General features: G+C 45.7%; 1 long non-coding RNA gene across 1 annotated transcript; it reads right to left on the reverse strand.

Moving 5' to 3' along the window:
• Nucleotides 1-6,194: 6,194 nt before the first annotated feature.
• On the reverse strand, nucleotides 6,195-210,910 carry LOC138580631 (uncharacterized). Its single transcript, XR_011304307.1, has 3 exons — nucleotides 210,418-210,910; nucleotides 132,041-132,309; nucleotides 6,195-9,568 (listed from the first exon to the last, which is right to left on the reverse strand). It is a non-coding gene; the product is annotated as an uncharacterized lncRNA (long non-coding RNA).
• Between the last annotated feature and the right edge of the window lie 44,203 nt (nucleotides 210,911-255,113).

The raw sequence follows: 255,113 nt of genomic DNA on the forward strand, positions 1-255,113 counted from the left end.
TAGGTAAGTCTATTGTGGTGAGAAGGATTCTCCTGTTTGTCCCTCTGTTTCACCTTGCTGTCCTTTTGTTCCCCTTAGGGGCCCAGGGTACGGCGAAGATGCGGTGGAGGCTACGCCGACCCGTGAAGAGGAATAGTAGCCCCGGCGTGCTGCTCTCCGGGCGTGGTTTATATAGCCTCCAAAGTAGTCCCAGGTAAGTATTCCTCCCCGACCCCACCCGAGTAAAAAAATAGTCCTTAGGTAAAGTAGTCCCTTCCAAGCCTCTTTTGGCTTGGAGCTTTTGCAGCATGGTCTGCATCAGGTAAATGTTTGCAGCATGGTCTGCATCAGGTAAGTTTTAATCTATGAGCCTGGCGCCTATGGCGCCAGGACTGACTCTCCATATGAGCCTGGCGCCATAGACGCCAGGACTGCACCCAAACAGCCCCTAGCAGGGGTTGTTGGGCTTGCTTGGAACAACTTGATGCCTGCTTCCGGGGTTGCTGGACTTGATCTGGATCCCGGGGGTAGGCATCATGACATATCCTGTCAATCAGGATTTTTGTGGTTCCATAGCAGAGTTCTGATTGGCATTGTTCTATAAATCACATGTTAGGCAGCTTACCGAGTTTTACAGGGCTGGTGTGGCATGGTATATGTGAATAAAATAAAAAGACTGCCTTGATAAGTTAAAGATGTCATATTTTGTCAAGGCCAGATGACTAGGCATTGTAGGTGCTGCTATGCCCCATCACACCCCCTAAGCATTGTGTCTGCGGTCACATTGCTTCATTCCTGAACTAAAAATCCTTCGCAAAAATAAGAGACAGGCCGAATCAGTATGGAAACACTTCCCCTCAATCATCAACAAGATGTCCTACACCTCAGCCTCCAATAACTACAAGTCAGCAATCATCCAAACAAAAAAAACATGTTCAATGAGAGAATCCGCAAGTCCAAATCTAACACGAAAGAGCTGTTTAACATCCTGAGAGTCCTCGATCCCCATCCCCTATACCCAACACATGTACCAAAGATACCTCTTGGTGTACAAACAGTCAAGAAGCCCTCCTTGGCAAAATTGCTATACTTAAATCGAAAATCGAGTCCAAAAAAGCAAACCTCACCATCACTGACAGCCCAACCTCACCTCCACACACCAAACAAATGGACAATAATACCCTATTTGAATTCTCAACCATTACCACCAAAGAGGTTGAAGACATAATAACCACCCTAAAACCATCCAAATGCCAAGGCGATACCTGCCCGGCCCCAGTTATAAAAGATGCGGCCAAACATTTAGCTCCATTTATCACCTCACTCATAAACTCATCGTTCACATCAAGTATAGTACCCAACAACCTTAAGGACTCTTGGGTCATACCCCTGCTCAAGAAACCCACTCTGGACCAGAATATCAGACCCATCAAAACAGTGCCTTTCTTTTTAAAAATTCTGGATAGAGCAGCCTACCTGCAGATCCAGAACCACTTAGAGAAAAACAACCTGCTAGGAGTAAGACAATCGGGCTTCCGCCCTAAACCTGGCACAGAGACCGCCTTGATCGATCTTAAGATACAAATGGACAACCTTAAAGACAATGGCAAACTGGCCCATCTACTCCTCCTTGACCTCTCGGCCGCTTTCGACCTGGTGAACCACGAGATTCTTTGCAAACATCTAGCATCTGCAGCCAACTTTTCTGACAAGGCTAATGCCTTGATTCAGGCCTTCCTGAACAATAGATCCATGAGGGTCTTTGCACCCACCGCCGCCGCCAGACCATCCCCCGTCACTTGTGGTGTCCCACAGGGATCCTGTTTCTCGCCAACATTATACAATGTGTTTACCAAACCCCTATTCGACATTTTGGATCATTTGGGTGTGATCTACACGAACTATGAAGATGGCACTCAAATACTCATTCCACTAACAGGCGACTACTCCACCGACAACAAAGTCCTCAACAAAATTTATTCTATTATTCAAGAACGGATGGCCAAACATGGACTTTGCCTCAACGACGACAAGACAGAGCTTCTTCTCCTAGGTTCCCAATCCAGACTCAACAACCTCGACAAACTTTACCAAACATTCACTATTGACGGCAACAACATTCTGTATCCAACCACGTCAAGACTCTAGGGATATACCTTGACTCCTCCCTTACCTTGACTAGACAAATTAATGCCATCTCTTCTTCTACCGCCTACACATGCAAGCTTATCAACGCCTGCAGACCTTACCTATCGACCTCTAACTGCACAACCCTAGCCAGAGCACTAGTACTCTCAAAAGTCGACTATTGTAATGGACTCTACTTGGGCACCAGCCAAAAGAACATCAACAAGCTACAAGTAGTTCAACTTGAACATACCTAAATCTGAGCACATATCAGACGTGAGACGATCCACTCAATGGCTATCTGTCCCCCAAAGAAATGAGTATAAAACACTCTCTCTCACCCACAAATGCTTGTCCAACCAAGCCCCCAGATATCTCTCAGACAACTTCACTCACAATATTCCATCTCGGCCAACCAGATCAGCTCAAACCCATTGCTTAAATGTCCCCAGATTCAAGCTCCAAAGATCAGGTGGCACAAGCTTTCCAGTGCTTGCCTCGAAACTCTGGAATTCCTTACCACTTGCTCTCAGAACCGAACCATCCTTCCACCGATTCAGACAAAATGCCAAAACGTGGCTACTTGCCAAAGAAGCCTAAGCCCACAACTTTCGTTCATCTTCGACACATATACACATATATATATATCACCACCACAACCGGCAAAACATTACTGCTCAAATATTCTGTATATATCTAAGATATCCTGACTATCTCGTTCTACATCTATATATCTTGTATATCCTGTACTACAATAACTGTGTAAATGTCATACAATGTCTATAATAACCATGTAAACGATCATATATTGCCTGTAACCTTGTAACCATGCCAAGCACCCAGATGCCCCAGGGCCAGGCCGCACTATACAAATAAATAAACTAAACTAAACTAAACATTAACTATAACTACTTGCAGTGGGCAAACAAATGGGACAAAATTAAAGATGACACAATCATAACCTTTTTTCTTCAAGCTTGGGTGCAAAGGGAACCACAAGAACGTGCAAATTATATGTTTGCTCCTGGTCCCTCTGGAGTTTCATTCCCCTGCTCCACCTTCTGCTATTCTAGATGAAGGTCTTCTTCTGTCTATTGAGTCAGTTGTCTTATTACTAAGTCTTTCACTCGTGAAATCTCAGTTTGAATTTTCAAATTCTACCTACATTGTACCTACCTACATTGTACTAAGCCAATTATATCACTTATAAGGTTCTTCCACTCTTCTCAACACTGGCTCCTATTTCTAGCTAGAAGCTCTATTAGAAAGCTGACTACACCTAATCTAACTACCTTTGCAATTCCATAAACTAACTTCCCAATGATTCATTTTCTGAATAATATCCAATTCCCGGAGAGCTCATTGTTTAGTTTATGATTGTTATATATATAAAACAACTTCCCAATGATACATTTACATTTATTAAAACAATGTGTGTCCTCTCCTAAATGTGTAATTGCAGGAAATAGGTGAACAAATGTTTGTCACCTTGCTCTCTGTCCTGGAATTATGTGATTCCTTTCCTGCTTATCTTAAACACCATTGAAGGAACATTACTCTCTGAGTCATTCCTTCTTGAAATTCACTGTGCTGAGGGGCATTTTCCTAAATAAAGTTATTGACTCTGTAACATAATGCCATTCATGATGGTGTAGTAGCCTGAGCTTTTTTGATTTTTCAGCAACCCAAAATGATTCTGGTAATTCTGTCTCTGAAAGTGAGCTCTGCTAATCAGGCTCATTTTCCGAAATGCTCAATGCAGAAAAGTATAGTGCAAAAATGTAACTCTGCTGAACCTCTCTGCTGATACCTCTCTGCAGCTGCCCTGTAGTTTGGCAACATCACAGGTACAACGTAACATTTACACTTGCAGAAGTCCAAATATAACCCACACATTGCCAGCCAGGGACTGCCTATATCCACCATTATTTAATTGTGTGCTCCCATGGTGGTAGATTAAATAATAACTATAAACCATGTGTAGATTTGACATGGTGGCTGCTGGTGAGCTATAAATATGCTGACCAAGTCTAATTGGAGTCATTTTATTTTCAGCTTGGTTGCCGGTGAGCTTCCTGTCAGGGCCTTCTGTGAATTCTGACTGTATTTCACCCAAAACAAATCTTTTGGGCTAAGCCCTAACAAAAGACTTTTGCTTCCCCTCTGAAAAAATGTGTCTCCTTCGAGGAGGATAGTATCTGTCCCTAGTGGATAATGAGGGCGCAGTGCTTCATAGCACAGGCTCTGCCAGGCCAAAAGAAATCACACCAGTTTGGTAATTATTAGAGATTGGTTGATACAGGGAAGATAGGTGGGAGGGAGGAGTTAGAGTGGCAGGACTGAAGCACCAGTGCACAGAAGGATCCCTCCATCTTTGAATCTCCCAAGGCTCCCACACTTCTGGTGCCCACTCCACACTTCATGCAGACAAAGCATTCTCAGACTGACATCACGCGTCAAATAATTCTGAACAAAGCAACTAGGATTGAACCCATTACAGAAGATTCTGAAGGGACCAATCCACTGTGGAAGATTGCCTATTTAATGGGGTGAGGTCATCTTCTCTCTTGAATCATTTATTGCCAAATACATCCATTTAAGGCTTGAATATACTGGCAGGGGATGAACTTATTCAACATGTTGGAACAGCAGAAAAGTAAAAACTTTTCGATTCAACAGAGCTCCTATCTCACACACTGTGGACATTCTGAATGTATTATTTTATTTTGAGTCAGTAGCACAAGTTTCATTGCACTGTCAGCAGTTCTGAAGGTTCTCTGGGTTTTTCATTTGAGTGACACTGTTTCTTTTCAAGGGGCTGATGGCATGGTGGCATTCCACAATCCATATTTCCCGAAAATCGATCCGAGGCCTTGGGTGCCATGGGTACCATGCTGAAAAGGGTTTGCATGTTCATTTGTTTTACAGGGACTGCAGCAGAGCTTTCCACTGTTAAAGCTTCATTCTATGATATAGCTTCTTTTCACAGTGTAGTAGGGGCGATTGATAGCAGACACATTAGTCTTGATCCACTAGGGCTGGAGAACATAGCTTACCGCATAGGAACATGCACTATTCCATACATCTTCAAATGCCCTGTAATGCAGACTTAAAGAAAATGTCAACGTCCCTGCATGAGCCCTTCATGCTTTCATCTTGTGAAGCAGTAGTGTACCAGATATGATTCTTCCCCATGAAAGGGGCTGCTTGCTTTGTAAGTCATATTGGTATTTCAATGAAATGTAGACCTGTGTTGCCCTGTGTTAATGATTAAGTTATGCAAATTTGATGCACTTTGTGGCACCCTGCCTAACATTGCAACCAATCAAAAAGCCTCCATGTCAGAGGGTAGGGTGATCTGAAATGAATCAGAGTTGCTGGTGACAGGAAAGATATGGATGGATATGTACATTCCACAGATATTACAGGAACCACTTAGGATATTCAACATCTCGGAATTTTAGATATTTATCACATTAAAAAAAAGATGACACACCTTTCCTTTTTTTCAAAAAGACTGGTCGTGTACTTCGCATAATTCAATTAATAAATCCATTATTTCATTCTTTTTAAATGCATTACCAAAGTAGTTTCCTCCGCTTAAACATTTTTGTTAATAAAAAAGAATATAATTAGTCTCATTAATCGATCCACGTACAACATACACAGAAACATTCATTACAGTGCATCCAAATTCATGAATTAAAACAAAGTTGCCAACATATTTCTTGCTTTCTCATTGCTTTTGCATAATGTATCAGTACGAACACTCATTCATATGGAAAATGTAATTTCTTCTCTTGCATATTTATGGATACGCACTACGGTATACTATTTTTTCCAATGAGTTTTTTCCTGAAAAATATGAATTGAAAAACGCATCAAAAAATGAAGTGGGTGGCTAAGGGGATAGAAGGGGTAGAGGAGATAGGGATAGGAATTAAATGATAGGGAAGGGGGTTTGGGTGTGAACCCCCCAAAATATAAAAAAGATTTTTCAATTCGTATTTTCGATTAATACTTTTACAGAAGAAAACTCATGGGGAAAAAACCTGGTAGCAAAAGAACATAGAACCATGAACTATAAAGCACAAAAATAAAGCTATTGCCCTGAACACTATTTGTCCATGCAAAGGTGTGTGGACAAAGATGCATTACCAAATATTTATTCAAAATATCTAACCCTACTACACCATGTTTTGCAGGAATCAATTTCCTACAAAAAGGCTGAATAGCCATTTGTAAAACTCTGCCTAAAGCTTTGCATTTTCAAGACATATATCCATTTATTGGGAGCTTTTTTAAAAATAGCTCTGCTTCACTGTTCTGTGAGAAAACAAAGGAAGCATTTTTTACATGCTGGGATTTCCACTTAATAAAGTATTGCTTGATTTTAAATTTGGGCAGGTGCCACCTACATGCCAAAACTATTGCATTAGAGTATAGATAGAGAGAAATGGCATATTAGGAGGGACACATAGCTTGAAGGTGTTGTTAAGTTATTTATCCACCCATTGACTGCCCCTTGCCAGGCTAATTCCTATAATTCCTATGGCAATTCCCCCCTAGTTCCTCCCCTCGCCACACAAACCGCTTCCTCATATGAACTCTTTGAGCTCGCTTTAATGAAGCCTTACCATCAAGCATTGCACTCAAAATACCCTCCAGTTTTCCTTGCAGCATTCCGAGAGGTAATGACTTAATTGGAGCTGTAAAACGACTGCTGGTGTAAAAATAATGTCTTAACCAGGTCTGCAATCAGCCACTGGATTTATAAGCACTATGCATATCCTTTTGTTAAAAACAAGCCTTCGCAAAGGCAACAGTTTTGTCTTGTGTATAAGTATTAATACACAAATTGGAAAATGGCTTTCCTTATATTTCTGACACTCACAATTGATATTTTAAACATGTTTCCAATTTTTCTAAACTCATTTTATTTATCAGCATTAACATTCAGTCCACATTACTTCCATGGAAACAGGTAAAAACGCCATATTGTACGCAGGAATATTACAGGCCGTACGTAATATGCGGTAGCGACCCTGTAGTTATGGTTAAGTTGATCAACTCAAAGAAAGATCACTTTTTGAGCGATTTATGACTTTGCCCCCTGGATGAATCCACGTGAATTTTTGCAAAGTATATGGCCCACTCGGAATGATTCTGCAATGTTTTGTGCGGTTTCGTCCGGTGGGGGCAAAGGTATAGGAGGGCTCCCAAAATTTGTAGAAATCCTCACAGACGCAATGTAAAAGTATTTTGCGCTTGCCTACAGGCCAAATCTCTGGATGGATTTTCACCAAATTTGCAAAAGGAGCAGCAGCTTGGTCCCAAAAGCGTGCTTTCGTAAATTTGCTGTAAATCCATTCAGAATTGGTGTGCTGCCAACGATCTTTGTCTAAATGCCAGTAAGACTGAGATCCTTCTCATTGGTGCACCTTCTCCTTCCTTTCCCCTCACTCTATGGCCGGCCTCCCTTGGCCCTCCTCCTACCCCTACCTGTAAGGCTAAGAACCTCAGGGTCATCTTTGACTCCACACTTTGGCTGGAAAGGGGGATAATGGCCTGGCAGCCCAAGTTATTGGCCCAAGTGAAGCGAGGGCGGATAATGAGTGGTCCGGACCGTTATCCCCCATCCCAGCCCTTGCAATGGGGGATGAAGACCATTAGCACCCCGTGTTCACAAAGCAATAACCTGGGGTGCTAAAAAAAATAAAGAATTTTTCTTCCTAGAGCTGGTCGTCTGCGGCGTCCTGCTCTAGGACGGAAAATGCTTTTCCAAGATGGCCACCATGGAAATAGAAGGTGGGGCTCCCTTTTACCTTTCCATGGAAGCCTACAGAAGGCAAAGAGAGAACCCTATGACCATATTGCGACGAGCACAATTTCAAACCTATCCCACTTTCAAATAACCTTACCACATAGCCGGTCCCAGGTGCATATGGCCACTTTAACCCCATATGTCGTCCCTCGTGGTCATGGCCAGTAGCCAAATTGTCCAGGTCATGACCTTATGCCATGACCCGGACAATCTGGCCACTGCACATGACCACAGTCTATAACTCAGTCACCAAAACTGTGTCACTATTTTTTGTACCTAAATTATGACACTTATGTCAAAAAATAAAACACAGGCACATTTGCAAAACCATGCTTTAAGGTCATTGCCAATGCTCCTTACATGAGTTTGCTGGAAATCTGCCCATGTTTGATTTTTTCAAAAGTGCAAAAATGTATGTACATAAATAGTCATATAACTTAGTCCCCACTTGCCTTTACACAAACATTCAAGGTTGGGTTTATAATCTTTCTGGAAACTTTTATCCACATTCGTCAAACGGCAACAAAGTTATAAGCCATTTAAAAATGTTGAGAGCCTGCCTATAATTTAGCCCCTTTTTGACAAAATCCCACCAAACTTTACAAAAACATTTATATATAGATCTTAAATGTTTTTGCAAACTTTTGTGTAGATTCATCAAATGGCACCACATTTATAAGCCGTTACAATATTTTGGGACCCCCCCTCTGATTTTAACCCCTCTTGACAGAACCCCACCAAACTTTGGAATCAGGTGTAGAATAGCATTCCAAAATTTCATGCAGTTTCATTGAGTGACGCCAAAGTTATAAGCCATCCAAAAACTGCTTTTCACCAACCCTGTAATGCAGAAATAGGCATAGATGTCCACAAACATCTGAAGTGTTCGCGAAACATTGACAAGGAAGTTTGACAAGTGCAATGTTGTTTTTTTTAATATATTTTTACTGTGACGTCCGCGGACATTGGCGATTGTCCGCGAATCCAACCTGGTGGGCGTTTCCAAAAATCTGCTGCACTTCACACTTTTCACCATCCAATCAGTGAGCGCATACGATGTCCGCGAACAAAACGTCACCCTCTAGGCCAATCGGATGCCCGTCCACGGACCGAACACGGAAGTGCATCCGCGGACCAAAACCAGCAGTTTAGGCTGTAGGTGTCAGCACATTTTCTTTCATTATGTCTACGGAAAAAAAAGAGGTTTGCCCCCCTATAACTTTTCCCCCCTTGACAAAACCTTACCAAACTTACCAAAGAAATTCAGAGTGGGCCATATACTTTTTTTTGCAAAGTTTGGGAAGGATTCGTCCTGGGGGAGCGAAGTTATAAGCCAGCCAAAAAGTGCTCTTCCTATGAGTTGAGCATCTTAACCATAACTACACGGCTGCTAACCAGGACTTATAATACATATCAACAATAAATATAATCCAATTCATTTAGTCATCAAGCATTTTTTGTGTAATTATGCTAAATTCTGTATACTAGCTGAGACAATCGAAACTCATGGTGGTTGTCTTCAAAAGTTGTATGTCTTGAGGTCTAAAAAAGGGGTATTGCAACTTCCCTTTCTTCCTAGTTTCAACAAACTCCCAATGGTGTGCTCGGAATATTTTCATCAGGACATGCTGCCTCGATCTGTGGAAATGAAATAGAGTACCACTGTTAGAGTATAGTGTGTTGGATTCACAGGGAAATTATATCTGGGCCAATATATTAATAAATGAAGCACAATTACTTATAATTAATTGAAGTGTACGGTGTGTTAAAGGCCTTAACTTCATATCGCCAAAGCAAACCTAAAGACCAAAAAATACAACCCCCTGGGTTATTCCTCTGATTTAATCATCCATCTGCACCTATAGGTGTACCCAGCACAATTTTATAAAGGAAACCATACTCACGATGGCTTCTGGATCGCAAAGTTCAAGTGTATATTAAAGGTTGCATCATGAAAAATGGCAATGACTGTAATAAAGAAAGATGTAGACATCATTGGCTGAGGTTACATTTTAACTGTGGTTCTGGTCGCCGTGACAACTCAAAAGGAGGGATGGAAGCCATGCAATGGATAGTGTACCTCCTACATAAGAGAGGATTCCATGGTCCCTGAGAAGCACTTGGTGGCACAGCTCGAGATTAACCAGTGTTTCGTATGAGCTTGGAAAAACAGCGTTCCGAGACCGCTAGGCGTCCTAAATAGAAGCAAGACTGAAAAAGCTGGGGAAGTGTCGCCATGGCAACAGCTGCACTCCAGACACGTGATAGTAGCCACGTGTCGAGGATACTGAGGCACCGTTACCATGGCAACACCCTCGCCGCATTAGTAGTAGTATATTGTTGACAGCTGGTCGCTAGCAGTGTGTGGTGGTGCGCTAGGTTGACATTTATATATATATATATATATATATATATATACACACACCTGTAGCTTCTTATTGTATGGTAAACACTGCTTTGAAATTGTACTACAAGCAAGAGAAATGGAGGAAATGTAGTCTAGCTTGATGGAAGAAAGCTGGAACTTTCATGATCACATCTTGTACTGGAATGCAAAGCATAATTCGGCCTAGCAATGCAGTTGAGTGGATTTCTTCATTTGTACCTGTCTTGTGTGTTTCTAGATGGTGTATCCATTGTTGTTCAAGACTATGAAACCAATTTGTAATACAACGATTATTTATATCCGGTTTAAGCAGATCAATCACCATCCATTTCAGGTTAAAATCTGCGTGGTTGTTTCATATATAATTCTGTACCAAGGGGGCTGCTAAGGTTTTGTATTACTCCATACTTTGCAACCACCTATCCCCAGCGGCCCATTTCTCCAGTTCTGCAGTTGCCTGGATTCAATCTTTCTTTGCTAACAGAACTATGCGCATGTTCTCACCTTCAGCAGCTGCTGACCCCATCCCTATCACCTGCGGAGTCCCTCAAGGATCCTACGTCTCGCCCACTTTGTACAACATTTTTACAAAGCCACTATTCGACAAACTGGACCGTCTGGGTGTCACCTACACAAATTATGCGGATGACACCCAGATACTCCTACCCCTTTCAGGAACCTATGATATAGACGTTGCACGGATTAACAAAGTCTACATCATCATTCAGGCATGGATGGCCACACATGGCCTCTGCCTGAATGATGATAAGACAGAATTACTCCTAGTCGGATCATCTAATAACCTTCTCAAACTAAGTTCTCCCTACACAAATATCCTCATCGATGGAAACAGTATACCCATTGCCAAACATGTAAAAACTTTAGGTTTCTACCTCGATGCCCAGTCTAACCTAATTAAGCAGATTAACATGACCTCATCGGCCACAGCCTACACAGACAAGTTGATCAGAGCCTGTAGACTTTTACTATCCCCCACCAGCTGCCTTACTCTGGCGAGAGCGCTTATACATTCTAAATTGGATTATTGCTACAGCCTTTATCTAGGAGCAAACAAAACCATCTTAAATAAACTCCAGATGATGCAAAATAACGCGATCAGAGCAGCGTTGAACATTCCCAAAAGAGAGCACATATCAGAAACCAGAAAGCACTACGGGTGGCTCTCTATACATGACAAAATTGACCTAAAAACTATCTGCCTCACTCATAAAGCGCTTAACCACCAAGCCCCCGTCCTATCTCACAGATAAATTCTCATGAAGGTTCCCAACAGAATCACTAGATCATCCAACATACCATGTCTGGCGGTGCCCAGATACAATCTAAAAAGAGCCGGAGGCTCCCAGCTCTGGAACACTCTCCCTCAGAATATCCAGACTATTCAAACCTTCAACAAATTCAGAAGCCATGTTATCACTTGGATACTCAACAAAACACAAAATGACAGCTCTTGATACCACCGACCTTTAGGAGGTCTGCACAACTAGTATGTGTTATCCATCCTATACTACTGCTGTGACCTATGTATAATATGTATATATGTACCATTGTAATTCTTCCTTGAATGCGCAAACTGTATTCATATAAATAACTGTATATGCTATGTCTTGTAACCATTACTATCCTCTAGCGCCCAATTACCTCCGGGTCAGGTGCGTGATATAAATAAAATAAACAAACAAACAAATCCTCGATCCATCCTCAATGTTTCTAGTGGACACTTTCCTCATGGTCATTACAATGTATTGCATTTTTGGTGCAACAATTGCCTTGATTATTGAGTGTCCAATGGATCAAATTAAGCACTTTGAAACACATTGTGTATAGGCGTCATATAAATAGACGAACATGTCATATCATATCTCATTGTGAACAAATGTGCTTGACTATTAGTATAAGGCATTTGCCTGGCACTGCTATTAGATGCTCAGGCACTGGCACCATTTTGCAGCTGCTATGGGCAGTTAATGCCACTACGGTAGTCCCTGGCAAATGTCTTTCCCATCCTTGCACGAAAGCACAAACTGTTGGCTTTGCCAATGCTTGTTTGCATGGCGTTCGGCCCATACTGCATGTGAGACTGCTGAAAGCCAGACGTCTGAGACGCACTGTGGACCGTGATTCTTTACATGAAATGACACAGTTATTAGTGCTTTTTTAGTTTGGGCTGAAATGTAGTCAGGACAAATGTGGCCAAGACAAATGTGGCCAAAATATTCGTGTAAAGTTTGGGTTTTCAGATGTGTGCAATGATGCATCAGTCGTTCAGTTTGCCTAATACTTTCTGCATAGCGTTCATTTAATTCTATTTTTGTTTTATACTTATACGATTGCATCAGGCACAACTTGGTTGGATGAATACTGTTGTTACTGCACTACTTCTGCCACTCCCCTCCCCCACCTTTGCCTGATCAAGTGCCCATTCATACAAAGAAATGTCGCTGCGAAACAAGCTTTCAAATCACATGTTGGCCTCGGGTGTCACATGACAAAATGGCGATCAATCCCATGGCCCAGCAGTTTATTTACAATTTACTCGTCTCACTAAACCTTTAGCAAACAGTTTTGCATTTCAACATCCCTCTCCAGCTGTTAAATGCAAACACATAATTTAGCGGAGCCAGTCGATGTCATTGGCTGTAAATGTTGGCAACATTTGTTTTACCCAGTTTTCAGGTGAGAGTGCGGTGCTGTAATTGTAATATTTGGTCGGGTGAGTGACCAGACATGCAGGCTCTGCAGAAATAGATACTGCAGTGCACAGCAAGCTCAAGAACATTCACAATCTGCCTGTCACCCTTGAAAAGGGCCATACAAACTGTCAACAGACCAAGTAAGCCAGTCCCGTTTGTTTATTTCAGGCTGCCACATCTCTCCTGCTGGTGTCTTTCATCCTGCTATGGCATGGGTGCATTTCCTTTGATGCCAGTGCCAAGCATTCTGAGCTCCGAGCTCAGACCCGCAGTGCCAACCAGCAGCGTCCTGTGTCTGGGCCTCGAAGGATACTCTTTTCTCGTCTAGCCGTCATGGGGTCAGTGGCACTCCTTAGAATGTAGTTTGTTTGGTTTCCCCTTTTCTAAATCTGGCCTCAGCAAGTCACAAACGGGGCCATGGGCCAGCAGGCCACCTTGCTCTCACTGAAGGTGGAGCGAGCAGGGACAGTAGCGGAGGCAGCTTTTAGGAGGTGAGGGGGTAATATGGCGCCAATGGGATAAATGGGGGCGCACTGGGCACCAGTGGAGAGCCAGAGGGGGTGACTGCCCCCCCCCCCTGTTCCCTCCCTGGCTCCGCCACTGAGTAGGGGCCTAGCATCAAAACTCCACAATAAAAACACACAAAGTGTGATGGTGGCAGCTCTAACAACTGTAGCAGTCAGATGGAAGAGGTCAGATGTGAGGTTAACGTTGATGTTTCACAGGTTCATACAAACCACCTTCTGTAGCAACTCCAAGAGGTTGCTTCTAGGCAACAAGACCGCTCTGAGCAGCAATGGTTGCTTTCCCATTCCTGCAGTTTAGAGGCCGGTGGCCGGCATGAAGTGTGCTAAGTGAGCAAGGAACATTTTTAGAAGAGTAGCCAGACCTAAACCCTGATTGAAATGGTGATCAAATATTATGAGAGTTGAGATAACCTTATAATTGAGACAGAACTAATCTTTCAAGAATTCTATAAAAATATGGGAATAAAGAAATAGGACAAAAATAAGGATTGGAAGTGTTTAGCGAGGGCTTCTTGATTAAGGTAATAATCATGGTCTGTTTAAAATTACTAGGGAAGCAAACTGCCTGCAAAGAGGAATTAGGATGACAAGATACAGAAGAATACAAGGAAACCAGAATTCCTGAAACAGGCATAAGGACAGAAGGGGCAGCAATATGATTGTGTGTGCACTTAATGCAGCAACTCCAGATTCAGAGATTGAAACAGAGGAGGAAAAGGAGTGATTGTTGGATTGAGGACACCCAAAGGATATCAGGTTTACTCAGGAGTCACTCAGGAGTTCCAGGAATTGACAGAGTGCAGGCCAGCCAATGGACTACTAAATAGGTAGTAATCCAAGCTCCCAGTGGCTGGGAGGGAAGTTGACAATGAGATAGAGAGACAAAGTATACACGATAGTGCTACGATTCAATCCAGAGAAGAATCTATGCATGATTGCCCACAAACAAAACAAACTAAGATGACTACTTTTGGTAAAATAGTTAGCACTAAGCATGCAAGGGTCTCTACCGGTCCGCAGAATTCTGCTGCTCTTTCTACTACTGGACCACAGACTTTAGTCCCTCCTTTGGCTGCTGTACTTCAGGTATGTTCACAGTCTATAGTGGCACAGTCTATTTCTAACAAAGAATGTGGGCAGGCCGTTAACAATATGACTAGGGGTTTGCTTTCTCGGGCTTGACTGCTTCATTGGAGGGTACCTCGGTAGCAGTAGCTATACCTAAGCCTGAGGATTTACCAGGCCAAGATAGGAAAAAGGAGTTGGCAGTTTCTGAGAAACCTGCCCCTACAATTAACAAAGGAAAAATTATGGGGTGGGTTAATAATAAGGCAGATTTAGTGTCCAACCTTAACAGAACTAATCTAAATATTTTTAAGAAGATTCCTTTACTTCGGTCTATAACTACTGACGATATCGATGCCATTTCACTGACAGTTCACAACAATCTCCGTATGGTATGTACTTTCCATTCGGAGATGGCAGCAGATATGGTAAGAGCCCAAGAAAAAAAAATTATCAAGTATAACGGAGGCCAATAGTTTTCTCGAATATAAGTAACCTATAGATAGGTATGCCACTTGGCCAAGTTGGAAATTTGGATAATAATCACTTTAATAACTCTGCATCGGTATTGTCTTTGATCTTCAATTTGTTAGATAATGGACATGACTGGTGTTGGCTTCAGCCAGCTCTTAAGACACTGGAGACCTTAAGACAAGGTACTGGTTGTACATGACATGACTAATATTTAATTTATTTCATGGAACACTTGCAGGAGTGTAAATCTGAATAGATTTCTAATAAAGTATTCTAATATACTTTCCTCTGCATATACTTATTTCAGGAAACCTTGAAAGTTGACCTCTTCTCTATAGAAGGTTTTCATACCTTTTCCCATCCCGCGTTAAAAGGTGTAGAGGGGTGACCAAGTCGAGGCTTCACCATTGCTGTAGATTCTAATTTTGGGTTTAAGTGTAAAGTGGTTTACAGTAAAGATTGGCTCCTGGGTATCACATTGGATATAGACAATGTGGTGGAACCAATCTTGCTGTTAAACCTTTATTGGAATCCAGTGAAAGTTCCTTTTGAAGTTGTGGAGGAGAGCCTAACTGAGATCCTAGGGGAATAAAAGGGGCATGTGGTTGGACACTTTTTTAGAGGGTTGGGACTTGGGGATGCTGGATCACCCTTTCAACTCGGAATATTCAAAGTACACTTGGCAGAGGGGCTCTTGCAGTTCCAGAATTGATTTTTTCTATGTGGCTAATGGATGGAAACAAGATTGCAGAAATCTAACGCATATGAATATTGATCTAGGTGATTCCCATCTTGAATGTCAGAAGAATGTCATTGTGTTTTCCCTTGTTCTCTCCCTTTCCTTGAAGCGATTTGAAACACATTGTGTATAGGCGCTATATAAACAAACTATCGTATCATATCATATCACATTCCATTAGCCTTCATTTTGACTTTAGCACATCCGGGCACTTATATCAGGCCAGATATCATAGGGCTTTCAGTGGTGAAACAAGGAAGATCACTCAATTGGAATAGAAAAACCATGGGGAAATTCAAAGCCCTCCTTAAAGACTACTCTAATGATGGCCAATCAGATTTGGGAGGCAATCCCCACTTAGGATGGGGGGAATTTTTACCATAATGCTATACTTGCCTGCGCCTGTAAGATTAGTAAAGCGAGCAGTAGTTCTATCAAGAAACCTGAGAGTTTTAGGTGGGACACAAGAATCTATACCACAAAAGAGATAAAAGCAGAGATTTGGTGGCCCTCAAAAAGCAGCTTGTATCGGCTTCTGAGTTTGCGATTCTAAAAAGAAAACTCATTCTCAGACACAAAAAACCTGATAAAATCCCTAAAAATTGATTATTATTTGACTTCTAATCAGACATGGTGGAACATATCTGTAAGGGCATGGATGGCAAATTCTGGTCCACTATTAATAAGACTTTAAACACCTCTAAGGCCAGCTTGGAGTGTCCAATCCAAGCCAAAACCTGGAGCACCTTCTACACTAATAAATCTTCTTGTTAAGTTTGTAAAAGGTGGTGAAATTGATTTGGGCTTACCCGTTATAGGAGGATGCACATGGGACCATGAGGACATTATATGGGCTATACATAAATTGAAGCCATCAAGGGTCCCGGTCCCAATGGCATCCCTCCTTTTGTCATCAAAGCGGACCCAGAGTTGTGGGCCAATCTGCTGAAAGCTATATTTAACCACATTTTTGAGACGCATATTATCCCAGACTCTTGGGTTCAATCTATCATTCTGCCCATTTATAAAAAGGGAGATGTATTAACACCTAATAATTATAGACCTATAGCGCTCATTGATGCGGCTAGTAAGGTTTTTGCCATCTTGCTTTTAAGAGATCCTAATCGTGTTGTTAGGGATAACCAACTTCTCAGTAAATTTCAAGTAGGTTTTAGGGAAGAGGTGGGAACTAGTTTGAATGCGACAGTCTTGGCTCATTTAAGAGACTGGGTTTACCAGTCAAATATCGGAGATGTGTTTTTAGCATCATTGGACCTTTCCAATGTTTTTGATGGTGTAATAAGATTGAGAATGTGGTCCAAGATGCTAGCTATGAACATCCCACTTAAGATAGTTCAGCTCCTGGCCCTCCTTCATACTAACACAACCATAAGGGTAGGGCTGTCGAGGGAGGGGACTTTGTCTCAGGAGATTGCTACATACGTGGGGTTCAAGCAGGGCTGTTCACTGGCTCCCATTCTCTTCAACCTGTACGTTAGCGATGCAGAGGAAGTGTGGCAGGGTCCCTCCATTGCTCCGGCCAGGTTGAGGAGGATCGGGATTGAGTGGATGGCCTTTGCTGACGATTTTATTCTTTTGGATCGCACCCCTCGTCGCCTGAGGAGAAAAATGTACCTTTTTTACCTTTACTCAGACGCTAATAACCTCATGCCTAATGCTTCCAAATCACAGATATTGGTCTTCTCTTAAAAAGAAAGATTCAGACCTTTAAGTGGTCTATGGGTGGTGAATCGGTAGATCAGGGTCGCGCACTTACCTATTTGGGTTATAACCTTATAAATAGGGTTAGTTTGGAGTTGTGGAAACAGAGCCTTGACGAGAAAGTCTGCAGACTTAAGTCTCAGATGAAATTCCTGAGATTAAAGCTATTCAGATTTTCTCTGCTACCCATTAGGCGTTATTACCTTGCTCTATGGTTTGGATCTATGTACACATGATATGAGCCACACTCTTAATATTATACAGGGTAAACTATGGAAAGAGATATTCTGTATATCCATGGCAGTTCCTAATGCAGTTGTACACCACAAGCTTTGCTTAATATCACTTGAAGCTAGATACCTTTGGAAACAGCTTTCATTGTTTAGGAAAATAAGTAATCCCCAAAAAATACATTGTATGAAACTTTACGAGAGGTTGGGAGTAGTGACTTGGTTCCATCCCTGAAAAAGTTTTGTTTCAAAATGAATCTTATTTTGCTCTCCTTTGGCTTAACTATACAAGGATCTGGTTCATCATCCAGGAATTGAGAAGAGGACTCTTTTTAGGGGAGATTGGGTGGAGACTATGGATTGTGTTAATAATATTACACCTACAAAGAATATTCCAATTATGGGCATGTCAGGGAATGTCTACCACTTTATCTTCAGAGGTTTCCCTGTGCTAGGGGAAGGACTACCTATATGCAATTTAGGCTCAATCAGATACCGACTCTCGAGAGGACACAGCACTGGGTCAATAATGACATGCTTGGGCACGGTCGTCTGGAGTTTGGGTGTCGATTTTGTGGGGAGGAAAACTCGAATGAGACATTGCAGCATTTAGTGCCTATTTTGAGCCTATACACAGTGAGATCTTCAAAGATAAATTTGATAAAAACTCGGAGCTCTTACTGAACCTTTTTTGGAGTGGGGGGCTAATATTTCCCTGATTTTGGCACTTAATGCATTTTTAGAATGTGTTATAAAAGATCTGGAAAAAATCCATTTGGCCTCCTATTTACATCTAATGGAGGTTTGTGTCTGTTTCGTGATGTGTGGCCTGCTGGATATAAGATTGTTTGCTTGGTTTTTAATTTTTGATGAATTTTATACAACAGGCTAATCTAGGATGCATTTGCACCTTCATTGTGAGTTGTTTTTTTCATTGTATATGTATTGTATGTGGTTATGTATAGCTTATGTGATGTTCTTTTTACATGTTGTGTAAGGTTTTCTGTAAACTAAAGACGCAACAATAAAAAAAAGAAATACTAAATAGGGCGACTTTCCTCCCAAGAGCACTGTCCCAGTGGTATGCAACCTTGCACTGTTATAGAGTTTCGAAGGAAAGGCTGGGAAAGTATACCACCTGGTTCACTCCCAGGCTGTGAAGCAAAGTACACATGTTGCCAAGTGGCTTGCAGTCCAAGCTACGAGGAAGCACCAATTCCCTCTTCTTAGCTTCAAAAAGTCCTTCCTTACTGTTGCCGTAGAGAGGCAGGTATAACCTATGGGACACCCCACCTCTGTGGCTCCAGTCTGAGGAAAGCTTCAGGATAAGGGAAGGACAATGACAAGGACAATGACAACGACAAAAACAAAGAAGGACACCAGCTCCAGTTCCGTTTTGCACTCCACAGGTACAAAGAAAACAATATATCTCAGTACATCCAAAAGACCAAAATGTTCTAACACGAATACAAAAAGGGGACTGTAGGGGGCACTTTCAAATAGCAGGCGGAAGCTGTCTAGAAGAAGAATCAGAACATCAATCCAAAAAGAGGGGACATTGAAGAGACAGTTCCAATAGCAGGCCGAGCTCATCCAGGAGAACAAACAGTGCAACAATCCAAAAATCCAAAGGAATGCCCAAAAACCAATACCAGCATGACAGAGCAGAGTCCAAAAATCAGGAATCCAGGTCAGATCAACAACGCTACTCACGGATGCCGGGTAGCGTGTCCAGAGCTCTTTGAGAAACACTGCACTTCGTGTTCAGAGTGTATTGCAAGGTGGGGCTCGTAGGCTTCTGGGGCGCATGACCTCAGCACATTCTGCCACTCTTAGCGTGCAACATCATTGCGCCTGCTCTGGCGTGTGCACAGCATCCTGGGAGCAGTGGTTCGGAGGTGATGTCATTGTCCCCGTCTCCACGTTAACTGCCATACAACTTCTGCTGCATTGTGTTGCTTCCCAGGAGGGCCGCAGCTGCTGTTCTGTACCTCAACAGTGTGGATTGATTCTAATTAGAAAGGGAGGTCATAACATCCTCTGTTTTAGTGTTACAGAGGGAATCACATTCATCAGAATTAAAAGAGAAAGTACAAGACGAGTCCAGAAAATGCTAACCCAGAAGTTTATTGAGTGTAGTAAAATCTGTCTAGGAGAAGACATCTGTAAAGAGTTCTGAGATGCACAACATTTCAATTTAGTTTCATAAAAAGCCATGCACTTATGCCATTGGTGCTCAGGACAAAACAGACCATATTAGGAGAAAATTAAGTAAAAAGCATTCAAAATGGAAATAAATAATTGCAGAGGGAAGAGTTTCTGAGATAAGATTAGTATCAGACCTAGTTAAAGTTCACGTGGAGGAGACTAGATGAAACCCCTGATAGATTTCCCACATAAGTGAACCAGGCCCCTTCCACTATAACCCCCACCCAAAGCATGCCCAGCAGAGACTAAACCTCTCACCAAGCACACCCTTTCCACCCCAAATACACTTCCCAGAACCAAACATGGGCCTCATTACGAGGCTGGCGGTAGCCGTGACTGTGATTCAGGCACAGCTGCGCCAGTATTAATTTTTTTCCGGCGCCCAGAAATGGGCAATTACTGGGTCAATACGGCCTTGCCGGACTCGGTATTTGGGCATTCCTGGACGCCGGAAAAAATTCTTCCCCAGTACCATTTGGGCCCCACAGGCTCAATGGGAATGGGGAGGTTGGATGCATCCGACATGCTGTGCTCACGGGTGTCTTTCATTCCGCCAGGTCAGACCTGGCGGAATGAAAGGCAGCCACGAGCACAACTCGCAGTTTGCCGGTCTGGATAAAATGGTACCGGCATGCTTACCAGTGTTGTTGTATCCGGACCGGCAAGCTCGTAATGAGGCCCATTGTCTCTACATTGCTCTCTATGGTAAGGCCTAGTGGCAACATTTTAGGTGGGTAAAACTTCATCTTGAACACATCATTTTCTATGGTGCCCTTCTGTTACAATACATCTGTTCTATGCAGTGTGAATACCCATACATCGAATGAGCCAATCGTGAGGTCCATGTGATCTGGTTATTGCAAGCTATGGTGAATAGCCTAGACAATTACCAAGAGTTCCCTAAAATAGTAATTGTTTTGTGGTAAAGTGTTCACCAATCGCTTAAACCACTGATAACAATGAGAGTTTTTCTTTCATGGCTGTCATCATTTGACCACTCTTTTAGTACCCTGGGAAAGTCAAAAGGAAAAAGAAACAGGAAGTCTGCTGGAGCAGTATTAAATGTGCCATGGTGGTGTCGGGTGTGGTATGGAAGATATGAGGCTGTAGAGCAGTATTTGATGGACAGAATGAAGCGTTAAGCACCCGTTCCAAGTGGTGGAATGGATGTTATCAGCCCAGAGCCCAAGTTAAAGGCCTGAGTGAAGTGTGGGCATTTAACGAGGGGCCGTGGGACATTAACACCCGTTCCAGCCCTTGGAATTGGTAACTTACCGCTATTAGCACCCGTTCCATGGGCTGGTATTTTCTTTCTATGAACGGGTCGCCTCGAGGCGTCCTGTTCAGGGAAAGGAAATACTATACAAAGATGGCCACCATGGAATAAGAAGGTGAGGCTCTGCACAGATCCCCTCTTCCCTTTCCATGGCGGCCAAAGGGAGCAGGCACAGAAGCTGCAGGAGTTGTGGCAGTGGCACATGCCGCCACAGCAATGATGTAATTGGGTTTTGGGGGCTGGTGGACAAAATTACTATGGGGTCAGCGGGGGAAGATGATGGGTGGGGGAACCGGCCATCAGTCAGCTTGGAGTGCCAGTTTAGGTTAGCTGTTTCAGCCCGCGTTCCTTGCCACCTGATTGGCTGGATCCCACGCCAAGGGTGCGAATTAAAGATACGAAACACTAGCACATCTCCAAGACAGAAGCAGTGAACAGGAGCAAGGATGTGAAGAGACTGCCGCATCCTGATCATTGCGGAGACACAGAGATGCTAAACAGAATAACTTGAATGACAGGATAGATAGACATGCTGCAGTAGCAAGGCCTGTGTGGCGAACCTATGCTGTGGATAGAGGTGTCGGCACAGGGAGAGAAGTGCTGAGAACGAGGATTCAGAGAGAGGCCCACAGAGATAAAATGCAGCAAGAAGCAGCTCTGATAGAAGATCTGGGGTGGTCAGTGATAATGTCGAATGCAATAATGTCGACAGTCAAAATGTCGAAAAGAAAATTTCCAAAAAAATAATGTAGAAAAGCAATAATGTCGAATTTTTTTCTACATTTTTTCGAATTTTTAGAAAAAAATAAATAAATATATATAATTAAAATGTGTTGAATATGAGGGGTGAGAGGGTGGTGGGGGGGCGTCAGGGGGGTGTTTGGTGAGGGGGGTTGGGGGGAACCCCCCTAGTAAATGATATTTTCCTTGTTTATTTATTTATTGAATAAATAAATAAATAAATAAATATATAATTAAAATGTGTTGAGTATGAGGGGTGAGACGGTGGTGGGGGGTGGCAGGGAATTGTTGGGTGAGGGGGGTTGGGGGGGAACCCCCCTAGTAAATGATATTTTCATTGTTTATTTATTTATTGAATAAATAAATAAATATATAATTAAAATGTGTTGAGTATGAGGGGTGAGAGGGTGGTGGGGGGTGGGGGGGTGGCAGGGGGGTGTTGGGTGAGGGGGGTTGGGGTGACTCTTCTTGTTTATGTATTTATTGATAGTGCTAAATGAAAAAAAAAATTCGGCATTTTTTTTTCTAAAAATTGACTCTTGTCATTATAAGTATAGGTTTTCGACATTATTGTTTTCAACATTTTTTTTTCGACATTTTTGTAAGTCGACATTTTTTTTCTCGAAATTATCACTATAAACCAAGGTTTGGGGTGCCAGAGCAGATATGCAAAACTTAGTAGCCAGGAGAAGAAGCAATGATCGAAGTGAGCGGGAACGGTCGGGAGCAGTGTTCCACTACTTTTATTTGTCTCTGTTTACCATTCCCCTACTTTTTACAAGCATTCTTACAATTCTATATAGAGGATTTGTCCATTCATGTCCCTGTGCAAGTGTAAAGTTGTAATGGGAGCCTTAGTTACTAGTCACTCAGACTATTGCAATGCCCCGGCTGCAGCTCCTTGGTACATGTTGCACTAGGCTCCTGCCTACCCTCTTCCCTGCCAAGACCACAGTTCCTCTACTTTTTCAGTACACTTCAACCACTGTGAAGAAGGGGCAGTGAGACAACTAGAGCATGGAGATATCGAGATCAGATGCTGAGGAGTGAGACATAGGAGTCCAGGGAGAATTCAATGCCTGGCAGTAAAAGTGCAGAACTATTGCAATGTGGGGCCCGAAATTGTAGGAAATTAAATCTATGTTCCCATAGCAGTGCGAAAGAGTATGAGTGGAACACGATTGAACACCAAGCATTGAATTACTAGCTCCCTTCGCCCTCTGAGAACAGGGGTGTCACAGCATTCCATTTGGGAACTCCCCAGACAAACATGAAACTGCAGTGCAAAGCATCACAAGCTGAAAACTAAAGCCCACGTTCCCAGAGATTGTCAAGGAGGAGACTGTGAAACAAATAATCACTTTCTGGAAACTGGCAAACAAATTCCCAGACCGACTTGATCAAGCGACTGAACTGTGGCCAGCGACTGGGCAAACTTTTGAGACCGAAACCACCGGTAAACACTTATACGAAATAAAACTTTCTTTGTCTGTTTTCCACAATTATAAACAACGTCCTGAATGAGTTTTAAGCTACTGATATTTTGTTTCCATTCAAAGATTTTGTTTTTCTGCCAACATATGTTGGTAGAGCACGGCTATGATTAGTGTGAATAAGACTTTCCAAGTTAAATGCACATTTTACCCCATTTTAGCCTAGATCACAACCATCTACCACTCCCATGATGCTGCCCTTTCTATTGTCAGACTCTTTCCTTGATAGTTTCAAGCAGAAACTCCCTTTCTGGAACCCACCTGGCAGCACTTTGACACCTCAATCTTTGATATAATCAACCACCTGTAAATCCCATCACATTTCTTCTACATAGCATTTAAGCCTTAATTGGTGGCTTTGCCAACACACAAGATCAATCATATACTAAAGCAGGCTTTCATACATAAGGGCCACAGCACCTCTAACCTCTCATACCTTTACATTGTCTGACTCATGCCAGCAGGGTCGGACTGAGACAAGAAATAGGCCCGGTCACCCAAAACAAAAGTTGCTCACCCTTCGCCTCACAACCTTTGACCTCTGATGACATCACCGGAAGTGATGTCATTTGTCCGCACCCCAAAGTGACATCCCGGGAAGCGATGAAACACGACCCCTTGACAAAACAGGAAGTGGCATCAAATAGCATTGTTTCTAAGTACACTAAATCACTGTGAATCCATGCAGACGTCCAAGGCCAAATGATAATGTTATTGGATAGCACTTATGCTTAAGCTCTTTTTTTTATAGAATACATATGCATACAATATCACCCAACCTGTGTTGGTGCTCATCAACCTAAAATGGATGAAAGGCTTTTTGAAAAAATAAAAGTGAAAAAAAAACATTCTTTCCAAACCGGCCCAGGCATAGCCAGAAACCGCCCCCCACCCACCAGGGACGATTTCGTCCCAGCCACGGGCCGAGAGGCCGAGGGGCCAATCCGACCGTGCATGCCAGGGTCCCTCTCTTAGATCTCAGTTGGCACATTCTCCCGCTGCTCTCCTACTTCTCTGATACACTGCCAGTATAACGCAGTTGCTATGAACACCATGGCATCCCTTCAATACATCTTTGGCTTTTGTGTATACAGTGGGCCCATGCGTCAGCCTATCATTTTATAATAACAAGCCAGACCATGGGCCTCATTACAAGCTTGGTGGTATTACCCCCAGAAATACAGTCAAACGGTAACACACTTACAACATGCAGCAACCATGTAGTAACTTTAAGAGCCCACATGATTCCAATACCGACCCTTATGTTATTCAACCATTTTGGAGTACCAGTGGATTGAATGCAGAAGGTTATTACCGCATGTAGTAAATACTGCATGAGATAGTTGACCCATGTGGTAATAATTTTGAGTGGAGGTAATGACCTCCACACAGCGGCAAGTGTAAAACAAGAGGTCCAGTAATGAAACGCATAGATTGGCAGAATGGTCAAATGTAGTATTCTAAAATACAGCAAGCTCACTTTATTAAAATGGGTAATATGACAGTAGAGGGCTGTTACGTGTTGACATACAAGTAGGCGGCTCGCCACCACCAAATTCTCCTCATTTGCAGAACAGAGTGCAAAAGCACAAGGAAAATGGCAGCATACACATGTATATGCCACCTTTTGCACTGCTGTTTTGCACTCTACCGTGCAAAGTGAGTAAACGCAGCCTGGCATGCAAGCGTTTACTTTTAAGAAAATCCTTGCACGTACTGTGCAAGTGTAAAAGCATGAAGTGGTACAGCCTGACTATCCCCGAACCATTTTCCCCGCGGCCCCCCACTATCCACTACGAGTCGCAAAGGGCCCTGCGTCAACAGCTTTACATTTCTGGCACCCACTCCAAGCCTCCAACACCTTACACCCTCAATGCTCCAACACCTTCATGTTTAAACGGTGCCACCCTCCAGCAACCTAAGCCTCCAGTACCTTCCTTCAACACCCCAACAGTGTGAGTCTGTTACCCTGCTCAAACATCTTATATCTGCATTCAATGTATTCCAACACTCTTACAACACATTACGCTTCAAACACTCTCTCCCAACATCTGTAAGTCACTAGTACAACAGCTTAAGTCTCCAGTGCCAGCCCCATTAACATTCAATAGATGGAGGGAATGGGTGTGTTGCAGGTCACAGTAACTGCAGGGTTTTGTGTTCATTTTAAAATGTAACCAGCAGCTCCATAACATCCCCCTATAAAACACCAATTTTATTGTTTTCTTTGGTCTTTTATATCTTGCTTAATGCCAGTCTCCTCCAGCTTCTAAGCACTGGAACAGGAACTGAACCCAAGTTGCACTGCGTCCTCTTGTTCCCAAATCAAGTCCGTTGCCCCTGAGCTATCCTTCCAAATACATATTTGTTTTTGCTTGTGGAAGCAACAAAGATGGCTTGCTTCAAAGGTGGAGGGTAACTTCATATAAATTAATTATCTCATCTTGCCTCTATCTACAGTGTGCCTGTGATGCAGGTCTGGCAGATCTAGGTAAGGTCACACAGACAGTGCCCAGGCAGGAATGCTGGCAGTAGCCGTTGGGGCACACCCCTCTCATCACAGGCCCAGTGGCCCGCTCGATGTGCAAAGAAGGCAACCAGAAACACTGATGTGATTTGCGTTCATGCTGAGTACTGCGGGCTGCTCTTACCAATTCCCAGCTAGCTAGACCTAGCCCCCATACTCTTCCTGATGCTACAGTACTGGGTATGATCTGCAGACATTCTTCACTAATGGACTGACAACCTGTTACTGATGGCGGATTTATGTTTTTTCCTGCATCCCTGTTATTTCTCCAGCTAACGAGATCTAGAATCCAGGTGAACAAAGCTGTGGAAGGTTTAGCTGCATTTAGAACCACCTTTTACAGGTGCAACACAGATATCTGCTCTTGGCACTGCCCTTTGCCCAGTGGCACAGGGGAAGCAAGAACAAGTCTAGGGGTAGATGAAGGGGACCTAGAGGGAGCAGCTGCTACCCTTGGCAACCCCCAATGACATCCCTGTTATTAGGGTCTAACCGTCTAGAAGCTCCCACCCCCTCCCTGCAGGCTGCTAGTTTTTGGAATTCTCTTCCATGCAATCGCAACAAAGAAACTACAAACAGTAGCTTTGCGATCACAAACTTATAAACACCTTAACCTTCATCCAACAATAATGTCTCTAAAACGTCTGCAATGCTGCTTATCATCAAATCGCTATTACTATTACACTCATTTTCATAATTTTGCACACAGTGCCAAAATGAATTTTAATTGGTGTCTTAGCTTACAAATCAAATGTTCCCAATGCCTACCAGAAACTGTAATTAATCGTGAAAATATTTGGACTTTTCCTTCAGATATTCTTATTTAAAGATAACCTTTACCAATCCATTTTGAATAATATATTGAGGAATTATCGCTCATATGTCAAAAATCACATTTGCAATTATATTAAAGCATTGAATTACTTTCATTGTCAATGCTCACAATACATCTGGGGACTAATTCACAGAAGCGTTTTATAATGGGGAAACCCCGTTGGGAAATGCTCTGTGAATTAGGCCCTTGGTTTTAAAACGTCGAGAGAAAGATACCTTAAGCATCAGAAAGTCTGGACTCATTTGTATCACACTACTCAAGAATCTGTGTCTGGGGGGCAGCTGGGAGGGTCAAACCAATAAAATCACTTACAAGAAGCACCATTAATCTTTCCTTTTCGGTTCCTTCGCCCCTCGTATAAACCTACTGCCAGGCCCCCAAGAGCGGGAAGAAATGTTCTTGTTTTAGGCACCTACCTAAACAAATAGATGAGTTCATTTATATTTGAACATCCAGAGGCCAGACATCCCGGGCCCCTTGTTCATTTCAATGCATGTTCCATTATATTTTACTGACTACCGTTCTTCTCTTAAATAAGTGCAACATTCCAGGCGTGGTTTCCCTGAATCCTCTTCAACGTCCCTCAATTTCCAGGAAAATCTGCTCTTGATTTCTGGATAAATCAATCAAAATGTACCTTATGAAGAGGACATGTTTGGATTCTTACTGGCCCTTCTTTAAGCAGCTCTTCTTTGAGCAAAGGATAATTTGCATGCTCAATCGTTCTAATTCAAGAAACTCGTTGGTGTTTGCTAGGCACACTAATTGCATCCCACTTTCTCAATTGCGCACTGCAACTCCTTCTGTTAAAACACGCTCAAATAGACACACAAATACACGCGCGTGCATTCACACACATTCACAAAGACACACACGCACAGACACACAGCCAATCATATCGATTCTCCCAAAACAATATACGGGGTGATTCATGGAATGACTGTGCGCCGAAATGTGTCACGCAAGTGTGAAAAATGCAGCGCACGTGTGCGACACGCACGCGTGCGCCTGTTTCCCGATTCATGGGAGGCACTGCGCCTGGCTTACCTGGGACCTGCGCCGAATCCACGCGTGGCGCACACGTGACTGCGACATCCCAAAAGCTGTGCACGAGTCGCCCAGTGAAGGCGCACAACATCCAGTGCACACACCTAAAAAGGGGGCGGAACACACAGAATGGGGAACAACACGCAAAAATGTAGGCGTAACGGGGGAAGTCCAGCAGCGAAATCCCAGCAACGCCCACACGCGCGCTAACATCTCGTATTCATGGAATTGAACAGGGCAAACCTGCGCACGCCAAAAGATGCGCAAAGCCGGAAACACGTCCGCCACGCGAAAGCAGGCGGAAGCGCCCCCACGCAGCATAAAAGTGCACGCAAACAACAAACAAACATATACAGCTACGATGAATGTCCCATTTCTCTCAGTAGTGATCCTGGGACACCGCAGGAGGAGGATAGCCAGGCCCCGCATTTTCTTACCCAGGACCAGCCTTTTTGGGATGCCTGATGACGAGGTCTATGGCAGGTATAGGTTCCCACCTCATATCATCCTAGACCTGGTCACTGAGTGGGAGGATGACCTCCAATCACCCACCTTTTGCTCCCAAGCACTCGGCCCCTTGGAAAAGGTGCTCAATGTCCTGTATTTTTTGGCCACTGAGTCATTTCAGCAGACAACTGCCATAGATGGGGGCGTCTCACAGGCCATGCAGTCATTCTGCCTACATCAGGTGTTGACAATCATGACTGCATGCCCCGCAGTCCGCAGAAAGGCAGGCCGTGGTCCAGGACTTTTACGGGGTGGCACACTTCCCCAAAGTGCTTGGTGCCATTGATTGCACCCATGTGGCCCTACGTCCACCTAGGGCCACTGAGCACATCTATTGCAACCTCAAGCACTAGCATTCCATCAACGTGCAGGTGTATGCGATGCCAAGGGAATCATCACCTCTGTCTATGCAAACTATCCCGGGTCCACCCATGACAATTTCATATTCAGAATGTCAGCCCTACACTGGGACCTGGAAGCTGGGAGGCATTGGAACACATGGCTCATTGGTTAGTACAAATGCCTGTGCACATGCATGCATGTCACACACAGACAAATACAGAAACCCAACTAATGACAACCATTATCACCGCCTTAGGGGACAATGTATACCCTCTGAGCACCTACATGATGATGATACAACGCAGCCCATATTGCAACCCGCGGAATAGTGGAGCGCACTTTCGGAGTGCTCAAGTCACGCTTCCGCTCCCTTGACTCCTCTGGTGGGCAGATGCTATATGTGCTCCCAGTAGTGTGCAGGATCATTGTGGCAGCATGTGTCCTGCACAAAGCTGCAACCCAGCGGGGCGTACTGGTGGACATGGTGGTGCCCCTACATCCCCAACCACACGCACGCCCGCTGCGCACAGGAGGGAAAAGGGCACATGGCGAGGCAGCCTGTACCCAGCTTGTGCCTATATTTTTCAAATAAACAACCCCCGCCCCTGAGGAGTGCACACAGGCCTGGCACATTCCAGGTGACAATTGATGATGACAAAGGGACAGTCAACTGTCACAACCTTAACACCCTGAGAATGTGTCCTTAGAATTGCAGCATTGTGTGCATCCCTAGCCACTTAAACAAACACAATCCCATGTGAATAAAAAAGGCACACATGGAAGCTACAAATTCCACCCCCTCCATGTAAAATAGCACATCCAAATGCTGGTATATCACATAAACCTCCCTCAACCCCATGTCACCCACCCCACACACCATGCCATGGTATGCAATGTGAAAACCTCAACAAAAATATCAACACACATTACATAACTGTCACAAAGTGCAACGTTACAAATGGAAACAGACCACAGACAATCCCCTCAGACCCGGACTCTGAAGAAAAGAGTGATCAAAAATGTCCAACCTACACAAAAAGGATATAAATGCATGCCACCAAAGGTGTGAACACCAAAACCTTTGGTGGCATGCACTTCAGGGAATCCCAAAAAAGAAAACAAAATGCAGGTGCTGCAGGATTGTCCCCCGCAACACCCCACTCACAACACAGTACAGTGAGTGGTGTTTGTGGCCTGTAAACCCCTGCAGCTGCAAACAAAAACAAAGCAAAAAATGAGCCTGCAGCGCCAGTTCACGATGACGAAAGTCAATGTGAACATGTGCAGCAGGGACACAGCATGTCTCAGAAGGCAAGTAGTGTGTGCGTGGGTGGATGTTGGGATGGGAGTGGGGGTGTGTTATGTGTGGTATGGGGGTGTATTTGCTGGACTCTCCAATGCATGTTAGCATGGGAAATGCATGCACCTTCAGTGTTGAGTTCCCATTTGAACCACTCCGTTGTGGACACACCTGCAACGGAAACATATTGCTGATCCCGTGACACATCATAAGCAAAACCAACACAGGACTATCAATTTACCAGCATAACATATCATGAACACAGGACCCAACAGTGACAATGTCATACAGTGAGGAAACACCATAGCACAAGTGCCTCAATGTGACATTGCCACCACACATCCCCCTACCATCATGACACTAAAAGGGGCATGAGACCGCATACAGCATTAAGTGCATCAACAATGTATACAGTCAAGGCAATACATGAATAAGCAAAATGAAATAATGCAAAATCAACAATATACTCACCAAAATGCAGTCCAACCATGCACTGAAGAAACCACCATGAATCCCCACTAGGGGTGTATCCACAAGTTGGACTTCAGACTGGCCACAGATATGACGGAAGTCCAATGCCTTTGTGTAAGTTACTGTCACACGGTGCCATCCTTGCGAGCACATGGAAAGGGGAGGCAGGAGTGTCATATGTGTCTGGACCCCAAGCCACAAACACAAACACGAGACAAGCCTGTATGGGCCCAGCCGGAAAATGCACAGTGGATGCCATCGGATGCCACATAGCAACACACTGTAACATAAATGCACAATAGACAAAAAATAGAAATGGCAAATGGCCATAATGGGGGGCACCCAGGAGGGGGGAGGTGCAGGGTGCACCTCAACACCCACATGCAATGATGTTGAGACAAAAAATAAAATCCTCCATCGGCTCATGGTCTTCACGGCCCGACCTGAGTGAGAGATAAGTCATCATCACCCCCTGGTTGTACATCAGGAGGTGCGTGTGGCACAGGTGCCTGACCATGCATAGCCGCAGCAAGCCCCTCCACAGCAACAAATATGTAGGCCTGGTGAGTCTGGTCCTGCAGGAATATGGCACGCAGGTTGCCATGCAGCACCTGATGTGTATCACAGAGTTCCTCCTGTAAGGACTCACGTGTAACACGCAGCTCTGCCAGCGAGGCCTCACATGACAGATGGACCTCCTCGTTGCTTGCATGGACTTCAGCCGAGATGGTGTGATCCAGCTGCTCCATCCTCTGTTCTGCCCGTGTCCCCTGGCTCATAATGTGTACAGTCGGATCAGCAGCAATAGCTGAGCACAGAGCCACCAGTTCAGCCCGAGGGGGCCCTGTTGGAGGCCACCATAGCCACCCTGAGTGAGCGGCACGTGGACTGCATTGCCTGCTGCTGGAGCTCCACCTGCCTTTCAGGGGGGAGAATGGAATCAACCACACGTTCCATACCTTGAGCCAACATCTAAATTGCTCCCCGCTTTTGCTGTGCTATGGCATACATGGCTTGCTCCCACCCAGTGTTCCCCAGTATCACATGGCCACCTTGTTACCAGACACCACACCTGTTGGGCCCAAGGAGATGAGGTACTTGCAGCTACAGGCACGCACTGTCTGTGGCTGCAGGACTGCATTCCTCCGTCGATCTGCTGCACCTTGAACAGGAGCAACTGGTGTATAGCGTGACCCTGCACCCGTAACCACAACAGGTGGACATTCCATCACTGACTGCCCCTTGAGGGCTCAACCCCCAATGCAGGTGTGGCAGACAGAACAGCTTCCACTGCAGAATCACCCGCCGTCGACGGCACGGATTGATGAGCATCTGATTCAACATCAGAGTCAAAGAGATCCTCAGAGCCATACCCAGAGGCAGGCCTGGACAGGATGGCCTGGAGCACCAATGGATGTTCGCAGCCTACTACCCCACGACCATCACTGGTGCATGGTTGTTGACCTGAACACTCCACCCTCTCTGCCATCTCCTCCTCTGCTTCCGTTGCATCATCAACTCTAACAAAATAAAAAAAGATATGAGCACACATGTCAGCAGTACATACCACACACATAGAAAAACAATATTGAGGGCCAACACATGAGGCAGCCATGTCACACACGACACAAACTCTGGCATGCATGCAGTGGCAATGAAATGGAAGGGTACCCTGAAAGCAGACATGGATGCGTGTCAAATGCAAAACCCACACATGTACTGCATATTGCATATCACCTGCATCACACACAACCTTCTGGCAGGCATAGATCTTAGGAAAAAATGACAGATGTCAACAAAGAGATGGCACGTAGCATAGCCATGGCACAATTCCCAAATAGCCGCAGCAGTAAACCCAATAGAACTATCCATGACACATGAAAAATGCATGTCAACATGCACTGAAAAAAAATACAATTTAAAACAAGTACACGTGTCACAAGATGAAACAACGCAAGTGCATTGAAATTCAGTGAAGGGAGGCATATGGATACATACATGCCAGAGAAAATGAATGGGCAGTTACTTTCTTTGTTTTTAACGGGGGTCCTGGTTCCAGAAAGCAGAATTAATATTGAACAAAGGGAAAGGGAACCAGACTGCCCCACCCTCAAGCAACACACAAGGAGGGAGAAAAACTTATTGGTAGCTATAGATTATTCAAACTAGCTAATAAGTATCACACTTTTAATCATACAGATAAAACAAAGTTTAATTCAAAACATAATATTAAAACATATAGGGCCTCATTACGACCCTGGCGGAACGGGTTAAACGGCGCCGTAAAAGGCTGCGGCGCCGTTCAACCCGTTCCGCCACATTACAAGATCCCCTCGCGGGACATGTTAAGCACGCCTGGGAAAACCAGGCGTGCATACCGGGTCCCGCGAGCGGAAGAGGGAGCAAACAACGGGCCATCTCGTAATGGCCCGTTGTTTACTTCCTCTCCCATTCCCATTCAGCCCTATGGGGGCTGAAATGGGAATGGGGATGAACCGTGTCCGTGTCCTCGAGTGAGGAATTACCGGGCCATCCGGTCTCGGAATGGTCCGGTAAGTCCTCATTCCGAGGACACGGACACGGATGCGGTTTTGCCGGCAGCCATGCCGCAAATTGCGGCATGGCTACCGGCATAACTTGTAATGAGGGCCATAGAATAAAAAGTTGCTGTTGTCAACCATTCACACCAAAGTTTGTTTATCATATTGTGGATATTAAATACTGACAGTAAAATGTGTTTAGAACTGCTCATTACACATTGATCTACTTTTTGGATCTAACATCCACGATATCATACACGAACTTTGACAACAGCAACTTTTTGTTCTATATGTTTTAACATTATGTTTTGAATAAAACTTTGTTTTATGTGTATGATTACAAGTGTGAGTCTTATTAGCTAGTTTGAATAATCTCTAGCTAACAATAGGTTTTTCTCCTTCCTTGTGTGTTGCTTGAGGGTGGAGCAGCCTGATACATAACCAAAAATGTAGTGATGTCAATCTTGTGACATGACGGCACTGTAAGGGCGAAGTGTTGGCACAGGGTTGTAGGGATGCAGTGAGCCCACCCCACCCCCCACACCCCTGGGGAATGGCAGGAAGGCAGTGCTTGTATCTGAATGGCTGACCAGAGTACTGTGAAGTTGCAGACAGTGTTGGCAGGTGTCAATTGCATAATCTGAGTCAACTGAGACTACAGCAGATGAGAGGGGGACAGTAAGCAGGACACATGTGGAACCAACATAAGTACATCTATACACACAGAAGCCACAACACCAGTTGCCTAGAGGCAGGGTGGCTGTAACAAAGGGAGCCCTGTGCTCGACACAGACAAGGACACCCTAAACATGTGCGTGATGAGGAAGTGACCCTGAATGAGCATGATATGGATGAACAAATACCATGAGACGGATAAAATACTGGAGCTGTAGTACAATGAGTAGCCTGCCACGGATACATAGGGGCCTGCAGGGAATGCACATGGTCCATGAATGAATACTCATGTCCACTCTGAGCCTGTGCCATCTGCACAGTTCACGTGAGACACCCTGCATCAATGACAAAGGATGTACCCCACAGTACAGGTTTGGCAGGGTTGAAGAGGGAAGTGTGCATGTACACAGGAACGGGGAACAGGCCATTGCAGTAGTCCAACATGGAAATCACCAGTAACATGGAGACAGTGAGCTGCAGGGTGGTTGAGAGGCAAGGAATCATGCCCGTGAGTAGAAGCAGGAGGAACAGCTTACAGGGTACTCTCACATAGCCGTCAGTTATGTGACGACATAGGCCGAGTGTTCAGTGGAACTACACAACAGGCTATATGCTAACATGTCAGTGAGCTTGAAGATGGACAGGAGAGGCCACTGAGTGACTTGCATGTAAGTAGGGTGCATGTGTGCTGATGAGGACTGCCCCTGTGTGCAGCACATGGCCTGCATGCAGACTGCATCAATACAAGCACGCATCAGTCAAGCATTGCATGTGGCACACATAGCAAATCACAACACATCACACAAGCAACACACACATGGGTTGGACACACAAGCATCAACACTCACTGGACGTTGCATCATAATCCGGCATCTCTCCCATTCCTTGGATAAGACCCTGATCAATGAACTCTGCAGCGATTTCCTTGTGCGGAGTGAGTTCATCCTCCTCTGGTGGTGGCCCACTGCCAGTCACCAGAGTCAGGGAGCAATTAGAGGCCCGCTTTAGTTTTGCACAGCGTCGAAGGTCATTCCAACACTTGAGGCAATCCTGAGCTGTGCGCCTCTCATATCCCATGGCACTGACACTTTCCGCAATGCACTGCCAGTGGAGCTGACTCTGGGCAGGCGTAGTCTGGCAGCCTGAGCCCACCAGCATATCGCGGTCATGTGTCGACACGTAGGCCACAAGGAAGTCCAGTTCCTGTTTATTGAAAGGCTTCCTCTTTGCCGTGCCGGAGGATGGAGCCGTGTCTGGGGTCCCAGCCTCTTGCGCAGAAGCACACTTCCTCCTCTTGGCTGGTTGTGCGGACCCTGAGTGGCTAATGCCACTCTGGTCAGTAGGGGGAGTGGCGATGGTGGACTGGCCAATGTGAGTATTAATTGGCATGAGGACGGAAGGCCTGGATTGTATAATTGGCTTCTGGTTGCTGTTGCCAGGACCCAGGGGCACAACTGCCTCAGTGCCAAGGGCTGTGACCAACACAGTCCTGGCTGGCAGACTCACAGCCGGGTGGTGTTGGCTGCATCTGCCCCTTTAGCTCCCACCACCTGGCTGCTCGGGGCAGCAGATTTCACCACTGCCCCAGATACTTGTATCTTGGTCACAGCTACCTTAGGCACATGTGGATTGGCCTTCCTGACCTGAAAATCTGCCTAGGAGTCCTCCTGTGCCAAGGCAGCCTGCGCTGGCTGACCACGAGCAGGGGTGGTGGTTGCCACAGCTGCACCTGCAGCTTCCTCTACCAGGTGGCCCGTGCCAGCAGATGACACTGGCTGTGGGGTCAGATGTGCGCTGGGGATGTCTGCAGCAGCAGCATCTCCCTGAGGCGCTGGGGGGGGTGGCATGGTTGTCCCAGCATGTGGCTGGTCATCCTGCCCCTGTGGAACAGCCCGGCAACGTCCCTCTCCGCGCCCCCCTTGTCCTCCCTGGACTCCCTGGCTAACCCGGCCACGTGCCTCACCACGCCCAGCCCTGGGAGGTTGCCCAGCTTTGCTGCCCCTACCATTTGGTGGCCTCCCAACCATGGCACAGATGGACTATTGCCAATGGGAGGTGCACACAACAATTGTCCTGGGCAATTGGGATGAAGGGGGCAGGGTACGTGATGGTAGATGCACCCCTGTGCTCCTGCAAGGCTGTATGTCACCCCTGGTGAATAAAGAAGGGTCACGCAACACTCAGGCACCCCAAGTAAATAACACAAACATGCACGCAACCCCCAGTAGCCCATGTGCGTGGAATAAACCTCCCGCAGTACGCTGTGGCACACAAGGACACAAAAAAAGCATACGCATGGAACACGCATGCCTCAGCCCAGGCCCGTTTGCAGGTAGGGGAGCAGTCCACATCATCTGACATTCCTCTACCTACGGACATTGCAATCCGTGACAGGGTTCAGCCGACCACCCAACGCCCAACCACCCAACACCCCTGACCATGCCTCGCAGGCAGCCCATCACACCTGACCATGCCCCACAGGCAGCCCATCACACCTGACCATGTCCCGCAGGTAGCCCATCACACCTGACCATGCCCTGCAGGCAGCCCATGCCACAGGGGACCACCCAACACCCCTGACCATGCCCTGCAGGCAGCCCATCACACCTGACCATGCCCCTCAGGCAGCCCATCACCCGTGAGCATGCCCCGCAGACAGACCATCACACCTGACCATGCCCCGCAGGCAGCCCATCACACCTGACCATGCCCCGCAGGCAGCCCATCATACTTGATCATGCCCCGCAGGCAGCCCATCACCCGTGAGCATGCCCCGCAGGCAGCACATCACACCTGACCATGCCCCGCAGGCAGCCCATTACACCTGACCATGCCCTGCAGGCAGCCCATCACACCTGGTCATGCCTGCAGGCAGCCCATCATACTGTCCATACCCCACAGGCAGCCCACGCCACAGGGGACCACCCAACACCCCTGACCATGCCCTGCAGGCAGCCCATCACACCTGACCATGCCCCGCAGGCAGCCCATCACCCGTGAGCATGCCCCGCAAGCAGCCCATCACACCTGACCATGCCCCGGAAGGCAGCCCATCACACCTGACCATGTCCCGCAGGCAGCCCATCACCCGTGAGCATGCCCCACAGGCAGGCCATCACACCTGACCATGCCCGGCAGGCAGCCCAACACACCTGACCATGCCCCGCAGGCAGCCCATCACACCTGATGCCCCGCAGGCAGCCCACGCAACAGAGGACCACCCAACAACTCTGACTATGCCCCGTAGGCAGCCCACTCGACAGGGGGGACCCTCCAACAACTGCCACCACACACACATCCCTTTCCACACGATTTGGTTGGCGCGAGCGGGGTACACATATTCAAGGGGGTGCGCAGGGAGATTTTCATGCATTTTGGCTGGCAAGAGCGGGGTACGCATAGTCAAGGGGGTGCGCGAATAGATTTTCATGCGTTGTGGATGCTGCGAGCGGGGTACGCACAGTTTTTCACATGATTACGATGTAGGGGGGCTGTATGCTGGTCCAGGGTTAGCGCAGCCCTTTGCGCCATATTGGGGATTTCTATGGCTTTTTCTGGCGCAAGGGGCATTCTTGGGGGCGTTACTGGAGCTGCTGGATTTTCACTGCGCCACGGCTACAAATGGCTCCAGAAATCCATGAGTACACGGTGCGCCATTATGCTATTTTGCGCTGCGCCTAGCGTATGCTTCACACACGCTGCCTCTCTGTGCCAGGCACGTGCGCTACTTCTGTGCTGAATTCTATGAATTGACCCGATAGTTGCGATTCCTTTAGGTCCACCATCACATGCTCTCCCTGCACACTCGACATCATATTCTTACAGAGCTTAGTATATTGGCTAGCACTGCTCTCAAAAACATGAATATTTGCTTTGATGACAAATACTACAGTCTCTTTGATTTAAGTTATTAGGAAATGTAATACTACATACTGATACATTACAATAGTAAATGCCAAGGCTCACCAGCATACCTCATTCCACCACACAAATACCAAAGCATATCACAAACACATACCCAAACAAATCCTGACATCCTGACATACTCGATTCCACACAGCATCCCGCGGACGGACACAAAGCCTTATAGTCTGTCACAATACTGTATCACACCATTACACCTCCTTGACCAGACTGTCACAATCCGTTGCAAAACACATTGAATCTGAGAAAGCATGCCTTTCCTTGCTTAGGCTAATCCTTAGAACACCCATTTTCAAGACCCCCTTCTTTAACCTCTAGCAGAAAGTCGATTTGGTTCAGGTGGAGGCAGCTTTTTGGAAGCGCTCTAGTGTGAGCACCATCAGGGGTCTTGCAGCATGGAAGCATCAGGGATGAGTAGTTTAAACTTCCTTCAAGAATGCCAGGGGCCCACTCCGGTGGTGATGGTGCACGGTACAAATATCCTTTAACATTAACATTAACATTGATGCTAGTGTCTGAAGGGATATATTCACGTTCTGTGGTGAATATAAGCTTAGAGAACTTGGATGAGAGCTAATACTAAAAATTAGAGGTAATTTTGAGGGGTAGCTGGAATTCACTCCAATAATCCTCTATGTAATGTGAAGATCCTTCAGATGATGTCATTTTTCTCCAGGTGGGAGTACCTTTTGAATAGGCTAGGATGATGAGGGCACTAACCAAGAGTCCCCCTATGGGTGGTAAAATGCGGGAGGAATTCATTAGGAGGCAATCCTCTCCTGGGGGAAAAGGACATAACTTTGGGGGAAACCCTTATCACATCCAAAACTTGTGACATAACCTCATCACCCAAGCCTTCTAAAAATATAGTTTATCCAGAACGATGTTCTACTGTACCAGTTTGGACATTCTTCCGACAACAAGTACTGGGATGAAGACAAATTCAAGAATGCTCCTGGAAATCAAACCAACTATTCAATCAGGTGTTGAAAATTGCACTGGCACAGCATCAGAAAGAACTTGGATATATAAAGCAAACAGAGAAAAAGGATGGCTGAGAAGAAGGAATTGACCAGCGGGTCAAGGCTCGAGAACCCGTCTTGCGTGTTGGCAAGACGTCGAGAGCAGCAGTGATAGAAGCAGAAGATGGAAGCCAGAGGGTGAGAGAGAAAGTGAACCAAGGAAGAATCAGTTCCATGCCCTGGCGTTCCGACAGTGTGAAGTTAGGTGATACGAGAGTGAGCATGCAGTAAAGCAGAGGGGTGAAATGGAGCATATTGACCCTGACACACCGGAGAAGCTGACCAGTTGGCAGGGTGGCAGCAGAAGAGAAGCAGGAAGATCGAGGGGTGTTTTCATGACCTGTAGTGGGTGGACTGTCGGGTCTGACAACTGCGGCAAGATTGCCAACCCTTGCCGAACATGAAGCTACGTAGGCGAGTAGATGAGAAGTGCTGTTAAGGATTTCAATCAGGCAAAACACCCGGGTCTCAGCCTAGCATGCCATGCCCAAATGAAATACTTATTTATTGTGTCTATAGGCTCAATATTCTGAGTGATATACCACTCATATCACACCCCTTCTCAAAATACCCCCCAGGTCACAATGGACCAGGAATCAGGCTGGTTGGTAAAGGTAAATATTTATTTATTATTTAAAATTCAAATCAAACACAAGTTTTAATATATGGAGCAGCAATCACCAATGTGGTGACAATACAATCAGAAAGTAAGTAAGGCAGTTGAATTCACTTATGGCAATAAAGAAGATAAAACTCAGGGAAAAGAAGTTTTTGCTTGTTTGAAAAGATAGTGTTTAAGTTAAGATCTCCCCCCTGCAAATTTCCCAACTCACAAAGAAGCAATTCTACACAGATTTAAGTAAGCAGCAGGTATTCAGGAATATAGTACAGAGTACAGTGCTTGAATATAATCTTCCCTCCCCAAACAAGAGAGAAAAACGTTTTTGGAAATGTTACACTTTTTAAAATGACATTTGAAAATGGCTTAGAAAAACAATGAAAACAGTGCAAAAATCCTCAAATTGATATACATCTCTATGGGTGCAACACTGAAAAGATCCTAACAAACATAAGCTATAATATGAGCAACAATACACACTTTTAATCATAATAGAAGTTTGAAAATACTTTGAATGGGAAAACACACGTGTAAAACATTTGCAAATTTGCGAATTCCCACCTAAATTTCACAATGCAATTTAAATACACCGTTTCTGATGTTGCTAAAGGTCTTACGTTTAAGTCAGACTTGAAATTAAGTCTGTAGCTATAATATTGAGGAAGTTATGCAAGTTTGAATGAGAGGCGTGTTTAGAAAAATAGAACAGAGAAAAACAGAAAATCGGTTTGAAAATGACAGGTTGATTTTACTTAAACTAGATTAATGGCTAAGAAACAGAGAATGCCACCCGTGAATCTCCACAGATACGCACGGCTGCTTGTAACCCTTCACGTGGCGGATACTACGTTTTCTTTATGCAAATGACTTTATTTAATCCAAATCACTAATGACTTATGTTCAAGAAAAACAAATGAAGATAACCAGCGCTGACACTAAGAATTACAAAACAGGGTTGCAAGAATGGTTCTGACAATATTATGGTTCTTAAGTTAAAGATGGGATAGGTTATAGGTTGGGATAGGACAAGGCAATATATGCTATGGTTCACTATGATTCCTATTTATACTTACAGTCCACTTCAATTTAAGATTGGACCTTCAGGGTTCTGGTCATCCAGATCGGGTCTACAGACAGCAGGGCACCTCTGGCAGGATAGGTCAGCTGGGTGGTTCTGGTCAATTGGACTGCACCTCAGACTGGACTGGACTGGATTGGATTGTCCCTTCCGGTTGCTGGACATTGTAGATCATCGGGATGGTGAGTTTCGGCAGGCAAGCATTAATGGTAGCAAGCCAGACTGGATTATAATTATTTCCCTATGGTTTTGGGATGGTTTCAGGATTTGGGCCTAGCTGAAAAAGAGTTCAGCAATGCTGAGGCCTTGGCTTGGTAAAGAAATCTGGAATCAGGAACAAGATGTAGAATTCTGGCACAGAGCGTCACGCGGAAATCAGGATGGAGTGAGGAATTAGTGTGTATCTGTGTGTTCTGAGGTTCCCTTATTTATCCTGCCAAATGACATCACTAAGTTTATGGTAGGGACAGACTTACAACCAACACCCACAAGGCCATGATTGGTTAAAGGCACAGTTCTCGACTAGCTCTTTGCTGGTTGTATGGCAGAAAGGGTTGTCATATTTTATGATGTTATTTGGGAAATGTCCACAGCTATTTGGACTAAAATCTAACTTTCCCATAAATACATATTTATATATTTATGCCCTCTAATAAAATCGGACACATACATTACATATTTTGTGGGTCATATTTACATCCAACTCCCACGTCGGTGAGTCCTGGCTTTGTCTTTCTGTGGAATTTTGTCAATTTTAATCATAAAGATTTGGCCTAACATTTCGTAATTTGGTACATATAGGTGCAATCACCTCTAGAAAATGGTTACACAATATTAGGTTGGGAGCATTAATAGTTTTTTGCACAGTTAGTCTTTTTGCATAACTTTTGTTCCTTACGCGGTAAGAACTCCTACCAAGTTTTCAAATGTCTAGCTTAAATTTAGATTCATACGTATTTATTTTTCACTCATTTACTTATTTTGTAGGCCAAGTTAAATGCCATGAAGTTCTTAGGCAAAGTAAACATTGAAATCCAAAAATCACAAGTCAGTTTTTTTTTCTTCCTTCACAAGTGGGAACAAATGATCAGTCCTTTGAAGTTCAATGAGAAGGCTACTCCCAGAGAATGGAACATCCTGCCCCTCCCCTGTAGGGATGAGTGTTCCAGCCTGCCATTGTCTTTGCTTGAGCCACAGACGAAAGTCTGATGAGGGCCTTTGTCCTGAGTATGCAAAACCTCCCCACAGCAATTAAGCCTTCCTGCCAGCAGTGGAGTGTCACCCTGAAGTGTCAACCTTTCCCAGGCTGAGGACTGTCAAGCAGAATTGTAATTACTCCAAACTGGGTAACTTTAAGTTGTACCTACATCTTTCATTAAAACATATAAATTGAACACAGTTTATTGGTGTATTTTGACATTAGCAATCCTTTGACATTTCTTAAAGAATTAAGCCTTTCAACAAAAACATACTTTTAAAACAGGCGATTTTGCACTTTCTTCATAGAAAAACACATTAAACTGAGTTCTTTTAAATTCGATTTTCCTATGCATTACATACACATTTAATTCAGCATTATTTCTTTCCTTTAGTGCTGGGATTGTTTGCAATCTGGATACATGTATCCAGCCTTTATTTAAAGTTTGTCTGCACAGTTGATTTTGTTACATGTTGCCATTTAGCTGCGTTTTTCCTGTGGAACTGAAAACAAATGCTCCTGGACTGCCTTTTCCTTAGATACATTTCAGAACTGCTGTCAGTCAATGAGGCCCCTGTTCCTCTGGCCATACTGGATGATCCTGACATTTCAGTACCTTTTTACTCTCAATGATTCAATGGAAAATACATTGATCTAGTGCCATAAACAGCACTTCTGAAGGTTGCAAAGCTAACATTTTAATAGGCATTTCGGTTTTCAGCACAATTCTGCTGCTTTGCTCCATGTTGAATGTAACAGAACCCACTGGCATGCTTCTGCAGTGATGACTCTGTTTTCACCCCCCCCTTGACTGTGTGTGGCAGGGTGTGCATTTTTTTCCTGGTGGTGACCCAAATGCAGTTATGCAGATTTTGGCGCACACAGGAGTCAGCGCATCCATTTTAGGCTGTTTCTTTCCCCATTTGTGAAGTGATCCAGTGGGGCACATTCGAATGGGTCAAAATATCCCACAGAAGCCCCCCCAGACTTTGGCTTGACGTCCAGTCATGGGGAAGTCAGGCACGTGGGATTTTTATTTCTTCTCATGAAGGACACAGGTTTCTTCCGGTGTAAATCCTTCTTCCCTCAGCGAATGTTGCGACACGCTCTCCTCGCCAGCTATCGTTGGAATAGGAACGATACACCGTCTTCTCTCCTGCTTTCCAGTGTGTGGAACGACACTCCGGATCTCTTTGGTTTTTCCTCCCGGGTCCCCGAGGAGGTCCTCCTTGGTTGTTAGGTATTATTTGTGCAACTATAAAACAGAACACAACCCAGTTATGAAAATGTTCCCACTACTGCCCCCAATAGGGAAGACAGCCGTGGGGTATACATATGCATTCAGTGACAATTTACAATATTCCCACATGTATTAAATGACAATTTAAAATTTTCCAAGGTTTCATCATTTTCTCCCTCTGGGTTTTCTGTAGGCTCTTCTATTTGCCGCAAAGTATGCCTGGGATGGCAACTTTTTTAGCTGGTTTATGTGGACCCACTTGTTCTCTTCTGACAAGTCGCCCTTTGGGATGCGGATTGTGTAGGCGACTGGTGATATTTTGTCCAGATTTTAAAAGGTCCCCGCCAGCTGGGCAAAAAACTTTGGAAATTGTACAAGTAGACCCCGTTTCCTACCCTGATATTCCTTTTTGGTTGTCGTAAGGTCATAGTGGGTCGACATACTGTCTGCAGATCTTTCTAGATTCCGCTGAGCATACGCAAAAGCTTGTTGAAGGGGTTTTCTCAGATTCTCAACATACTCATGAGTTGTGGAGGCATTTATCAATGTCTGCTCTTGGGTTCTATAGAGCAGATGCTGGGGTAGCACCATCCTTCGTCCACTCATCAGCTCAAATGGAGACATTTTAGTTGCAGAAGAAGGGGTAGATCTGATGGCCATCAGGACAAGGGGTAATTGAATATCCCAACTTGGCCCGGAGTCTGCCACAAACTTTTTTAATATGCTCACAATGGTTTTATTGCACCTCTTAACTCCACCACTGGAGGCTCTCGGTAGGCAATGTGTAGTTTCCTTTTTACCCCAAGTATCTCCCATATCTTTGTCATCATTTCACTGGTGAAGTGACTACCTCGGTCTGACTCAATCCTTTGGGGTAGTTCAAAACGCGAGAAGATGTGATTGATCATCAGGGCAGCTGCTGTTTCTGCCTTGCATTTTGGGGCTGGGAGACATTTCATCCACTTAGTAAACAAGCATGTTACAGTTAACATTTACTTGTTCCCCCTAGAGGAGCGAATCACGGGCCCGATGAAACCTACTTGTAAATCTGACCAAGGCATTGTCATCCCCTTCTTTTGGACGGGAGCACAGTGTGTGAGTGAAGTTGGCTGAAATTGTGCACACACAAGACACCCCTTCAAGTATTGTGTGGCCAGTATGCAACCTCTCGCAAGATTTCTAATGTAGTATGAAACCCCCGATGACCAGCTGTGGCCACACCATGGGCGTGACTTAGCATCAGGCTTCGGAATGAGGTAGGGACCACCCACTGGTCACAGCCAGATATGGATCTCCTCACCAACAAACAGGCTTGGATTCGGAACATTTTTGGATATTTCATCAACACTCTGAGGACCTCTTTGCCTATCCATCAGGGGAAAGTTCTCAGGGTCCTCAATGTGTAGATAAAACTTACCAATGATTGAATCCCCCTATATTTGAGCCGTGATTAAATCAGCATCTGTGGTCTTCTTACTCCACTGGGCAGTTGAGAGTTCATTGTGATCATTTGTCTGGGCCCTAGTGATAGCAGTGACGTAGATTTCCCCCAACAGGGACTCGAACTCAAGCAAATCCCCTTGAATGGCTCCGGTTTTGGCTAACTGAACAGCTAAGTCATTTCCAGTTTTGCCTGGTCCCTCTACTTTGGAATGACCCTTGATCTTTTTCCAGTAGATGGTCATCCCACTAGAGGTTTTATTTTGTAGTAGCTTGCCATGTTTGAGTGGTTTGTTGTTAGCACATAGCATGCCTCTGATTTTCCAATTAACCAGGTGCTCCATGAACCTGTTCCGGACATAATCTGAATCAGTGATTATGACCAGTTCGTGGAGTTGATGTTGGACAGCAGTTAGGATGGCTTGATGAACTGCCATCAGCTCTGCCACCTGAATACTATGGGGACCAATTTTGTACCCAGCAGAGGGCTCCGGGGCATCATCCACCCAGGCATTCCCCACGCCGGGCATTAGTTCCTTTTCCCTGTTGTTGTCAACATGGTAGGAGCACCCATCCACATAGAGAGTGGGAATTCCCTCACACTTGTCTTCTTCATAGACTTTGTGCGGGGAATTGAGGTACGCCTCCATGTTCTCCTGGATTTTAAGACTTTCGTCCTTGAGACAGTTTTCTCTGGCACAATCATGCAAGTCAGCCAGAACTTGTGTGGAGGGACTCTTCTTGTTTTGGCCATATCTGACCTCAACAGGAAAGCCTTGCATTGGCAGAATCCAGGAAGTAATTCTGGAATTACTCACATTTCCGGCCCATATTCTGTCACTTTGAAGATATTGCAGAGGCTGGTGTGGAGTCTCCACTATGATGTATTCCCCCTGGATGAACGGGCGGTAATTCTTCAATACCCACACCGTTGCCAGGAGTGCCTTCTCACAATCAGTGAATTTTTCCTCCACAGAGGATAAAGTCTTGCTTACATAGGAGATGACTTTATTGACCTTGTCATGAATTTGGTATAATAATGCGGTCAAGCATGTATTTGAGAACCCTGCCTCCAAGAAGAATTTCTTGTTTTTGGCAGGGTAAGCTAGGCAAGGCGCTTGTGAGAGGCTTCTTTTGAGTTGCTTTACTGACTCGGCTTGTTCTGGACCCCACTCCCACTTGACCCCCCCTTCAAGAGATGGATCTCCTGAGTCTTGTGATCTCTGCGTAATCTTCAATGAACTTTCTACTGTAATTAGTCAGTCCAAGGAGGCTCCTTAGCTCACGCAGAGTTGTGGTGTCTTTTAGTTTCAGGAGTGCTTCCACTTTCTTTTCCTGGGGACAGAGACCCTCAGGAGTTATCTCATGCCCCAAGAAATTGACACAGGTCCTGCACCACTCTGCCTTTTGGAAAGATAGTTTTGCTCTGGCAACTCTCAACTGTGTCAGAACATAACGGATCTCCGCTATGTGTTCCTCGACAGTTGAGCTTTTGATCAGAACATCATCCACATGGGCCAGGTTACCCCTTTGACCTAAATCGGGCATGGTCTTGTGTAAGAAGATATTAAATTAATTGCTGGAGTTGATGTATCCGTAGGGAGTCCATGTGTGCTGCTGCCCCCCGAAGGTAAAGGCCAGCTTGTATTGGTCCTCCCTACTGACAGGTACATTCCAGTACCCATTAGTCAGGTCAATGGCAGTGTATACCTTTGACCCCTGGATCTGGGCCAGCCCTTGGTCAATGTAGGGAAGAGGCCATTGGGATATGTGGGCCCATTTGTTTAGCTTCCTTAGGTCAGCACAGAGTCTCCACTGGCCATTTGGTTTTAAAATCCCAAGCACTGGATTATTAAAGGTGCTGTGGTCTGGACGAATTATCTCACAGGACTGAAGGTTTTTAATTATATCTGTGAGGGACTCCATGGATGTGAGAGGCAAGTGAAATTGCTTCACAAACACTTGAGTCATGCCAGGGTCCGTGGGAATTGTTGTATGGATTTCGGTGCAGCCACAGTCATATGAGTCCACCGCAAAGAGATCCTGAAAATCTAAGAAAACTTGTTTCAACTTTTGCTTCTGCTCCAGAGTCCCACAGGCATCAGTTAGGTTGAATCTCTCTTCAACCATCTGCCTGAAGCATGGAAATAGTTCTGGTTTGGCTATCTCAGCGGCCTCCTCCAGCTGGGTGGAGAAGTCCCTGGTTAAAGTATTGACCTGGACAGAGGGTTTCAGGCAGGGAAGGCAGTCCTGGTCGACTTGGAAGATCACCTCATCTCTTCTGAAGTCAGAGGTCACCTCTTCCTTACCATAAGGTCAGGAAGAGTGCACCAGGAAATTCCCTCCATGCCGGGCGAAGATCCTGTCTGGTGTTGTGTTATTGTCGCTGTCACTGTCAAAACAGTAATTTAGGATTGGTCCTATCAGTTCATTACCTATATCTATGGAAAAATGTCGGTCATCAACCACCATTCTAATAATGGTGCCTACGCCCAGAGTGATACTCCTAAGGTCGCTGTTATCCACCAATATTGGAATGGTGTTGTGTTCTGTATTGACTAATGGTGTTGGGTTTAACCCCAACCCTTGCTGTTGGAGATGGGCGTTGAGGTGAACATATGCGTCAGGATTTTGCAGTTTCTGTCCTCTTTTAATTTTTACTTTAAGTGAGAATAGTCGGGTCCTTCTGGGGTGGTGATTTCCTCTCCATGTCCAGGAGTTCCCCCTTCTCACCTGAGTTCGATTTTTGCTGGATTTCTTGATCGATGCCTTCTTGCAGACTGATCGAGTCTTGAATAAGGCTGCACGAGTCTCTTCCGACTCCAGCGTGCGTTCAAAGTTCCGGGATGCAAGGATCCAGGAATCTGGGAAATTAACAGAGTGTGCTACTAGCACACGAGTCCAGGAATCAAGAAAGGAAGGAAAGGGACTAGGAATAGGGTAGGCTCGAAGAAGCAAGGGAAACAATACCGCAAACTACTGAGCACACGTCTGGTCAGTACTTCGCAATAGCATTGAGACGCGCGGAGCCGCAGTAGGCGTGGTCTATAAATAGAGCACGCTACGTCCAAGGTGTAGAGCGAGGAAGGTGTTTCACAGTAGACGGCCATGTTGGAAGTACAAGGGAGTGTAAGCCCCGTTGAGACAAGGACCAGGAAGTCCAAAAGGGGCATGTTCTGTAGTTCATGACACTCCAATTTGAACTTCAACTGCATATGGCAGCAATTGGGCTGACCAAAATGATTTTTCTGAATCATCAAAGTCCATGGGATTACCCCCTAATCAGGACCAGTCTTTGAAGTTTATCAGGTCCAAACTAATGGCAAAGCGATTGAGAATGTCACTGCCTAAATAAAATGCTGCAGGGACATCTCGCACAACCCAACAATGATGTACTATGCTTTTGTTACCTATAGAAATTTTGATCATACAACTGCTAGGCAGGCGATGTTTGGAATTGGGAGTTTCCAGGTCCATTTCCCATTTTATCTATCAATTTAAATGTGGGAGTGGCAGGATAATTTGGGAGTTTTCGGAGCATGGCTTCGCTGATGAAGCTCTTACCGTTATTCACGCACACTCGCGCGAGAACAGATTCCTTCCCCTCATTTAATTGAATAGGGATGTATAACTGTTCTCTAATTTTCTGAATGTCAGCTAAACTTTGAGCTGGTTTCTCATCATTTTGGACTATGGAAGTGGGATTTTCTGATTGTGAATTAGTATAGAATTGCAGAGTATTTCCTTCCAGTGTGGAATGGCACTTGAAACTGGAAGGAAGGTTGATTTTCAAAATAGAGAGGAATTCCCATCACCAGTTTGCTGTCGTACTGCAATTACTGTCACGTCAGGCATTTGGTTGCTTTGAAAATGGAACTCAATATGATCCTGTTTTTGTTCAACCATGTGGCATGTGCCATTTAAACTAACATGGTTGACACTATGGGCCTCATTACGACCTGTGCGGTAACCATGGCGCTAGTAGTGCCATGGTTGCCGCCGGTATTTTACAGATTCCACCATGGTGAATGGCGGAATTACCGCCCCATTCCAAGGTTGGCGGGGCGGTAATTCCCCATTCACCATTGGCCCTTCGCCATTCCCATTTTTGCCCCCATAGGGCTCAATGGAAATGGGGAAGGCAGTAGTTACGGTACCGCAAATTGCGGTACCGTAATTACCTCCAAGGTCCCTTTGCGAGTCCAATCCTTAATGGCTGGTAAAACCAGCCGTTAAGGTAGGGACCCACAAAGGGACCTCGTAATTAGGCGGTAAGGGGTTAACGGCACCACCACCTTTTACGGCGCCTTTAACCCCTTACCGCCTAGGTCGTAATGAGGCCCTATATTTTAATTTTATTGGTCGGTTAGTCTGGGTCCGGACGACCTTGTTTACACAGTCTATTAGGGGAGACAATCTGCACAGGATGTCTTTCCCCAGTAAACATGGTGTGCCCTCCGGAGTCCCGACTATGACTGGGTGTTTCACCTTGTGTCGCCCAATTTTAATTTCTAAATCCGCAGTCCCCTCGAAAGAAATTTCATTCCCATCGAAATTCTGAAGTTGTCCTGGAAGAGGGGTGAGAGGGATCTGGTATCTCTCCCCCCTTCCTGAATTCAGCTGATCAAAGGCTCTCTTTGACAGAAGAGTGGCTTGGGATCCAGTGTCTACCAGTGCCAAAAATGTACATTGCCCTTGTACTTGGACCGGGGATCACTGCCCTCCTGGGGAAAGTTAGGAGGGAAGTTTCCTGGGTTGGTAGCTACCTGGTTGGATTCCCCCCCCCCCTTGGGCTGGGGGAGTCCACACATACCCTAGGAAGGGTTTGTTGCCCTTGTATCGGGGCTAATGTAACCAGGGGAGTTAGGGGTCCCATTGGTGGGATTAGCTCCCTGACTACCTGTTTGGAATTGGCCCGAGGGCCTTCTGGTTCCTTGGTTGGATGGATTTTGTGCAGGGATATTTTTAGGCCCCCCATTTCCAGATCTAAAATGTGGGCAACCTTCATCTCCACCACCTTAACAGCAGGGGTGTTGGCTGGTTTGGGGTTTTTATTAGTGTTTTTATTTTCTACAGGTTTCTGCACCTCATAGATACGGGTCGCCTGTTTTGTGACCCAGTCGAGTGATCTCTTCTCGTGAAAGTCTCTCACCACCTGAGTCATGATGTATTTGGGGAATGCATGGACGAAGGTGTTAATGAACTCCCTACTATCTGTGCGCACCCTCCTGGTGGTCTGCGCAAAGGCACGTTTGAGTTCCTGCACAAATTCTTGTGGGGCCTGATGTTCCCCACACTGCAGATTGTAGGTCACCTTGCTGGCCTCTTGGGATTTCTATGGACAGAAAAGTGTTTTAAGATGGCTGCCCTGTAGGTGGACCATCTTGAGTGGTTCTGATCCTCCAGCCCCGCAAATAAGCTGGGGTACTCAGAGGAGAATGTCCATTTCACATATTGGATGTAATTCTGACTATCTTTCAGATGAAAAGTATCCATCATCTGTTCGTATAATTCAAGGTGTTCCCAGGCTGAATACTTGGCATTTTCTGTGATTGGGAGTTATAATACTCCCAATGGCCTTGATCTGCTTCAGGGGATCTTTTTGCAAAGCCCTCTTGATTTTGTTTGCCTTTTTGGTTTTAGTGACCCGTGTCCACTCATCCTTTGACTCAGAGGCACTACTACAGGAGGTGGCTATCTGGTACTCTAAGCCCTCCATGATTCTGCAAGCTTGAGAGGGGCTTGCAGAATGTGGGGGCCTAGTTTCCCTAAGCCTTTGGTGCTCAGAAGAGTCTTCAGACTCTCCCCTGCTCACAGGATTGGCGGAGTACCCCCCCCCCACACTATCCTAGCTGGGAAGAGGTCTTTAGAATACCCTTTTTGGGCTTTATTTCCTGGCGTTCCCCACCAATTTTAACCAACTGATCTCTTGGAAGGCAGTAGTTTTGTGGATCCAGTTCCCTGACTCTCCACTCATAGGAGTCTTCCTGATCAGAGATGTTAGCCCTAACATTTGGGGATCTGTACAGTGACGCCCGTCCATCAATTTCTGGGAGGCGCTGATCTGTCAGTCCCATTTTACCCATTTTGTTGAAGTCTACCATCCCCATGGTCCCTGGTTCATATGAGTCAGTGGGCATGAAGGTGGCAGAGTTCATTGCATTCAAGGGGTTAGAGTCCCTGATGTTATGCTCAGGGGTTTCTCTGTCCCTCCCTACCTCTTCTCTTTCAGCCCCTATTCCCTGGTGATATGCCATAATCTGAATCTTTTGTTCCTCTATCAGGGCCTTACTGGTCTCAATAATTCGCTCTTGCATTGCTATCTGTCAAGACTTGATGGTCGTGTAGGCGATGATACCTCTGTCCCCAAGTTCCACTCGAACAAACAGTAATTATACTGTCCGAGCAGCCCTTGAGACCACAGGTGTTGAATGTCGTCAACCAGAACTAGGAAATGCCGGAAGATGTTTCCCCTGACCACTGTAAGGCAAACACGTGGGTTAGATAACAATTACACCCTGTGCACAATCCTAAATGTTTAACTATAAGGAGCTTACCCTGAGTGGTTGTCTGGAATGTGATGTAGGTGTCTGTCTGAGGGGCCGACAGGGTTGACGACAAGGTTGAAGCCTGGCAAACGTTTGATGGATGGAATCAACACCTGATGCGAAACCTGGTACTGTGAGGCAAACAAAGCACGTGATGCAAAGAGTTCGAAGCAAAGGATAATCCAATTGTAGTCCAGGAGAAAAGCCAAGGTCGGGTCCAGGGGGAGCAGTTCAAGACAAGGTACCAAACAAGGGAAATCCAAGAGGCAGTCCGTGGGAATAGCCGAGGTCAAAAACCAGGAAGAAGCAGATCCATACGAGATTCAAGAGCAGCGTCCGTAGTCCAACCAAGATCAGCTGTGAAGCGTGGATGGAAGTTCGCGCGTCACTTTTGAATGTTCGCTCCAGTGATCACGTGACACACACACGTGATTGGCGTACACGCGATTGGACGCGTGGAGGAAGAACGTCCAAGCGTCGGCAGCGGAGACGCGGAATGCTTATGGCGCGTCTCCACGGCAACCGCCAATGCAGGAATGGAGAGCGATGCATACCCCAGCGTCGCAGAGTTCGGCCAGCCCCCTGTCGGCAAACCTGAAGGCGAGAATGTGCAATGGTGCGTGTGATGCCTTGTGGTGTACAATGATTCTGCCGGGATGCAATAGGGGGGCTTGTGGATGTGGATGGGGGCGTGACAGAGCCCCCCCTCAAAGGCCCACGACCCCGTGGGCATGAAGGGTACTCCCTGTGGAACCGAGCCACCAACAATGGAGCATGGACGTCAGGAGACGGAACCCAGGACCTTTCCTCCGGACCATAGCCTAACCAATCAACCAGGTACTGCAACTGCCCCCTGACAACCCGGGATCCCAAAACACCGCTAACCTCATATTCCTCCTGGGAGGCCAGCGGAACAGGACCGGGAGTGGACGATATGCGAGTGGCATCAGGGCAGGGTTTGAGAAGGGACGTGTGAAAAACAGGGTGCAGCCTCCACGAAGTGGGGACAGCAAGACGGTAAGCAACCGGATTCAGGACCTTGGAGACCCTATATGGGCAGACGAAACGGGGTAGTAGCTTACGCGAACCCGGTATGCGTAGGTGACGCGTAGACAACCACACCCGATCGCCCGGTGAATATGAAGGGGCCTCTTTTCTCCTTTTGTTAGCGGCTGTCCGCATCAACTCTTGTGCTTCTCGGAGATGGACAAGGGTTTGAGCATGTACAGAAGCGAGATCCCGGGCACAGTCATTTGCCGCCGGATTCCCGGTCTGTAGGGAAAAGTCAGAATCAGAAAAAGGGAGAGTACGTGGATGCTGGCCATAGAGTGAGTAAAAAGGAGAGAACCCAGTGGATGAATGCATGGTGTTGTTGTAGGCAAATTCTGCGTAATGTAGAGAATCAAGCCAGGTGTGTTGAAACTGCAAGGCTAAACAACGTAGGTATTGTTCCAGGGCCTGGTTAACTCTTTCGGTCTGACCATCGCTTTCGGGATGGTACGCCGATGAGAAACGTGCGTCAATACCCAGCAGTTTGGTAAGGGCCACCCAGAAACGTGACGTGAACTGTGTTCCACGGTCTGACACAATGACACATGGCAGGCCGAACATACAGAAAACAGACCTGAAGAACATTTGAGCCAAAGAAGGAGCGGTGGGGATACCTTTACATGGTATAAAGCGGGCAATTTTGGTATATGAGTCCACTACTACCCAAACTGTGTCAAAACCTCGAATACGTGGTAATTCGGTTATCAAATCCATGGACACCGTATGCCAAGGTTTTGGGGGTATAGGCAGGGGCTGTAGTAATCCCAATGGATGGCCTCTCTGTGTTTTGCACTGTGCGCATATAGAGCAAGTGTTGACATAAGACTCCACATCTCGTCGCATCGATGGCCACCAGCACCAGCGTTTCAACAATTCCAGGGTTCGTCGTTGACCTGGGTGACCATTGATGAGAGCATTATGGGACCACTCCAAAGCCTGGTTACGTATATCAGTGGTGGGTAGGAATAGCTTCCCTTGAACAAAAGGCAAGCCGTCTTGTATGTCAGGATCCCAGTCAGCTAGTATCTCGGGACGTTGTGCAACCCATTGTCGTATAGCAGTCAACATAGGTGGTGTGGGTGGTGCAGAGGGCCCCGGGGTAAGAGGTGCTGGATCCCCAAATTCGGCATCTGGTGCTAATGGGTTGCGGTTGCTCTGGATGTTGTCTAAGCGATGATGAATAGCGGTTGTGGCAGCCGCCACTTCCGTTCTAAGAGTTGCGACCGCTTGCATTAGAGCGGCCACGGGATCCCCGGCAGCGGATTCCATCGCCTGAACGACCAGAAGTGGCTTCACAGTCTGTCAAGACTTGATGGTCGTGTAGGCGATGATACCTCTGTCCCCAAGTTCCACTCGAACAAACAGTAATTATACTGTCCGAGCAGCCCTTGAGACCACAGGTGTTGAATGTCGTCAACCAGAACCAGGAAATGCCGGAAGATGTTTCCCCTGACCACTGTAAGGCAAACACGTGGGTTAGATAACAATTACACCCTGTGCACAATCCTAAATGTTTAACTATAAGGAGCTTACCCTGAGTGGTTGTCTGGAATGTGATGTAGGTGTCTGTCTGAGGGGCCGACAGGGTTGACGACAAGGTTGAAGCCTGGCAAACGTTTGATGGATGGAATCAACACCTGATGCGAAACCTGGTACTGTGAGGCAAACAAAGCACGTGATGCAAAGAGTTCGAAGCAAAGGATAATCCAATTGTAGTCCAGGAGAAAAGCCAAGGTCGGGTCCAGGGGGAGCAGTTCAAGACAAGGTACCAAACAAGGGAAATCCAAGAGGCAGTCCGTGGGAATAGCCGAGGTCAAAAACCAGGAAGAAGCAGATCCATACGAGATTCAAGAGCAGCGTCCGTAGTCCAACCAAGATCAGCTGTGAAGCGTGGATGGAAGTTCGCGCGTCACTTTTGAATGTTCGCTCCAGTGATCACGTGACACACACACGTGATTGGCATACACGCGATTGGACGCGTGGAGGAAGAACGTCCAAGCGTCGGCAGCGGAGATGCGGAATGCTTATGGCGCGTCTCCACGGCAACCGCCAATGCAGGAATGGAGAGCGATGCATACCCCAGGGTCGCAGAGTTCGGCCAGCCCCCTGTCGGCAAACCTGAAGGCGAGAATGTGCAATGGTGCGTGTGATGCCTTGTGGTGTACAATGATTCTGCCGGGATGCAATAGGGGGGCTTGTGGATGTGGATGGGGGCGTGACACTATCTGTTTGTAGAGCACATCATTCTTTTCATAGAGAGCCTCATTGCCTCTCTATGCTTCCTGCCTGGTCTGAAAATACTGGGCCAATTTCTGGTGCAGGAGACTCACCTCCTGAGTTTTAGCATCATTGGTCTGGGTGTTCCTTTCCAGAGCATCCTCCAGCCGCCTGGTGTTCTCTAGTAGCTTCTCATATTCTGTTTTTACTTCTTTGAGCTCCTGGAGGGCCAGCTTTCTTTCCTCTAGCTTGGTTTTTAATTGGCTTACTTCCTGGCCTAAGATGTACCTCTCCTGACTTAGAGTGCCCCTCTGTGCAGCCAGGTCGTCCCTTTGTTTTTTAAATGCACTGGATTTCTGGAGCTCCTCATCAAATTCCTCCTGAGAGTGGAGGTCTTTAATAATTAATTCATTATTTTCCTTTTTCAAGGATTCTATGTGGTTTTGTAGGGTGACTACCTGCTCGGCACAGGCTCTATTAAAATGTAATTGTTGTGCCAGCTTCTGTGCCAGCTTCTGTTGACTCTGTTGTAATGAGCCAACCCTTTCCTGACACTTCTCTTTCAGTGCCTGTAATTGGGTGTCTTGCTCTGCATTCTCTTGCTGTAGGAGAGCCAGATCTTCTTTTAGTTTTGTGACATACTGTCTAGCTTCTGTCTCTAATTCTTGGCTCTTCAGTAACCTTTGCTCTGTAGAGTCTAGATCAATTTGGATTCTTTCTAGTGTTTCCACTCCATTCTTTGCCAGAACTATGTTTTCTGCATGCTTTTCCAGCATTACTTCTATGTGGAGTTATAGGTAGGGTGTTATTTTGGCAATTTTACTCTGCTCCTCTTTATCTTTTGGGGCCATGTACAGTTCACTAAGAGCTTGGCGTAATGGGCCCTTGTTCTGCCATGTATACAAGTCCATGGCAGTGGCCTGTTCTTTGATTTCCTGCAGCCAGACCTGTTCATTCTGTTCTGGCCACTCATCCCTGACAAACAATTTGTGCATGAGGTGTTCCCTAGCCATATTGATTTCTACTGGGATCACCATTTTGGAAATATCAATTTCCTTACGACTTATTTTAGGGTTAATTTACTTTTACTTTTACAAACAGGCCTGATTTTGGAATATTTATTTTGAGAGGTGCTTATACAGTGTGGCACAGTACACCAACCAACAAGGTGTCTGTACCCTGCAGGTTAGTCCTAGACTGTCACGGGTGGCAACTCGAACTCAAAATCACGGCATGAGCCCCCAAATCTGTTAAGGATTTCAATCAGGCAATATACCCGGGTCTCAGCATAGCATGCAATGCACAAATGAAATACTTATTTATTGTGTCTATAGGTTCAATATTCTGAGTGATATACCACTCATATCAAAACCCCTTCTCAAAATACCCCCCAGGTCACAATGGACCAGGAATCAGGCTGGTTTGTAAAGGTAAATATGTATTTATTATTTAAAATTCAAATCAAACACAAGTTTTAATATATGGGACAGCAATCACCAATGTGGTGACAATACAATCAGAAAGTAAGTAAGGCAGTTGAATTCACTTATGGCAATACAGAAGATAAAACACAGGGAAAAGAACAGTTTTGGCCTGTTTGAAAAGATAGCGTTTCAGTTAAGATTTCCCCCCTGTAAATTTCTCAACTCACGAAGAAGCAATTCTACACAGATGTAAGTAAGCAGCAGGTATTCAGGAATATAGAACAGAGTACAGTGTTTGAATATAACATGCCCTTCTCAAACAAGAGAGAAAAATGTTTTTGGAAATTTTACACTTTTTAAAATTACATTTGAAAATGGCTTAGAAAAACAATGAAAAGTGTGCAAAAATCCTTAAATTGATATAAATCTGTATGGGAGCAACACTGAAAAGATCCTAACAAACAAAAGCTACAATATGAGCAACAATACACACTGTTAATCAGAATAGAAGTTTGGAAATACTTTGAATGGCAAAACACACACGTAAAACTTTAGCAAATTGCGAATTCACGCCTAAATTTCACTATGTGGTTTTTAAGAAAAACGAGTCAAATACATTGTTTCTGGATGCGGTTAGGTAGGGATGTAGCTAAAGGTCTTAGGTTTAAGTCTACAGCTATAAAATTGAGGAAGTTATGCAAGTTTGAATGAGAGGAGTTTTTAGAAAAATAGAACAGAAAAGCAGAAAATCGGTTTCAAAATGACAGGTTGTTAATTAAACTAGATTAATGGCTAAGAAACAGAGAATGCCATCCGTGAATCTCCACAGTTAGGCACGGCCACTTGTAACCCTTCACGTAGCGGATACTATGTTTTCTTTATGGGAATTACTTTATTTAATCCAAATCACTAATGACTTATGTTCAAGAAAAACAAACGAAGATAACCAGCGCTAACACTAAGAATTACAAAACAGGGTTGCAAGAATGGTTCTGACAATATTATGGTTCTTAAGTTAAAGATGGGATAGATTATAGGTTGGGATAGGACAAGGCAATATATGCTATGGTTCACTATGATTCCTACTGATACAGTCCACTTTAATTTAAGTTTGGTCCGTCAGGGTTCTGGTTATCTGAATCGGGTCTACAGACAGCAGGGCACCTCTGGCAGGATAGGTCAGCTGGGTGGTTCTGGTCAATTGGACTGCACGTCAGACTGGACTGCACTGGATTGGATTGGCCCTTGTGGTTGCTGCACACTGTAAATCAGCAGGATGGCAAATTTCGGCAGGCAAGCATTAATGGTAGCAAGCCAAAATTGATCAGAATTATTTCCGTATGGTTTTGGGATGGTTTCAGAATTTGGACCTAGCTGAAACATAGTTCAGCAATGCTGAGGCCTTGGCTTGGTAAAGAAATCTGGAATGAGGAACAAGATGTAGAATTCTGGAACAGACCGTCATGCGGAAATCAGGATGGAGTCAGGAATCAGTGTGTGTCTGTGTGTTCTGAGGTTCCCTTATTTATCCTGCCAAATGACATCACTACGTTTATGGTAGGGGCAGACTTACAACCCACACCCACAAGGCCATGATTGGTCAAAGCCACAGTTCCCTCCTAGCTCTTTGCTGGTTGGATGGCAGAAAGGGTCGTCATATTTTATGATGTGACTTGGGAAACTCCCACCCTATTTGGACTAAAATCTAACTTTACCATAAATACATATTTATGTAATTATGCCCTCTAATAAAATTGGACACATATATTACATATTTTGTGGGTTATATTTACATCCGACTCCAATATCGGTGAGACCTGGCTTTGTCTTTCTGTGGAATTTTGTCAATTTTAATCATAAAGATTTGGCCTAACAATTCCTAATTTGGTACACATAGGAGCAATCACCCCTAGGACATGGTTACACAATATTAGGTTTGCAGCATTAATAGTGTTTGCGCAATTGGTCTTTTTGCATAACTTTTGTTCCTTACGTGGTAAGAACTCCTACCAGGTTTTCAAATGTCTAGCTTAAATTCAGATTCATACATATGTATTTTTCACTCATTTACTTATTTTGTCTGCCAAGTTAAATGCCATGAGGTTCTTAGGCAAAGTAAGCATTTAAATCCAAAAATCACAAGTCCGTTTTTTTTTTCTTCCTTCACAAGTGGGAACAAATGATCAGTCCTTTGAAGTTCAATGAGAAGGCTACTCTCAGAGAATGGAACATCCTGCCCCTCTCCTGTAGGGATGAGTGGTCCAGCCTGCCATTGTCTTTGCTTGAGCCACAGACGAAAGTCTGATGAGGGCCTTTGTCCTGAGTATTCGAAACCTCCCCACAGCAATTAAGCCTTCCTGCCAGCAGTAGAGGGTCACCCTGAAGTGTCAACCTTTCCCAGGCTGAGGATTGTCAAGCAGAATTGTAATTACTCTAAACTGGGTTACTTTAAGTTGTACCTACATCTTTCATTAAAACATATAAATTGAACACAGTTTATCGGTGTATTTTGACATTAGCAATCCTTTGACATTTCTTAAAGAATTAAGCCTTTCAACAAAAACTTACTTTTAAAACAGGCGATTTTGCAAACTCAGTAAACTGAGTTCTTTTAAATCTGATTTTCCTATGCATTACATACACATTTAATTCAGCATTAATCTTTCCTTTAGTGCTGGGATTGTTTGCAATCTGGATACATGTATCCAACCTTTGTTCAAAGTTTCTGTCTGCACAGCTGATTTTGTTGCATGTTGCCATTTTCTCTGCGTTTGTCCTGTGGAACTGAAAACAAATGCCCCTGGACTGTCTTTTCCTTAGATACATTTCAGAACTGCTGTCAGTCAATGAGGCCCGGTTCCTCTGGCCATACTGAATGATCCTGACATTTCAGTACCTTTTTACTCTCAATAATTCAATGGAAAATACATGGATCTAGTGCCAAAAACAGCACTTCTGAAGGTTGCAAAGCTAACATTTTACAAAAGCATTTTCGGTTTTCAGCACAATTCTGCTGCTTTGCTCCATGTTAAATGTAACAGAACGCACTGGCATGCCCCTTGACTGTGTGTGGCTCGGTGTGCAGCTTTTTCCTGGTGGTGACCCAAACACAGTTTTACAGATATTGGCGCGCACAGGAGTCAGCACATCCATTTTAGGCTATTTCTTTGCCCATTTGTGAAGTGATGCAGTGGGGCACATTAGAATGGGTCAAAATATCCCACAGTGCCCAGCACTATAGGGCCTATGTGACTCATAAAAGAAGTACAGGTGAGTTCATATCTAGTGCCAGGACCAAGAGCAGAAAAGGCTTGCAAAGATAAGCAGACCTATATTGGAAGAAGAGTGAATAAATCAAATGCAGAGAGCGAGACGGATCCAGGCAGAACCTGTCAAACATGTTCCCCAAAGAGTCATAAACCGTGGATCATTGAGAGTCCGGAAGGGAGCCAGAAAAACCATGAGAAGGTTAATACCAGAAGCAGTGATCAACCAAACAAAGGCACAGAAGGCCAAAATCCTGCAGCCATACTCTTCCTTCAACTTAAACAAAAGAAAGGAGACTGACCTAAAGCCCAGGTGGACCTCCTGAAAACTATGCTCCAAGGAATACAAAATCCAATCCTTTGGAAGTCCTCACCAACAAGAGCAACTTCTGGAGCCAGGGGGTCTTCTGGAGCATAATTTTCAGGAACATCTATCCGTTGAACGTGGAAAATACCAGGTCCTCGAAGATTGCCCATGTTGTCGAAAAGTGTATCTATGGGGATACACCCAAGACTATGTAAGGAGTTGTCTTTCTTCTGTTTAACTGTCAACACCACATCCCGGCAAGAGTCTGTTTCTGTTCGAAACCAAATGGGATATACATCTTTCCAAAGAAACAGGAAGAGAATCCTTGTCTTTGCCCTTTAATGTCTGCAAGAAGCAGTTCCACAGAAGAGCTCTGGAAAACCAAGAATGACCCAAGCAGCCTCTTCTCTGTCGCAGTGGAACAAGACAAAGAGTAGAAAGAAAGTTGAATGTGCAGAAATCTCCTTAAAGGAAGTACACGTTTTGCTGAAAACTACAAGGAACATTGGGGAATCAACTAGGAGAAGGGAGTCATTCCCCTAGGCCCATGAGGATTCTCTAGAACTATTTTCTTTGTGTTGGGAGTTTCGAAATGCCAAGAACTTCATTGAAACTTATACTTTGAGAAAATGTGGAGCCTTTGGGACATTTTACAACCAGGAGAAGGGAGTCGTTTTCCTGGGTCACAATCATAACCCAGACATTATTATTGTGTATTGTACTGACATGTACAGGGTAGGAGCTTTTTAACTGGAATGGTGCCTTTTTGATTTGGACTTTCACATACCTACTAACGAGCACAGCTTTTCTTTAACTTAGGTAGGGAAACCCCATTAGAGATAAGGACAGATAGGTTTTTCTTTCTTTTGAATAAAGGTTTATAGCAATCATCATGGAACCACTTAGTCAGTCTCTTCATTCCTTGTCACCACAGTTAGCAATATTGAAATTTTGTTTTGTTAGCAACCATATTTGTTGATCCAATTTGTCAACCACTTCCATTATTTAAACACTCTTGACATTTTATAATGTAAGTCCTTTTTATTATGATAAAGTTAAAATGGTTAATGTTAGGGAGAATTCTCAGAAATGTGCACATTCCCTTCTACCTTAAAGACCCCCAGCTCTTTTTGCTGGACTTTAGGACTTTTAATTTCTATCCTGGAGAGAGTGAGACAGTCTTCCCACTCTCTCAAGTATTTTTCATTGATTTGAACACTGTGTTTCTTTTGACTTTGGAGTCTAACAAACTCCATTGGCATCATCTTTTTACATTGTAACACACAGCACCTTCAGTGCAGTCATATGGAAGTTTTTCAGATTTCCCAAAGGTTTAAATACCTTCTCTTGGTTAAACTACTGTTTCCAAGAGCAGTGAAATGAAATTGACTTTACTTACATTGTAACTTTCTAGACCCAGCACACACTATTTTACAAAAGGGTGCTGGAGTGGTTACTTAGTATCCCCTTTGTCTAGTTTCTCATGTAAAATGTTTATGTTACCATTTCTACAATTAATGGCTGGTGGCAGTGGTTTACTGTTTCCTACCATTGTGTGTTTCTACCACAGGCTGAAATTGCAGCTGCAGTAAAGCACCCTTGGGTGCCCATTTTTTTCAAAATGGCTGCAGTCTTCTTTTCTTGCCATTTCTTGTTGGAAAGGTCCTTCTTGAGATTTACTCTGTGCGCCAAACCAGGTTTGGTCCCTTTGTTGATTTTGTTTTTGGTGGGTTTCACTGCTGAAGCCCGCCTCTGGCTCCAGCGTTTCTGGCAAGGCAGGAAGTGAGAGAGGTGCCCGAAACTCCCTGTAATTAATCCCCTTGGTTACAGAAATGCACCCAAAGGTGATTGGCTGGCTGTCCTTGAAGGACAGCAACCCTGCTGTGTGAGTGACAGCTATGCTGCGAATGAATGGGAGAAACCTGCATAAAATGTGAGGTCTTTTGCTTGGAAGGCAGAGTCGACCACTGGACGAAGGAATCCGAAGAAGAACTTGGAAGAGATGCCTGCTGCAACTCCTGGACCGTTGGTCTGCCCGGTGAAGCCCTGCTGCAGTTCTGAAGCTCTGAATTCTCCTCGACTAGAGAAGCCCTTTGAAGGGTGACTTCTCCCCTTGGTTTGGTGGGACCAATCGACCCCAAAACAAACCCATCAGCACATCCTCTCGGAACAGGCTATACGTCCACTGCTGCTGCAGGAACTGATTGCCAGGGAGAGGAACACCAGAATCGAGTGTCTCATTTTTAAGTTGGACCCAAGCTCCAGGCAGATCCTCTGGACTGTAATGAAGCAGGACTGACCAAGCCTGAGCCACCGCAACAGAATGCTGGACCCCAGATGCGAGGACAGTCCATAAGGTATCCAAGAACAGTGGTGGTGCTATTTGTGAGAAGCTGAAAACCGTGAAGTGCTGCTGATCTGAAGTTTGCCCACTGCTGCCGCCGACCTTCAAACCTTAGTGCCGGAGTCCCCAGACGTCCTCCCTCTTGTCCCCACGACTGAGGCCCAGGCACAGCAGGATCCGCCATAATACAACTGGAGCAGAAGCCAGCTGGAACCAATTTCTTCAGACCTAAGATACTGTAAACTAAGGGGTACTTGCCTCTTGTTATGTAGCCTTGCTAGCTCTCCGTTGAGACTTGTCTTGGTTGCCATTGCAGAGTTGCTTGCAGCTTTGCCCCTCACACGCCTCCCAGCTTGTGGCCCAACAGTGATTTCATTTTCTACAAGGACTTCTAAAACATTGTGCAAGACTTTTCTTACCTACAAGAAGTGCTTCAGCTCACCTAGACTTTTGCTCAATTAACAATGGCAGGTCTGGCTCCCTGAAAGACTCCTCTAACCTTTGACTCTGTGCTTTAACTATCCCTCAACAAAAGTCACACATTTTATAACTTGTGTAGCTGGGAAAGGGTTAATTTACTTTGCATTGGGGTTCAAAAGTACTTACCTGCTTAAGAATATTTTTTAACCATTGTTTTGCTCTAAATGTACAAGTAATATATCAATGTCTACATTGTCCTAGTAATTTAAGTCACCTCAGGGTGTAGGAAGTGTCTGTGTGCCATCCCAAATGGGTATCTACTGATTTAAAGAAACGGAGAGTGTGTATTTTGAAGTATATTTTTGTGTTACATATATTTGCTTCCTTCTAAAGAAGGTTTATTCAACTGATTGTTAAATTAATAAACCATTGTTTAACCAAGAAACCTTGAGAGTACGTGTTTATTTGAATACCTGTCACTGTGAATCTCTATGTTACAACCCTACAGCTCACATTGACCCCTCTTGAGATAAGCCTGGCTGCTCAGTTACTCTACCAACTTGTGTAGTACATGCTTATACCAAAAGTTGGGTTAACTATTGCCAAGAGGACAAGGCTGGTGCAGTCTCCCACAGGGTACTGCATACAATCTTGCCTAACAGTTAACAATATGGACCAACTTTATAGGGCATGTGATGCTTTGATAACATAGAACATTCATAATGGATCAACAACCAAATACTCCCCCTCTAGAGTTCCTCTGGAACCAAATCCTTGAGTGTGAAGCGGTTTGCTAAACAGAGAGCAGGTGGTCGTTTGCTCTCCTCAGTGGGCTCCTTCTTTGGAATAGCCTCCCCCTTCCTCTTTGTCTTTAACAGGACCTTCTTAAGTGTCTGAAAATCCACAAGACCTTCCTCTTCTCCTCTTCCTTCACTCCTTCTCTCCCCTGCTAATCGTACAGTAGCTTGACAGAGGTGCAGGGTCCTTATGCATCCTGTGTGCCCTGACCTCCCACTTCTGATCATATCAGCTGCTGTCCATCCTCTTCACTTGCTTCAGCTCACCCTCCCCTTGGAGGTTGCACTTGCCATTGCTTCATAGCACTTCACCTGATGCTCACCATGGGCACCACTGCACCTATCCCATACCACCCTCCCATCTGCACTTGTACATTCTGAACACTCACAAGGCATAGTAGGTTTGTCTTCTCCTCCCCACTATCTTCTTTAGTTTATGTTATTAATTAATTATTTAATATGTTTGTAATAGCATTTTCTATCATCCCCTGTCCCCTCCCTGTTGCCCTGTGGGTGCTATGAAACAGTATTTGCTTCCCGTATAAGCACCTAACAAGTGAACAATAAATAAATAAACTTACAAAAGAAAAAAACCTGAGAAGATCTCTCAATAACATTTCTATTGCCAACCTACATTCAAAAGTAAATAAAGAAACAAAACAACAAAATATTAACACTTAGTGTATGGCCACAGGGTCCATAACATCAGCACCCTTCTTAACACATAAGAATAAAGCATGATGCAATGAAAAACAAAAGGCAGAGTAAGTCATTCATCAAACAATCAAGTTAGGGGGACATAGTGGATATTATTTACCACAGGTGGCAAAGTGACTATGATTATTCAGTCTTAAGAACCAGGCCTAAGTTGGAAGCATGTAAAACCACACTACCACAGCAAAGAGGACCAAGAAACCAATCCCAAAACAAAATCACCATTCATTGAACATTCAGACTTCATCAAAGACATATCAGAATGCCTTTTTTGCATCAGTGTCAGTGGAATGCTCTAGTGGAGACCACACGCTGTAAATATAGCTATTTTCCGTGATCCCTCTGAAGCAGCCGCCTCCATATTTCGGACATAGCTGAGGCAGTTCCTCCACTCGCTGTAAGATATCTGCTGCATGTCCTTGAATGCATGTAATATGTTTCTTAATGTGACTGTAATTAATATCTGAAACAACTTTCGATTTGCCAGTTCCAGTATGAATTTCAGATACACCATCCCCAGTCTAATTACGGCCTGCACACATCTCTGATATTCCACCCAGCGTGATGCAAACGTGGCGGACAGTGCAGAGCCACCTATTCACTAACAAGAAGAGTGATTGGGGAAAGTTAAGTTTCTCCAAATGTTATTCCACTTTAGCCCTTTACTTCAGTACCCGTCTTTGCTTTCCATTCTTGCTCATAACGCGAATGCCTGCCCAGGGTTGGATTTCAGATTTTAGTAGAAGATGGATACCTTTGTGTGGGTTTGTCCCAGAGAGGTGGTCATCCTCAGTGTTGGGTTTACCTGGGGCTCGATTGGCCTAGCATTCGTATCATAATGTATTCTATTACTTTCATAGTACTTATTTAATAAATTGGTCGAATGACGACCTTACCATTAGCAAAAATGCGGGATCTTAGAAAAGACATTTTCTAATGTTTGTAATGAATCTGGTGCAGGCCTTGTCTAGACATATCTGCATAGTCTCTAGTGCAAAAAAGGAAACTTCCCGTGCTTGGGCCACTCTTCAAAAGTCCATTCTAGTGACAGCTGACAATCAGAAAGGAGCTTCCATGTGCAATTCGAAGGATTTTGGTTGACAGAGCATGTCACAATTACGCCATAACAGAGTATAATGATATGATAGGTTATTTATAACACGCTTAATACCCAGAGGTTTCTAAGCACGTACACGGGGATTGAACCTGTGTTGCTTTGTGTCGGCTTGCTTCCAAGGTGAGGGGTTGCCCCTGAGCTATCCTCCCGAGACAGCTAATGTAGCTTAAAGGATTCATGACATTTACCATAATCAGATAAATGCACTCAACCTCTTCTCCTGCAGTGTAGGAGAAGAGGTTGCAAGCAAAAGCAAGCACCATCTTCGATGTGAGGGAATTAAGCTATCTAAAGAGTGATTTGGCATGATTAAGGGGACGCATAGGCAATGCTTAAAGCAGAGGCTCTGGGGGCATCATTGTAACGGTCTCTATCTGGCTGCAGCAGGTGAATTTGAGAGGAAACCGCTTCTCTGATATGCTGTCAGTCATTGTGGTGATGCTCTATGCAGTACATTCAACAGTATCTTCCGTGCCACTTCTAATACATATACTTAATTACTCAATACCCTTGTTCCCCATACACGTTCTCTATCTCTGTACCTACATTTGGTCTATAGCTTCCCTTAGGAAGTGGCAAGATTTCACTTTTATCAGCGCTGAATTTCTATCCAGGGAGCTACAACACTTCCATAATCTCTAAAACAGTTGTAATTGAGGTCTCTAGGCTAGCAAGAAAGAGGAGGACAGAACGCCATATGCAGCTGGTTGTTTTTCCGAAGAACTAATCACTAACCCCTTGATATCAGGATTTATTTTAACTATGTCTAGTATGTTTCTACGGCCAGGACAAATAGCCTTCAGAGCCAACAGGCAGCCCTGTCTCATCGCCTCCTCCATTGCTAAGTACAGGGAGCCCATATTGTTAGCATATTTACACATGTTGTAAGTTCTGTACAAAGCACAACCCATTGTTCAGGTGTTTTATTTGTGTCCAATGCTCCACCAACCCAGTCCTCTTTCCTGTTTTATGCAATCATCAATAGATCGCCTACGATGCACATACTTTATGAAAATCATCACCCTTTCAGGAAACCCACTTGGTCAACATGAATTAGATCTTGCACAACTCTTATTTACTTATCCCTGTGTGACTTTCACAGACAATGTGCACTCCAAGTTCAAAAGTGAGATTGAAAGTCATTTCTGCTCAGCAACGGATGTGTGCCTGCTTTTTCTAGAAGGACAATCATAGAATTTGCAATAATGCATCGTATCTTTCTCTCTGTGTTTGAGCCACCAAAGGCTCCTAACAGCTTTGACAATAGCAAATTGGTGGAGGGCCTGAATAACTCTAAATGAATCCCATTTGGACCAGGAAATGTGCCGCGCCCCTCTAAATAGGCAAAGCCATTTGTAAAAAAATCGGAGAGTATCACTAGCTCAGTCCTTGCACTCATCACCCTTCTCCTATCTCTATGTTTTAAAAAAAAAAGATCAGTTCTTGATTGCAAGTCATGTGGTGGAGAATAGTAGAGACGCCTATTTCATACGGATGGCATAATGCACATATAACTATCAGAGCATGTTTTGTTTTAATAACATTGGATGCATTAGAACGTTGTGCTTCATTGTCATTTTGTGCTCTCTACAACCCAAAAAATCCAAAATTCTTTTTTTGTTGTTTTGTATTCTTATCAAACAAAAAAACTAAAAATCACAGATGGTGGTATGGTATTGTATGCTCTCCTTCACATATCCTCTGGGATTTAGTGACCTACTCTTCCAATGTGTTTTTCTCACTGTGAATGTGTGCTGTCCCCTTCATCCCAAAAAATCACAGATCCATCTTAATGATGTTGTGGACTCCTGCACCAAAATATATCACAGATGCTTAACTTTGATTTTGCATCTACCTGCATGAAAAAGTTAATGTGTGCCTCTATGCGATTTTATATTCTCTTGTGCCAAGAAATAACTTCAACCTTGTTGTGATTTTGTTTTCTGCTGTAGCAAAAAAAACGTTTTCGCGTACCTATTATCTTGTATTCTCCATTGCAAAAAAATACGTATGCCGTTCTCCTTCCACAAAAAATCACATGTGCCTATTTGTAATTTTGTACTCTCCTGTACCAAAAATTCACATGGCTTCATCATGCTAGAGGGGATTTCACCACAGAGTGCGAGGGAAGCTAAATTGCAGCACAAAATCACAAAGCATCACCATCAGACAACCTGACCCAGCCCAACAAGCAGAAACCCCACCAGAATAAACAAAAGAAACAAATATTTAACAATGAACCCAACAATCAAAATGATAGAGCATAAAACCCATACACTTCGGGTTGGTATGCCAAGCAGGTGAAGCCTATTGAGTATCACCATTAAAAACCCAGCATCCTCCCAACAAGCAAAAATCCAAAATGTTAGTACAAAGGAAACAAGCAAGCAACCAGGAACAAGTGGCAGCAAAAACTCAACTGTGATTATTCAAAATGCTTTAGTCTATCGTGCTATACAGATGCAGACCATCAAGTCTGTCGACCAATGTTGTCGAATGCCACCCAGTACCAAAACCAGGGTGAGGAGCCATGACTCAACCACTTGTTCATGTGCTAGACCAGTAAGAATAACCCTAATACGTCACGACAAACGTAGTAACCACTTGAAAGAAGAAAACGTGCTAACAACTTCATGCTCAACCACAGTAACTTAGCACTTGCTCACCAACCACGGCAACCCAAATAACTAGACATTAACCTCTCCCCCTAACAAAATAATCACAAATTCTACAACTCTCAAATCAACTTGCGAACCTCATCCACCGGCCAAAGTTTTGTAACAATTCCAGCACTCAATGTATCCCTTCTGGATGCAAAATGCCTTGTGGTACAAATCGATTTCCACCAAGACAACACACCCACACAGATGCCAGTTGTTTGCTTCTCAATCTAAACACACCAAAGGTTAAGCACAACAGCAGAAAATAAATGCTCCTGCTAGAAACTGCCCTAACTCCCAAACCCGCCCTGTCTCTCCATCCATTTCAGCTATTTGTTTCCCAAGATAGACTACTTTGCAGTATGAAAGTGACCCCTTCCCACTAACACTGAAGATGCAACTTCCACATAGGGCACACCCCTTATTAGAACCTCTAGCACCCAGCGACTGTGCAAGACAGTTAATAAGACTGGATAGGGAGAAGTTTGATGGGATCATGGGCTCTTCTCTTATTACCAATCTCACAGACCATGTTTTAGCTGTGGACTCGGTAGGCCCATGAGTGATCCAGACGTATGATACATTGATAGAATATATCCATTTAAAACGTGAATCTGTTAAAAGTAACCGGAAATGCCTGAACCCCACTTAAGCAAGATATGCAGGCTGGTTTGATTGGGAGTGTAAGTCTATGAAATGAAGAGTTTAATCTTTAATATAAGTAAGGACAGGAGTACACCGCCAGGTCTCTTATCTAAGTTAAAGAATGACTATAAAAAACGATTTAAGAAGAAAACATTACAGCAAAGCCGTCGGACCTGCTGGACATTGCAGTTCAATCTAATAATAGTAATAATAGTAAGCAGTTCTGGAAGTTGGTGGCCAGAGACTTTACAGATCCATGAGAAAATATGGTAGATCAAATATCACCAGACAATTGGATCTCTCATTTTCGATGCTGATCATGTGGCCATGGAAACCACTATGGACCTAAGTGCCAAAGATATCATGTTAAGCTTGGAGGAGGTCTCTTTGATTCTGAAAACACTCCCCTCCGGTAAGGCTGTTGGCCAAAAAAAAAATGTGCTCAGATATCATTAAGGGTGCCTTAAATTGGTAGCTTCTGATTCTACTCAAGGCTTTTAATGCAAATAGCCACTTCCAACAGTCCAAAATATGATTGCCCCCCCACAGTACCTTCATAATTGTTCCAAATTCACACTGTGAAAAGCTCTCCACCAGGTACCTAGTGACACCACAAAACAATACTGGTCACGCTCCATCCGGACCCACTGTACGGCACAATACAGAGAACCATCTCATTTCCTGTACCGAGGTAACAATCTTGTGAAACTTTGCTGGATTTGCGTGTGATACACCCGTGGCAGGCTGTAGGATTCTTGGATGAAGTGCCGCTCCTAAGCTTCCAAGGTGTCTGTTATCTCCCTTGGAGAGGAAACAGGCTTGGAAACACAGCACCACACAGACATGGATGAGGCTTGGAAACAAACGTGCCTTTCTTTAGTGCGACCTCTCCATATATGTACTATGCCAGAACTGGCATACCTTACTCCCCCTCCCACAACCACCCGCATGTCCCCTACCCGTGGACTGCTTGTTGGGACCACCATTTCGTTAAAAGGGGCAGGGTGCTGCCCAGTAACATTACCCCCTCTGAAATGTCCTAGGTCATTTCACACTCTTCCACCAAACGCTGTGGTTTCCTGATGACCCTCTGTGGCCCACTTCTCATCTCTGCTTGTATTGCTTCATCTTGGGTGGACTGTTCTTGTTGCTGTGGCTCCTTCTCTCCTACATCGGATCTGTCTAGGCCATTTGCCGGACTTTCTCCTTCTGTCTCATTCCCTGGAAGGTCTATCTCCTCCGTATCAGGTTGGAACAGATGCCTGAAATGTGAAGCCTTCCTGGTCAGCTGTTGATCCAGAATCTTGGTGGTAACCATCGAGCCCTTCACATCAACAAACTCAAACGGGAAGGGAGAGTATCAGGAGCTGGGTTTCCTTTTAGTGCTCTGCTGTATGAGGACTTCTTCTCCTGGCTTGAATTCTTTCGGTGGGGCACCTTTCCTGGGATCAGTTTCTACTCTCACCTGACGTTCCTTGGCCACATCCCGTTCCTTCACTTCTTTGTCTCTGTTTCCTCTGTCCACTGGCATTGTGATGAGCCTGGTTTTGACTTTGGTTTTGGTAGCCCATCATGATCTCTGCCAGAGTTTTGCCTGTGGAGCCTGAGGCATATTTCGATAGTCCCTGATAATCCTTCAGTGGGCATGATGTCTTTAAACGCCTTCCACGTGTGCCCTCTGAATGGTTTTCTTTATGGAGGACATACACTTCTCAGCCATCCAGTTGGGCTGGGGTCATAGTGGCGTACTTTTCTGGTGAGCAAAACCCCGTTGAATGGGGGTCCATTATCAGACTTGATCGTGTGCGGTACTCCTCATTCATTTAGTATTTCATCCATTACGGCTGCCCCCCGCGGGAAGGCGATCATCAATATCCTCTTTATAATGGGGAATCTGGAGAATTCATCTATGAGCACTGTTAAGTACTCCCCCATTTACATTTGTCCATAAAAGTCAGCTGCTAGCCTGTGTCAAGGTTTCTCAGGGATCTCTGTGCTGCATTGGCAGCAGCGGTTCTGCTCAGGTCATACACTGGAAGGGTGAACAATGCTGTATCATATCGGTTACTAGAGTGTCCATGTCTGGGAACGATACATGATGGTGCAACCTTTTCTTTGTATTTTCTGCACCCATGTGGCCCTCATACTCTGTTTTAATGACCGCCCTCCTGATTGTCAGGGGCACCAATGATCTGCATCCACTGAGCAAGATTGTTTGGTAAATGACCTGCCAATTCGGTGTGTCCCTCGGATAGTTTACTTAATTCAACTTTGTTTGCAATTGGGTACAGCTGGAATTGTCTGTACAGTACTTCTACTTGTTGCTGTTGGTCAGCACGATGGCCTTTTCAATTGATGGGTCTCTAAGTGACTCCTGTGGCACTTCGTCCAGTGCGAGAACTGGCGGCAAAGCATTTGCCTCAACATATCTGATGTATTCGGCATCACCTCTCTGTGTGGTTGCCTGTTGGTCCTGCGGGTGTCTCGAGATGTAGTCTGATGGATTTCGATCTGCTTCCGGCCTGTACACAATCTCATAGACATACTCCTGTAAGCGTACCCCCCATCTTCAATCATTGGGGGCATCTTGATACGTGGGTTTCCGAACAATGATAGTAAGGCCTGATGGTCGATCACCAGTGTGAATCGTTTCTCTATAAAAGAAATCATATAAGTGCTCACAGGCCCAGACAGCTGCCGGGCTTTCTTTCTCAGCCAGTGAGTATTGTAAGCGGATTCAATTCAACACTACAGCTAAGTCAATGCCTAGTCTGGGATGCTGGGGGATACCCTTATTGATATATTTGTATGTCCAGTTCGTTTACTCTGGATGACAACCCTTATATAACACCCCTCTCTTAGAATCCCCCTGACCCCACTGAGCCAAGAAGTAGGTTTGTTTTGCAAATTAAAAGGTTTATTTGAAAATTAAACAATATATATGTATATCACACTTTTGTATTAAATTAATATTTAATAGCACACCTGTGAAGATGATAGTGATCAACAATGGATAATGTTACAGTGGTACACTCTTTTTGATGGCTTAGACGTGATATAGAGAGGATAAAGTAGCTGAGAATGCTTTTATGGCTTCAAGGACAATGCAATGATGAATGAAAATGCAGTACAGAAATAACTTGATATGACTTCGACAAAAGACAATGTAATCACTTTTCTTTGACAATTCACCCTCCCTTTATGCAAGGTAAAGAGATGGAAGGAAACCACACAGTTCTCAGGAATGCAATCAAATATAATTCAGTTCCCCCCTAGCCAGCTTAGAGGAAAACAGGTAGGAGTTTTAAACACAGGCAATATACTTTGATATGGTTGCAATTAAGTGAAAAATATGCTAAAAAGGCTTTCAATTCCCTATACGGGGTTCAGGGTAGTTGATAGATACTTTAAATCAGTTCAGGCCAGCCCTATCAATGATTCAGGGATGGTTATTAGGTTGAAAACAGATTTCAGGGATGGAAGCAAAAACAAATATTTTTACCCGTGGCTAAAATGAAGCAAAATGTCAAATCGCGGCAATTTAGTCGCGTACGTCAAGCGCAATTACGGAGGCACTATAAGGAGTAGGAAGTCGGTTCTAGGTTCGTTGGAAAGCCTAAGATGAAAGTTAAATCTCGTTCCGGAGATACGGCCGATTTAGTAAAGGTAGTTTTTCGGATTTGAAATTTTAAAGCTCAGAATGACAGATGAATGACAGATGACAGTTTTCAGTTTTAAAGATGACATAATGACACGATTCTAGGAGGCAGTTCTAATGGGCTAAAATAGTGTGGATTCGATTATTTTAAACTAAGAGATTGGTTTTGGCACAGTGCTAGCTGGGTACTCACACTAGATTTTGGACAGGAATGCGACTTCGTCACGGATCGGGTCAAGATTGGCTGGACTTCTGCTAGCGGTTCTTCACAGCGATCTGGTCTCTGGGTCTCCGGTTCTATTATCGGTTCTGCTAGCGGTTCCGGATACAGCGGTCTCTGGTTCTGCAGGTCTGGATCAAGTGGATTCTTTGTAAGCAGCAAACCGCACAGCCCGGCGGTTGAATAGTTTGCAAATGATTTCTGAGGCCTGCTGAAGAGAACTCAGCTTGTGGGTTAGCTTCTCTGCTACAGGTTCTGAAGTAAAGTTCTGGATCCCTGGAGTTCTGGATTTGAAGTCTGGAGTCTCCCGGCAAAGCGTCCCGCAAGAAAGTGGAAAGTGAATGTCTCTACCTGGGTTTCAATGTTCCTTTTATGTGTTTTGAAAATGGGTGTGTGCCTGGGCCTAGCTAAGCCTGCCCCTCTCACTTTATCATTGGCCAAGCTTTCCTCTCTCCCTTGATTGGGGGAAGGAAATGGAGTGTCAGAGTGATGCTGTAGGTTTTATGGTCAGAGGAACCTCCCCTTGTCAAATTGCACACAAATCTATTTCTGACCCAAATACATATTTATCTATGTACCATTTTTCTAATATTATAGGTCCAGTTAACATATTTTCTGTAGCACCAAACTATCCGATCCCTGTCTTTGTACGATGTTGTGTCCACTTATGACAGCATTCTCCCCTTTTCATCCAGATAACGACCTCTAAACCTTTCCAGATTTTACACAAATGTGCACCAGGGATATGGGTTTCAGATGATAAAGTGTCAGATTTTTAACATGCATACATTTGGAGTAACAACCTTTTTTTCCGCTACTATCCCCAAGAACATACCACAGAGTCCTAACACCTCTTAAAATGTACACAGAAAAATCACAAGAATGATGATGTTGTTTATATAATTTTTACAAGTCCGCACTATGAATTATCCATCTTTTTAAAATCATGCTCTGGCCCCAAAGGGGTGTGGTTTTCCAAAGCACATGGTGGAATTTCTGGTTTATCCACTTCCCCCAAGCTCAGCTTGCCCTCACAGGCACTGCCCCTCCCAGTTTCTCCCAAGAGGAAGCCATTTTACGACCCCCCCACTATAACATTTGCCTGAGCCAGGGACAGTGCTTTGTTTAGTTTCCTGTAGTCCCCAGGTGCCACTCCCCTAATTCAATCAGAGAGGTGTCATCTCCTTTTGGCAGGGGCAGCAGGATGCAGCCAGGCCTGGCAACACAGCTTCTGAATTCCCTCTCCTGTCGGGGGTAGTTGTCAGGCAGAATCCAGTTTCATTAAGCCAGGCTTCAGCTAAATGTCACTTTTGTTCCCAGTTTTTCTTCATTCAAATCAAACTCACAATGTTTGCACATGCAGCTAGAATGCTGATTCTAAATTCAAAACTATGACATTTAACAGTTGCAACCTATGTTACACTCAAAAGTAGGTCACTCATTTATTTTAAACATTTCGATTTTAGTGCCTTTCTGTCCATTTAACTTAAGCTGCTGACATCCACAGCTCAGCCAGTTTTGTTATAAACATTGTTTTGGGCTCTTCATTTTTCCAGATTTTGTATGCAAACAAGAATACATTCTGCCAAATGTCTGCTGGTGTTCATTGAGATTTTTGAATATCTTGTGATGTTTAAAATAGGCATTTTGAGCTTGCATTCAGGGAAACAAAGGTGATTTTAAAGCGCTTTTTTTTAGTCAACCCGCACTGCTGTTTTTCCTTTGGCACACATTTCACTCATGGCACTCCTGGCCCATCATGCTTGCACTGGTGGGTGGCAGGTCAGGGGACCACTTTGCTGTGCGCAAAACTGCACGGTTCTCTAGGATTCTGGCGCAAATGTGGGCTTTTCCGCCCTCTTGGATTTCCTAAGCCCACAGCACCAAATGTTGCAGCATAATAGTCCAAACGTGGGTCAGGACACCCAACAAACCCCCCCGCCCGACTGCACTTTGATTTCGAGTCGAGATGGAGTCGGGTGCAAAGGATGGTTTGATCCACGCGCTGGGATGTCCGCATCATCTTCTTCCAATTCCGCAGATGGCACAGTTCAGCATCTTTTCCTCCATCCGATTGGATCGATCGGTTCTCCTCGCCTGTCCTGATGGGAATATTGGGTGGTACCCCGGGCCCCTCGGATCTTTGCTCCCGGTCTCCGGGTCGTTCTCCTTGGTCAGTCTCCGTGGTTTCATCTCTCCTAGGATGATAAAGCAAAAGCGGCAATACCTATTCGTAGACATTTCTCCACCACTATTAATGGTGTGGCGAACACATACATTTTGTACATCCGGTTACATTTTTCAGTCTTGTTTTAAAAACAAGATATAACAGGAAACATTTTTCTACCAGAATCATGATATTTTAGAGACTATCTGTGGGATATTTTAGGGTTGGAACTGAATTACTCTGGGGCGGCGCCTCTGGGATTCCAGAGGATTCCTCCAGTTGTTGCAGAGTGTGCCTGGGATGGCAACACTTTAGCTGATTAATATGGACCCACTTGTCTATCCCTTCCGCCAGACTACCTTTGGGGATGCGGATCATATACGCTACTGGGGAGACCTTGTCAATAATTTCAAACGGTCCCTTCCATGTAGGCAAAAATGTTCGCTGTTTGGCCTGGTTCCTTTGGAAATTGTATAGATAGACCCGGTCTCCCACAGTATTTTCCTTCCTGGTGGTCTTCAGGTCGTAGTGGGTTTTCATGCTATCAGCTGATCTTTCTAGATTCCGCTGAGCATAGGCAAAAGCATCCTGAAGGTGTTTCCTTAAATTCTCCACATACTCATGAGTTGTGGAGGCATTTATCAGTGTCTGCTCTTGGGTCCTGTAGAGCAAATGCTGGGGAAGCACCATCTTGCATCCGGTCATCAACTCAAATGGTGACATTTTAGTTGCAGATGAAGGGGTAGATCTGATGGCCATTAGGACCAGAGGTAATCGGATATCCCAACTTGGCCCAGAATCTGCCACAAACTTTTTTAATATGCTCACAATGGTTGGGTTGTATCTCTCTACTGCTCCAGAAGAAGCTGGCCAGTAAGCAATATGTAGCTTCCTTTTGACCCCCAGTATCTCCCACATCTTTGTCATTACCTTGCTGGTGAAATGGCTACCTCTGTCTGACTCAATCCTTTGAGGTAGACCAAAACGGGAAAAGATGTGGTTAATCATCAGGGCAGCTGCTGTTTCTGCCTTGCAGTTTGGGGCCGGGAGACATTCCACCCACTTGGTAAACAAGCATGTGACGGTCAACATGTACTTGTTTCCTCTAGATGAACGAATTACAGGGCCTACAAAGTCGATTTGTAAATCTGACCATGGCAGTGTCATTCCCCTCTTTTGGAGAGGTGCTCGGTGTGTGAGGGATGATGGCTAAAATTGTGCACACACAAGACACCCCTTCAAGTATTGGTCGAGGTCCTGCCCCATGTGTGGCCAGTATACAACCTCTCTTAAGATTTCCAGTGTTGTGTGAAACCCCCTATGACCGGCGGTGGCAACATCATGGGCTTGACATCAGGCTTCGGAATGAGGTAGGGACCACCCACTGATCATGGCCAGCTTGGGATTTCCTTACCAACAAACTGTCTTGGATTCGGAACCTTTTTGGACATTTCATCAACACTCTTAGGTCCTCTTTCCCAATGTAATCGGTATCCATCAGGGGAAAGTTCTCAGGGTCCTCAATGTGTTGGTAAAACCTACCAATTATTGGATCCCCCTTTTGATCCGTAATTAAATCAGCATCAGAGGTCTCCTTACTCCATTGTGCAGTTGAAAGGTCATTGTGAGCATTTGTCTGAGACCTAGTGATAGCAGTGACCTGGATTTCCCCCAACAGGGACTCTATTTCTATTAGATCCCCTTGGATAGCCCCAGTTTTGGCCAGCTGATCAGCTAAGTCATTTCCAGTTTTGTCTAGTCCCTCTACTTTGGAATGACCATTGATCTTCTTCCCATAGATGGTCATCCCATTCGAGGTGACCAGATCATCAATGTTTTGAATTTACTTCCCATGTTTCAAAGGTTTGTTATTAGCACATAGCATGCCTCTGGTTTTCCAGTTAACCAGGTGCTCCACGAACCCGTTCCGTACATAATCCGAATCTGTGATTATGACCAGTTCGTGGAGTTGATGTTGGACAGCAGTGAGGATGGCTTGATGCACAGCCATCAATTCTGCCACCTGACTACTTCGGGGACCAATTTTGTACCCAGCGGAGGGTTCTGGGGACTCATTCACCCATGCATTCCCTACGCCGGCCACCAGTTCTTTCTCCCCGTTATCAACATGGTAAGAGCATCCATCCACATAGACAGTGAGCATTCCCTCACACTTGTTTTCTTCAAAGACTTTGTGGGGGGAATTAAGGTATGCCTCCATGTTGTCCTTGATTTTTAGACTTTCGTCCTCGAGACAGTTTTCTCTGGCACAATCATGCAAGTCAGCCAGACCTTGCGCGAGGGGACTCTTCTTGTTTTGGCCATATCTGACCTCCACAGGAAAGCCTTGCATTGACAGAATCCAGGAAGTATTTCGGGAATTACTCACATTTCCGGCCCGGATTCTGTCACTTTGGAGGTATTGCAGAGGCTGGTGGGGAGTCTCCACTATGATGTGATCCCCCTGGATAAACGGGCAGTAATTCTTCAATGCCCACACTGTTGCCAGGAGTGCCTTCTCACAATCGTTGAATTTTTCCTCCACAGAGGATAAGGTTTTGCTCGCATAGGAGAATACTTTATTGACCTTGTCATGCTTTTGGTATAATACTGCCGTCAAGCACGTATTAGAGAACCCTGTCTCCAGGAAGAACTCCTTGTTTCTGACAGGGTAAGCTAGGCAAGGTGCTTGTGAGAGGCTTCCCTTGAGTTGTCTTACTGCCTCTGATTGTTCTGGACCCCATTCCCACTTGACCCCCCCTTCAAGAGATGAATCAGGGGTCTAGTGATCTCTGCATAGCCTTCAATGAACTTTCTGCTGTAATTAGTCAGTCCAAGGAGGCTCCTTAGTTCCCACAAAGTTGTGGGATCCTTCAGTTTCTGAAGTGCTTCCACTTTCTTTTCTTGGGGACAGAGACCCTGAGGAGTAATCCCATGCCTCAAGAAATTAACACGGGTTCTACACCACTGTGCTTTCTGAAAGGAAAGTTTTGCTCCGGCGGCCCTCAACTGTGTCAGAACATAACGGATCTCTGCTATGTGTTCTTCCACAGATGAACTTTTGATGAGGACATCAACTACATAAGCCAGGTTACCCCTCGCACCCAGGTCGGGCATGGCCTTATGTAGGAAAATGTTGAATTCATTGCCGGTGTTGAGGTATCCGAAGGGAGTTCCGGGTCCATATGTACTGCTGGCCCCCAAAGGTAAAAGCCAGTTTGTATTGGTCCTCCCTACTGACAGGCACGGTCCAGTATCCATTGGTCAGGTCTATTGCTGTGAATACCTGCGACCCCTGAATCTGGGCCAGCCCTTGGTCAATGTAGGGCAGAGGCCATCGGGAAGTATGGACCCGTTTGTTGAGCTCCCTAAGGTCGGCACAGAGTCTCCACTGGCCGTTTGGCTTCAATATTCCCAGCACCGGATTATTGAAAGTGCTGTGGACTGGACGGATTATTCCCCGGGACTCAAGGTTCAGTAAGGGACTCCATGGATGCGAGAGGCAAGCGATATTGCTTCACAAACACTGGAGTCATTCTAGGGTCCGTGGGAATTGTTGTTGTGTGGATGTCGGTGCGACCACAGTCATATGAGTCTACCGCAAAGAGATCTTGGAAATCCAAGAAAACTTGTTTCAACTTTTGCTTCTGTTCCAGATTCACGCAGGTATCAGCTAGGTTGACTCTCTCTTCCACCATCTACCTGAAGCCTGGAAAGACTTCTGGTTTAGCTATCTCAGCGGCCTCCTCTAGCTGGGTAGAGAAGTCCCTGGTCAGAGTGCTGATTTGGACTGGAGGCTTCAGGTGGGAAAGGCAGCCCTCATGGACCTGGAAAATCACCTCATCCCTCCTGAAGTCACAAGTCACATCTTCCTTACCATAAGGGCAAGAAGTGTACACCAGGAAGTTCCCCCAATGCCGGGTGAAAATCCTATCTGGTGTTGTATTGTCATCACTGTCACTGTCAAAACAGTCCTTGGGGATTTGTCCTAACAGTTCATTTCCTAAATCAATGGAGAAATGTCGGTCATCAACCGCCATTCCAATAATGGTGCTTGCGGCTAGAGTAATACTCTGTAAGTCGCTGTTATCCACCTCTATTGGAATGGTGTCATGTTCTATGTTGACTAATGGTGTTGGGTTTACCCCTAACCCTTGCTGTTGGAGAGAAGCATTTAGATGAATATAAGCATCAGGGTTTTTCAATTTTTGTCCTCTTTTAACTTTCACTTCCAGGGAGAATTGTTGGGTCCTTTCTGGGATGGTGACTTCCTCTTTAATCTGAATTTCAACTGCATAAGGTAGCAATTGAGCAGACCTAAATGCTTTTTCTTGATCATCAAAGCCCATGGGATTATCCACTAATCGGGACCAAGCTTTGTAGTTGATTAGGTCCAAACTAATGGCAAATCGATTGAGAATGTCACTGCCTAAGTAAAAGGCGGCAGTGGCGTCTCGCACAACCCAACAATTATGGACTATGCTCTTGTTGCCAATGGAGATTTTGAGCATACACCTGCTTGGCAGGAGATATTTGGAATTGGGTGCTTCCAGGTCCATTTCCCATTTGTCTATCAGTTTGAATGTGGGAATGGCTGGATCTTTTGGGAGTTGGCGGAACATGGCTTCGCTGATGAAGCTCTTACCGTTGTTCACACACACTCGGGCGAGAACAGAGCCCTTCCCCTCATTTAACTGAACAGGGATGAACAACTGCTCTCCAATTTGCTGAATATCAGCCAGGCTCTGAGCTGATTTCACATCTTTCTGGACTATAGGAGTGGGAGTGTCCGATTGTGGATTGGTAAAGAATTTCAGAGTGTTTCCTTCCAGTGTGGAATACCACCTTAAACTGGAAGGAAGGTTAATTTTCAGAAATAGAGAGGACCCCCCATCACCAGTCTGTTGTCCTACTGCTATTACTGTCACATCTGGAATCTGGTTGTTCTGGAAGTGAAATTCTACTTGGTCAGATTTTTGTTCAACCATGTGGCAAGTGCCGTTTAAACTAACATGGTTGACACTCTGTTTTAATTTTATTGGTCGGCTAGTCTGGGTCCAGAGGACCTTGTTTACGCAATCTATTGGGGGTGACAGCCTTCTCAGGAGGTCATTCCCTAGTAAACAAGGGGTGCCCTCTGGAGTCACTACTATGACCGGGTGTTTCACCTTGTGTCGCCCAATTTTAATGTCCAAGTCTGCAGTCCCCTCGACGGGAATTTCCTTCCCGTCAAAGTTCTGCAGTTGTCCAGGAAGAGAGGTGAGAGGAATTCGGTAATTCTCCCCCTTCCTGCATTTAGTTCATCAAAGGCCCTTTTGGACAGAAGGGTAGCTTGGATCCAGTGTCCACCAGTGCCCAAATTGTACCCTGCCCCTGTACTTGTACCGGGGCATAGTATCTTCCCTCCTTCTCCTCAAGGGGGCACAGATAATGCACATTTTTGGACAATTGGTGGGCTAATTTTAAGGTTTTTGACATGGCGAGAGAAGAGATTTGGGCAGAATTCTGTGGAGAGCCTGGGGAATCTGAAAGAAAAAGTTGGCAACTGGAAATGGTTTCGGGTTCTGGGCCGCCCCCCCCTTTTTGGAGGCGGTCATCAGGATGGGTTTGACCCATGGGATTTTGGTATTGTTGGTTCTGGGATAGAATGATGGGCGGCGACAGCTCAATCCCCACATCTACCCAGTCTGTTGATTCAGTTTTAGGTTCCCCTGGTTCCGGTTCTGGGCCGCCCCTGCCTTTTTGGAGGAAGTCACCAGGATGGGTTTGAACCAGGGAAGTTCGGTTTTGTTGGTTCTGGGATAGGATGATGGGCGGCGACAGCTCAATCCCCACATCCACCCAGTCTGGATTGGAATCTCTTGGGACCCATTTTTCCTTGGGAGGAGTTCCCCCATCTCTGAAGAAGAAGATCCTTTTCCCAGGGTCCTCTGAGGATCCCTCTCCCTCAAATTGGAAGACCTGTACCTCCTCCACAAAGTGGGTCTGTTTGGGTCCTTTGTTTCTCCTACCTCCTCTCTGCTCCTTGGGTGGCAGACTTTCAGCGGTAGGAGATTTTGTTTCCGGTTCCTGGTTTTCCAGGGGCTGTTTACAAGTTGGGAAGGAAGCTTCCTCCAAGGCTTTACACCCCCCTTCCCCTTGTGCCTCCTCCCTGGGAACCGGTGGGTTATCGGGGTGCTGCCCCCGTCATTGTTCTGGAGCACCAGGTCCAGAGTTTGGGGCATTCTGTGCCGGAATGCTCAACTGAGGGTTCTGCTGAGCCCTCAGCATGCGATCCAGATCGTGTGCCATATTTTAGACCTGGCGCTCAAGCTGTGAAACCCGCTCAGGCTGATACAGGGTTCTGTTTTCACCCCTGGGCTGATCCCGGGAAGGGCAGCTATCCCTTCTCAGGTAGTACCCCGGGTTGGGAAGATTTGGGTACCCCTCCACCCTTGGCCTCCCCTCTCCCGGATTAGGTTGTCTGGGCTCAGGGAATTGGGGAAAGAAGGATGGATGAGTTTGGGGCTGGAAACCTTGTGGATACCTGGGGAAAAAGTTTGGCCCAGGGTTTGGTGAATTTCTGCTCTCCTGTGGGACGTTTGGAGGGAAGTTCTCTGGGTTAGGTGCTTGACTGGATCCCCCCCTTGGGCTGGAGGAGTCCACACATAACCCAGGATGGGTCTTTCCCTTGTAGTGGGGACTTACATAATCAGGGGAGCGAGGGACCCCATTTGTGGGACTACCTCCTCGACTCCCTGTCTGTGACTGGCCCGAGGGCCTTCTGGGCTGTGAATTATTTGGCGCCGGCAGGTTTTTAGGCCCCCCCCATCTCCAAATCTAAAACGGGGCAACCTTTACCTCTGCCAGCAGAAGGGGTGCTGTTGGTTTTGGGGTTTTTCTGCGCATTACTTTTATTTTCTATGGGCTTCTGCACCTCATAGATCCGGGTGGCTTGCTCAATGACCCAGTCTAAAGATCTTTTCTCGTGAAAATCTCTCACGAGCTGGGTCATTATGTACTTGGGAAGAGCATGGAAAAATGTGTTGATGAATTCTCTGCTGTCCGTGCGCACCCTTCTGGTGGTCTGCGCAAAGGCACGCTTCAATTCTTGCACAAATTCTTGTGGGGCCTGATCCTCCCCACATTGCAAATTGTAGGCTGCCTTGCGAGCCTCTTGGGGATTTCTATGTACAGAAAAATGTTTCAAGATGGCCGCCCCATATGTGGACCATCTTGAATGGTTTTGGTCCTCCAGCCCCGCAAAGAAACTGGAGTATTCAGGGGAGAATGTCCATTTGACGTACTGAATGCAGTTACTGCTGTCCTTCAAATGGAAAATCTCCATAATTTGCTCATAGAGCTCCAAGTGTTCACAAACAGAATACTTGACGTTCTTATGATAAGGCGCGATGACACTCCTGATTGCCTTAATCTGTTTTAAGGGGTCCTTAAGCAAGGCCCTTTTCACTTATTGGCCTTTTTGGTTCGGGCAACCCTGGTCCATTCATCCTCTGATTCAGAAGCACTGCTCCCAGAGGTGCCTGTCTGATCTTCCAGGTTTTCCCGGATTCTCAAGCCTGGGAATAGCTGGCAGAATGTGGGGACCTGGTCTCCTGTGTCCTGTGACGCTCAGAGGAGTCTTCAGATCCCTCCTTGCTACCAGGATTTGATGGGTACCCCCCCCACTGACCTAACTGGGCAGAGGTCTTCAGGATGCCCATAGTGGGCCTACTCTCCTGGGGTTCCCCACTAATTTGCACTGTACTTAGGTGCCCATGCCCGGATGCCCGCCCATCCATTCCTGGGTGGTACTGGCCTATGAGCCCCATACTTTTGGCTGGATAGTAATCTGCCATTCCTGTGGCCCTGTGCTCATGCGCACCAGGGGACATGGGGGTGGCAGAGTCCAGGGACTGAGAGAGATGAAGGCCTCTGGTACTAGGGCTTCTGAGGTTATGCTCAGGTGTTTCCCTTTCCCAGCGAACTTCATCTCTGTCAGCCCCTGCTCCCTGTTGCAATGCAAGAGCCTGCGCTTTCAGTTCCTCAGTTAAGGCCTTACTAGACTATATCATTCTCTCCTGCATGGCTACCTGTTGCTGGAGCCTATCATTGTGCTGACAGAGAGCCTCATTTTCTCTCTGTGCCTCCTGATTGGTCCTGGAGTACTGGGCCAGTCTCTTCTGCAGGAGGGTTACCTCCTGTGTCCCATCCCTACTGGCCTGCTCCTTTCTTGCCAGAGCCTCCTTCACCCTCCTGGTGTGATCTAGCAAGCCCTGATGCTCTTTTTGGAGGTCACCCAGCCCCTGGAGGGCCAAGTGATTTTCTTCAATTTTTCTTTTTAAATGGCAGACTTCCTGGCCTAAGGTATCCCTTTCCTGACCAAGAGCCTGCATTTGTGACGCCAGGTCGTCCCTCTGCCTTTCAAAGGCACCAGCTTTCTGGCGTTCTTCATCAAACTCTGCCTCGGTATCCAGGTCTTTCAAAATCAATTTATTGCTTTCCTCTTTCTCTCTGTCTAGTTGGATTTGCAGGGTGGCTACCTGCTCTGTGCATGCCTTGTTGAAATTGATCTGTTGCTCCAGCTTTTTCTGGCTCTGCAGTAAGGAGTCCAAACAGTCTTGGTGCTCCTTCTGCAAAGCCAGAATTCTGGTATCCTGGTCTGTCTTTTCCTGTTGCAGTATATCCATGTCCTCTTTTATTTTAATGATATACTGCCTACTATCATTTTCTGACTCCTGGCTTCTCTGCAGCCTCTGCGCAGAAGAGACCAGGTCAGATTGGGCCTTCTCTAATGCCAACAGTTGCCTACTTGCAAGATCTTGGCCTTCAGCACATTTGTCCTGCATGGCTCCCATATATAGATACAAATATGCCGCTATCCTAACCATCTTGTTGTGTTCATCTTTAGCTTTAGGAGCCATGTATAGTTCGCTCAGGGCCACATGTAAGGGACCCTGATCTCTCCAGATATCTAACCCAGTTGCAGTGACCTGTTGTGTGATTGCCTGCAACCACGCATCTTTGTCCTGCTCAGTCCATTCACCTCTCACAAATAGCTTATGTAAGAAGTGCTCTATGGCTATTTTGATGTCTACCAGTGTCGTCATTCTGGAATTTGAGTTCCTTCCTGACTTACAGAAGTTTGTATTTTATTTTGCAAAACAGACCGTTTCCTTCGAGAGTTCCTTTGAGGAGTGCTTTCACAGTGTAAAACAACGTGGTGATCTAACCGGATATGTGTGTCCGGTCAGTTGGCACACTGTATTAAGCTGCACAAGTGGTAAATCTAGTCCAGAATCTCCGGCTACGAGCCCCCACTTGTAAGCGGATTCATTCAACACTACAGCTAAGTCAATGCCTAGTCTGTGATGCTGAGGGAAACCCTTATTGATATATTTTTATGTCCAGTTCATTTACTCTGGATGACAACCCTTATATAACACCCCTCTCTTAGAATCCCCCTGACACCACTGAGCCAAGAAGTAGGTTTGTTTTGCAAGTTAAAAGGTTTATTTGAAAATGAAACAATATATATATATATCACACTTTTATAGTAAATTAATATTTGGTAGCACACCCGTGAAGATGATAGTGATCAACAATGGATAATGTTACAGTGGTACACTCTTTTTGATGGCTTAGAAGTGATATGAAGAGGATAAAGTAGGTGAGAATGCTTTTATGGCTTCAAGGACAATGCAATGATGAATGAAAATGCAGTACAGAAATAACTTGATATGACTTCGACAAAAGACAATGGCCCTCATTACAAGTTATGCCGGTAGCCATGCCGCAATTTGCGGCATGGCTGCCAGCAAAACCGCATCCGTGTCCTCGGAATGAGGACTTACCGGACCATTCCGAGTCCGGATGGCCCGGTAATTCCTCACTCGAGGGCACGGACACGGTTCATCCCCATTCCCATTCAGCCCCTATAGGGCTGAATGGGAATGGGAGAGGGAGTAAACAACGGGCCATTACGAGATGGCCCGTTGTTTGCTCACTCTTTCCCTCGAGGGACCCGGTATGCACGCCTGGTTTTCCCAGGCGTGCTTAGCGTGTCCCGCGAGGGGAACTTGTAATGTGGCAGAACGGGTTGAACGGCGCCTCAGCCTTTTACGGCGCCGTTTAACCCGCTCCGCCAGGGTTGTAATGAGGCCCAATGTAATCACTTTTCTTTGACAATTCACCCCCCCCCCTTTATGCAAGGTAAAGAGATGGAAGGAAACCACACAGTTCTCAGGAATGCAATCAAATATAATTCAATTCCCCCCTAGCCAGCTTAGAGGAAAACAGGTAGGAGTTTTAAACACAGGCAATATACTTTGATGTGGTTGCAATTAAGTGAAGAATATGCTAGAAAGGCTTTCAATTCCCTATAGGGGGTTCAGGGTAGTTGATAAATACTTTAAATCAGTTCAGGCCAGCCCTATCAATGATTCAGGGATGGTTATTAGGTTGAAAACAGATTTCAGGGATGGAAGCAAAAACAAATATTTTTACCCGTGGCTAAAATGAAGCAAAATGTCAAAGCGTGGCAATTTAGTCGCGTGCGTCGAGCGCAATTACGGAGGCACTATAAGGAGTAGGAAGTCGGTTCTAGGTTCGTTGGAAAGCCAAGAATCTTAGCTTTAAGATGAAAGTTAAATCTCGTTCCGGAGATACGGCCGATTTAGTAAAGGTAGTTTTTCGGATTTGAAATTTTAAAGCTCAGAATGACAGATGACAGTTTTCAGTTTTAAAGATGACAGAATGACACGATTCTAGGAGGCAGTTCTAATGGGCTAAAATAGTGTGGATTCGATTATTTTAAACTAAGAGATTGGTTTTAGCACAGTGCTAGCTGGGTACTCACACTAGATTTTGGACAGGAATGCGACTTCGTCACGGATCAGGTCAGGATTGGCTGGACTTCTGCTAGCGGTTCTTCACAGCGATCTGGTCTCTGGGTCTCCGGTTCTGTTATCGGTTCTGCTAGCGGTTCCGGATACAGCAGTCTCTGGTTCTGCGGGTCTGGATCAAGTGGATTCTTAGCAAGCTGCAAACCGCACAGCCCGGCGGTTGAATAGTTTGCAAATGATTTCTGAGGCCTGCTGAAGAGAACTCAGTTTGTGGGTTAGCCTCTCTGCTACAAGTTCTGAAGTAAAGTTCTGGATCCCTGGAGTTCAGGATTTGAAGTCTGGAGTATCCCGGCAAAGCGTCCCGCAAGAAAGTGGAAAGTGAATGTCTCTACCTGGGTTTCAATGTTCCTTTTATGTGTTTTGAAAATGGGTGTGTGCCTGGGCCTAGCTAAGCCTGCCCCTCTCACTTTATCATTGGCCAAGCTTTCCTCTCTCCCTTGATTGGGGGAAGGAAATGGAGTGTCAGAGTGATGCTGTAGGTTTTATGGTCAGGGGAACCTCCCCTTGTCAAATTGCACACAAATCTATTTCTGATCCAAATACATATGTATCTATGTACCATTTTTCTAATATTATAGGTCCAGTTAACATATTTTCCGTAGCACCAAACCATCCGATCCCTGTTTTTGTATGATGTTGTGTCCACTTATGACAGAATTCTCCCCTTTTCATCCAGATAACGACCTCTAAACCTTTCCAGATTTTACACAAATGTGCACCAGGGATATGGGTTTCAGATGATAAAGTGTCAGATTTTTAACATGCATACATTTGGAGTAACAACCTTTTTTTCCGCTACTATCCCCAAGAACATACCACAGGGTCCTAACACCTCTTAAAATGTGCACAGAACAATCACAAGAATGATGATGTTGTTTATATAATTTTTACAAGTCCGCACTATGAATTATCCATCTTTTTAAAATCATGCTCTGGCCCCAAAGGGGTGTGGTTTTCCAAAGCATATGGTGGAATTTCTGGTTTATCCACTTCCCCCAAGCTCAGCTTGCTCTCACAGGCACTGCCCCTCCCAGGTTCTCCCAAGAGGAAGCCATTTTACGACCCCCCCAATATAACATTTGCCTGAGCCAGGGACAGTGCTTTGTTTAGTTTCCTGTAGTCCCCAGGTGCCACTCCCCTAATTCAATCAGAGAGGTGTCATCTCCTTTTGGCAGGGGCAGTAGGATGCAGCCAGGCCTGGGAACCCAGGTGCTTTATTCCCTCTCCTGTCGGGGGTAGTTGTCAGGCAGAATCCAGTTTCATTAAGCCAGGCTTCAGCTAAATGTCACTTTTGTTCCCAGTTTTTCTTCATTCAAATCAAACTCACAATTTTTGCACATGCAGCTAGAATGCTGATTCTAAGTTCAAAACTATGACATTTAACAGTTGCAACCTATGTTACACTCAAAAGTAGGTCACTCATTTATTTTAAACATTTCGATTTTAGTGGCTTTCTGGCCATTTAACTTAAGCTGCTGACATCCACAGCTCAGCCAGTTTTGTTATAAACATTGTTTTGGGCTCTTCATCTTTCCAGATTTTGTATGCACACAAGAATACATTCTGCCAAATGTCTGCTGGTGTTCATTGAGATTTTTGAATATCTTGTGATGTTTAAAATAGGCATTTTGAGCTTGCATTCAGGGAAACAAAGGTGATTTTAAAGCGCTTTTTTTAGCCAACCGGCACTGCTGTTTTTCCTTTGGCACACATTTCACTCATGGCACTCCTGGCTCATCATGCTTGCACTGGTGGGTGGCAGGTCAGGGGACCACTTTGCTGTGCGCAAAACTGCACGGTTCTCTAGGATTCTGGCGCAAATGTGGGCTTTTCCGCCCTCTTGGATTTCCTAAGCCCACAGCACCAAATGTTGCAGCATAATAGTCCAAATGTGGGTCAGGACACCCAACAGTATGCATGTTCCGTGGTCGAGAGAGCCCTGCTGGCGTAGGCCACAATGTGGGTGGGCTGTTCCTGTATGTTCTTGGTCTCGGTGAGTATTGCCCCCAACTCCACCGGGCTTGCATCGACTGTGATCTCCGTATGACAGGAAGGTGAATTTTTCACGTCATCAAACGACTTCTGGCACTAGGGCGTCTATCAGAAGATGGCATCCCTGTGTAGGAGGCATCGAAGGTGTTCTGTTTAAGTGGCCTAGGGCAGGAGGTACCTGCCCCAGTATCCTGCCATGCCAAGGAATGGGTGGACGTCTACTACTTGCGTAGGAGGTGGCAGGCCTTCTATGGTGTTCACCTGGCCAGGATCCAGGGCCATAGCAGCATCCGAGAAAATGTGCCCAAAGAATTGAAGCTTCCGTTTGTTGATGTTGCACTTTTCCTTGTTCAACTTAAGTCCCGCCGCCTCTAGCACTGTGCAGACTGCGAGCAGGGAAATGATGTGTTCCTCCTGCAATGCCCCATGGACTAGAATGTCATCAATGTAGTTGAAAGTAGATTTGACAGGGAGGATGACTTGATGGATGGCCTCCTGAAAAATCTCGACAGCAAACGAGATGGCTAAATTGAGGCATGTATAACGGAAGAGACCCTTGTGCATGGAGAAAGTGGTGATAACCCTGGAGTTGGGTTGCAGCTCTAACTGGTGATACCCCTGATTGAGGTTGAGTTTGGAGCACAGTCGATTTATTAAGTTGGACAATCATGTCCTTGATATTGGTACCTGGATGCCGTTCCCTTTGGATGGCAGTGTTCTTCACCCTCATATCGATCCAAAGTCTTATGTGACCAGCTGACCACCCTCCTTAGGGACTCTGGCCAACAGGTATATCCACGGCATGGGGTCTTCCGCTCTCTCGATAATGTCATTTTGTAAGAGTTGATTTAGTTCCTGGGAGACTATTGAATGAAGGTGAAAACCTACTCTGCGAGAGTGCTGGGTTACTGGCCGGACGGATTGGTCTATGTGCAGCTTGATGACGTGTCATTTGAGTTTACCAAGTCCATGGAACAACCATGGGAAACTCATTTTATGGCATCTTTGCAAAGGCTCACGTGCCACTGTGCAGATGTTATGCTCATGCTCGTGTGGGTATGTAGCGCTCTTCACAATATCAGTGGCAACGTAGTGTAGGTCAATAAGACCGAGTTGATTACCTGTCTTATAGCTGAGGAGGTGCCGTCCTTTGGTGGGGGTGCGCGCTACATGTATGGTGTCCATAACGGACCAATTGCTGTGCACCAGTGTCCATTGAAACTGGCTTACTGCTTGAAGTGGTTCACTGGCACCCCACTGGAAGAACCTTGCCCTTTACCAGGAGAGGGTGTGCTTGTCATTCATTTGAAGACATTCTTGCTCACCCATAATGTTGACGGTGGCACCCGTATCTATGAGGAGCAATGGTTCTTGTTCCCCATATTGATAATGACTCTCTGTGCTTTGTCCGCTACTTGACTTTCATGGATCAGGTTTACGTATTTGTCTGGGTATTCCAGGTATTCCTGGTCATAGCCTTGCTGGCCACCTTGGAACTCGTCCGAGGGGTTGACAAAACGTATTGGTGGTGGTTCATCGTATTCATCCCTGTACTGCGAGTGAGGGTAGAACTGTTCATCATTCTGCTAGTATTCATCTTCAGGCAATTCATCCACAGGCTGTACATATCAGCCTGAGCCACCAGAGATCCATAGGGGGCCCATCTTTGGCCCTCGGGAAATGGAGCAGGCCTGATGCCCGGGTTCCATGGGAATGGTTGTCCTTCCCTACAGACAGTCTAGAAATTACCCTAATTTCCACAGTTGGAACACCTTTGGGTGAGGGCGGGACAGTCTCCTGTGTGTGAACACGCCATCCCACATCTATAGCAGGACCTTTGGGGTCTGAGTGTCTGTCGCCCAGGTGATATTGGGTGATTATGTGGTCGAGGGGGGCCTTGTGGCTGGTCTCTTGGTGTCTCGGCTTCAATTGCTGCCACCCCATCCTGTTAATCAGACTTCTTGATTTGCTGGTTTTCCTTGGAGGTCGCCTAGATGTCACCCCTTTCAGATATTCTTGCGATTCCACAATGTTATCCAGGGGGAGAGGCTTCTTGAGTAATTGACTGCAGAAAGTTTCGGAAATAGATCCCTCGATGATGCAGAGCCTGATTGCCTCATAGTCGGAAAACTGGGCAAATTGGCAATGCACCTTAGGCGGGTATCAAATTCATTGATGTTCTCCCCAGCTTGCAGTGTACACTGGTTAAAAACATCGCGATCATAGTCTCTGTTTGGTTGGATTATCAGTTTCTTGTTAAGCATGTATATCAGGCAATGTTCCCTCTAAGCCGTGCGCATGTGCGCTTGTCCAGCTTCCTTCTGGGTGCCGCTCAGAAGAATTTTAGCAGCGCACACAGACAATTCTCACCTATTCAAAAAGATTCAATAAGGTACAAGCCACAGCAATTACCTGAAATGTTCTCTCTGAAAATAAGCAACTTGTCTTGATATTCTGCTAATTCCATAACAGCAAAATACAACATAAGAGGTTAAAAACTAATATGAAAAACTGACTTCATGAACAGAAGAATCTAACCAAGATATGTCTGCACACATTAACCAAAAATGTTCCCTCCCCACCCATCACTCCTAAACCTGATTCTAACACAATTTAACCTTATGACTCTATCTTCTGCCAGAGAGTACATTAAGATATTACCAGACAACCTTGACTCTTCCTCTCTTGGCTCTGCAAAAGGTTAACAGACGTATACCTAAATCCACTTGTTTTATGTTTGTTGTAACATGAAAAACGTTCACACGCCAGAATTTCTGTTACTCATTGTGCCTTACCAAAAGCGTCACCCATACTATAAAGTCTAACTACCAGCTCAAATATCGGATACTGACTGTAAATAGGCAGGCTACTTGGATGTGTAACCAAATCCCATACTTCCTCTTCTTTGTTCATATGTCACGCAAGTGCTTTGAAGCGGCCCACTTGTAAGTTAATGCATTATGAAAATCAAATATTAATTTGCCCTCTAAAGATTTTGAAAAGACAAATGTGATGTTCGTCTCCTAATTTAGCATTACTAACATTACCCTATAAGTAGAGAGCAACATGGCAATATTATTTACTTAGCCTATAAAGAATAATGTCTATGGACTATGCCTGGGATTACTCGTCCATGGTATCAGGGCACAGGATATTCACACAGGAGAATGCTTTTCCCAGAATCTGCATCATTTCCAAGTGTTCAGAGTTCCTTTGGGCATAGACCTTCACACATTATATGGTAACTCGCTTCTATACAAAAACAGTTTCACTGAGCACTTGTGTAATCCTACACAATGATATAAGGGTGGGGTATGTTGCAAACAATCTTGTATGCACTGCAAAAGAATTATGTACATGTGACATTCTTGAAATGCACATCATATGTTGAGGCATGTCTTGCTTGCAAAGTATTGTGGGTCTGCAAATATCCCAGTGAGTGTTTACTGCTACAATCCATCACTTTTTACAGTGCTCTATCAACTAGTATTGGAGGCAAGGACAGGGGTCGGGGAAGGGTATGGGTGGAAGCATCACTTCTTGTCAACAAAGCAGTACATTTCAAAGACAAAGTCAGACGTTTCGGCAGTACACTGGAGGAAAGGTGTTGCATATTTGCTAAAGGATAGGAAATTCTAGTACCCATTTAGACAACAGCACCTTATATTTCTTTCTATGCTCCACTACTGAGGGCTTTTCAATATGACCATGTGGTTCTGTGTGTGCAGTCTCTAGCATCTCTGTGCATGTTATTTAACTGATCATAACGAATTACAGAAGAGGGATCCATAATTATAGAAGAAGGCACTAAATAATTTGTATCTCCGATTAATTGATGCATTTAACTTAACTGGCATATATGTGTGATTTTCTTCAACAAGGCTCCATAATAAACCTCAGTAAGGCTCTTGTTTAATTTTATCTAGGCTGTGGTGCAGAAGGGTGGGCGAAACTATACACTTTATTATGGGCCCTGTCATTTTACTCCCTATGTCTGGGGTACAAGCATGGTTCTAATCAGATTTTGCTCCCTACTTGGAGTCAAATGATTTTTCAGGGAGTAAAAAAGTAATTAGCTTTGCCAATAGGGATACTTTCTGCTTATTAAAAGATGTTCTTTCCCCATAAAATTCGTTATGAGATTGGGCATTAATATTATTAGAGTTCCTTCCTGCGCCATGCTCTACTGGTCACTATTTTGAAAAAATATCAGTGGAGCTTTGTGGGTTGAAGCAATGATATGTTCATTGTTTCTTGTTTTTGTTAGGTGCATTCTCCTTTTTTAGGGAGTAAAAATGCATGGTGCATATGTCTTTTAGCTCTAAGGCTGGTGTTATCACTACCAACAGGAGAACGTAATGTGGATACTAACCAGAGGCACAGGAATTTTGGATCATCATATTCTAAGGTGCAGTTATTCTGATACAATTATCATCCTTACACAAATTATTTGAAGAATGTTCTCCTGCCCCTTGAATTACTTCATTAAAGTGGCACTTGAACTCCTTTCATCATGTTTTTGACACATTGCTTTTAATTGCCATTAATCCATCAGCAAATGCATTCTGGGTGAGTTTCTTGACAGCCACATCAGTTATGACAAGACATATTTGAGGGCGACAAACGCCAGGGACTTAGCTTGTAGTAGTAACAGGCTGCCAAGCAAGCCTATTCAAGGAGTGGAACCCACCTACTCCACCCCACCACCCAGAGCCAACCTACCTAATTGTCAATGAACAATAATGCACCAGCCTTGATAAAGACCCCTTGGGTCGAAACACGTGTCAGCTGACCACGAGATTATCGCATCAAGAATAAAATTCTCTTTTTTTGAAAAATCAGAATACAAAGACACATTTCTTTAAGAATAAATATTGTTTGCGCAAGATATCTGGGAACACAAATAAAACATTTGTGTTTTGTAATACAAATGAGTGATTTTCCAGTGGCATAAAACATACAGTGCCTCATTAAGACTTGGGGCAGTATCCCGGTGTAAGTCCACCAGAATACCGCCGAAACAAATTACTGTTACCACCACGTGGTCTGGAGGAATTTCCACTGGATTACAACTGGTGTTGGAGGTGTAATTCCCCATTCATACTGAGTCCATATTGAGTCCATAGGACTAAATGTGGCTTTTTGGTGGAATTACCGCAGTGGAAATTCCGACGATTTCAGCGTTGAATTGGAGGATTTACCTCCAGGATTTTCCTGGAAGCAAATCTTCCATTCCAGGCCCGAAATCGTAATTTGGCGTAGTGGTAAAGTTGGCAGCAATGGAGTTACCACCAACTTTACCACTTACCGCCAAACTCGTAATGAGGCTGATATTTTTCTCTGCGCGGAAGTTCCTTTGCAAGGTAATATGGTAGATATTGAAGTCTTGGACTGGTTGATTAGTTTTCTGTATAACCACTTATGACATATTTTATTTTCGCCCATTTGTTTGGAAAAGGTATTGTAAGATTTTTAAAGAATTGCAGTGGTTGGGAAGAGGAAATTCCTTTCCAAACTCTCTTCTAAAATGGTAGCTCAAAAAGTGGCTTACCTCATTAGTCAGATGCGCACATGGAAAATAATGTGCGCACAACAGCCAACCGGTTCCGCACATAGAGAAAAATAATTAGAGGGAACATTGATATCAGGGTATCATATGTGGTTCTCTCCCCTTCAGCAATAGTCTTGGTGATGGCCTTGATGTCTTTCCCAGCCAAATTAGCAACGACTTCTGCTAATGGTGGGGACATCATCCTCCCCCACCACCTTGACAAAATCCTTGAATACGTCCACCCATTCAGCCCATCTGGGGCCATTGTCCTGGTGTGGCGCGAGTGTAAATGACAGGGGCCACCCGAGGAATGCTGCCAACAGTGGAAGCAGGCATGTGGGCTTGGGAAACGCCATCATCCGGTGGCACCTGCTCCATGGTACAGTGGGCGTGAGGCCTCATCTGACCTGATGTTGCGTGGACCCTATTCTCGGTCAGTTCAGAGCTGCTGGATGATGTGGGACCTGTCACTCAGCCATGTGCACCACCCGTGGAGACACCACTAGAGACTAGAATGGATGTGTATGTTGAAAAACAGGTACAGGCTCTGCGTGCGGGTGTGTGTGCACCCTGGCGGCCAGGCGGATGTACATTTGCAGCTGCAGAGTAACCGGTGCCTTGAAATGGTGCCTGGATTTGGCAATAAGTGGTTTCTTGGATTTGGTAGTAGATAACGCAGATAGTCTGCGTTTCGCATGGGAATCTTATTGGGCTCCTGCAGTGAGGCTTCTAGCCTGCTGGGAGCCTTGCATGGGAGACTCTTCGGTCGTCGGTCTTCCGACCCCTTCAGTGAGGCTTGTTGACCACTGAGGGCCTTGTGTCAGAGGTGCTGCGGTTGTTGGGATACAAAGGGTCTTGCATTGCAGCGTCACGGGCCGCAGATGGCCTATGCTGTATGCTGGCTGCCAGCATGGGGCGACGTGTAGGAGGCACTGCCCACACGGAGGACCCGCCTGCAGCTGGCAGTCAACAGCGAATCTTGGCGGGTTCACTAGGATGCCGAGGGACATTGCAACGGCACCCTTGACAGCTGCAGAGCAGGAGGACTAGAGAGATCGCCAGTGGGTCCAGCGGGTTCGCCGGGGAGCCGGAGGACCAGCGGGATCACTGGGTTGCCTGTGGGTAGGTTGGAAACTCATCGCCAGTTGTTATCTTCCTTGGAGAGGAAACAGGCTTGGAAACCCTGCACCACACAGACACGAATGAGGCTTGGAAACAAACGTGCCTTTATTTAGTGCAACCTCTCCATACATGTAACATGTCGGAACGGGCGTACCTTGCACCCCCGTCCCACAACCACCCACATGTCCCCTACATGTGGTCTGCTACGAGGGAACATCACTTCATTGAAAGGGGCAGGGTGTTGCCCAGTAACAGTGTCCTCCGTGCCGTGTCATCAATAAGCTTGCCACTCATGGTCGAAAATAGAACCCTTGAACATGACCACGCACTGTACGGATTTGTGCCCGTTCATTTCGGAATGCCCTAATTCGTGACATCCTCAGACGTCATCATTTGTTCTGCCTGTCCCCAACAGGATGGAGCATGGCCAAAGCTCCTTTGCCCACACTGCTCAGCCAATCTTGCAGAGGCATTAGTTCTCCACTGGCTACGCCATCTCTACATGGACCTGCCGTCCTGCTTGTGAGCACTGGCCTTCATTGATGGACCAACTCCACCCTTCCACACAGGACATCCTCTTGCCAGCGTCCTCCAGACCCTACTCATCAAAATGGGACCAAACAACACAGGAAGTGCCACACAGGCAGCAACTATAGGCAGTTCCTCCATGCCAGCCACTCAGTGCCGCTCCGCACCCATACCTGACATTGCTCCATCACGATGGCAGGAACACCAGGGAGACACTGATCTTCGCACGGTATGGGAAATCTCTAACCATAGCACATGTCCACACAGTAACTGGTGTAAATGCATCTTCTCAGCACTCTGCAGTAACCTTTTAATTTGGTAGCAGCAGATCTCCACTTTTACAGCAACTGGCAGCACTGTCACAATTGTATGAGACAGCTTTAAACAGACGACTCTGACGAAAATACTGTTTCTGGGGGCTGGCAAACTTGATTTTCAACTGGATTGCTGTAATTATGAGACCACCCACCAGAGATAACTCACACAATATTCCACTTCCAGGCACTCATGACATCACGCGCATACTGAGTAAATCAGATAGGGAAAATGAAAGTCACATCAGATACCGTCAGGGCTCCTGAACTGCACCGGCAGGATGTCACGTTAGTGACGTTGGCCCGTTCCGGTGGCCATCTTGGTAAGGTCTCTGCAATGTGTAAAACCAGCCATCTTGGTTGAGGCGGGAGCCTCCAACGTCTCCATGACAACCTGCCGAACCGCCTCCTGACTTAGATTTTATCGGGCTGCACTCTTTTTTTTTTTACTTGTACTTCAACTTGCACAGACTTAACAGCATAACTTGACATTATATTATCAACATTATCATTTTGTCTCACATCAAGCAGGTACACTTCCACACATTATTACAATGTGTTTGATTCTCCTTCTCTGACACATTTAGCAGACAAATATTGCTTATATCTGCTCCACATGTCTCCGGGGTGACTGCGCATGGGTAGTAGGCCGGCATATACTTCTTCACAGTCATTGGCCGATGTCATGTCTCTTTCCCAATCATTTTTTGTGGGTGGGTCTGTACATTTCCATCGCATAAATATTGTCCGTTTGCTAGTATCAAACTGAGATTAAGCAATTTACGCCAAATATGGTTCATTTTACTCACTGTGCCTAGCATGCATATACCTGGATCCCACACAATGGGTTGATCCGACATTTCATCAATTACACTGCACACGTCTGCCCAATATTTAGACAGCCGTTTGCATGACCACAACATGTGGAAGATGTCAGCCTCCTCGCTCCACATCTGGGGCATTTCCCATTGGCTGAAGGGTATATGGTTCTGATCCTGGCCGGAGTGTATTAGACCCTGTGCAACACCTTATAATGTATTAGCCGATAGCGAGAGTTATACGAGACATTTCTTGGCAGTGCACACAGTTTTGTCCACTGCTGGTCAGTGATCTTGTAGCCCAGATCACTCTCCCACTTTCCTTTATCATCTACGGGTAATACCTCTTTGGTGGATTGTGCAATTTTATATGATGTGGAAATTGATGTCTTGGTCACGTTGGCAGTGAACATGTACCCCAAGACCGGATGTATCTGTGGTTCAGTAGGGAATGTATCCCATTCTTCTGCCATGGCCAAGCGCAGACGTAGGTATTGAAACTTCTGTAGTGGGTTACTCCCTACGGTCTTATTGATCTCCTCCCAGCAGATGAATAGTTTATCTATGAACAGATCTGCAAATCGGTGTATTCCCTTGTCCCTCCAATGTGTGGCAAAGATCTTGTCCTGTGTGGGGGGAGGTAGGGAGCTTCCCATAGCAGCATGTTCGGATGGTACAGGATCTCGTGCCCGGGGTGTCCGGCCATTCTGTTCCAGACAGAGCATGTTACCAGTGCTAGGTCAATAGTGTTGTCATTTCTGACTTTGGCTTCTGCCGCTCTGTGTATAAGTTTCAGTGGGCCCAGTGTATGTGGTTCGATCGCTGAGTGTAGTGCCTGTGGGTTTCCTTCTATACAGTATATAGTATAATATGCCTGCGCAGCAAGATAATATCATTAAAAATCAGGAGCAGAGAGACCACCCTGGGGGTATGTTTGGATAAGTCTCTGCCAGCTCACCCTGGGCTGCCCGTTCCAGACAAATGCCGTACATGCACCTTCAATTCTGGTTAAGAATGATCTACCGGACCATACAGGGACAGTGCTGAATAAATAAAATAGTTTGGGTAAGATAATCATTTTGATCAGGGCGGGCCTACCCATGAGGGAGACTGGCGAGGACCGCCAATTTTCAAGTTTGGCACATAGCACGTCTGCAATTGCTGCATAGTTTGATGCGCGGACGATTTGTGTAGTGCATGCTATTTCGACGACCAGGTATTTCACCCGTGTGGGGGCCCATAAGAGCCCATGTAGCTCTGTGGGTTTATGAGTGGCTTCTGTGAGGGGAAAGATCTCAGATTTGGTCGAATTTAGTTTCAGCCCAGAACATTCCCTGTATTCCTTGACTGAACGTAGCGCCCTGCCAAGGTTAATTTCAGATTTTTTTATATATAACATTGTGTTGTCTGCATATAATGTGATCTCTATTCTCCCGGCCAGAGAAATTCCCATCTTGCTATGTCAAGTTCTTAGTAGATCTGAAAGTGGCTCTTTAACTAGTGCAAACAATAGAGGGGACAACGGGCAGCGCTGTCTGGTACCTCCGGCCAACTCTAGAATCACTGAAAGGATCCCATTAACACAGATTCTAGCGTATGGTTTTGTGTAGAGTATCCACACCCACCTCACAAAATTTGGCCTGAATCCGTAGTTATTGAGCACTCTGAATAGGAAGGGCCAGTAGACCGTGTCAAAGGCTTTTTGCATGTCTAGTGTCAGCGCCACACCCTGAATGTCTATAGGAAGCGATGCAACGATGTTATAGCAGCAGCGTATATTAGTTGCCATAGACCAGCCCAGGACAAAGCTGGCTTGGTCCTCATGAGCCATATGTGGTATCAGAGGATTCAACCATGTGGCCAATATCTTAAGGAATAGCTTTGCATCTGTGTTTATTAATGAAAGGGGCCTATAGGAACCACACTCCTCAGGCCGCTTCCAGGGTTTTAACAGTAGAGTAATGATCATTTCCCGTGTTGTTTCGGGCAGTTCACCAGTTCTTAATGCCCAGTTCCGGACAGCAAGGAGTCTTGGCACCAGGGTTGTGGCAAATTCTTTATAGAACTCAGTTCCCAGTCCGTCAGAGCCTGGTGCCTTCACATTTGGTCGGGATTTGATAGTTTCGGCTATCTCTAACTGGGTCAAGGGGTTCTCTAGGGCATCTCTAGTCTCGGGAGACAAAACTGTAGTGGGTATCCCGGCTAAGTACCTATCTATTTCTTCCTCCATGGCCACACTCTGGGGTGAGTACAGGTCTGCCTAAAAGTCATGAAAGACCTTCCCTATTTCCTCCTGATCAGTGACTACTGTCCCCTCTGGGCGTGTTGTACACGGGATGTTGGAATTTCCACATTCCCCTCTCACCATCCTAGCTAGGAGTTTACCCGGACGCTCTTGCTCTCCATACCGCCTAGCAGTCGCCGGTCTGTTGAAATAGTGGATTTCAAGTTCTGCTGCCTCTTTGCACTCTTCTAGTTGAGTTTTAATGTCTAACTTAGCGTTCACTGTTGGGTTAATGACATATTGTTCCTGTAGTTGGGCTATGTTTTTCTCACGCCTCCCAAGCTCTCTGCGAATGTATTTAAGCACTCCCAGCTCGGTCAACATAGCATTGCCTCTTATATATACCTTGAAGGCCTGCCATAGGGTTGCTTGACTCTGTACCGTGCCTTCATTTATTTCGAAATATTCATCAATATGTTGGGTCAGGTTAGTCTTATACACGTGATCAGTTAGAGCAGTTGCCTTGAATCTCCATGGGGGTGTTTGTGGGGAGACTTTGGGAATGTGTAAGGATAACATTATCGGCGAATGATCCGACAGCGTTCTGGGCAAGTTCATCGCCTCAGACACCCACCCTAGAACTCTTTGAGATGTCAGCCAAATGTCGTTTCTAGTGTGCATGTCATGCACTGACGAGTAAAAGGTGTATGCTCGCTCCTCTCTGTGTAGGGATTGCCACAGATTGTGCAGGTTCAGGTCTGTGATGTATATATGTATTGTGCGTGCAGCTTGGGTAAGTGTTCTGGGGGTGTTGGATGTGCGGTACAGCTGGGTATTTAGTATCGTATTGAAATCCCCACCCATAATTATGTGAGCTGTCGGATACTTGGCGCACTTCTGGAAGATCTTGGTATGGTAGTCAGGCTCGTCCGTGTTTGGGCCGTAGACATTAATGAGGAGTACCTCCATCTCAGACAGTTTCACGTGTACAATCACATATCGTCCTTCCTGATCGCTCTCTGTCGCTATGTGTGTATATGGTAGCATTTTATGTATTAATATGAGTACTGCCCATGCTCTGTTTAAGTAGGACATGCAGAATTGGTGTCTGCCCCAGCCTGGTGCTATCATGTCCGCCTGGTACCTGGTAGGTGTGTCTCCTGGAGGAATGCGATCTGGGTGCCAGACCTGTTAATGTACGCCATTATCTTCAGTGTTTTCACTGGCGTCCCTAGTCCACTTACATTCCAACTTATTAATTTAAATCCTTTTGGATCTTTTTCAGCCATACTCACCAGTGTTTTTAGGCAGATTGATAGTACTCAAGTGTCCCTAGCTATTTCCATATGTCCATCTTGCATATGCCTGTATATTTTCAACTTTAACTCCCCACGTATTCTTGCTTACCCCCACTCCCTCCCTCATAGTCCCCCGAACTTCAACTATGCATTTCCCCCTGCCCCAAACCCTTCTCCGTTCAACAAAATCATGCACCCACATTGGAGGCGCTTCCATGGCAGCCATGGTCAAGGAGTGTAACATGACTGCCCATATGGTTACCAACTTGAATGTTTCTAGTACACATGATAATCAGTGGCATTCAGTAGTATGACAGTACAGTGCAGGAAACAAATATATAAGAAGATACAGGTCATTGGTATCTGCTACCGTTGCCTTATGTCCAATGTTCCTAAGTATAGTATTGAATCAATTGTTTCGGTTGTCTTGTCTGGGCAAAGATGAGGTGCCGTCATTCTCACCAGTGGCGCAGAGCGACTGCTTGGGTGGCATTGCGATGCTAGATTCAACAAAGGAGGTGGCTTCCTCAGGAAAAGTAAAGAAATATGTTTTGTTATTAGGCTGTATGCTGAGTCTGGTTGGGTACAGCATTGCATGGGGTACTCCGTGTTCTCTGAGCATTTTCTTAACGCCTGTAAATGAACCTCGTTCCTGTTGGACCACCAACCTATAATCTGGGAAGATCCGGATGACACTGGAGCCCAGTTTCAGTTCCTGTTCTCTCATTTGAGCTTCACTGTTTCCAGATCTTTGGCCACCTCTGTCATGGTATTCCATAGTGCCTCAAGTGCATCTTCCATGGTACTGATCCGGTTTTCGGCTTTCGTGATGCAGGTGGTGCCTTTCTCAAGCTGATTTCTGATTGTGGTAACATTTGCGTTGATTCCATCCAGCCTATCATTCAAGCCGCAAAACCTTGTTGCATAGAAGCAAAGACCGCTTGGGGGTCGATGGGGGTAGATGTCGCCAAAGGTGCGTTTTGCATGGTTGATACAGGGTCAGCACCATTCTTGTTGCTTGTTTTAGGTGTCTGCGTAGTATATTTCTCAATGGAGCCTTTCTCTTTGTTGGGCGCTGCCCCTTTGGGCATTGTAATCTTCCCACCAAACCACGTGGTGTGGGCGGTATGCTCAGTGTGGGTTGTGGGGCTGTACACCTGTGCTCTCTGTGTCTAAGTAGCCTGGCTGCAATATAGAGGCGTGCCCAGTTACGATGGGAGTATTGAGCCTTGATTTCCATCTCGGGGCTGCGGATATGATATAATGACGTGGTCTCGTGTGTGCAGTACGCCATCTGTACCAGAAGTTGGGAATCTGTGGTCTGTCCTGAGAACGTAACTATCACTCCCCTTGTTTAATGATGAACATGTCATGCAGAAGTCTTCTGTGTCTTGGGGCGGCTCTGTTTGGGGAGCGGGGCGTATGTCTGTTGAGTTCGGGTGGCTGCACCTTAGCACTTTAATTTTCAGGCTGTGATTCCTGTGTCGGTGCCTGCCTGGATCCTGCTAACCTCTGAGGTCTGTCGTGGCTCCTAAAATGTCCAGGTCCCGGGTCCTTGTGGTCCTGTTATCTCTGCTACACCTCGCTCCTGATAATTCAACCAGCGCCACCTAGAGTGTACTATGGGCTGTCCCCAGACTCTATGCGGTGCCCCAGACCTCTTCACATTATTATCCCTACTGGAAGGTTGAATCGTGTGAATATTATCTGGCGCCTCCTTACGCAGCTGGTTACCCTCTCCTGATGGTGCCTCGCCCACACAGTGTAGTTGGCTGGGTGGGCCGGGCAGACCCTGTTATGTGGCGGGTCGCTGTGGATGATAGTATGCCCCTCGTGCCGGTGCTCTGGGCCCCCAGGTGGCTACGGTGGAAATTATGTCTCTTTGGTTATGGGATGCAGGGGGGGGTCAACTCTTCACACAGCAGCTGCTATATTTCGTCATTGTGGGTGATCTTTGCTGCGTAGTGTTGGCCGCTTCGTCATCTCTCATGCTCACGGGGTATATGTGGGGCCGCGATTCGGTCCGTGTGGGCCCAGTAGCGTGTCACTCTGAAGAGCCCATTGTCCATAAAGCTACATGGGGCATGCTGGCGTTAATAGGGTTTCCAATGAGATGGGCAGCTTGATGTGTCTCTTAGGTGGGTTTGCGCCCTAGGTCCTGGCACAGGTCACTGTAGCGGCCTGTGTATGGCTGGAGGGGGGCCCACAATTCATGCAGGGGAAAGGGGGGTCCTATTCCCAGTGGGCCATCTGTGCGGCGGTCCCTGACTACACCTGTTTCTGGATGGGCTTCTGGATGGCTGCTATTATCCATTTGTAGCCTCCAGGTCCCCCACAGTGTGCGCTCTCTGATGTAAGTGATTTCAACCCGGCACTTCACCTAAGTCAATGCCTAGCATGGGATGCACAATTGAAACCCTTAATCATTTATTTATGTCTATAAGTTCTTTTATTTCTGAATGATGTACCCTTATATCACGTCCCTCTCTTTGAATCCCCCCGGTCACATTGAACCAGGAAGCAGGCTGTTTTGCAAAGTTAAACATACTTATTTTATGGATTTCACAATATATATATCATACTATTTAATGGTTGTACAATGATCACCAATGGTGTGATGTCACAATGAATCTCTTTAATCACGCAGAGTAATGATAGGAAAAACAAGGCAGCATAGAATAATACTTTGTGTAGGTTCAATCAAAATGCAATGTGATTACTCTTTCACCCTGCACACTACTCAATCCCCCCAATATGCAATATAAAGAGATTGAAGGAGAGAAAACAGGTTTCAGGAATACAGAATTCAACAAAATAGTATCAATCCCAATTTCCCCCAGCAAACACAGAGACAACAGAATTGATTGCAAACTTGTCAAAATGGTTATGAATTTGGCTTTGAATGAATGGTAAAAACACTGAAAATGGATTTAATTGGCTAAAATGGTTTCAATACTAGTGGGAGCCGCTTTGTATGGTATCAGATTAACACTAGCAATGAGTATTGAGTAACTAGCAAGTTGAAAACTTAATTCTGAGGTCGGATGCAATGAACAGCTATTTCACACGTGATAGATTTGAGTCAAATGAAAAATTTGCGGCAAACTTTTCCGCCCGCGGTAATCGCGATTGCGGAATAAGTATAAGGATGCGGTTTTGGGTTTGTTGGAAAGCTGAGGATGTTAGCTTCAATTAGACACCTAATAGCATACACGGTGAAGAAGTTAGGAAGGTTTTTGTGGAGGTCGTTTTATTTCAGGAAGAGTCAAAATAGCAAAACAATGCGCTTTTAAAAATTAACAAACAAGGTTTCTTTACACTAGGGGGGACTATGAAGATGCAAACTTCATGATAGCGCAGCCACCAGCCCAGGATATCACTGGTTGGTTTGGCCTGCCGAGACACTTGCCTTTCTTCAGAAAATATATCAGCGCAAAGATGATTTTAACACTACTATTACAAAGGACTATAGGGTAAGAGAAGAGTTCAGGCAAGACAAAGGGATTTTAGCAATACAGTTCTGGATGTAAGAGAATGGGTTTGGATAGGATTACTTATGGATAATACATATGCTAGTGACAAACCTATGTTATGGATACTCACTACCAATGTTTGGAATGGACCCGTCAGGGATCTGGTCAGGGATCTTTCTGGACAGGAATTCTGCTAGCACACCGGACTGGACTCAAGGTGCTCTGGTTCTGCAATCAGCAAGGCACTCTGGACACCGAACGGTGGGACTGGACTGGATCTGACGGGTTCTGGTTCGCAGCTATCTGGTCACAGCTCGGCTCTACTGGGTTGGATCTTTGGATTCTGGCAAGAATTCTTAGCAAGGAAGCAGTACAGCACAGCCATGCTGTTCTTTAGTTCCCCTTAGAGTCTGGGGTAAAATATGGTTTCTGGATTTTTTAAAGGCCAAACTGAGAATGGGTCAGCTTTGGAAATGGGCCTTTCTGCTTTCAAAGTTCTGGAGTCTGGAGTCTGGAATATGGATTTCTCTTGCAAAGTGCTCCGCCAGCAATCGGTTGGTGGGTGAATGTGTGTGTCCTTCTAGGTCCCAAGCTGTCTCTATTTATGTATTTCCTAAAGGGGTGGGTATGCTGAATTATACTAAGCACACCCCTAGGTATTCCATTGGTTAGGGTCTTTCCTCTCTATTGATTTGAGAAGAAAACATAGTGTCATCATGACGATGTGTTTTATGATCCAGGGAAACCTCCCCTTTGTCTTTGCACATGAAATCTACTTTTCCTATAATGCATATTTACAATTTTACAAACTTGATAGCAATATCATATTTGTATCACAGATTTTGTGGAGCAAGTATTCATCCAAGCCCCGTTGAGGTGAGAGCTTGGGTATAGATTTGGCAATTTTTCGCACTTTTGGTCTGGTACCCAATGTCAGATTTATCCACAATTTTACACCTATGTGCGCATGATATCTGGGCATAATCATATGAAGTTTCATGTTTCTGACATCACCACAATTGCTACAAAACCACAAATTCTGCAGTTATGTCCTTGAACATTTCACAGAGTTCTGAGTACTTTTAAAACGTGACCAAAAATTTCTCATTAACAATACTGTAATTTTACAATTTTTACAAATTCGCACAGTCCTTTGTCAGTCCTCTTCAAAAATATACTTTTCTGTGCTTTAAGAATTATCAAAACTGTCTATTCCCACCCCAAAAGTTTCTGATTGCTAAAGAGCAATCCACGCCTCTTTCCTCTGGCAGGGGCTTCTGTTGACACTTGCATCTGCATATCTTTTCAATCAAGGAAGTCCTTTGTCTCTCTCAGGAGCAGCAGCAGCCCAAATCTCCTCCCCTCTTCATTAACACCTGAATGTGAGTTCCTAGGCCAGAGAGCAGAAGGGAGGTGCCTTTTGTTGGGGCAAGCTGTGGAATTTGCTTTGTAGTTCGTTGGCTGGCATCAGGCTGACTTTAAAAATCCACTTGTTTAAATTTTTCTTTGATTAAAATAAACTTATAATTTCAACACAGGCAAATAGAACTCTAATTTCATATTACTTTAGATGGCAAGTCACTTAATTCCAACCATTTGATTTTAACTGCACAAGTTTAAGCTTCTAATGCAATTAAATGATAGCTGTCATACAGGCGGCCGGTGGTACTATTTGACAGATTCTTACAGACAAGCACACTTTTTAATGTTGATATTCTTATGATAGATTCTGATTTTCCTGACATTGTGTGCTCATGTAAATTCCTTAATAAGGTGATGGGTAACACCCAGCAAGGATGTTGGATATTTTCTGATGTTTTGAATCATTATTTTGTAATTTCAGCAACCAAGGAAAAAAGGATTTCAGAGCACTTCTGGGTTTCTTTGCAATAAAGCACCGCCTTTCATGTAGTTTCCATTTTCACTCTGTGGGCAGCCCAGTGACAGGTTTCAGCAGTGTGGTCTCTTGTTCCACCACTGACACAGGCAAAGTAGATTGGCAGCCATCTTTTCCGGTTTCACAGCGCAATTTTCATAGGTTTAGCGTGCATAGGGCTTTTCGTGGCCATTTTGCTGGTTCTTGTGCCACCAGCATACAGTGATGTCGCAGGGCAGAGCCTAGTGGGTCATTACATCCCACACTGGGTGCTATGGTTCATCCAGCGCTGTGTGCTTTCGGGAGCCCATGTTCTGGGGCCTGGTTGGGGAGGCGGCACAGGCTTGCCTCACCTTCAGTATAGGCATCCGTTGGAAGGTTGTGCTCCGCATGCTATGGATCCTTTCTCAGCGGCTGTGCATGAGCAGGCGCTCAACGGAAATCCTGCCGCATGCTCCCCCCCAGCAGTGTTCATACCTGGCGCCGACGGCGCCGTGATATTATGCCTCCAAGCCAGGTTGAGGTGGAGGCGGGGCAGCCCATTGATCTTCGCACCATAATGTTCAGTGGCATGACTGTTCCCAAGCTCTCGTGGTATTCGCGCCCAGCAGGAGGCCTCTAAGGGCTGTGCAGAACTCACGGCATCACTCGGGAGCCACCACACCAATTTGCTTCATACTCAGTGGGAAGGTGAACAACAGCTTCACACACCACTCCAACCATTTTCCTGGAAAACCGGGCTGTAAAATGCAAGCTTTAATCTCTGGACCTCGGCTTGCCCGCAGAGCTTACACACAACGCTCCATCCGGCAGCGTGCGCAACAGCGCCTCCCGGGCTAACCTTTTTTAATAATGAATTGTAATGAAACCTCCTTTTGTATGGTTTACATGCCTTTGTATCGAGAGATGTTTTAAGGCTGGCTATTGCTCTGTATAGTGTGTAATCCTTTTAACTTGTGTGGTTTATTGAATTGTATGTTTGATTTTTGTTTTTTGAGCACTAAGGGGGAAATCCAAATGTAATAAAGAAATCAAACAATCCATGCATCTCACCAAGAATTATCAGAAGTTTGAAGTCTCAGCCTCACATAATGATGTGTTATTTATATAGCGCCTTAATCCAAAGCGCTTCACAGAGCACATATTTACATACAATATCACCCAACCGAAATTGGTACTCATTTATCGACCTTGGAATGATGAAAGGCTGAGCTGGCCTTGCCGGGATTCGAACTTGCGACTCGCAGATCACAGCAGCAAGCGCTCAACCCACTGAGCTATTTTACCGGCATAAATATGCAGAGAAACTCACTCAAGCCTTGTTTACCTGAATTTTGAACAAAACTGAAAAAAATGTCTTTACCAAACTTGTTAAAATTCCAGAGATTCAATGTTTTCTCAAATTAAATTTCCCATGGGCTGCTGGCATCGAAGGCTTCAGCATATTAGAATTTGTTTTCCATTTTGGTGATATTTTCAAAGACTAGGGTAAATTACAAAATGTCTTCTTTATGCTAACTCTGGATAGTGTGAAGGCATCATGAAGTAGACACAGTCAACAGGTTCAAGCTTTGACTCACAAAGTGTGAGGATAGACTAAGGATTAACTTGCCCTATGCTGAGGTGCAATTTCATCACCTAAAGAAACTAAGGATAGTCTGCATCAGGAAGAACAAATAAAAAGTCAGTTTGTCTCCCAAACCTATACTGGCCCTCACAAGTAAATGCATACAATGTGAAAGGATGTCAGCACCAAAAGAATAGTGTTCAAAGTAAAGTTCAGAGCTTCTTCCAGCTCTTGGCTGCAAACAACTTTCCCTTCCCCAAGTTCAAAACAGCTTCCCCTTCCCTAAGGTTTCAAACTTCCAGCTCTTCAAATACAACACAAATCCTTGGAACACTTCTCAACTCTCTTGTCATCAGTACTTTTCACTAGTTCACAAAATAAGTCTGTTTCTTGACTTCCAAATCACTTATGCAATTATTGCAAAACATACGCTTCTTTACTTTCATTGGCTTTTTCCCAAAAAGGGTCACTCAATCTAGGCACAGTTGATGGACCACGTGGTCCACCCATTATAAGTCACACAACCAATACCCTTTCTTATCTGATGTTCATCCACAAATGTCCACTGCTTTCCTCTGACAGGGAAGTTCGCTCCTTTCATCAGGATTATACTCTTTCAACACTTAACCGTGGCATGATTGGCCACTATTCACTTTGATACACTTTCTGTACTCTTCTGGCTCTTGCCAATACCGGTTTCTTCTTAACCTGCAATTCCTTGAACACTTTGAGCTTGTGTCAATACTTGTTTCTCCTCTCACACCCTTCTTGGGATTCTATTGGCTTTGCCCCCCTTGTATCTCAAGCAATTCATTCTGTGGTATTTGCTACTTGTATCACTTTACTTTAATTCCATTCAGACATGCTCAGTATGTTTTTGTTCCATTCATAAATGTTCATAACTTGCTTTTGTTCTGTGCAACATTCAGAAACACTTATAATGTTTCTCAGTTCGTTCGGTATTCAAAATCATCTGTTTCGGTATTCAAATTTGTTTGAAACTACTTTCAGTTCATTCGAGATTTAAGAACACCTTGTTTCAGCATTCAAAAAGTGTTTAAGGAGTCTCCCAGTTCAATTTATATTCAAAATATGCTTGCTTCAGGTTCCAAGAGTGGTATGTGTGTTCTCTGTTTCCACTCACCAGCTTTTTGCAGCAGATCACATTTGCTACTTTCTGTTCTCATTCTGCGGTCAGCCTCCAATACCTCCACTCCTCCCTCATGGAGGTTGGACAGAGCACTGCTTGCTCTCCTGGAGGTCTGCGGTGACCCAAGTGCTTCAGTGCCCCACAGCTCCTGCTGCTCACGCCTGACAGAGAGGGTATCCAGGACTTCCAGACCCTCTTGTGGCCTGTGTCGGCACAGCATCCCTTGTCTCTGCTCAACACAGCTTCCAGCACCCGTGTCTCCCGCTCCTTTCTCTCCATTCTGCCTCTCTCCAGCTCCAGCCGGCTCCAAGCTCCAGCTCCAGCCCTCTGTCTCTCCCCTCTCGTGCTGTGTAGCCTCCATTTTTATATCCATTAGACTGTTTTGTTCTGGTATATGGACTGCCATTGACAAATCAATTACCAATGTCATAATACATTTACCTTGTCGGTGAAACCAAGCTCATGCAATCAGTTTTGGGTGATGGTACACCGAGGCAATTTGTTAATTGTCTCGCGAGTCATGAAAAAAGCAGCAACCTGCGTTTAATAGGGACCTCACCTAACTGACCTGATAGACCTCCCCGACCCCCCGAGACTACTTACCTTTAGTCACTATATTAAGAAAGGTTCTAGAATTTTACTGCTAGACCTTCTGGCACATTCATCCTGCCTCATGACAAACAAATAACCCCATCAATGAATATTTAGTTCATCGGTGCTGTTTGATACCAGATATGGAACACTATGATCCCATCTGGTCAAGCAGGTCTTATCGAAGAGGTGTTTAAATCTCCACCCCCCATAACTTTTTCGGGTCCCTCCTCCTCAGCCGAGGGGCATTGGACCGCCACCCTGTGACAACTCCTGATGTCTATGAAAATCTCCTTGCTCTGAACTAGTTCTCACCACTGTGCACATGTCGCCACCCTTGTCCCAGAGTCATTGGGCCAGATAGGGAGCTGTAATGCTCGATCTGTGGGCACATGCACAAATTAGTTCATACTCTGAACAAGCATTGGCAATGGCAAATATGGGATGGTGTGTCCCAATGAAGGTCTGCTAAAGGAAAAAGCAATTAATGATCATGGTGGAATTGACAGGGTCAGAGAGGAGGGCTAATTACATTGATTTTTATGGAGGTCCACCTGTATAAGGAATGTCATCCACTCCTCACCATAGCTCAAATATACTTTTTTTAAAACAATCTCCTCTCACAATCACAGCAGTAATTTTTCTGCCAGCATCCAGCCATAGCAAGCCAGTCAAGCCACATTTATTTCACTGCTTTTGCATTTGTGTTGTGGGTGTTTCTTTACCGCCAGCGGTAATTGTCAATGATCAAACACAGATTTCATGCAGTCGGGTCTTTAATGGGACCCTATGTCTTCGTACCATACTTTCCTCCGCTCTATGGCTGAATTAAAGATGTATTTTGCTTGTCGATTATGTAGCCTGATTCATGAAACAGTTACTCGGGATGCAGCGCCCACTTGCATCGATTGGCTTTGCGTTGACTTTCTGCATTGATGGTGGGATGTCTGGATGCAATTCCTTAGCGGTGAAGTCATTTTGCACACATATTTGCATGCTTATGAGAAAAGCTAAAAATAAATGCAAGAGAATGAAGCTTTGGCCTATTTTTAACCCTACTTCCAATGTGTTTGCACTGTCTGCAGAGCTACACAAATATTTGAAAGCAACCACAATATAGGTATGTCGGGAAAAGTTGCAAAATCGTCTAACAAGAGCTCTGAAGAGTACATGGGATCTGACGGTCAACATCATTCTCAAGGCTGCGTTACCTTTGTGTCGTGTTCTGAGGCAGCTATTCTTATGCCTGCTTGCACTAGGCACCCATGTATTCATGGCCTGCTACAGAGCAGTTACATTTATTGAAAAAGCAGAGAGACGAGTTTTGTAATGAGATATGCAACTTGCTGCAGCCGGTTTTAGTATCAAAGCAATGTAATGTTTTCCCTTCATTTAATCTTTCCCACAGTTTTTTATGTCATCTTTACCATTGCTGTTTTTCATTATGTAGAGTGGAAAGTGTATTGTAAAGTCTCAAGCATCAGTGGTAAACTTTAACTTTTCAAATCAGCAAACTTAATACATTTTTTGTTTGGGTAATGTTTTTTTGTTTTGTTTCGTGCCAAAAAAAGAAGACTTAATTTAGAAGAAAAAAACTATTTGAACGAATCTGTTTATTTAAAAAGTGTTTCCCACTTAAAAGACACGTATCAAATGTGTTAGAGCAAGTAACTATTGGTCGTAAAGAAATGGTTTCTTACAATGATGAGCTGTCCAAGCATTACTTTTTTGACTGGTGCTGGTGCATATTAGTTCAGTTATGCTTTTGTCATTGTGGGGTTACACGCTGAGGTCATGGACAGAACATTAGCTGTTCATTTTTTATTCATCACATCAATGCATTAATTAATACTATGCAAACCGACCAACACAATTAAGATCAGATCCACCACTGTGCCTCGCAACCATGAAAATGGCAGAAGTGCCCTGTATAAATTACAATAACTTAACATAGTGTTGGAACAACAAACCAAAAGAAAATGCTGTGATTAGCATTTACAAGAACAGGTTTGCACTTATGGCACTGTTAATGATTTTAACTTAATTCTATTTTTGAATAAGGTGCTATATACCAGTTTACAATCCCTACCATATGACTAATTATTTTCCCATTTCCCACTGCTTACTTTCACCCCTTAGTCTCAGCATCCTCAACCATGGGCCACCCTATTCATGCGCTCCCTCTGCACAGACATGCGTTGGATGCTGTGCAAATAGCGGCATACCCACTCGCATGAGGACCTGCAACTGTACCTCTCTGCCCTGAGCTCTCTCAAGTCCACTCTTGAAAGTGCAAAAAGGGAATTCTAAATAACCCTCATTGACTCTCAGTTCAACCATCCTCACCAGTTATAGGCACCATAAACCCACTCCTCACTTTTCCTAAGTCTATGGCTATCATCTCCAATGACTTAGCTGAATATTTTGCTGCAGAAAATTTCCAAAATTAGAGACTCTCTCCTGACCTTCCTCTCACTCCCTCCTCTTACATTTTACACGCTGCCTACTCTACCCTCATCCTCTACCTCTATCTCACACTTTAGTTACACTAATACTGACAAAGTGCTATCTCTTTCTGATGACGTCTAACCCCTCTTGTGTCTCATCAGACCCTCTTGCTCCTCAGCTAGTCAAACATATTGCTCCTTTAGTGGCCTCTCACCTCGCTGAACTCTTCAGCCTGTCCTACAAATCTGCTTGCTTTCCCTCTGTTTTCAAAACAGCCACAATCATCCCTCTCCTAAAAGAGCAAGGGGCTAACCTGAATCCACCGGCTAACATTTGCCCTGTGTCACTCCTTCCGCACTACTCTAAAGTGCTTGAAGGTGTTGTGTTCAACCGTCTTACCAATTTCCTAGACATCCACAACTTTCGAGACCCCCTACAAGCTGGTTTCCACTCCTGTCACTCCACAGAAAATGCTCTCATGAATGTCTCCAACTTCATCGCCTGTGCTAACAATGCCAACCTATCCTCTATCCTAATTCTCATTGACCTATCTGCTGTGACACTGTCAATCACTCTGAACTCCTTAATACTCTCTTTCGCCGTTCGTCTTTCATCTTGGGATTCATGATTGAGCCCTTGCCTGAATTTAACCCTACCTTGCACCTTGTCAATTCTCTGTCTCCTGGTGCAACAACACCTCTCAGCTCATTCCTCTAACTGGTGGTGTTCCACAAGCCTCAGTCTTGGATCGGCTCCTCTTTACACTCTACACCTCTTCTCTGGAAGCACTTATCTCTTGCTTTGGGTTCTTGTACCTACTCTTCGCAGTCGACACCCAAATCCTCTTCTCTTTTCCTGAACTCTCCTCTGATCTCCCTATCAAAATGTCCAACTGTCTCTCTGCCATTAAATATTGGATGGCTTTGCACTCTCTGATGTTAAACTCCACCCAAACAGAGGTGCTCTTCTTCCCTGCCAAAAGCTCTCTCTCATCTCTTCCTCTGCCTATCAAGTTCCCACCTGACACACTCCACTACTCTTCTTCAGCTAGAAACCTTAGCATCATCTATGACCCTTCTCACACCTTCTCTACTTTCATCTACTAAAACTGGAACAGCAACTCACCTCAATCTCTTAAATATTAGGAAAAGCAGGCAGCTAATTCCTTTCAACACAGCCAAGCATCTCTTAACCACTCTTGTCGTCTCTAAACTAGACTACTGTGCCAGCATCCTCTTTGATCTCTCCAACTATACTTTCTTTCCTCTCGACAAGATCCTGAACTTTGCAACCAGAGGTCTCTTTGAACTCCCTCACTTCACACCTACTTCCTTGTACCATTACCAGGCTGGATACCTGACGATGCAAAACAGGGTTAGATTTATCCTCCTCTATCCAACTCTACAAGACTTCTCGTAATCTCTGCTATGCCTCCTCGACTACCCTGTGGCTCCTCACCCTACCAGTGCTTCCTCTCGCTTCCACTCTTTCTCTCTTCTTGCTCCACCTGTATGCAATTCTCTTCCCCCGTACATCCGAGAAACAGTCCACACGGATTTGTTCAACACCAAACTAAAAGCCTGCCTCCTCGCTTCTGAGTTAACCTCTTAACGTACCTTGCATCTGCCTGCTAGCTAACATTTTTCCTCGCCTCGAACATGCCTCTGTCCCTCACTTCCTCTGCCTCCACTCTAGCAGTTCACCCATCATGGTCACATCTCGAGCACAGCTGGCCATACCACCAACCCGCACTTGAAAATGTCCACTGTTGGTTGTCCTTAATCTATGTATTTCCACTTACGTGTTGTCCCAGTGACTGCTCCATTTACTCCCCTAGACAACCTGCTTGGAATGTCACTCAAAATCACCCCATTGTAAGAACCTCACTGCATCCTGTTAAATATGATTTCTTATCTATTGGACATTCTTCTGTGACCAAAAGAGCCTTGTTCCACCTTTAAATAAATAAATAAATGTTGAAAAATGTATCCAGGGAAGAACAGAAATGTCCACTGCCTAGAGTTTTTGCAAAACATTGACAGACATTCTGCCTTTTTTTAAAAAATGTATTTAGACTTTCTTCTGAACGGTCCATTTCATAGTTTGAAGTTATTTTGATTTATGGAGTATTTCAGAAGGATGGAATTGCAGTATAGACTTACAGCCCCAATAGCTTTGAAATGTTGGAACCCCTACAGAAAGGTTAAACTGCAGATTTCTTGAGTCCGTGTGACAGTTACTATCCGTCGGTGAAACCAAAGCTAAGTGGACGAAGAAGCCCCAACTCTGTGTTTGTGACTGGGAAGTCTTCACTTTTTTGATAAGATACACCAATTGATTAGTGAATCTTTGTACCCTAAAAACAGATAGAACAGCATTTGCTGCATGGAACAGGGAAAGCTTCTTAGAGTCCCAAGGGTAGATATTTGAAAAAATAAGGCTCCCCCTGTGCCATATATACCTTTCAGTTTGTGGAGTCAATTGATGTCTGTCCTGATGAAGGCCTAGTGAAATTGAGGGGTGGTGAAGATAGAACCTCCCCCATACAAGAGGCCGAAACACACATCTGTTGACACTGTTTTATTTGTTTAATACACAGTGCATTCAAGAAAGGATATGCAGGTCTGAGACGGCACACATGATCTTTGAAAGTTAGTTTAGATTTTCATGTGCATGCCACTGCCACTTGGTCAGAAGAAAATATTGCAGTTGGGTGTGAATATTGCTACTGACGAGAGGAAAGGCATTGAGGTGACAAGTCCAGACATGTGTCTGTGTAATAACAAAAGTGAATTCATTGTTATGTGTAATATTTCTGTTTTGAGTTGTTTTCTGAGTCACCTTTACCAACCCTATCACCAATTTTTGGGAAAAATAGCCCACAGACAGTGGACTTGAAACTGTTTTTTGGTGCTATTGAGTTTGTACTTTAAACCATTGGGCACAGGAATGTTTATTCAGGTAGAACTTTCTGAATGGAGTGTTTTTGAGTGTGATTGATGATTATAGAGGGTTGGTCAGAGTCACGAAAAACATGTGTCTCCCACAGGTGTTCTTTTTTTCCTGATTAGAAACCTGCAAGAACTGCAGCCACAATGCTCCAATTGTTCTTCTGAAAAGCAGAACTAGCTCAGTTGAAATGTTCCCACATTGCAAGTCAATGATCCTCTAGAAGTCTATCCTTATATTCCTCAGAAAGGAAAAATGCATATAACGTATTTATAGAAAACGTGTGCTTTCAGCTTTTCAGGCACCACTTATGTCCTGAGTATTAACATATGTAAAATCATAGATCTGCAGCTATCAATTACAGTGATTCATTCCACCAAGGAGTTTGAAGTGATATTGGATAGACTGCAAAGGTGCAGCATGTGTCATCTGGGATCACACTCTGAACCGTGAGATATACCATACATCAGAGTTGATGGCTACCACTCTATACTTTTTTGTTGTCTATAGTCAGGCTTTTGTCAATTTTCCACAGTGTACACTATCTTCCTGCACTTGCATTGCAGGAGGTGGAGAAGGAATTTGGGAGGGGCAACACACAACATAAATATTCCATCTCCCCTTTACAGACAGGAACAGAATACCTAGGGCCTAACTCATGGAACTTTTAGCGCAGAGGAAATTGACTCTGTACTGCCAATAAACACATTCCACCGGCATAATTCACAGAGCGTTGCAAAGTGTATTTTTGTGCAGCAAAGTCGCTTTGCACTGCGCTAAATCGGATTAATTCGCAAGAAAAGCATTCAGTAAAACAATGGCCCTCATTATATGTTTGCCTGTACGAAAAAAAGGTGCCTTTTCCGGACCAACAAATTACAGGTCTGCTGGTAGGGGCATTGAACTACTGATAGGCCTGATCTGCCGGTAGTTCAATCCCATACTGGCAGATTTTTCACTGAAGCACTGGCACCGTTAGTAATGGTGCTACTGCTTCAATGTTTCCATTCAAATGGAGTCCTATCGGATTCCACAGGAAATATAACTTACCGTTCCTCCACCATACTGGCAGATTTTTCACTGAAGCACTGGCACCGTTAGTAATGGTGCTACTGCTTCAATGTTTCCATTCCCATGGAGTCCTATCGGATTCCACAGGAAATAGAACTTACCGTTCCTCCACTGCCCATAATATATAATATCAGCAGCAGAAACCGTAAACTGAGGTTGCAGGTCTGCAACCTCATAATGAGTGCAACCACTCCTTCACCACTGGAGTCTTCCCTTCCCCCCTGAAGCACTCCCTTGTGCACCCTCTTCTTAAGAAACCCTCTGCCGACCCGACATGCCCAGCTAACTATCACCCATTCTCCATCACTACTTTCCTGGGCAAACCCCTGGAAAAGCTGGCCATCTCCCAGCTAATTCTTCACACTGAGTCTGTTGGTTGTCTCCATGACCATCAGTCTGACTTCCGAGCTGCCAGAAGCATGGAAACCTCTCTCCTGAACATCAGTGAAGACCTGCTCTCCAACCTCGATTTCAACACCCTCTGTGTCCTCATCTTACTTGATCTCTCCTCTGCCTTTGACACGGTCAACCATGCCATCCTGCTCAACCGTCTCCGTGATAACCTGGGTATCACCGATCAGGCCCTGGCTTGGCTGACCTCTTTCTCTCCGATCAACCCTACTAGGTCCAACTTTGGTCCTTCCGCTCCTCTATCTCTATCTCTACCTGTGGTGTTCCTCAGGGGTCTAACCTCTCTCCCTGGCTGTTCAACCAATACCCGGCACTTCTTGCCCACCTCATTGCCGCTCTCTGCCCCAACTTTCAGTTCTATGCTGATGACACTCAACTCATTTTCAGGCTCCCTTATGCCACTTCTTCTCCTTCTCTCATCTCTGACTGTCTGTCTGCTATCCAGGATTGGTGTTCAGTCAATGATCTCTGCCTTAATGCCAGTAAGACCGAGATTCTCCTCATCGACACACTCGCTCCCTATCCTGTCACTCTCTGGCCAGCCTCACTTGGCCCTCTTCCTGCTCCCACCTGTGAGCAAAAAACCTCAGGGTCATCATCGACTCCACACTCTCCTTCTCACCTCACATCTCTGATGTCTCTAAGAAGTCACACTACCAGCTGCACCTCCTCAGAGTTATTCTTCCTTTCCTCTCCTGCTCACTGTCTCCAGAGCTCTGGTTCTCTCCAGGCTGGACTACTGCAATAGCCTCTTTCTAAATCTGCCTGCTTCTACTCTCTGCCCTCTGCAACTCATCCAGAACAGGACTGCAAGACCTGTCCTTGGTCTCAAGCCCAGGGATCGTATCTCTCCAGCTCTGAAATCTCTTCATTGGCTCCCAGTGGCAGCAAGAATCAAGTTCAAGACCCTCTGCATTATCCACAAGGCTTTTCGGGGCCTGGGACCGCACTACCTCCAACTCTCTCTTCCTAAGTATCTCCCATCTCAAGCTCTCCGCTTATCCACCTCCAACTGTCTGAGGGTCAGCAGTTTTTCCAAGCAGAGAGTTGGGGGCAGATCTCTTTCTTTGGGTGGAGCCACCCTCTGGAACAGCTTCCCTGCATCTCTCAAACTTGAGTGGAACCATCTCTGGTTCTGGAAACAACTCAAGACTTTCCTCTTCGCTTCTGCTTTCCCTCTTCCTCTCCGCTGCTGATGACCCGTCTGTTCCACGCACTGGTCACCTGGCCACCCTCTGATCTAGGGCCCAGGTCCCTGCCTGTCCAGTTGCATCTCGCACTGCCTCTTGGGTCCCCAAGCACTTGTGGTGTGTATCTGTAACCCTACAGTCCCCTTTCTCTGCACTTATGAGCCACCCGTTGGCTGCACTTTCTGATTACCTGAACTGAACCACATGCTGGCTGCACTTTTGATTACCTGCCATTCTCCATCCCCCCTTGCACTTCTCCCCTTCCCCTTCTCTCCGCTTGCATGATCTGAATGACACAAGGCCTAATAAGATCGTTGTTTTGTCCTACCTCTGTTTCCCCCTCCCGATCTTGTTGCGCATATAAACACTTGTGTACAAGCGCGTTATAAATGCCATATCATATCATTACGGTGTGGTCTGGATAACTAGGAGAGATCATTTATGGTTTCCACACACATGTTAGGGAAAACACTTATCAAACTTACGGGAAGAAGTACCCTAAAGTCAGGAAAGGAAACTAGCCACACAAGGACTTCTGGGAGAGGCTAACTGGCAATACATGAAAAAGGGGATTACCCAGCTGCATTCAGATCACTGTCGGCAATCTATAATCAACTGGCCTTGGTAATTCATAATGGGTGGTCACTTTAATTCTCTCTCTCTCTCTGTCTTACTCTACATTCTTTCTCCCTCCCCACTCGCGTTATCAATCTGATTGCATGACAAAGCTGTGGGCCTAACTGACATGCTGATTTTATTTCTAATAGTGTTCAGTCTGGTAATTAATCACCTGCTCTAAATACCAATTTATTTCCAGAGGGTCCACCAGTACTGCACCCCTGTCCCTATCTCACTTGTGTGACTCTCCAAATGGGACAGAATCATGCCTCCCAAAGGAGGATGCAAAAGCAGTATCCACCCAACTCACCATTGTCGTGTCACCGGCAAAGGGACATTTTACTGCAATATTTTTGAAGTATCATTTTTGAGTGGTGCAGGAGTAGGAAAAAAAGGATTTTGAGGCTTGCGGTGGGGCAGCAGGAAGGAGGAATGGGGCCTCCCCTGTGATCAATCTGGGAAATTCATCCATTCTCCCCAGAGGGGAGCAACCCTCTTTGAGGTTAGGGAGGTGAGCCTGCTAAGCATAACCCTCCCTAGGGGTTTGAGAAAACGGGACCTCACTGGGAGTGACTCTCCTCAATGGGATAAGGACTCCCATTCCTATCAGGAACTCACTGTAAGACATACCTTGTCTGCCTATATGAGATTAGAACAGACTAATGTTGCATCTGTCGATAGAAACTAAAAACGTATTGACATTGCTTCTGTACGTTTGGCACATGGTAATGCTGAACTTCCCTGAAACAGAACAGCTGATACAAAGCACCCCATCCCCTGGAAGGAAGGCGAGAATAAAGCAACGACCAATCATGAAAGGAGAGAGAGACATCATACGCCTAGGTGATCCTCTGATGACAGAATATGCTGGAGGGATGGAGCCGCTCTGCACCATGGAGCTAGTGGTGGCGTGGAGAGGCCAAGATGCAGAAGAGAGACGCTGGGAGACCGGCATCGAGCAGTGCAATATCGCAGAGGCAAAGACAAGAGAAACCCAATAGTACTCGGTGGCCTGGCCATGCTGCCGTCATCGTTGGGCTGGGCCCGCGAGAAAGTGCTGAGACCAGTGATCGGAGAAGGAACACATCCTTTGATCCCGGTGCGAGAATCGAAGAAACCATTGAAGCGGGCAGAATAAAGGAGATGAGCGCTTACCTGGCGGAGACGCTGAGGAGAACACGAATCAGGGACGTCCTCTCAGAGACGCCACCCCCACTGGAGCACACCCAAAGGCAGTGGAGCTACCAGAGTGCCGCAGGGAGGAGGGAGGCGAGCCGAACAAAACGAAAAGGTTAAATAAATGCTAGTGGATTAAAACCACATATGGGTCAGACTGAGCCCTGGGGACAGAACATCCAAGAGGGTTATGAAATCCCTATAACTCTGAGTAATGGACATTGACAGAGGCTCAAGAGACAGCCCCAAGTGCTAAGAAAGTCCAGAGGGCCAGAGGGGTCTAGAGAGCCCTGTCGAGATAAGTGGAACATTGCAACCTATTTGTGAAAGGAAACCTGAAGGGTTCATTCAACCAAGTCAAGTGGTAAAAGAAGGAGAACTTTGTATACAAGAAAACGATTCATCCAACTTGTGGAGGGGGATTAAGGGAATCATCACTCCCTTTTAAAGAACTTGAGACGTTTGCTTTATTTAAAGACTTGAATTTTTCCTTGAGTAACCCAGAGAAAGACTTGGAAACTTTACTTTAATTAACTGTGAAAATGAACACTGGGATTGTGACACAGGCTCAGGAAGGAATCCTTAGACATCAGATTACAAAGAAGCATGAACAGAGGGCATAGTACTGTGCCTTATATTTAGTTTTGTGTTTACTTAAAGTGGCAGAGCCTTGTAGTTCACAGACTGAGGAGTATGTTCATGTGTTTGACTAAAGACAGGCACCCTTAGTTTATTTGATAGGAAGCTAAATCCCGCTTAGCAATAGGGACAGATGGGCGTTTTTCTCTTAAGTTAAATAAACACCTTTGAAATAATGTCCTTGAGTTTGACTCTTTCTTCTGGTGTGCTACACCCCCCATAACAAATGCTGCACAAATGTGGTGAAATGGCCACCGTGAAGAGCTTTTCCAGATCCGCAAAAGCATGGTATGTGGATCCCCCTCTTCCTATCAGAGATGAGGGCCAGGGCATTAAAGCCAAAGTCACCTGTCAATGGTTGTTCATGGTCCCATACCTGCACAACCACAGGAATCGTTGTATTTGTTCTCTTTAAAAGCAGCAGTCTCCATTGTGTCCTCTCTCTTATCCTACATTATGTAATGTCCCTCATTACCATTGGCCTCACCTGAGCTGGGCCACAACAATTAACTTCTGAACCTCTTGGGTATACACTGCCAATTTCCCATCCAAATGGGCAACTGCAATCGCCAAGCTGTTGTGCAGGACGGGTATGCACGCACACACACACACGCACGCACGCACGCACGCATGCACACACACACACACACTCTCTCTCTCTCGCCATTAAAGAAAGGGTGCTGGGTGGCCCACAGTTAATTCCTTGGGACTGTACAGACAGGGGCATTCACAGGGCACATGCAGGGCCTTGTTAAGCTGGACAGTTCCCATGTATCTTCTGGCAGACAGCCTGCCTGGGGTGCACCAAGTTGCTGGCCTGTGCGAGGCTGCCGCCTAATTGAGACGTAAACACACACACACTTTCACATGACTGCGATCAGTGTCACACATTCACCAGTGCACTTAGTCAGGCAGAGGGGCTCCAAGTGCACAAAGGACAACAATGGGACAGTCACCAGCCAACAGCACCACCAGTGGGGCAAGACCAGAAAAAGGCCGGTGACGAGAGGACTGCATGTGATGAGTGCCGACCCATAGCAAACGGTCTTGCTCAGATGTTTAGCAGTTAAGTTAATCAGTTTAGTAATGTATGTTTGTATACATCTCTTTCCTATACATAGAAAGCACATTTGCTCTATGCTCTGTGGATAGACAGTCAACATGCTCCTGTTGCCACCTATAGAGCCAGAGTAAATTGATAACAAGGATGATGTGTTTGAAGACTCAATTAAATATTTTGTTTCCCATTTCAAGATACAAATACTATGTCGGGTTCTGTTGTTTGGATTGGCACTTTTAAATTGCATAAAATCCATAGGTGGTGTCCGCGACGCCCCAAATGAGTCAGTGGGAGTAGCGGCCGAATCCCCAAATATGTTGACAGCAGTCGGTGAACGCAGCAGTGAATGTCGGCCTGCCACCCCAATATGGCACGTGTGCTTGAATGCAATTGGGCCCCAACCCCTATTTATTTACAAATGAAGCCCCACTTCCTCCCACTGATAAAGAAGAAGAGATGGCTTTGGCCGCTCACTCTGTGGTGTGCGGCGTTCTTGAAGGCTATTCGGCGAACGGTCTCACTCTGCCGTTAGCATGTAGTGTAATGTAAAGTGGGACCATTTATGTCAATTTGGTGGTCTCTTGTAGCACATGCTCCGAACATCAAATGCGGGGAACCTTTCCTGGAGTCCTAACAGTGACATGGGAGAGGGTGCACGTGATTAGCAAGGAGCATGCTTCGAGGCTATTAGGAAAAGAATGCTTGCTCTGATTTGACGTGGCCACCACGCCCTTTTATCCGGTGATTCTTGGTAATGTGTCGAATGGGGCTGCATGAAGCAGAGACAGGACGTACCAGCAACGAGTTGTAGTGGTGGTCCATGGCCACCGCCCCCATATCACTTACCCGCCGATGACATCATCTATTAAGATATCATGCAGGGCTTGTGTAGACAGGAATGGGAAGGCAAGTAGGCGGGCATGGAAGTAGAGGGCAGAGGGCTGGCACAAGCACACTGACAAATGCAGCTTCATCCTTCCCTTTGCTATGCAACGTGCCCTGATGCAAAATGCAGCGAAACATGTTTATTGTTTTGTACTCTGGCAATTCATGACCTGGTGCTTATACCATGCCAAACTGCACTTGCCACGGTGCAATGGTTTTCTAATATGTCCCAGTGTTTTTTTTCGTAATAGTGCTAATACTGTTCAACTTTGCACTTCCACCTCTTTCTGTAGTCTGGCCCTAGATGAGTCTTATGTGATCTGGTCTCCAAGTACAAGAGTCCTTATGCTAAGTGACGTGTCCTATGTTCTCGGTACTCTTTCCTAAGAGGTCTCCTATTCTGTGGCATGTGCGGTACAATCTATAGTGCTTTGGTTTGTGTCTCTTCATGTATCGTGTGTATTTAAACACTCCATTTGAATGAAGAGTAATGCTACGAGTTTTATTTGTTTTCATGCATTCAGAGTTTACCCCCTAGCAGCAAAGTTACAGCTGTGATTTGTACTAGCAGAAGCAATGTAAACATTACATGCACACATTTAAACAGCTTTGCTAAGATCTTGCTTTGGGAAGTTCATGAACTATTTACTATGTGTAAGGTTTACCTCTCTATCTTGCACACGCCTTGCATCATACACTTTTAAATTCCAGGAACACATCTGGCTTTCAGAGAGGTCGTAGCAGTTATATAGTTGGAACAGTTTCTAGAGCTGGGTTCTTGAAATCGTTGCTTCATCAGCACTCGCTCTCCCAGACAATCCGGATTCCTGGAACTGTTCGAGCTGTGTTACTCTGCCAGGTGTAATACCCTGCAGCCCAGACTACAGTGTGTGCCAAAGCACACAGCATCTGCAGAGCGGGCCCAGCCAACAGTCAAAAAGGACCAGCCTCACACATGTTTTATCTGATCAGAGATGAGCAAGAGACAACGTATAAAAAGTATGTTGAAACAAATGTGATGGTGGGGGCAAAGAGAGACAGAACAAGAGGAAAAACAAACATTGGCAAAGCCAACAGTTGTGGCTCTTTTGTAGGTGCTAGACAGGGATTTGCCTGATATTTGACAGACACTGCTGGCAGAATATGCTCAGTTACTCCCTCGCTTTGCCTGCTGTTAGATTATGGTCAGGTGCTACCATTACCTGCTAGGCATTGCCATGTGAAGATTGGGTGGGCAGGCTGCAGCACCTGCGTACTCCAAACAGGAGTGGCCAAAGCATGGCAGAAGTGTGCAAATGTATGGCTAAACAGGCAGATGGTCACTATATATAGGGCTTATTCCAATGGTCCTCTGATAAGCCTTGTTTAGGCTCATGTACCTCAATAAGATGATCACATGCGTGTAATAGTCAACATATTTGAGGAATATTTACACATATCCATAAGCTCCTATAATATGGCATGTGCCGCCTGAAATGCCCAAATGATGCCATCATATTCCTGGAATAATCACCATATGTTAAGGTATAACCCACACGTGTGCAAAACAGAGGGGGTCTGGGAAACTCTCTACCAGCACGAACACAGCCCATTGACTTGTTCTTGGGTGGTGGCCCCGGGGAGAGTCTCAACCAAGTCTTTAGCTCACTGTTCTTTCCACAGAGAAGAAATGTCCCCACATATCAGTCTTTGTCCTGCCCAGGGGCAGTCCAGCACCGAAATGTGTATAACCCACACGTGTGGCTGCTGCCATAATATGCCAACTCCACCTTCAAACACACCAATGATGCCATGAGATAAGTGTTCTAGTCTACACATGTAAGTTATAGCCCAACATGTCTAGCTGCTGCCATCATTCACCATATGCATCCTCAAATGCGGGGAACTGGCACCTTTTCATTTTATCAGATGTGTGTGCTGTCAGAAGACCTGCATCTACTTGGCTAATTCACTGCCCTACACAAAGTTCAATAAGAGCGCAGCATTATTGCATCAATAAAAGGGCCAACCTCTCACTAATGGTGATAATGACTAGCCTACAGTGCACACACCAGAGAATACTCTTTTATCCCTTACCCATCTGAATGCTGAATGGAAGAACCACATTACAGCTACGTATACGAAACTTGAGAGATTTTGTAATGAAATGTCTATGAAATGTATATTTCGTTTTTTAGTGGTTCATAAACGATGGAGAAATGGCACAGATGTATAAGAAGCAGACCGATTTAATCAGAATATTTGTTTATTTCAAATTATAAATCATGGAGATACAGGTGGTCTCCTGACTCACAATGCTCTGGAAGTCAACCTAAAACACGGCAAATGAATTCCGACTAAATTGATACACTGTGGACTGTCTATGTTTGTATCGCTACCATTTTCATTTAAATAGACACAAAGATCCATATATAGAAAAACAGGTATGAATGACTTTACAAGGCAATATACTCAGGTATTATATTATGCATTTCATACTGAAAATTGCTCTATATTTAGGCACCCAACTTGACATTAATGGTTTCACAAAAATTAATTCAAACAATCTACAGCAGAGAGCTTTGTCTACTACAAACCCATCCCATGTTCAGCCTGAAATCAAAAGGTGAAGCACTTATCAGAAGAAAGCTTAAAACAAGCAATTTAGTGACATTACTGTTGCAATAGGACTCTCAATGGACAGGCAGACCCTCATCTAAAATGTTGGACACTATCTATGACAAATGATCAGGTCTTAGCTTGTGCTACTTGATGATTCTGAAGGCTTGAGTTACTCAGAATTCCTGCTGCTTTTGGACTACTGTGGGGTCCAGCTCACCATTTTCAAGAAACCAGGTTTACCATGACCAAATCACTGTCATGTCAATGTCCAGGTTTACCATGACCAAATCACTGTCATGCCAATGTCCAGGTTTACCATGACCAAATCACTGTCATGCCAATGTCCAGGTTTACCATGACCAAATCACTGTCATGCCAATGTCCAGGTTTACCATGACCAAATCACTGTCATGCCAATGTCCAGGTTTACCATGACCAAATCACTGTCATGCCAATGTGTTCCTGAAAGAATACATTACTTTATTTATAATGGCAGACACCCATTAGAGGACTTGTTACTCCACATCATTGTGAGATATCCAAAGATTCTAGAGATGCAAAAGTGCAGGAGAAGATCATTTACAATTATACAAACTAGGGTTTCAATTTCAATTTTAAATCAGAAAGTACCTACATTGCGCACTATATTCCCTTTTTCAGTGATAGAGTTTCTTTAAAATGCTATCACAGATTTGATAAAATTCTCACTAAATATCTCTAGACCATCTGGGGTCATAAGTACTCACCCCTCCTCCATCTTCCAAATGCCATGTAGGGACATACACTGGCCCAGTGACCTCTGCCAGGTGAGCTCTCTTCATTCTGTGCTTCTGCTCCTTAAATTAATCTTTCTTAATCAGATCCTGCTTTGGAAAAGACTGTTGCTTTCAGTTCATCATACCCACTATGCCACTGATGCATTTTAAGGAGATTTCCCCATATGATACTTTGAGTTGGTATTTAATCTGCTTATTTATTGTTGGACAAGCTCTCCTTCTCCTTTGCCTCTGTTTTCCACCAAACTCTGTCTCTCTCTCTCTCTCTCTCTTTATCTCTTTCTCTCTCTCTGTCTCTCTCCCTCGCTCTCTCTAAGTGTTTAAGCTTAAAACCCAGCAAACTCCAACCATGCAGCTTTATTTGGCACAGTATTTTGGACTGAGCAGGCCAGGTAATATGTTCCCTATACCTACGTACACACACCAGGACCCTCTTCATTGCTTCTAATGGTCCATTTGATTTTATATGTTGCAAGAGGGTGTATTATATTAATAATTCTTTATATGGCCATGTGACTTTGGTGAACATGACATATTTGGGTTCATAAGAATATTCTTCCTCTATACATGGTTCAAAAACTACAACTGATAATGTATTTCCAATTGTCATCTTGAGTGCACACTTTTGAAGTTAATTTTACATACATAAGCTGAATGTCATCTAAGTGTGGATTGCTCATTATGAGTAAATACTACTTGTTTGAAATTGTCATTTAACTTGACGAACACACAAACTGGCAATATATTTTTCATTGTTGAGACCCAATGGAACAGGTGTACATTCCTGCTCAAAGAATGCTTTTTTTAAGATCAAGTTTAATTAACTTCTCTAGATATCTGCTTTTTCAAACTGCACTTAAGGGTCAACCAGAAATCTATTAATCACTTGAATGATTTTCTTTCAAATTAGATTACAAAAACAGTGGATTTGATTTTCTGAGGCAAAATACTGACATTTAAACTTATTTTTGTACTTTGGAAACAGGGCCTATTGTCTTAGGTAAACAGAGCTGGTCTGGTTTTGCTTACCTTGGAATCAGCCAAAATGACTCATAAAAAATGATCGAATGCATGATTTGGTCAAATTTCGGTTGTTTGAAAATTCCGAACGGCTGAAAAATTTGACTAGATCACGATTTGGTGCTGGGGACTGCAGGGGTGTCCCTGCACCCTTGCTCAATATATTGTGAGCGGGGGATTGCAGGGGTTGTGAGGGTGTCTTGCGCAGCCATCCCAAAAAAAAATGAAGTAGGGCTGCATGGGTGTCCCCCGTACCCTTGCTCAGTATATTGTGATTGGGGGTTCCGGGAGTGTCCCATCGCAGCCATCATGGAAGTGAAAGGGAACAGGCGTTGCAGGGACACAGCAAGTCGGAAGCAAGGTAAGTAGGGGGATGGGGTGGGAGTGTGTTGGAGGTGTGGGTAGGGGTGTTGGTGGGGGTGTGGGTAGGGGTGTGGGCCAAGTCAGAAATGTTCAGGGGAGAAAAGACTGAAGGTTATTTCAGAAAAATAATTTCTACCTCTGTCTTTCAACCCTGATCCCTTATCTTTTGTGTATAGAGGATAGCTCAGGTGCAACATGTGTGTCTTGGAAGCCAGACAACGCATAGCAACCCACGTTCAAATCCCAGGATTGCTCTTAGAAACCTCTCTGGCATTAACCGTGTTATAAAAGAACAATTATTATCAAGTGGTGTGGGAGGAGTACTTTTGCTAATCGAGTGTGGATATGGTGCTTGCTTTGCCTCGCTATTTCCATTTTGCTGCTTGACAAACGTTTTGAATCAACAGCACTGCAGAGAGAGACCAACGGAGAGTTTCATATAAGTGATATTGGTACGCTGTGAACAGAAATACACTGTGCACGTTTGAACTTTCAATAAAACTCTTGCACAAATCTAATTGTTGCTATTTTTCCTTAGAAGTTGCCCATGCTCCGCATACAAATTCCATCAGCCCCTTATAACACTGGGCCTGGGGTATTTGCACGCACGCATTTGTGGGAGTGCTTTTGGGAGTGCTGTTTGGCTGATCCCATTGCCTATTGAATTCACATCAAAGTATGTGACGTATAAAGAACAGTTGAATCAGCAAAGAGCAGCATATGGGCTCCGCCCAGTACCTATCAGCATGACAGTTCCTGTTAATATACCGACACCTAAGAAAACCTGGACAGTAAGGTATCCATTAAAGAAACCATACCTACATTCTAAACAATATGATGGTTGTTTGAATAAAATACCTGAAGAAACAAAGAAGATAATGAAGGAAGATGAATGGTGACGTTATAAGAAATAGGACTGACACACATATAGAAGAGATAATGACCTGAGAATACTGACAAGAGACGAAAAAATGGAGAAGATACCATGGATAAGTGACATCTTGAGCCCAAGGTGAAGAAGTTGATGTCAAGATGAAGAAACTTATGCCACATGCATGATGAAGATAATCAGTTAGTTTAAACGTGTACAGATGCAAGTAAATGCAAGCGGCAAAGAAATCATGAAGCTTGCTTATGCTAAATAGTCGATATATTGCGGCAAGCGCCAACGTTTACAAGTATATACCTCAAAAAGCACTTTAAGTATGAATGAAAGTCCACTCCGTATATGAGCAGAATTGAACAAAGGTTGCAAAAGGCCACAGATGGAGTACGTCGCAGCAAGAAAATCGAGAATCAAGACAGAGTACAACTCAGCTAAAGATGACCATGCCAAGAAGGCAATGTCTTATCTGGCTGCAATAGGCAGACAGTGGATACAATTAAGGAGAGAAGAGAATAGAGAATCCTGTTCAGAAAGGTCAAGATAAGCCACAGACATCAGAGAACTGGTGGAATGAAATCAAATATACTAAAAGACACAGAGAAAAGCCGATTTCACAGTGTCCGGTCACGTGACAAAGGCAGGCTGGAAGGGTGAAAATTTCACACCTAGGCATGGATCCCCACCATGCCCATACTCTTTAAACGTTCTCAGAGCACAGAGCAGACTCAAGGCCAAACTACAAAGAAGTAATTGACACATGACCACTGAGGGGATGATTGATTGTAGCATAATTGGTGTGAAGCTGGGGTGCAGACAAGCTTCTCTGCACCTGGATGTTCTTTCTGCGTGCTGCTAGACACAGGTGGAAAAGTATGAGTGGGGTTGAGGCCAACTCAATCATAGTGGAGCATGTAATATAGGTTCCTATAGTGAGTAGAGCCAATGGGACGTCATACCTTTAGTGACATTCATAGTGGCCATTTTGAAGGGAGGGCTTAGTTGCCCCACCTGGCATTGATTATCCAATCCCCTCCCGTGTTACCATATACAGATATAGTACCTATGTTAAGTTAACTTCCTATAACCAATCACATTGCATGTTAGGTTTTTAAGATTGCCACCTAGAATGACAGTAGTATGTGTACAGGTTGTACGTCAGCAATGATGAGTTTTTGCTATAAATATTGTGTTTTTTTGAAAAGTAAAGAGAGCGAGAAGATCGAGCAATTGCTGATGTTCGTTATACTCCCCATTTTATGAACTTGTCATTAAAACGGACTCACTTTGCCAAACTATTGAATTGTCTTAATTATTTGATGCATGAGTATGAATCTGCGTCCCCATCTATCTCGAGGGTACTGCTAATCATCAGGGCTGTTTGGAGATCATCCAGTTCATAGATGTGGCCAAACTTTGGAGAAATATGCGTTCAACTGTTGTCAACAAGCTGACGCCAGATAAAAAACAGACTTCTGCTAAATGCAAAATAACAAGGGCTCCGGATTTAAAATCAGTGTGTACGGACATTAGACGGTTATGGCTGATGCGCTTACTGGTATCGAACGCTGGACCCAACATTTCCTAAGGTAATAATGCTTCAGCTTTACTTCCTGAGATAATCGTCAACAAACTCACTGATACGGTCCCTGCTTTGCAGTCGGATACGCCTTGTGCAGCACCCCAACTATTGATATACTGTCCTTTCAACCATTATCTGAAGAAGACCTTTGAACCTGTCCATCCCAAATCTGCTGAATAAATAAGATGAATGATGAAGCTAAACAGCATAATGCTCCGGCTCCTGAAATGAATACTACTTTAACCATGACACATGCTCTAATCTATAAAACAGATAATTGTTCTATACCTGTTTCATACTCGCAAATTGTTAGAAATAATGTAAAAGAGAGAGATTTGGATATACAAAATAATATACCGGATATGTACCAAAGCAACCCAATACTTCCTGGTACCTTGGACTCATTTCTAAAAAGTGTTACAGCAGATCTAGATATGTGCCAGTCTGTACCTGAAACTCAAATGGATATATTAAATATGCAGGTACCTGACCTTTCTCAATCACCTATAATATATCCTGTATCACCCAATTCAGTTGTAAATTCGACAGTTTCAACTGAAATGTCGTTTGCAAGACCAGCCCCGAGGCCATTGCCAAGGCCATCATTTGGGCTAAAACAAATCCCTTTACCCGCATACGAGCTAACTGTAGCAGCCATGAATAATGGAATTTTTAGATTAACCAAAATGTATGAAATGTTGGAGAAAAAAAACTGATCAACACACAGAATAACTAAACCGTATATTCTCAAAAATTGGTTTACTTGCTGAAGATGTTAGCCAGCAAAAATCAAAATTATTAGAAGTGAGCCAATATATAACTAAACCTACAGGGTTAACTACTCATTCATTACCTTCCAATTCTATGACCATAGGGGTTGGACTTGCAATACCTATTTTAGGTAATGATATAATTGCGAACCCTCCAGGGATTGCAATTGAACCATATGACACCACAATTATTGCAGAGTTTGAAGGTTCTCAAAAACAAGAAAATTGATATATTAGCAAACCTTCTATTCGAGACAATGAAACCTCTATCATTGAAATTGAAACAATACAGGATCCGTTCCTTGAAGTACTTCAAAAACCCAGTCAAAAAATGAAATCAAAAAGAGTTAAATTGGTGGATGGGAAAAAGAAACCTAAAAACCAGCTGCCAATAAGAAAAAGCTCACAATCGAGGGTGAAAAAGGTTATTGATAATTTAACTACCCCAACTCACAAATCACCGGTGTTCATCTGTGTGAAAGCTGAAACAATGAATGCATTATTACCAAATGATATAGGAACTCTGAATCTTGATGTAAATACTATTACTAGTGATAACATTGCCCTGCATGTGAGTCCAGCTATTTTCCAAAATGAGGAGGAAATTGAAATGCTGAATTTCTCAAGATATCGTCATTGCTTATCGAAGAGAATTCGCATATATCACACCGTCAAATAGCGATTGGCATAACAAATGCTCTCTCGCATAAATTGAGCGTTGAAAAGTAAAACTTCTTTACTTTGAAACAACGAAGATCTTGTACAATAAGAAATCAAAAACCAACGAATGAAATACAGTGCTTCAGAGCAATCATTGCTAGAAATCCTTCTGACACAGAGCTGAAAAAATATAACCATGAGGAAGTAAAAGATCCTACACCTCTAGCGAGTAGGAATTTGGTATCAAGAGAGGATATTTTAAGTCGATCAGATATGCTCACGCTGACAATGAGAGACAGACATGTTAGCGATCTATATCCTAATAGATCTATAATTGGCCATGTTTAAAAGGATCCCTGAATTAAAGAACATAGAAACTTACGATGTAGAATTACTGTATATCAGCAATACTTGTAAAAAGGACACCGTAATATTTGTGATTCGATCCCAAATTGTGAAACAGATAATATGGAATGAAAAACAAAGAATGGACCAACTAGGTTTCTCTATAGTAATCAAAAAAGCGCAAGAAGCACACTCTAAACAGAACACACTTGCTACATCACCTTTACAAATCTATAAAAAAACCTAGACAAGTGGTCATTAGTGGTGACGGTGCGAAAGGCAACTTAAAACATGAAGCATTTTACGAATGTGACCAGCAAGTTTCAATGGAATCAAAATGGTCTTGGCTCCAAAAAGCCCTAAAAAACACCAATCATGATAAAAATGATTAATACTTAAAAAATTACACACCTTTTAACAACGAGAATGGCGGTGTGGAACACCAGAGGTTTCATAAATCTTATGAAAAATCATAAAAACCATCTGCTATATGAGTATGATGTCATACTTCTCCAAGAAACATGGCTAACTATACAGCCCATATGGCCAAACTATGAGGTTTGGTGGGTTTCAGAAATTGAATAGGATAAAGGCAGACCTATGGCGGGCCTACTTGCTGCTTTGAGAATGGATGCAGGTGGAATAATTACAGCTTGCCATTCACCTCATCTGTGCATCCAACTCCTAAAAATAAAATTTGATTACCCCAATGCATCCTCTCTCAGCCATTCTCAATGTATATTAGAATTCTGTGATTATTACAGATGACACATTTATAAACTACATCATAGCCATGCTTGATATCATCGCAACTGAGAAATATGTGCACACCACAATAATTGTGGGGCACTTAAATTTGAGATGCATTTCCTGCAATGATATTACACTTACTACTAAAGCATCGAGATTGATGAATTTGATGAAAGAAAGAAACTTGACATTGCTTCATGGTACAATTGCAGGTGCTATACCTCCTCATCCAAGGTGGAAAATAAATCAGTCTTCTTTTGTGATAAACTATGTCTTTATCTCTACACAAACAAGAAATCAAGTTGAAACTTGAACTGTCATATCCACCACAGACAGTGATCACAACATATTAGAAACTACATGGTTTCCTATTTTATGTTCTCCTCAACAATATTATGTACACAACCTTCAACTGATGGAAGGTAGAAATCGTATTAAATGGTTGATCCTGAAATTAAATATCCTATTAGAAAAACTACATGAAAGCTATTCTGCTTCTGAAACGAAATTATTCTCTAATATTCAAAAAACGTACACCGATACATTAAGACTCTTCCATCAAAAAGTAGGTTATACCACCCACCCTTTCATCGAAATACATATAAATATGATCCTGAAATTAATGCGAGAAAAAGAAAGATAAAAGCCCCTTCTGCTGTAGAACACAAGGCAAAGGCTACAAGTATTCGAACAACTTTTAAGAACTTTTTAATTCAACATATAACTATAAATCGGTATGAATATTTGGGAGTAAATATCAATGACAGTAAAACTGAAATAAACTATAAAACAGAAATGAAGAACAAAATTCTATCCTTGTACTCACGAGCAAAAGTGATTCACCTTAAATACGGACCATCCGCCTATCTTGCATTGATAACATATTATAAGCAAAGAGTTATCCCTACCATAACATACAGTGCACATTCTAAAGGTCCAGAGTCTCATCCCAATTGGGGTTACCTTAAGGGATTATTTTGGAAAGCCCTACTAGCGGTACCCAAATGTTTTCCTATTGCGATAATTCGCTATGAGTTTGGATTGACATCATTGAATGCTGTTGTATCATGGAATTTCATATTCATACATCATACAACATAAAGCTAACCACTCATTAAGCACTTGGCACCAGAGTTGCATAGGGAATATGTTCGAAGCAGATATTAATGAAAACACGCTAGTATCTAATCTCAATCGGCCCAAAAACATTGGTATCTCAGCTGGGCTAAGACTGAGACCAAATGTAATCAATATCAAGCTTTTGACCACTGTATTTTTGGTCCTAAAATGTTCAACCAAATCCCTGAATACTTATCAAGATTTCCAGACAAGACATAAAGAAATCAGTTAATGAGATTGGGATTTGACCTATGGCCGACAAGAACTCTACTTGCAACTAGAGACAAAAATCACGTCCAAAAATCACGTCCATAAAACTGTATGTAGAATTTGTATTTTGGCGTCTGAACCCGAAACCCTAGAACATATAACAAGGCAATGTAGAGCTTTAGTGTCTATGAGGAAAGAATACTTTTATTAATTCTTTGGAAAATATTGTACGCTAACGCCTAAAACACTGTGGCATATGATCATGAAGGCACATCAAATACTGTTTAACATTGTCACAATAGACTTCCTTAAAAAAATACATGTGTAATTACAGGGAATAGAGGTACTCTCTGGAGATATAATATAGAGATATGAAATGCCTTGTTGGTTTCCTATTTTTCTCCAAGGTGTAGCAATGAGCACTGTCAGCCTGAAATCATGTATGGATGCATGAAATCTGCTTAAGAACAACTGCACATGAGGAGTTTAGTTTAATTTATGTTATCAGATAAGATGAAAGAAACAGATAAGAAGAAGGATGTCTGCGGATCATAAACACATTGTTCTATCTTGTGTTGCCTTTCTCTATTTAAATGTTTGTTTTTCTATTTTTGTAATAGTTTTATACAAAGATGTTGAATGAATTTTATTCTATTTGAAAAGTTGTAATTTACATCTAAACCAAATAAAAAATAAAACAATTAAAAAAGAGCTGGAGATTTTTGCTTACCTTAACTAAGGGTTGTTTTGTGTGGCATGTATATATGGTTCATTTAAATTCCACATGATATGTATATTGTGTCACACATGAAAGCCAAACGCTCAAGTCCAAACGCTTTCACTTTAGTAGCAATTTAATGACATGTGGCTCCTTGAATAGACACTATAATTATGCTGTGAATTATAATGCACATTCTAAGTTCATAAATCACTTAACATTCTTTCATTTTCTTTTATAATGACACTGAAGTAGTAAAGGCTGTGCTCTCCATGCAGTAATATTTGAAGCACATTGACTTTACTTCCACTAAATCCTACATCGTGTGTAGCGAATCCTGTCATGTTGGGGGTTTTGTGTGTGCATTGGGTCGACTTGGAGTCCTGCATTAATGCAGGCATAACACACAACTAAAGTACAAGAATGCAATGAAAAGCAGTTCTGGATGGGATACCTACAGCAGGTGTCACCTCTTCATTATTGCAAAAAAGCTGGCACAAAAACAAAGACGCTGCAACTTTATTTTAGGTGTAATGATATAAACAATAACAAAACAAATATATGTTTATTTTAGATGTGACTCACCACTAATCTACAGGGTTTCTGGCAATCCCATTCTGGCTTCAAATTCCAAATCAGCAGAGTGGTAAAGTCTTCTTTTTTCAAACTACAGTAACTTGGCTTTATTCTTCGTTTCATTCCCAAACCTGAACATGCCTGTGTGGTTGGCACCTAGGTAAGTCTTAGTTGGACTATGCTAATGCACCTTCTCGCTCTGCTTCAGTCTGCTCTGAATTCAGCAGTTTATTGGGATGCAGGTCCAACATCAGTAAAAGTACAAATTAAGGACATCTCTGTAACATAAGACATGAACCACATAGAGGGTCAGTCACCTTGTTAATTTACACAACATATAGGCCTCATGTGAAGCAGACAAAGGGATAGACAGGTTTCTGAGAATAATCAATGACGAAATATACATTAGACACCTAAAAGCACCTGACTTCGAGAATCTAAACTGTATACAGCAACATAGGTGGCAACTAACATATAGCAGCACAGTAAAAATAGGGTACACTTACAAGTAACAGAAGGAGACACATTGCTCTTCTTAGAGTGAAAATAATAGCCAGACACATATATTAGACAACAGTCAGAAAAAGAGTAAGGAGCATATAGAAATTCACATTGTCAAGGTAACATGAAGCAAATTAAGTTTGTGCCAGTCTAAATAAAATGCATTCTTAGAAGCAGCCCTTCACAGTAGTTAGAAAACTAGGCCGCAGAGAAAAGTTCACATTTTCAGTGGTTAAACACAGCTCATTCTGGTTTGTCCAGAGACGGCAGAGGGCAAGGACAGATCCCATGAGGCAAGATGAGGAAAGTTGCACAAGGATTGGCCAGAAGCATAGAGTGCAATGGTTCCCACACCCTGTACGGGTGAAACAAATAAAAAATAATGTTCTTTCACATTGCTTTGAAAACTAACAAAACGAAGGCCACAGCCTGGTGACAACTGATAATGTGCAGAGATGAGCACAAGGCAAAGTTGATTTGGCAAAAGACACTCACTGCCCACTATCGGAAGACACCCACCTAGGAGTGGAGTTACGAGTACCAAGCAACAAGGGCATTTGAACTAAGAAAAGAAATAGGTATTTCATGACCAGAGAAGAACGGAAAGGCTAGATCAATGTCAGAAATATAATGGGGAATACATTAAATGTTCTAATACCTTGTCAAAATAAATATGGTCATAAGATTTAGACCCGTTCACACCCACCCACACAGATGCACAGTTTAGATTTGCACATGAACTCAAAGCCAATAGCCAAGAAGTATGCCTTGTGAAGTCAAGTAGTTCCATTGTGGGAAAAGGAAGGAAATGTACTAAAAGGTTAAATATGTTTTCAATGAGAAGTCGCAATATTAACTGTTATTTGAACAGTCACAAGGCAGAAAACGATCAGATAGTGCTAGACTTTGAGTCCCATGAGAACTAAATGAAGAATTATTTTTGCTGCCACACTGTCTGCACTTCACAAAGTGATTGGTCAAGTAAGGCGAGAGAAACCCACCGAGGGACACTTGAGGTGGGTCAGCCAATGAATAACTGAGTTGTATGTTACAAAATGTTCAAATGTCCAATTAGAATTGGAAAAGCTAGATAACCCCACTATTAGATCATTGTCAAGAGGATGTCATTAGTATGGTCATGAAGAATAGGGTAGGCCAATAGGGTTCGGTATGGTATAGAATCTCCTGTCGAACAGCGGCCGTTGTCCAATCAGTGAATGGGAATTTACATGTACCTAGTAACAAAGTATGAAACATGACATCACTCCTCGCTATATAAGCCGCCATTTAATGATGCAATGTTGAATGCTTTTTGGATTGTTCCCGGCCGAGGCTGCACGTAATAAACTTTTATTTTTTCTTGCTTCTCACACACCTGTATTGGCTCATTGGATTATTTGTATATGACTCAGGTTTTTGGGACTACCTTACATTTGGTGACATGCAATGTGATTCCAGACCCATCTGATGGGCTATGAACTCCTCTGCTGCATTCTCCTGGTAAAGCGGCACCTGCCTGCAGAGAGCAGAAACTGTGCAAACCACGGGAAGGCCAGCAGTCACTAGGGTTATCCAGAGGCTTGCTTGATTGCTTTAGGCTGTGGCACCACCCCCAGGGGGAGAGACGGTATTGGTGTTGTTGTAGAATATAGAGAATGAGAGTGCACCTGACAGAAGAACAACAAGTGGGAGAGTGAGTATTGGGAGAAGTGAGGAGTGTGAGAGAGAGTGATCCACATGGTATACATATTTGTATACAGTTTTTTAAATTTTAGTAGAAATAAAGAAAAGGGCTCTCGCAGATGGGTGAGGTGATGTAACCGTAATTGTAGTAGTGGAAGAAGAGATATTGAAGTGAAACGTCCATCAACAGAGGCGGGGAGGCAGCACTGATTAAAAGAGAAGGTAAGTCCAGTAATAGCGAGAACTGTATACCCCCATCCCTAGGTAAGGGGTGAGAGGAGGACAAATAAAACATTGTGTATATAAGTGGTGACTTTTGAGGTGTTGTTGTGTGAATTGTAGATAGAGGTGTGTTGTTTGATTTGAGGTCAGAATAGTTTGCTGTGTATGTGGAGAGAGGGGAGAGAATTTGGGTGAAAAATGCATTGTGGGAGGAAGGTTTTTGTCAGGATTGTTGTGCGAAGATGCACATTGATTTTGTGTTTGCCTTTTGTGTTTATTGGTGCTAAACAGGAGTATGCCATGGGGGCGGCCTATGTAGACTTTTTCTTGCAAATTATATTTTGTTGTGACGATTTCTTGTTGGCCATTAGGTCTTTGTGATTTTTGTTGTATAAAATGTGTACACTGGTTGAGCAGATGTGTAAGGAGCTCCTGACATAGAGGGAGAAGATTCTCAAATACCATAATGAATGGGTGATGGGGATATAAGGGAAGATGCTTACTGCGTTGCATGTGGAAGGCACGCACAATAAGGGAATCATTGAACATATGTACATGCATTTGTTGTCAACATATAAAGGTAAAAAGTTAAGAAAGAGGCAGAGTATATTAAAACTATATGATGAAGTGGAAGGGGAGCCAGAGGGTAGAAATGAACAATCAGAAAAGACACCTGTTGTGGCCACAGCCCTGCCCCTTCCCACAGACAGCACCAACGCCTGTACAGTCGCCAGTCCCACCTCAATTAGAAGAAGGCACCATTTCAGCACAGGCTCCAGCACCTGTGCAGCTGATAGTCCTGACCACACTCAGGACATATCCCATACAGCCTAATTCGGGATACAAAAACCCTTGGTATAAACCCCAAGCAGACTCAGAACCAAAAGCATCGTGGGGTGCAGCACCAAACAGCAAAGGTTGAGAAACAATTATAGCAAAATTAGAAATTAAAGTGCATAGGGATCTAGAAGCAGTTGTCCAGAAGACAGAGGAGGAGCTTCAGAGAGCAACGAAGAGAAGAGAGAGGGGATAACCATGTACAATAATAACTGCTTATACGTGGACAGCAGGGGAGATACTGTTGAAAATTAATAGTGCAGTGAATAAGGATGTGAAGATAGCGACAGAAGAGGGGATGCAAGAGTGAAGGAGAAATTAAGAGGGTACACTGTGCAGAGAGCAAAACCAGCAAGGCTTCGAGTATGAGTCAGAAGCATCGGAGAGCAAGGGAGAACAGCAGGAGGATGAGGGAGAGAACACCATGGGGGAAAGGCTGAGACCATGCCCAAGGTCAATGGCAGTAGCAGGGAAGAAGAATAGGGCAAAACACCTAATATAGGTAAGAAGGGGACATAATTTCCCTTAATACAGAAAGGAATACAGCAATCAGAGTATGTGGCCTGGCCGCACAAGGATAAACAGTATCAGATAAAGGCATTGCCCACACTCACTGCAGGAGCAGGGAAGTGGATCTATTCATCAGAAAACCAGACTGCAGGAGTCGCCTTAGCAGTGAGAGACATGAAGAGCCTAATTGCCACTATATTAGGAGAACAAACAAACACAATCTGGTACCTCAGGCTTAGGCGCGCGATACAAATAATAAACAAAAATACAAAATTACAAAAGGCAGGATACCCGGTGTTTCGACTAGGGAGTGGCATACACAGTGGTGCTACATTTAATAACTGCCAGGCCCATGTCTGGAATGCTTTGAGAAGACAATACACAGACAAACCTGGCAACCGATCAATCATGGCATGCACAATGAGACCCGATGAAGACCCAGCATTGAACATTCATTCAATTCAGGAGATATGGCAAGAAGAAATGGAAAGCCTGGGATAAAGGTATACCAATATTCTACCACCTGTTACGTAAAAGTCTTCCAGTAGATATACAGGCAGACTTGGACAAACTAGTGGGCATCGAAGTGAAAGGATGGGGTAAGATACAAGCACATATAGTGCATTATTGTAAGAAAAAGCACGAGAAGGAAGGGACATCATTTGGGAGCCACCAGAGGTCGCAAATGCGACCTCTGAAGTCTCCCCTACGCCCTCTGTGTTTTTTCTTTTGGTAATGCAAGCTCCTGGGCTGTGGCCAGCATCATGTGGCTCTTTACTTCTGGAGTGGCTGGCTTTCTTGTTCAGGCCCCTTAAAAAAGAAGAAAAATAAGAACATGAGTGCCACAAGTCTAACACTTTCAGCAATGACCCCAAATAAGAAAGAATAGGAATACCAAATAATGTGTCTTTGTGGAATTCTATACAATAATTGCTAGACTGATTAAAGGTTTATTTCAGGCACACTTCAGGGGGTGAGTCACTGATTTAGTCTGTTCTTAAACGCCTCAACTCAGCCTTTCATCCTTCTGAGGTCAATAAATGAGTACCAACACAGGTTGGGTGATATTGGGTGTATATTTGTTCCATATAAAATGCTTAAGCATAAGTGCTATATAATAACACATCATTATAATTTTGCCATGGACGTCTGCTTGCATTCGCAGTAATTTGGTAATATGGGCCCATACACACTGATCTTAATGATACATATGGCGATCCCTTCTTGTATGCAATGTACATCATATTATAGTGATATCGTAACAATATTTTTCGTAGTGTACAATACTATGTGATGCCACTTCCTGTTTTATCAACGGGTGAAAGGTTGTGTTCCATCGCTACCCACGATGTCACTTTGGGGTGGGGTCAAATGCCATCACTTCCTGTGATGTCATCAGGGGTCAAGGGTTGTGTGATGTCACTTCCGCTACCCCTGGCATTTTGGTGAAATGACATCCCTGCGAGAAGGTGCAGTAGTTACTAGTGCCACAGATGGATGACAGGAACAAGAACCGCCACAGGGTTCGGCAGGAGATTCGGGGGATGGCAGAAGGGACATTGGAGGGGTCCAGAGAGCAAGACGTAACTCCCAGGGAGGACTAGGAGTGGGGTTTGGAGGATTAAGAAAAACATTTGGTAGGCCTTGTAATCTGCCTATGTCCCACCATACAAAGTACCAGCATATGCTGCAAATGCCCCACGCCCTGTAGAAGCCTCTGGACCCTTGTATGCTCCAGGGTCCGCACAGCACAATGTTCAAGCCCAATGGTGATAATGGCACACACTCAGGGGCAGCCCATACATTGTCCAACCCCAAACATAATGTAGAATGTCACACTGCAGGCACCTTTCCAAGCTATCACACTGCCATGTGAGCAGAATGGATTACCACGAGGGACGGTACACAGGAGCAAGTGTCTTGGGAGGCAACGCTTTGAGGTCTTGCCAATTTGAATTTTGCCGCTGTGAGGTCTTGCCACTTTTGCATTTTGCCAGGGAGAGGTTTTGTCACTTTGAATTTTGCCTTTGTGAGGTTTTGTCACCTTGAATTGTGCCACTGTGAGGTTTTGTCATTTTGAATTTTGCCACTGTGAGATTTTACCTCTTTTGCATTTTGCACTTTGAAATCTGCCACTGTTAGTTTTTGTCACTTTTAATTCTGCCATTGCAAAGTTTCATCACTTTTAATTTTGCCACTGTGAGGTTAGGCACTTTGAATGTTTCTACTGTGAGATGTTGCCACTTTGAATGTTGCCTTTGTAAGATTTTGTCACCTTCAATTGTGCCACTGTGATGTTTTGACACCTTGAATTGTGCCACTGTGAGGTTTTGTCATTTTGATTTTTGCCACTATGAGATTTTACCACTTTTGCATTTTGCACTTTGAAATCTGCCACTGTGAGTTTTTGTCACTTTTAATTCTGCCATTGCAAAGTTTCATCACTTTTAATTTTGCCACTGTGAGGATGGCCACTTTGAATGTTTCTACTGTGAGATTTTGCCACTTTTAATTTTGCCACTGTGGGGTTTTGTCACCTTGAATTTTGCCACTGTGAGGTTTTGTCATTTTGAATTTTGCCAATTTGAGATTTTACCACTTTTGCATTTTGCACTTTGAATTCTGCCACTGTGAGGTTTTGGCACTTTGAATGTTTCCACCGTGAGGTTGTAGATTTATTGTGCTAATGGCTAGGCCTGTGCCGCATGTCTGCGATTGATGAGAGTGTATAGTGTAAGGTGGTAGGAGATCTTAGAGGGGAGTCAGTTAGTTGGGGGAAAAGGGAGTAGACCTTACTAGGCAAAATACCCTGCAATCCTGCACTCCTACCACTGGCCTCTTTCCGGCAGATACCACAACACTAGCAAAACTGTCAATCCATCTCCATCTTTCTCTCTAGCTCTGTGTCTCTCTCTTCCTCTATCTCTCCCTCATTTTCTTGCTCTCTCTCTCCGTCTCTCTGTATCTCTCTCCCACTCATTTGAATTTTTATTTTATTGTTTAAAGTGCAGACCTAGCTCGAGAGCAGCAGAGTGCTGCACACAGTGTGGTTAGCCAGCATTTGGGATAGCATCTTTCAACCATAGCAAAGTACTGTCAGCTTTGGTCTGTGAGTCAGTCTGTGCATCCATTGGGTTTAGCCCTTGGTGAGGTGTTGTTGAAAAAGCCACATTTTGAGAGATTTCTGAAATTGGAGAATTATGGGGGCATTCGGGTTCAATACCTCGATCTAGTTCCAGAAGGTGGGTGCATGACAAGAGAAGGATTGTTTGTAGGTCGTCTATTTGCCAATGAGTTGCTCAACTTACTGCACACGGATCCTTTGCCATCAGATATGTGGAGCTTAGCCATCAGATACACTGGTGTGCTGCTCGTGACTGCTTTGTAGATGATACATATAGTCTTGAACAGTATCCGGGCCTGAAGAGGAAGCCAATTTAGTTTGGGTAGGACTGGGGTGATTTGGTCAAATTTCAGAGCACCCATAATATGATGTCCTGTAGTGTGGTGGACTGCTTTGAGGGAAGCCAAGTGAACAGCTCAGAGCCCCATCAGGAGGGCATTTCCGCTGTCAATGAGCAAGACCAAAAGGTTTGATTTTCTGAAGGGTGGAGATTTGGAGGCAGGCCATTTGGGTCTGCACTCTCTCCCGTAGACTCTCTCTCTCTCTCTCTCTCTCTCTCTTTCTCTCTCTCTCTCTCTCTTAAATAGATACTTTATTTATTTATTTCTTTTTACATTTATGGAGCGCACCTAACCCTCAGGCATCTGGGTGCTTGTGCTTGAGAAATCGGTTAGATTGCAATCTTAGTCATGTTACAGGAGATACATACATGGATTACAACTGTTTGATTGTACATTCTTTGCATATATGGATTAAGCAGAGGTCATATTCATAGGTAGGTGCATTGTGCTCAGTGGCAGATTGGGATCCCATTCTCCATGAATGTAGTAGTTTGTTAGGCGCTTTGGCTGAAGAGTCAAGTTTTGAGTTTACTATGGAAGGACCAGAGAGATGGGTCTATTCTTAGCTCCAGAGGCATGGCGTTCCAGTATTTGGCAGCAATAACGGGGGAAGCTGCAGCCTCCTGCTTTTTGTCTTTTGAATCTCTGGGTAGTCAAGTGGCCGACATATGATGAACGGTATGGTCTGGTAGATTGGGCTTTGGAGATTTGCTTTGTCAGGTATAGCAGAGCAGTGTTGGACAGGCATTTATGTGTTAGGGAGAATATTTTGAATTTGATACGATCCCTCACTGGTAACCAGTGGATGTTTCTTCTAATTGTGGATATGTGATATGTTTTGGGGCTTCGAGGTGGATTCTGCAAAAATCGCAAAAGAGCAAAAATACTGATAGAAGATCGAATCTGCCGGCTCTGCAAACAAGCAGAAACTCTTGAGACTGCGAGACATTTACTAACTAATTGCTATGTCATGGCCAAATCCATCCAGGCAATGTTAGCCAAATATGTACATAATAGAGGAACCATTGGTGATCAATCTTTTTGGCAATATTGCATAAACTCTGGAAACATGAGCCTATTAGTGGATTTGTACAACATATGGACAAGGATTGAATCTAAATTGGGCCCTCTGCTATAATGAGTGATTAAAAATAACCAGACCAATTGTGACTGAGGATATATCGAATTGAGTACTTGTATAACTTTTTATAGGTTATATTCATTGCTTTTCTTTTAATATTTCCTGTGGTTGATACAGGAAGGTACTTATTTTTATATTTAGATCACTGAGTAATTATGTGAAGAAGTATATATTGTGATATTGTGTATTCTATTTTATTTCATTTTGGATGATTTATTGTATATGTTTGTTTTGATATGTGTAAAGTTTAATTTATTTAAACTAAATCACATTAAATAAATAAAAAAAGAAACTCCACTTATTACCATAAACTACATATTACTGGTTACAGCAGTCAGGAACCTTTGGGCCAGAGAAAGAGCTTCTTGAAATGTGAGGCGCGGAAGAACCCATTTCCCCTTCCTTAGTAGGTTGGTTGGTGAGCTGAGGCCCCAAACCATATTCTAGCAGGCTCAAATGCTGTATTCAGTAGGCTGCTGAATCTATTGCCTGTCGAGGGCTGCACAAGGCATTTGTCAGGCGTTTCTTGGGACAGGGGCCATAATCCCTGTTTGTTTCTTCCAAGGGTCTACCCTGCTGTCTTCAGCAAGCCCCAGACTCTTCAATCATAGGGCCCACATTAATAGCAATCATATGCAAAGGACAACTACTTGTTCTGAGAGCGCTGTGCCCAGAATTTAGGACTAGGCACAAAGAAAATCAGCCCACATCATATGTGCTAAACTGGTGTGGTGCACACACAGAGATAATCTGCAACAATTATCACACCATCTTATCCTTAAGGAGCAGTTCCTGTACATCCGTCACAGTGGGGAAGTTAGCAGCCCTATCCAGCCTTACTTAAAACTGGCATTAGTATTGTCTCGCTAGGCTAAGGGTCTGCAACCTTTGGAGTCCAGGAGACTTGGGACTGTGCCGCTTCAACTCCCACTTGCTACTTTCCTAGTCAAACCAGCAAGGGCCCTTTCACATGAAAAATGCATGCTTCCTGTCACCTCTGCTGATGGCTTTTTGCAGTGTTTGCTTGTGCATATATGATTAACACGCAAAGGGTGCCCTATTTCTTACGGCAGTGACTGCAAACTGTCGCTCTCCAGATGTTTTGGACTACGATTCCCATGACACCATCACCAGTGAGTGCAGTGACTACAGATGAGGGGAGTTGCAGACTAAAACATCTGGCGAGCATGAGGTTGCAGACCTCTGTGCTACAGTCAGAGACCTTTGCAACGTGGGAGTAAAATGACCCCTTTTGTACCAAATGAACAACGTATGTTTAATTCTTTGCAATCTAATCATCTTTCAGGAAATCACCACCCATGTTACTAATACCATTTGGTGTGGTATAATATATGTTCCAAAAAAATGTGATTTTGAAACCAGAGCTATCTAAAATCCAATGATGCTGGTATTCAATATGTCCACAATATAATGTCACAAAACCAGCAGTTGTGAAAATAGGGCAGGGAGGAACATGTAATGTTAAATGCTGTTTTGAAATCAGGAGTTAATTTGTATATAAAATAGAGTTCAAATTATGCTCCAAATGGCCCCAAAGTGGGGCAAAAATATAATTGGCAATCACTATGCGAATTCTTTGATTTGGAACCCATGAGAATGCAAGTCTAACCAAAAAAATATAGAGTAGATTAGACTTGTGTACAAATCCTTCACATGTACCCGTTGTTTAACCCCACACTTCCGTGTAACACATCCCTCTTATCCCCAGCAATTTATTTTATTTTATTCAGCTGAGCATTACTGAGGCTAGCCAGTGACGTCCCAAGCAGTTTGGGTTGCCAGGTTCTTGACGTGTAGTCCGACGAACGGTGCGGGGGGGGGCTCGAGCTCACTAAACAATATGAAGTGTCCATCTGCATTTAGACTTTTCTCTCCTTTCAAAACAAGTTATGGTTTTGACTGGATTGATTCCGAGAATTCTGACGTGGGCTGAGTGAGAGCAAAAAAAACCTCAACTCGCGTAAATCATCTTTGCTGAACGGGCAGTGCACGATTGCATAAAACAGGCAGACCTAGACCGAGCAACCATATACACAGGCCATTTCATTTTGCCAAAAAGCACCACATCCAGAACACATATATTGATCAGGTCCATGTAGACTTGCCCCTTTTCTAGAATAATCCCTTAAATGTCCCTTGAAAAGCCTGGGAGAGAGGACACTTTACCAAGTCATAGTTAATTTAGGGTAGGTTGTCCAGCTGGCGAAATCTTCCTTTCATACGAATTAGTAGCCTGTACAGGTGTTTATGCAGTTGTTTTGTGCTGGCATTACACCTGAATTGCACTCTCTCGGAAACCCTTCGCCTCGCCATCCATAGCCCACTGCACCCCCATTCACGTCCAACACACTCCTCTGTTTTTTCTGCTTTAAAAAATTCATGTTTGCACTAACCTTTTTAGCGCCCTGTCTTCAGTGAATAACAAGAGACCCCCCCCCAAACCCCCTCGCCAATGGGGGAAGGGGGTCTGGTGGTGAAAACAAGGGAGCTGGAGCGCACTGGCATTAATACCTTTGGTGCGCCCAGGTCCTAGGGGCTGGACGCACCACAGGTGCGACACCAGTGTGGCCCAGCTCTCACACGCAGCAGACAGCCCTTTCTTTCAAGGCGACGCGTTGTTAAAAAACATGGGGCCTCATTACAAGTTTGGAGGTAGCCTTGCCTGTAAGACCGGCAGGCTACCTCCATACTTGCAAATATTTCCGGCGCCCAGGAATGGGCAATTACCGGGTCATTACGGCCTTGCCGGACCCGGTATTTGCCCATTCCTGGGCGCCGGAAAATATTCTTCCCCATTCCCATTTGAGCCCCAATGGGAATGGGAATGGGGAAGCCGGATGCACAGGCATCGTTATAAACGGTGTCTTTGCATCCGAAATGCTCTGCTCGCGATTGACAGCACAATGGCACCTGTGAGCAGAACTCGTAGTTTGCCGGTCCGGGTACTACGCTACCGGCATGCTTACCGGTACTGTAGTTCCCAGACCGGAAAACTTATAATGAGGTCCATGGACTCTTTGAAGGAAAGGGCTACCTCCTGTGTGATGACTATGTACTTTGAAACGGTAGGAGGGCTGGAGCGCCCAGTCTCTCCTTTTGTTTCCGAGTAAAGAGTAATCAGGCATCATGAAGGGCTTCGTTCTGCATGATGACTCTTTACTCAGAAACAAAAGGAGAGACTGGGCTCTCCAGCCCTCCTCCTATTTTGGAGTTCAGAGCCACCTGGCAGCCGTGTAGCCGAAGCCACGGTTACACTGGCTGTCTGCAGATGTACTTCCGAAGTGCTGACACCTGCAGGCAGTCAGTGTAACTGCAGCGCTTCAGCTACACGGCTGCCTGAGGTGTCAGCTTGGCTGGGGCTAGTCAGGGTGAGCTTGGCAGGGCCCTAGCTCGGGGGCACTTTCTGGAGACTTCCGGGACTTGGCACCGGCTAGCACCAACCCACTTCATGCCCTGTCTGTCTCCATCGCTCCGGCTCTTGAGTTTACTGACTGCCATGGAAATAGAAAAATGTGCTATTTTTGTAGCTAAAGTTTTATTTTTCCATTGTAGTCATTTTACCATGAACTCCTTATATCTTTCATGAAAAGACGATTGCATGCAAACATCTTTTCATCAAAGAAAACCATTTTTTTCAAGAAACGCTAGTACTTTGGTTATTATGCCTTTGTGCCTATGGCGATAATCACCTCGGGGTCGGCCTATACCAACCAGTAATGATGCTGCGATCCTCGGTAATGGCCAACGCTATGCTTGAGACATTTCCTTGGGCTATGGGGCTGTTACCGGCCGTTAAAGCCTACCCTGGAGGGGATCATCACGAAAATCAAATGCTACGTCTACCTGCTTTGCATTCCCACTGAACCCAGTACTTTCTAGAACATAAATGGTGCTGTATCTACCATGAATTCCCACTGACCCCAGTACTATCTAGAGCGTAAATGCTTTATCCACCATGAACTCCCACTGACTCCAGTACCTTCCAGAGCGTACATGCTGCTGTATCTACCATGCGTTACCACAGACCCAAGTACTTTCTAGAGCAAACATGGTAATGTATCTACCATGCATTCACACTGACCCAGTACTTTGTAGAGCCTAAATGCTGCATCTACCATGAATTCCCTCTGACCCCATCATTACTATCTAGAGCTTAAATGCTGCTTTATCTACTATGAATTCCCTCTGACCCCAGTACTATCTATTCTAGAGCATGAATGCTGCTGCATTTGCCATGCATTCTCTCTACCCCAGTACTATCTAGAGCGTAAATGCTGCTGTATCTACCATGAATTCCCACTTACCCAAGTACTTTCTAGAGCATACATGGTGCTGTATATACCATGAATTCACACTGACCCCAGTACTTTTGTAGAGCGTAAATGCTGCAGCTAAAATAAATTCCCTTGGACCCCATTACTACTATCTAGAGCTTACATGCTGCTGTATCTACCATGAATTCCCTTTGACCACATTGCTACTATCTATGGTATGAATGCTGTATCAACTATGAATTCCACCAGTTATATCTAGAGCCTAAATGCTGCTGTATCTACCATGAATTCCCACTGACTCCAGTACTATCTAGAGCAAAAATGCTGCTGTGCCTACCATTAATACTCTCTGACCTAGTACTATCTAGAGCATACATGCTGCTTGGTCTACCATGAATTCCCAATGACCCAAGTACTTTCTAGAGCATACATGGTGCTGTAGCTACCTTGAACTCCAACTGACCCCATTACTTTCTAGAGTGTAAATGTTGTTTCTACCATACATTCCCTCTGACCCCAGTACTGCTATCTAGAGCTTAAATGCTGCTGTATCTACCATGAATTCCCACTAACCCCACTACCATGATATAGATCATAAATGCTGTTGTATCTACCATGAATTTCTACTGACACCAGCACTATGTAGAGTGTAAATGTTTCTGCATCTACCATGAATTCCCTGTGACATCCATACTTTCTAGAGCATAAATGCTGTTTTATCTACCATGATTTCTGACTCACGCAGTACTATCTACAGCGTAAATGCAGCTATATCTATCTTGAATTTCCACTGTCCCCTGTACTATCTAGAGCATACATTCTGCTGTATCTGCCATAAATTCCCATGATTGCCTTACTTTCTAGAATATAAATGTTGCTTTATCTACCATGAATTGCCACTGACCCAGTACTATCTAGAGCGTCAATGCTGCTGAGTCTCCCATGATTGCCCACTGACCGCAGTACTTTCTACTTTCTAGAACCTAAATGTCGCTGTGTCTACCATGAATTCCCTCTGACCCCAGACCCCAGTACTACTATCTAGAGCTTAAATGCTGCTGTATCTACCACAAATTTGCACTGACCCCAGTACTATCTAGAGCATACATACTCCTGTATCTATCCTGAATTCCCAATGGCCCAGAACTTTCTAGAGTGTAAATGCTGCTGAATCTACCATGAATTCCCACTGGCTCATGTACAATCTAGAGTGTAAATGCTGCTGTGTCTACTATGACTTCCATTTGACCCCAGTACTATCTCCTTAATTTTATTTATTTTATTTGGTTTAAATTAAACCTTTACAAAACAAATCATCACATGAGCATACAAAAAAACAGATACAGTTCAGGGTACAAATCAAAAAGACCTATTTACATGGAACGGCAGCATATCCATGAAAGAAAAAGAAAAAATATTCATTTCAATTTACAGAAATTCAAGAACGGAATGAGAGTCAACAAAACACACTGCCCCAACAAAACACCTCTGTATTATTGACCAAGAATGTAATCACATAATTCTAGCAAAAGATTGAGGCTTTTAATAAATCCCGAAAGAGCAAGGCCTTCATGAGAATTTTGTATACTTAAACATCTTTTCCATAGATTATCATCAGTGCAACCCAATCGGTACTTCAAGAGAGGAGCCATGAATTTGTTCCTAAGAGTAGAGAGTGCAGTACAATCAAAAGCAAGGTGTTTTATCATTTCCAAACCGGTTTGCCAGAATCTACATGCAGTCTCATTCCCATTGATTAAACTTCTCCTAAGCAGTATCTCCTTTGTCGGGAGCATATTTCAAGTTAACCTAAGGAGAAGGTCCCTGTGATGACGATTTGGTAATTGGTACAACAGACATGACAAAGTTGCTCTGCGTTTATGCTCATGAGCTAGATGTTTCAAGGATGTGAATGAGTGGAATGCATCCGTTGTGAATTCCCACTAACCCCAGTACTATCCAGAGCGTAAATGCTGCTGTATCTAAGATGAATTCCCTCTGAACCCCGTACTATCTATAGCGTAAATGATGATGTATCTACCGTAAATTGCCACTGACCAAGTATTATATAGAGCGTAAATGCTGCTAAGTCTCCCATGATTGCCCACTGACCCCAGTACTTTGTAGAGCATAAATGCCGCTGTATCTACCATGAATTGCCACTGACCCCAGTACTATCTTTAGTGTAAATGCTGCTGAGTCTCCCATGAATGTTGAAAGATCCCAGTACTTTCTAGAGTGTAAATAATGATGTGTCTACCATGAATTCCCTCTGAAACCAGTAGTATCTAGAGCATAAATGTTGATGTATCTACGATGAATTCCCACTGACCCAAGTACTTTCTAGTGCAGACATTGTGCTGTATCTACCATAACTTCCCACTGACCCCAGTACTTTCTAGAGCGTAAATGCTGCATCTACCATGAATTCCCTCTGACCCCAGTACTACTATTTAGAGCTTACATGCTGCTGTATCTACCATGAATTCCCACTGACTCCTGTATTATTTAGAGCGTAAACACTGCTGTGACTACCATGAATTCCCTCTGACTCAAATGCTGCTGTCTCAACCATGAATTCCCCCTGACCCCAGTACCATCTAGAGCATACATGCTGTGGTATGCACCATGAATTCCCACTAACCCCAGTACTATCCAGAGCGTAAATGCTGCTGTATCTACCATGAATTCCCTCTGAACCCCGTACTATCTAGAGCGTAAATGATGATGTGTGCACCATAAATTGCCACTGACCCAGTATTATATAGAGTGTAAATGCTGCTAAGTCTCCCATGATTTCCCACTGACCCCAGTACTTTGTAGAGCATAAATGCTGCTGTATCTACCATGAATTGCCACTGACCCCAGTACTATCTTTAGTGTAAATTCTGCTGAGTCTCCCATGAATGTTGAAAGACCCCAGTACTTTCTAGAGTGTAAATACTGCTGTGTCTACCATGAACTCCCTCTGACACCAGTAGTATCTAGAGCATAGATGTTGATGTATCTACCATGAATTCCCACTGACCCAAGTACTTTCTAGTGCAGACATTGTGCTGTATCTACCATAACTTCCCACTGACCCCAGTATTACTATTTAGTGCTTACATGCTGCTGTATCTACCATGAATTCCCACAGACTCCTGTATTATTTAGAGCGTAAATGTGGCTGTATCTGCCATGAATTCCCCCTGACCCCTGTACTATCAAGAGCGTAAACACTGCTGTGACTACCATGAATTCCCTCTGACTCAAATGCTGCTGTCTCAACCATGAATTCCGTCTGACCCCAGTACCATCTAGAGCATAAATGCTGTGGTATGTACCATGAATTCCCACTGACCCTAGAACTTTCTAGAGCCTAAATGCTGCTTTATCTGCCATTAATTCCCTCTCAACTTGGTACTTTCTAGAGCATAAATGCTGCTGCTCCTACAATGAATTACCCTGAGCCAGGTACTATCTTGAGCGTAAATGCTGCTGTGTCTACCATGAATTACCACTGACCCATGTACAATCTACAGCTTAAATGGGTATCCCAACAAAATATCCCCACCAAAAATATCGCCATACATATGGCCATTTGTCACGCCATAGGCGATATTTGTGGGGAGGATATTTTGTGGGAGCGGGGTTGCAGGGGTGTCCCCCGAACATTTTAAAATAATGCAGGGGTTGCGTGGGGTGTCCCGCGCAGGATCCATGGGTTTCACCATCACCATTGTGTGGCAATGCTGGATTTGACTTTTATGGACTTCATTGATTCACGGTGTGTCACCCTTTCTCAACTCTCATGCTGGACTTCATTTGCATCTTGTACTCATGGTGGCCCTAAATCCTGCTGTTCCCATCTTCATCTTGTATCCTGGCTTGCAACATTATGTGTTACTGCTGACTTCTGCAATTGTAAATACTCTCCCCTCTTGCTTCTCCACTCCTTTTGACTGCTTACTCTCTGTTCTCTCCTCCTCTCCCTTTCTCCCTTTCTCCCCTTTCCTATCTCCACCCCTTACTTTCTACTATGCTCTTACTCTATCAGAATTGTCACTGGACCTAGTATGATAGCAACCTCGGCTGTCTCCTTCCCACAACCCTTACTGTCTCCCCCAGCCCCTCAAGCACCATCTGAAATGTTGTCAGGCCTAGTACGATAGTCGCTTGTTTTGTTCCTCCCCTCCCTTTCTGCACCCCTCTCTCTGCATCTTTTGTTTTTCTCAGGATCTGGCAGAAATGTCGTCAGGCCTAGTATGGTAGCCCCCTGTCTGTTTCCATTTCCTTCCCACTCTCCTCCTCCCTTCCTTATCTATGTCTTAGCTCTTGCACTATCTGAAATGTCATCAGGCTGAGTACGATAGTTCATTTCACATCCTTACTGTTCATGGCCTTTAAGAATGTCATTGTATGTTCCCTTGTCCCTCCCTTGCCTTGAAGCACTTTGAAACACATTGTGTATAGGCGCTATATAAATAAACTATCATATCATATCAATATTGCCGCAAAAATATGGTGATACTTTTGTATCGCGATATTTTTGCGGGGATATTAACACATGGAACCCTTAAATGCTGCTGTATCTGCCATGATTTCTCACTGATGTCAGTACTTTCTAGAGCATACATGCTGCTGTATCTATCATGAATTTCCTTGGACCCAGTACTATCTAGAGCTAAGATGATGCAATATCTTCCAGGAATTCCCACTGTCCCCTGTACTAGAGCATAAATGCTGCTGTATCTTCCATGAATTCCCACTGACCCGAGTACTTTCTAGAGCCTATATGCTGTTTTATCGACCATGAATTCCCTCAGCACCAAGTACTTTCGAGAGTGTAAATGCTGCTGTATCTACCATGAACTCCCACTGATGCCAGTACGTTCTAGAGCAAAAATGATGCATATACAATGAATTCCTTCTGACCCCAGTATTATTTAAAGCGTAAATGCTGCTGTATCTAGCATGAATTCCCACTGTGCCCTGTACTAGATAATGAATTCTGATGTATCTAAAATGAATTCCCACAGATGCCAGTACTTTCTAGAGTGTAAATTCTGCTGTATCTAACATAAATTCCCACTAACCGTAGTACTATCTAGAGCATAAATGTTGCTCTATCTGCCATGAATTCCCACTGACCCCTGTTCTATCTAGACCGTAAATGCTGCTGAGTCTCCCATGAATGCCGACTGACCCCAGTACTTTCTGGAGTGTAAATACTGCTGTGTCCATCATGAATTCCCCCTGACACCAGTATTATCTAGAGCATACATGCTGCTGTATCTACCATGAATTCCCACTGACCTCAGTACAATCTAGAGCATTAATGCTGCTGTTTCTACAGTGAATTCCCACTGACTCAGGTACTTTCTAGAGCATACGTGCTGCTGTATCTACCATGAGTTACCGCTGACCCGAGTTCTATCTAGAGCATAAGTGTTGCTGTATCTGTCAGATTTGAATCAAAATCATTAACCTAAACTCACTGGAACCGTATCTTGAGCATAATATAATATATGAGTTTCTGGCTCCCCCTCCTCCCCAAGTGCGGTGGGCTTCTGTTGTAGGATTGAATGTTCTGCATTTGTCACTTTGTAGAGCATAGCTAGGATGACCCTGTGGGACAGAATGGTTTCAAGGTTGGGGCTGAGAATGAGAGAAGGACATAATGAAGTATGAATATACAGACAAAATCCCCTCTCCCTTCAATGGATGTGAATTACCTGGGAATGGGAAGCTGTCTCCTTAATAAAAACAAAGCTTCCACTTGTGTAGCCATTCCATCTAAAATCATGCAAGGCATTAATGTAGAGTGTAGAAGCCCCAAAATAACATAAAACAAAACAAGGTTCTAATTACCTAAAGAATACTTGGAGTCTGGATCTTGATAGAAGATTCTGTTATGGAGGCTTGGTGAGTCTCTGGGTCCTGGAACGGGAAGTTTGCAAGACACTTGTCCCTGATGGCATCCACTCTTTTATAATGAATGGTCTGCCGAGCGCAACTTGGAGTTGCGTGTGTGGTGGCAGCCATTTTGGTGGGGGCATGCATGGCAACCTTGGGTGGCTTTTTTGGTGAGGGCATGTTTGCGGAAAAGGGCTGGCCCTCTTGCTACAGGCATTGACTGTTTGTAGTGTCCATCTTGGAGACACGAGCAAGATAATGTGCATCCAACGAAGCTGCCACAAGCGTCCCAGGGAGAAGGGGACAATTGCGGTTTAGATCAAGTATGTGTTTCCTGACAGTGTCTACCATGAATTCTCTCAGAACCGAATACTTTCTAGTGCATAAATTCTGCTGTATCTACCATGAATTCCCACTGATGCCAGTACTTTCTTGAGCAAAAATGATGCATATACAATGAATTCCCTCTGATCCCAGTATTATTTAAAGAGTAAATGTTGTTGTATCTGCGATGAATTACGACTGTGCCCTGTACTAGATCGTAAATGCTGATGTATCAAAAATGAATTCCCACAGGTGCACTACTTTCTAGAGTTTAAATTCTGCTGTATCTAACATGAATTCCATCTGACACAGTACTATCTAGAGTGTAAATCCTGCTGAGTCTCCCATGAATGCTGAATGACCCCAGTACTTTCTGGAGAGTAACTACTGCTGGGTTCACCATAGATTCACACTAACCCCAGCACTACCTAGAGCGTAAATGCTGCTGAGTCTCCCGTGAATGCTGACTGACCCCAGTACTATCTAGAGCATAAATGTTGCTCTATTTTCCATGAATTCCCACTGACCGCTGTTCTATCTAGAGCGCGAATTATGTGGTGTTTGCCATGAATTTCCTCTGACCCAAATGCAGCTGTTTCAACCATGAATTCCCACTGACCTAGTTCCTTCTAGAGCATAAATGCTGCTGTATCTACCATGAATTCCCACTGACCCCAGTACTTTCTAGAGACTAAATGATGCTTTATCTACCATGAATTCTCTCTCTACCCTGTACTTTCTTGAGCGTAAATGCTGCTGTATCTACCGTGAATGCCCACTGACCTCATTACAATCTAGAGCATTAATGCTGCTATTTCTACAGTGAATTCCCACTGACTCAGGTACTTTCTAGAGCATAAATGCTGCTATATCTACCATGAGTTCCCTAGACCGGAGTTCTATCTAGAGCGTAAATGCAGCTGTATCTACCATAAATTACCACTGACACAAGTACTTTCTAGAGCATACATGGTGCAGTATATACCATGAATTCCCACTGCCCACAGTACTTTCTAGAGCATAAATGCTGCTGTATCTATCAGATGTGAACCAAAATCACTGACCTGAACTCTCAGGAACCATATTGTGAGCACAGTTAGGAAAGGAAAAGGAACTGAACACCTCAAGATAATATAAGAGTGTCTGGTTCCCCCTCATCCCCAAGTGTGGGGGGCTTCTGTTGGTAGGATGGAATGTTCTGTGTTTCTCCCTCTGTAGAGCGTAGCTATGATGACCCTGCGGGACCAGAATGGTTTCAAGGTTGGGGCTGGGAATGAGAGAGGAACATAATGAAGTATGCAGATGCAGACAAAAAACCCTCTCACTTCAATGGATGGGAATTACCTGGGAATGGGAAGCTGTCTCTTTAATCAAAACAAAGTTTCTTCTTGCGTGGCCATTCCAGCTAAAATCGTGCGAGGCATTAATGTAAAGTCTAGAAGTCCCAAAATAACATAAAACAAAACAAGGTTCTAATTACCTAAAGAATACTTGGAGTCTGGATCTTGACAGAAGATTCTGTTATGGAGGCTTGGTGAGTCTCTGGGTCCTGGAACGGGAAGTTTGCAAGACGCTTGTCCCTGTCCGCATCCACTCTTTTATAATGAATGGTCTGCCGAGCACAACATGGAGTTACGTGTGTGGTGGCAGCCATTTTGGTGGGGGCATGCATGGAAACCTTGGGTGGCCTTTTTGGGGAGGGCATGTTTGCGGAAAAGGGGTGGCCCTCTTGCTATGGGCATTGACTGTTTGTAGTGTCCATCTTGGAGACACCAGCAAGATAATGCTCATTCAACGAAGCTGCCAAAATCGTCCCAGGGAGAAGGGGACAATTGCGGTTTAGATCACGTACGTGTTTCCTGATGTAAAGACCGGGGGGGTCTGTACTTCCGCTCTCTATATGGTAGAGGGAGGCACAGAGGACCCCTGCCAAGATTCTCTATTATCGGTATCGCGGTCAAGCAATCAAGGCCTAGCTACTCAGAAGGTGATGCGAGCTGGTTCTTAAGTACATTGTAGTCCCCAAGCACCCTCAAAGGAATGTCCACACACTGGGCCTCATCACGAGTTGGACGGTAATGCCGGCGATATTACCGCCGGCGGTATTAGCCCTACTGCCAACCGCCTCAGCGCTATTAGCGCCGGATCACGGGTTTGGCGGTAATGGAATTTCCCATTCCCCATTGGGCTCAATGGGGAATTTTTGCGCTCTTACCACCGGCGGATTTCCCGCCAGCGGTTATAGGGCGAATTTTCGGCGAATTTCCCCCCAGCTCACAGCTGGGGGGAAAGCCGCCGAAGCCCTGATTTGGCGGACCCTTAAATCCATCGGTAATAGCGCGACCGCCGGATTTAAGTGATGAGGCCCACTGTATCGGTTACAACAGTCTTTATACAATTAATGTTCAAAGGTATATACAATATCACGATAACGCACTTTGTACTCCGAAAATCAGCAATGGTAAATATACACATTTTCTAAAGTGGTACCACTAACGTTATTAGATCTCATTAAAGTGCATACGGTCAGAATGACCCACCGATCAGAATAAAGAGGAAACCAGCAGTAGAAAGAGGAAGGAAAGCAAGATGGTTGAACACTTTGCAGAATACAGGTCACTACCATTAACCACAATTCTGTGTGGAGATCCCCCACCTGGGCAACCTGTAGTAGAAAGATACAAGCCCAGTCCACATATTGTTCACACTAGACTTTCCAATAGTTCTGCAACCCCAAAGTACCTTGGCGTTGTAGCGTCCCGCGTCGGGGAATTGACGGTCCTTCTTGAGGGTCCTCCCTTTCAGGCAGGAGTCACAGATCGTCGAACGTCCAACGGAGAACAGGTCGAGCTACTACGGTGAAGTGGCCGCGTCGTTCCTAGCGGTGCTCGTTGACCAGGAAGCGTAAACGTCCTGCCAGGAAGAGGCATGTGGGGCACCTCGGTGTCGATATTTCTGGACCGCAAAGAGTTAAAGAACTGTGGCCCAGCAAGGGCGTCGAGTTGTCGGCGTCTCTGTGGTCTTTGGGTGGCGGGAAACCCACCGGTGAATGCTCCTTGGTGCGTCGACGGTCAGGCCTTCTCCCGCAGGATACAACAGTGACGATGCGGATGAGAGCGTCCTTGGATCAATGAAGTTCTTAGGCAATGGGAGCACGGCGGCTCCAGTCGGCGACGGCGGTTGTCGACAGTGGCGGACAACAGTCCGGGCGCGTCTCCTTGGGATTCCGCAGCAATCCCTGTATCGGGTCGGCAGCCTGTCGAAGGTCTGTCTACCAGGGAGCATGGGCAAAGATCAGCTGTGCACAATGGTCCCTCATAGCTCCGGAAGAGGGCGCCTTACCATGTCCTCTCTGGGTCAGTCCTTGAAGCACAGCAGCTTTCAGATTGCGAAGGAGAGCAACAGCAATTCTTCTCGTCCAAGCTTCAGTTACTTCAGTTACTCGTCGTAGTGGACTTCAGCTTCTGAACATGATTCCTAGCCGTGAGAGGTCCCCAGATATACTGTTGATCTCCCATTCATTCCGCTGGGACACACTCAAGCATCCAATCACGACTACGGTCATACATGCAGGCAGGCAGACAATCAGGCACACGGGGCATTCAGGCCATTCACTTCTCTCCAGACACTCACAACAAGTTATGTGTATTGGGACAAGTACCGAGCCATTCAACACTCCGAAATGCATTCATACCGGTTATCGGGCAGGGCTGTCTCAACCATTGTGTCAACCACCAGATACTAGACAGCCACAACATAGAATGTATATTCGTCACACACTCCATTCACCCAGGTCTCACCCACATGCGTACCCACAACATACGGTCGTTGAGAAGGCTCCAGCCAGTCTGGTCGGCACTTCCCCACACTACCATATACGGAACTTCCACCCAACAGCCAGTCAGCGGGAAGGGACAGAGGCACGGCTTCCCGGGACTTTGGGAAGATCAAGGTAACATGTGATGGACGGCAAGAGGCCATGGGGGCCATTTTGTCTCCATTTGGAATCTACCGATTCCAATGACAGGGCCTAGGCACCCCAAAATGGAGGACGCTCAGGGCACCAGTCATTTCAGCATGGAGCTGCCACCAGCCCGTACCCTGCTCTGTGGGTCACACACAGGTGCCCAAAAACAAACACAAGGGGCACAGGGTTGCACCCCTACCCATGGGTGCCATGAGGGTATCCCATGGGTCTGTTCACCAAAACCAAAAGAGAGAGAGCTGCACCGCCAGGAGTCCCACCTGAACTCCTGCGTGGAAAACACGACAGAACACACGATAAAAAGCAGTAAAGGACGAGGATATGGAGGCCCTGTCCCTCCGATGCATTTCCAGCATCACAGTTACCCGACCCCCCCAGACTGAGGTTAGGGTACCTAATCTCCCATGGGATAGGCACCCTCATCCAGACGGTCAACATACCTTCTGGAAAGGCCATCTGCGTTATCGTGTCTCTTCCCTGGTCTGTGCTCAATGGTAAAGTCTAGTCCTTGCAGACTAATGGACCACCTGAGCAGTTTCAGGTTTTCACCCTTCATCTGCATAAACCACTTAAGGGGCTTATGATCGGTTTGGACCTTGAAGGTAGACCCGGTAAGGTAGGGTCTAAAATGCCTCCGGCTCCAAACTATACTAAAATATTCCTTTACAACAGTAGCCCACCTAAGTTCCTTACCCTTAAATTGTCTACTGATGAATATGATCGGATGTTCTCTTCCTTTGTCATCTAACTGGGACAAGAGTGCTCCAATTCCGGTGTCGCAGGCGTCGCAGTTTGAACGATAAAGGGCTTGCTGTATTCAGGCGCACACAACACGGGTGCCCTACACAGACTTCCTTTCAAGCCAACAAAGGCCCTCTGACAGTCTTCCGTCCAATTAACCTTCCTCAGTTGCTTGGGTGAAGTCAGAGCTGTCAGGGGTGCAGCTATGGTTCCATAGTCTGCCATGAAATTTCGATAATACCCTGTGAGGCCCAAAAAGGCTCTCACCTGGGTTTGAGTAGCGGGAGTCTCCCAGTCATGTACATCCTGTAATTTACTGGGGAGCGGTTGGATTTGAACCCCTCCTACCTCATGACCAAGAAACGTGACTTTCCCATGAGGTATCTGGCACTTGGTGGCCTTGATAGTGAGGTTAGCCCTTTTTAATGCCTGCAACACTTTATCCAGATGAGTCAAATGCTCTTCCCAGGTGGAAGTGTAGACGGCAATGTCATCTAAGTAGGCCACACAAAAGGCTTCCAGCCCACTGAGCGCATGGTTGACTAATCTCTGGAAAGTGGCAGGGGCGTTCTTCAACCCGAAAGGCATGACTTGAGAATGCCGTCTTTCCCTTGGCATGGTCCGTCAGAGCTATTTGCCAATAGCTTGAGGTAAGGTCAAAGGTGCTCACAAATTTGGCAGCACCTATCGTGTCCACGAGCTCATCAGCCCGGGGAAATGGGTGCGCATCAGTTTTGGTGATGGCATTGACTCCTCAGTAGTCCACACAGAACCTCCAATCCTTGGTACCTGCCTGGGAACTTGCCTTGGGGACAAGGACCACGGGACTGGACCAGGGACTGGTGGAGGGTTCAATAACATCCAGATCCAACATCTTGGCAACCTCAGGCTGGATGTGGTTCTTGACGGTATCTGACATATGGTAGCACCTGCTTTGACAGGCACACTGTCACCAGTGTCAATCTCATGCCTACACCACGGTGTAAGGCCTGGTGTCAGTGAAAACAGAGAGGTTTACTGCCGGAGCAAAGCCCTGCAGGCCCTCTGCTGCTCTGTTGTCAGATCGGGAGAGAGATGTACTCCCTGTTGCTATGTAGCAAATCAGGAAGGGGCTCACTCTCATCCTCTTCTTGCCCTGAAGCTAGCAAGAGACATGAGACTTCGGCCCACCTGTGGAAAGGCTTCAGCCTGTCAACATGGAATACCTGAGGGGCTACCCCAGAGGCTCCCATGTAAACCAGATAATTGACTTCGCCCATCTTGGAGATGATCCTGAAGGGTCCAGTCCACTTATCTGCCAAAGCCTGAGGCTTGGTAGGCTCCATCACGAGGACCTCCTGTCCCGGAGTCCAATCCACTTGCAATACTTTAAGGTTGTGCCAATACTTATTAAATTCCTGGCTGGCCTTATGATTCGTTGTTGCTTGACCCATCATCGGTGTCATCCTCCGTCTGAGGCCTAACACATAGTCCCGACTTGCTTGGCAGGACCTGGAGGTGTGGCCCCCCAATCTTCTCAGATCAAGGTGAGGGGCCCCCTCACGGGATGTCCAAAGAGCAACTCAAAGGGGCTGAAACCAACACCTTCTTGAGGTACTTCTCGCTAAGCAAACAGCAGGCATGGCAGGAGAAGATCCCACTTCTTCCTGAGGGGCTCTTCCAAAGAGCCTAACCTGCCCTTGAGAGTTTTGTTAAATCTCTCAACCGTTGGTCGATGGTGGTAAGAGGTGGAGAATTTGTAAGTTACTCCACATTCTTTCGACATGGTTTTCATGTAACTCGACATGAAGTTGTATCCTCTATCAGAGACAACCTCCTTAGGGAATCCAATATGGGTGAAAATGCACAGGAGACCCCTGGCAACCACCTTGGCTGTAACCGTCCAAAGGAGTATGGCCTCAGGGTACCTGGTGGCATGATCTACCAAGACTAGGATGAACCGATGTCCACCCGACGTGGGAGGGTCAAGGGGACCGAAGATGTCAATGCCCACCCTCTCAAACGGTGTGCCAACCTCTGGCAATGGTTGCAGTGGGCGATGACTCTGCCTCCAGTCTTGCCAGACAACTGACAAGTTGGGCAGGTCCTGCAGTGGGACTCCACTTGTACTCTCATCCGTGGCCAGTAGAAATGGGGCGAGAGCCTCTGCTTCATCTTCTTGGTCCCAAAATGACCAGCTAAGGGCACCTTATGCACCAAATGCAGCAGGAAGGGCCTGTAAACCTGGGGTACCACCAACCTCTTGAGGGCACCAGGTTCAGGCTTAGTGGGCTCACTAACAAGGAGCTTACCCTCCCAATAAATCCGAAATGTCCTAGGCACTTCTCCTTGCACCTTGGACAGGACCTGTGTCCTCAGACCCTGGAGAGAGTGGCACTCTCTCTGTCCCTTAAAGAAGTCCTCCTGGGAGAGTCCCCCTTCAGCCAACAAGCATTGAAGGTCGGGATGATCCTCCGGGTTAAGAGCCTCTCCCACAGGAAAGTATTCTGGCTCCTCTCCCACAGGAGTTGAGACGGGAATTACCACTGGACCCAGCCCGTCCGGAGCATGGATCCCAATGGGTGCTGTCAGAACAGCGGAAAGAGCAGGAGCTCCCTCCACAGGGGCGGACTTCTTACTCTTCCTTTTCTTTCGTGCCTGGGGTTTCCCCATCAGCAAGGGTACTGGGCTCGCAGCTGGACCTGGTGCGATCTGCGATCGGGTGACCACCACAGCAGCCATGGGTAGACCATCCGTGATCATCCCCAACTCAACCAAATTGTTTCCCAACAAAATGTTCACAGGCACGTTGTCCTGAACCAGGACCGGAAGATTTGCTGTCTTGTCTCCAATCGTAATGTTGACTAAGGCTACAGGCGATAATTTCGGAGGCCCACCAGCTAACCTGGTGGTTCTCAGAGGAGCACCTACATAGTCCTCTGGCTTGAGCAGCGTCCTGTCCACCACTCTCATGCTTGCCCCAGTGTCTCTCAAACCAGTAGAAGGCTGCCCATTCAAGAGGGCACTTCTCAAAAACCTACGAGTGTTTTGTGGGAAAGTCGCCAGTACTTCTGCGTACTGGTCCCAGGCCCCTATGGGAGCACTGAAAGTGATCCCAGTAGAGGAGGGGAGGACAGTGGCCTCCACCTCAGATACGGAGTAGGGGTAGGTCAGGCTGGCAGCCTGGACTCCAAGTGCCTTACCCTTACACTTGGGATCACCCCTTCGGTGGTCCAGAGCCCCACAATCCCAACAAGTGCCAGAAGTGTGGGGTACAGTACTGGAGCCACTGGGACCCTGCTTTGCAGCAGGCGGACACTACTCTTACTCCCACCCACAACAGACTTATCCCCACTAGGTTTTTGGGTCTTCGGATAGGAAGGTTTTGGTTTACCTGACTATGATTGCTTTTGGGACTCCTCAGCTTTCGGAGAGGCCCCCTTTTCTTTGTCCTTGTCCTTCCCACTGGAGTCCTTAGGGGACACCCGGGAGGAGACCCACTTGTCCGCCAACCTAGCCAGCTTAAAGGGCTCCAAAATGTTCTGGTCAGCAACATACTGACGCAGCTCTGGTGAGCAGGTTTCCGAAAAATGCTCAAACACAAGAGGTGAGACAATTCAACAAACATTTTCACTTTGTAACCATCAATCCACCCCATCATGTTCACGTGCACAGCACTCACCCAGTCAATCCTAGACACATTCTCCTTTTTCTTAAAATCCCTGAACCGTTTAAGATATTGGGTAGGCGTTTTGCCAAACTTGGTGATTAAAGCAGACTTCATGCACTCATACTGACCCCTTTCTTCCACACTCATTTTCAGAATACAGTCATACCCGGTTTGAGGCACTCTGCTTAACAAACACTTCGCCCAATCTCTCTTATCAACATCGTGAATCGCACAAGCCATTTCAAACGCTTCAATCCATTGGAGGATATCAGAACCTTCTGCATACACACCAACCAAATGTTTCATAAACTTGGTTGCTGGGGACCTGACAATCTCAACTGGTTTAGCTGAAGTCTCCACTCGAGCTTTCTCTAACTGGATTCGCTGACATTCAGTGTCCTTGTCTTTGAGTTCAAGATCCCTATTTTTGAGTTCAAGATCTCTATCTTTTAGCTTAAGATCCCGGTTCTTGAGCTCCACTTGCTGTACCAACTCCTCTTTCTTAAGCTCAGCACCTATTTCCAACTTGCGATATTCAAAGGCCAATTTCATCCTTAATAACTCAATTTCTAAGGAACTGCTGGGGCTTGCAACAGAGGCAGCAGGAATGGTGGCATTCCCAGAATCAGTTTTGGCGACAACCCCCGGGGTAGAGTCCTCATTGGTTGCATCCCCCCCTTCAAGAGTCTCACAATTGATCTGGTAGTCCACCGGGGCAGCTATCAGCTGAGCCCTAGACTTATCCACATAGTCTAATTCCCTGGCTTCACAAGCACTCTGGAGATCCTCTAAGCTCATCCGAGTCAATTTACCATTTTCAATAGATTCCATTGCTTTTAATGCAGTTACCTTGTACACCACTAAACCTTAATTTAACAAAGTGCAGATATCCTTCGTAAGTGGCATGGTTATACACTGAGTCTTAAAACCATAAGCATCCCACCGCTGCCACCAGCTGTAAAGACCGGAGGGGGGGTCTGTACTTCCGCTCTCTGTATGGTAGAGGAGAGGCACAGAGGACCGCTGCCAAGATTCTCTATTATTGGTATCGTGGTCGAGCAATCAAGGCCTAGCTTCTCAGAAAGTGATGCGAGCTGGTTCTTAAGTACATTGTAGTCCCCAAGCACCCACAAAGGAATGTCCACACATTGTATCGGTTACAACACAGTCTTTATATAATTAATGTTCAAAGGCATATACAATATCACGATAACTCACTTTGTACTCCGAAAATCAGCAATGGTAAATATACACAATTTCTAAGGTGGTACCACTAACGTTATTAGATCTCATTAAAGTGCATATGGTCAGAATGACCCACAGATCAGTATAAAGAGGAAACCAGCAGTAGAGAGAGGAAGGAAAGCAAGATGGTTGAACACGTTGCAGAATACTGGTCACTACCACTAACCACAGTTCTGTGTGGAGATCCCCCCACCTAGGCAACCTCTAGAAGAAAGATACAAGCCCAGTCCATATATTGTTCACACTAGACTTTCCAATAGTTCTGCAACCCCAAAGTACCTTGGCGTTGTAGCGTCCCGCGTCGGGGAATCGATGGCCCTTCTTGAGTGTCCTCCCTTTCAGGCAGGAGTCACGAGTCGTCGAATGTCCGACGGAGAACAGGTCGAGCTACGACGGTGAAGTGGCCACGTCGTTCCTAGAGATGCTTGTTGACGGGGAAGCGTAAACATCCTGCCAGTAAGAGGCGTGTGGGGCACCTCGGTGTCGATAGTTCTGGACCGCAAAGAGTTGAAGAACTGTGGCCCAGCAAGGGCGTCGAGTTGTCAGCGTCTCTGTGGTCTTTGGGTGGCGGGAAACCCACCGTTGAATGCTCCTCAGCGCGTCAACGGTCAGGCCTTCTCCCGCAGAATACAGCAGTGACGATGCGGACGAGAGCGTCCTTGGATCAATGAAGTTCTTAGGCAACAGGAGCACAGCGGCTCCAGTCGGCGATGGCTGTCATTGACAGTGGCGGACAACAGTCCAGGTGCTTCTCCTTGGGGTTCCCCAGCAATCCCTGTATCAGGTCGGCAGCCTGTCGATGGTCTGTCTACCAGGGAGCTTGGACAAAGATCAGCTGTGCACGATGGTCCCTCGTAGCTCGGGAAGAGGGTGCCTTACCAGGTATTCCCTGGGTCAGTCCTTGAAGCACAGCAGCTTTCAGTTTGTGACGGAGAGCAACAGCAATTCTTCTCGTTCAGCAGAGCTTCAAGATCAAGCTTCAGTTACTCCAGTTACTCGTCGTAGTGGACTTCAGCTTCTGAACACGATTCCTAGCAGTGAGAAGTCACCAGATATACCGTTGATCTCCCATTCATTCCGCTGGGTCTCACTCAAGCATCCGATCACGACTACGGTCATTCATGCAAGCAGGCAGACAATCAGGCACACGGGGCATTCAGGCCATTCACTTCTCGCCAGACACTCACAACAAGTTATGTGTATTGGGACAAGTACCAAGCCATTCAACACTCCAATTAACCCAGGTCCCGCCCACAGGCGTACCCACAACATACGGTCGTTGAGAAGGCTCCAGCCATTCTTGTCGGCACTTCCCCACACTACCATATACAGAACTTCCACCCAACAGCCAGTCAGGGGGAAGGGACAGAGGCAGGGCTTCCCCGAACTTCGGGAAGATCAAGGTACCAGGTGATGGACGGCAAGAGGCCATGGTGGCCATTTTGTCTCCATCCGGAATCTACCGATTCCAACACACGGCCTGGGCACCCCAAAATGGAGGACGCTCAGGGCACCAATCATTTCAGCATGGAGCTGCCACCAGCCCGTACCCTGCTCTGTGGGTCACACACAGTGCCCAAAAACATACACTAGGGGCACAGGGTTGCACCCCTACCCATGGTTGCCATGAGGGTATCCCATGGGTCTGTTCACCAAAACCAAAATAGAGGGAGCTGCACCGCCAGGAGTCCCACCTGAACTCCTGCGCGAAAAACACGACAAAACACACGATAAAAAGCAGTAAAGGACAAGGATACGGAGGCCCTGTCCCTCCGATGCATTTCCAGCATCACACCTGACAGTGTCTACCATGAATTCCCTCAGAACCGAGTACTTTCTAGAGCGTAAATGCTGCTGTATCTACCATGAATTCCCAATGATGCCTGTATTTTCTTGAGCAAAAATGATGCATATACAATGAATTCCCTCAGACCCCAGTATTATTTAAAGAGTAAATGCTGTTGTATCTGTGATGAATTCCGACTGTGCCCTGTACTAGTTCGTAAATTCTGATGTATCAAAAATGAATTACCACAGATGCAGTACTTTCTAGAGTGTAAATTCTGCTGTATCTAACATGAATTCCATCTGACACAGTACTACCTAGAGCGTAAATGCTGCTGAGTCTTCCATGAATTCCCACTGACCCCTGTTCTATCTAGAGCGTCAATTCTGCGGTGTCTGCCATGAATTTCCTCTGACCCAAATGCTACTGTTTCAACCATTAATTCCCACTGACCTAGTACCATGTAGAGCATAAATGCTGCTGTATCTACCATGAATTCCCACTGACCCCATTACTTTCTAGAGACTAAATGATGCTTTATCTACCATGAATTCCCTCTCTACCCTGTACTTTCTTGAGCGTAAATGCTGCTGTATCTACCGTGAATGCCCACTGACCTCATAACAATCTAGAGCATTAATGCTGCTGTTTCTACAGTGAATTCCCATTGACTCCGGTACTTTCTAGAGCATAAATGCTGCTATATCTACCATGAGTTCCCTCTGACCCGAGTTCTATGTAGAGCGTAAATGCTGCTGTATCTACCATGAATTACCACTGACCCAAGTACTTTTTAGAGCACGCATGATGCTGCATCTTAAATTGTGACGGATCAACTTTCGGGCTACCAGTGGTCCGGGGTGGATATCGATTTCTAAATGATCAATCAGCCCCACACCTCTAATACACCAGAAAGGATCCGAACAGATTGGAATAACAAGCAAATTATAAACCTCCTTGTCCAATTTTGGTAACATGAATGCAACGGCAAACTTATCTCTGAGAGGTCATGGATCGTTGGTTAGTTGAAACACAGTAAATTAATTCCCTCTGACCCCAGTACTAGCTAGTGCGTAAATGAAGCTGTAGCTATCATAAATCCCACTGACTCCAGTGCTTTCTAGAGCATACATGATGCTGAATCTACCATGAAGTCCCACTTATGCCAGTACTGTCCGGAGTGTAAATTCTGCTGTAGCTACCATGAATTCTCACTCACCCCAGTACTAGCTAGAGTATACATTATGCTGTATCTAACTTGAATTCCCACTGACCCCAGTACTTTCTAGAGTGTGAATGATGCTCTATCTACCCTGAATTCCCACTCGCCTCAGTACATTCTAGAGCATACATGGTGATGGATCTGATATTGTGACTGATCAACTTGCGGGGTAACAGTGGTCCAGGAGTGAATATCGGTTTCTAAACTATCAATCAGCCCCACACCTCTAATACACCATAAGGGATCCAAACAGATGGAAATAACAAGCAAATTATAATCCTCCTTGTCCAATTTTGGTAACATAAACAGAACGGCAGGCTTATCTCCGATAGGACATGGATCGTTGGTTAGTTGAAACACAGTGAAAATCCAATTATTGCCCAATGATAAAAGGGCCTGTCCAGTCAAGGTTGTATCAAACATATCTACTTTATTAATCAGAACAGAGTGTCAAACAGTACTACGAAATACAACCCATCCTCTATAGGAATACAGAGGACAGACAGTTTCAAAGAAGGAAATGGGATGACTCTGGATACTGACAGAAGGGTAGTCGGTATGGTAAATAACGACCAAGGTTTGTTAAGGTTTCCTGGCTTTAGCACAGAGGGGAATGTGTCTTAAAATGTCTCTGTAAAGACTGGAGGTGGTGTCTGTACTCCTGTTTTCTATACGGCAGAGGAGAGGCACAGAGGACCCCAGCCAAGGTTCTCTACTACGGCAGCAATGGACGAGCAATCAAGGCCTAGCTTCTCAGGAGGTGATGCGGGCTAGTTCTTAAGTACAGTGTAGCCCCCAAGCACCCACAAAGGAATGTCCACACACTATGTTAGCGAAAACACTGCTCTTTATATAAATAAGGTTCACGTTATATACACAATCACAATAACTCACTTTGTGCTGAGTTAATCTACAATGGCAAATATATACAGTTCTAGGTGGTATCACTATTACTCTGATTCCATGAAAAATGCGACCACGGATGACAGCTCCAAATAGCATACGAATAAAAACAGTAGAACAATATCAACATTAGAGTCAGGAGGAAGACAAGTTGGTTAGACAATTGGCAGAATACTGACCCTGATACCTAGACACAGTACTGTATGAGGATCCCCCACCTGGGAAACCTGTAAATGAAGATGTACTACAAGCCCAGGGATAGAAAGCAAGAGGCCACAGGGGCCATCTTATTTCCTATCAGGAATCAACTGATTCCAGTGGCAGGGCCTGGGCATCCCAAAATGGAGGACGCGCAGGGCACCTTTCAATTAAGCACGGAGCTGCCACCAGCCTGTACCCTGCTCTGTGGGCCACACACAGGTGCCCAAAAACATAAACTAGGTGTATCCGTGGGCGCCATAAGGGAATCCCAAGTGTCTGTTCACAAAACCAAATACAGGAAGAGCCGCACCGCCAGGAGTCCTACATGAACTCCTGCATGGAAAACAAGTCAGAACACATTATAAAAAGCAATAAAGGACAAGGATTCAGAGGCCCTATCCCTCTGATGCATTTCCAGCATCACAGTCTCCAGGGGCCTTCTGGGAAGGGCCACAGAGACAGAACCACAATGTACCTCGTGCTGTAGATGTTCTTGGTGCTTCACAGGGTCGAGCCGGATTCACAGCAATTTGCAGGCTTCTGTGATGGGAGTCAGCTGCGGCTTTCAGTCGGCAAGACGGTTCAGCGAGAGAAGCTGGACGAATGGCTGCAGACTGGCCTACAATTCAGCTTGGGGTCAGGAATCGTTGTCTCAGTGCAGATCAGTGTTTCTGAAGCACTGGTCGAGATGTCTTGGATGTCTTTGAGCGTCGGCGGCTTGACAACGGTCAGCGTTGCTGTCGGTTGCAGATCAAGGAACTCGGCTGGCTTGAAAATTGTCCTTTAACGCAAAAGTGGGTAGATTCGCGTCAAGACACTTTTCCCGGGCTTCTTTAATGGGCTTTATCATCCTTTAATCAGATGGCCCACGGCTATGCATTGTGTTTCAGACAGTTGCCTTGTCCTTAGTTGTAGGTTCAGAGACCTTCTGACACTTCCTTTCCATGAGGCTTGCTGTAGAGCCTAGCATGGCACTCTGTGTGCTGGTTGGCTTCTGGTCCTGGAGTTGCTGGATGGTTCTCTGGGTTCTGTATCTCCCTCTGTTCCCTGGGGGATGTTTAGGGGAGGGATCTTGTTTCCCTCTTTGGATCTCCCGGCCTTCCTTCATTGGTGGAAGATGTAAAGCAGACTGTACCTTCAGCCAGGTTCCAAGGTTGAGTTCTTCTTGTTGCTTCTTGCAAAGTCTCAAGCTGTTCTGCTTAAAGAGAGACTCCATCCCTCTTTTAAAGCCAAGTGGGCCACAGTCATCGGTGTGGGCTAAGCCTACCTCAATGAAACAATTCTGGGGTCCCTACCAACAATCTCCTGTATGCGTGAGGTCATAACCAGAGTGCATTGCAACAGGAAAGGTAAAGGGGCAAAAACAGGAATAAGGTGTGCCCCAGAACTAAAATGGTGGAATTCTTCTCTCAGCAGAAAGAGCTCTGGCCACACTCCCTTGCAATACTACAACTCACCCATCTTCCTGTCTGTTGTTGATCAAAGAGTCTCCCTGGTTAATTGATCTCTCTGTGGTTCCTGATTAAAGGGGCAGGACTCCCTTGAAGCTGCGGTGAGACCAGACTCTCAGGCTCCTGAAAACCACATTCTCGCACCTTATGAATGGGATCCACCCTAGTGGGATGGCCTACTGTAAAAAGCAGTCCCAGAAATGACAGCCCACTGTCATTGATGCTGAGGGTGGGAGCTGGTTTCAGGTTGATCCAGTTACATATGAAAGGTCATCAGAACGCGCATTTCAGCATTACAGACTGGCTCAACATCCCACAGCCCAGCAGGAACAGTGAGATGCTCACCAGGCGCGACAATCCCCTAACAGGACCACAAACCATTGCACATGCCTTGACATGTGTTGGCTCCCCTTTCGCATGTACCTAGCACATTCTGCTAGGTCCTCTGGTTTACTTGTGTACTAACAATAACATCTTCACTGATTACAACAAATCAAGAGTTGCTCCATTATTGTTAACAACCAAGAATCAAGACATCTATGGCCATAACCAACGGTTAAAACCCACCACCAGTGACTATACTCAACAAGGATTGTCAACCAACCCTCTCTATACATATGAAAGGTTGTTGGGTTTCCTGTATCCTTTGTTAACCTCTGTAGCTAGGCCCTATGTGGGTGTGTTTGAAGTATCCTCTATTTGTATGTTAATTGCTGCCACCATCTGCAGGGCCTAACAAAAGAGAAGGGTGGATCCATGGAGCCGTTGTTAGTTAATCCGGCTGGCCATGGCAGGGGGAAGGTTTGGTCCTTCCCCTTTCTGGAGATGATATATTGCACTCCTGGCTGTCACATTCCACCTAAATATGTGTAACGCTCACCTGGTATCCACGGGGACGTCACTCAGTCTGTTCTGACCTCTTACAACCTCAAACCCTTCCCTGGAGTCTACTTGACGGGAGACTGGGCCAGAAGCACAGGATTGGTAGGGTTTAACTCCCTATTGTCTCTGTGTGCTTGAACCCCTTCTTCCCCGGGGTCCAACCCTTCCCTTTGATCCACAGCTCACCTTGTTTTCTTGGAAAGTGTGCTCTCCGTCCTGCTTTCAGCACAGGGGCACGTTGATTGATGTGGGCTCGTTACTGACTAGTTACCTCACTGGCAAGAGTCCGACAGGTAAGTATAATGAGTCTTTTGAACAGTTCTCTAACTTCGTTCCTTTCCTTCCTTAGATGATGGCCGGCGTCCGGGGATGGCGACGTGCTGCTGAGATGAGTAGCGCTGAAGGTGAGTGAAAGTGCGATGTGCAATGCGACCCTTTCGTATTTGTATTGAACTGAGTTCTTTTTCTGTGTCTTTTCGGTGCTACAACGTTTTCAGCGTGGATGCCAGTTATGAAGATGAAATGCACAGCATGCGGCGCCGCTAGATGTTTCCACGCTAACCTGGAGTGTCTTTTCCCTCTTGCAGATGGATGAGAAGTTCCGGAGACAGAGTTCCCCCAGAGCGGCTGGGATTCAGGTAAGCGTTTGAAGCTCGTACAGTCTTTAAAAATAAGCGAAGTTTTGCTGAATGCTTACTAATGCCTTTTTTCTGTTCTTTTCCCTTTTCCTTAGGAAGCGGCGTGCCGGGATGGGAATGACACCGCCGAAGATGCCCGCAGAACAGAAGAAGCGATGAATGATGTGCAGAAGCGCTGCAAGGTAAGGCTAATCCTGACGGTGTTCTTGTTCTAGCAGGAGCTGAGCACAGAAGAAAGATGCAGGCCTTCTGGAGAGCGATCCGAACACGGTGAGTGTCACGCTGCAGGTGCAGAAAACACAAAGCATGTTTCTCAGCCTGGGCGTGGCTTAAATAGTCTCTGGGTATCCCAAGTGTCTCTGGGCTGAACCACACCCAAAAGACTAGACTGCGCATGCAGTTCTGGGGACCGAAATATGTGGGGGCATCCAACTTGTCCCCATCAATGCACTACAAGTCCAATCCCCAATGATATCCTACGGGAGTGAGTGAGTCTGGCGCCACAAGTGCCAAGTCTGACTCCAAGTGGGTCTTTGGAGGGATGGAGAGGCCCTTGAGGGCCATGTTGGTGATCGTGGCCTGGCTCCAGCCTGACATCTTGGAGGGATGGGCACATGAGGGGCAGGAATCATGACAGCACTCCCCCCCAAAGCCCCTCTCAAGGTGGCTCTTCTGTCTGGTCCTGGTTTGTTTGGATGGTTTTGATGAAATCATCTAAGCAAACAAGGTGCATGGATGTACTCACAAGGCTCCCATGTCCTGTCTTGTGGACCATAGCCCTTCCAGCCTACTAAGTAGTATAATTTGGATCTGACGTACTTTGAATCCAGGATGTCCTTGACTTTGAATTCTGGCTCCCCGGCGACTACTACTGGCTGCGGTGGCGTTGCTACCCGGGTCCCAGGTTGAACAGGTTTAAGGAGAGACACGTGGAACACAGAATGAATCTGCATGTTTGACGGCAAAGCTAGTCTGACCGCCACAGGATTTATCATGGAGGTGACGGTGAATGGACCCAGGTATCTTGGACGGAAAGTTTGGGTTCCTTTATTGGAAACGTCTTTAGACGCCAGCCAGACTTTGTCTCCTTCTTGGTAGTTGGGGGCCTTTGCTCGTGTTGATCAGCAAACTTGTTTGGCGATTCTTAGCTTGAAGTAGGTGTTCAGCTGCCCTTTTAAAGGTTTGAGAAATGGTTGTGTGCAAGGTTTTGACTGCTGGCATTTCCAGGGTTGTAGGATCGTCCAACTCAGAAGTATGTGGGTGCCTGCCATACATGGTATAAAAGGGTGTCTGTCCAGTGCTGGTGTGTAGGGAATTATTATAAGCATATTCAGCTATCCATAATAGGTTGAACCAGCTTCCTTCAGCTTGGTGTAACATGCAACACAGATACTACTCGAGCGTCTGATTAGTCCTCTCAGTTTGACCATCCGTTTGGGGTTGGTGACTGGTGGATAGCCGGATGTCGATCTGGGCCATAGAGCAGCATTTTCTCCAGAAGTTAGATACAAATTCAGTACCTCGTTCTGACTGAAGGAAACCCATGGAGCCGTACGATGCCTTCAAGAAATACCTTTGCCAGAGTGGAATCATTTGGAACCCCCTTAAGAGGAATGAAATGTGCCATTTTTAAAAATAGGTCCACGACCACAAGAATAGTGTTAAACCCTTGACTGGGTGGTAAGTCAGTAACAAAATCGAGGGACAACATGTGCCAGGGTGCTGGTGGGATTTCCAATGGTTGTAATAGCCCAGCCGGTTTCTGCTTAGATGACTTGTTTTGAGCCCACACTCCACAAGATAGGATGAATTGGATAATGTCTTTACGCCACGTGGGCCACCAATAATTTCGTTTTACCTTGGCTAGGGTTTTAGCGATTCCGGGGTGGCCCTCAATCATGGAATCATGATAACCGGACATGACTTGTTCTTGTAGTTCTTGGTTTGGTAAGAATAAACGATTCCTGAAGTAGGGCAACTGATCTTTTATCATGTAATGTTCTCCTTGTGCACTCCACGCTTGTAATTGCTCCGGACTCATCAGGTTTTGGATTTCTTCATGTAATTCTTTCTGAGTTATGGTTGCTGTGATTCCTAGGAGCTTGTCACTCGGGATGATTGCTATTGGGTCAGTGGTCTGATACCCTTCCTCTTCCACCCCCATACGGGAAAGGACATCGGCCTTCTCGTTTTTCACCCCTGGTCGAAATGTAATCACGTAGTCATATTCAGCAAAAAAAAGAGCCCAACATAGTTGTCGTGAGGATTTGGCCTTTGCCGTTTTTAGGTACTGGAGGTTCCGGTGGTCAGTTATTACGGTGATTGTGTGTCTGGCGCCCAAGAGGTAGTGCCGCCATGCCTTAAAGGCTGACTTAATAGCCAGGAGTTCTTTGTCTGTGATAGCGTAATTGAGTTCAGGGGGTGTGAATTTACGCGACCAGAAGGCAACAGGGTGTAACTGGCCCGTTACGGGGTCCTTTTGTGGAGGACGGCTTCCATAGCCATGCTTGTAGTGTCCGTTTCCACCAGGTATGGGAGATCAGGGCGAGGGTGGCGTAAGATTGAGGCAGATGTGAATCTTGCTTTGAGTTCCTGGAAAGCTTCCTCGGCTTCTGTTGTCCACTTAGCAATGAAGTGATGGGATGCATGATTTGTGAAAATCCTGGGATGAACCGGCGGTAGAAGTTTGCAAAACCCAGCATACTTTGAACCCCCTTGAATGACTTTGGGGATGGCCAGTTCAGGATAGCATCTACCTTGTTTACATCCATTCGGATTCCATTTGGGCTGAGAATAAAGCCCAGGAATTCCACCTCGGAGACGTGGAATGAGCACTTTTCGAGCTTGGCGTAGAGCTGGTGTTGACAGAGTTTCTCCAATACGGATCGGACGTGTTTAACGTGGTCCTGCTTTGATGCGGAATATACTAGAATATCGTCGATGTACACTAGAGCACAGACATCAATCAACTCGCGTAGGACATCGTTCATGAAGTATTGAAATGCTGCAGGCGCGTTTCAAAGGCCAAAGGGCATTACTTGATATTCGTACACGCCGTATTTGGTGCGAAAAGCGGTTTTCCATTCTTCCCCCTGTTTTACGCGAACAAGGTGATATGCCCCCCTCAGGTCTAGTTTTGTGTAGATTTGGGCATCTTTGACTTGATCAAGCAATTCAGGGATCAGTGGCAGGGGGTAGCAGTTTTTTACGGTAATCTGGTTCAGTGCGCAATAGTCGATGCACGTTCTCAAGTCCCCCTCCTTTTTCGGTACGAAGAATAGAGGACTGGCTGCTGGAGACTTCGAGGGACGGATGAACCCGCTGGCCAGGTATTGGTCAAGATAGGCCTTCAGGTGCTGGTTTTCTGGTTCCGTGAGTGCGTAAATTCGCCCACAAGGGATTTGTGCACCGGGTATCAGGTCGATTTGGCAATCATATGGTCTATGCACTGGTAGGGTATTAGCCTGTTCTTTCTGAAAGACATTTTGAAAGTCCTGGTATTCACTTGGTAGGGTGCCGATTGCCACAGTCGCAAGCGTGGAGGTTCTGGTGTCCATTGGTTGTTTCTCTTGGCGATAACATGTGTGGGTGCAAGTCTCGGGAAAGGCCATTGCTTTTGCTCGCCAATCGATTCGAGGATTGTGAGCTACCAACCATGGCATTCCCAAAATCAACCGGAACTGTGGTGTCTTAATGAGGTCGAAAATGATAGATTCTTGGTGTCCATCCTGGCACAGAATGGTTAAAGCTGCAGTGCATTGGGATACTGGACCAGAAGCGATTTCCGTGCCGTCGACAGTGGTAACAGTGTTGGTGGTTGATTTAGGGCGTAACGGAAGCCCCATCTTTGCCGCAAGATCCTGGTCGATGTAATTCCCAACGGCTCCACTGTCAATGTACGCTCTTACTGCGTGCATCCGAGATGGTTGTTTGTGATTGATCAAAACCACAGTGCAAAATGCGAGGTCTGTAGTTCACTTTCTTCGCTCGACAAGTGGACCCCTACACTTGCCGGGCTGGGGAGTTTACCGATTCCTTGATGGTATCTTCCTTGTCCGTGGCCCCCACCGCCCTCCTCGGTGGCTTCACACGGCACTCTTTAAGGAAATGACCTGACCTTCCACAGTACAGACATAACTGCTGCTGTCTCCTTTTATCCCTTTCCGCTTTAGTCATGGGGGATCTGACCCCCCCCCCGATTTGCATCGGTTCTCCTGAACCTTCCGTTGTGCGGGCAATATTGTCATTTGAACGCACATACATAGGACAAGGGTCCGGTCTGGTTCGATCTGCTCTTCGGTCCTGCAACCTATGATCCAGTTGAACAACAAGGTCAATTCTGAGCAGTCTTTCGGGGGGGTTCAATTCTTGTGCGAGAACATCCTTGAGCTCCCCCCCGCAACCCCTGATGAAATAACGTGGTTCTCTTCTCAACTGGCCATTCTGCTTCAACTACGAGTCTATTGAATGTGGCTATGGGCCTGATCACGACTTTGGCGGTAACACCGGTGGTATTACCGCCGGCGGTATTAGCCCTAATGCCGAAATCATGAGTTCGGCGGTAATGTAATTCCCCATTTCCCATTGAGCCCATTCGGGAATGTCCCATTCCCCATTGGGCTCAATGGGGAAAATGTGCGCTCTTAATGCCGGCGGATTTACTGCTGGCGGTAATAGTGCGAATTTTCAGCGGATTTCCCCCCAGCCAAGAGCTGGGGCGAAATCCGCCGAAGTCCTGATTTGGCGGACACTCAAATCCGGCGGTAATAGTGCAACCGCCGGATTTAAGGGTTACCGCCAAAGTCGTGATGAGGCCAAATGTATGTTAATAGGTCTTGATTCCCTTGGCGTAGGGACAGAAGTTCATTGTCTAATGCCTGCCCATGAGTACGACGGGTGAACAGCTTTTCCATCTCCTGCTGAAAGCCCCTAAAGTCATGCAGCAAAGGATTGTCTTGGGCCATAAAGGGTACAGACCAGTCCGTGGCGCTACCACTCAGGTAGGATAGCACAAAAGCGACGCTTGATTGGTCATTCGGAAAGGCCCCTGGTCTACAAAGGAAGTGCAGGCGCCACTGGTTCATGAATGTTGCAAACCTCCTGGGATCCCCCGTAAATCGTTCGGGCAGGGCCAAGGGAACTGCCCCAGGAAGGGTTATCTGAAGGGGATTGGCTGATGGTGCTGGCATCGAGGGCACGCTTCCCGGCAATGGTGCATGCCCTGCTTGTGACTGGAGAAGTTGCCGGCTTAAATCATCAGTGTGTTCTTTGGCTACTATCAGCTCTCTCCTCAGGGTTTTGGTCTCCTGCCTGGCTGCATGTACTTCAGAACGTAGCTGCCCTAACATGTGGGCTAACTGGTCGGTTTCTGATGTTTCCATGACGCCCAGGTGGATTTTGATGTAAGGCTTTGTGTTCTGTAACGCTGACCTGATATCCACGAAGACGTCACTCAGCCTGTTCCGACCTCTTACGACCTCAAACCCTTCCCTGGAGTCCACTTGACTGGAGACTGGGCCTGAAACACAGGATTGGTAGAGTTTAACTCCCTATTGTCTCTGTGTGCTTGAACCCCTTCCTCCCCAGGGTCCAACCCTTCCCTTTGATCCACAGCTCACCTTGTTTTCTTGGAAAGTGTGCTCTCCGTCCTGCTTTCAGCGCAGGGGCACGTTGTTTGATGCAGGCTCGTTGCTGCCTAGTTAATTCACTGGCAAGAGTCCGACAGGTAAGTATAATGAGTCTTTTGAACAGATCTCTAACTTCGTTCCTTTCCTTCCTTAGATGATGGCCGGCGTCCGGGGATGGCGACGTGCTGCTGAAATGAGTAGCGCTGAAGGTGAGTGAGAGTGCGATGCGCGATGCGACCCTTTCGTATTTGTATTGAACTGAATTCTTTTTCTGTGTCTTTTAGGTGCTGCAACGTTTTCAGCGTGGATGCCGGTTATGAAGAAGAAATGCGTTGAGTAAGCGTGGTATGCAGCACCTCTAGATGTTTCCACGCTAACCTGGAGTGTCTTTTCCCTCTTGCAGATGGATGAGAAGTTCCGGAGACAGAGTTCCCCCAGAGCGACTGGGATTCAGGTATGCGTTTGAAGCTCGTACAGTCTTTAAAAATAAGCGAAGATTTGCAGAATGCTTAGTAATGCCTTTTTTCTGTTCTTTTCCCTTTTCCTTAGGAAGCGGCGTGCCGGGATGGGAATGACACCGGCGAAGATGCCCACAGAACAGAAGAAGTGATGAATGATGGGCAGAAGCGCTGCAAGGTAACGGTGTTCTTGTTCTTGCAGGAGCTGAGCGCAGAGGAAAGATGCAGGCCTACTGGAGACCGATCCGAACACAGTGAGTGTCATGCTGCAGGTGCAGAAAACACAAAGCATGTTTCTCAGCCTCCGATCTCTCGGTATCCCAGGTGTCTCTGGGCTGAACCACACCCAAAAGACTAGACTGCGCATGCAGTTCTGGGAACCGAAATATGTGGGGGCATCCATCTTGTCCCCATCAATGCACTACAAGTCCAATCCCCAATGTTATCCTATGGGAGTGAGTGAGTCTGGTGCCACAAGCGCCAAGTCTGACTCCAAGTGGGTCTTTGGAGGGATGGAGAGGCCCTTGAGGGCCATGTAGGTGATCGTGGCCTGGCTCCAGCCTGACATCTTGGAGGGCTGGGGACATGAGGGGCAGGAATCATGACAATATGACTGTGCCGACTGTGCCTGTAGACTGTGTCCACCCATAGTACACAGGTCTATGCATTTGTCATGGTGTGAGCATAGGTAAATGTGTGTGGATTAACCCCACACATTTTCCGGAGGTTGTTGTACCATCATTCCATTTAATAAAACATTTGAGAAAAGCCCAGGCGAGTGCATGCCCACCATGCACATGGTCGAATTCCTCACAGATGTGCATTCCCAATGACCACAACGATATCTAAAGCATACATTGTTTTTGTGCGCTCTTGGAAATATTGAAAAAGCAACAACAACAAAAAGCATCTTTAAGCCCCCTGTTAAGAGAGGACTTTATGCATTTAATGAAGCTATGTTTGGGCTACGTTCGATGGGAGACCGTCTGGACATATTGTATGTTGCCCAGTTTTTGGTACAGACTTTGCTCACTCTATTAAATGAGCCGAGGATGGGAACTGTGAGCAATTGGTATCATGTTGCTCCATCAGGATGCTTAGTGTTATTCGTTATATTCTTTTTCATCTTGATTATTATTGCTCAAAGGCTTTCAATGGTTGTATACTTCTATAGTACTTGTATACGTATTATAGCTCCATGTTTTTAGTGTGCATGGACTTGTAAGATGGGTCTTTCGTTGATTTGTCATATGCTCTTATTTCTAAATAGTTTGGGCTATTAGGTGTTGCTTTTAGCGCCACCTATAAGGTGAAACCAGTGCATTACAGTACAAATAGAGAGGAATGGCATATGAAGAGGGAAACAAAGCATGCAGGTGTTGTTTGGTTATTTATCCACCCATTGTTATGTTATGTTATGTTATGTTACGTTATGTGTGCTTGTCTCAAGCCGGTAGCCCGCAGGCATCAGGGCGCGGGCGCTGAACACATGTAACAAAATTAGACAGACATTAGGACAACATTACAGGCTCACTATTTCCTGTGTAAGGTGAGTTCACTTGAACAATAATCTCTGCAGACATTTCCTAAAAATTTGATAATTCTTTTCCAGCCGCAAGGTGGACGATAGTTTATTCCACTATTGCGCTGCCCACACTGGAAAGGATGTGCCCAGTCCTGCCATACGATTGTATTGTGGCACATTAAGCAGTCCACTGAATGCCTATGGCCATGCTAATCCCTTTGGCCATTCCTACCCAGTTTCTGCTGCTCCATGTCCAAAATGCCTCCTCACGGTAACTCTTTTATCTTCTTTAATCAGGTTGTACTGTCAAACGTTTCACTCAAAGTGCCTGCCAGGGTTTTTTCAAAGCAGCCGTCTGAGAGTTAATGACATATTTGCAGCTGTAAATGAGCTACTGGTGTAATCAAAATGTCTTAACTCGTCTGCCTGCAGACTCTTGATTTATAAACACTAGGCGTATAATTCACTGAAGTCCTGTTAAAAACAAGAATTGGCAAAGCCAACAGTCTATGCATGTGTGCATGTATTAGGCATCTGGCAAGCACTATTATTAGATTCCCAGGTAGTTGAACCATTTTCCAGCTGCTACCTTCAATGGTCAGTTAATACAACTATGGTAGCATCTGGCAAATTCCTTTACCATGCCTGCAAAAAAGCCTACACTGTTGGCATTGGCAATGCTTGCTTTTACTTTTGATTGAAATTTGGCAAAGCCAACTTGGCCAAAATGTTACTACTGTCTAGTGTGGATTTTCAGATTCCAGACCATATTCACCATACTTCCGCTTGCTGTTTCCTTCCTGTAGAGTATTCTTGATCCTGACTGGATGAATAGTCTTTCACTCAATTAATACCACTACCTATGGTCTCTCCTCACCCTCCCAGCTCCATACTTGAAAAGAAGTTTACACATGTGTCAGGGTTGCCAGTTTGGGCTATTTTCAGCATAGTTGGACTACAGAGTAGGAACATACTGTCTTGTGCAGAGTTGCCACAATGTTGGGGATACATATGGGCTTCGCTTACGTGTGTAAAGAAATCTTTCTCTCTCTCTCTCTCTCTCTCTCTCATTCTCCTCACACTGATTCATATCTCCTCCTTTTTTGCAATTCTCCAGAAACAAGAAGAAAGCCTCAGGAATGCAATGGGGTTACAGATGTCACAGGCCTTGTATTATCATGTTCAAACCCATCAAATAGAAGGAAAGTGGCAAAAAACTCGATAGCCTACACAGGCAAAAACTGACAGAAGTAAAGAAAAACGACTACAATGAAGATATCTCTGCGGCCTCTAGTTCAACTGGCAGATTGTTCCAGATTTTGAAACAGGTCAAAAAACCAGTGAATTTGTCTCCCCCTTTTCAACCGTCACAGGAAGACTGTGAGAAAGTCCAAACAGCCTTCCATAATAAAATCTTAAAAGCCAGTGAACCCATAAAAGCCTGTAAGGCGGATTACGAGTTGCACAAAACCCTGACCACCTCTGAGCCTATCCATCCTGAGAGGAAGACATTCCAGTTCTCCTGTGTCTCTCTAGACGAAATGAATACAGTACTCTCCGCTATCAGATTTACTACCTGCTCCTAAAACATACTACCTCCTAAACTTATCCTGGCCAACGCTGAGACATTTGCCCCTTTTCTTCGCAGAATGTTAAATGGCCTCGTTTAGAGACCACAAGGTCCCAACAGTAATCAAAACTGTCACTGTTACACCCTTAGTTAAAAAAACAGGTTCAGACCAACAAGACCCTGCAAACATCTGCCCGATAACGAATTGCAACTTTTTACTAAAAATATCAGATAAAGTTGCCACCAGCCAACTCAAAAAATATGTTGACAAGAACATTCCCTTACATTCCCAACAATCAGGCTTCAGAGGAGCACACGATATGGAGACTGCCCTGCTTGACCTCCAGACCAAAATGCTCAGTATATTGGATGAGGGAAAAGCAGGCATGCTGACCTTATTAGACCTCTCGGCAGCATTCCACTTGCTCGACCATCAGAAACTCTGTGAAGCCCTAGATCAGCGGTATTCAAACTGTGGGTCACGACGCCCCAGGGGTCCGCAGGTGCATCCCTGGGGGGCCCTGAGAGCTCAACATGAAATATAAAAAATAAAAAATAAAAATTTTAGATTGGAAGAAATGGGCAGATGGTCGGGCTGAAGCATGAAACTGTCTCAGGCAACAATGAAAAAGTGGCCCACAGTTGTAAATGGATATTCATTCCTTTAGTCACAGAGTGGGCCTCATTACAACTATGGCGGTACGGTAACAACGGTGACGGTAAGCTAACGGCACCGTTGCTACCGTACCGTCATAGTACGAGTTGTGCTTGCGGGGACAGCCCACCAGGTCTGACCTGGCAGGCCATGTGGCACCCACGAGCACAGCTCGTTTGATGCACCGGCACCGTTATTAACAGTGCCGGTGCATCTGAGCTCCCCATTCCCATTGAGCCTTTGGGGCTCAAATCGGAATGGGGATCTACCGGTACCGGCACCCGCGAAAGGGCAATTATCTGGTCCGCCTAATTCAGCATGACGACCCGGTAATTGCCCATTTGCGGGTGCCGGACCCGTATGCAACTCCGGCGGCAGCCGTGCCAGTTTTACCAGCACAGCTACCGCCAGGGTTGTAATGAGGCCCACTGTTTCAATAGTACCCAAGGGGGTGCTTTGTGTTAAAATGTAAGTAAATAGTGATATATTCAGCAACAATGGTCAAAATTACTAACTGCATAGTTAAGTAACTCATCAAACTGGTCCACATTGGCCAAAATGGTGGCCCATTTTGACTGGCCCACATCAGCATTTTACGTTTTTGGTACAGGCATTGCCCTATAGGCCAGTCCGAGCCTGGTGGCTCATCCATAATGGCGAGGGAGCGCCAACCCAGCGGCCCCTCACCCATTATGGAGGAACTAAGGAGCCAGCCCAGTGAAACCGTGAGCACTTCCTCAGCTGCTTTTTCCAGCTGATTGAGTGCTCCTGGGCTGGCTGAGCTGTCAAAGGGAAACGCTGTTTCCCTTTGACAGTTCAGTTTAGTTCCCCAGCCGCACATGCTCACTGAGCCATGCAAGTGCTGCAGCGTTTTGATTCGCCAGCATTGCATAGCTCATTGGAAATGCTGACTGGGGCACTGCATGTCTGTATGTTCCAGGGGGAGCGCCTGCGCCTACTCGCACATACAGACAGAGCAGTCTGGAGCAGGGCGTTTCAGCACCCACACGCAGGCCAATGCAGAAGGTACGTTTATGTTCATTGTTTTTATTTAAACATGTGTATGGATGCGTGTATGCTTATGTTATGAGTGATTGTATGGTGATGGATGCTCGTGTGAATGATAGAGTGATTGCTGTCTGAATGTGCAGCGCCTTGCATACACACATAATCCTGTTGATTGTGTTAGGCCCAGTGGGGCCTAGGGGACAGGGGTGGTATCTTTTTACTGGACATCTATCATAGATGCCCAGTTATTAAAAAATGTCATGCCTGCCCCCTGGGCCCCCCCAGCACCAATTGCAAACTGTTTGGCTATTTACCAATTTTTTTGTTAAAAGTATGCTCTACAATGCAACATTTTAACCCATTATTTTTAAAATAATCACAGGGGGAAACCCCCCCCCCCCGAACTCCCTTTTTGGTTCGGTCTCCCTCACTATGCCCTGTCGCTATGACATTTTTGGGGGAAATAGTTATGCCCCTACACATAAAAAAAATCACCAGCCGCCACTGGCCCTCAGACTGTGTTGCGAACGGGATGGGGGAACCCAGGGACTATGATGGGTGCACAATGGGCGGGAACCATTGGATAGTGGTGGGAGCAGAGTGGGGAGAGCCCAGGGTGTGATGGGGTGGGGAGAGAACAGCGAGTGGGTAGGAGTGGGATGAGGGAGACTGTGATGGGGGCAGGTGACGGTGCGCAATACATACTGTCCATTTGGCATTTCTGGGGGGTCCCGACCTACCCAAATTTTTCTTAGGGGGGCCCCGTCCAAAAATGTTTGAAGACCACTGCCCTAGATAAATCAGGAAACTGCTCCCAGGAAGCCATAGATTGGGTATCCTCCTTCACAGAAGATAGGAATGCTAAAATCCAATGGGGGGACCACTTGTCCTCACTCCGACTTGTAAACTGCGGCATACCTCAGGGGGCCAGTTTATCACCCCTGTTATTCAATCTCAACTTGCGCACTCTCTGTACCCTACTTACCAACTTAGGAGTCTTTTTTACAAACTTTGCAGACGACACGCAATTAGTGATTGAACTAAGCGGATGTCACACCACTGACAACAACAAGCTTGCTTGCATTTACAGCTCCATTGAGGCTTGGATGAAGACAAACTGGCTATGCTTCAATGGAAGGAAGACCGAGCTCATGATCTTTGGATCTCCACAGGCCAGGGCTAAACTTGATACATCCTACACAACCTTTGAGATAAAGACTCTAATGTCGGGGTCTCTGACAAGGTCAAAACACTAGGTGTCTATCTACAAGCATCCTTGGGAGCCGATGCGCAAGTAGCATACCTGAAACAGAATTGCCAATACTACCAGAGATTACTCAGATGGATCAGTTCTCTACTGAGTAAACAAAACAGTACCATTATCGCCAGAGCCATAATTTTATCTAGATTGGACTATGGGAACTCATTGATGATGGGGGCTAGTAGAAAATGCATTAAACAATGCCAAGTCATCCAAAACAATGCAGTACGGATAATTATCGGAACATCGAGAAGGGATCACATCACAGAAGACAGAAAGTCCCTCCATTGGTTAGCCCTGGAAGACCGCATCACATTTAAAGCAATGACCATTGTCTATCATTGCCTAGATGGATCTGCCCCCACTTACCTAAAAAACCAAGTCATTCCATATGAACCAAATCGCGTCCTAAGGTCCAAGTCTCAAGGGTTAGTAAAAGTTAATCACTCAAAAAAAGCCAATGGACATGGTCAGGCTTTTCCCACCATAGCGACTTCCAAATGGAATAAGTTCCCTAACGATCTTAGACTAGAACTCAACTACCTTTCCTTTAGGAAAAAACTGAACGCATTGCTGTTTAAATATCAACCAAACAGCTATGACCATTCAAAGCACTTTATTCAGGTTGTACCTATACTATGCTGTCCTGTCACCTCTCTGGGTGTCCTTGTCTAAGTGTAATGCGCCCTGATGCCTTCAGCGCTGTAGAAATAAATAAAATGTCTGGATGAGTATTCATGGTTCATGGTGACAATCATTTGAATGTTAGAGTAAGTGTTGTGAAATAGGAAAGAAGCACCAGGTCCAGTGTGCATGTTATGGCTAGTGATTCAAGCATACAACCCTTTTAGCACAGACATTGTTTTCAAATCTAAAGATCTGAGGTAATTTTTATTGGGGTCATTCATTTTTATATTTCCAAATGGGTCTTTCATTCTGTGCAAAGTACTAGGGAATCCTCATTAGTGTCATTTTTCCCATTTCCTTTTCTCATCGGGTTGTTTTGAAAGAGTGTAGTAAGAGTGTACCAGACTGTATATCTTGGAATGATAACCTTTTATCATACAATGATTTATACGTTTCTTTCAGGTTTTGATAATATGCTTTTCTCAGTAAAAGCAAGTGTTATATTCTTAGTATGACTACAATGGATACTGGAAGTGCGCACTAGAAATGAATGTTGCTAAATTTTAAAAAGAACTACAATTCAAATGATGTCCTATTTTAATAAGTTATTTGAAAAAACAAACCACAGCGCCTATTCTAGACTTTTGTGTTTTTTCTCTTTATTTCTTTCCTCTGGCCATGCTGCTGTCAGCAACAGTAGGGGTGGCACCAACAAACATGATTACGGGACTCACACCTGGAGAGAGAGAGTTAGAAATAGAGAAAAAGAGATTTCAGATTACGAGAGAGAAAGACAACAGAGAGAGAGAGAGGCAACGGCGAGAGAGAGAGATTGCCAAATAACATGCTAGGTACAGATATTATCCCTAGTTACTATTATCCCTAGTTACTCTTGCTACGAAGCTGAGGGAAGGGTATTTGTATTTATTTGAAGAACGGGGATTTCGATTTCAATCCAAAATTACTTTAAACAGCATTCCAGGAATGTGCCTGTCCAACAGCACAAAGATAAGAACAAGTCAGGAGCCTGTTTATGAGGGTGTAAACAAAGTGGGTCACGGATCAGGAACAAAACAAAAAAACTGGTGACTTAGAAAGGTATCATGAACATGGGAGGGAGGTTTTCATGGAGTGGTTTTTGAATGTTGAGAAGGTTAATAGGAGCAGTAGAGGTGGTAATAGAGATGAACTGTTGCAGTCGGAGGTCACTGTCAAGAAGGATAGGTTGAGAGACTTTGGTGAAGGAGCAAGGAGGTAAGGAGAGAAGGGAGGGATGGGTAAGACCAGAGTTGGAAGGAAGGAGTACGATGATTTGCATTTTTGAAGAGCTCAGCATAAGGCAGTAGAGAGCTGTCCTGTGGCAGATTGCCGTGAGGCAGCTAGTGAATCATTCTGAGATGGCTGGGGGGAAGGAGGGAAAGGATAAAAAGATGTGAGTGTTGTTCCCATAGAGTAGGAATGAAAGGCAAAGGACAAGATAGGTCTAAATAGGCCAAGTAATCGATGGTGAAGGGCAAAGGACCGAGCACTGATAGATCCTTTGGGGACACATATGTGGGGAGCGGTGGGGGTCACATGTTTGCGAGTCCCAGGAGATTTTCAAAAGAGCACCCTTGCAGGTAGGAGGCGACCAGGCTAGAACAGATTTGAGAAACCCAAGGTCCTGAAGAGTGTGGAGGAAAGAGGAGTGGTTGGCAGTCGCGAAAGTGACTTGGAGGTCCAAAAGACATGCATTAGTGGTTCAATGCAGGAGGTGGTTTAGGGCAAAGGGTTGAGGTAGCATGATTGGCCATTAAACACATATGGTCAACCTACAGCATCAAAACCTCCAGAGCCTGTATCCTGCGGGTTTAGGACTGCCTCACTCTGTGGGATCACAAGCTCTTGATAGGTCCATTGTAGCATTGGGTAGGGAAGTTTCTTTTTTATGGGACAATGCTACTGAGCAGATAAGTATTCACAGTGATGTGTGTGTGTGGCTGGAATGTATTACTAAATGAAAACTCTGATGCTGTTTTCCACAAAGTAGGAATTAGATTTTGTAAATGCACATTTTACTAGCCTTACATGCTTACTTTCAAAGAGTTCCATGCTCATTGAGTCCTGGCATTTGATGTGCATTCTGGAACTTGCAGAGTTGCGGTCACAATTGTCACAGGATACAACTGGAGGAGCAGGAATGGATGGACTACCCATAACTGTTAGGTCACCTTCACAACTCTACACATGTTAGTCTCGTGATTGCTTTAGGAATGAAATTGAGCTACCCTTTCTAAAATAAATATGGGACAACAAAGAAATGCTCTTTTCATCGGGGCCTCATTCCAGCATGGGTTAATTGTTTTGGTAAAATACTGCCTGTGGTAATTAGCACTACCACCCAGGGAGTACAAATAAATCTGCCTTCATACTAAAATAAAGATTCTATGCATTTGCACCCTCAGATTCCTGGTGGTAATGGATACTGTATAGTAGTAATTGAAACCACACTTGTAAAAAAAAAATCAGTGCACAAAAAAGGGTCAATTCTGACCTGTTTATGCATTATTTCTGAAAGGCAGTGAGAGGGTGGGCATCAGTGATACCCATTTTCTCACCTATTTCCAATATCTCTAAGACAAAAGTTGTTTTATCCTGTTTAAGGGAATTGTACTTTGACAAGATCCACAGACACCATGTATAAGGTAAAGATTTATTTACTGGACCCCACAAGCGCAGGCTCCTTCCTTCAGCAGTCCAGCCCAACCGCCACTGTGGAATGTTGATTGCTGAGGAAGCATCAACATTCCACAGAGCACGAGCACATTATGACATATCCTCTTCCCTTACATAGCAACAATTCGCAACCATGAGAAACATGAACTGATTTAACAAGGTAACTTACACATTCTTAATTAAAATGCAGGTATGGTACAATGCTGCAAATAAAGACCCACTTGACCCAAAATGCAAGCACCCATATCCTCTTTCCCTTGCATAGAAAATGTAGCATCTCATACAAAAACAATATTTGGAACACATGAACTTGTTATTAAACAGATCATAACGTATCCTAGGAAAACAACAAAAAAAAATTAATTTGTAACACAATACAACTCATGACAATCCTGTCCACACAGGTGCGAGGGACCTAAGCATTGTTATAACAAATATAATTTTAACACACATAGTCCTTAAACCTTATGGGAGGACCACACCTCCTGGGTGCGTGACCCCTTTCTTGTGCCACCACAGGTTGCATCTCGGCAGCATTCCGACCCTCCCCATTCACCTCTACGCACGACTGGCCTGCACTGAGAGGACCTGTCGAGTCTGGAAACGGAACAATCTCTTCCTGTTCCAAGCAAGACTCTTTTGAAACCACAGGCTCATAATGCAACACTGCTTCCTGACACTCTGGATTATGGTCCATATTGGACCCACCCGCACGTTCGCATCCATCCACAACCACCCGTTTCTTACTCCAAACAGAGCCATCCTCCAACCTTACATGACCTTTCCCCACCTTAACCACTCTCCTTGAGGGCAAAAACGCGCTGTATCCTTCATGAACAAACCTTGGGTTTTTTATGTATACCTGATCCCCAGGTTTGACACACAATTCCTTCCTAAAGTTTTGTGACGCTACCATAGCCTTCTGGCGTGCAGAAATACTACGATGAATAGCCTGTAAATCCATGTCACACGGCCCACCACCACCCATGGCCAAAGTCCTTAACATTGTACCTGCCTTCCTGCCCCTCATGAGCTCAAACGGAGATCTGCCCGTAGCCACAGCAGGAGTTCTGCGATATGCAGCTAGATATTGTGTCACCACTTCCTGCCAATCCAATCCATTGGCCAAAGACCAACTGTATAGCTGACTTAATGGTACCATTAGCCCTCTCAACTAATCCATTGGCAGAGGGATTATACAAGGCAGTCCTATAATGGGAAATGGCATGTTTTTTCAAGAATTCTGTCATGGCATAAGACGTGAACTGCACACCATTATCCGTCACTAAGCTGGCAGGTAAACCCTCTCGATCAAATACTTTCCTCAAGAAGTCAATAACAGAATTAGTGGTGACAGTGGCACATGACGCAACTTCGATCCACCTGGATGTATAGTCCACCAAAACTAACAGAAACCTAGACTCAGGCTGCAAGCATTCAAACGGTCCCATAATATCCAAAGCCAACTTTGTCCACACCTGCTCTGGAACCTCTATAGGATGCATGGGTTGAGGATGCAGCACCTTGCTCTTATCACTGCCTGCGCATGCCTGACAATCTTTGACCACCAGTTCAACATCCTTGTCCGTAGACGGCCACCAATATTCCTCCCTGAGTCTCCTCTTGGTCAATGATCGACCCAAATGACCAACATGTGCCAATTCCACCACTTTACCTCTCAAATTTACAGGGGGAATCTCCCCTAGACACACCCCAAGGACCTTCAGCCAATTCATGGAGAACCTGGGCATAACCTTTCCCTTCAGGCCTATGCTGAACAGCATCCCAACCTTTAACAAGACCTTCCCTAATCCATTTTAACTCTACATCAGCTTCTGACTCTACATCCCACACTGACTTCTCTACAGCAGAAGCGATAAAAGCAACTTGATATTGTTGCATGTCCTCCTCTTTCACGAACCCTGCTTGCCTATCCACCTCCACCACAGGCAAACGGGACAAACAATCCGCCACCACATTAAGTTTACCAGGAAAGTTTTGCAAAGAGAAATTGTAATCCTGTAACTGCACTGACCACTTCGCAATCCTCGGGGAAACTGCCATTACACCTTTTGTAGAAAACACCTGCACTAACGGTTTATGGTCCGTCCTGACAATATATGGTATACCCCACAAAAATGTCCTGAAATGTTTTGAAGCCCATAGTACAGCTAAAGTCTCTTTCTCAATTACCGAATATCTTGTTTCTACATCCCTCAATGTCCTTGAAGCAAAAGCCACTGGCACCCATTCCCCATTCACCCATTGTTCCAGTACTGCACCCAGGCCCACATCACTCGCATCCACAGTGAGGGAAGTTTTGTTTTTCGGGTCAAATGACTTCAGGGAAGGGGCCTTCTCCACCTCCTTCTTGACCAACTCAAATTCTTTCGCACACTCCTCAGACCAGGTGAACCTGACACACTTTTTCATGAGGGCTCTCATGGCCACCGTTTTTTCAGCATAACTGGGAACAAATTTCACATAATATTCTGCAAGGCCCAGAAAAAGCCCTTAGCTGATCCTTATTGACAGGAGCTGGTGTCTCCCTCAACACCTGTACCAGCTCCCTTTTGGGACTCACTCCTTGTGAACTCAAAGTATGTCCAAGATATGTAACTTACTCCACACCCACCTGACACTTGGTTAACTTTACAGTTAGACCTCTATCCCTGAGAATCTGCATGACCCTCCTCACCCTTACATCATGTTCCTCTCTGCTCTTGCCCCAAACCAAAATATCATCCTGAAAATAACTGACCCCCAAAACACCCCCAAACATCTGCTGCATTAACCGCTAGAACACAGCCGAAGCCGAAGCCAGACCAAAAGGCATGCAACAAAACCTGAATGCCCCAAATGGAGTCACAAACGAAGTAAGCGGCCTGGACTCCTTATGCAGGTCAATCTGGTGATATGCCGTTGACAAATCAAAAGTTGAAAAATATCTGGCATCACCTAATGTTAACAACAACTCATTAATGTTCGGTAAGGGGTGCCGATCCACCCATATGCTAGAGTTAAGTTCCCTAAGGTCTACGCACATTCTAATGGTCCCGTCACCCTTCTTAACTAAGACCACAGGGAACAACCACTCTGAGGACTGAATAGGTTCAATTATGCCCGCAGCCTGCAACTTATCCAATTCCACTTTCACTGCCTCTCTAGCCGCTACGGGTACTCCCCTCACTCTATGCACCTTAGGAATAGCATTCTTCTTCAGGACAATGCGATGGGTAAAACCTTTGAGCTTACCCAGAGTGTCCGAAAAGACTTCAGGAAACTCACCCATGAGCACTGCAGGAGTAACCATTGCGATCTCTTGCCCCGCCCCCTTCATCACGCTGAGAACCGGCACCTGCTCACCCGGGTGAATCCGTAACTGCAATGCAGCCTGCTCATCCCAACCCAAAACACTCGTACCTTTTGAAGCTACATACAATTTACCCACAGTTTGCCTCCCGTTGAAAGAAAAGTTTGACCAATTGTATCCTAGTATATCAATAGGGTTCTGCCCATATGCAGATGGATTGATATCCGGGGGCAACAGAGTGGCCACTTGTCTACCCAAAACATCTCGGTACACTTCTGGAGCCACCAGGGAATAAGGTGACCCCGAATCCATCAGCAAGTCCTCTGGATGCTGATCCACCAACACTGACACCCATGGACCTCTCTGCCCACTCCCTTCCACATGCAATATGACATTTTGATCTGATGCAGCTGCACATGCACCCTCCAACAACACAGAAGAATCATCTGGAGCCACACTAGCAACCATTTGCCCCTTACACATGCGTGCACAATGGCCCAACCGTTTGCATTTCCTGCACTCCACGTTGCCAGCAGGACATGACTTGGAACCGGCAGTATGGCTGGACCACCCACAATTTTTGCACCCCTCCTTGCTCTTAAATCCCCTGCTCGCCTGCACTGCAGCTTTATCCCAGCCTTTCTTATTCTTTGCCACGACTGCATGCACCATGTCCTTAGACCTGTCTCTTTCCATAACAATTTGCACACTCGCCTTAGAAGCCTCCAATGCTCTGGCAATTTCCAACACTTTATCAAGGGATGGGTCACTCTCAATCCACAACCTTTCTCTTATTTTCTGATTCGATGTCTTCATCATAATCTGATCTCTTATATGTTCATCACCATTGCCAGGAAATTCACAAGTAGCCATGAGTGCTCGCAATGCAGTAACATAAGCATCAATGCTTTCTGTTGAACCCTGCGCCCTAGAGAAAAACTTATATCGCTCTAACACCACATTCACTCTTTTACCAAAGCATATTTGCAACTTCCTTAAAGCAGTCTCATAAGCACTTACTACCATTTCTCCCTCACCCCCCCCCTTGAACCATAACATTCTCTCCAGGAAGGTGACAGAAAATCCTCAAACCCTCAGTACCAATACAATTTAACAGTGCAGCTTCTTTTTCATCATCACTGAACTTTGCTCCCCCGGCATCCCTCAAGTATACTTTAAAAGTGTCTACCCATTGTTCCCAAGCAACAGTCGGCTCCCCCGGGTTTGGAAGAAAAGCAGGTGGAGGCCTGGCTGCTGTATGCAACATGACTGGAGACAGTCTCTAGATCGCTAGGCCCACACTAGGACCTTGGGCCACCAAATGTCTGCTGGTCTGGAGTGTAGATAACCCCAATGTCTCCTTGTAAACGTGCATCCACACGTTGAATGCAGTACTGGTGCTGCTGGGTGAGTCAAAACGATTATCAGATCCAAGAATAAAGTCAGTACATCGACATCCCTTGAAAACTGCAGCAATTTCACTTATGATTGCTGATTGGAGTTGTGCACCCCCCGACCCGCCTCTTGCCTTCTGGCCCAACACCTCCGGAACAAACAAAATACAGGAATCTCCTCCTGTCAACTTTCCTTGCCAATATATGCCCCCAACTCACCTCCAGTGGTCGTATTGTCACGATGCCTGCTCCCGGGGAGCCGGCTCAGGCCCTGCGTCCTCGAAAGTGGACATCAAGTCCCTGGGGAAGGTCCCAGCAACCCCTTATAGGGGCCCTTTGGACAGCGTCCTGGCGCCTATGGCGCCAGGCTCATAGAAAACGTCAGTCCTGGCGCCATAGGCGCCAGACTCATTATGAAAGTGTTTGGGTGCACTTACCTGATGCAGACCATTCTGCAGAACCCCGGCCTCCTTGAGGCCTGAAAGGAACTACTTTACCTGTGGGACTCATTTACCACCCGGGCGTGGTCGGGGAAGGATACATACCTGATTGGAGGAAGGACACATTCTAGAAACTTCTTCCAAGGCTATTTAAACCACACCCGATCAGCCACACGTGCTTCGCGTTGTTCTGCATCTAGCAGCTGGACGCTCACCGTGTCTGCTCCTGCATCTTGACTTCTGCCACACCTGCCAGCATCCTGAATCACCTGCAAAGGAAGGGAACAAAAGAACAGAAGAAGGAAAAGGCCTCACCTGCTAAATCTGCATCCCAGAGACATTTCGCTAACAATCCTGAAAAGGAAGACATTTATTTTTAAAAGCACATTGCATCGATCGCTGCAGCGCCGCATTCTACTCACCTTTACAGGGCGCCTCCATGTTCAGCAGCGACCATCCGGATTCGCAGTCGCGCCCCCGCGCCTAGGGAGAAAAAGACAAGAACAAAGGTGAGAGAAAGAAGGGAAAAGGGAAGCTAAAACTCCATGTCAAGACTTACCTGTTGGGTCATTCCCTTTTCATTTCGGGTCCGTGCCGCATCCAGGCATTTTCGGACCCCGGCCCCTAAGGGGAAAAAGACATCAGCGTTAATGAGTGAATGAAAAGACATTACCAAAACACTCATTAAAGACTTACCTGATTTCCACAAGGATTTCACCGCTCACCTCGGGTCGGTGCCTGTTCCCCGGCATTCCGTACCCCGGCCCCTATGGGGAAAAAGACACTAGCATTAGAACATTAATGCATGGACACAAGGGGAAACACTTATAGAAAAACTTACCTGGAAGCCAAGCAAGTTTGGTTCTCACCCATCCGAAAATCCAGTGACGTAACTGGATACCAACACGCCCCTGCATCAGAAGCAGGATGGAGAGCTCGTCCTTCCAGACCCTAAGGTGAGACGCTACGGGGAAGCACAGGAGGGTGAGAGGGGTAAGTGGGAGGCCGATTGCATTACCCCGCAGACAATTAACCCCCTATTCTCACCTACAGAAGGATACTTCTGCGAGTCAGACAAGCCAGATCTGGGGCCCGGTCCAGTCCATCTTCTGAACCCTGCGCATCACCTTAGACGAGGTCACAGCAGCGCGAACCAGGCCAGCGCCCCCGTGGGAGTCAGGTGAGCGTTACAGAACGCGAAGACTTCCTACAAATTCCCACCCAGGCGCTATGGAAACTTCTGAGACTGATCAGTTGGCCCAATTACTGGGGGCATTACGGGCCGAAGTACATGCCGCTCGTCAAGAGACTAATGCCCTCAAGAGGGAATTAATAATATCAAAGGAAAGAACTGATGACCTGGCCAGACAGCTTTTGCAAGGTCAAGCTGGACAAACTCCTCTACCCTGTTCCGGAGGGAACCCCGCTCCTGTGGTTCCCAGTAACCCTGTGCAGATTAATCTACCTGGAAACATGCCGCTGGCCCCACCTGAACGCTTTGCTACGGACCCCAAACGATTCGCCGTATTCATGAATCAGTGTCGTTTGCACTTCCTATGCAGACCTGGGGCCTTCCCTAATGATCAGACCAAAGTAGCCTTTGTATTGTCATATCTCAGCGGCTGCACTGCCGATTGGTCAGTTCCACTGGTTACTCAAGATGACCCGATTCTCCGTGATTTTCAAGGATTTCAAGCAAGCATGGAAAGGTTATTTGCTCGACACTCTCAGGGGCAGGCTCTGGATGACGAACTTCTATCCCTGCGACAGGGCAATCAGGACCTCCTATCCTATATTGCAACCTTTAATAGACTAATTGTGGAAACGGGATGGCCAGAGGATAAAAGAGTCACGTTATTTTATCGAGGTCTACGCGGAGAACTTAAAGATGTCTTGGCCCAAGTTGTAAATCCGCCCCAAGAATGCACAGAATATATAGACTTAGTGGTCCAATTGGATCACAGACTTCAAAACAGAAAAACAGATCGGTCCAGGTTTGAGACCCGGGTGTTTGTCAAGACCCACGCTAACCCCAAGAAAGTTGATGTCTCTGAGCCTATGCAAATTGGAGGGGTTAAAGAACCCTTAACTCAAAAGGAACGTGAAAGGAGGCGGCAGTTAAAATGATGTCTCTATTGTGGAAACTCTGGACACTTTCTACGAGATTGCCCGGCAAAACCTCCCCGAAAAGCGGTAGGAGCCGCTGATAAAAACCATGAAGACTCTGGGTCCGCTTGCCGAGCTTGAAAACTAACTCTCAGACCTCGCATTTCATTGTGCCAATGGTTCTCGTAGATCCAGAAAAGCCTAAGCGGTTGCATGCAATAAAGGCATACATCGATAGTGGGGCTATTGGAAACTATGTGGATCGTGAATTGGCCTCTAGGATTAACTTCCCTCTCCGTCCTAAAACCAGCAAAGATGTCATCACCACAGTCGATGGAACTGAAATTGCCTCTGGACCGGTAACACATTCCACTACTGGGGTGACTCTTATTGGTCCTGACGGCCATCGGGAGGCAGTTGTGTTTGATGTAATCAAGGCTCCACAGTTTCAGGTTATTCTTGGAATTCCTTGGTTAGAGACACATAATCCTCGAATTGATTGGCGAGCTAAGAGAATAACCTTCCCGGATTGTGCACAAACATGCTACCCAGAAAACCTGAAGATTAATCTAGCATCTGTAACCTCTGCCTCCTTGCAATTACCTCCGGAATACCAGGACTTTCAGGACGTCTTCCAAAAGGAACAGGCCAACATGTTACCTCCTCACCGATCGTACGATTGCCAAATCGATCTGGTGCCCGGTGCACAACCCCCTTGTAGCAGGATTTATGCCCTTACCGAACCTGAGAACCTGCATTTGAGACAATATTTGGATCAATACCTCGCCAATGGTTTTATTCGCCCGTCAAAGTCCCCGGCATCCTCGGCTTTGTTCTTCGTGCCTAAAAAAGAAGGCGACCTTAGAACTTGTATCGATTACCGCGCATTGAACCAGATAACGGTTAAAAACCGTTATCCTCTGCCTCTGATTCCTGAACTCCTTGACCAGGTGAAGGACGCTTGCATATACACCAAGTTAGATCACCGGGGGGCATATCATCTGGTGCGAGTAAAAGAAGGCGACGAATGGAAAACAGCCTTCCGTACAAAATATGGATTATTCGAATACCAGGTAATGCCTTTCAGGTTGTGCAATGCGCCTGCCGCCTTCCAATTCTTCATGAATGATGTCCTTCGGGAACTCATCGATGTTTGTGTTGTCGTCTATATCGATGACATTCTAGTGTACTCCTCTTCGGAATCTGATCACAGAAAACACGTTAGGGCAGTTCTGGAAAAACTGCGCCAACACAAACTATTTGCTAAACTGGAGAAATGTGTTTTCCATACCACAGAAGTTGAGTTTCTCGGTTTCATCCTGACACCCAAAGGAGTCCGAATGGACTCAAGAAAAGTGGATGCCATCCTCAAATGGCCATCACCTAGCTCTGTAAAAGGGGTTCAAAGCATGCTCGGCTTTGCCAATTTCTATCGCAGGTTTATCCCGGAATTTTCACGCATAGTACAACCCATTACTGCACTCTTGAGGAAAAATAAACGTTTTGAATGGTCTGAAGAAGCCGAGCAGGCGTTCCAGGATTTAAAAGCTAAGTTTACCTCCGCACCTATATTGAAACACCCACGTCCAGATCTCCCGTATGTCGTCGAAACTGACGCATCCAGCCTAGCCATGGGAGCAGTTCTGTCTCAAAGAGACCTGATCCTGAAACCAACCAACTGCATCCCGTAGCATTTTGGTCCAGAAAATTCTCGGCACCAGAGATTAATTACGCAATCACTGACAAAGAACTGTTAGCCATAAAGTCCGCTTTTAAAGCCTGGCGGCATTACCTGCTTGGCGCTCGACATACCATCACGGTGATCACTGATCACCGGAATTTACAGTTTTTAAAAACCGCCAAGGCTCAGTCATCACTGCAGCGCCGATGGGCTTTGTTTTTCGCTGAATTTGATTTCGTGATTACATATCGACCTGGCTGCAAGAATGGCAAAGCAGACGCCTTATCCCGAATTGGAATGGGAGAATCTGATACAAACTCAGAACCAGTACCAATAATTCCCGAACAGAGAATTCTAGGCATGACTTCGTTACAGACGCTTGAAGACATTCAAGTCTGAGTGAAAAAACTCCTGGACCCTACAGTCCTACAGGATTGGATACAAAAGGGATCAGACTTTACCATAGATAATGGTTTACCTTATTACCAAGGACGCTTATTCCTGCCGCACAAGGATTTACACAAACTAGTTATTTCAGGTTATCATGATACATTAATAGAGGGACACCCCGGTATTGCCAAGACAATGGAAAAGGTGAAACGACAATTCTGGTGGCCCTCTTGGCGAAAAGATATTAAATCTTTTGTGATGTCCTGTGGTGTTTGCGCCCAAAATAAAGGTCAAAAGAAAAGACCAGCCGGTCTCCTTCAACCTCTAGACATACCGCCAGCACCCTGGCACACCCTATCAATGGATTTTATTACGGACTTGCCTCCTTGTTCGGGATACAATACCATTCTGGTAATTGTGGATTTGTTTTCCAAAATGGCCCACTTCATTCCTTTGAAAGGTTTACCTTCAGCTTCTGTCCTAGCCAAAGAATTCCTCGAAAATATTGTTCGGCTACATGGATTTCCATCTATACTAATCTCTGACCGGGGAAGCCAATTCATTTCCCACTTCTGGCGCAAATGTTGTCAAATGGCACAAATCGACGTAAGATTATCGACCAGTCACCACCCTCAGACCGATGGTCAGACCGAGAGGACAAATCAGACCCTTGAGCAGTACTTACGGTGTATGTTACAGCAATCTGAAAGCAACTGGAAAGACATTCTTTGGATAGCCGAATACGCATATAATAATTCGGTACACTCTGGAATTGGCCATAGTCCTTTTTATACCTTGTTTGGACATCACCCTCGAACCTCAAACCTCGACTCACCTCGGAGTGCCCGCAGTAGAACATCTGCATTCTACCATTACCCGAGCCTTCAAAGAGGCAACCACGAATTTACAACAAGCCAAGAGAAAATACAAGGAGAATGCTGACCTACATCCGAGTGAAGCACCTCCGTATCAGATTGGGGATCAAGTGTGGTTAGCTACCAGACATTTACCGCTCAAAGGGCCTCGAACTTTTAACCCAAAATATCTGGGACCCTATTCTATTACGGCAATAATTAACCCAGTAGCGGTTAAACTTGATTTACCAGCTAATATGCAAATTCACCCTGTTTTTCATGTGTCACTTCTGAAACCAGTGGTCCCCGGAACCCGACTACTCAAACCTCCAGAACCTATTCAAATAGACGGGGAACCCGAATTCGAAGTGAAGAACATTTTAGATTCAAAAATGTTTAGGTCAAAGCTTTTCTACCTAATTGATTGGAAGGGGTACGGACCTCAGGAGAGGTCGTGGGAACCCAGTGACCATGTGCATGCACCTCGATTAGTCAGGAAATTCCACCGACTCTTCCCAAACAAACCAAAACCCCCAGAGGGAACAACCTTGGGAGGGGCCTTGGGGGGGAGTGCTGTCACGATGCCCGCTCCCAGGGAGCCGGCTCAGGCCCTGCGTCCCCGAAAGCGGACATCAAGTCCCTGGGGAAGGTCCCAGCAACCCCTTATAGGGGCCGTTTGGACAGCGTCCTGGCGCCTATGGCGCCAGGCTCATAGAAAACGTCAGTCCTGGCGCCATAGGCGCCAGGCTCATTATGAAAGTGTTTGGGTGCACTTACCTGATGCAGACCATTCTGCAGAACCCCGGCCTCCTTGAGGCCTGAAAGGAACTACTTTACCTGTGGGACTCATTTACCACCCGGGCGTGGTCGGGGAAGGATACATACCTGATTGGAGGAAGGACACATTCTAGAAACTTCTTCCAAGGCTATTTAAACCACACCCGATCAGCCACACGTGCTTCGCGTTGTTCTGCATCTAGCAGCTGGACGCTCACTGTGTCTGCTCCTGCATCTTGACTTCTGCCACACCTGCCAGCATCCTGAATCACCTGCAAAGGAAGGGAACAAGAGAACAGAAGAAGGAAACGGCCTCACCTGTTAAATCTGCATCCCAGAGACATTTCGCCGATAATCCTGAAAAGGAAGACATTTATTTTTAAAAGCACATTGCATCGATCGCTGCAGCGCTGCATTCTACTCTTACAGGGCGCCTCCATGTTCAGCAGCGACCATCCGGATTCGCAGTCGCGCCCCCGCGCCTAGGGAGAAAAAGACAAGAACAAAGGTGAGAGAAAGAAGGGAAAAGGGAAGCTAAAACTCCATGTCAAGACTTACCTGTTGGGTCATTCCCTTTTCATTTCGGGTCCGCGCCGCATCCAGGCATTTTCGGACCCCGGCCCCTAAGGGGAAAAAGACATCAGCGTTAATGAGTGAATGAAAAGACATTACCAAAACACTCATTAAAGACTTACCTGATTTCCACAAGGATTTCACCGCTCACCTCGGGTCGGTGCCTGTTCCCCGGCATTCCGTACCCCGGCTCCTATGGGGAAAAAGACACTAGCATTAGAACATTAATGCATGGACACAAGGGGAAACACTTATAGAAAAACTTACCTGGAAGCCAAGCAAGTTTGGTTCTCACCCATCCGAAAATCCAGTGACGTAACTGGATACCAACGCGCCCCTGCATCAGAAGCAGGATGGAGAGCTCGTCCTTCCAGACCCTAAGGTGAGACGCTACGGGGAAGCACAGGAGGGTGAGAGGGGTAAGTGGGAGGCCGATTGCATTACCCCGCAGACAGTTAACCCCCTATTCTCACCTACAGAAGGATACTTCTGCGAGTCAGACAAGCCAGATCTGGGGCCCGGTCCAGTCCGTCTTCCGAACCCTGCGCATCACATTAGACGAGGTCACAGCAGCGCGAACCAGGCCAGCGCCCCCGTGGGAGTCAGGTGAGCGTTACACGTATCCAGTGGGCCAATAGAGGCGTTTATTGTCACCAAACCGGCCAGAGCTGGAGCCGATCGCCGCTCATCCGTTTATCTGCTGGGGGCAGCGAGGAGCCAATCGCCGTCCACCTCCTCCTAAAGAGCAACAATCAGCTGAAGCAGTTTCTGCAGGCACGCACAGCAGAGCCCTCCGCCGACAGCCACCAATACTGCGCAGCCCAAATGGTCCTGGGGACGCCCAAACACACCATCCACCACTTGCCAGGGTCCGCGGCTAGTCAAAAGCAGCAATCAGCTGATTCTCCGACAGCGATCAGCTGATGTGTCTTCCTGGGACACGCAGCGTCGGCGCAGCCCCTCCTACTCGTGGTCGTGAAGTAGGCCAGGAGCTGATTGGGTCGACACTGCCGGGGCGGAGCTGTCAGGCGGTTTCTGCAGGCACGCACAGCAGAGCCCTCCGCTGATAGCCACCAATCCTGCGCAACCCGAATGGTCCGTCGATGGCTCCAACAACCGATGGACTGTCCCGAGACCAGCAGTCCACAGACTTCAGCGCCCACAAGACGGTCCCCGGCCTCGGACCCAGGGGCTTGGGCACCCCCGCCACGAACGCCAAAATCCTCACCTCCGGCTCCGGACCCAAAGGGCACTGGCACTCGCCCTCGCTGCGGACCACCGGAGAGCACAGACTTTCGCTGGAAACACCAACAAGGCGATAACAACGAGCGGACAAGTTGATGTGCTGGCGGGTTCAGCAGCTGCAGCCCCGGTGTCGTCGCGCCGGCGATGGACCGGGGCCGGGGAAACTAGCCGCCGCACGTGTGGGACGGGGCCCAGTAAAATCCTCGTTGCCACTGACAAGATCCACAGACACCATGTATAAGGTAAAGGTTTATTTACTGGACCCCACAAGCGCAGGCTCCTTCCTTCAGCAGTCCAGCCCAACCGCCACTGTGGAATGTTGATTGCTGAGGAAGCATCAACATTGCACAGAGCACGAGCACATTATGACATACTTCTCTTCGGTATTGTAAGAAAATGTTAAAATAATTCTTGGGGCATTTTTCAATGCTGGCATATACTGTGGGTGGAGCTGCAGTATCATGAAGGATTTACACTGAAAATGAGGACATATACCGTGATTACCAGCATCATGAAAGTGTTTTACAGTAGGAAAGCTGGAATATACTATGAGCAAAGGTATCACAGAATGGGAATGGTAGTATGCATTGTGGGTGCATCATGAAATGTGTACAGTAGGAATTCTAGCATATATTGAGGGTGCTGCATCATGGAAGTATGCTACCATAAATTGGGGTGGCATTTCTGACATACAAATGTATTAGAATAACATGTTTGTTGTGTACCTGTACAAGGTTCTATTTTCTAAATCGAACCCCCAAATGATTGGTATGGCTGCTCATTTGTTGAAGTGGTTTTAGATCGCATTGTTGGAGATCCTGACGTCATATATTTAAGAATAGCTCTTGTGGCCTATTGGTCAGTACTGGTTCTGGGTGACCGAAAATGTAATTCTGTAGGACCTGTATTTAGACCAGTATATTATATATCATATCAGAGTAAACATTTCTTATTTTTTTTAAAACATTTTATTAATTTTGCAAAAAACATAGATAACATCAGTAAAAGCAACAATGTCTCACATTAATCAGATAGAACCAAATTTACAGAATATCATAAGCATCATAAATAGGTCATACCAATAAAATGACCAACTCCTGTGAAACACAACAAACATACTGACAGGAATACACAAAAGACAACACAAACGGGAGAGAAAAAAAAAAACCTTTCTCCAACCATTACCATGAATAGCATTTCTTTTTTTTTTAAACATGTTTATTTTAAACAGGCAGGTTATGACAATACAGAGCTTAAACACTTGCGACATGAATCATAAAGCAATACCACTTGACGCTCTTCCCACCCCACCCTCAGGTCTTAAGTTCCGTCTTCACGCCCCCACTGGGGATCTCCATCTTGAACAGTTCTCCTGGCCAGTTGGGGCTTGAATGTCTGGGCCGGGAACCTTTGGTCAAAGTCCAAAACCGGACCCCAGATGTTGTGAAAGTGATGTAAAATGCCTGCCCCGGCAGCCGTCACCTTCTCAGCGATCAAGATGTCCCAGACTTTCATCCACCAGAAAGACATGAGCGGGCCTTCCGTTGTTTTCCAGGTGCGGGCTATCATGTTCCTGCCCGCCAGTAAGCATTGGGATAATAGTTTGACCTTAGGACCAGACCTTGGGTAGATCCCAGGGATCGGTGCTCATAGGAAAATAGGTTTGGGGTCCAAGGGCAGTCGCACCTGAGTGATGTCTGATATCGTCGCTAAGCATTGTTTTCAAAAGGCTTGAGCCTTGGGGCAGGACCACCACATGTGGAGGAAGGAGCCTATTTGGCCGCATTGTCTCCAGCATTGTGGGTCGAGTGTGGGGTTCATGTGATGAAGTCTTAGGGGAGGGTAGTACCAACGGAGGAGGATCTTGTAGGCGCATTCTCTGTTTGTGATGCAGGATGAGGAGGTGTGAGCCCGGGACCTCGATGTCAACCCACTGTTGGTCTTCAATCGGACGGCCCAGGTCCGCCTCCCATAGGGCCATATACCGAGTCTTGGAGGTTAGGAAATCCATTTGGAGGCGTTTATATAGAGTGGAGATTCTCCCTCGGGCGGGAGCTCATTAAGGGTCAATTCGATGGCTGTGGGGGGGGGGGCGAATAGCTGCCTGGCGAGTCTGTGGATGGGTGCACCAGTGGTGCAGCTGGGTATATGTGAATCTATCCTGTTCCTGGATCCTAAAGAGTTCTTTGCATCGCTCAAAGATGCAGGGTTGGCCCCCTTCAAAAAGTTGTCCCAGGGTCTCCAGGCCTCCTGCAATCCAGGACTTAAAATTCCGGGCAGACAGACCAGGTGAAAAGGTTGGGTTCATAAACACCGGGGAGAGGGGGCTGAGCCCCGTCGGGATCCTCTTCTGTTTCAATGCCTTGTCCCATACCGAAATGGTGTGTTTGGTGGTCGCCAGAAGATTCCGCCACCATTGCCGTTCCAGAGGGGGGATATGTGGGAGAAAGGACAGCTGAGCCGCCATTTGGTATTTCTGTAGGTCTGGGACACCGAGGCCACTGAGTTTCGTGCTGCCCAGCATCGTGGATTTAGGGATTATGGGTTTTTCCCCCACCAAATAAACTGCAGCATTTTCTTCTGTTGGTGTTGAAGGGCTGGCACCGGAACCGGCACCGGGAGTGAGGAGCAAGCGTACAGAAATCTCAGTAGTAAGTTCATTTTATAGGCTGTAATACGGCCCATCAGCGATATCTCTTGTGCCGCCCAGCGCTTTAAATCTGCCTCCAAGTTTGTAAATAGTGGGAGGAAATTAGCCCGATAGACCTCGCTTGGGTTGGCCGGGATCTGGACTCCTAAGTAGCTGATTCCCTTGGTCGTCCATTGTATTGGGCACAGAGGGATTAGGGCTTCTCGGTCTTCCAAGGGTCAGACCCACTCCCATGGCAGCTGATTTCCAGAAGTTTATGGTAAAGCCCGTGACCCTTCTATAGCTTGCTATCTCAGCCAGGGCTTGAGGGAGGGAGGAACGAGGCTTTGTGATAGTCAGGAGGACATTGTCTGCATAGAGGGCCAGCTTGTGGTGTGCCGGGCCTGATTGAAAGCCTTCGATTGCAGGGTTCCACCTGATCCGTTGGGCAAACGGTTCCATGATTAGTGTGAAGAGGAACGGCGACAGTGGGCATCCCTATCTGGTTCCGCAAGTTAGGTTGATAGGGGAGGAAAGGGTGCCATTAAATCTGAGAAGGGTTTTGGGAGCCAGCGTCATAGTGCAGACTTCCGGGCCAAATCCAAAGGCCTCAAGGGTGAGCCTCATAAAAGTCCAATCCACTTTGTTGAACGCCTTGGTTGCATCCAGGGCCAGAAGCACCAGCTCCCGGGAGTCTCAGGAGGCAAGTTCCACCAGGTCTAAGGCCCTTCGAATGTTGTCGGCCGTGGAGCGGTGTCTGTGAAAGCCACTCTGATCCGCACTGATTATCTCCGGCAAGAATTGAGATAGTCGTGTTGCTAAGATTTTAGAGTATATATTAGCATCTATGTTGAGCAGGGCAATGGGTCTATATGACGCAGGGTTCTTCGGATCGCTTCCAGGTTCAGGTAGTAAGACTGTAATTGACTCCTGCATGGACGGGGTTATAGTGCCCGTGGTCCTGAACGAGTTAAACAACTGTACCAGAGGTGCTAATAATTGGGGTTTGAAAATCTTGTAAAACCTGGTTGTATATCCATCAGGGCCGGGGGCTCAGGATTTAAGGGCTTTTATTGCCTTGTCCACTTCCTCATCGGTAATCAGCGCCTCCAGAGAGTCATGGGCTGTTCTTTTTAGCCGGGGAAGCGCTGCACTCCGTAGGTATTCCCTCTGTTCCTTCATGTCCCGTACCGGAGTGGTCATCACCTGGGTCAGGTGGGCCGTTGCGAGCTGTAGTTTGTCCTGGTCAGCGTAATGGACCTTGCCTTGTTGGTCCCGCAGGCCCACAATCGTGTTGTTCCTCTTCGTCTTGGCAAGTTTGGCCACCAGTAACTTATTCGCATTGTTGTTCTTAGCATAATAAAACTGTTTAGCTTTTGCCATTTGGTGGGCAGTGTGTTCGGGGTAGTGGGCCTCGATCTTTTTTTGCGTTATCCGGATGGCCCGCTGAGTTTTATGGGTCCAGCCCTTCTCTTTATGGGTCCTTTCTGCTTTTTTAAGTTCTTCCTCAAGACCCTGGCGAGTTTGTCGTTTATGCCTGTGATAGGCCGCTCCTTGCGCAATCAGTTCCTCCCGCACTACTGCCTTCATTGCGTCCCAATTGTTGGCGGTGGAGGTGTCTTCGCTGGGGTTCTCCTTAAAAAAGTGGTTGCGATTGCGTCTCGGAGTGGCATCTCGTTAAGAATCGGATCATATAGTGTCCATCTGCGCTGTTGGGGGTTAGACCGTTCCTGCACTCGGATTTCTAGGGTCACCGGGGCGTGATCAGACAATATTCTGGAGCCGATTGTCACATTGTTGGTGAATGTGAAGATTTGCGGGGATACTAGGAGAAGATCTATCCTGGAGAAGGTTCTGTGGACATAAGAATAAAAGGAAAAGGCTTTTTCGGATCGGTGGAGTACCCTCCATGAGTCCACCACTCCCAAAGTTCTGAATAGTTGCAGGAGAGCCAGGGCTATAGTGAGGTCTCCGGCACTGGGCGGGTGTGACTTGTCTTTCGTGGGGTCTGGGACCCCATTGAAGTCCCCACCAATCACTATCTGGCCCTCCAGAAAAGGAGAGAGAGTCGTACTCAGGGACTCATAGAACAGCACCTGGCCTGAGTTGGGTGCGCATACAGAGATTATAGAGTAGAGTTGTCCCAGCAGCAGGCATTTCACCGCCATGTACCGCCCCTCCGGGCAGTTTATGGAGTCTAGAATCTGAGGGTTCAGTCCCCTCCCAAATAAGATAGCCCTGCCACCCCTCTTGGAGTTCCCAGATGCGAAGAGTTGCTTCGGGAAGTTTCGGGAGCATAGGTGGCTGTGGTCTGCCGGCAGCAGATGGGTTTCCTGTAGCATAGCTACTGCTGCATCGTTATTCTGAAGCTTCTGTAGGATGGACTTGCATTTGGCGGGTGAATTCAGTCCCTTGACATTCAGGGAGTCGAACCTCAAAGTCCGATGTTCCGGGGCTAGTTCCGGGACCACTGACAAGTCCTGGGGGAAAGGGGGAGACGTAGAGGGATCAGCCATCATGTCGCGGAGTGTATGGCCATTCATTAACCTGCCTATGGGGTTTTTGCTCGGGCCGCCAACGGGAGGGCTGAGTTTTAACTGGGGGTGGCGGACCTTTTGTAGGTCTAGAGCCTCCCCTGGCCAACGGGGCCACAGAACAGTATGTAGCCAACATGGCTAATCTTACAGGTAGTCTCAGTGGATCATTCCAAGGACTCATAGGTGGACTGTGCCTTGGAACTGGCATGGGCCGTGGAATAATGCCCGCTGCTTTGGGGATGGAGCTCATCTGTGTTCCTGTGGGTGCTGATCGGCTTCATGGTGCCGGACTGACGAGCCGGGTCAGAAAGTGGTGGCTCCATCATGGGACCGCATTCGGCTGATTCCTCCTCCGGAATCTGGGAACCCTCGACCAGGAATTTTGTGTAGGGTTAGGGGAGGCCACAAGGTCTGAGTCAGCCGTTGCCTCGGAAGGCAGGGGAGGCGAAAGCCTGGAAGCATCTGGGCGCAGGATGTTTTCAGCATCTTCCAGGTGGCTAATTTTCCTTAGTGAGCCCTTATAGAAAAATTGCAAGGCTGTGGGAAAGAGTCATCTGTAGCAGATTTTTTGGGCTTGAAGAAGAGTGGTTAGTGGGCGGAGGGCTCGCCTCTTTTGGAGAGTAAGAGGGGAAAGATCCTGAAAGATCTGGAGGGGGTCCCTTGGAATGTAATTTCGTCTTTGGAGCGGCTTATCGCAGAGATGGCTTCCTTCGTGGTAAAGAAGTGCACCCTAGTGATGACGTCAGGGAGGCCATCTGACTCCACTCCGCAACGGGGGTTCAGCCTGTGGGTGCGATCTAGGAGAAGCTGTGAATCTTCAAGGTCAGGGAGGAGAGACTGGAAGAAGAGGCTCACGTATTCAGCCAACCCCTTGTCTGGGATCGAAGTAGGAACCCCCCGAATACAGAGGTTGTTGCGCCGAGCCCTATTTTCCAGGTCTTCCTGCTTGTATTCTAGGATGTCGTACTTGTCTTGTAGAAGTCTAATTGAGCGTTGGACCTCAGTTAGGGCGGAGGCATGATCTTGGATATGGTCCTCAACAACTCCCAATCTTTGTTCAACCTCCGAGACCCTTTTATCCGTACTTTCCAGCTTAGTAGTAAGTTCGGTCATACAAGAGCAGAATTCTGATTTGATATCCGCCATGAATTCACGTATGTCTTCTTTGGTCGCCAGAGGTCCCTTGTTGTCTTGGGATTCCCGTGAAATAGAGGAGCAGGGGTCCTGTTTCTTAGCTTTGTCGGATGCGATCAGCAGTGTTGCTATGTCCGAGGACTTGGTGGTCTTTTGTTGCTTAGTCATTGCGCTGGTTGTCGGCGGCGGGTCAGTGGCTGCCGGGAGAACTGTAGCGGTGAAGGAGAGTTGCTACGAGAGCCGCTCAGGGGCCCCCAGAGCCCCGCGAGAGGCTAGGGAGCGCTACCCGTGCAGGTTATAGGCCTAATCCGCGGGAAGCAGGGTCGTGGGCCGGGGCGCCCCAGGAAAGGATTTGCGTCTTTTCACAGCATTACCAATCCCTTTAAAATTCCATGAAACAAAGGTCAATGGAACCATGTCTCTCTACTCTGTTTAAGTACAGTTATGCAGTATCCATCAATCTCAAAAGGTAGGGTTTGAAAAGTTAAAAGTAACAAGTAAGGAAAGGGTAGACACAACGACAAAAGACACATATACGAACAAACAAACATAAAGCAGAAGCTTTGCAGAGCATTTCCAGTGTGATAAACATCAGACTTAGAATAAGCATAAGTATGTACATAATTTACAGTATTCTGAACTATACTCACCAGAAACGAAACCCTATGCGTAACCAATATGAATATGACAATTAATATTTTCCCTATTTCATTAATAACCATGGGAACTCCCCTATTACTTCTAACCCTATACGCCAATGCCCAATACATGAATACTCGCAGAATCGTACTTATATTTCAATGTATCCTACCAATCACAATCTCTATACTCTTATCACTAACTACCCTGAAAGTGTCCAACATTTATAATAAGTGTATATTGATATCTCTACTATCTATCCAGAATCCCTCTTCTTCCCTAATTTCAACAAATACAAACAAATCTCTTCAAACCTCTATGCACAGTGCATTCACTACTACAGTCACCAATATATACTAACCCTTTTTATATATGATTTCACTATTCCACCTATTCACCAAATAAAATGTGTGAAGACTGCCCATATACCCAGTAAAGCAAGCTGCCACAAGCATTCAAGGAACAGCTCCTGACAAATTCCTTCAAATCAACATCTTGTATAAAGAATAAAAACCTCTGATCAGAACATCAACGGGCAAACAACTCAACACCACACCCCAGAATATATTAACTATCTACAATGCGAGCCCCCTTATCCACTCCCCGCTCCCCATGTACCATAAACATTACCACTCACTTATACACAACAGTCCATCCTTTCAATACCCTACAATTTTATCAATTCCAAAATTGTCATCATTATTCACATACCCATTCAGATAATTGCCACAACATATTACTAATCTCAGAGCTCTACCTTGAGTGCGTTGAAACATTCTATATACCCTAGGCCATGCCAGGCATATATTTCCCCAAGGACATTTTCATTACATTCCATTTACAAGTAGAGGAATGACCAATAGTTTCTTTTCCATGTCTACTACAACAACTCCCCCTACACATTAAACCAACACATTCCATTTTATACAGGAAAACATGTCCTCTCATATTAGCCAATCACGGAAAGAATTTCCTGATACACCAAACGTCTTCTCCGACTAACATAAAATATTTCAAATATGTAAGTAAAAGCGGTCATGCTCTTAACTTCTATACCCCTTAGGTATAACATAAAGTGACATAATGAGTCAAATGCATATGAAAATGTAAATACTTGAGTTCAAACTATCAATCAAATGAAACTATTAATGCATGAATAAGATTTCGTGTGAACCATGAAGATAAAAAAAACGGCTCCACTAAATAAGCAAGCACTTCACATTAAGTAACCAACACATGTCATTCACAATGGTAAGTATAAACCTATCAAAGGTGAGAGAGGAGTCAAGATAATGGGCTGGTTGTGCGTGACTCCATCACCCTGGCAAGGCTGTCCAGAACTGCAACATGAGGAGACAATCCATGTCCACTGCAGCATCAGAGTCTGGAATTGTGTTGCCAAATTATCCCATATCTCTGCCTTGTCAACCATAATGTAGAAAGTAGAGGTTAAAAAAGGGGGGAGTCCAAAGAAGAACACCAGGTGGCACGTAGAAGCCGTCCCCCATGGTGGCAGAGAAAATGGGGCTTGTGTGTTATTGTAGACTCATGTGTTCAAGATCTGCCTGCAACTATTCCCTCCCTTGAAGCAGCATTCTCTATGTGAGGCCGAAGGTCTCCCTCAAACAAGAACAGGAGTCACCCCTATATAAGATGTGAGGGCATTCCACATCGAAATTTGCTGCCACCACTAGGACCGATTGAGTAATGTTTCGTCCATATTCCCTTTGCATGAACCACTTCACGAGCCCCTTCATGAACGTGTGTGAGGTTCATAATATCATTACGACAACACAAGTCACTTGTCACTGCAATAGCCTCAGGTGGCTCCATACGCCGTCACTGAATCAAGTATGTTGCAAAGTCCTCAGAAAATCACAATATTTCGGGTTCACCCGATCAAAGTCAAGGTGGCATTCCGCAGAGATATATTTTTATGGGTTCGCCTAAATGTGCATGTGCAGTATTGGGTGGTACTGTTGAGAGGGGGATGGCTCTGCAAGTTGCTAGACTCCGATTAGCGTGGTCTTGACTTCCAAGTTCACAACTGTCCTTTGACCACCTTAGCATGCAACTTCAATCCCACTGCCATCTCAGTTCCACAAGTGTAAAGGTCTTCCATGGTAGTCCGAATGAGATTTACATGGAACCCAGAACAATAGGAGTATGCAGAGTTTGTGGTTTCATGAAACACCATCCCTCCACAGATTAGGGTCTCCTATGTGTAGTGTGGGGTTCATACTACTGCAACTACACAGAGAGACATAGTGTACTTTGCAACTCTGTTCCTCTCAGTTTACTGATACTGCAATTCATCAAAAGAGGTTTAGAGTTAGAATGACTCACCATAAACCACACGTGAGGTTAAGGATGGATTGCTGAGTAATAAATAGCCTTGAAACTCAAGGTTCAGCATCCCTGAATAGGCAACTCCAGGCCCACCCCCATCCTCTAACATGTAATCTTGTCCCAATGCACTGAAGCCGCCAGTTATCAGTTGTGCAATGGACCTTAGTACAACCAACAAGGTAAATGATGTGGATTCGAAAGAGGCAGTTCATAAGCAATGTGCAGTTAAGTAACGATTGATGGAGGGTCCGGGGCCACAGAGATCACAAACAGTAACGACTGAGCTGAAATCATGCAACATGCTTTGTTTGGGCTAACCATGGAGCAAGCATGAAGAGTAAAGCCCCGGGCGTAATACGACTCGAAGTAGCGTCCTGGCCACATCAAGCTCATCTGTATCCAGGAGTAGAAATGCTGGAGGAGCAGCCGTGAGCAGCACACACCACATCATCAAACGAAGCAGCGGTCACTGTGAAAGCGTCAGAGCTGCTTCAATCGCAATTCCGCAGGAGCCGAGCCGAGCACACAATCACCGCCAATGAGGGCGTGCAGACATGCAGAATATCCAAAGTCAGATGGATCCGAGCACAAGCGGCTTCGGACTCGCTCACGGCAAACAAGGGGTGTGGCGTAATATGAGGAAGTAAACTAGAAGGCCGCATCTTCTCCGTTACGCATCACGCAACGTGGCAAACTACCAAGGTGCTTTTCTTTACAATTTACAACACAGCAAGTCCAAGACAATCATCGCACATCTTCAAGGATGTAAAACATTCCAATTCTGTTGTTATTAACGGTGTACAGGCAGCAGCCATTTTCTTTAGTGCAAAAACATTTGTAAATGTAAAATAAACGTCAAAATATATACAAATTCTTTTAAAAAGAATAACTTTACAGGATCATAATCTATTACAAGTCAGGTCTTCCTTTTCTCCTCCTCAGTCTTGCATTAGACTCCAAACCTGATGATGATGTTCCTTCCATTGTGTCCAGATCCAGATCTGTCAGAAAAGCCTCTGCCAATTTACTCTCAGTGAAAGAGTGTAAGCGACCTTCCACCACTATCCTTAAAATTGCAGGGTATTTCATGCTGTATTTTAGATTCTTTTCTCTGGCTTTTATTTTTGCCCCAATAAAAGCTTTCCTCTTGTCCATTATATCCTTACTCAAGTCCACAAACACCATTATTTTATTGCCCCCCCCCCAACGCAAGATCTTTCAACTCCCGAGCTTTCCACAACACCAGCTCCTTCACAGGGAATCTCAGGAATTTAACAATAATATGTCTTGTCCTCTCACCCAGGGCTGGTTTAGGTCCAAGTGACCGATGAGCTCTCACTATTTCCAATGATATAGCCGCATCTAGATTCAGCATTTTTGGCAAGTTCTTATTTAGAAAGTCAATGGCATTACCTTTCTCTGCATTTTCTGGAAAACCAGCAAAACGAATATTATTCCTCTGTGAAAAATGTTCTTGTTCTGATAGCTTCAAGGAGATCTTCTCATTAACCATCTTCTGTTCTCTGATCTGGTCCATAAACTTTAAAGTCTTTTCATCCACCACATTTAAACGTTCCTCAACAGAAGCCAATCTTTTGACAACTGTGGTAAACTTTTCTTCTGATTTCAAAAGAGCTGTCTTAATCTCCCCAATGTCCAATGTCATTTTACTCAGCATATCAAAGAGTTTGTCTTCTCTGCTCCCTCCATTATCATCTTTTTTTCTCCCTAGAGTAAACATTTCTAGCTGTATTCATTTTATGAATTTAGTAGATGAAGTGGTAATTCGCCATTAGCATAACTGATCAATTAAATTTGCTCACAGATGTACAAGCATCTTATTCTGTTGGATCTTAAGAGGGATTGCATTTACGATTGTTTTATTGTTTTGTTTTATATGAGTTCTATGGGAAATTCACCATAAATAAACAATTAATTAAAAAAAAATGTAAATGCTCCTATGTAGTGCTGCTGACCTGGGGTCCATTTGATTGTTCTCATGTGTTACTTTATTGAATTGATTTTAAATCTCATGGCTTTTCAAACCATTTTTCTGAAACATTGTGCTACCAAACAGACAGTTTTAATTAATTATTTTAACAATGTTATTTCTGGGAGCCCCCACAATCATGTTACTTTACTCAGGGGTCCCTCACTAGCCTCAGTCCGTCCTGCTAATGCAGGAGAAATATTACTGCCTATCAGTAAAAATGTTCATTAGTCACCACCGACCTCAAGTGATTTAGAATGCTGGTGCCCTTCACTAAAAGTTGCCTCCATCGCTCTGTGGGAATGACACGGCAGAACCAATTGTGTACAGCCTAAGACCGGACTGCTTGCCACTCTCCCCATAAGTTAATACTGTGGGCAGGCTCGGACTGGTCTATAAGGCAATGCCCGAACCAAAAACACTAAATGCTAGATAGGGCCGGATTTTTTTTGTCAAAGTAAACACTTTTTTGGCCCACGTGGACCAGTTTGAGAAGTTACTTCAACATGTGGCTAATAGTTTTGACCATTGTTACTGAATAAATATTCTTCAAAATGCACAATTTTTCATCACATTTTATCAAAAACCTCCCCCTTTGAGTACTAGTCAAACAGTCTGGTACAAAAGGAATTCATTGCCATTTGCAACTGTGGGCCACTTTTTAATCGGTGCCCGAGAGAATGTTATGCCGCAGTCCGACCCTGTCTGTGGGAACAGGAATTGGGGGCTGCTACTGCTGAAAGACCTTTATTGTCCTGTGACATTCCGGGGCTTTCGTTAAGTGCCCCATCACTTTTGTACCCTTGCACGTTGTGTCATGCGTCTTCAACCATTCTTGCTGTTTTACATTCAATAGTGGGGTCTCATGATGTTGTCTTGCTGTAAGATTCGCATTCACTCATGTATGCATCCTCGCACTCTTATGCATCGCTGTAGGCTGACTCAGTCATCCCCTCTTCCATAGGCATGTATCCCTCCGTAGCTCCTCACACTATCATATGTCCTTATGCTTCCTTCCATTTATCCATTTCCAACATCCGTTCACCAGACATCTCGCACCACCATACGCTTAGTCGTCCATTTATCCTCCTAATCATTTATTCACACATCCTTCTTCTCGCTCAATAATTCATCAAACCTCACATCCATATTCATTCATCCACCCCTCCTTAGCTCGCTCTCCACTCTATGGCAGCCCTCCCTCAACATAGCTCCCACCTGCTTAAGTGTATCTGTGTGTGGGAACTCAAAAAATGTTTTCACCGCACACCAGCCGAAACGAATGCTTGTTATATTGTGTAGGTGCCTGAATTATAATACAATAAAGGTTTTTGTTGAGAATATTAGGGCCTTCTTAGTACCCACAATCGGTGGTCAAAGTGCATGAAAAGAGGTAGAACTATGTTCCCTACTGGCCTGCACCGCTTCACGCAATTCACATCACCACACCCCCTCCCACGCACAATGCAAACCACCACAAATGTACCTGCTGTTTAAGGGAACGATCGGTGCACTGAAGTTCAAATTTCAACTTCTTCCTACACTTTTATTTTAAAATGATACCGTTCCGTAGTCGTTAAAAAAAAAAAAGTATCGGAACAGTAAAACTTAATTTTAAAAAGTCGAGGAGCACCCATGCCAACCGCTCCCGCCCACTTCGACCACTGCCCACAATAGATAGTAGAGGCTCCTTGCCAGAAAAAGAATGATGAAACATATTATGCCAATTTCATCTAAAATTCAGAATGGCGCTTAAAGACAGTTTAACACATGAAAAAAGCTAAACATGTTTTCATAGACAGAGCCTGAACTGCACCCACTTATCCGAAGTGATGGCCTTCATGAATTAGATTTTCAAGGCATAAACGTGGTTTAGAATTAAACTAGTAAAAGAAAGGTCCACAAGTCTAGCCTAGCACAGGTTCACTTCCCAGTTACGGGCTGGAACCTCGCGTCACTTTGTCCCCACGAGAAAAGCTACAATAAATGGCTTTTTGGCTAGGCGACATGGATGGCATTCATAGCAGTTATGCGTGGAGGTTTTTAGTTATGTCATTGCTCAAATATTTTGAAAAGCTCATGCTTTGAAGAGAGAAGACATGTTTTGTCATTAAATAGAATACAGCTAAAATAAATGGATGTTGGATTTAAACATTCGAAGGTCGGTGTAAGGTGTAGCCTGCAACACTGGTATACAAGCCTGTGAATACATTTCAGTACGAGCTAGCTGTGACCTCACTTCCGGCCTGCAGTAAGCAATGATATCACTGCTGGCCCGTAATCAGTTATTGTGCTTCAGTTGGCACATCACAATGCCTTCTGCTTGAGCTAGCACAGACTAGAGCAAGATTCCGAGAGTCACTGCAGCACTTAATTAAAACTGACACACTCTACAAATCTATTTCTTGTCAAATCACCTTCTATGACACTTTACAGCCAGGAACTGATAAGGAACAGTTGATGATAGCATGCTTATTTTGTGCACTGCAGGACTTTAATGCAAGAATATGCAAGTTGTTGCATATTTTAAAACACAACATGAAAACGTTTGTGGGTGCATTTTTATTAAACTGCCTATACAATTTTTCTACAGCACATTAGAAGCTGCATATTGTTGTTAAAATATGTGTATTCTAAACAGTTTGTACATTGATTACATATATCAGTAGCTGGAAGATCTCTTACAATTGTAAGATATTGTCCTTGCCACTTTTCTGTTACCACTTACATTCCACTGGCTAGGATAAACACTAGGAAGACTTATTACTGCACTATGCACACACCGATCATGTTCTTGTAACACTAAGAATTGGACAGGCTGCACAGTAAAAAACCAGGCACAATAAACAACATCACACACTTTCATGATTATGCCCTCAGGCACCTTTATACATATCCATCAGAGAAAACATGCAGCATAGAAACATTAGTATTACCTTTTCACTGAACATATGCAAGATACTGGAAAACACGTTGCATTGCAAGAAAAACGAATATACTGTTGTTTGTGGATCAACACAGCATCAGACTCCCCCATCTAGTACTTTGAAGATGTAAGCAAATACATTACAGATATAACTTCAATTCCCATTTGCCCCGCTGCCCTCAGCTAAGATTGGGTTAGTATGATATTTGAGATCATTGACTTTCTTGCATAGTAGAATTATACCCATAATCAATTTTGATCTAGGTAACTTCCTTGATCCCCGGGTACCATGAAAATAGAGGAAGTTTCCCTTGGGTCAGTTTGCCCTGGTCAAATCACCCCTTGCAAGAAATTCCAGTTTCTATTATGCTTATTGATACTCACTTTAGCTTGACTTGAGACCTTTGCGACCCCAGTTCCTCCAGCCTGTCTGCAGTTTCAGTGCCTGTCTCAACACAAGTCACAACAGCCTCAGGTCCTTCTGGCTCGGGATCCAGCTTGCACTGTCCTGTCATGCTGCCAAGCACACAGATAACAGTTCCGCTCACAGCGACCTTCAAGGCTCCAGCGAGGCATGGCAAAATGCCTTATGCTCGGATAGCACAGTCACCAAACGATCAGCCTGCCTTTCTCACCCAAGGAAAGCCTTCCAAAATTCAAAAAACACAGCCCTAGTTCTTTGCTTGCTATCAAGGCTTGTGATATCTCAGCCCCAGTTTTTTTTAAAGTTACTCTGTTGCAATACCCAGTGCAGTCTCTGACATGCAGCAAAACCCAGGCCACTGACTCATTCCAAAAACTCAGTTCAAAAACACCCGAAAGTCACGCAAAAAGCCACATGGAATGAGCCACAGGCTAAAAAGCCCAGCCTCCCAGCTTGCAGTTCCTTATAACCCTTTTTCTCAAACCCAGCCCTTCTCCTATATCACATATGGAACCTGCACATTTTACCCACATATTTTCTGATTTCACTTCCTTCAACTCCAGCCCTTTGTGACACTTCCAACTTTATCACATGACAGAGTATATTCTAGCCCTTCCTGCACCGTGTACTTTTTCAGCTCAGCCCTCTGGTCTTTGGCAAGCTAACCATGTCTTCCTGAGCTCTGAAGAAAATGAAGCATGCTGTCTTCTCTTCCTGTGCTTGCTTTGTGCAAACAATGGGCATTCATTTTCAAGGCCCTTTCACTTTGCAAGGACTGGTGTCAGCTTCTAAATTTGATAATATTTTGAAACTAACCATGATCAGTCAGCGTGTTTGTTCATGCACCTACCACACTGTAAGTGCACACAGAGCATTGGGCCTGCAAATCTGGCCCCCACAATGATTCCTATATTAGCTGTTAGTGCCCCAAAAGCCTGCCCCTTTCAGTTTCTGATGCACACACATGTGCTCCAATGCTAGCTTGCTATAACATTAGTATTGTTACTTAAGGCCTACAGCACACACAGCACATGCTGCAATGCTAGCTTGCTATAACATTAGTATTGTTACTCAAGGCCTACAGCACACACAGCACATGCTGCAATGTTTGTGTCAGTTGAAACGGGTGGCACACCGCGTCTCTGTTGAAATTACTGGCACTGTTGAAATGAGTGCACTGTTGAAATGCGTGTACACATTTTTCCCTACACAATACATTAAGGATGAGGACATGTATTATAAGCAATACAATATGCCTCAACGTATGTAAAAACGATATTACAAGTCACCTCAGATTTCCATGACCTTTTAAAGGAACTCAGCCTCTGGCACCATTTCTCTATTTGGTCACAGAACTCCTCAGTGACTTGCATTATCCTCATAATTTATGGTTGGGAATATTTTATCCAATGTATCACTTTCGTGTTGTAGAATGTCTAGATATTGTTTAGGAGTTTAGTAGATGGAATGTGCATGATGTTGATAGTGTTTGCACGTGGGTGTGGCAAGTGCTGTTGATTGAGGTGTGTGGCAGAGGTGTGTACACTCTGGCACATGTGAGTGGTGTTTAGGCAAAGCCTGTCTCTTTACAGATGCAGGCTGTTAGGTGAGCTTAATGTTGTTTGATATTTATTGTGTGTTGTGGGTGCTTTTGGATGAGTCCTTAGCAGTGAGTCTGTGTGGGTTTCTTACAGTAGTGTGCAATGTTGAGGGTAATGTGTCTGCCAAAAGCAACCAGTGATGGCAAAAGTTGTGATTGAAGAGAAGTCTTGTTTCATTAAGTTATGACATGAGTTGTTGAATTTTGTGTGTTGTCTGGGTCTGAATGTGTAGCACTGTGTGTATGTGTGGTGCACGCCTTTGTGTGGTATTTTCTGTGGTGTGCATATTGGATTATTGAAAGTGACATATTTTCAATGTATGTGTGTGGCACATGATGTGGTGTGCACAATAGAATGTGGATTGAGGTCAAGGTTTGGGTGTGAAGTGTTTTGTTGGCTGAATTGCATTTGCAGTGGCGGTCTTTGGTTTTCTATGGTGTTGTCAGTTTTAAGAAGAACCTATGGTTTTCACCATATTTCCCTTTACAAATAGGAAAGGGGATGAGAAACCAACATTTTGAGTCTGAGCCCCCGAATGTTGGTGCCAATTCTAACACTATAGAGTCCGCTTTAAGAGGTGGCTCTGTTGGCTGCGTAACCTAAGTGGGATGCCTATTCCTCTACCTCATCTACTGTGGTTCACCCTTTAAATAAAATAAATTGGTGAGCGGCAACTAAATGTAACCCAGGGCAACCCCAAAAATGCCTCTGTTATATAATGGCACACCCTTAAGCCCATGCAGCAGCCACACATTACAGGTTATCCTGGTTGCCTAGTCCAACATTCTGCTTTGAAAGCACCGTCCAATTATCTCAACACTTAAAACACACCCTTCTAACTACATTTTAGAACTCTAGACCATGCAACAAGACTGACATGCTTCCATGCTATCCCAAGCAATTCTTTCCTGGCCGAATCCCTCTTCCCTTTTGTTTGTAGCATCTATTGCCCTCTGTCTCATCCTCTTCTCTCCCCCCTGCCCATTGTTTCCTTCTGTACACTAAAGCATGCATATACACGTCAGGGGCACAATATGCCAGTCTCCACTCCTCAAGTCTAGGTTCTCTGAAACTACTACAGTGGTGATTTGGCACAGTATATTAGCATTACATAATATAGCATAACATAATGTGCACCACCTTATATGGGCTATTAACATATCAATTTCGTTATTGACCTCCTCTCAGCCAATCAGAAAGTTTAGAAAGCAGACAATAACTACCAATACTGCATTCTGAACATTCTGGGCCTAATTCATGGAACGTTTAGCTCAGTTTAGCTCAATGCAAAGTGACTGCACTGAAAAAAAAAAGTACTCTTTGCCCTGTGCCAAATGCACCTAATTCACAAAAAGAGCACTAAGCCTTGGCTACTTAATGCTTTTTTTTTATGTATGCCCATTTAGCGCGGAGCAAAGAATACTTTTGCAGAGCAAAGTGACTTTGCTCTTCAAAAATACACTTTGCACCACTGTGTGAATTAGTCCCAGTTCAACGTGTTTGTTGGCAGTGCAGAGTCACTTTGCATCGCACTAGATGTTCCATGAAGTAGGCACTTTGTCTTCAAATGCAAACGGTAAAACAACAATGCAATTTCCAGGCAATGTTTATTTCGCCAAGTCAGTCCCTTGTAGAACAGTACCTTTTTTGCTGCAATATTCTATTTTAGATGACACCTGATGAATGTGCAAGTTAAACCCCCCACTCCAGTTTCCCCAAGTTTGCAATTAAATTGCTTACATTGTTAAGTCAATTTTGATATTAAATTACTACAAAATAAAAAAAACATTTAAATTACAAACGTATTTGCTCTATTTACTTTACTCGCTTTTAATACAACGTTTTTTACTTCACCACCAATTCATCAAAACATGTATTTCTGCCATCACTATGTGCTAGTAGCCTTATAGACCTCATGAAGGGGTCATTATCACTTAGGATGATTACCCTTTTCCTTGGGCCATAACTTGGTGGCAGGTCATTATCCTACAATAATGGCTCGTCCATTGGCCTATAAGGTTCTACTATTCAGAAAGAAAGGCTGTTTGTGGCTTTCTTGAATTGTTCATTGATTGTAATTTGCATTGTATCACTTAAACGTTTCCCTCATTGGGCGCTGCTGCTGCTCTCTTTCACCCAAACCCATGACAGCCAGCCCTGAAACTAACTTTTGCAAAGGGCACCAATGTCAGAACATCATGTGGCTTCAGGGGGCCTTTTGATGTGAAGACTGGCCTTCGTTGGACTCTTTGGACGACTTTCTGCCCCTCACTAAGATAAAGTTGATTGGAAAGGGGAGCAGGTGACATGTTCAATATTTTTGTTTCAGGGTCTGTTAATTGGATTGGAAGCACATCTTTTCAACAGGAAATAACAGAAGGTTCTCTGTTGATCGATACTTGCACATTTGAGAACTACAATACGTGTGGCTAATAGGCTTTAAATATTCAAAAATGCATATGAAGGGCATTATACCCGTATACAGGGAAGCAAATAGCCTGTAGTTAGTGTTAGCCAGGCAGATGCCAGGGATCCTCTGGAGCTAGCGTTTGTGCCAACGTCGATGCCAGTGCTGGGGGGACAGTCTGCCTTTGTACTACTGCCTTTTGGGCTCACTGCTATATGTTATGTTATATAATCACTGTTTTATCTGTTCGCAGGGCGGGTTTCGTGGGCGCGTACAGACCATGTAAGGTCATGGCTGGATGCAGTTGCAATGTAACCCAGGAAGAGAGCTCCATAAAGGCAAAAGTTCAAATCCTCCAAGTGAATGGAAAGAGTTCTATTCTTGGATTGAGGAATGCTCGGTTTGAAAACATCGCTGACGATTTGCTGACGATTTACAAACCTTTTGTATTGCCTGTGAGAAAAGGGTCAAGATGGCCAACGATGGCCGATCAATGCCGTCTACCCGTGGGACGCAGAGCTCGCCCCTTCTTTTGTTGTCCATGAAAGGGTTACTTCCCTTTGGGAGGATGAGAGAACAAAGCGTGTGACGTAGTTTCGATAATGTTGCTTTTGTTCCATTCGCTGTTGTTGCAGATTGAGGGGGTGGGTGGGTGGGGGCTGAGGGGCAATTAACATGTAGTGCTAGTTGGTCGTCCATACCTTTGCAATGAGTGACTGGGGAGAGGATAGCAGATCACAACCTTTCACTGAAAAAGACCATATTGCCTGTGAAAAAAGGGTCAAGATGTCCAACGATGGCCGATCAATGCTGTCTACCCAGTGGGCGCAGAGCTCGCTCCGACTTTTCTTGTCAATGAAAGGGTTAATTCCCTTTGGGAGGATGAGAGAACAAAGCGTGTGACGTAGTTTCGATAATGTTGCTTCTTTTATTCCATTGGCCTTTGTTGCAGATTGAGGGTGCTGCGAGGGGTGGGGGAAGGGGGGATTAACATGTAGTGCTAGTTGGTCGTCCATACCATTGTAATAAGTGACTGGGGAGATTGTAGCAGAACACAAACTTTCTCTGAAAAAGACCCCGCAACAAAGACATGCATCTTTTTTTCTTAACATGCCCGACCCATGGGATATTTTGGTGTGAACGATATCATGTTGTACTGTCCCAAAGCTGTGTACAGTGTACAATGGTCACTGCCTGAACTTGATGTCCGTGTAAAGGGGTAAAGTAAAACAAGAAATATTTAGGACCAATCACTGCATTTTTTTTTCATAATAAGACCACCACGAGGGGTTGTGGGAGTTACCCACGTAAATCACACTATAGGTCTGATTTCCACATTTTTTCCAAACACTTAGACAATCGGGCCCCAGACATTCTAGACCTTTCTAGGCACTACACAGACATTAAAAAACGCAAACCAGAAATAAAGGACGTCTTTCTCTTACTCTGGGTGGGCAGGCTCTAGAGAGAGGAACAATAGGGGGAGGCCCCTGGATATAAGTCTATGGAAAGGCAAACACATGCAACTCGTGAGACAAGACAACACATATCTTTATATAATCGTCTGATTTTATACAATGCAGTACTTTTAGAGAGTCTGCTTGGCGTTGTTTTCTAAGGTGGAGCCTTGGCGTTCTGTGGTGGTTCCACCAGGAACACTGCATGCAGTGCACAGCATCACCACAAGTGGTATTCTGAAGTGTCAGCATGTGTTTAGACTTTAAGGCCGTTAGGGAGGTAAGGTTTTGCCGGGCATATGGTATATCTGAAATATTGTACACAGTAGTTCAGAAATTACACATTTCTCTGTTGCTAAAATATGAAAAAGTGCAAATGCAACCCTGCTTGAGGGATGGGACTACAAACGGCTCAAGAGGAGAAAGTACACAGCAGTAGCAGTGGCGTCGCCAGGAATCAAATTTAGGTGGGGCACAGAGAGGGCCAAAGACAAAAGTAGGGGGCCACAGACACAAGTGGGGGGTCAGCTATGAAAGGTAATGTGTGACGTCACAAGCACTCCTGCAGAGAGGCTTTTGTGCACACCAACTACCGACACCCCACTGTACCTCCCCTCCCATCAGTATGCAAGCACGAAACAATTTGGTGATTAATGGCCCATCATTAGCACTTTCGTGGACTACATTCTGTAGGGAGGGGCTGCAACCTGCTTGAACCCTGCTCGCTTTGAGACCAAAGGAGCATTGCTGTGTGATCTGCAGAGATTTGCCCCAGTGAGTGTCACAAATAGCAAGATGAACAGAGAACACAGTCACTGCTCACCTTAGGTAGGGGGGCACAAGGAGGGACACAGGATTTCAGAGGGGGGCACTGCCCCCCCAGGATGCCCCCTAGCGACGCTACTGAGCAGTAGTGCCAGTGTTGACCATTCTGTGCAATGTGCAGTATATTGTAATATGGCCATCAGAAGTGTGCATATTTTTTGGCCCATAGTGAAGGGTACACAAAGAGGTCTGGGAGCTCCTCTACCGAGAAAGAACCTGTCCTCAGGGAAGGTGCCCACTCAGGAGCGTCTACAACTACGTTTGTGCTCACTGTACCTTTCACAGAGGAGACATCTACATTTGCATATTAGTCTGGTCCCATCCATTTGGGCAGTCCAGCACTGAAATGCTAGGAAATTCTCTCTGAACAAGAGTACCAACAGCAACCCCATACACGTGTTTCAGCCTTGTTGGGCCTCATCCTTGAGGTGGAGCTGCGCCACTCTGAGCACAGTGATCAAGGGGTCCACGTCTGGATGACCCTAGAAAACCTTGAGTGACTAAACCTAAGTCCCTTAAACAATCAAAAAATAGTCCCTAGGCGCCCCTCTGTGAGAATGAACACGGCTAAATGACCTGTTCTTTGGGAAGGTACCCACTCGAGAGTCCGCAGCCACACTTTAGCTCACTGTACCTTTCACAGAAGGGAAATATCTATTTGCATATTATCAGTCTTTGTCCCGCCCACATGGGCAGTCCAGCACCGAAATGCAATGGCAACTCTCTTCTGAACAAGAGTACCAACAGCAGCCCCATACACATGTTTCAGCCTTGTTGGGCCTCATCAGACATTTTTGTGCATTAGTGAAGGCGGTTCACTAATCACTTATAGAACAGAATGTTTTGTGAAGCAGGGGAGCTAAAGGCAGATATTTAGCTCCACCAAGGGGTGTTGCTTGGTTTGGAAAAGATCTGGGGCTATGCTAATGTTGGGACTGTAAGGACTCTGGGCTAGCTCGTCTTTTAGTTGTAGCCCTTGAGCATCTATCCAGGGCTACAACCAAAAGACCTGTGCTATAGCCCCCACTACCCCCCCCAGCACTAGCAACGCCTTGTCTCCATCATTTTGGGTCGCTGTGCAATTATGGGGAGATGACTCTGGCTTTTTGGAGTTATTTCAATGCTTAGTCTTGTCAAATGTACAAAATCCCTCATTATTCATGATGCTTATGGTCAGTAAAAAACAGCAGTATTTCAAACAGTGCCTGTTTCATTCTGTTAACGTTATGGCCTGCTTTTGATGGAGCCTATTTGCTCCATTGGGAAGCAGGGAGTTTGCAAGAATGAGCAATAACAGGGTGCACATTTTTTTTAATGTACAGCATCCTGTTCCTGTATGGGCGGGTAGCAGGACTCGATCCTAGGTTTCAGTTCTTGGACGCCATAAAATCACCATGTTGAGCTCTCCCACCAATGCCTTGATATCTATAGCACAAAGAATCATCCAGAGTACACTGGAGAACACTGTTACATTACAGTGACTGTTGGTGGAATGCTCTGGGATTATTTGTTTTTGTATTAGAGCTAATTTAAGTACTGGTGCAACTGTAGCAAGCTCACTATGATAGGTTTTTGGGCCTAATTCACTGAAAAAAGTGCGAAGTCCCCACAAAGTACATAGCCCCATGAACAACATTGAACCTACTTTGCATGTGCGAAAGGTTTGCGCAGTCCATGGATTCAAGGATTCTAAAGTGCAAAGTAACCCACTGTGCAAATAACAAAGAGTTGCGCACGCAATGCCCAGAACACTGCCACCACACAAACAAAAATGTGCACCAACAAAAAACTTTTGCGCCTACCTTTGCACTATCATCCTGCCCCACAGCCAAACTGCGAACTGTCTCCGTAACTCAAGGCAGCACCCCGGAAAAACTGCATGCTGCCCTCTGAAACTCAAGCCAGCACCTGGAAGACTCTGCCTACTTCCCCCCGCAACTCAAGTCAGCATCCTGGCGAAACTGTATACTGTCCCGGTAACTCAAGGTAGCATCCTGAAAAGCTGCATACCGTCCTCCGTACCTCAAGGCTGCACCGGATGAATCTGCTTACTTTATTTATTTATTTATTTATGTGTTTATTTTATTGTTCATTTATATAGCGCCTATACGCAGAGGAGTGTTTCAAAGCACTGAAGGAGGGGGGGGGCAGTGGGGGAAAAAACAGTCATTCAGAGCCCTTGCCCTTCTGAATGATACAAGCCTGCGCAGAACAGGAATAAGTGCAAGTGATACTTATAACATTGGTTAGTTTTTCAAAGTGCCTTTACACAAATGGGGTAAAGAAGGGTGGGGCAGGGTTAGAACATACATTAATACATGTAACAGTGGAGATAACTCTTTCATGCCTGACGACAATCCTTAGTTTTTCAAAGTGCCTTACAGAAATGGGCTAAAGGAAGGGTGGGGCAGGAAAGAGCAGACAGGCCACTAAACAATGCTAAACTGCATGTAGCGGGAGGAAAGAGGAGCATAGGAAGAGTAGGCTACTGGGTAATACTATATTCTGAGTCGTAAACAGAATTAAAATTAAAAGTGTATGGGAGTGGGCAAGTAGAGAGGAGGGGAGAGGAAGGTGAAGGGTGTTTGGAAACAGACACTGGGACAATATATTGACAATACATGGAGGATAGATGAAGGGAGAGTGCTAGCAGAGGGGGTGGTGTAGGGTAGCAGGGGAGGGGAGGAGGAGAGACAGGGCAGGCAGTGGAGGCTGCAGATGACACAGCCAAATTCGAGTTTTGACATGTCAGGTGAAAATACATGTAGCAGCAGGACACAGTCAAGTTCGAATTGTGTAGGACAGGAAAATCATAAACAGCAGCTGGGCACAACTAAATACGAGATTGGCAGGTAAGGTGAACATAAGCAGCAGCTGGGCACAACTAAATATGAGTTTGGCAGGCAAAGTGAACACAAGTAGCAGCTGGGCACAACTAAATCAAAATTTGGCAGTCAAGGTGAATACACGCACCAGCTGGGCACAGCCAGATTAAAATTTTCGCAGGACAAGTGAAAGCACAAGTAGTAACTGGGAACACCAGTATAGGTGAGCGTCCAGATGGAAGGTGGGGCAGTCTCAGGAGTGAAGTACGAGGATCGGAGAAAGTTAGTTAAGGGAGATGACCTCAGAGGAATGATAGATGCTCCAATTGTTCGTGTGACCGGCGTGTGTGCACATCTCCCTACCTCCATGCGATACGTGGGGATGTAGTGGAGGGCCCCAAACCCGACCAGGCAATAGACAGGGAACAGACAGTGGCCTTAGAATGAGGGCCTGCGGTGAGGGGCGCGGCTAAATTTGCAGGACTACCAGGCCAATCAGGATGCAAGTAGGAGGGGGAAGAGGAATCTGGGGGCCTTTTTGAATTGCAAGGCAAGCGGCAGCCCTCTTGGAGTAGCCACTTGGACCACCAGGGAGATGAGCCCTAATATGCAGTTACACCTTTGCAGAGGTTAGTCCACCCCAGAATGGTGGTTGGGCAACAGTGGGCTGCAAAAAGGAAGCGTGCATGTAGGCAAGCGCTATGGTTGAAAGCACCCGCGTTTTTTAGAAATGTGCATATCTTGCCGAAAAACTTCTTTTCCATGTCAGTCCCACCTCTGGCTCAGAGTAGTGCAGGCAGGAAGGCCTCCAGCATCAGGGAAAGACGGGAGCACCATCAGGGCAAGAGGATGCAGGCAGGGGATGCAGGGAGTCAGGTCCTCATTATTCCAGTGAGGGAGAGAGAAAGAAGACCATCCCACATAACTCAAGGCAGCATCCCGGTAAAATGATGTACTGTCCCCCTTAACTTAAGGCAGCACCCCAATAAACATGCATATTGTCCCCCATAAATAAAGGCAGCACCCGGACGCATCTGAGTACCATCCCTGTAACTCAAGGCAGCACCCGGGTGAAACTGCGTACTGTCCCCCATAAATCAAGGCAGCACCCCGGCGAAACTGCGGACCATCACCCCTAAATTCAAGCAGTCTCCCGGCGAAACTGTGGCCTGTCACGCCTAAGTCATAGCATCCCCCTCAAGTCCTCATACGATCCACCCCCACTGACCTCTGTCCCAACCCGCAGGCAGTTCCTGCTAGTCTGGACTACTCCCACCACCCCAATCACCTCCACCCCAACCCCGAAGCAGCCCGCTGCTTGTCCGACCTACTTCCACCACCCCCACTCACCTCTGCCCATCACCCATGGAAACCCCTTCTAGTCCACCCTCCTCTCACCACCCCACACACCTCTGCCCCACCCACAGACAGCCCCCTGCTAGTCTGGCCTACTCATAACACCCCCACTGACCTCTGACAAAAAAACCCTAGGCAGCCCACAGCTAGTCCGGCCCACTCCCACCACCCTCACTCAACTCAGCCCATCATCCCCAGCAACCCCCTGCTAGTCCAGACTCATCTCACTACCCCGACTCACCTCCACCCATCACCACTTGCAGCCCCCTCATAGTCCACCCTCCTCCCAAAACCCCCACTCACCTTCACCCCACCCCAAGGCAGCCCCCTGCTAGTCCGGTCTACTCCCACCACCCTACTCACCTCTGCTCCAACCCCCCAGGCAGCCAGCTTCTAGTCCACACTGCTCCCTCTACCCCCACTCACCTCCGCCCATCACATCTGGCAGGCCCCTGCTAGTCTACCCTCCTCCCACCTTCCCCACTCACCTCTGACCCAGGAAGCCCTCTGCTAGTCTAGCCTACTCCCACTACCCACAATCACCTCTGCCCATCACTTTTGGCAGCCACCTGCCAGCCCATCCTCTTCCCACCACCCCTACTCACCTCTGCCCCACCCCCAGGCAGCCCCAGCCCTCTGTCCATCATCCCTGGCAGCCCCCTGCTAGTCCACCCTCCTCCCACCAGACACTCTCACCTCCACCCCCATGCCAATCAGCCTCCTGCTAGTCTGGCCTACTCATACCAGCCCCTATCACCTCTGCCCATGACCCCTAGCAGCCCACTGCTTATTCACCCTCGTCCCACCACACCCACTCACCTCTGCCCCACACCCAGGCGGCCTGCACCCCTCCTAGTACACCCTCCTCCCACCGCCACCCACCTCTAGCCCACACCCAGTCAGCCCCCTGTTAGTCTTGCCTACTCCCACCACCACCCTACTCTAACCTCTGCCCCAACCCCCACTCAGCCCCCTGCTAGTCGTCTGCACTACTCCCAGTACCCCCACCTCCACCCATCACCCCTGGCAGCCCGCTGCTAGTCCACTCTTTTCCCAGCACCCCCACTCACCTCTGTGCCACCCCCAGGCAGTCCTCTGGTAGTCTGGACTAATCCCACTACTACCCCCACTCACCTCCACCCACTACTCTAGGCAGCACTCTGCTAGTTTGCTCCTCAACAAGTCCAATGTGTAGCAACAACCTACCTTAACTTACCGGCTTGGGTCCACCACATATCCTCCTCCAACATGATCAATTGGGAGCACTGCAGTTGCATCCAGGACGGTAGCTTCCCCCATTAGTCGCTGGTAGACCACCATAAGTCACTGGTAGACCACATGCAGCGGCATGTCAACTGGACACCATACTATTTCAAAAGATACACTTTGACAGCTCCATGGACAAGTGAGACACCAAAGCAATATAATGCAATGTGCTATTTGTATGGTGTCTTTGTGCCACTGAAATGACCTCAAAGTGTTAAATTCACATGCCCTTGGAGGACCAAAATATGAGGAATCATAGATTCCTACAACTGATTTACAATGCCTATGTGCATTTCATCCTGCACAAAGGTATCTAGGTAGGTGGGTAGAGATGGCAAAGTACCTGCTAGAAGCCCAAATAGCACAGGCTTGTGGTTGGTGATGTGAAGGTTATCCGAGAGTGTGCAAGTCAAGGAGATTGATAATGTGTTCAGCTAGACAGAAGAATCAATCATGGGACAGAGCTGCATTCCAGCAGGAAAGGTGATGGACGATATGAAAGCAGGTAGTGGCTGCTTGCAGATGTGTGCAGGTGGGTGGCTGTACCTTGGGAGGGGCACAGCAGTCTACCATTGAGTGCACAACAAATGAGTGTAGCCCACTCATCCAGGGGGAGGTCACATCCTCCCCAGCACCCACAATGCCAAATACCCACAACAGTCAACAAAGTGTCAGGCCATACACATTGGCAAGTAAGTGCCAAAGGAACACCTGAACATCAGTGGACGAGAAAGGAAATCAACGTCCAATAAACTCCAGCTCCAGTAGCAAATGTGCAAAGGCAAATGAGATGACACCAGATACAACACACAACAAAACCAAGTGAGTATCCATCCCCAATGCGAGACTAAAAACACCATCATTAGACATCTCATACAGCACCACAACCATACCTGTATACACACCACTACACACACAACAGAAGATTTCACTCCAACAACACCAACACGCTGACACCAAACACGCAGCAACCCTACACACACAATAGAATCCATGCAATGGAATCTAATAGTCCTTCAGTGTCCCCTCAAGCTGTCTGATGGCCCCACTCCTACATTTCAAGCACATTCACACACCTCCCCCAGCAAACATCACGGTAGAATGATACACACAACGAGGCCCCAATCCACATGATTGACACAGAACATATGCACTTGGAGAACATGAAACAAAGTAAATGTGAACACAGACAAAGAGACTGCAAGAAGCGTGGAATGAACATAATATAAGCTTGTATTAAAAATGAACTATTTACAATAAAATGATGGGAAGGTTAAAACTTTCTAGGGATAAAAAATAAAACAAATCCAAAATAAGATGTAAGCCTATGTAATTATATACAATGACAGCAGACTACTCTACAATCTCTGACAACGACTAGACCAGAAGTGAGTCACAATCCACATCCTCTTCCCATAGGCGGGCCTTCATAGTTGCCAGGGTGGCTACCATCTGCCTCTCCGACTCCTCTGTCGACCTGCAAGCAGCCTCCGGGATAGCAGCCTGTGTCCTCGCCCGCCACTGCACCACCTCAGACCAGGCCACCATCACTACAGCCTCCCTTACCTGCTGCCTCTCTAACACCAGCTTTCAAAAGTAGCGACATAACACAGAGGGCAATGGCTGCAGGGCCCCCTGTGTACCTCCTTCCTCAAATGCCTCCATGGGGTTGTAACTCCTGTGAAAATCTTCCTCCTCATGGTCACCATCTGCTGCTGCCGGGCAGAGGATAACTCGCGAGGTACTCCCTCTGACCTGATGACCATCGTCGGGGCATCCGGAACCTGCACTGCCCTGAAGTGCCACCTGTCCCTCCACTGCCTGTTCCCATGTTGGTTCCTGGGCAGGCACGGTGACCATCTCATCTGCTGTCTCAGGAACTCCCACCTTGGGCAGGACCGGAGGCACAACCAGACGGGGCAGTGGTGGGACTGGTGCACAGAGGGCTGAAGTAATATGTGGTCCGGAAGGTTCCCTCGAGAACAACTGGGGCACAGACGAGGAAGTGGGGGAGGTGGCCATTGGGCAGACAGCCCAGAGAACCCACCCGAGAACAGTGCTGCTGCCAGCTGGGCCAGGTAGCAGCACATCTCATTGTTATGCTGTACAAGCTTCTCTCAAGAAGCTTGTACAACATCCCGTATTGATATGGTTCACCTCGTGACGCCAGCCAGCAGGGGCAGCACCCGATCCTGGATGGACCCATCAGCCGCAAGTGGGGAATCAGTCTGGGTGGAGGCATCTAGGAAGGTGACCACTGCTGCAGCTGATGGCCCAGGATAGGAGATTGTGCAGAACCCTCTGCGGTGGACTGCACATCCTCATGTGCCTGGGCCAGGGGTGCAGCCTGAACACTCTGCTTGAGGCCCCCAGCTCACCCCATACACTGGGCTGCAATGGCCTCCTCCTTCACATCCACCTCCATCAACCCTGATCACTCCAGAGACTTTCCACCCTCGATGATCCAGGTGTTTTGCAGCACCCTGTCCCACCGCTGCTCAGCTGTCCCCCACCACAATCACCTGCTGCGACTTAGTTGCCTCAGTAGCCTCGCCAGATGGTACAGGTGCTCCCCCGGCCACATTGCTCTCGTAAGAGGTGGTGTTACTGGTAGGTGGCTGGGTCTGGAGGCCTCGTCCCTGCGTCTCCACTCCACAGCACTGCTCCCTCTCTATCCCCCTGCTGCAGCAACTGTGGGAAAGTGGACATTGACATCAGTCAACAGCGAGAAAGCATGTGTGGTATACCAAACATGAACAGTAACATTAACTCGGCACAGGTCAACCGGCAACAGCCACACACACACACACACACACATACACACACACCCGTGCAACTACCATGAATACCGACACACAAATGTAGGTACTATGATGAGTCACAGTCATGGCACATGCAAATGTCAACACAGCACATTGACGTGTGGCGACAAACACATAGTAAGAAAGATGACATGGCACAATACCAATGCCAAAGTGACCCAACTGTAACATGCATTCAGACCAGGGGTGTCAAATTTAGGAGTCGTTGACCTGGAGTAAAAAGTAGCTCCTGGGTAGAATGCATCAGCCGTTAGGCAAGAGCAAGCACTTAGTGCAGAGCAAATCCAACTTTTGTGAAGATGCAAATCCTAACTTTATGCACATCATATCTTGTTCAATTATCTCTAAATGTTACTTACTTCTGTCCTACAATCTCTATCATACGCATTCCCAGAACTACAGGCCTGATATCACATAGCTATGTTTGTATGTCACCACTTGCCTGGGGAGTCAATTGAAGCTCACTCATGGTAACTGTTGGTTACAAACTAACCAGGCTCCCCTTGGTTGTTACCAGGAGCTAAATAGCTCCTAGCCCCTGGCAATTCTGAACCCTAAAGGCCCATGGGAAGTGCACCTGGGCACATGGCTCACTAACACCATTGCATGACTCACATGAATACCTTGTCTGCATGCAGTGAGGGAAAGGCTACAAACAGGACAGCCACAAAGAGTCATGCATGGGCAGGGAAACTTGCATGCCATGCCCTACACAGTGGCACACAAGTGTGTGACCACAATGTGAACAACTGGGGCTATGCTATTGACACAGCCTAGCAATACCCCCTGAAGAGGGCCAGGGACCCGAACTGCCTTATTAAGCAACACTAGTGCTTCCCTGGGACACCTACTGGGGCCTTGCTCAACTACTCCCACAGCATTTAGGCCTATAGTCAGACACCTGCTCTGGAGGCCTGGTACCAGCACAAAGGAGCCCATAAAACTCCCATGCCACATGTCCATCACACAGGGAGACACCTAACAAAGAGTGCAATGCATGCACAAAGTGGAGTCCCTGGAGGCCGGCTGAAGACAAATGTGGGACAGAAGGACTGACCCAGCCACATGGGCAGTGTTGCATGGGCAAAGGAACTGACCAAAGGTACAGATGGGTGTGTGGCCATAATGCACTACCAGCAATACCACCACCATCCTGGGTCTGGCCTTCCATCACCAACACTGTGTGGGGGTCTGCCAGAGGCAGAACACCATCTATGGGCTGAGCCCCATCAAACAGACTTGTGACCTCTAAGCGGTGCTGGGAAGATGCCACTTCATGATATGCGAGTGTCCGCAGTTATAGGAACAAATGGCACAGTGCACTTTGGACTTCCTACATCACTCGATGTGACCTGGACATGTATTGAGAATCCACACAAGTAAAATCCCCTAATGTTGCTTCTGCCGCCTCTGATCTGAGTACATAGCTAGGTGACAGGTGCTCAGGTGGCTGTCCTGGGATGAGCCTCACGCCCTCAGGCCTGTTTCTGTGACCTCATTACCAGTGGATTGGCCCAATTCAAAAGGGTGGGTGTCCCTGTTGGTCATGCATGCACCACCAACAGCCCAGACGGAGGGGTGAGAGGATGAGCCTGAGCCCAGGAACTAATCTTGCGAGAGGAGGGTGGCTGCTGCACATGCGCATACCACCGGGGTGGTGAAGGGCGGCCTGCCACCCTGTGGAACTGTTGTTGCTCCGGACTGCAGTTGAAAAACAAGCTCGCCTGTCCATGCCACCATCCCTGTACTCACATGACCACTGTGGAAGTGCTGGGGCCTACTCTGCTGCAGCAATGCTTGGAGGGGAGAGACACCCATATAAGATGGCACTCCCTGAGGGGCATGCTCTCCATTCAACACTGTCACAACACAGGTGATATGTAGAGGCCTGTCTCAAGGGCCATGGCTGGACAAGCAGTCCAAGCCAAGATGAATCAAGTGTGCAAATGCACCTGTGGCTTGCAGGGAGCCAACCAAACAGGCTGACCTGCTGTCGTAGTGCAAGTAATCAAGGGTCATTTGACGGCCATGCACCCACCTGTGCTGCAAAAGTACTTGCCCACTGAGAAGAGCACTCCCAGCAGGCAAAGCCCTGTCGGCGCATTGCATGGTGAATGGCCCTTGTCTGTCACAGGGATGTACAGAGCCTGTGTGTGTGTCAGCGAGAAACAAGTGGAGGGCAGACAGGACTGTTAAATACTGACAACAGTAGGCTAGAGTATGGTGACCATGCCGACCTGTAAACTGTGTACCCTAGTTTACAGAGAAGGAGAACTGTCAAAAAGTGTCATGCCTCCTCATATTTTACAAATAAACAATACCATATACACAACTCTAGTACATACCAGATTGTAGTCCATCCAGACCTCTCGAGCCGGCCAGCCCACTGGGATTACCATGCAAACCCAATGTCCACTGTCACATGACTGGGCATTTCAAAGATCACAATGGGCACATGCGGACCATGGACCAGGCCCCCTGGCAAAGCCACCCTTGGGCTGAGGGGTGGGCAGTGAATCCCTTGATAGGGTGGCCAACCACTGAGTGCATGGGATCATAGCTGGTCTGGGGTACTACTTAGAAAACATTGGTGTCAAAACACCCATTTGTATGCTGGATCCCACAAGTAAGTCATGATTTGACTATGCACAGCATAGACATGCGAGTGGGTGGAGAGGACTCACGACACCTGCTTCCGTATTTGTCTACGCAATTACATGTAGCAACATGCATCCCTGACAGCTTCAACTATATGCATGCAACAAATACAGGCACATATTGCTGTTGCAACCAGCACAAACATATGGCATAATCACACATTAACTCTGGCTTCCCATGCAGTGGGATGACAGATCACATCACCGTCCCTGAAAGGTCAATGCACCAGCATGACATTTACTGACATCCATAATTATGTGTCACTGTCAGATGATGAGAGTGGATGACTTTCCTAGCAAATGTTCAACCCGTGGAGGTGTCCTGGATGCATGTCCGTCAGATGGCCACAACATCATAATCTGGCATCCGTACTGTCCGAGCACTTGTTTCCATTAACTCACATTGCATGTCCTTGAGTGCCCCAAGTCACCAAGAAGCAACAGTGCACATAACAATGCATGTCCAATCAACAGATGTCTGCCATCACAGAGGTCCAGCATTAGCATGAGGCTGCATGCCACTGTGGATCACTGCAACACACATGCTGCACACAGAAGGGAGTACCTGCAATCATGCATGCCCAGGCACAACACACATTCACTGTAGAGCAGTGCACCACATGGGTGCTGACCAGCAGCTTTCAGATGTCCTTGCCACTCCCAGATCTGGGTGTGGAGGGCCGGGTAGAACCTCTCAAAGACCCGCAGCTGGATGGATGACATACTGTGGTATCCCCCATGGTGCACATCCACGGTGGCACCTGCATCAAGGGCTGCCAACAACTTAGTATGGCTCCGGGTCTTGAGGTCTTCCCAGCGCTTCCAGACGGTCTTCAAGGAATGGACTGCCACCCCCTCCATGTTGATGGCAGTCATGATGAGCGCCCATATCTAGTGACGTCCTTCGGATCCCAGCTGTGTTCCTGTGTTGAAGGGGGCATTATAATTCTCGAGGACCCGATCCACCAGGATGCCAACTTCGGTGGAGGTGAAGTTGGTAGCCCTCTGCCTTACTACCATGAGGGTGCCTCTCGGTGGTGAGGAGGATGGAGCAGACATGGCAACCCCTAAAGCAGACGTGGGCTAACTGGGTCTTGGAAATGGGCTGTGGATCTGAGGTGGTGGAATTGAGAGGTAGGAGTCAGAAGACAGAAGATGAGGTGGTCACAGGGGCTTACAGGCCATCCACAGGACCAGAGCGAATAGTGGGACAGCAGGCACTGCAAGGCGGTGCTGATGGGCATCAGGCATTTACACACAAGTTGGGAGGCAATACAGGGAAGAGGAGGCAAATATAACAGCATGGAGGGAGGAGGAAGGTCTGTGTCGCATGACGCATTGGAGGGAGCAGATTTCAGAGTAAAGAGCCTTACCGCATAGGTTACATGCAACGCGCTGCACGAAGCACACCTATGCGGCACACAGCAGTGACACGGATATTTAAGAGGTGTGACGTGCATTACCTATTGTGCGCAAGAAGGTACGGCAACAGAGGTCTAACTACCGCTGACACGCATTTGAGGGTGCTTCGCAAGCCATTGCCTTCACGTTACGAGTAACATATTTTTTGTGTTGGGGTGCCTCTATGCATCGCGTACCACATTTTTTGTTTTGAAGGTGTCTTAACTCATTGTGTATCACCTTTTGGGTTTTGGGGTGCCCATACAGTGTTGCGTATGCATTTTTGAGGACCACTCATCTACGTAGTCCATCACGTAGCCTGTTTTTAATTTTGGTGTGATCTATTTTTGTGGGTGCTTTTCACTTTGCCTGTACCAGGAGTGGGAAGGCTCCAAAAGGGAGTGGATGGGAACAGGGACATAGAGAGGACACATGTGCCTCAGACCCAGGAGGAGTACGTGGTGATCCTCAACCACAGGTTACCTGGCACCACCAATGGTCACTAGGGGACACCCTGCAGAGCAGGAAGAGGCACCAAAACATGATCAGACACAGGTGAAGGAGAAGGGGTCACCAAGGAAGAAGTGCTTTACTAATGAGGACCTTGAAATCCTCACGGTGTATGCGCTGAAACACCATGGGGCTGGCAGCACCCATACTCCTTCACAGTAAATGAGGATGTGGCAGGAGGTCACAGACCTCATAAAAGCCTATGGTGTGGCGAGGCACTCTGCTAAAGAGGTCCACACGCGATTGGATGACCTCCTTCGAAGGACTGAAGATAAGCTCAGAGTCAAACTAGCCTCTGCCCAGCCCAATGGAGGGGGGCCACAAGAGGAGGAGGAGCTGACTCCATTGGAAGAGCTCAGAAGTGGACTGATCAGCAGTGAACAGGTGCAAGGCATGGGAGGGGCATGTATGCCTATGTCGTCACATCTGGTGAGTGGCATTTGCGCATATCATATGTGTTGACAATTTTGCATGCCATGCTCATATATGTGTTGGAGTACAGTCAGCTGCAGTTAGCAGCCATCCATGGGCACTGCATGACTGGTACACTTCCGGCACATGACCTGCATTCAGGGAGGAGGTTGTGTAGTTTCAGTGCATGGAACATGTTGGTGTCACAGTCCACATCACTGTCTGCTGGCTTTCACTGCTGTGACAGTACCTGTATGTATGGCAGTAACATACAACACACGTCATTGTACACATTCACAGAGTCATGCATGTGTATCGTCTATTGCGGGAGATAATCCTGACTCACATAGACTAACAGTAATGTATACATGAGGTCACAGTCATCCATTCCCTGGCCCTCACTGCCAGTGGACATGGATGAGCAACAATGTCTGTGCATAGATGCAGGAGGCCATGTTCCAGACGGGACGAGGTCTGGAGTCCAATAGTCACTGTAGTACATTCCACATTTGGAGAGTCAATTGAGCAGTGGCCCTACAAGCATGCCTTGGTCAATTCCATGTCGTAGTCTCCTTACACATGGTTGAGAGGCATGCAATTGTGACCAACCACGTATCTTGCAGGGGGCTATGTTGCAAGGGCGGTTGAGAAGATCATGGCAACACATATGTCTGCATTACAATTTGGGTTAACAGATGTAGAAGCCACACTTCCACATATTACAACTTGATAAAGTCAGAGAAGAGTATGGGCTCACTGATGATGCACAGACCTCCATCCTTCCACTGATGTGAATCACTACCAATCATATCAGTGTGTATGTAAGCACTCTTGATCCCACAGCACATGCCATGTTGCCAAGCCTGAAATGCTCAGCCATTATTGCACAGGTCACTGAATGTCATTCATCTGTGCCGTACAGGTCACAGTGTGCTCAGTCACAATGTGTGATGTATGTGTGTCCAGTCATTTAATGTCTGTATGCATTGTACTGAACATATGCATGTTCTGCCAGGTACTCATGCCTCAGAATGTTGTCTGTCTTTGTGCAGGTGATGATGCAGTAGATAAAGAGGTGGAGGAGGGAGAGCAGGTGGTCACACAACAGACCACCATTGGAGACCAGAATGTTGTGCGCAATGAGATTCCCCAGGTGCTGCAGTCACTCCTCAGTAGAGTTGTCGACTCTTCGGACTCTTCATACTCTTCAAATTAAGCTTTTGAATCATATGTGGAGGACACACTGAGGGACATGAGGGGGCCCCAATGGGCAGTATGGATAGAGCTGTTGAGTCCAGGGAGGTGAGCCAGGAGTCACAGGTCCGGTCAGTAGGAAGCCCTGCATCTATAATGGTTATGGCTGCAAGATCACCTTTGCCTGTGTTAGAATCCGCTGCAGGGGCTGATGTCCAAAGGAGGATTGCAGACCTGCAGCCAAGGACTGGGGTCGCAATGCAATGGGCATGGACCCCGGCATCCCACCGCAGCCGTCACTGCACACATGGTGGACGTGTTTATTGTGGACAGTTGGAGTGGGAGAAGCAGATGCTTTCTGTGACCATCCAACATGGCGAAGTCAAGCAGGAGATGGCCAGGGACGTGACAAGTACTCTACATGCTGAGATGCAGTCTTCAAAGCTCTCCCACAAACTAGGCATTGAAGCCAAATCAAAAGCCAGCAGACGGATCTGGAATCTCTGTGGGATCCCCTACTTTGAAATGCGGTGGCACAGAAAAAAAGCCTGCAGCTGGAGATGTTGGCGACTCGAGACTCCCGTGAGATGGAGAGCTTGAGGGCTTCACTGCATGATGAGCTTTTGGCTACAAGGACCCATTTCCAACAGGAGATGGATGCCTTGAGGCAGACACTCTCCCAGCAATCGGATGCATCATGAGTGAGTGCACATGCAAACTCTGTGGCCAATCAAGAGCAAGTCCATCATGACCTCTCCACCATTGGGTTACTCATGCATGCATCTGTATCACGAGTGGCCCTAGCCAATGAAGACCAGGCTTTGGCCCTGTGTGGGAAGTATGCTCAACCATCACCCCCACCACCACCTGAGGAACCACCACAGGATGGCAGTCCCAGACCACCCAAACCACCTCAACCCCCTGTGCCCTGATGTCCATGAGCCCATGGAGGGGGGTATGATTTCTATGCTTTTCTGTTGACTCTCTTCAGTTCACTTATGTGGACGCACCATCCCGCAGGGTGGACATATTTCTTTACCCCTGTCGAAGAAAGACACTTATTCTTTTACCTTTTTTCACCTGGAATGACGTTCCATTTCCCTCTTGAGGCCTTCCTGAGTGGAGGACTGGACATGCAGTTAACTTGACTGCAACAGCCTCACGCATTCAGGTACAGATTACACTCTTCATTGATGTACACATGTGCAGTCTGCATGAATGGCTCCTTTTTGCTGGTCCAATCCAATGTCCTATGTCGTTACAGGTATCTTGCTGTGAGGAATTCAACCATCCACGCGGGGAAGTACGCTCGCATGGCCTTTTTTGATTTTTTAATAATGAAAATGTATGATAGGAGACAAACCTCAGAGAAATGTGCAAGGCCATTCCACGCACATTTCATCTGCTTCCCACACAAAACGTATGGTCACATGTACTCCGGCAAAACATAGCCTACGGGCGCCCTCTTCCCCAGTCATATTCAGCTGGAATGTGACAGCCCCGGGAACATCAAAGCATCTCAAGGAGGGGGAAGGAATACCTTCCTCCAGCATGGGAAGCCTAATTTAAATATCAAAGGCTCCATGGATCTGCATTTCTTTTGTCCTCCAGCTGGTGGCAGTGCATACTAACGAGATGGTAGAAGCAAACCTGAAGGGGCTTGGCTGCCGGAATAGACAATAGGAAATGTGAGGCTAACACCCCTTTGGTATACAATATGTTAACTTGAAGCTAGTTCCCACCTCGCTCTATGAAAGGCAGTGAATGGCCTGTCTGGTTTCAGCAGTTTCCGCAGGTGTCCCTGCAGAGCAGACCCCTTTCAGAGAGGAGAAGTATGTGGTTTGGGGAGACAGGACATCTGCTCCTAGCACAAACTCCAACGGAACCCTGCGCTTTAATCAAAGAGTCACAGAGGGCTCAGCTAACCAAAGAGACTCTTTGATCTACAACAGATAGGACGATGGGTGGGACTTAGGTATATGTTGTCATCCCTTGTCTGTCCTGTTGCAGAGCACTCTGGTTCTGACCTCATGAATAACAGAAGATTGTTGGTGGGGACCCAGGATTGGTTCATTAAGATAGGCTCAGCCTGCACCAATCACTGGGGCCCATTTGGCTTTAAAAGAGGGCTGAACCCGTCACTAAGCAGATCATCTGAAGACTTCGAAATGAGTAAGAAGAAGGACTTATTTGGACCTGAGCTAAAGGTACAGTCTACCTGACATCTTCCACCAGTGAAGGAAGCCCAGGAGTTCCAAGAGGGAAGCAAGATCCCTCCCGTAAACATCTCCCAGGGAACAGAGGGACATACCGGACTCAGAGGACCTATCCAGCAGCTCCAGAACCAGTAGCCAGCCAGCACAGAGCGTGCCCTGCTAGGTTCTGCCAGCAAGCTTCCTAGGTGGGAATTGCCGGGGAGTATCTGAACTAAGGACAAGGCCATTGCCTGCAAACACTCTCCTGAGATTTAGGCCATCGACTTGAAAGGACACGTGCCTGGCGAAGAAGTTAGGAGGAGTGCCACACAAGTATCATCCGGTGCCCATCTTTTAAGGACATTTTTGAGACAGTTGAGTCTTCCAACCGCATCCGGCTGCTCCGCTAACTGTAGTAGCGCCGCAGTCACAAGAGCCGTCCGAGCCGCCTCAACCAGCATTCCAGATCCGTCAACCAGCACAGAGACAACGATTCTTGGCTCTGAGCCGCCGCGCCGTACAGCCTGCAGACGTCCACTCAGCCTTGCTTGCCGAACTGCCTGCCGCCTGGTACTCGCAGCTGTCTTCTACCACTAACTCTGTCTCAAGGGCTGCGAAGCACCCTGGAACAGCCTCAACGCTGTCGAGCACCAAGAACTTCTTCAGCACCAGGAAATTGTGATTCTGCCCCCCGGTCCATCTTCAAAGGCCCCAAGTGACAGTTACGACCCTTTGCCCCCTGGGTACTGAAACAAAATAACCTTGAACTGTAAGACTGATTACTTTACCAACAACCTCATGTCAGTATCCAGAGTGCATCCATTTTCTTTTGTGAAACTGTGTGTCCTCTGTGTTCCTTTACAGGGTGGTTGTATTTGTAGTTTGCTAGAACTGTCTGCTGTAGTAATAATAAAGGTGCTATTTGTATACAACCTTGACTGGACAGTCTCTTTTATCATTGGGTAATAATTGTATTTTTGCTGTGTTGCAGCTAAATAACGATTCACAACCTTGCAGAGATAAGCCTGCCGTTCCATCCGCGTTACCAAAATTAGACAGGGAGGTCTTATAATTCTCTTGTATTCCAATCTGTTCAGATCCCTACAAGAGGTGTGGGGTTGATTGATGGTTTAGAAACCGATATTCATCCCTGGATCACTGGTGTCCCAGACGTTGATTTGTCACACTTGACTCATTCAATACCTGCACTCCCTGAGACATGCACCCAGCACCCCCTTTCCACCCTAGTCCCAATACCCCCTGCCAGATACTGGCCTTCCATTCCCCAATGTGGGGGTACAGTGTTAGGTGGAGGTGGTGAGGGCATCACAACAGAACAGCTCTGCCAGCAGGTAAGGTAGTGCACTGTCAATCATATTCATGGCTGGTGACATTTGCACCCCAATATTGGCATGCAGTGGCACATGTAGGTTTTGCATGGATCATGTGATTTTGTGATGGTGACTGTCACTGAAGATGTGAGTTGTGATACATGTCTGTGTGTGTGTGCATGTCCCCTTGATCGTCCATGTATGTTCTATGTGTTTCTGGTTGCGCTTCCACAAAGGACAGCAAACTCAGAAGTCTGTGCTGCACTTATCCTCCTTGAGCCATCAACAGCCTTTCACACTATCAATGACAGCATCCTCATTGACAGACTCCACTCTCTAAGCATAATGGACTCTGCATTTAGGTTGTTCACCTATTACTGCTCTGACTGTTCAGAAATCTGTCCAGAAATCTTGATTTTGATTTTGATTAATTTATTACACGCACCAGACACAGTAAACCGTATTCGGGCACATATGACCACTAAATATGAATCCAGAAAGGAAAGCAGCAGGACATTCATTTTTTTATTTAAATAAGAAAGTTTTCAGTCTCTTCCTAAAGAGATCTAGAGTTTCACAGATTCTAATCTCCAATGGGAGTTGATTCCAGACTTTGGGCCCGAAAACTCCAAAGCTTCTGTCTCCTCTCAAAACACATTTGGTCCGTGGAATACAGGTCAGGAATTTGTCTTCCGAATGCAGATTACTTCTTGGATGGTATAACATAACTTTGTCAGCCAGGTAATCGGGTGCAATCCCTTTCAGGCATTTAAAAACTAAACAAGCCATTTTGAATTTAATTCTGTCCTCCACCATCAACCAGTGGAGGGATATCCGCATTGATTATACATGGTCCCGTTTCCCGAGATGTCCTATTACTCTTACTGCCGCGTTCTGAGCTCTTTGAAGCCTGGCCATTTCTTTTTTGGGAAATTCCTGCTAACAAACTGTTACAGTAATCTAGGTGGGGGTTAGTCATTGCCCCCACCACAACTGCCCTGTCTTCTGTTGGAGTGTAAGGGAGCACATTTCTTAGTGATCGCAATACATAATGGACTGCTTTCACCTTTCCCCCACCTGAGCCTCACTACCCAGGTTCTCCTGCCACCAGCAGCCTAAGTTTTTAATTCTTTTGGCATACTGCAATTGTTCCCCTCAGATCAATGGGGAGGGGGTGAGTGGGCAGGGAGGCTCTGTCTCTCCAACCACATTTTATCCTTTGGGCCAAACAATATGATTTCTGACTTGGCTGCATTCAACTGTAGATGGTTATTAGTCATCCACTCATTAAGTTCTTCCATCCACTGGTTAATTCTCTCAAAAGCATCCTCAATATTCTGAATTTCAATGCATAGCTGCTTGTCATCTGCATGAGTGGAATCGCAGACCATACTTGAAGATAAGAGGGGATAAGGAGGAACCCTGCAGTACCCCACATTCCAATCCCACAAATTGTGAGGTGAAGCCATCCATTCTTACGCTCTGAGATCTATCTTTGAGAAATGATTCAAACCAGTTTTTCCACCTGTGCGGACGCTTTTCCAACGTGCCCGATCCATTGTGCCAATGTCAGGTGGTTCACAGTGTCAAAGGCTGCGGATAGGTCTAGCATCAACAGCACCATTGATCACCCTTATCCGCAGCCTCTAACAAATCATCATGTACAGCATGGGTTCACAACATTCAGCCCGCGGGCCAGTTGCGGCCTGTCATGCCATTTTGTCCTGCCTGCGAGGCACAAAGACTTTCCTTATAGAGTGCGGCCCGCAAGCAGCATCGGCCGCCCTCCATTAGGAAAGTCTTTGAAACTTCTCTTCCAGGTAGGACAAAAAACTTGCCCTCATTGGCTCAGCACACATGTACCACGTCGCTCCTACGAGCCACATAGTGCGTGTGTGCTGCACCAATGGAGTGCCAGCACTATGGCTGGCGTGGTCAATAAGGATTGATGCCGGAAGGCATTTCAACCTTGCCACGCCAACCGTAGTACCACTCCAGTTACCTTGCCAGAGTTCCAGCTAGCCTGCCTTCCAGCACGTCTCCGGTAAGTGGTCTGTTTGTTTGTGTGTCGGGTCTGTTCTGCTGTATGTTTGTGTTGTGTATGTTGAGATGCGGGGGTGGGTGGTGTTGGGTGTGCATGAATGTTTGTTTTTGTATGTTTGTGTTGTGTATGTTGAGATGCGGGGGTGGGGGGTGTCGTGTGTGCATGAATGTTTGTTTTTGTATGTTTACGTTGTGTATGTTGAGATGCGGGGGTCGGGGGGTGTCGGGTGTGCATGAATGTTTTTTTTTGTATGTTTGTGTTGTGTATGTTGAGATGCGGGGGTGTCGGGTGTGCATGAATGTTTGTTTTTATATGTTTGTGTTGTGTATGTTGAGATGCGGGGGTGGGGGGTGTCGGGTGTGCATGAATGTTTGTTTTTGTATGTTTGTGTTGTGTATGTTGAGATGCGGGGGCGGGGGGTGTCGGGTGTGCATGAATGTTTGTTTTGTATGTTTGTGTTGTGTATGTTGAGATGAGGGGGTGGGGGGTTGTCGGGTGTGCATGAATGTTTGTTTTGTATGTTTTTGCAGTGTTTGTTGAGATGCGGGGTGGGGGGTGTCGGGTGTGCATGAATGTTTGTGGAGATTTGGGTCTATATGGGTGCATGTTTGAGAGTGTGTGCTGATTTGGGGGGTGGGGGGTTTGGGTCTGTATGGGTGCATGCTTGAGAGTTTGTATGTTGAGTTGGGGGTGGGGGGTTTGGGTCTGTATGGGTGCATGTTTGAGAGATTGTGTGCTGAGTTGGGGGGTGGGGGTTTGGGTCTGTATGGGTGCATGTTTGAGAGTTTGTGTGCTGGGTTGGGGTGTGGGGGGTTTGGGTCTGTATGGATGCATGCTTGAGAGTGTGTGTGCTCAGTTGGGGGGGTGGGGATTTGGGTCTGTATGGGTGCATGTTTGAGAGTTTGTGTGCTGAGTTGGGGGTGGGGGTTTGGGTCTGTATGGGTGTGTGTTTGAGAGTGTGTGCTGATTTGGGGGGTGGGGGTTCAGGTCAGTATGGGTGCATGCTTGAAAGTTTGTATGCTGAGTTGGGAGGTGGGGGGTTTGGGTCTGTATGGGTGCATGTTTGAGAGTTTGTGTGCTGAGTTGGGGGGTGGGGGGTTGGGTCTGTATGGGTGCATGTTTGAGAGTTTGTGTGCTGAGTTGGGGGTTGGGGGGTCTGGGTCTGTATGGGTGCATGTTTGAGAGTTTGTGTGCTGAGTTGGGGGTGGGGGTTTGGGTCTGTATGGGTGTGTGTTTGAGAGTGTGTGCTGATTTGGGGGGTGGGGGTTCAGGTCAGTATGGGTGCATGCTTGAAAGTTTGTATGCTGAGTTGGGAGGTGGGGGGTTTGGGTCTGTATGGGTGCATGTTTGAGAGTTTGTGTGCTGAGTTGGGGGGTGGGGGGTTGGGTCTGTATGGGTGCATGTTTGAGAGTTTGTGTGCTGAGTTGGGGGTTGGGGGGTCTGGGTCTGTATGGGTGCATGTTTGAGAGTTTGTGTGCTGAGTTGGGGAGTGGGGGGTTTGGGTCTGTATGGGTGCATGTTTGAGTGTGTGTGCTGAGTTGGGGGTGTGGGGGGTTCGGGTCTGTATGGGTGCATGCTTGAGAGTGTGTGCTGAGTTAGGGGGTGGGGGATTCAGGTCTGTATGGGTGCATGTTTGAGTGTGTGTGTTGAGCTGGGGGTTTGGGGGGTTCGAGTTCGTGCCTGATTAGAGATGTTGGGCCAGAGTGTCAAGGGTCAGCAGTGGGTGTGGTTTATTTGTACATTCCTAAAGCTTTCAAAACCGGCTGCAGCCTTTTCTTGTATGGTTCTGGATGATGTCTGCTCCTGTAATTTTGCAACTAAACCTCGATCAAGCGTTTGAGACCCATTGAGTGTGGGTAATTGTTACCTTTCTACAATCCCATCAAGCATTGTTCAGGAGGATAGATGCACAATGAAATTGATTGGAGAAGGTAACTGCTCTTTGAGGGCAAGCTTAACTGCAAAAGGACACATTCTGCACACTACAAATCATACATTCAAGTGGACAGTTTGAGTTATTTGATCCAGATTTTGTGGAAAGAAATGGCTTGCAAAATTCAAACTGGTAGTACTCCCGTACTCCCAGAAGAACATATTTCTCTGGCGCTATATGGTAGAGCTCCTGTCAGTTTTGCCCTTGCCAGGAAGAAACTGAGATCAGTTTCTTTGTATGTTCACTAAAGTAATTGGTCATCCTGTGATAATTCCTTTCGAAAGCTCATAACTTGGCAACAGCTTGTGCTTTGAAATGTTTTATTTTTAATTTTTTTTACAGAATGTCCTCAATTAGAGCAAAGTATATTCGGGTTTGACTGTATTTTCCTAAATTGTTTATTTTTAATTGGAAAAGGCTGTGATAATGTATGATTGTTTTATTATGAGTTGTACTGCCTATCAGTCACTAGGCTGTGCGCCATACTGGGGCATGCTATGTTACATTAGATTGAATGGAAGTTACCTGATATGTTATCAAGTTGGTTAGCCAGATAATACTGAAGCACGGGAAACCATTTTCTTGGCGGTTGAATAACATGCATCAAGATAAAGCCCACATTGGGATGCCTGTGAAAACGTAATGTGTACAGCGTAAGTCTGTATTTTAGAGACGGTTCCTCGAACAGAGTGAAAAATGTACGTCAACCCTCAGTGCTAGGATGGACCATTGCACACTAAATGTCTACTGGTAATTATGATGGTTGAAGGGGATTGTGTCCAAACTATGTATAAGTCAAGATGATCCCCCAAACCACATGAAGACTGACAGGACATCTGAAGCTGGGGTGTGGGGGGAAGCTGTGTTTCAAATGGCTACTGTAGTAGGGCCAGCCAATCCCTGCATTTACCACCTTACTCTCAAACATAGCAGTTTTATATGCTATGCAGCCCGCTATTCCTGAAAGTATCCATCATTAAGTGCAAGAAAAGGTATACTGGCAAGGCTATGTTCTTTATCTGATCTTGTTCTTTTGTCACTTCTAGGCTTCTCAAAAAAGTATATAATTTGAATATACTCTAGACTTGGACCGTCGTAGTGGGAGCATAACAGTGGAGTTCGTATCTTTATCCAAATATGTCCCTGCCAATGTTCAGTGCAGTAAAAAAAGAAAGATTGACCAGGAGCACCGTCAATTTAATGATGAGTGGACTTAGAATTTTCTTTTCATCGAGTCCAAACCTAATGTGTACTCGTGTCTCATTTGTCTCGAATGCATAGCAGTCCCCAAGGAATATATCCACCACCATTGTGAAACAAAACATTCACAATATAAGGATTTGCAGGGGGAAGCGAGAATTAAGAAAGCTGGGGAGCTAAAAACACAGCTGACTAAGCAACAGGGTGTTTTTGCCCAGAAAAAAAATAATCTGAATGTGCCACCTTTGCGAGTTATAAGGTTGCACAGCTTATTGCAAGGTCAGCACGTCCTTTCACAGATGGGAATTTCGTTAAAGACTGCCTGATGGAGATTTGCGAGTCAGTGTGTAAAGAAAAAAAGATGCTTTTACAAATGTTCCCCTTACATGTATGAGCATCCAGCGGCGTATTGTAGACATGGCTGACAATTGTTACAGCCAACTGAAAATGCAGTGCAAGGATGTCAAGTTCTTTTCAGCTGCCCTTGATGAGAGCACAGATGCAAGTGACACAGCCCAATTTTCATTCGGGGATAATCAATGCAAAGTATTTCAGGAACTGGCTTCTCTGATATCTTTGCATGGCAGGACTACTGGTGCTTACATGTTTAATGCCTTTCAAAAAGTCATTGATGATTTAAATTTGCCATGGTGTGCTTTGGTAGGCGTGACGACTGATGGGCCACCAGCCATGGTTGGGGAGCAAAATGGTTTTATTGGCTGCTTGGAAAGGCACTTGGGCGAGAAGGCTGTCCATTAAAAAAATTATCATTGCATCATCCACCAGGAGGCATTATGTGCAAAACATTTGAAATTCACTGAAGTGATGGACTTTGTTGTGAAAACGGTTAATTTTGTCCGTGCACGCTCTTTAAATCACAGATTGTTTCATGCGTTTTTAGTAGAGGTAAAGGCGGATTATGGTGATGTCCTATATCACACCGATGTTCGATGGCTTAGTCATGGCAATGTGCTGAAGCAATTCTTTGCTTTACGGCACAAAATAAAAGCATTCCTTGATGAAAAGGGAATGGACACTTCCGTTATGCAAGATATTGACTGGGTAGCTGACTTTGCTTTTCTGACTGACCTGACAGGCCATTTCAATGATTTAAATTTAAAGTTGCAAGGAAGCCAAAATCTAATATCGGATCTGTTTGAGGCAGTTTGTGCCTTTGAAATAAAGTTAAGGCTTCTGACAGCCCAACTGGAGAAAGGGATGCTGGTACACTACCCCGTATGTGCAAAGGTTTTCCCCCATGACAAGTATGTTGGATGGTATCGGCATGTGAAGGTCCTGAAGGAACTGCAAAATGTTTTTGAGAATCGTTTCTCACAATTCAAATCCCAGCGAGCCTCTTTTAAACTTTTTGCAGACCTTTTCTCTGCTGATGTTGACAGTGTGCAACCTGAACTGCAACTGGAACTGATTGAACTTCAGTGTTGTAGTGCCCTCAAAAATAAGCACAGAGAGATGCCTTTATTAGTCTTCTATCAGTGTCTGGACACTGCTCAATGCCCCAATCTGTCACGGGAAGCATTAAAGATGGTATCTATGTTTGGCAGTACTTACAGTACTCGTGAGCAAGTCTTTTCACAAATGAAACTACATAAATCCAGTCTAAGGACAAGACTAACTGACCAACATGTCCATGCTATCCTGAGAGTAGGAACACCCTCACTGGAGCCCGAGATCCAGAAACTGACAGCTGAGAGACGCTGCAATGTTTCTCACTGATCAAGTATGCCTGGTTCACTGTTTCATCCTGTATAATTTGGGGAAATGTATTGTACAAAATGTAAGTTTTAAATACAAATAAAACGGTACACCTCCAAAAAGGTGTTCTTTTTCAAACTGTCATAGTATTTGGTTGGGGGTTGAGGAGGATATGGGGCATAGTGTTTGGTTGGGGGTGAGAGGACCATGGGGCATAATGTTTGGTTGGGGGTGGGAGGCATGGGCATAGTGTTTGGTTGGGGGCGAGGGGGCCATGGGGCATAGTCTTTGGTTGGGGGTGAGGGACATGGGGCATAGTGTTTGGTTGTGGGTGGGAGCCATGGGGCATAGTGTTTTGTTGGGGGTGAGGGGGCCATGGGGCATAGTGTTTGGTTGGGGGTGAGGGGCATGGGGCATAGTGTTTGCTTGAGGGGTGGGTGCCATGGGGCATAGTGTTTGGTTGGGAGTGAGGGACATGGGGCATAGTGTTTGGTTGGGGTTGGGAGCCATGGGGCATAGTGTTTGGTTGGCGGTGAGGGGGCCATGGGGCATAGTGTTTGGTTGGGGGTGAGGGGGCCATGGGGCATAGTGTTTGGTTGGGGGTGAGGGGGACATGGGGCATAGTGTTTGGTTGGGGGTGAGGGACATGTGGCATAGTGTTTGCTTGAGGGGTGGGGGCCATGGGGCATAGTGTTTGGTTGGGGGTGGGAGTCATGGGGCATAGTGTTTGGTTGAGGGTGATGGGGCCATGGGGCATAGTGTTTGGTTGGGGGTGAGGGGGCCATGGGGCATAGTGTTTGGTTGGGGGTGGGAGCCTTGGGGCATAGTGTTGCACTCCAAGAGTGAACCCAATGATAAAGCTAAAACAGGCACAGTTAGAAGATGTACATCCTTTGCTTTTTGAGGAAACCTGACTCAACGAAGGCCATACTCCTCTTGGGCAACCCAAACAGCAAACTATAGCAGTCCAAAATAACGGAATGTCCAATCAAGGGTCAATAAAATATATATAATTTAATTAAACAGATATACAATAACTAAATAGAAATAAATTATAACAATGGAAAATGTGTAGTACAAAATGTAAGTTTGAAATGCAAATAAAAATCGTTATCCCTCAAAAACATTCTTTTTCCATGTGTTTAATACAAATTTGGGGTTGGAAAAGCCTCCTGCCACGCCCCGCCTTCCGCCCCGCCCACATTTACTTTTTGGCCCACTATAGCCATCATGTAAGGTACTTTCGGCCCTCTGTCAAAATTAGTTGTGCACCTCTGATGTACAGTCAAAAGGGCTGACTCTGTACCATGATTGGGACGGAATCCCGACTGTAGATTGTCCAATAGTTTCTCTCTATTTACAAATGCCTGGAATTGGGTACAAACCTCCTTTTCCAAGATTTTTGTCGGCCACATCAGGTTGGTCACCGACCAGTAGTTCTTCATTATTTCTTTAGCAGTGGCTTTACTGATGCTCTTTTCAAGGCTTTAGGAGCACTCTTGTAGTGACTTGTGTACAAAGGCTGTAAAAAAAGGCGTTATGTCACTCACCAGAAGTTTGGCTTCACATGCCGGCATTCTGCATAAAAGGTCATTGGTGGGTTTCAGTTGACTAACAAGGGTGAAGAACATCTTTTCATCTACTTTTTGAAACTGAAAGACTGCTTCCCCCTGCTTTATCTCCTCTTGTTCCTTTTCTCCACCTACATTCTCCTCTAACTTAGAGGACCTTCCATGCTCTATAGTCTTTAGTATGATGGCTATCTTTTCTTTAAAGAAGAGATTACATTTGTTTGCCTGCTCCTGAGAAGGAGCTATAATTGTATCCAGACAGACCGGATTACTTCGTAATAAATCTTGAAACCACCTAAAATACAGCCTTTGACTGGTTGCCGGCCTGCTTAATCTCTTTATGCAAGTAACCCCATTTTGCCTGAAACAGGGCAACTTTGTAGATTTTTAGAGCTTCCTTTGCTCTGTCAGCATCATTGTTAGCCTTCGAGTATCCCCAGGTATTATTGGCTTTGCAGAGATGTTTCCATAACAGGGGAAGCTCAGGGCCGAACCAGGATTTAGATTTCCTAGTCTTTTTTTGTTTCAAAGGAGCATATTTATTACAAATTTCTTCCAGAATCTCCATGCCTTTGTCAAAATATTCTTCACAGGTCAATAGACTATCAATTTTATTCAGTCTCTCTTGTTATTCTCCCACCGGGATTTAATCCAGGTCGGTCATAGTCTTCTTCCTACCACCCTTCTCCCCCCCACCTTGTCCCCAACGAGGTCACTGCAGGCGCACTCCCTATCCACCATACTCTTCAACATGTGCCTGAGCGCCCTCCCCACCCTTATCCTCTCACATGACCTGTCCCGTACAACTACACAGATTACATCCATATCCTTTACCAGATTCACAAGACCTCGGCTGCTCCCCATCGCGGCCTCACTTCGGGCCACACAGGTTTCAAGACACTGCCTGGCAGCTAACAACCTCCTCCTAAATCTTGGTGGAAATGGAATTACGATTTGCAGAAATACAGAACTCTTACCCAACCCACTCACTGGCTCTGCTCCCTAGACCACACTCGTAGAGCATTCAGTTTAGTGAAGAACCTGGGATGCACCATGGATTATGACAGAACACACGATCACCACATGAACACTGTTTGTAGATTCTGCCATCTGCACCTCCGCATCACATCCTTAGATGATCCATCCCTTGCCTATCGTACCCTCACAGAGTCATGGCAATGTTAGCAATAATCCTCTCTCACCTACACTGCTCTTATTACATTTATGTGGGAGACCCTGCCTATCAACTCAGAAAGCTACAACAGATCCAGAACAATGCATTCTGCCTCCTCCTTACACCCACCCAATGGGAACACAAGACTCATGCTCTCTGGTTATTGTCCGACTCACCACCCTCAGGTCCATTTGCATCACTCAGATTGCCCTGCAAGGGGCACCATGCTGGATCATGGCAGTGTTGTACTGCATGTCATGGCTGTGTTGGTTTTCAGGAGTCCAGCTTGTTTTGACCAGCAGGTTGCCTGGCCAAAAGGTGTACATTAGCTCACTTGCATGCAGATGCAAGGGCAGCCTGCATGTATGTCTCCCTGCACTCCACAGGACCAATTTAGCACACTTGGACCATTGAGATTTGTACTGCTTGGCACATGTTGACCACTGACAGCCTATGCCTGTGAGTTCAAGTCACTTGTTGTTTAATGTTGGTTTTCTGTATGTTCTCTCATCTTCAATGTATTGCATGACTTTTCTTTTCAAAATGGTTGGTCAAATCGTGCACTATGGGTGACTGCACTGTATGTGACTGTATATTGTGAGCATGTGTATGTGAAACATCATCCCCTCCCCACAGCTACTGTTTATCTGTTGTCCCGGCAAGTGTTTGTACAAGACCCTATGATCCTGCCCACTTCCTGGGAATGGATTATTCTGGGTGTGGGCTCCAATGGAAGGTGAAGCAACAGCTGGGGAGTGATGACCTGTCCATGAACTATTGTGGTCAACAGGGGCAGGGCGGGGTCTGGAGAGCGGGTGCCACAGCCTTATATGCGTGGGGATTGAGAACCTGGGTCTCTTTCTGGGTTGCATGTTGGGGTGTGTTGACCATGTGGATTGGGGGATGTAAAGCTGAGGAGTCCCCTTTGGACTGTCTTTACCGGTCTGCCCTTGACCCTCTCCCCCTATTGTCCTCCTTCATCCCCAACCAGTGCTATTTTTCCATCAGTGTGCCTCCAGGCCTCTCTGCCCCAGTCCTCTGGCCTATTGTGAGTGTTTCTTCACAGTGAGTGTATATTTGCTTCATGTCTATTGCATTACGTGTATCCGTTCACAGTGAATTTGCTTATTCTCAACATCTTTGGTTACATTATGTCAAATTCCTCTTGCACCTGTCTGGGATAAGGCTGGTATGGTCGCCTTAGTGAGTAACGTTTCCCACCTATGCTTTGTTGGGGAGGGGCAGTAGCTATCAATGATATATTCATCTGCCTGTCAACAATATGGCATATCATGGCGGCTTCAGTGACTGTAGCTACACATGGTCAGTTTGCATCTAACCTGCCCCTGCTTCCTTCTTTTCCTCTCCTTCTGTCTCTGTCTTCCTCTATTCCCCCTTCTCTCAGCCTCACCCACTCTAACAGCCCCTTTCTCTCCCCTATCTCCCACCAGTACAACTCCTCCTTGCTCCCCACTCCCACTCTCTCTCTTAGCTCCCCAGCTGTGCATTCTTCACTCAGTCCCTCTTGGCCTCTTTCATCCTTCCCATCAGCTTCCCCACTTCTACTTTCATTCCCCAGCCCTGCCACACTTCCCTTGGTGTCCATTTCCCTCCCCTGCATCCAAGGGAACCCCACAGTCCCCCGGGCAATCTGACAGTTGGCGTGCCTGACGTGTGCCTGCATCCCAGGTTAGACTAACCCCTGTGTCCAGAGTGCATAACATACTCTGGCGGCAATTTGTTTACTTCACTGCCAGTGATTTCTCTGTTCCTGAGTTCCACTTTTTGTGTATTCATTGGTGCTCAACTCTCTTCGATCTGACCTTCCAGTAGTTGCCATAGTGGGTACCCAGTTAATTTGTGCATGCAATGCGCCCTCGTCGTGTTGGTTGATCCCTGTTCCAGAACTGTGGCTCTGCCTTAGTGCACTCACAAAGCCTTCCCATTCCGGTATGCCTCCCACAGACATGGCCAAAGTTTTAGGAAATGGATTCCACCAACCGAGGGTCGGTGTCAAGGGTGTGCTCCCTCTGTGGGCCCCCTTACATGGGTATCTTCCCATTACAGGCAGAGCAGAGGCCGAGCATCCAGGAAGCTACATGGTGGCCAGTTACTTGTGGATGGGGTAGGGTGTTGTTTGCCCGAGTGCAGGCGCTCTTGGTCGTGCTGTTCATCCTTCGTCACGGAGCCCATATGTACAGAAGTTTAGAAAAACCATTCTCTGGGGTGCCGAACCCCCTCTCAACACACATTTGGTGGCGCATTGTGGGATGCCTCTCAATTTAATTTCTGCCTGAGGCCAGTCTCTCCCCTTCCACCACCATCCCAGTGCAGGCTGGCCTGCTGGGCACGTGTGATTGACCTATCCACTGCCCAGGTGTTGGGGATTTGCATGCTTTCTTGCCTATGTCTCACAGAAGTCCCAGAGGGCATGCAGATCAGCATGAAGCCGGTGAAAGACACCCCCATTGCTATGCTCCGGTAGGTGCAGCTACTGTGAGTATCTAGCCAGTGGCATTTGCTTGTCTCAATGAATGAGTCAGACACATGTTTGTACACATGGCAAGTATGGTGACAGTGCAAATGGCTCTTTGAGTAGGTGATGCCCCCTTCAATTGCTGGATCAGTTATTTTGATTCCTATGGTAGATTTACAGCTAATGGATGCCAGTAGATGTTGACTTTCCTGGGATGTGTGCATTAATCAGACCAAGAACAATATTGTTGAGATGGTCTGGAAAACTCCAGTTTAAGCAGAAACGAAAGGCTCGGGAAACCTGCACTCAATAATGGAAATAGTCAAAGCGAAAGGCAAACACTGCTTTATTCACAATCCGCCATAAAGCGGGGACAGCATACAAGCATTAAGAATCTTGCTTCTCTCAGAACTATCATGCAAACCAACAGATTATGATACAAAAACACATCACTGCTGATGTCATACGGAAAATCCTATGGGGTAATGGGAAGGGGTAAGGGAATTGACTATATATGTATTATACTGGTGTTAGTCTTCTAATTGCTCGTTACATATCTGATGGTTCCACCTGACACCACCTCTAAAAGAATAATAGTGAATATGTCATCTCCATTATATGTGATTGGTTAATACATCATGTACTGGGCGGCCTAGCATTGGGAGTTTTCATTGGTTGGCATCTTACTGACCATCCTTGGGCAACTGACAGGTCATCAACACATGAGCCAGACAGGAGTGGGGGGAATGTTTCCCAGCAACTGCTTTCCTTTCAATTAAAAAATATACTATCCCTTAATCCCAGGCCATGTGCCAGAGCAATTTCTTTATAGTTAACCTTGTAAGGCACCTAATTTCTGAGAATATGTGGGGAGTCGAGGCAGATTCCCTATCTGTGTCCGGGGCTAATGAATAGACAGTGTTCTTGAATTATGAATCAAGTGTGAGAGGACAATGTTTTGAATGATTACCCCTTGTATTTACTGGGATTTTAGCTAATATAAGTGAACGTGTAATTACTTTCCTGACCACTAGGGACTTAGTCTATCCATTCCTCATGAAGGTTTCAGCTTATTATTATTCTGCAGCTAGCTTTCAAAAGCTGGTTGTTCCTTAATTAATCTTAGAAAAGTATCTCTTGTGCCATGGGAATTATTATCCTGTGTTTTCTATGAGCCGTACAGATCCGCCCTAATTTCTCAGTAACTTTGGCTGGGTCCACATTGCTACTGTTTGTGCCCTGCACGGTTCTGCATTTCAGCAGTTTGAGTTTTCATGAAGCCTCTATGCCTTTTATTCATTTCAATACAGGCTGCTGCTTCCATTTTGAAAAAGATGGCTGCTCAATACTATAGCGTTTCCATGTTTGTGATCTATATATATGTGTCGTTCATGTTGCATTTCAGCTTATACATTGCTTATTCTTCATGTCTTTATGGTTGCAGGTGATATTCTTTATGTATAAATACATATTTGGCCTATTGTTTGTGTTCCTTCACTGTGAGTGTATATTTGCTTCATATCTATTGCATGCATGTATATCAGTTCACAGTGAGTTTGCTTAGTCTCGCCATCTTTGGTTACATTAGGTCCAATTCCTCTTGTACCTGCCTGGGATAAGGCTGGTATGGTCACCTTAGTGAGTAACGTTTTCCACCTATGTGTTATTGGGGAGTTGCAGTAGCTATGTATGATGTATTCATCTGCCTGTCAACAATATGGCATATCATGGTGGCTTCAGTGACTGTAGCTACACTTGGTCAGTTTGTACCTCCTCGTGACGACAAACATACATAGTGATGTCTGGCAAGGCAACTTCATGTGCCTACCATGGTGCTCACTGGTAAGGGTGAATCATGTTTCAGTTCAAGTGAGTGAGCCTAACAAACAGTCAACACATCAAAGGAAAGCAGCAGGCATACTGATTGGCCAATACTAATTTGGGGAGGCAGTTACTTGAATCAATGTCACAGGATTCTTTAAATTTCCTGTAAATGGAATGTGTTCAGTTCACATCCTTTTATAGGGAATCATTGGGAGGCAAGTCTGGTGGCAGCAGCCATGGTGAGTCCAGGTCCACATGCATATGTTACAGTTCCTGCACTTGCAATTGGCCCTCGTTGTATCTTGTAATAGGTTGGTGGTCTTGCATAAGGCACACATATGCCTGTTCCATCCCTGGCCACCGTCACTATGTGAATGGCCGTCATGCTGACACAGACCCCAGCAAGTACACTTAGAGGTCAGTGCACAGGGAACGCGTTTGTTGTTTTCCACAATGGTCTTGTTGGACTCCCACATTTTGATGCTGAAAAGGGCATCAGTCCCTCTCATAACGTAGGCCGGATGGTTGGCACTGCCTCCCTCTAGCCTCTCCTGCACCAACAGGTTGTGGACAACATCTGGATGGATGTAAATTATCTGTGATTTGTTGGTGGATCACTCAGCTCACGCATCAATGAAAAGATGCAGCTAGCTGCAATTTGTATGTGTGATCTGTATAACGCATTGATCACCGTCACTTGAATCTCATCTTGCATCTCCATGTTCCTCCTGAGGCTACACTGGCCTGAGTTTCACTTTGATATCAATTGTCCCAGGGAACTCCCCAGGTTATGACTGTGCCTGTCACAGGGTCCCCGTTGCCTGTGTCCCCCTAAGCTCAGATCCAGATCAGCACTGTCACTGGATCCATGGATCGGGTGCAGTAACTTTTTTCCAGCGACTCCTCGCCTTACAGTTTCACTCCTCGTGGGGTCAGGTGAGGCACACCCACAGCATGCACCTGGTGGTGATGGCTGGAAAACCCTAAAGCAAATTCCTCTACCCACGGGCAGCTGTCTGTGCCACATGAGGCTCTCTTTGGTGTTCCACAGCTGTCAGCATGTGACGGGTGTGTGGCTCAGGCCTCACAACCATGTCCATCTGGCAAGTACTCTGCAGGTGGTGTTTATTGCATATCAGGAAAGAACACACTTAACAACATAAGAAGTACCATGCTGTGGCAACACCCTGATAGGGCCGGGATCAAGCATAGCCACCTGTGTTTCTGGTCACCCAGTATGGCCTTCAAACATATGTGGGTAAATGCGGAATGTGACCATCTCGTTAAGCGGGGGTGGAGCAACTGACCAGGATTCCCTCAGTAACAGCACATGGGGAGGAAAGAGCCCAGCATTGCATACATGTCAAGTGGCATGTGCAGGGAATCTGGTGTACAGAAGACCGACTCCACACCATCACTCAGGGGGACCATGTCCTTCTGTTCAGGGCACACCACATGGATGGTGTTAGGCTGGTAGCGTCCCCCGGCATGGTGTTTTCATCACAAATAACAGGTGAGGCAGCAAGAACCAAGTGGGGCACAGACTTGTCCCTTGCATACTGTATACAGTAATCCAGAGGAAAGGTGGGTGAGCTTTCTTGTATCATGTGTACCCTGGGTGACAGAGCAGGAGTTTTAGCCATGAGCGTTGTACCTCCTTCTGGACACCCATTGATATTTAATTTTTCAATTGTCAGCTATCGGGACCTCCAGAGAAGACCAGCCATCTGGTAGTGCAATGCATTCCAATGGTCCTGAGCACGAAGGTTCTTGTGGCCCTCTGGCCAAGGAACAGCAGGACCACTGGGCAGGGGCCACAGCAGACCCATATGCGATCCAGGTTTACATGGGTCAGGGGTGAGGAGATGTGGCAGTGGTCCTCTGGTCATGGCACATTTCAGGGAGGGACAGGGATCCCAGCAGGTTGCTCCAGGTCTGCTGCTGGGCAGACAAACAGTCGACCCACATTTGAGCAGGTTCTCACTGGAGGGGTTGGCACACAGAGGGCAGTGCTCTGTAAACCATGGTTGTCAGGTTTCACAGTTCCATGCAGGTTTCATTGTCAAAGTCCTTATTTCATTCTGCAATGCATGCCTAGGTGAGCAGGCAAGGAGGTTTGACAGGCCATGCCCAGACCTATCCAGAAGGCACGGCTCAGAGGTGTCCCTGACAGTGCCCTGGCCATCATCCAGGGGTGCTAAACCAGCCATTGTTTACCTGCCTTTGAGGCAGTGTGCAGCAATGTTGCACTGCAGTTCCTCAAAGGGGACCCAGCCCACTCTGAAGGGCAAAACTCAAAGGCACTGAGGGCAAGACCATGGATGGCCAGGTGTGATAAGCCACCCGTTGGTGCCACTAGGTAGACCATAGCTGTCAAATTACCATGTTCCATAAGGGACACCTCAAGGCTGTCCAGTTGGTTTACTTTCATGCACTGCATGTCTATGCAAGTTGAGAAGGTGATTTAGGGTTAAATGCTGTGGATGGGAGCCAGGTGTGTACTTTGTGCAGGTTGGTTCATGGCCCTCAGGGCAGCAGAGGGTGTTCACTGTGCGGGGTGCATTTATGTGCATTGTCCTGAGATTAGCAGGTCCAGTTGCATTGGTGCAGAGGTAGACATGGAGATGGGAGGCTGGTGAGTCATTGCTTGTAGATGTTGCAACGCATGGCAGCAGAACATCCATCTACCTGAACAGAACTGCACCCACACTTTTCCATCTTGTAAAAATGCAGATCTTGGGTGAATGTGTGCTATGAGTCATTGATATTGGCCTCCAAAGTGGGAAAACGTAAAGCGAGTTCTACAAGGAGCACAATGCACTGCGTACCAGAAAAAGTATTTTCTTCACACAGGTGTCCGTTTTCAGGAACACTGTTAAGCATTTAAACAGGATGGGGTGTAAAAAAATCTATATTTTATTGTGACATATTATTCAGGATCTAGTTGAACCAACTGTGGCTTTTGAAAAGCAAAGAGGTGATTCCTCTTCTTTCTCCCGTTGGGATGGGGGGGCCGAGGGGCAGCCGTGTCCCAAACTGTTTTGTCCATTTAAGAAGGAAGTGCCATTAAGCTGCTGCTGTTAGGAAAGATTTCCCTTAGGTGAAATTTTCCCTCATTTGTGAACCCCCCAAACCTTTTGCTTCTGTTTGGTTCACCTAACGTGACTTTTTCCAGTGGAGCGTCGCCTTCAGCTGCACTCCTCTAGGCTTTTCACTCATTTGTTATGGGGACACTGACACATCCTTCAGACTGTCAGTACTGGGAAACTATGTTTCCCTTAGTCTTCGACTATGTTGCCATTTCTTTTTTTAATTTTGTATCTATGTGCCAAGTACCTTACTGTACTGTGCATAGGGGTCCTTTTGTTTTATGGCTCTAGCTATCCGTTGGTGTCTGTACAAGTATGCCTAGGACGAACTGGTGGCAGCAGTTTACTTTTGAAGTATTTTTACTTCATTTATATGGACCATACCGCATTTGGCCCAAGACTGTAGCCAGTGCCGAAAATGGCAGTGCCACAAAGTCTTTTCTTCTGTCGTTTGGCCATTTTGTCTCTTTGCTTTCCCCTAGGTCGAGAGACCCAGGTATTCCTTAGTTGGGCATGCAGCCTCCTGAGAAAACCACATCTTTCGCAGGCTCCTGCATGTCACATGTGCTAGTGTCCAGGAAGAGGGTTGAGACTGTCTGGTCCCCAATCCACACTACTGGTGCCAGTATGTCTGGTAGCCAAGAATATCTTGAACCACCGTGGGCCACAGTTGGCCCATGTCTGCATGCATGGAAAATAGCAGATCTTCCATTGGCTATCTGAGATTTTTGCGCAAACTGAATCTTGGATAAGAGAAGGGACTCTGTATCAATTAGAGGTCGATCTACTGAGGTTCACACCGAATCTCATAAGGAGCCAAGTAACCTTAACAAGAAAGCAGACTCTGTAAAACCGCTGGTGACGTGCTAGGAAGGTTTGGCACCCTGACCCTGCTGTTGTCCGTTCAGACCCCTGCTTTTTCATCGAACCAAGAAGGCCTGCAAGGGCGCTTCGCCCCTTTGGAGTAGTGGGGACAACTACTCTCAGCATCTCCTTCTGACCTTTGCAAAGAGCCTCTTCGAAAGTGTTCCTGAGCCATCCAGTGAACTGTACAGCTCGAACACATGGTATCGCAGAGGAATTCTGCTGTCCTGAGTGGAAACTCGAGACTTTGGGAATCACTAGCTTGTGGTCCTGGGCACTCTCCAGCCAAATCGTGTTGTCCTAGCTCCTCCTGATTTACAAAAATGCGCCACGCCACAAGCATTTGCGACCCTGTGTTGCCCCGCTGTGGTGACCATCACCTGCAGTGCTTGCCTACCGTGTTCTGAGACGTGCCGCATAGGAACTATCCTTCTCCTTTCTTCGAGAGTTGACTAAAAGCTACTGTCCTGTCACGGATGATCGTCCCGCAGCCGCTGTGAGCCGGAGCGTCCTGAAACTGCAGGGTTAACACCTACAAGAGAAGTGGGCTAGACTGCCAAAGTTTGCCCCGGACTGTGTCGAGGGTCGGGGAGTACTTTCCTAACTTACCGGTGGCCCTCTGGCACATCCATCCCTTTTTACGCACCAGTAGCCCCCAAAAGATACTCACCTTAGCTGGGATAGCCTGTGCTTGCCAGCTACTCCTGAACTCCGAAAATCTTTCTATCCCCAAGGGTAGATCCTCCTATAGGAATAGGAACTTATTCTTCAACGTCTCAAGCCCCTTCCTGAGCAGCTACAGCCCCCTGAAGAGAACCGCTTTTCGTTTTAAGCAGGACCGCATGTTAACGCACAAATGTACTTTGAGCGCTAGGCTCCTCACTTCCTAGGGCTGGACTACATAAATTAGGGATTGTTGATGAAGGACTGCCTAAACTGATATATATCTTAAACTAACACCTTCCTTTTACAGGTTGTGGTTATTTTCTCCCCCATCATCAGTCTCAGGCTAATCACATTATTGTATATATGTTACATAGTGAATAAGCGTGTTTGGTAATTGTTTTCTTGATCACTGTGGTTTAATCGTGTTTTGTTTTAAAGGCCTATAATAAATGTATTTTTATATACACCTGCCTATGGGTAATCTGTGGAGTTTTATTGTGTGTGTGCATTGTGGGCTTCCGATCACTCTCACCCCTGCTGAGACTTAGGGGATCATTACGAGGTTGGAGGACCCAGTATTTCCGCCATTCAGGGAACCCATCCCCATTCCCATTCGAGCCCCCATGGGGCTCTATGGGAATGGGGACCATGCTAACATGCTAACAACGGGCCTGTTAATAATGGGCCCGTTGTTAGCATGCTGGTCCTTTAGCGGCTCCCCCTAAGGGCGACTTGTAAAACCAGCCGCCCTTAGCGGCACCCACTAAAGGACCTCGTAATGCGGCGGTAAGGGGTTAACGACACCAGCACCTTTACTGGCACCTTTAACCCCTTACCTCCAACATCGTAATTACCCCCTTAGTCCTGACTGCCTGCGAAGCTGCCATTGATTGGTCTGCTTTGTCCAGAAGGTTCCCCAGTTCCACTAAACTGAGGTGGCCTCCTAAACCTCAGCCCAACAGGTCAGAGTTTAGAAATCCATCTTAACAAATTGGTGTACAGCAGTGAGATAAGATTGGAGGTACCCAGTGTTGCACACTGGTGAAATACCCACATTGTTGGTGAAATACCCAGGTTGTACTAACACAGAAAACACAGTACCTTAGTTTAAATGGAACTGTAAGCCTCCTGCATCACTTATAACATGGAAGCAATTGCGAACATAACTTGGAGTGCTTCCAAATCTGAACCGCTTAGAAAGATCTATGCTAAAAGAGGTTTGTCACCCCCTGATACAAAAGCTGAAACGATCCAAAAGATGAAGGAGTGGCAGGCAAGCCAGATCACAGCTTGTCCATCCGATGACAGTGCAAAAGATCAGTCAGAGTTTAGAAATCCATCTTAACAGCTGGTGAGGGAGGCTGACTCCTGCACAGAATGTTTACAGAAACTGATCCACCCAGGTTGCTATCTTTCTAGCGCAAAAACTAGGGGAGAACGGTGAAACCCCAAAAGTCGTCCAAGCCAATGACTTGATGGGGCTTATTCTGTCACCTGTACAGTGCAAGAATCTAGCCCTTGCCCTAGCCCCTATGCAACACTTGCTATGAGTTGAATCTGGAGAGAAAGACAACATCCATACCTGTGTGTTGCAGGCAGCTAGGATCAGACCCCGAGCAGCACACAGACTGAGGCTGAGATGTGCACAGTGATGTGAGTGGGGCAAAGGACTCCTCCGGAGGCACAGGGCAGTACTATTTCAGTATATAGCCAAATCGCTGATGTAGAAAACGACTCATTTTTAGTATCGTAGGTCATTAGGTTTATTTCATGGAATCTGGCATTTAGTCTGCAATTTAAAAGAAAAGCAATGTACACAGAATTACATTTTGTAACTTGTT

This window comes from Ambystoma mexicanum, chromosome 3p, assembly GCF_040938575.1.
Source record: "Ambystoma mexicanum isolate Mex_15411 chromosome 3p, UKY_AmexF1_1, whole genome shotgun sequence".
Lineage (NCBI taxonomy): Eukaryota > Metazoa > Chordata > Amphibia > Caudata > Ambystomatidae > Ambystoma > Ambystoma mexicanum.